Source organism: Gobio gobio (assembly GCF_949357685.1).
Source record: "Gobio gobio genome assembly, chromosome: 14".
NCBI classification, from domain to species: domain Eukaryota; kingdom Metazoa; phylum Chordata; class Actinopteri; order Cypriniformes; family Gobionidae; genus Gobio; species Gobio gobio.
The window spans coordinates 22206512-22447487 of NC_137107.1; the positions used below are offsets into that span (position 1 = coordinate 22206512).

At 39.1% G+C, this 240976-nt stretch overlaps 3 protein-coding genes across 7 annotated transcripts; 2 read left to right on the plus strand and 1 right to left on the minus strand.

Annotated features, from left to right (window-relative positions):
• Positions 1-25658: 25658 nt before the first annotated feature.
• Positions 25659-28101, minus strand: adra2db (adrenergic, alpha-2D-, receptor b). Its single transcript, XM_079835811.1, has one exon. The coding sequence runs from the start codon at positions 28067-28069 to the stop codon at positions 26690-26692; it is 1380 nt and encodes a 459-aa protein (XP_079691937.1). The 5' UTR covers positions 28070-28101; the 3' UTR covers positions 25659-26689.
• A 27198-nt stretch (positions 28102-55299) lies between these two features.
• On the plus strand, positions 55300-77500 carry cnot6a (CCR4-NOT transcription complex, subunit 6a). Of its 4 annotated transcripts, none has more exons than XM_079835183.1 (12): positions 55300-55413; positions 56869-56990; positions 58107-58293; positions 58879-58964; positions 64723-64824; positions 65052-65120; positions 66070-66227; positions 66795-66949; positions 67137-67291; positions 70406-70639; positions 70726-70928; positions 74237-77500. In XM_079835183.1, exons 2-12 carry the CDS (start codon positions 56879-56881, stop codon positions 74447-74449), a joined length of 1674 nt encoding a protein of 557 aa, XP_079691309.1. In that variant the 5' UTR covers positions 55300-55413; positions 56869-56878; the 3' UTR covers positions 74450-77500. The 4 variants fall into 4 exon arrangements, with proteins under 4 accessions (XP_079691309.1, XP_079691311.1, XP_079691312.1 ...); XM_079835185.1 differs by having other exon boundaries at positions 55325-55413; positions 56877-56990; positions 74237-77113; XM_079835184.1 differs by having other exon boundaries at positions 55348-55399; positions 74237-77113.
• A 34979-nt stretch (positions 77501-112479) lies between these two features.
• Positions 112480-236650, plus strand: adamts2a (ADAM metallopeptidase with thrombospondin type 1 motif, 2a). Of its 2 annotated transcripts, XM_079835547.1 has the most exons (22): positions 112480-112750; positions 114367-114782; positions 153616-153784; positions 178238-178440; positions 209878-209961; positions 210603-210759; positions 210976-211081; positions 213688-213831; positions 213942-214074; positions 215901-216014; positions 216109-216254; positions 216329-216504; positions 220363-220496; positions 223486-223609; positions 223708-223788; positions 225022-225185; positions 226220-226379; positions 226701-226833; positions 226976-227183; positions 229614-229743; positions 229837-229911; positions 233366-236650. In XM_079835547.1, the coding sequence occupies exons 1-22, from the start codon at positions 112666-112668 to the stop codon at positions 234205-234207; spliced, it is 3984 nt and encodes a 1327-aa protein (XP_079691673.1). In that variant the 5' UTR covers positions 112480-112665; the 3' UTR covers positions 234208-236650. The 2 variants fall into 2 exon arrangements, with proteins under 2 accessions (XP_079691673.1, XP_079691674.1); XM_079835548.1 differs by lacking the exon at positions 114367-114782 and having other exon boundaries at positions 112647-112750.
• The last annotated feature ends 4326 nt before the right edge of the window (positions 236651-240976 follow it).

The following is a 240976-nucleotide window of genomic DNA, read 5'->3' on the forward strand; positions in this document are numbered from 1 at the left end:
CATGCTTTCATTTGACTAGTGTGATTAAGAGAATGTCTGAGTTGTTGCGGAGAGTTAGACACAAATAAGAATGTTTTCTGCAATGGATCAGATTGATGGATGGGGGACACGCCTGTAAGTGAGGTAGACGACAATGAGGGGAGGGATCGCTGCAGCAGACTTCCAATTTTATTTAACAAATAAATCAAACATGAGTAAGCCACAAAAGAGATAATCCAAATATCGCACGCAACAGATTTACATTTAAAGGTTGACTTCAGGGATTAGCATTAAGCTTTGTATCAGTAGAAACCCGGCAGTATATTCGAACCCCCCCCCCCCACCACCACCACCACCCCCATTTCCCCCTGAGACGAGAGATTTCTGTATTTTTTGTCTTGAAAAAAAACCTCTGATAACGCAAAAACGTCATTTAGCGTCATCAGAGGCTTTTTGGCCAGAGGCTAGAGACTACAGCCAGTAGTAGGAGCTAGTTCCGCATGTTTTCAACCCATCCATAGGGGGTGGGATCTCACTCACAGAATGTAAAATGCTCACGGCCGCTCAGGCATTCATAACGGGGCTGTGCGGAGCAAAGTGAGTGTTTTCAATGAATTCCAATGAAAGTTAAGCTTCCATAGGCAGGAACTGAAAACGTGCCAGACTGGACACGCACTGTGAATGACTGTGTGGCCGTGCTCATTTTAGTTTCAGTTTAGAATTAGCGCCAATTCGAGGGCGGGTTACTTAAATTGTGGGTTCATTAGCCTATTAACCACATAAACCAAATATTCTGTGATCATCTTGTCTGTCAGCTGTTTGCTCTCGTGATGAACGAAATCTGACTCCTGCTGCGTTTGTGCCTCGACTCTCATTCGGCTTGTGCTGTATTAGTCAGACACGTTCAGTTTTTAATTGTAGTGTCTGTTCTTTAACTGAATTAGATAATTTTATTGCTATAAAAATTAACACGGCGATGGGGCGGTGACGCGGTGGGAAAGTGATGTAACCGGTAGGCGTGGCTTGGGAGTGGCTTCGTAGGGCAGCGAAGCAAGTGCATTTGGTTGTTGTCTTTCATCCACATTAGCCAAAAATAAATTTTCCGGCTTTCTCAGTCTATAAGGCACCAACTTCTAAAATAATTTCACATTTCTACTACATAAATGACCCAATTTAACTACACATTCATCTTCCCAGTGCTGAAGTATCCCTTTAAAGGGATTTAAAGGGATACTTTTATTTTTTTCCCAGAAATTGTTTAATGCGGCATTCTATATGTATATAGGTATGTTTGGGTTGTTTTAAATATTTTTTTTTAAAATAATTAATATATCATAGAGTTGTTTGTGAAAATCAATGGCTACCGTCAACTCTTTGATTCCCGACATTCTTCAAAATATCTTGTTTTGTGTTCAACAGAACATCTTTTTGTCATTGTGTTAAAGTCTTAAATAAAATAAATCGACTCAACCTCTGGAAAGGTTTCATTTATTTTTGAAAAGGTTTTCCCCAAACTTTGAAATGGTCAGGAATTTGTTGATGTGTCTCTGAAGTGTAGTTGAAATTTGAATGTAGTTTCAACATAAACTTGGTACATCAGATGGCAGCACTCTTTCATGCCAACGTGATATTGAACTAACATCACTCATAATGTTGATTCAATGATACTATCATTGATTTTTTTGGGTTGAAATCTCAACATTGTTTCAACAGTAACTCAGCGTGCAAAAGTGATGTTGAAAAAATGTCACTTTGTAATGTTGAATCAGTAAAATTACCATTGATTTGTGGTTGAAATCTCAACATTACTTCAACATTAACTGAGGGTGCAAAAGTGATACTGAAGTAGCATCACTTTGGGCCCTATTCCAACGATCTGAAACGCAAGTGACAAAGCGCGAAGCGCAAGTAACTTTGTGGGTGGGTCTCGGCGCTGTTGCTATTTTCCCGGCGGGATAAATGGCTCTTGCGCCCGGCGCAAATCTAAAATGGGTTGGTCTGAAGTAGCTTCATTATTCATAGGTGTGGTTTGGGCGTAACGTGAATAAACCAATCAGAGCGTCATCCAACATTCCCTTTAAAAGCAGGTGCGCAAGTTCCATTATGGATTGCTATTATTATGGCGTATTTACCAGGCGCACGCCAGGAGCGGTTCACAGCCGAGGAGACTGATGTTCTTGTAAGAGCAGTGAAAGACAGAGAAGTGAAGTTGTAATGTTGTACATTATGGTAAAGGTGATTTCACAGTCTTTTTTTTTTCAGTCTTTCAGTTTTTTTCAGTTTTTCAGTCGATTTTTTTTCCTGGTTCTTGACGGACAAACCAATTTGTCAGATGTCCTTATATACATATATGTCTTGCCACTATTGGGCAAACAGGTCTTATCCTTAATTATTACAATTAGCCTGAATAATTTGTAAGCTAGATTTATGCCTATTTTTTCACATCTTCGTGGCACACCACAATGATTTCCGTCATCTCATGTGTTATTTTTTTAGTGTAACAATTTATGATTTGCAAAAATAACTGTTGCATCTGTGTAGATTACATGAGCAAAGTGCATGCGCGTTGTGCACGCTATACATTATGGTCAAGCATGCGCCCTTAAAATAGCATAATGAACAACGCGCAACGCGCCACTGACTTTAGACTAGGTTTTTTTCTGGTCAGTGGCGCAATTGTTTAATGGAACAGCAAAATAGCACCAGGGATTGTTTGCGCCGGAACACGCCTCCTTTTTTGCGCTGAACCGCCCAGGGAGCGCAAGTTCATTCACTAGTTTAGCGACGTGCTTCTGTGGAGGGAAAAGCGCGCTTTGCGCGGGTCCAAAATAGGAATGACACATGCGTCGGTGTACAAAGTCAATTGCGCTGGGTGCAAGATAGGGCCCTTTGTAACATTAATGCAATGCAATTAGCGTTGACACATCAACATTAACTCAACCTTGTTTCAGTGATTGCTTGCTATCTGGGCTTTTTGAAAACACGTTCCCAAGTGGATACATTTGAAAATGGTTGTAATGAAGTATGCTGATATGGGAAGAAGAAGGCAGGAACCGGCGAACGTTTAAACACTTTCCAAAATAAACAAACTGAAAGTATATAAAAAAGGCAGCCCCTCACGGACGGCAGTTGCGTTTTAGACCAAACATATAATGGTCACTGAGTGCGACCTGGACGCATCAGTAAATGGTGAGATATTTTTCAAAATAATATGATTCTGCCAAAAGAATAGTGTGAGAACTTAGCGTTTTCTGTCGTTTTAGTGTGGATGAGAAACTTTTGGAAAATGCTACTGTGGACGGAGGTTTTTTTTAAACGTTTTCAAATGTATCCGAATTAATGTAGCCGTAGCCTATTAAAGGTAGGGTAGGTAGGATTTGGTTAAAAAACTTTTTTTCCAAATTTGTTTAAACTTTTTTTATATATCTATTTTTTTTATAATACATAATTAAAATGTAAGTACTCAGAAAAAGAAAGTATAAAAATTGAGTGTCTGTAGACCTCTCACGACTGTTTTAAAGACAGCTCATTATTTCCATTCACTCCACCTTCTCCCTTCTGGGCTCTTTCCAAAGCCACGCCCCCAAAACACATGAACGCGCTACGCCGACAGTGATCAGCTCAGCTGAAAGACGCATTATTTACCTGAGGCGAGCGGAGAAGAAGTGCATGTAGTGACATCATGTCAGAATCACATGTAATAAAAAAATCTAACTTTATCATTATGAATATAAACAAATAAGATGTCTTTTAGTACTCACTATCAAGCTAGAATAACGATACTGGTAAAGTTTAAAATACACACACAACAAAGTGTCTACGACACACACAGATACAAGATAAAAACATCAACATAAATATTGGTAGAGTATATAAAAACAAACCAAGGGCCGAAATAAACGTGCAGGTAAAGTTCCTGGTGAACATGGTAAGAGTTTAGACAGAGGGTAGTAGCTAAAGCTAACAGTTCTAAAAAAAGTTCCTGGATGCGGTGTACTAGCTTTTACACATGCATTTTGTTATCTAAAGTTACATTTTGCGAAATTCAACACGATAGCGATCAACTTGAGCTAGGCATATTGAGTATTTATCATCTCTTCTAATGGTTCGCTAAGTGTATAACATTGTAACTTTATGCTAAGTAATGTTATGTTAGCTATATTAGGCAGCTACGTGTGCTAGTGAGACATGCTTCATGAAAACATAAACCAAAAAAATGTATAATCAAAATGAAAGATTACCTGTCCAGCAGAAATACAGCCTCTTGAACTCAAATCAAACGGGTGCGCCAGGGTTGCCAAGTTTTCACAACAAAATCCGCCCAATTGCTACTCAAAACTAGCCCAAAACCAGCCCAATCGTGTTTCTCCGGTAAAAATCGCTTTTGGTGGGTAAAATATGTGTCTTTTTGGTAGGGCTGCCTGCTAAAATTCGCAAATCCCGGGGCAAAATATCACTGGGGTCGCTTCAACCCGTGGACATGAAAAACAGCCCGCGGCAACAGTGTTTGAAGTAGCCCGACTTGGCAACACTGGGGCGCGCGCATGTGGGCAGATCCTGTAGCAAAAGCAGTGGTAGCCATGGTAGCGAGAGAGAGTGACAGTCGCCCAAGCCAATCACTTGTTTCGGCCCAAACGAAAATAATGAGCAGTGTTTATTGCAGATTAAAAAGTCTAGAGTCACTCGATTTTTATACTCTATTTTTCAGAGTACTCAAATTTTAATTATGTATTGACATATAAAGAAAGTTTAAACAAATTTGGACAAAAGTGTTTTAGATCATTCTTACCTACCCCACCTTTAACAAGCAACTCAACAAGAACCAGGTGTGCAACATAATTAGTCACTATGGCAACTCATTAGGTGAAGGGAACATAGGAACAAAGAAAACAGGAAAAAAAAGAGAATCAAATTTAAAGTCCCTGAAAATTAAACAAACAATAACAGAACGTCACAGCGGCATGGCTGTCAGCCGTGCCTGGGTTTTTGAAAACAGATTTATCCTTGACTGGTAGGGTTTAGTTTTTCTTTCTTTTTTCTCTCTCCAGTGACTCCCTAAGAATCACAATGACAGCTAAAGAATGACACAACTGTTGACTGCTGATATGATATGTGATATTCTAGCAGGTGCTCACTGACTAAACAAACTTATTAGCATAATGTATTTTAAATCAACAAAAACAGAGAATAAAATTTGGGCTGTCAATGAAAATTTTATAGACGTCTAACCATAGACAAGTCTCTGTCAAAGAAATAAAACTAAACACCTTATAATCTCTGTTGACTTTGCTTATATGATGGAATATCATACAAGTTATTTTTGCAAAAACAACATGTAACCAAATTCAAGGTTATTTTGGCTAGAAGTGGGTTACTCATAGCCAGATTAGCTGTATCGGGTTTGTTAACCAAGGCGGTGAAATGACGGCTTGTGTTGAGGAAGCCTTTAGAGCTGAATTTCAGATATGGTAATAGGTGTTTTGTTTCTGACACGCTGTAAAATGTCAACCAATCACAACAGATTTATTTAAGGCCGTGACACACCAAGCTGACGTCAAAGAACTAGCAACGACAAAAGCTGTTTGTGTTGTCGCCTTGCGTTGGCTACGTATAGGGCAAAAAGCTGCGCTTGAACACACCAAAAGGACTACATGCCGACTACATTTACATTACATTTACATTTAGTCATTTAGCAGACGCTTTTATCCAAAGCGACTTACAAATGAGAGCAAAAGAAGCAACTAGAACAGTCAAGGGCAACAGTATGCAAGTGATGTAGCAAGTCTCAGTTAATCTAGCTCAGAACACACAGGACAGTTTAAAAAAAAATAAAAAATTAGACAGACAGAAAATGAATAGAATGATAAGTGCTATTCTTGATTGGTCAGGTGCTGCTGGAAGAGATGTGTCTTTAGGTGTTTTTAGAAAATGGCTACAGACTCGGCCGCACGAATTGAGATAGGCAGGTCATTCCACCAGGTGGGAACGGCCCAGGAAAAGGTCCGTGAGAGCGATTTCATGCCTCTCTGGTATGGCACCACAAGGCGTCGTTCACTAGCAGAACGTAAGCTCCTGGAGGGTGTGTAAGTCTGAACGAGCGAGTTTAGGTATATTGGTGCAGAGCCAGTGGTTGCTTTGAAGACGAGCACCAGTGCCTTGAATTTGATGCGAGCAGCTATTGGCAGCCAGTGCAGACTGATGAAGAGAGGCGTGACGTGCGCTCTCTTTGGCTCATTAAAGACCACCCTCGCCGCTGCATTCTGGATCAGTTGCAAGGGTTTGATAGTGCATGCCGGAAGGCCCGCTAGAAGAGCATTACAGTAGTCCAGTCTGGAGAGAACAAGAGCTTGGACCAGTAGTTGTGTGGCATGCTCTGATAGGAAGGGTCTAATCTTCCTAATGTTGTATAATGCAAATCTACAGGATCGGGTTGTTGCAGTGATGTGGTCAGTGAATTTTAGCTGATCATCAATCACCACTCCAAGGTTCCTGGCTGTCCTGGACGGAGTTATGGTTGATGAACCTAGCTGAATGGAGAGATTGTGGTGAAGTGCTGGGTTGGCAGAGACAACAAGAAGTTCAAGACTAGCATATGCATTCTGCACCTTTGTGTAAGGAAATAACTATCCATATCAGCAGGTATCAACAGTCTATATATTCGTCATTCAAAAAGGGAAACCAAAACTAGGACTGCAGATATACAAACCGTAAACAAAGCACTTTCTTCATTCCAGGCAGCTCATGTTGTAATGAAAATATTAATATAAGGTAAGATGAAGTAAAATTATAACAGCCTTCTGTCTGTGATGTCTTGACTTCTTTGCTCACTTTCATCCGTTTGCTTTTATTTTTGTGCACTGACTCATTTGCTATCGAGGAGAAAATACACTGATAATGTGTCCTGGGATCGTCTGATTTTGGTTCATTCACACTGCCAGTGATTTTCCAGAATCTGTGCGTGTGTTCACACACATCCCGTGAAGATCCCATAAAGACACATGACATTGGTGTGTCTGTAATGTCTCTGCACCATCTTAAAGGCCCACTGAAGTGCCAAGTAACATTGCAGAGACAAGCCCGGAACACGCCCTGCGTGAACAAAAGGCAGGATCAATGCCGCAAAGGGCTCAGCCGTAGTAATGACGCTGAAGCTTAGATCGTTCGCCACCTTAGTAAAACGGTACGTGATGCACTACATTATGATCGAATCAGAAAAAAATACACAAGCGTGGTTTCTCGAAAGAGAAATAGCAAATCATAAGCAAACTTAAAGGGTTAGTTCACCCAAAAATGAAAATTCTGTCATTAATTACTCACCCTCATGTCGTTGGACACCCGTAAGACCTCCGTTCATATTCGGAACACAAATGAAGATATTTTTGTTGAAAGCTGATGGCTGAGAAAGGCTTCAGACAGGCCTCCATTGGCATTCAGCACATTAATACTCCCAAGACCCATAAAAGGCACTTAAAACGTCGTTACAAAGTCCATCTCACCACAGTGGCTCTACAATAATTTTACGATGCGACGACAATAATTTTTGTGCGCAAAAAAAAATCTAAATAACACCTTTATCCAGCTTGTTATTGTCTTCCGTGTGTGCCTCCCCGACGCATGCGCAAGAATATGATGTAGCGCCAGCGTTCGGGAATCCATGAAATGCACACTCTAACCCCATTTTGAGAACAACGCTGAGACCTAAAGCACGATCAATGTAGAATCCATCAGCTTAGATACGCACGTCTTCCTCTGCTTGTAAACAAATCCCTTCTGGGTCATGTGTCCGAGCACCGGATCTGCGTCATATTCTCGCGCATGCGTCGTGGAGGCACACACGGAAGACAATAACAAGCTGGATAAAGGTGTTATTTTGATTTTTTTTTTTGCGCACAAAAACTATTGTCGTCTCATCGTAAAATTATTGTAGAGCCACTGTGGTGAGATGGACTTGGATTTTTGGGTGAACTAACCCTTTAAAGTTCGCCATGAAATCAAAATTTAAATTTTCTGGCTTTTAGAATTAATATGTTAGCCTTACTGTTATCTATAAGCTAGTGTGCTCCAAAAAATGAGAAAATTCACATTTAGAAGATATAAGTGTTCAAAACTTACAGTCTTTCACTTCTTCCAATAGAGTGGTGCAGATATGACATCACTTTGAAGGCCAACAGACAGTTTGACCAGTCTCACACTGGTTCCCTCGATAAAAAAAAACAATAGTATTTTTGTTTAGGCTTTTGGATTATTTGATTATTGATATATCACACATTTACTATTTTCTACATGGTGAATGGCACATAGTGCACTATATAGGTGTCACATGTCTGTCTGTTGGTTGATCTTTCAGTTGTGTTTTGATTTCTGTCACATGTTCCTTTGTCACAGTTTCCCACCACTTGTCTGTTTCCTTGGTTACCCTCGTTAGTTTGTTTAGTTCAGTTGTGTGCAGTTAATTATCTTGTGTCTGTTTGCTATTTAAGTTCTTCCCTGTTCAATCATTCTCTGTCTGGTAACCGTTATGGTCGAGTGTGTTTTCCTTGTCGGTCAGCTGAGAGTTTACATTAAAGTTTATGTTCGATTGAGATCTTCAGTTTGCTCCTGTGCTACACACCGTGACAACAGGGGATAGGGAACGATTCAGACAGTGTAAGTATGCTTCCCATTGGGGTGAATGAAGTCTGGTTTTAAGTTAATGTCACGCGAACCTCCGTCTGCTCTGGTCTAGAGACACGGTAGCACAGAGTGGATCATATGCGTGAGTCGGCACAGACCACAAAACATATTGGACCCATTTTAATTCAACACAAAATGCTATATGTTAAAGCGATAATGGAGGATATTAGGAAGGAAAAGTGGTTAGATATTAGGAGGTTTTTGACATTGGATGTATGTAAACCTATTGTAGGAGACCTCCAAAACTAATTTAGGAACCCTTAAAATGGCATAAAAGGGGCATTTTTAACACATCAATGGGCAAATTCACAAAATGGTTATGCCACTTTAGTATGCAATATGTATACTTATGAAAAAAGCGGTATGTAAACTGTTTTTCGCATAGAGGTTTGCTGGTAGGCCTTTATATGTGAATGTTTGTCAAAAGTCTTTGTGCAGAACTAGATTGAATTCTCAGACAGCGATGAATCTTCCTTGCTGTTGCTGACCCCATCCAAGACCCACAAGCACCTCTGACTCTACTGATTGTGCCGAGTATACGTTTCTAATATTGTTTGCCTCTGAGCCCTTTTCCTTGTCATCAGATATTATCGTGCTCCTAAATATCCTGTTAGCCCTGAGGGTGAACGTATTTCAGTCCGCAAGATCACTGAAATGTCATGCATTTGCCGCTGACCAGATTTGCAGTTGTTTTGATAATCCTATTGCTACATTCCTTGAGTTTACACAATAACATCTTTTCTAAATAGTTTGTAAATTGTAAAAAAAATTATTAAAAAAAGTTAATGGTTTAACATAGCATTATGTTTAATTTTACTCAGGTCATTGACAAATAAGGCTTCCAAAAAGTGTTTTTTTTTTTTTTTAATCTTTACAAAACTGATGTAATGCATATTTTTGAGTCATAAACAGTGTGTTTAAACATGTTTCAGTTGTTAAATAACATTTCAAAGATTTTAAATTAATTTTTTGACTGTTTTTATATCAGGTGGTTCAACCAAATAGTTGTCTGTATATACTGTAGTTGTATCACCTGACATGGAAAGTTTACCAAACCTACACATACTTGAAATTATCAGTTTTTACCAATATTTGAGATCTACAAACCTTTTCACTCTGCCACAAGGACCAGTTGGGCTCCTCTGATGCATTATTATCATGTTATTACCTATTCATAAAAAGAGTCATGTTTGCAGTTTTGCCACCCTGACATTTGAAAATATACAAATCGCTGGGCAAAAGTTTTTCAATTATCTCAACAGCTTTAAAAATACTTGTATTTATAAAATGTGTTTTATATGAAAGTTTTCAACCCTAAAATGCCATAATATTAAGTATTTCTTTATTATTAAGACACTTTTTTAAAATAGTTTCTTTTTTTTCAGACAGTTGCACAACCTGACATTTTGGGGTTTAAGATAAAACCTAAAATAATATGTATTTAAATGTACTAAAAATAAATTCAAACTAAATAGGTTTATAGAAAGAAGTGAAATATGTCATGAATTTATCAAATTATTTAAAAAAGAAATAATTCACTTAAAAAAATGCATGTCTTGTCATTGACCCTATCAAACATATGTCTTTTTTTTTTACTGTCAATACTGACAAATTTGTAAGTAAAAACTTAACAGAGCTTAAAAGAATGACAACAGAATGTATTTGAAAAGAAATTTGTTACCAAAGATTTCTATCACTTTTAATCATTTGAATGTGTCCTTTCTAAATAAAAGTATTAATTTCTTTTGAAACTTTTGAATGATAGTGTATTACGGGTTCCACAAAAATAGAAAAAAACAGTTTACAACATTGATAATAAGAAATGTTTCTTAAACATTGAATCAACATATTAAAATGATCTGCTTTGCTGCTGAAATTCAGCTTTGCCATCACATTTACACGTAACCGGTTGATCAAAACTCACGAATATGATGAATAACTGGAAACAGGAACTTTAATAACAAAAACTCAGGAAACTCACAGAGAACACTCGTTGACGACGGACAAACACTGAGGGAGAACTGAAGGCTAAATTAGACAGTAAATTAGAACTAGACAGACTGGGGGAAAACTAGGTCACAGGGACTGAAATAAAAAGCATGTAACAGTAGCTCCCCCTCCCAGTAGGCGCGTCCTCGCGCCATAAACAGTCCATCTGAGGAGGGGGCTCTGGAGCAGGGTGTGGAAAGAAAAGGGAAAAACATCGGCCAAAGCAAAGAAAAACTGTCCATGGAGGAGTGGATGGTGGGAGGAGCCAGGAGCAGGAGAAGCCAGGTGTAATACCAGGGATCAGCCAGGACGAGGCCCCAGGGCAGAGACGGAGGCGGGAGGAGCCATGGTGTTGCAGACTCGATGGAAAACACCCTGGGGACGACCGACGAGGTTACCACCACTGAAGATGGAGGCAATGGTGGAGCTGCCGGGTCGATGAGCCCACGCAAGACCAATGGCCCTGGAGACCGAGGTGGAAACGGATAACCAGAGGACAGAGGCAGGGGGAAGGCAGAGCCAGACGCAGCCGAAGGTGCAGGCAAGTTGACGGCTTACCAAGGTGGAGCCGGAGAACCGAGGGAGCCCGGAGAAGCCGTATGGTCGATGGTTTCCGGTGGAGCCGAGGGAGGGAGGGAGACAGGGCGGAGCTGATGTGTCGTCAGGCCGCGGTGGAGCACAGGGCACAGAGACTGGCTGCAAAGACAGGGGATCATCTGTGCTGGATGGAGCTTGTGTTCTGAAGACAGGCGGGTCCTCACACCATGTGAGAGATGCAGAGGGGCTGAAGGAGAGCGGCGGAGGTAGGGCTGAGGAACTGGCTGATTGAGGTGGGAGAGGGAGGCTGGGTGGGCATTCCGGTGAGACGGGGCACTGGAGACACAGGAGACGCTGGAGAAACAGGAGGCGCTGGAGACACAGGGGGTACTGGAGAAACAAGGGGTGCCTCAAAAATGTTCGTCAGTTCCTCAAAATGACCACCAGAGGTCTTGATACAAAATTGTTACGTATACAGCTAAACGCGTCTCCGTGTGGACGGGGCCTAGGTCACAGGGACTGAACTAAAACACAATGAAAACAACAGAATGAGCATACATGTAACACACACGTAAAGAAAATTACATTTTAAAATCTATTACAATAGATTGTTATAATATATCATATCAAGTTTTTACTGTATTTTTTATCAAATATATTCAGTCTTGGTGAGTATAAGAGACATCTTTCAAAAACAACAATACAATTATTCCAAAGGATTTTGAACAGTATTGTATATAAACTGTTTGTCCTATCATGTTAGGGTGGCAGTTGGAATGCTGGAGCCTATCCCAGTGTCTTGAGCCATAGGCAGGGAAGAAACCTGGATGAATGGCCTGCCCAGTTGTTTCCATTGAAGTTAACTGATCCTGAATCTATTTTACAAAAGCACTAAGGGGGCTCTGCATTCAGAAGCTGCTCTTACATCAAAAGCTTTTTAAAGAAGCATCTTGCAAGTGCAAACAAATCATTGTGTCATCTTGTTTCCCCTCTGTTCATTTGAACACAGGTGTGCATATAAGTCTATTCATCATGAGCAGTTTGAGGTTTCATTGGAGATGTGTTGTCCTGCAAGCCAAATATATTATTTATGTTGTTGATGAGACTTTCAGATGCTTATGGCAGTGCTGGGTTTTCTGCTTTCAATACACATAATGAAGACTTGAGGGAAAGTTCAGCCTTTTTTTCTCTTTTCTTCTCTTTGCTTTTGTCTCTTTTCTCTCATATCTCTGGTTCTTTTCAAAAACATACTCAGCTGCCTCACTGTCTACTGCCTATACGTCTTTTATTGCAGAATCCTAATTGAAATAAAACCTAAGTGAGTGATTTGAAACACAGTGATGGGCGCTTTCAAAACATGCTTTGTGAAACTTGCCAAATTTCCGAAGTCACACGATTTCAGTAAACAAGGCTTTGTTACGTCACATCTGTTTTGAAATTTTAATGGTTTGCCGATACGCGATCTGTGAACTCATGAACCTGTGTCTGATTTTTACTGCTTGCAGAATCTGTGAAAATGTGAATCAGTTTAACAAAATAAGAGATCATGCAAAATGTGCTATTTTTTATTTTTAAATTTTATATTTTTTATAAAAAATGTATTCATTTATTAAAATGACCCTGTTCAAAAGTTTATGAACCATTGATTCTTAATACTGTGTGTTACAATGCTGTTTTTTTTGTTTTGTGATGGTTGTTCATGAGTCCCTTGTTTGTCCTGATCAGTTAAACTGCCCAATGTTCTTCTGAAAAATCCTCCAGGTCCTGCACATTCTTCAGTTTTCCAGCATCTTTTTCATATTTGAACCCCCTCCAGCAGTGACTGTATGATTTTGAGATCCATCTTTTCCCACTGAGGACAATTGAGGGACTCAAACACAATTATTTTAAAAGGTTCAAACATTCACTGATGCTCCAGAAGGAAACACAATGCATTAAAGGTCCCATGGCATGAAATTTAAATTTTATGAGGTTTTTCAACATTAATATGAGTTCCCCTAGCCTGAATATTGTCCCCAAGTGGATAGAAATGTTGATCGGTGTAAACCCGAGTTCTGGCTGTCTTTCTCTGCCTTTGAGAAAATGACAGGCCAGACGAGCCAATCCTGAAGTCTCCTGGTTTGACGTCCAAGCAGGAACGGTTACCTCCCTTTCCTCCACCCAGAGAATCTGGCACGCCCATGCAAACGCTCGAGAGATCATTGCTTGTGAACGAGTGAACGCTGGCAGTTTCTCAGTGTTTGGATGTACAAATGAAAACAGAAGTCTTTTTTCAGTTCCTTCTGATCTGTGATCAGTGATTTCTGATGTGTAGTTAATTATTTATTATTCGTGCACACAATGCGGCTTCTCTCTCTCCCGACAGAACGGTGTTTTCGTGTTTTCTATCTTGTGAGTCAGTGTTTTTGTACGTCCTCGTCGCGTCTATCGGTTCTAAATTGTGCATACAGTCATGAGTTTCTGCTCAACATCGGCAGAGTAACATCTTTAGAGATAAACCTCACACACGCCGAAGCTCGGGCTGCACTGACCGGTCGGCCTTCAACATCCCGACCCCCAGTACTGCATCTGGCCCACAGCGGAGGCGCCTTACGCGGCGCGAGATTAAACAGAAGGGGGGTAAGCGTGAGCATATCCGGGCTAGCCAGCCTAGCCCCACAATAAACTGGATTACATTCGATTACTGCTGTTGTGTCTTTGTTTGTGCTGTGTACTCAACGCGCGTCACTGACGCTTTTATTTTATTTTAAAAATAATGCTATTATCAACACTTACTTTTAACTCGTTCATCTCGACAGCTGTAATGGTACTTTGCATGTGTTACAAAGTTGGTAATAATGATGAAGACGGACTCGGTGTGACTGGGACTCGTGTTTATTCAGAACTCTCAGAAACAAACACAATAAACTTGCGCTGACTGACAGCGCTCTCATAACTCAGTAGTTACTATAAACAACTTTGCTAGCAATCGCTGAGCTCCGTCTCTGGTACATTAGTGATGTCCGGTTCGCGAACGATCTTTCTTTTGAACCAGTTCTTTTTAGTGAACCGGATCAGTTCACCAAATCGGACTGAATCGTTCTAAACGGTTCGCGTCTCCAGTCAGCGCTGATCCATAATTTACTAAAGTTACTAACTTTCTGACATGAGTGACAGTCCCTCCGACTAGAAATAGACTAATAACCTGAAGTATATGCTGTAACTACAACAGTTCAGACATGCTGAGAACTGATGAGAAGTGAACTCAGGTCCATCCGTCTCTCTGGCAGCAGCTCGTGCCTGCTCGTGCCTTGTAGACCTCGTTAAACCACGCCCCCTCCGCTCATTTAAAATGCAAAGATGTCAGCCAATCACAACAGTGGACGTTTTTACTGAAGTCTCACAGCAGACACGCCTCTTGAAGCAGGGCATTCAGCCACAGGGCAAACAGCAGTATAGAAAAAATGCCTTTTATTTCTAAATTATGACATTTTATGATGTAAAAGTCATACTAACAATATAAGTACACCTCAGGAAACATTATAAAATAATAGAAAAATGCCATGCCATGGGACCTTTAAGAGGATATTTGAACAGGATTTTTCTTCTTTTGTTTACATATCAATTATTTTTCATTTAGTACTGCCCTTCAGACTTACATGTTTCCCGGAAGACAAGTGCAATTTACCTTGAGCTTCAAATTCAATAAGTTTTCACCCCTGAGCATTTTATTTATTATCATTTTAATAAATTCAGCTATTTTCTTTGTCTTGTGGACAATAAGTAAATATTTTTTATGTTAAATATCTTATTCAGGACAGTACTTAATAAAAAATAACATGCATTTTGTATGATTTCTCTTGTTTAGTTAAAATTATTCATATTTCACATGATTCTGCAAGCGGTTCACATACTTTTTCTTGCAACTGTACATTACACACAAATTTGGGGTAAAACGGGGGTAAAAAATATGAAATTTTTTTATTTGTTTATTTCAAACTTTTTTAATCAATACATCAGTATTGAAATAATTATTATTAAAATTGTATTAAATCCAAAAAGCATTCTGGGATTACCTTCTCCACAAAGGATAAATGCGTGTCTGTCTGTCTGACTGTGTCCTTTACTGATTCTCTCTTCCTGCTTTTGAGAGCGTGTGGCATTCATTTAGTTTTTGATCTCCCTCTTTGCCTTTTTTGTTGTGTCCCACCGGGCTGCTGTGATTTCCTCTACATGCCAGCTGTGCCCCAAAAATATGATTTGAATGATGACCAACAGGGTTTCACTTCCAGATCTAGTAATATTTTATCATGTTTCTGTGAGGTTTTTACTTTTACGGTATAAAACAGTGGTACTCACCTGGAAAGTTGCAACTCAAAAAATAGGTCCGTTTTTATAGGATTGTGGACAGCAGGGAAAAAATAACAATGCTAAAGTTCTGCCTGAAGCCAAATACTTTATTTAAGAAAGAACACAAAAGAATTCCAAACTCCATTGGAAAATACAGCATTTCATCTATTTGTCTTATTATATAACAAGTACATGGATAAAGTGTTATTTTTTTATAAATATATATATCAATTTGTCTTGTTTTTAATATTTTAGCTTTATTTTACATAAAGGTTGACAGAATTATGTTTTTATGAATTATACAAGGCAGTATAGAAACTGTAATGGGAATACTTACATCTAAACACCCTGTTCATTTAATTTCATTGCATGTCTGGTTTTGTCAGGGTTATGTTATGTTTCACAGACAAGGCTTAATCTTAGCCACAGACTAAAATGTATGTTTTAACTGAATGCACTGATACATCTTAAAATATGTCAGTACCATTGTTTTGTCTCAAGATGCACACCTGTAATGTTTTTTCTAAGGCACATTTATAAAAGCTACTTAAATGTCCTCATTGAACTAAGGCCTAATCCTGGCTACGCCCTGTCTTTGAAACCAGGCCATTATGTTTTTGTTCATGTTCCTGTGTTTCCTTTCAGTTTAGTTCCTGTTTATATAATTACTAAAGCTGAGCTTCCACCGAAATTACCTGGAACAATTTGTCCCATGAAAATTTTTTCCCAGGAACTTTTTCCCCCCAGACCTGTTGCTGGCTGTCTGCGTTTCCGTCGTGGTCTAAAGTACCGTGAAGATTAAGCAAATTAGTCCAGTGATGTAGGACTGCGTGCGACTTTCCAGTTCCCACTGGATTTCGTCCTCCATATATAAGCTTAAAAAAGCCTGAACCTCGTCGTTGGTCCATCTGTCATATTTTTTTAACTCCATTGTTGATTAGAATTGCGTACAACTCTTATTGCACACACCGCAACAGAATGGTGGTTGAAAATAAGATGCAGTATGGAGTCAACCAATCAAAATGCTGCATGAACTCAACCAGCCAGCGTGTTCAGCAACCAAGTTCCAAGTTCCTGAGCTTTGAAAAAGTACTACCTCGCGAGCAGGGACTTTCTGAGGGGGAAATTTTTTCCCGAAACTTCGTTTAGACCCTGGACCCTGAAATCGAAACACACCGAGTACCACCCCAAAGTCCGTAGTTCCTGGAGAAAGATCCTGTGGTAAAAACACAGCTTAAGTTCTCCTTGTTGTGAGGGCTTGGTTGCACAAATCGCATGACGCAGGAGAGTTACTAGAATAAGCCAGTCTTTAATAACAAAGCTAAGGGAACTCAGAAGAATCACTGACTATTGTTCTTGTTGTGTTCTTAATGTGGTTATAAATAAAACTGTGTTATTTTCCTTACAAGTATTTTCTGTGATTATTATTAAAGGTACACTATATTGTCAAAAGTATTGGGACACCCCTCCAAATCACTGAATTCAGGTGTGAACTTCCATGGCCACAGGTGTATAAAAGCAAGCACCTAGGCATGCAGACGTTTCTAAAAACATTTGTAAAAGAATGAGTCGCACTCAGAAGCTCAGTGAATTCAAGCATGGTAGTGATAGCTTGTCACTTGTGCAATAAGTCCATTTGAGAAATTTCCTTACTACAAAATATTCCACGGTCAACTGTTAGTGGTATAATAACAAAGTGGAAGCAATTGGGAACAACAGCAACTCAGCCACGAAGTGGTAGGCCATGTAAAATCACAGAACAGGGTCAGCGCATGCTGAGGCACACAGTGCACAGAAGTCGTCAACTAGTCAATAGCTACAGATCTCCAAACTTTTGTGGCCTTCAGATTAGCTCAAGAACAGTGCGTAGAGAGCTTAATGGAATGGGTTTCCATGACCGAGCAGCTGCATCCAAGCCTTACATCACCAAGTGTAATGCAAAGCTTTGGATGCAGTTGTGTAAAGCACACCACCACTGGACTCTAGAGCAGTGAAGACGTGTTTTCTGGAGTGACCAATCACGCTTCTCTGTCTGGCAATCCAATGGACGAGTCTGGGTTTGGCGGTTGTCTGGAGAACAGTACTTGCCTGACTGCATTGTGCAAGTGTAAAGTTTGGTGGAGAGGGATTATGGTGTGGGGTTGTTTTTAAGGGGTTGGGCTTGTCCCCTTAGTTCCCATTAAAGGAACTCTTAATGCTTCAGCACACCAAGACATTTTGGACAATTTCATGCTCCCAACTTTGTGGGAACAGTTTTGGGATGGCCCTTTCCTGTTCCAACATGACTGCACACCAGTGCACAAAGCAAGGTCCATAAAGAAATGGATGAGCGAGTTTGGTGTGGAGGAACTTGACTGGCCTGCACAGAGTCCTGACCTCAACTCGATAGAACACCTTTGGGTTGAATTAGAGCGAAGGCTGTGAGCCAGACCTTCTCATCCAACATCAGTGCCGGATCTCACAAATGCGCTTCTAGAAAAATGGTCAAAAATTCCCATAAACACACTCCTAAATCTTGTGGAAGCCTTCCCAGAAGAGCTGAAGCTGTTATAGCTGCAAAGGGTGGGCCAACTCCATTTTAAACCCTGTGGATAAGAATGGGATGTCATTAAAGTTCATGTGCATGTAAAGGCAGACGTCCCAAAACTTTTGGCAATATAGTGTATCTCTTTGGACTTCCTTTTTTAATGCTATGATTCATACTATGATTTCGAATCACAAATGTTACATAAACCAAGAAACAGGAATTGGCCACTAAGAATGTTTTCTTAAGTCACTATCCTGAATGAACGTCCTTTTATCGGTTCAGAAATATCTTAAGAACTTGTATTTCATCTTGGTCATTTTGATGTCTGAATTGTTGTTTAATTCCTTCACACACACACACAAAAAAAAGAGGCTCTTTTTCAAACCTTTAAAAGAGGAAATTAACTTAAATGTTCTAAAATTAAGACTCATAATCATCATTATATGTTGTCAAGCAGCGCTATTAAGCCAGTCGCTTCCTGTGCATACATTACGCCATCTTGCATCACTCAGCAGCCGTCACATTCATTCCTTACATCTGTGTTTCAAAGCTTGAGGATATCAGAGATACTCCAATCTCATCTTGACACATCCTCCAAAATCTTAAAGGACACAAATTTGCTGATGCCTGAGTCTTTTAAAGAATGAAACAAGAGGACTAAGAAAATAAACTCTCTTTTAATAAGGTTTCATATGCTTCTGTGCATAGGTTATCTCCATGAGAGTGTTTTTTTTTTTGTTTTTTTTTACCTAACTCATTCCACAGTGATGGATCTGAGACTGAGAAGAGCTCAGAGACTTTTGAATTTTTTTTCCAGCATCTCGGAATACCCTATTACCAGAGAGCAGAATATGAAATAAAGGCTGCTGGAAAATATTTGAAACTGAGTTTGCTGTATTCTCTGGCTTAGGTTCTCGAGATAATTTTGTTAAAGGGGTCCTATCATGCGTTTTCACTTTTTCATCTTTAGTTAGTGTGTAATTTTGCTGTTTGAGCATAAAACAGATCTGCAAGGTTCCAAAGCTCAAAGTCCACTCCAAAGGGTGACATTTTATTTAACAGAATTCACTTTCCAAGATCTACAACGAACAACATGTTTGGACTACAACACGTTTTTTTTTCCAGTTGTGTTTTCTATTAACATTTACAAGTTTTATGTTTTTGCTACGATGTAAACAAAGGACAAAGCTTTGCCTCCACTCACCTGCTAGTCGACATTAGTGTTGATAAAGTGTTTATATAGCTTTTGTAAGCTCTCTTTTGTAAGACTATTCACCGTTCCCTTATGGAAATTAACCATGGTTTTGTGGTGGATTACTATTTGTATTACCATATTTTTTTTTCTGACAAGTATCATGATTAAATTGTGTATAACTTTTTATCTAAAATGTATAAGAAAATTTAATTGGTTTGAAATTGACGGCATCCTTAATATTTACAGTACTAGAGCTCGATGTTATGGTAAGGAACACGACATTTCCTGAACACGCGCTAACCAGTGCCAATCACAACACACTGGACCAGCTAACCAATCACAGCACATTTCGTATTTTGGAAGGAAGGGCTTCATCAAAAACTAAACGGCAGGGGAGAGAGGTGCAGTAATAATGTAAAGTATGTGAAAAATAATGTGTTTGTTACAATCACATGGTCGCCTGTGTCTTCTGCACTCCACTTCCCAGCATCCTCCATGACTCTCACCTGCATGCACTTCAGGATCACGCACACCTGTATCTACTCCCTCATCTAGACGGCTACAAAAGCACACACCTCACCTCACTCCTGTGTCCGGGCTTGTTTACACGTTGTGGACTTCTTCCTAGACTCCATCCAAGTCTGTTCTCCAGCGATTCTCCTGTGTTCTCCTCTCCAGCGTCTCCCATTGTTCAGTCTCCAGCGTCTCCGTGTGTGTTAGTCTCCATCACCATCCACGATCTCCTGAGGCAAACATCATCTTATATTCTTCATCAGAACAGTTAAAGCATCTTCAACCTGCTTACTTACCATCCACGATTCTTCAGTTTCTGTTGTTGTAAAGAAGCTCCCTGCATAACGCTGTGTGTTCTGAGTCTACTTCCGTAACAGTGTTTTTGTTCCCACTTTATATTATGTGGCCTTAACTACTATACTCTAAAAAAAAAAGGTTCTATATGGCACCAAAAATGTTTCTTGGCTCGTAATCATAGGGGAACCTTTTTTAGTGCTATATAGCACCAATTTTGGTGCTTCAGTGGTTCTTCAGTGGTTCTTCAGAGGTTCTTCACCGGTTCTTTGACTAAAGTAGCTTAACTATATAGCACCTTAGTCAAAGAACTGGAGAAGAACCTCTGAAGAACCGGTGAAGAACCACTGAAGCACCAAAATTGGTGCTATAAAGCACTAAAAAAGGTTCCGCTATAATTATGAACCAAGAACCATTTTTGGTGCCATATAGAGCCTTTGTTTTTTTAGAGTGTATGTACTTACATCAAAACATAAGTACTATGTACTTATTGTGTTCATATTGTATTGCAAAACAATTTTGCTGAGATTGAGATGGGATACGGGTAAAGTTAGGGACAGGTGTGGTGGAATGGGTAAGTTTAAGGGTAGGGTTAAGTGTAAGGGAAGTGTCAACAGTGTAATTATAAATGTAACTACAGAAATTAATTACAGATGTAATTACATGGAGGTAATTTTTAAAATGTAAGTACAATGTAAAAACATGTATGTACACAATAAGTACATTGTATCAAATTATTAATTTAAATGTAAGTACATAGTAGTTAAGGCCACCTAATATAAAACATAATAGGACCCATTTAAGTAATTGTATTTTCAAGAGTTATTAGTTTAACACATAAAAAAATTTTGAGGGAATTAAAGCTTGTTATTTTTGTGGCAAAAAGCTGACGAGAGATGTTTTTTTTCTGTTTGTCTTTTTATGATGTCTTAAGTAGCTCTCAAAGCTATTGGCCTCTCTCTCAAACAGCTGACACCTGTGATGGGCGACCACAGGGTTTCTACCAAGACAATCATACTCTGAATGAATATGCAACTACATAAAGTGTTTTCTTGATTTCACCCCTGAGAAATTCATACATCAAACACATTGACACTGGTGATTGCCCTATAGAGAAGGAAAACTGATTACCCTGAGGAAAACTGCCAATTTAGCTTTAAGTAGCACACATCTGCTTAGGTAGTCTTCTCAAAATAAATGAAAGTTCATAAGGAATATGTTTACATGTTTATGTTTTCTTCCGATATATACCTTCACACTACACAATGTCAACCCACTTCAAAAGCTTGTTTAATTGCTGCCTCACAAACTGAAGTAAAGTCAAAATGATTCTTTTCACTATTTGAGCTCCATATTGTAGAGTTTGCGCAAAAAAAACATGTGCAATGTGTTTAAGTAATGTGCACTTTATTTGCCTTTTTTAAACTTGAGACTTTTTTTGGTCACACTTTAGATTAGGGTCCAATTCTCACTAATTGCTTTTTCCTCAATAAACGCCTAATAACTGCTTATTAATAGTTAGTAGTTGTTAAGTTTAGGTATAGGGTAGGATTAAGGGATGTAGAATACGGTCAAGCAGAATAAGGCATTAATATGTGCTTTATAAGTGCTAATGAACAGCCAATATCCTAATATGCATGCTAATAAGCAACTAGTTCATAGTCAGAATTGAACCCTTTTTTGTTTTACCTTGAAAAAGGCTGCAATGTGCGTATGTAATATGAATGAAATCCAGACATACTACATTTTTCATGAATTGTCATATGACCTACAGTGTCTTGTCAGTTGTGTCGCTTCACAACGCCTCCCATCTGGCCTCATTAAAAAGCAACGTGTACATCAGACGTGCACTTCAGAAGCTGGCTGAAATATACAGTATATATTAAAAAGAAAATTCCACTGAGAGTTGATCTGAGATGACCAATGGTTGCTTCTTTTTTGTTTTACTTCATTTGGAACTGTCAATGTGAAATTGAATGGCAATATTGTATCTAAAATGTAAGTTACGCAATATTTACTTCTTTATTGAACTGTTGTGTAAAAGCACAAGCAAGAGTGTTGTCGGCCTGAATAACAGCAAGGCAGTGAGTTATTTCTTTGTTTATAGTTTTTCAAAATCCTGAAACCTTCTTCAATAAGGTTTTTTAATGTGATCTCAGACTTTAGGCTCCACCGTACATAATGCAATGATTTTTTTTAAAAGTCAAACACTTTGTTGTCATGTGATGAAACTGCGCATCTGTCCTGTGTAATTTTTCATCCGTAACCTAATTGCTACAATGTGAGTTGTTTTGCTCTGAGGTTGCACACATTCCAGTGAGGACTGAACGCTTCGTCTTCACATCGTTTCCCTCTGTTCCACAGTACACAATGCTGCCCCTCATCAGATTAGTGTGTGCTGGAGCTTCCGCCCACCCCCGGTTCCCCCTGTCTGACCCCGTTCCATCTCTCACAGGGAAAACAGGACTCTCATGTGATTCCTTTCTCTCATTTTCCCAACCCTAGTCATCAATGCGACTGCAAAGTGGACGCCTCCCAGCTTTTAGTCACTTCACCACAAGCTCGGTTCATTTTGGGGGACAACCGACTGCAATTATGGTTCTCTGAAAAAAATTTATTAAGCTTCTCGCTTGAGTCCTGATGGGGATATCTGCCAAATGGAATTTCTAATCTTTAGCCTGAAGCAAGATATTACAAATGTTTTTTTTTTTTTTGGTGTGATGGTTTAACCATCCAAAAGTGTGTCCGCCACAACATCACACTATTTGTTGTGAAACAGCTGCATCCTCTGTGTTAGGCATATCAAGAGCGGAACGTGGTGCACATGATGGGCAAGATTTTTCTCAGAGGGAAACTGCCCTTGCTTTTCGCTATTCTGTTTTATTCTCTTTGAAGTGTGTCTCTGGTCATTTAATGCGTTGTATCTGTTTCCAGAAGCCAATTGCAGAGATTTAAGTTTTTCAATAGCTTTCAAGTAGGAGAGCAGGATTGCCTTAGCTATAACTACCAGTTCTGTCAAACGCTCTTATTGAGACACTTGGTTTTAGTTGACGCCAGAAAAGAACCGAATGGCCTTGTGGAGCACATGCCCAGGGGCCCGAGGCAGTGAGATGCCCTCTGCCATTATTGTAATGTACTGTATCCATATGAAATGAACTGGAGCCAATTGTGTTATCAGGGGCCCCTGAACTTAAACAAATGTTCATAATTACACACAGTATGCATCAAGCAGCCTAAACAAAAACACAACAGGATCCTTTCATTGTTTGCATAATTTTCACACATTCTCCAACATCGGAGTCTATTCAATTACATTGTTGCCTTAACCTGCTCTAACAGTTGTGTTCAGAATTATTGGCACCCCTGGTAAATATGATCAAAGATGGCTTTAAATAAATCTGCATTGTTTATCCTTTTGATCTTTCATTCAAATAATTCGCAAAAACCTAACCTTTCATTGAAGTAAAAGCATTGAAAGTGATTGATAAATAAATGCTTTTCCCCAAAACACATTGGCCATAAATATTATTAAACACTTTTGCCAAGATTACAGCTCTGAGTATTTTCCTATAATGTCTGATGAGTTTGGAGAACACCTGACAAGAGATCAGAGACCCTTCCTCCATACAGAATCTCTCCAGATTCTTCAGATTCCCAGCTCCATGTTGGTGCTTCTTCTCTTCAGTTCACTCCACTCGGTTCAGGACAGGGGACTGGGACGACCATGGCAGAAGCTTCATTTTGTGCTCAGTGACACATTTGTGTGTTGATTTTGATGCTTGTTTTGGATCGTTGTCCTGAGGGAAGATCCAACCACGGCCCATTATAAGGTTTCTAGCAGAAGCCGTGAGGTTTTGATTTTTTATCTGTTGGTATTTGCTAGAATCCATGATACCATATGAACAAGATGTCCAGGACCTCCAGCAAAAAAATAGGCCCACACCATTAAAGATCCAGCTGTATTTTTAACCGTGGGCATGGGGTACATTTTATCCCTGTTTGCGACAAACTCATCTGGCAAAAAGCTATTTTTTTTGTTTCATCTGACCATAGAAGCCGGTCCCGTTTGAAGTTCCAGTCATGTCTGACAAACTGAATATGCTGGAGTTTGTTTTTGGATGAGCAAGGAGGATTTTTATTGAATCCCTCCCAAACAACATGGGGTTGTTTGATAAAATGCTTTCTGACCCCAAGACTCAACTAATCTCTGCAATTCTCCATCGGTGCACCTTGGAGAGTCTTTGGCCACTCAAACGTTCCTCCTCGTCGTGCATTAAGGCGATATAGACACACGTCCTCTTCCAGGCAGATTCGTAACATCTTTAGTTGATTGGAACTTCTTAATTATCGCCCTGATGGTGGAAATGGGAATTTTCCAATGCTTTAGCTATTTTCTTACAGCCACTTTCTATTTTGTGAAGCTCAACAATATTTTGCTGCGCATCAGAACTATATTCATTGGTTTTAATGATTAAGAGAATTTGGCCTTTGTGTTTCCTCATACTGTATTTATACTCAAACAAGACATCATAGCTAGACTTTTTTAATGTTCCTATTCACCCTGGAGCCAAATTTTTTTTAATATTAATGGGAATATACTTCAATATACTTTACTCATAAAAATATCTAGGGGTGCCAATAATTGTGGCCAATGTGTTTTGGAGAAAAACATGTATTTCATAATGTGATTTACCCCCCACATTTAATTATTTTACTTCAATAAAAGGTTAGATTTTTGCAAATTTTTTGAAGATTTATTTTTACTCTGCCATCTTTGATCATATTTACCAGGGGTGCCAATAATTCTGACCGCAACTGTATACTGTGATAAGATGACTAACCAAATGATTATTCATTTTTGTTGATTATACCTTATTACAAAATATTTTATATCAATAGTTTTGTCTTTTAGTTTAATGATAATAACCCTAAAATATCTCTAATATACCCGGACTTTTGTGCCACGCTGTCAATAGTCCTTTGATCCAGCCCTCAACTGAGTGCATTATAAATAGAATACTGTATTTATTTTATTAACATAATGATGAGTTAACATCACAATACTGTTATGATTTGGAACAATAAGGATTTGATTATTTGCCAAATAAGGAGAAACACAATAGATGAATCATTCTTATTTGTCCCAGACTTATCAGCTCTGGCATATCTATTTTAAATATGATATGAATAAGCTATACTCTGTCTGACTGTTCAGTTCAACTGGGATGTAAACGGACATTTCATTATATAATTAGGGTGGCATTAACATATAAATGACATTTAAATGAGGATAATCAAATTTAGACTTTAAAAACCTAGTTATTCTTGTCATCTTATGCAGCCTTTGACTGATCTAGTTAATTTTACATCATGGGATTGGGGGGGAAATTACGAATTATGAATATTGCAGGTATTTAATAGCCTTTGGATGACTCAAATTGGCTGCCAGGTTTACTTTGCAGGCCTTTGAAGCCCATCAGGACCGAGGACAGCGGCAAGAATTCAGGTCTGCAGTGTCATCACATGACTGAGAACATGTGCCTCTAATGAACAGACAGTTGCATTGTTCTTTCTGGTAATTGGCTATTAAAGATTATAACAGTTGAATGCTTTTGTAAGTTCATTTGATAAACACCCGTTCAAAAACTTTATTAAAATGTCTCACATTAAGGTTTTTGTACACTGAAACAATTTCATGAAAGTGTCATATATCTAAGCTTTTTCGATCCAGTTTTGCAGAATTTTTAACATGTACTCCTATAAATTATACATAATTAAAGTGGACTGCCACATTATGTGTGGTCTTTCACATTTGACCAGGTCACCTGCCTATTTTTCATGAGGAAATGAACGTACTGTATATTTTAAGTTAAAATCTCAAATATGATTACACTACTAAATTCCAAAATATGTGCACAAAGAGCAAGAGAAATGCTTAGAGATCCTGTAAAACTATTTGCAAAGCACACAGACAAACTCAAACAAACACACAGCAACACCTTATATATATGGGTCAATGACATGACACTCATTTTCTTTATAAAAAATACAACAGAAATGCAATTTATACTTAAATACACCTTTTGAAATGTTTTTAATTTCTGAAATAAAAGTCACTTTCATGGGGCTTAAAGAAAAAAATTTAATGGTTGTGTAACTGGATAGAGATTGTAAAAATTGCTTCAATCCTTGAAAGAAGAAAAGTTGCCATTTGTTATATATTTCACTACAAAACAAGCAGTAAAGCAATTTGGTTTAAAATGTTATTAATATTTGAAGAAAGTCTGTCAAATCCAAGTCAATATGGTGTGACTAACAAGCAGAAAGCCATTTTGTTTTCATGTGACAAGAAATCCATAAAACCATATTACTGCGTGTCAAGATTTTAACGCTTGTTATAAAAAGAACATGTTTTGTTCAGCCTATAACTTCTCGTTATTCATGAATCACAATTCATGATATGATAATAAAATATTGTTTGAAAACTTTTTTTCAAAATGATTTATCTATAGGATATTCGATGTGCAAGGAAAGCATTTTAGACATTTTTAAGGCAGATGTGTTATATTATATTATAGCCTATTGTATGTGTTGTATTTACAAAAGATTGCCCCTCTGACTCTTATTTGTCATTGACCCATATACATGAGCATTTACGTGCGTGAAGAATGCTGACACAATATCTTCTTGAACGCTTTCCTAAAGTCTCTGTTGAAAATTGTATAAATGATGGGGTTCACAGAGCTGTTGCAGTAACCAATCCAGAAAAAGAGATTGAATAGAGAATCCGGTATTTTGCAACTTTCTCGACATATCGCATGAAGGCTATACGTGAAGAAGAATGGAAACCAGCAGAGCACGAACACCCCCATGACCACTGCCAGCACGAATGTAAAGCGCTTCTCTCGCATCTGTGCCAGTTTGGACTTGGACAAAGACAGCTGTCGCGCCTTCGGCTCCTGCTCGAGCTCCGACGCGCGGCTACATGCCCATGACAGCCGCCCATTTTGCTTTGGGCACGCTTGTCCACCCTCCACCTTCCTGCTCTTGGCGAAGCGAGAGTTCCTCTGTCTGTTGCAGACGCTGCTCTCCTCCAGATCGATGTCGTCGAGCTCGCCTTTGCGCTCTCGACTGCCTGAGCTGTGGCTGCTGGGGCTCTCCATCTCTGACTTGCCTTTACGCACGAAGCAGGTCTCGGATTGCGACGGTTGTCGCTCCATCCCGTTCTTGGCCACGAACACAGTGGACGCGCGCTGTTTGGCCACCCTGTAGATCTTGCAGTACACCAAAATCATGATGAGACCAGGCGCAAAAAACGAGACCATGCAAGAGGAGAGGATGTACCAGGTCTCGTTGTTCAGCAAGCACTCCAGCTCGTCGTGTTTGGTCATGAGAAGCGGCGGGAAGGAAATCACCGCCGAAATGACCCACACCACCGTAATCATGAACTTTATTCTCCGCGGGGTTCTCTTTAGGTTGTAGCTGACCGCTTTGGTGACTGACCAGTACCTGTCCAAACTTATGGCGCAGAGGTGAACAATGGACGACGTGCAGAAGAGCACGTCCAGAGCCAGGTAGAAGGCACACCAGGTGCTTCCAAAGTACCAGTAGCCCATCACTTCATTAGCTAGGGAGAATGGGATTACCAAAGTTGCCACCAAAATATCAGCAGACGCCAAAGAGACCAGAAAGAGATTCTGTGGCGCACGAAGCGCGCGGCTGGTGAAAACGGCCACCACGACTAATATGTTCCCCACTATGGTCACCAAGATGATCACGGTAACCACGAGAATGATGAGCACCGCTGCGTACTGTGAATGCGGCGGGGGTCTCGGCGCGCTCGTGCCATTAGTATCCGCGGATGAGTTCGGCGAAGTAAAGGCGATGGTAGTTAAATCCATTCTGAGGACCCTTGGAGCTGATCCCCCATTTCCAGGCGTATTCTCATCCAAGGCGCGCTTCGACTTCAAACTTGTAGCATCCAATCTGAAGCGCTGCGCAATCCGCCGAACACTCCACGCCAAACGTATCATACCAAAGACGGTGTGCTAACTTTTAAAGCTTCCCGATTATTAGGATATCGTTTATCTGTTTCAGCCTCCTTTTTGACGAGGCAGTGGTGAACCACACGGAGCCAAGACATGCTTTGTTTCTTAAAGAAGCGCGCGCGGAGACAGGCGAATTGAGTCTTCAGTGCGCTCCAGTGTGTCGCGCTGAACAAATATGGGAGTGTTTGTGCCCGTGTCTCTCCTCCTCCTGCTCTCTCTTTCTCTCTCTCTCTCTCTCTCTCTCTCTTCACGAGACGGAGTTGTCAAACTACACAAGCTTTCGACGTGTGATTAATTAGCAATCAAGCTTTGTAAAATGCATTGGTAGTCGCACGTTATAATAACTTGCGTTAATAAGTCATGAACGTAATATGGAATATAGAGGCTATTAATCAAAGTTCTATTCCATTACCCAATAATGAATTATATATATAATTATATAGTGATATTTATGTAATACAGTATATGGTTAAGAACTGGCAGCTGTGTCAGAACTTTATTAAAACGTTACAAATATTATAAGATGGAAATGCGGGGTTACAAAATGCAGCATAAAACAGCCTAAATATCATTCAAAATGGGAATATTTTAAATCATATCTAAACAATTTTAGCAGTATTTTACATTAAAATATTGTCTTTGTGAAAATAAGTTAACTTAAATAAAATAACATATCCTACAGTTAACAGGGTTTTATTGTTGCATGTATTCATTTTCTCTTATAATTATTTTTCACAATACATAATCTTGAATTATGAAGTCAGTTACCCACTAATGTAATTCCCAGTGTGAACTAATACATATATTATGCCACATTCGTGCGCTTTGGGGTAATTTGGATGCTTCATTTTTCCCCACAGCTTTAGCAACAAATATCCCCATTTATTTTTAGAGCGCTGGTTGTTTACTTGCCATGCAATTATTAGGCCTGCAATTCTAGTGAATATAGTAATCGAAAGTGGTGTATAGAGATTCATTGACTGCTATAGCAAATTAGCTAGAATTTAAGATGTCAGTATCCAACTAATAATACCCCTGGACTTTTGTTATTGCCAACCAAACTAAAATTTAAATGTTTTATATATAACATACTTTTTGGTGTAAAAGAAGAATTCATGAGTTCCCTAACATTGCTGACCTATAAGTCATGGTTATTCAACAAAGATGATGACCCTTAACGACCCTGTTAAATACTGTGAAATCCAGTAAGAGGCGTAGCGACTTCTGGTACAGTGTCAATAAGAGTGTTTGCAGAGCATGGTGCTGAATTAATATAGTACTAGAAGATGAAAAGAAGGGCTGTGTTCATCAGTAGTTTGCATTTACTTAAGCCTTAAATATGTATACTTTTTGCAACATCACAAAAAGTTGTGCATTTCCCGATTTTTAATTGCTTTTTTCAGGTCAGATGTTTCCAGTGAGAGATAAAAAGTGTTGCATTGACGAGCCGGCGACAGTAGTGGGATTTCTTTCCTGAAAAGCAAAATTGAAAAGTCTCAAGCTGACTCAACTTTCAGTTTGAGGAGAGAAAGTAAGCAGCCTGGGGAAAATGGTTCATGTATGTGCTATTAAAAACGACACCAAATCTCTGTTTCTAAAACACCACCTGATGTGGAAAACTCTAGGCAACAAACAGCCCCGGTTACAGAATCAAATCACTGAGGGTGCTTCTGAAATTACTGAGAGTTTAATAAAGTTCTAAAGTGCAGATAGGCTAAGCAACGGCTCCACCATAGCAGTGTACAGTGAGAAATGTATGATTATTTATTTACAAGTCATCACTTTTACCAATAATTGGAATTTCAAAAATATGAAGCATTATTAAGCATTAGTAAATAGTTAATTCATCATTTATAAAGCATTAATAGACACTACTAAGCAGTTTATAAATACAGCAAAATGCTTTATTCTTGATTTATAAGCATATCTATAATGTGTTTAATAATTGTATTTTCATACTTTATAAATTATCAATTTATTATTTCTAAATTAAAAATTACAGTAACTTTACCAAGTCAACATTCGGCCAACCACCTTCTCTGGAAAAGTGTTGAACGTTGAATGTTGAAAGTGAAACTCAAGATGCGTACATGACGTCATGACGAGCGGACCTGGTCGCGTTAGTCTTTCGATCGGCAGGGGAACTTTCAACAATTTTTCCATAAATTTAACAGGAAAGGCGGTCGGCCGAAACTTTACTTTATAAAGTTTTAAATATGGATATTTTTCTTACACAAACGCATCGATTCGCTTCAGAAGGCCTTTATTAATACCCCAGAGTCGCGTGGAGCATGTTATTTGATGGGCAGATGCACTTTTTATGGACTTCAAAAACAGAGCAACTATTAATCAAATTCTAATGCTTGGATTAGCTTGGACTTTTGTAATATAACTCCTGAAAGAAGAATGTCATATACACCTAGGATGACTTGAGGGTGAGTAAATCATGGGCTAATTTTCATTTTTGGGTGAACTATCCCTTTAAGAAGGTCTACCTTAAGCAACCTCCTAAGATATAGCTTGAGGAACACACCTAGAAATGGTATAGCTTTGGTTAAGTTATATCTTTAGAGTCTTAGCGCGCTAAGAGACAACGTTATCGGGAAATGCAGCCCAGGGCTCTGTAGTTATTCATTTGTGTTTAATGCAATGCCCTACAATGATGATTAAGCCTGATGCATCATTAAAGTTATTTTGACGTTTACTTTATAACAATCGTTAAAGATTTCACAGAAAATATTTCAGAAAAAAAGAAGTATACCATGACTTGAAGGTGGATATTTTTAGGATTATACTAAAAGGCCTTTTAATTCTTAAAGTAACTATCAATCAAAGTACAGATTTCATTTTTTTTTTTTTTTTTTTACACATTTTAATTATGTTGGTAATTTAGAGGCCTTAAAACTTTGCGTATCAAATATGATACAGTAGGCGTCATGAAGTAAAAGGGAAAGTTAAATAAAAATTCTGTCATCACCCTCTGGTCCAAACCTGTATGGCTTTCTGTGTTCTGCGGAACACAAAGGACGATATTTGTCTGTAAACAAATAGTTTTGGTGACCACTGGCTTCCATTGCATGGAAGAAAAAAAACACATTTCACAAAATATCTTCTTATGTTCCACAGAAGAAAGTAACTCTTACAGGTCTCAAACGACATGAGGGTGAGTAAATTTTCATATTTGGGTGGATTAGCCCTAATTAAGATGTGGTTTGGTAACACCTTTTATGCCTTAAAATAGTGCCTCTGTGGGCAGCTCACTAGAGCACATGAGAAAGAAAAACTGGTGTGTTTTTCTGAATGCTGCATTGCTAATGTCAGCAGTGGACTCACTATGTGTTTGCTGAGTAATCAACCGTTCTCTCTTTATGGCCCTTGAAGATCAAATGTTCTGGCTTCTAAGTGCTGATTGATGCAATTACAAATTCAGTTGAGCCCTCTTAATTGTAATTAAGGTCATAATTGCACAATAATTTCAGAGTCAGATAATAAAAAAGTAGATGATGGATGCTGATATACTTTGTGCTTGAACAGTGAGTACTGAATAATGAATACCGCACAGTTTAATGAGTGGAGTGCTCTGCGATGTGCTCTCATTTGGTTGCTTTGTTCACAGGAGTTAGTGCCAGCACATATATATATCAGTCTAAATATGTGTCATTGCTGCTGCTTCCTGTAATGAGCACAGATATGTGTGGCAACTGTGCATTTTTCTTACACTTTGTCTGTATATTGGCTCACATTTCATGAATGTAATCACACAGGCTAACACACACTTCTCAGTGGAATATCCCCACGGTCAGCGGGTTCTGGGGGTTTATGGACTCCGGGATGCTGAACTCCCTCAGTGTGTGTAATGACTTGGTGGTTTTACCAGCATCACAGCTGTAGCCTTCTATGACGCCATTGCCACACGTGAATAAAGATCCAACACAAGACGTTTTACAAAACAGCCTTGAACTGTTTTCCGCTCCACCCATTTTGGTTTGTTTTCCAGTTGCCCTCCAGCTAATGAAGCTCCTTAATTAAAGCTTCAAAGGGGGAGAAAAAAAAGTCAAATATATGGCAGTCTCGTCAAACCATGATTTCATTGTTCATGTGTGTTAATTGTCATCCTTTAAAGTGCTGTTGGGATTGATCACTGTCTTCAAAGCAACATGATCTGTAAATCATTTCAAATAATGTGCTGAAAAAAAATGAAATGGAAAATAGGAATTGGAATTTGCTTTTATTTATAGAATCAATGTTTTACATTGTTGGTTGCACTTAATTAATTGTTTCATTTAGGTGTTGCCACACGAAGAAAAATTTTAGGATTTAAAGATCCTTAAAATGTACTTGTGTAAGATATAAGATTATATATTATGTATGTACACTCTCAGAAAAAAAGTGTAAAAATTGTACCTTTAGGGGTACAACAGCTTGTCACTGGGGCAGTACCCTTAAAAAGACATTGTACCTTTTTCACCCTTAAAAGTATATGCCTTAAGGTATTACTATGAACCCTTTATGTGCAAAAAGGTACAAAGATGTCCTTTTAAGGGTACTGCCCCAGTGACAAGCTGTTGTACCCCTAAAGGTACAATATTTGCCATTTTTTTCTGAGAGCTGCATGCTGGAAACAAAGTTTGCCAATAGGCAAATAAACTGAATTCAATGAATAATCTCTGAGAATATGCAATATACATTTTCTATAAGCAAAACAAATATTTTACTGAAAAACAGGAATAACTTTTAAAGACACACAACATATTTTTTTGTACATTTGGATAGATGCTGAAATGTACAATATGGGTGTATCGGCAACATTTAAACATAGCATTATTATGTTTTTACAGCTACAACATGTTAAATATGTATGAATCTTTCATATCATAAAGATATCTGTAGGATTTCCCTTTTACCATTTTATAGATAAATGTAAGATGCCTTAACCCTACTCCCAAACATACCCATTTTATACAGAATTTAAAAAGAATAAAACCCGATGTGAAGGAAACATTTTTTTAGTAACAATATAACATTAAAAAGATATTTTGAGCCGCTAATCCTACTCCTACCCCAAAACCTACCCATAACCATTTCTTAAAACTATGTACAGTTATGAAGAAAAACATAACAGACAGACAAGTGTATTCACAATAATTTAATATTGCGAAACTGTCGAAAGCAGCACCAAAAGTTGCTCAAATGATGATGTGTTGCATTCGCAGTCCTCTCTGGCAATATATAATAGTTTTGTATGGGGTACAAAGCAGAATTTAAGTCATTAATCCATGAAAATTATAATCTGTTTTCACTAAATGAAGGCACGCATTTCCCAATTTCAAATGTACATCGACTGAAACACGGCATGCAGGCGAGAGAAGGCGAGAGCCAATGAGGGTTTGATATCACTTCCATAAACCATGTCGTAGCACTTCTTAAGGCAGCATTTTTTAAATTTGAATTACTCATAATGAGCACAGGATTTGTCATTTACTGTCGCTGCAGAGAATGGAGATGAAGATCTCTGAAGTGCTGAATTTGGATCTGTTTCTCGAATTCTCTAAATTTTGGATTACAGCGAGCGACATCAATAAAATGTATGCCTTTTGTGAATTTATGTTGTGTTTTGGTGTATTTTATGGTTCTATTGTCAGTTGCTGTATAGGAGAAAATGCCTTTTGTGTCTCACGGCAAACAAACTAAATATTACAAAATGGTTAAACGATACAAAATGTTATTCATTTTAAGGGTTTAAAGTGTAGTCTTGTTTAAGGCCTAGTCCACACGTTTTTCCCTCTTCCGTTTAAAAAAGAAAATTGCGTCCACATGAAAACGCAAAACATGCTATGAAGCACTGTCAAGAGCATGCCAAACCAACAGGTAGCAATATAACCCTAACCGTAAAGCCATTTTGGCCAATCAGAAGCCTGGAAAAAAGGTTATTGCCATTTCCGGTTTTGACGCAACAAGCCAAAAATCTCCGGTTTCACTGTCCACACGACACCACTGCAACCAGAGTTTCTAAAAATGTTCACCCTGGCAGGAGTTTTCAAAAAAGTTCGGTTTCAGTGTCCGGATACTGCGTTTGCGTGTGGACGAACGGCCAAACCGCTTAGAAAAAGAGGCTTTGAAAATACCCGTGTTCGTGTGGACAGGGCCTAACATTATGTAACCCTCCGAAACGAGTTTTCAGCAGAAGTCATGAACAGAGCGAAATGTTATTATGTCTTATTAAGATGAGTAAACTGCATTTAATAAATGTGATTAAATAGATGTCATTGATATGACAATTGAATATAATAGAGTAAAAACATTAATGCTATTATTTTAATATTCATAAATAGGAATATCTACAAATTTGTACATTGGTTGTTTATGCGTAAATATTTGACATTTTAGTGCTGGCAATACATCAGTATTATACATTCCTGTGTGTATGAAAATAATAAATAAATGTATGTGATGCAGAACTACACTTCACAGAAAAAAATCACGTTTTCTTATGACATCAAATTGCAGCAAAACACTGAAAAAGTTCATGATTAAGCTATTTAAAAAAATGTCTAATGAAGACAAATGCTTTGCATAGATGAACTAAATGAATGTGGGATGATATTCACTGTAGGTTTGTATGTCATGTATCTATGAACTATTTTGTGCCTGGGTATGTTGAATTGCTACACGAGTCTCAATTAAGATCTTGGAAAAGGAGCCATGTTGTTGCATTAATGATTGAATTAAGTTGAATGAAAATTTCAGTTCATGAGGAAAGGCAGATTAATTTTCAAAGGTGAGCTGGTATGTGAAAATCTGAGTAATGGCTATGTAGCAGGACCTGTTTTCTGACTCAATGATTTGAGGTCTTGGCCATGCGATGGTACAAGATGACATAAACCCATGACATGCCCCCAGGATGCATTAAATGCTGTGTTACCCTGTGTTTAATAAACTATGTCACAAATCGTCTGTGACAGTCTGTCACTCAGCTTTGGCCGTCAAGGTCTAGTAGATGAGTAATGGGGCATGTTGGTTGTGATTTTGTCAAGGTGTGGAGCTTTGGGGTAATATACAGTATATCGTAGCAGGTCTATTATGTCATGGTATATGTGTCTTCTCATGATGTGGCAACTGGACGCAGAGAGTAAATTAACTGCCACTCTACTTGACTGGACATGGTTAGTGACATGAGAGACCATACAGTTAAGAAAAAGCTGTGAAAGGCTAAATTACTGGCTTTAAAGGGGTCATGAGGAATCAAATTTTCCTTGACCTTTTGACATATAAGAGGTCATCATACTGAAAACTTCCTTGTTAGTCCAAAAACAGCTTTTATTCTAACCAAGCCCAGATAATGACTCATTGTGGAATGTGTAATAGATAGGTGAAAGAGCGCCTCTGCAGATGAAAAAACCAATGCCTACATCATCATTGCAACTTTTGCCCCACCCACTGGCTTGTTAGTGAGATGACGAGGAGAGAATAACAATATAGGATTACTGGACTAAAAAAAACATTACCTTCCAAAGGATCCTAATGCTAGGAATGTGGTTATGTATTTTCAACAATGTGAATGTCTCAGTTGAGCGTAATTTATCTGTTTTCAGAACTTTGATTCTTTGGTAAATCAGTCGCAATTTCGCAATATATAGAAAGTGATCAAATGAAAGAACATTGCGAGTTTATCAGCGACGGAGTTCTGAACTCGCACCAAAACTCCTGTAATGGTAACACTTTATTATAGCGTTCAGTTATAAGTCACTTATAAGTTATTAGTTAATGATGAACTAATCATTTACAAAACATGACTATATAAATATAACTTAATAATAAGTGGTATGCTAACAATATACAAATGTGCTGTAAGTTATCTTAAAAAAAGTGTAAATCATGAAATAAATCAAACAGATCAATAGTAAATGGTTGATAAGTTATAAGTTGATACATTATTTATCACTTATAAATCATTGAAGTATTTATGACAAACTTGTTTTAGGATCATCTCAATAAAAAATGGTTAATCTTGAAGAAATTATGATCAGACCATTAGTAAATGATCAGTATAAGCTGGTCTGGGTTCAAAAGCACAAACATGCAGGATTCTAAAACAGCATTTTGTAAGAAGATGTATTTGTTTTTAAGGGGATAAACATTTATAAATGGCTTACAGTCAGGGGATTCCAATGGGTTTAATAAATACTTTGATCTGTGTTAATGTGAACCACCTTCCACTGAAACTCACATCAGCTGCACAGCGGTTAAAGACTCCATGTGTGTCAGAGAAGACAGCAGTCTATACCCTCACCAGTCAGCACTTACACTGCAGTACACACTACAAAGTGTTCAACACCTGTTATAGATGATGTGTAAACGCATTAATAAATCATTTACAAAGCTTTCTGCATCCCCTAATCTAAAGTGTGATGGTGGTCCAGTGGGTTAAACCATGGAATTGACATGCAGAAGGTTGCTGGTTCGATCCCAGCGGTCACCACCAGTGTGTCCTTGAGCAAGGCACTTTACTCCATGTTGCTCCGGGGGGATTGTCCCTGTATTAAGGGCACTGTAAGTCGCTTTGGATAAAAGCGTCTGCCAAATGCATAAATATAAATATAACTTATAAATATAAGTGTAAACCATTCATCACACTGTAAAAAAATGTTATGTGCTATTTGCTTAAATAAATAATGGTAACAATATTACACATAATATTTTTGAGAAGTTTTGGCTTGGTTTCTTTAATTGAATCTACCTGAATAAATCATGTAAAATTTCCTAAATTATTTATTCTACGAAACAATAAATTAAAGATTTTTAGTGACATGTGCTTATTAATTTTAAGTTGACTTTAAAAAAAGAGTATAAATTAGAGGGAATGGAAATGACCTGTTTCTATTTGACTTACGTTATACAATTAATGGACTGTATGCTGCTAGCACAGCACAAGCAGAAACAAACTTGTTACTGCACTGGCATTAGCAAAGTTATTGCTCATTGACCAAAGCAACATGCTTTATAATATTGGTATACATGCAGTTATCCACAACCTAACCATAAGATCTACTCTTCTGCACAATGGTAACGGTCAAAACTTCAACAGAAAGAAAATCTTTCAAATGTCAAACATAACAGAACATTAAATGTTAACAGATGTTTCCCTTCACTCAAAAACACATAAAATAACACTTATTTCAATATTAACTCTCCCTTTCCAGCCATATGCAAAGTATGCTGGGAACTAACAATGGTGTCTCTAAATAAAACTGCATAATTGAGTTAATTCTCTTAAAATAAATAGGTAACCTTATTTTCCTTAATTTTATCAGTTTATTTGGTTCTTCGATTGAAGGCTCAAGATTGCTTACATTTCCTTAAAAAAAATCAGGAAAATGTATCTCTTGGTTTTATTAGTGAAATGTTCTCAATATTTTCTAAAAAACACTGAACCACAATTTTCTTAAGAAAATATACACACTATTTTTAATTATCACCTCAATTTTTTTAGTGAAAATTACAAGACCCATGATTATTTTTTTACAGTGCACTCGTAAATGTGTTACATATCATTTGTAGATCTTTCTTACCTTTTTTACATCGCGTGTATGTGTATATAAGTAATTTACAACACTTTCTGCATCCCCTAATCTGAAGTGTACTATTCATCACTAATTCTATATTATATATATATATATATATATATATATATATATATATATATATATATATATGGATATAGGCCGTATAGCACTTGTTTATAATGTAGCGTCTGGAGTCTCTCTCTCATGGGATCAAAGTGATGAGTCGTTTGGAGGAACATCAGAGATGCTTTTCTCTTCCACAGCTCTGCATATAAATTAAATCCCTGCTCCAATGGCTCCAACAAGTCTGAGTTAGATTGCACCACTGACTGGTTAATGACCAGCTAGAGTGTGACCAGAAGATACGGTGATGGCCCTGTGAGAGCTTCAATCAGATTCTAATCAGCCAGGACCCCCAACTCACCCTTCAGTCGAGAATGGCCGGGGGATGACTTTAACACACACATACACAAACATTCCTCTTTATTTAGCCTTTAATTAAACTATCCCAGAAATTTCATATATGATGATTTCTTAAGTATATGCATGCTCCCTATATTTCTTATGTTTGTGTGATGTAAGAGCCAACTTAAATGCTCAAAATGGCTCTGTAAAGAAAATATACTGCTTTTATGCGTTTAAACCAAGGCATGTTTGATGTCTAAAGGTTCCTCTTTCTTTGTCATAGTCAATCGTGCAAAGTATTTGATTATGAGATGTACCGTTAGTATGTTTAGTCCTTTTGGAGTGAAACGTTACTAATTCTGGCTTCACATTGATGTCTTAAGACACGAAAGAACATTTCTTCTGCGAGAAACCGAACAGTATTTATTTATTTTTTTACCTCTTATCAGTCGAATGTCATCTAGTATTCCCACGCCATGAGGTCTCCGGTGAATGAGGTCAAAATACTAGCGCGATCAAAGATATAAATACATAGATGCCTCATACGACCGATCCGCGCAGGCACTAATGAGGAATCTATGTATGTATCGTTGATCGCTCCGGTATTTTGCATGTATTTTGACCTTATTAGCCGGAAGTGATGGCCTCGGGGACGGCTGAAGCAGAGCCATAGAAAAAAATGAAATTCATTTTTAAATATGGATATTTTTCTTACACATACTCATCGATTCGCTTCAGAAGGCCTTTATTAACACCCTGGAGCCACGTGGAGCACGTTATTTGACAGACAGATGCATTTTTTATCTACTTTAAAAACCGAGCAACTATTACTGCCATTATAATGCTTGGATTAGCCAGAACATTTTTTATATAACTCAGATTTTATTAGTCTGAAAGAAGAATGTCATATACACTTCGGATGACTTGAGGGTGAGTAAATCATGGGCTAATTTTCATTTTTGGGTGAACTATCCCTTTAAAGCAACTTGCAGTGACATCTTAAAATATGTCAGTGCCATTGTTTTGTCTCAAGATGCACACCAAGAATGTTTTTTTTTTCTAAGACATGTTTATAAAAGCCATTAAAATGTCCTAATTAAACTAAGGCCTAATCCTGACTTAATCTAAGACTTGTTTGTGAAACCAGGCCCTAATGTAATTCATTTAATGACCCACACTGTTTCTCTCCCGAATGGCACCTGCATTCCTAGATATAGCTTGTAGACATACTTGGCCATTCAGGTTGTTATGCAAAGAGGAACATTGCTCTTATTGCTAGAGACTTGCTCACCGGAGGTGAGAATGTGGGGGTGTGAGTGTGAGAATTAAACAGGGAGACACAAAGAAGGAAAAAAAAACAGCCTTGTTTACCTTGAATAATTAAATGAGATGCAGAAAAGAAAATCTGTATGAGCTCTGGATAATCAGGACTGTCACAGCTCTGTGTCAAATGTCAAAATGTGACCCCTGTGACAAATTCTCAGGCCGCTGCAGCTTGAAGGGAAGCCTCAGGGCCTTCTCTGATCATGATTCAGATCCACAGACAGTTTCTTTGTTCACGTTTGACTTGTACACCCAGCAGAAAAAACTGAGATGGCAAAAGGAAAACCAAAACCTGATCTCTCACCTCTCACATTTCATTGTTGTAATATTAGTAAAATCTTCCAATAAATCGCCTATGTATATTTTTATTCATTAGCGACTCTTCATTAGCAGAATATGGGATTCTGATTTCTCAATAACACGGAGCACTTAAAAGGACATGCTGATTTTAAATTATATTTCATTGCGTTTGCTTTCCCTCACAAAACCTTTGCGCACCCCTGAGAAACGTAACTTTTTTTTGACGAACCACATCTAACAGGAGTAACTGTCCACGCAAGAAGAAGCTGTCTAAGAGGGATGTTCAAGTACTAACCTGGATTATATCCAAAAAAACATAAAACCATAGATGCCCAACTCACTGCAGAATTAAATGCTCACCTCAACTCTCTAAATAGTCAATATTAATGGTCAGGCTGCTAGTCAATCCTTGTGCCAATGCCAAATGACCGTTTCATTTTGTGTCAACCATGCAAATCTTGGGCTTTGGACAATGTGAAACATATATTGTTCTCTGATGAGTTTTAGACTTTAAACACGTCTTTCGGTGTGGAGAAGCCCAAAAGAGGCTTAAAACGGACAGTTGATGCCTAGAGTGAAGCAAGGGGTTGGATCAGTGATTGTTTAGGCTGAAATAGAGCTCCGGAGGTTGACGTCACACAAGTCTAAACTCCACCATTTTAGCAATCAAGGGAGCGCTAGAGCGGCTGTAGCATTGGTATGAGTGGTCGAAAAATAATTTAAAATCAGACTGTTTAAACCTTACTATTTCAACATGGTGGACAGCTGCTGTGCGCCAGGATGCCAGAACAAGCGGGGGAAAGCAAAAGGGAAATCATTTTATGGTTGTAAGTTGTTGAAATGCGTCAATTTCAGTTAATTCTTCATTCTAACTGCTTTTGCCTCACGTAACTAATGATAAAAATAAGTTCCCACGATACTTAATCTTTCTGCTCAACATTGGCAGAGCCACATCTTTAGAGATAAACCTCACGCACGCCGAAGCTCGGGCTGCACTGGCCGGTCGGCCTTCAACATCCCCGACCCCCAGTACTGCATCTGGCCCACAGCGGAGGCGCCAAACGCGGCGTGAGATTAAGCAGACGGGGGGTAAGCGTGAGGTCTCCGGGCTAGGCTAGCCAGCTATCCCCACAATAAACTGGATTTCATTCGATTACTGTGCTGTTGTCTTTGTTTGCGCTGTGTACTCAAAGCGTCACTGACGCTTTTCATATGATAGGAAAATATCCGAAAAATAATGCTATAATCAACACTTACTCGTAACTCGTTCATCTCGACAGCTGTAATCGTACATTACATGTGCTACAAAGTTGGTAATAAGGACAAAGACGGGCTCGGCGTGACTGGGACTCGTGTTTATTCAGAACTCTCAGATACAAACAAAATAAACTCGCGCTTACAGCGCTCTCACAACTCAGTAGTTACAATAATGTAACTTTGTTAGCAATCGCTCCGTCTCTGGTCCATTAGTGATGTCCGATTCGCGAACGAATCGTTCTTTTGAACCGGTTCTTTTGAGTGAACCGGTCGAACCAGTTCACCAAATCAGACTGAATCGTTCTAAACGGTTCGCGTCTCGAGTCAGCGCTGATCCATCATTTACTAAAGTTACTAACTTTCTGACATGAGGGACAGTCCCTCCGACTAGAAATAAACTAATAACTTGAAGTATATGCTAGTAACTAAAACAGTTCACTGAACTGAGACGTGCTGAGAGAACTGATGAGAAGTGACATCCGTCTCTCTGGCAGCAGGCTTGTGCCTCGTAGACCTCGTTAAACGCAAAGATGTCAGCCAATCACAACAGTGGGCGTTTTTACTGAAGTCTCACAGCAGACACGCCCCTTGAAACAGGGCATTCAGCCAGAGGGCAAACATCAGTATAGAAAAAAATGCCTTTTATTTCTAAATTATGACAGTTTATGATGTAAAAATCATACTAACAATATAAGTACACCTCAGAATACATTATAAAATAACAAAAAATCCATGCCATGGGACCTTTAAAATGTAAGCGCGTGTATATGTCAGCATTATCATATACGTGTAATGAATTGAAGTCTGTCATGTAAAACAAGAGCGTATTGATGCAGTTCAGTCTGCCTGCTATTCTATCTGTTTATGTTACTCCTGATCGGAGGCTTCCGTAAATATTTAGTTTATACGTAGATTTAGGCTTCAACTAAGTTTAATGGTGCAACGCAAACATATTTAGTAGTGCATAAGTTGTAACCATTTATACAGTCATAAGTGCCCATTTACGTCAAAACTAGGCTATAGTTGTAACTTGCACACAGCTGGTGCAACAGGTGTCCTGACAGGAAAGCTATCCGTTCCTTTATCGATACACGTGAAACGCACACCGGGGGCATTACAGGGATCTGTTATGTTTAATCTATTAAGTTTTGCTATGTACAGGTCTATGTCTTTTGAATTAAAGTGCACAGTGAACTCTGTTGCCTTGAAACTCATGCTGGCGTCATTCATTTCATATCCGCTTTCGGCTGTTCCTGCCTGCCAATATGGCGTTGTAAACAGAATGGGTCACGTAACGTCCGGAGCTCTATATAATGGCATTCCCTACTGTGCTTAATGAGCGAATCACTGCCAAAGACTACCGAATCATTCTGGAGGACCATATGCACATAATGGTTCAAATTTTACCCTGAAAACACACAGCAAGATTTGTGACAGAATGGTTTGATGAATTTGAAAGTGAAGTTTAACATCTACCAAGGCCTGCACAGTCACCACATCTAAATATATTTGAGCCACTTTGGGGTATTTTTTGGAGGAGCAAGTCAGAGAACGTTTTCTTCCACCAGCATCACATAGTAACCTGGCCACTGTTCTGGAAGAGGAATGGCTCAAAATCCCTCTGGCCACTGTGAAAGACTTGTGTTATTCCCAAGAAGAATGGATGCTCTATTTGCCTCAATAGGAGGCCCTACACCATACTAATAAATGATTGTGGTCTAAAAAGAGGTGTTTCAGTTTCGTTGTCCAACCCCTGTATGTTTTCCAGAGAGATTTATTGACTAGTGATATTCAACACATGTATAATTCTATCAAAACCGCGCCGAGATTAAAGATTTCCACATTAGAGAATGTGTCTTCAGACTCCAATAAGCCAATTACAAACAAAAGATGCTTAATCCTCTTTAATTCAAATGCGGTAAGTTGCAGTAAACAATAATTAATCAGTTTATTTGCTTTATTCTTTTTATTGTACTCTTTGTATGACACCGTTTGTTGATCTTGGCATATCCAATAGGCTTGGTAACAAAGTCAAAATAAGACTCCTTTTGAAGTTGTCATGTTCATCTATAACGGTCCGCTACATCACTCATTTACACCGTACAACTATGGAATTCCAAAGCTGCAAATATTAAAAATAAATAAATACATAAATCGATATACAAATAAATGTAAAAAAGCAAAAGTAAATAAATGTATAATATATAAATAAACATAGAAAAGCAAAAAAAATATAATATATATATATTTATAAATGTATTTCCTTATTTATGTATATATCTATTGTCCATATTTATTTATTTATTATTTTATTAATTTCTACATTTATTTATTTCTATTTTTATTTATTTCAACATTTATTCATTTCTACATTTATTTATTTATACATTTATGCATTTCTACATTTATTTATTTATAAAAAAAATATTTCTACATTTATTTGTCCGTAGGGTAATGAGGAGGGCGTGGTTTACCTCAGACATAGCAATCGAGCTCAGAGTAGGCGAGGGCGAAGCGTTGAGGCCACAGTGACACCTTCTGGTCGAAATACAATAAGTATATGACATGGATAGGCTACTCCTTATTCCGGACATGGCCGTAGAACATCGTCTGGTCTGGATTTGTAAAATGTCCTGGGCTAACAATTATGCACAGCAACATCATCAGACAGGGACTCTGAAATGAAGCGCTCATAACCCCATTATATTCAGTGATGCTGTGTCAGGTATCACTGGGTAGAAATGAGAGCGAAGACTCAAATGCAGGAAGAATAGATTTATTGTAAATAATAAAATAAAATAAACATAAACAAAACAAAGACAGTTGGGTGATTTTCACTCTCTACTTTCTGTGAAGTGATGTATTGATGTTCCCTTCTTCCCTACGCCGTTCGCAGTACCCTTCGGACTGAACATATTCCAATCCAAAGGGAGCGAACCTCACTTAAGATGGCGGAAAATTCTCTAAAGTCCACTTTGCAGTCCACTTACGGTCGAATGGAACGCTCCCAAGGAGACTATAAAGGGAACAAACCAGGCAGGAAATGAGGGAGAACAGGTGAGGCAAATAAACCAATAATCAGGTAACAAGAGGGGCAGGGTTAGACAATAGACAGGAGACATGATATCACAAGCACATGCACAGAAATGACAAATACAAGACATGTGCTTTAACAAAACAAGACAGACATGTGACATGCTGTGACTGTCCACACGTGAAGTGACATGCGCGACGCAACAAAATGTTCTACTGTAACTAACGCCTCGTTCTATTTTGGATATATGAATGTGAAGTGAATTTGTGGTCTGGTTTCAAATGCATTGCGTCGACGTCACTGTAGCCTATACGCTGCTTCCTTTCCGTGTGTTTTGACCGCAAATGGAAAATATCAAGCGCTTCTTTTCAGAGTCCCTGTCTGTTGAAGATGTTGCTGTGCATAATTGTTAGCCCAGGACATTTTACAAATCCAGACCAGACGATGTTCTACAGCCATGTCCGGAATAAGGAGTAGCCCATGTCACACAGTAAGATTTAAGATTTTGGCCATATATAAATGTAAAAATAAATAAATATAGAAATAAATAAATGTAGAAATGAATAAATGTGGAAATAAATAAATGAATAAATATGGAAAAAAATAATATATACATAAATAAGGAAATAAATGTATAAATAATAATTATTAATATTATTTTGCTTTGTATATTTATTTATTTGTGCTTTTTTACATTTATTTGTATATTTATTTATGTATTTATTTATTTATGTATTTTTAATATTGGCAGCTTTGGAATTCCATATACAACTGCCATCCACCAATGAATATGAATCAAAAGTGAATACGAAATGGTGAGTAAAGAGAGATGGCAGTTATATGCCACAGGGTCTCATACCATGCGCAGCACTGCATGCACATGATGAAAGATTTCCTACTTCTTTCAATTACAACCTTTCCTTTTTCCCTTGACCTTCAGTGCCTTTTCATTAGAGATAAGAAATTATGACATTACCAGACAACTTTCCTGAGATAATTATCAAGGGTTTGATTTATATAACCCGAGGCGTTCGATTTCTTGAAAGAGCTAATAACGCTGACTCTTGCTTGCTATTGAAAGCCATTCAATAGCTTTTGGCAGGGATGTCTCAATCATAGTCATCTAAATGAATCCTACAGTTCAAAGTGTTAAGTCACTGCATCGGAGAGCTTTCTGGCACACATCTGCACAGTAAGCGGAAGTGGGTGCTAGATGATAGAGAAACACAAGATAGAACATTTGACAAGCGCAACCCTTGCAATGCTCAGATAAGTGAATGCGGCAAGAGCATGTGTCAGATTTCAATGGGTGGCTGCTAAATGAGGATGCTACTTAAACGGCCGCTTTTGAATGTATGTAGGTGCTAATTGGATGATGTGGATTCAGTTGGGCACATGTAGATGATAAAATGTTTGTATCTCTGGTTTGTTTTTAATTATAGAGCTGTATAATAGTTAGGGATTGGTAAAATATATAAAAGCACATCTAATATTAGATCAGATATTGCCTGGAGTTTCGACACATTCTTTTAAATCACATCATTACCTCTTGTAATTGGGTGTTTATTAAACTTGAACACTTTTTGCTAAGTTATGATCACATTAAAAGTCTCTTGGAAACGTTTTATTGTGACTTCAACTTTAGTATTAGCTATGCATTTAACTTTTTTTGTGTAGATTGTATTGTCCCAGTCTTTCAACTATAAAGTGCCCCTATTATTCTATTTTAAAGGAACTGTATGTAGGATTGTGGCAAAAACTGGTACTGCAATCACTTTCAAATTACTGTAGAGCGATGCATCCCCTCTCTCCCTCCCCCCTGACTCGAGGTTGCCAGATAGGCTGCAGCAGAGCCGTTGAAAGTTATTATATATAATATAATTATTATATTATATTATATGGCTCTGGGCTGCAGGATCCAGCAGGAACGTAGGCTGCTACAAGGAGCTTCCAATGGCAAGTGACGAGTCCGGCACAGCAGGGTTTTTTTTTTCCTTCTGTTAATTATGTTTATGCTTCATGAGAGATGTTTTGTGAAGTAATTATGTATTGCAAAAATGTACTAATGGCGATTAGCCAAATATAATCATAAATATGAACGCTCGTATGTGACAGTACATTGTTAGAACAGTTAGTTAGCTGTTAGTCTAACTTTTAACGGTAGGTATCTGTCATTAACGTAAGTAAGTTACAAGCACAAGCCTAAGGGCCCGTCCACACGGAGACGCGTATCACTGTATACGTATACACTTTTTATCGTATTGGCGTTTCGTCCACACGGATCCGGCGTTTTGGGAGACTGAAATCGCTATTTTTTGAAACCGGGTCCTAAAGTGGATGAATCTGAAAACGACACCCTTGCGGTTTCGAGTATACAGCCAATCCGTATATTTTGTGAAACGGTGATGTCATCACACCACGTCCTGCGCGGGGAAGACTAAAAGGGATACAACTACGGGCACTGGGCATGCGCACATCAATACTGCGTTGTTTAATTACTGTATTTGCATTATTGTAAGGGTATGTTTAGGGTTGGGATAGGTGTATGTGTTAATAAAACACATCTGGTAAGTAGCAAATTTATTTATTGTTATTTTATTGTGAGATTTTACCTCACCTCCGACTGTTGCCGTACCCCTTCTAGCCACAACTCTTCTTCTCCGTTTTTAGTGTATTTCTGTGGCAGAATTACAGTGCCACATACTGGCCTGGCATGTATACTACATCGTTTTGAGCCGTTTTCAGGCTCTCGTGTGTACGCTGATATTTCTTGAAAAGGGGGGAAAAAAAAGATTGGATAGGGAAAGTTCTGGCTTCGTGTGGACATGGCCTAAATCACTGTGTGTCATACAGGTCAACTTGCAGCATGTGTTGTCCACTATATATGCAAAGAACGAATAAGGAATCATTTTTACCGAGGTAACGTTATTTCCATAATGGGCGTGCCAATGTTGTTTTCCTCACCCTAACCTAACGTTACTTTGCACGAACATGCATAACTTTGTTCGACTGTCATGAATATTTGAAATGTCCATTTCAAAAACATAGTTAGCCAGATGAACCTTACCTGTCCAGGAGGAAATTAGCCATGTTGGCGTCTGTCTTCAAATACTTCTCCGTTTTCAGCGATCTCCATCTTTCAAAGCCATCTCCTATACAAATCCTTGTTTTATTTCGGACATTGTCACGTCGTTTTTCTGATTCATAACGAGGTCTTTTAGGTTTTGTAAAGTTAGACATTTTTTATCCAAAAAGTTTGTAGCTGCCTGCAGCTGTGGTAACTAGAGCTGGGAACCCCGACGCCGAAACACTACTGACTTTTTGATTGGTAGATAGGTGGAGGGTGGCGCTTCAGGCCAAAACACAACATGTCAACATCAACATCAGTTGAGGGCTGCAACTTCACTATTAAAATGACAATATCCTGGCCAGACAACTGTTGTCAGTGATATAATTATTTGAAATTAACATGATTTCTTAATGTCTAGTGACATATCAGGGCCATTTTATGATTAATTGAGATACATTTCTTACATACAGTTCCTTTAAAGGTTCCTAATTTTGCTTTGAAGGCCTCCTACAATTTCCAGGGTTCCTATGTTTCATGTTTTTTCCCAGTGCCTGATCATTGATTTCATTCACCTGTTCTGTCATTTATGTCATTAGTGTTTCCTGTGTTGAGTGTTCGTTGTCGTCAATGTTTGATTGTAGTTGTGTTCTCTCGTGTTCCTTGTTGGATTTATTATTAAATACTATTCTATTCCTTGATCTCCTGCGTTTCAGATCGTGACAGTACACTGAACACAAAAAGAAGGTAATTTTGCTGCGTTTTTCTTTTTTTCCTCCCCCTCCGTCACCATGGGCTGTTCAGTTGTTGTGCCTGGAGGCCGACCGTTAGAAGACCACACCCAGGATTTCATCAGTTCAATCACGAGCTTCTGTCACTACCGTTAGTTACCACAGCCTTCAGTTAGCTAGCTAGTTATGCCTTCATCACGTAAATGCATATTACCTAGTTGTAGAACGTATAAAAAACGTATAAAAACAAAATCGATGATATCAAGAAGAGGTGGATTAATTTTGTGAACAGCTACCTTGATCACCACCAACATCTGCCTCTGCAGTGGTCATTTTACACCGGATAGTTTTACAAACGTTCATTGGAGACAACTGGGATATACAGATAATCCACTGCAGAATGGGGCCGAACCGACTATCTCCGCCCCGGCCTTCATCCGCCCTTCCCGCCAACATTTGGTGCCATCATTGCAGTACGTGCCACTGCCCAGTTGTCTTGTGTGCTTACTGCATCTTTCCCGCTAGTGGGTGTAGTTTCAGCGCACACAGCGGACACGCCCCCAGCGGATAATGCTGCTTATTTTTTCAAGATTTTGCTTGGCTTTTTTTATCATTCAAATTTGGCTGGGTGGTTAATAACACAATTTCTGTGGTGTGACAAACTCATAAACAAATATTTAATTTTGACTTTACAGGGACTTTAAATATATTTTAATGTTAAAACAATACATTTTAATTTAATCTTTATTTGAGTAAAGTTTGTTTACATTTAAATACAGTACAGTTTTAATTTAAATTTGGGTCCAACACATTTTAATTTAGTCATTATTTAATTATTTTATTTACCTGTATGTAAGCACAGTGCAGTGTTAATGTACAATCTGTACAATATTAAATTGGCTGACAACAATAAATATTCACATTAGGAATAAACTGCCTCGTTTTTGAACTGTGCAGAGCTGATGCTGAATAGTTAGGCCTACTACGCTACTGTATTTTAATGTTGGTCATTATGGTGATACTTGGAGAGCCAAATATTTTCTGAGGTGGTACTTGGTATAAAAAGTTTGAGAACCACTGGTATACAGGACTAGAAGACAATCCGGTTATTTTACATTTGAGTACTTTAATCAGTTTTTGTAGCATTTCTGTACCTGAATACTAGTGTTAGACCTACCCAAAAAACTTGTCTCTTTATTTAATTTGTATCTTTTATTCTATTGTATTTATCTGTGCTACTTTTTTCAATTTAATTCAAAGTTTTAAATCGAGCTTCCTTGTGTTGTGTAAACTCTTGTGCAACAAAATTACCCCATTGTAAAAACACAAACTCAATGAGTGAACAAACATTGAGGTGAGATAAATGTAATATATAAAAAAATTCTTAATTAGGGTACATGTAAACTCAGCTAGTGTTTGAGTGCTGATAAAGCAGAAGTTGTCCGCAGGCAGCCAGTGAAAACCATGTATGCAAATGTATTCACAAACAGCATGGGTGATTCAGCGGTGCTGCGTCTGATTCCAGATGGATTCCAAACCTATGTAGTTTTGGAATTAGTCTGGAATTACTGACGGACTCATTTCAGGCAGTTCTTCTGAGAGACAATAACCTAATTTATCGTGCACTTTGAACTTTGAATAATTTTTTAGACCTTTTACATTCACAAACATACACCGATCAGGCATAACATTATGACCACCTTCCTAATATTGTGTTGGTCCCCCTTTTGCTGCCAAAACAGCCCTGACCCGTCGAGGCATGGACTCCACTAGACCCCTGAAGGTGTGCTGTGGTATCTGGCACCAAGATGTTAGCAGCAGTTCCTTTAAGTCCTGTAAGTTGCAAGGTGGGGTCTCCATGGATCAGACTTATTTGTTCAGCAACTCCCACAGATGCTCGATTGGATTGAGATCTGGGGAATTTGGAGGCCAAGTCACTCCTGAACCATTTTTGTTTTGTGGCAGCATTATCCTGCTGAAAGAGGCCACAGCTACCAGAGAATACCGTTTCCATGAAAGGGCATGGTCTGCAACAATGCTTAGGTAGGTGGTACATGTCAAAGTAACATCCACATGGATTGCAGGACTCAAGGTTTCCCAGCCGAACCCAAGCGTCACACTGCCCCCACCGGCTTGCCTTCTTCCCATAGTGCATCCTGGTGCCATGTGTTCCCCAGGTAAGCGACGCACACGCATCCGGCCATCCTCGTGATGTAAAAGAAAACGTGATTCATCAGACCAGGCCACCTTCTTCCATTGCTCCGTGGTCCAGCTCTGATGCTCATGTTCCCACTTTTGGCACTTTCGGTGGTGGACAGGGGTCAGCATGGGCACCCTGACTGGTCTGCGGCTATGCCGCCCCATACACAACAAACTGTGATGCACTGTGTATTCTGACACATTTCTATCAGAACCAGCATTAACTTCTTGAGCAATTTGAACTACAGTAGCACATCTGTTTGATCGGACCACACGGGCGAGCCTACACTCCCCACGTGCATCAATGAGCCTTAGCCGTCCATGACCCTGTCCCCAGTTCGCCACTGTTCCTTCCTTGGATCACTTTTGATAGATACTGACCACTGTTGACCAGGAACACCACAGAAGAGCTGCAGGTTTGGAGACGCTCTGACCCAGTTATCGCCATCACAATTTGGCCCTTGTCAAACTCGCTCAAATCCTTACGCTTCTAACACATCAAGTTCGCTTTGGTTTTTATCTTGCATAGGCTATTAATTTTGTTAATAGCCGGAAGTACTTTGTTATCTTTAATATCCTGAATCTGATTTCATTAAACAAAAGGCTCGTTTAACATCAAGGTATCTTCAAGGCCTCAGTCTGACCTCAAGATCTTAGACCTATTGATGTTCTATCATGAAAGGTTTAGCCTGGTTCCATGTATCATGATGTGGAAGATGTCAGGGATGAAACTATATTTAGCCCTCAGCGGGTGGGAGTGTGTTTGTGCTTATGGCAGGATTATCTCTTGACAGTTTCAGTGTTGTTACTAAATCTTTACATCCCACATTTCAAGCTCAGTTTATTGAAAAGCATGCATTAATTTTACATGTCAGTGGTGAATTCGGTTTGATATGATGTGACTTCATCAGCACATGTCCCTCACATGATTTCAGTTAGGCCTGTGTTTTATAGTCAATAATGCCCCCAAAAGACTTGTTTGGAATAATTCCTCATGTTTCGTTTTAATAGCTGTAGTAGTTATTATTAACAATATGTCATTTTATTGAAGTGTTTTTTTTTCTATGTTTATGGTTTAAGTATGAAATTATAAGTCATAGAAAAGTCCACTTAACCCTCTGGTGCTCTTCGTTTAGGGGTTGCATTGGTTGTCTTCCCGGTCATAAGTGACCGAACACCTAAAAATAAAACTTCCTCCACCCCAGTAAAACCAATGCAATTTATTTTTCTTCAATAATATTTTTTCTTTTTAATTTTGTATTTTGAGATGATTTGATGGTATTTTTTTATATTTATGCAATAACTATGGTCTATTTTTGTCATTGAAAATTATACAACAATTTTTTTTTTTTTTATTAAAATTATTATTTTTTTAATTATTGCAGTATTTCAGGTTAAAATAGAGACTAGGGCCTTCAAAATAAAAAAAAATTGAAGGCAGATTAGCGCCTTCTTTTGGAATTATTTAAGAAATCATGCAACCATGGGTGTAATCACTAGAGGTCTTTACCCCTTTTCCACCAAGGCAGAGCTAGAGCTAGATCGGAGCCAGAGCCTAGTTTCAAATCGGTTCTTTGTGTTTCCACACCCAAAGCCCCAGCTCCGAGCCAGGAAACGTGGTTCTTAAGTAGCACCAAAACATTGCTGGGCTAAAACAGGGCTAGAAGTAAGAACCGATTACATCAGGCGCTGGGGGCGGGATCAACAAGACGAACACAAACTTGAGATCCGCCATTTTTGAAATAGCAGCTAATGGAGCTAACAGCTGCTGCTCGTTTGTAATCTCCGTCTATACAAATTACGGCGAACTGCATGAATGCGTTGGATCCGCTGTGTTTTAGTTGTGTTTTGATGCCGATGTAGGATCGTAAAGCCATGTGAATCAATAGTAACGCAACGTTTGCATTGTTGATGGAAGGCTTGTTCGCAGCGGTGCTGTGCAGAGAGCGATCGCCGTATGATAACGAGTCCAGCGAGAGCATATGACTCCTTATGCTTTTGATTCACTCATGCGTTTTCATGAAAAAAAGCCCGCGGCATAACCACAGACTTGGCAACATTGCCGCTGCCTCGCTAGCGTTGCTGAGAAAGATGAGACGTATACAGTGACGTAAGACCTGGCTCTGTTGTGGCTCTCAGCATGTGGAAAAGCAAACCGGTTCTTAGAAGGCTCCTCAGTCGAACCAACTATGAACTGGGACTAGCTCTGGCTCTGAATTAGCTCTAGCACTGCCTTGGTGGAGAAGGGGTATATGGAGAGGCTTGAGAATTCCCTAGTTCTCTTTTGAACACATTTAATGATTTTTTTTTATGGATTTGAATATATATTTAAAAAATCTCAAAGACTATTTATTATAAAGTTTTAGTTTTTTTTTTTTTTTTTGGTTAGAAATATAGATTTTTTTCTGTGAATTTGTTTTTGCAGATTTCCCATTCATTTCCTATGGTGGTAATTTTTGACCGAAGAGCACAAGTGGGAGTATTTTTTTTACGACCACTTAGCATGCTCAAATCATGACATTTTTTTGTGTGTTTACATACCTAATGTTAGAAAAGTCACCTAGTTTCATATCATTCTGATGAAGCTGTGATTTTTAAAAATTCCATATGTGGTTTATAGGTTCAGTTTTTCATAGGTGTGTGTGTGTGTATATATGTGTCCGTGTGTGCGTGTGTGTGTGAGTGGATGTGTCAATATCACACTCTTGATGTTTTAGAGTGTCACCCCTTTACTGCTGTGTACTTTTTTCAGCATCGTGGCCGATTTGTAGATTGTACACACACAAATTCTGTGAATTTTTGTGTTTTTGTAGATTTCCCATTAATTTCCTATGGTCATTTTTGACCGAAGAGCACAAGTGGGAGTATTTTTTTTACGACCACTTAGCATGCTCAAATCATGACCCCAATTTTTTGTGTGTTTACATACCTAATGCTAGAAAAGTCACCAAGTTTCATATTTTTCCGATGAAGCTGTGATTTTTAAAAATTCTAAATGTGGTTCATAGGCTCAGTTTTTCATGGGTATTTGTGTGTATAAGTGTTAAGAAGGTGTTATTTTCTCAGCATCTGTTAAGATTATGATTTAAGATATGAAAACAATCCAATGCATTACGGTTGGAAAAACAAAAAAAACATCAAATGTTATATTACTGCATTTCACTATTTTACCCCAATCAAAATTCTAAGGAGAATCACGTTATGCAAATTGTCTGTATCTATTGAATACCTAGATGAGCTACTACACAGACCTTAAAGTCACCATAAAATGAGCCAAAACCCAATGAGCCAAAACATTATCTCTAACCATCTGCCTAATATGTTGTTGTTCCTCCATGTGCTGCAAAAACAGACCCACCGATGAATGGACTCTTCAAGACCCCTGAAGTTGTCCTGTCGGTTGCGAGGTGGAGCCGCCATGGATTGAACTTGTTGGTCCAGCACATCCCACATATGCTCAATACGCATGTACACGGCCGTCCACGTGATGGTAAAAAAAACGGGACTCATTGGATCAGGTGACCTTCTTCTACTGCTCCAAGGTCCAGTTCCGACTCTCGCGTGCCCATTGTAGGCACATTCGACTGTGGACAGTAGAATGAGTCTGCCACAGTAGACCTTCTGTTGGCTTGGACCAGACGGGATAGCTTTTGTTGATCTCGCACATCGATGAGCTTTGGGCGCCCAACACCCTTTCACCGGTTTGTGGTTTGTCTCTCCTCGGACCACTGTTGGTAAATTCTCACCACCGCTGACCTCCGGGAGCAACAGCGAAGGATACATCTATGCTGCCTTCAAATATCAATCAGATGAAGGTATCTCAGGAGACAAGAAGTGAAGATACCATTGGATTCGGACATGCCTTGATGCCTTCCATGGAATACATCCTCCGAATGCAGCATTTTAAAGTTTTTGGATGCAGCCATGGGATGGAAACATTGTAAACAAAATTGGTTTAAACATGCTAAATAAACTTTTTTCTATGTACAAGATGGGGGTGCTACTTATTGAATTAAAATTGCAACACAATATGGATCCATGTAACAACAATGCATCATTTTAATGACTACTGTTTCAGCTACTATTATAAATAACAGGTAGTCTATCATAGTGTACAGTAGCCTAAACTATTCAACTTTGAACAAAGCCCTGATGTGTGAGTGTAAAGCTCAATGATGCCATCCAGTGTTTATCAAATGTACTGCAGCCATAAACGGACTTTAATAGTAATTTTTTTGGAAAACTGTTTCTTCATATTATTCTATGTGGTTGATATAATCTATAGGGAAGTGTTGCACCTAACATAAGAGATTCAATGATTTTCATATTTTACACGTGTCGTCTGATTTTCAAGTCCACAGAAACATCGATGCAATTAAAATCCAATCTCTTAAATATCATTCTCTATATCATTTCTAATATTTAAAGTGTTTCTAACAAAACGCGCTTCTGTTTACTTAATGCAATTCTTAAATGTTATTTCAGATGCAAATGAAATCAGTGCAAGTCAATCTGTTAAATCTATATCATTTCTAATATTTAAAGTGTATAGCCTAACAATTTACAAATTTGATGTTATTTCTTTTTTCTTCTTTTTTTGCTGAATATATGTTTTGTGTTGTTGTTTTTAATTGCATAACAACAACATACACAGGATCATAGTGTATTATTATCGATTACATTCATAACAGCATCAAAGGCAACAACAGAAAGAATAATAAATAAATAAATAAATAAATAAATAAATAAATAAATAAATAAATAAATAAATAAATAAATAAATAAATAAATAAATAAATAAATAAATAAATAAATAAATAAATAAATAAATAAATAAATAAACTATACAGGGGAAAACTTAAAAAAAATCCAAAAAGAAAAGGATTAAAAAAATCTATGCACCCAGTTCGCTTTTTTATTTCTTGCATCTTTTAGGGCCTCAATATACTGTTTAAGGTCCATTTTAAATAATATAATATTAGGTTTATTATTTTTCCCTTTCTGTTTGTCTATATTTCCCATAAATAATTAAGTTAACCACCAAATTTTGCTCTAGACACTTATTTTTGTTTAACAAAATTCTTTACCAGATAGTCAAAACTTTAATTTTGTGACTTTAAATATCAGATATTCAACATCAATCCAAAACAATTGGGTAAAACTTTGCATCTTTGTTGTACTCTACTTGTCAACATCCGCAAAAATGACCTATTTTTGTGACTCCCATTTTTGGCCTGCCTCGCTGGCGTAAACAGTGTGGAGGCGTCGAGCGGACAAGCAGACCAATCAGAGCGCTCGTTTCAGAGGCAGCCAATGAGGGGGGCGCTTCTTATCGCGCCCAGAAACTCTCACGGCCGCCATGATGCTTGTTTGCCTTCAGTGAGAAAGAGCAGCGGATCAGAAACAAAGGAAACGCGCACTCGTCTTTGTGAACTGGTATGAGCTTACAGGTAAAACGAATACGCGTTTGAGGCGTCCCAGTTGTATCTAGTGGTATATAAGCAAGGAAATATGTTTCTTTCCTATTTCTTTGCGATTGGTGTTGGTCTAGTTTTGTGAATGTATAATCGCCTGCTAGCCAGTTAGCCTGTGAGCTAATTTGCTAAATCTCAACAGAGAGGAAATGATGGATCGATAATATTGTGATCCTCTAATTTGTACTCTCTCCACTTTGCGTGCGTGGGCGCTTTGAATAATATGACTGAGTGGTGAAATTGTTAACGAAGCGATCTTAAATGTTGATATCTGTGTTGTCGGTTATGTAAGCAGCCTGCTGTGTCCGTAGGGTAACTAACATAAGCTAACACAATATTCTCCTATACATTTATGAACACCATAAATCCTCTTCATAGTTTACTTCTGCGGGTTCCAGGCCATTAAAATCGCACAAATGCATTCGCAAAATTAAGTCGACGTTTGCGTAGAGAGGTTCCCTACTCGCTCACATTGTAGGGGGTCCGATCAAACTAATTCACTTCAGCAGTTAGACAGCAAATCTGTCTCGAGCACATTTCAATCTAAAGCCAATTCATTTCCTAATTGCTTGTTCTTAATCGACTCGTTAAGACGCCGCGCAGGTTGCCGTTATCCTCATGAACCAGACTCGCTCTGCTAGCAGTCCTAGCTCTGTAACGTGGCTCTGGGAAATAAACACGAGGTGGTGGTGTTTTTGTTTGGGTTGCGTTGCACAGCGATGATGAAAGACTAAAAACGACACGCATTTGTTGGGCAAGTGATTTTTAGCGATTAACACTGCCAGTTGTGTAATGGAAATATACTGGCACCGTGTTCAGTTGTTGACGGTTGCAAGGACTTCAGTTGCACCTTTGTTTCATAGGATTTGTAACATGAGACAACTTTTTTTTTCTTTGTGTCATGTCTGACTAAAATTGTACTCCTTCAGACGTGTTTCTAAATCAAATTTGCTTCGATATAGTAGCCCGTTGGCCACAGTGCCAGCTGCTCGCGCAAGAACGTGGACTGGCTAGCCGTAACTTAGTTGGTAATTTCATATAAAACTTTGTAAAAAGTTTTTATTCGAGTGCTAATTTGTCTCATATACCGTATTAAAATCGTACTCATGGTTCATTTTGACCGCCGTCTTTTGAAAAGTACATTTGGGAAGCGTGGGGACGTCGTGCGGCCCGCGAGTATCTCCATTTGTCATGCGCGTAATGGAAAAATCCCCTCAGCTATTGATTTTGGAATTGCTTTTGTGTTCACACTTCTCACTCTCAGAGGGTTTTCACTGTCATTTTTCACTAGGCATCTCACCTGTTCTTTGCGCATTTGCACCAACTCTTTCCTGTCAGGAGACAAGCAGCTTCATGTTGTGTAAAGTGCATGTGCTGTACATTTCCTGTAATGGTGCTCAGTCAGTAGTGAAATTGTTGTTTGTGTTTCAGTATTACAGGGATGCCCAAGGAAAAATATGATCCGCCTGACCCAAGGCGGATGTACACAATAATGTCCAGTGAGGAGGCGGCTAATGGGAAGAAGTCATATTGGGCAGAGCTGGAGATTGTTGGTAATTTTGGGGTTCTCAGTGGGGGCCAACATGTCAAAGAGAAATGAAATCAAAGTAAACCCAGGTTACTTAGTCCGTATTAATTTTCTAAATGCTACTTCTGGTTAATTGCGACTTTAATATGCATTCCTGGCCGTTGTGCGTGAATCATCAGTGCTCATTATTCTAAAGGACATTTATTTTTGTACTAATTCGTCAAAATGGTAATTTGCTCCAAGATGACAAGCTGGAAATCATGTAAAAATCAGCATTATTTATAATACTTTTGCCATTTTTATTATAAATGATTTAGCTGTGCCTATCTTTTATTTAGAACTATTTCCTTGGTGTGAACTGACCTTGAGGCTGTTGTTGTAGCTAATGTTGCACTTTTAAAATCGTGTCAGTAATTAATGCCATTTAATGTTAATTTTAAAATAATAATCAACAAATTTGATTATCATTTTAATGTGCATGACAACATCTTGTCATTTTTCAGTAGTGGATAACACATTTCCATGGACAAAACGCATCTAAAATACAAGAGACAGACTGAGCTACTGTGGGAAAAGTGCCTGAACCACCTAGTCCAAAACATCCTTTATATTATGCTTTTAAACGAGTTTGGAGATGAGTAACAAGTAATTATATTTTTATGAGAGCAGTAACTGTACTACAGTAACTGGGTATAAATATAATTACTATGTTCAAATGAGTGAGAGAGTCTGCTTGTAATGTGTAATTTTTAACTTCGAAAGCAGTTGCTTTTTGTTTAAGAATATCTTTTTTTTCTTTTTTGCATGTATTGTATATCCATAGATAAATTCACACTAAAAAAAAAAATACTTTTGTAAAATACAAAGGACAATACTAGGCCGGGAGAATATAGAAATGTGTAATTTTTTTATATATATGAGTCTGAACTTGACATGATCCAATTAAGCCCTGCACTTGGAAATAAATACGTCACATTAGAGAACTTGTTATAACCTTTACAGAAGTATAATGGGTTTCAAGTGCTTTTTGTTTAAGTTTTGGGGGGGCTTTATAAATGTTGTCCACTTTTCACATCCCTTTTGAGTTTTTGTATTGCTTAAGCACACAATTTAATTTGTGTACGTCCTGTTGTCTTTGCAGGAAAAGTGAGGAGTTTGAGTACATCGTTATGGTCCCTTACCCACCTCACTGCTCTTCATATCAGTGATAACTCACTTTCGCGAATCCCGCCTGACATTGCCAAACTACACAACTTGGTGTACCTGGACCTCTCGTCCAATAAGATCAGGAGCCTGCCTGCCGAGCTAGGCAACATGGTATCTCTCAGGTGGGTGGCTAATTGGTTGTTTATTTGCACACTGTAGTTTGCATGGCTTATTGATATAATGCAACCACCATAAAGATTGTGGTTTGTTAGGTAGATGGTTAAGGCTATTGTGGTAGTGTGCAGAGACTTTTTTTTTTTAACCCCATACTTGCTGTTGTGTGAGTCGTTTAGCCAATGGGCATTGTTAATTAGGTCCTTTATTCTTCTGAGGTGATGTTTGTTTGCATCCAGGGCCTGAGCTCTGAACACCACCACTGAATCAATTTCATTTGTCACAGGTTGAAATGTTACCACTTTTTTGCTAGTGTGATTACTGCTGCTGTGGATGGTTATAAATCATGTTCTGAGAGGAGCCGAAATGCTACTGTATTAGGTACCTTTTAAAGTGGTTGGGATTTTATCCAACAGCTGAAATGCACTGGGCCGCTATAGGGTTTGTGCAGTATGGGGGTTCATACGCCTAAAAGGCCTGTTGATGTTGGATTTGCAATATTTAATCCCTTTAAAAACTTGTATGCTTCGGATGCTTATTGCTGTATGTTTGTTTTTATGGCATGCAAATGTGTCTTTTTTTTTGTTTCACAGGGAACTGCTTTTAAATAACAACCAGTTACGAGTTCTGCCTTTTGAGCTTGGAAAACTCTTTCAGTTACAAACGTTGGGTTTGAAAGGTACTACTTCCTTTTATAACCCATACAACTTATTGTGCAGGCCCTGCTATGCTGGTTTTTGAGAAATCTACAGAATAGATTTAGACATGGTAAAAGGTTTTGTTTTTTTAATTAACCTGAGTGTACTGAGCTTATTGGTAGCTGAAATGCATAATCAATTTAGACAAAATAGGGCCAGATAATGCGATTCCATGTGGGCCTAGTTAATTGTTTTGTTGCTCTACATTAACTATTCTTTAAGTGCATTTAACACCAGTCTGTTATTTTAGACAGTTATCTGGGTCATTCTACAATTGCAGTGACAAGCTGTTACTTTAAGATAGGAACCGTAAAGCATGCCTTTAAAAATACACTTCTATAAAGTGATGTAATATATAAAATAATTTCATTTCTTAAAATATGCAACATTTAATTATGAAAGATGTATGTTTGCATGCATGTGTATATATTAGGGATGTGCGAGACTATTTGACTAGTCGATTAAACAAAATTGCTGCTTCTAGTCAATGTTGTTTTTTTTGCACATTTAATGGTTTGCTTTATATATTTTTTTACGAAGGCTGTTTAAATTACCATCATTCTATGTTGCATTGTAAAATTAATATTATTTTGAAAAGTGTGTGTATATCTGGTGCGGGAAACCAAATTTCACTTTCATTTTGCATGCGTTCGTTTTCCCTGTCCACTTGAAGATGAGTAAAGTGTATTTTGACAGCCTACACAACTTTTCTGTTTTCTTCTGTCATGTCAAATACGGATGGGACAGTATGAAAATTTAATATCACTATTAGTGACCAAAATTATAACTATTATCACGGTTTTGTTAAAATGAGATGAGTGTTCAAAAATAACTGATGCATACTGAAAACACAAGTTTTATTTGAAAATCAACTATAAAATCAACAAATAAAACAAGCAGCTCTATGCAATTTAAGCAAGATTCTATTCTGTGGCTTTTCCTTCCTTATAATGATCAATAGCAACACATTATAACACAGCACACATCCATGTATCACAATGGACACGCTCTCTTGTTTCATTCAAATGCAACTTGCGTCTCCGTTTTTGATTGTATTGAAAATGAAATCAGAGGATTTTGCTATAATGTTGTGATCATCTTGTCTGGACGATTGTTTTGGATGCTGTACATAGGGATGTGACGGTGAGGAAATTTCCCCACCGGTTAATTGATGTGTGACAACACCGGTAATACCAGTATCACCGAAGGCTTTTAAATCACTAATTCTATCTAACCGAAAGTAACATGCACACGACCGCTCTGAACTGAAAACGCGCCAGTGAATGACAGCTCATCTGTAAATGCGCGCTCTGTGAGGCCATGGGTGCGTCTCAATCAGTTCCCTAGTTCAGTAGTCAGGGCACTGATCAAGCATTGATCAGTCTATGATTGAGATGCACGCCATGAATGAATAACAGTTCGTCCGTAAAGCCTTGTTTATACTCGGTGCGCGCGGCAAAAATAAATACGTGCAGTCAGCATAGCGCGGAGCCTTGCACTGCGGAGCCAGGCGAAAGTAAACAATGCGTGCTCTGTGCGGCCGTGCACATTTTACTTTCGGTTTTGAATTAGCGCCAATTCGGTGGCGGGTTGCTTGAATTGTGGGTTCATTAGCCTATTATTTTTCATGAAAAACACAACAACAAAACAAATGACAAACTCCCTTAAATAGGTGCTTTTAAGTTTCGCTTTGAAACCAAATCTTCCGCGATCATCTCAGTCAGCTCCTCACTCTTAAATCTGATGAATGACTCCTGCCGCTGCCAAGACTCACGGTTGGATCCTGCTTTATTAAGCAGATACGTTCAGTTTTTATTTGTATTGTCTGTTCTCTAACTGAACTAAATTATTTTATTACTATAAAAAAAATCTAAAAGACGGTGGGCAAGTGATGTAACCGGTGTTGAGTCTGGACACCGGCAACACCGACTATCGTAGCAAGCCTAGCTGTACAAAATGGATTTATAAACAGATAAGATTTTAAACATTAATCTCAATTCATTGTGTGCCTGTAGTTTATGTGGTTAAAAAATTTAATAAGTGTACTATGAATCTACATTATTATCCCTTAAATGTCACCCTATTCTTGTCTGAACTTGTTTGTTTGTCTTTGGCTGAAAGCCACTTGCTGCAAACTTTTCTTTGCGGAAGCTTCGCGTCAATTTCAAGTGAATGAGAGAAAATATTTAAACTCTAAACAATTTTTTCCCAAATGTAGTTTTGGTATTGAGTAGGGGTGCTCTGATCAGATACTCAGATTGGGTATCGGCTCGGATACTGTAATTTGTCGGATCGGGTATCGGTCAGAGGAGACCGATCCAAATCCGATATTGTGCGTATACTATTGTTAAGCCCCACAAAAGGAACAAAAACATTTTAAAAAGCGCCATGAAGTTTTCATGCACTATATTCCAAGTTTTCTGAAACTTGTTCATAGTTTAATGTGAGGTACAGATTAGGGATGCACCGAAATGAAAATTCTTGGCCGAAACCGAAAACCGAAAAAGAGGAAACCAAGGCCGAAAACCGAAACACCGAAAGAAATTATGCCAATTATTAGTACCATTGCATTTATGGCTATGACTGTGTACTAACTTTACTAAAATCAAGGCATTGCACTTGCATAAATTAATATTAAAGTTTCAAAGAATAAATCAATTACAAATTATGCCAATATTTATTTAGCACATTGCAACAATGCACAGTATAAAATAAAATTCAAACTAAAATGTTTAACTTGACCCCACTCATTTGTACATTAAATAATAATGTACAGGCCTACAGAAAGGTTTTAAAATTAAATGTTCTCTCATAAAAACAAAGTGCATTTAGGTCTAGTGCATTTAAAATTTTTCTTTGTAGGACTACTACAAAGTGCATTCAGAACAGGTGCATTAGGTCTAATAATCAACACTCAAATAACATAGTACGCAAACATGTAAACTTCACATAAGGCAGTTTTTGCAATAACTTCTAAATCTAATTATAAAATCGTTTTTTATCCAATTCGTTGTTGAAATATAATCATTTATACACAGTGTCTGTCATTTTCATGACAGGTTTATTTAAACATAGGCTACATGAAATAATCAAGATATCATTAACAGGTTAAGTAGAATATAACGTTAATATAGGTCATATATTTCGTGAAAGAGTTGATTTACTCTAGTGAATAAAATTCTGTGGACACTGAATGACTGCCTGAGGTAAATGTGATGCTAAAGTTAGCCTACATGACTGTTTAGTTTACACGCAGTTATATTGAGGTATTTCCGGTTGAAACACCGATTACACCACATATGATACGTGACAGTAAGTTGTAATGTATCCTCAACACACCTTAGATGTTCATTCATGTTGATTCTTAAGGAAGAGATGATCGATCGCGCTCACAGATGATCGCGTTCACGCGCCCTCGCCGCCGCTTGAACTGTGATGTGATCAGTGATGCCACATTAAAGAGCGTCAAAACGGCATTTATCGTTTGAATTTCGTGATACATGTTGATCGATGTTGGTGTGGGAACTCGGATTGAAGTGTGTTCCGCGCTTAAAACATGCCCACTGTTAAATATTGCATTCGGAAACTGTTCGGTTTCACAGTGAAGTCTGTTCCTCTTCTCATCGAGAACATGAGCTGTTGCACTGAACACTATCTCTCGCTGTCAGTGCTTGTACATGGAGCAGACGTGGGTGTTTCTCACATATACTGAAATACGTCCACACCGCAGACATGTTGCTTCAGACAAGCACGTGCTGGTCGCGGTTTCTGTTTGCGTCATCACAACATTTCGGCCATGTTGTTTCGGTGATAAAAGTCTTTCGGCCGAAAACCGAAAATGCACTTTTGGGCAATTTACGGCCGAAAATTTTCGGTGGCCGAATATTCGGTGCATCCCTAGTACAGATGAATATTTAAGTCATTAAATTCACGTGAATGCTTCCCTCGGCTGCGGCTGTCAGTCATTCTCCATTCAGCTTTCAAGCTGTTGCCTTCGTTTACGACAGTCAACGCGATGAAACTCTCCAAGATGATTCAATGTTCCCATTATTATTATACTTGAGCTGTAGATAAAAGGTATATGGTTTTGCATAAAAGGACATTATCCTGCTGAAGTTTATTGCGGTTTCTAATTCATGTTACTTTCTCTCTACACTTGAGTAGAGCGCTATAATTGTTCTTCACGGGCACAGTAACTGAAATGTAAAACTGTTAAAAGAAAAGGTTCAATAAACTATAGCATAGATACAGTATATTACATTACACATCAATATCTCTCCCTTTGTGTTTTGAACTTCAATGCGGACGGAGCACTGCACGCAGGATGCTTATAAACATGGATGCACATAAGCGTTTTGTGCCGCTCCGTATTGGAGCCTTTCATATTATAATACTTTGGCGCAATGAAATATTGTTAATAGCCTTTCTTGTTCTGTCCTATGTTTCTGCCTCTTAAAATGCTGAGCTATAAATTTAAAATAAATGTCTTTTAATTGTATAGTATATTTATAAAATAATGAGCCATGGATGGATTTAGCCTGACTCCTGTTTATTTTGAATGTCTACTAGTAAAGCTATTAATACACTGGTGCACAATTATTTAATAAATAATTCACTACATTTCCGTCTGTTTGTAATTTTATTTTACAAAGTTAAGTAATGTTTGTCAAGCCTGCCTGATGCCTTTCACATAAGAATGATCCCAGTCTCTTCCACACAGTGAGGCATACTGTTTCTTAGGTAATTCGGCACTTTTCTTTATTTTAGTATTGGATCGTGGTCTGTATCGGCATACTGAATCCCAGATATCGGTATCGGAGGCAAAAAACGCTGATCACAGCATCCCTAGTATTGAGGTCAAAGTCCACTTGCCTTGCGTTCGCTATACAACTGTGGGTGATGGGCACGAAGACGATCGACTTGGCCGATTTGAAGTATTTCCCCCTATTGCCGTGACTTTCTCCTTGCGTGTTCTGCAGACCGGGTGACTATACTCGATTGAGTTTTCCTCAGGACTTTTGTAAAAGCCAAAATATGACGACACCTTAGATTTGGTCCTTTTAGAAGGCTGAAAAATCTCCCGAGCACTGTCACTGCCATCTGCCATTTTTTCTCGTTCACAAAACAATGTTTGCTCGACGTGTCTGCGCCAGAATGATGCTGGCTGGACAGGATTTACTGCGAGTTTTCAAAATCGTGACAATCAAATGCGGTTTTAATAAAATTAAATGATAATACTAACTGTTAGTGCATTTTATTGTGGTTTATCATAAAACTGGTAATTGTCCCATCCCTAATCTCAAACTATCATATATACAATTTAAGTTTGCTTATCGGCTTATTTTACTATCCTTATAGGCTTATTTATAAGGGACGATATGGTAAGAAATAATCTACTAGTCAACTAGTCCGTTGCAAAATTTCCATTGAAACAAAGTTATTCGCTGCACACATCCCTAGTGTGTGTAATTAAAATTGTGTGTGTGTTTATATATATATATATATATATATATATATATATATATATAAACAATGTGTTATATACATTTATAAATGTTTTATTTTAAATAGTATGTTTCCCTATTATGCTATGTTATATTCTTTTAACTTTTCTTCTTAGATTCACAATTGTGACATTTTGAGAGAAATTCAGATGGAAATGCAATTCTAGTATGACCCATGTACTGGTTCTGTAATTGTCTATGTTCCTGTCATGCTTCATGTTTGGTTGTTTTGTAGGAAACCCTCTTGCACAAGAAATCTTGAACCTCTACCAAGAGCCTGATGGGACGCGTCGGCTCCTCAACTACCTGCTGGACAATCTTGCAGGCACCAAACGTGGTGAGTGAGCACTGAAAAGCTTCCATTCTTAGATTAATTTCATGCAGTGGAATGAGTCATGGCATTGTTGTCTTATTGAACACTTTCTTTTGATTTGCTGGGGATAATTGCTATGTACTTGCATGGCATTGCAGCGGTCGGACCATTTCCATTGAGTCATTGCTCTTTTTTTTTTTTTTATTGAGGTTCACGCTGATCAAATGTTTTATTTATTTTTTTGGCCGTAGTATCTATAGAACAGCCACCATCTCGCTCATGGATACCACTGCAGGAGCCAGACAGAACGCGGTCATCAGGTGAGACCCATTCACTTCAGTTCAGATTGTGCTACACAGACCTTAACTCCATTGTTTGTTTACCCAGCTGCAGCAATTTAGACAATTATTTTCTAATAATAAGAAACAAAATATTTTCCGGTCACTGCCTAGAGACAGGTTTACTTCATGAGACCTCGGGCTGCACTATTAATTAAATCATTCAGAATTTGTGATAGTGTTTTGGGATTATAAAGCTGCAAAATGCTGAGATTTGATCAGACATAGTCTGCAGCCACTGTTTCCGTAATATACTCTAAGCACATGTGAGGCTCTCGATATGGTGTTTTAGCCATCTGTGCTTGTATCTTTATGTAATCAATGTTTTTTTTAATCAAAAAGCATATCTAGCATAAGCATAAAAAGCATCATTGAATGAATAAAATTAAGAATTTGATTTATTAAAATTTAAAAATAATTTTTTTAATCTAAAAAAAGGTTAAGTGATCAGAGAGCTTACAAATCAGTGAAGCATTGGAATTGGGATCGGTATCGGCCCATCACCATGACAAGAAATCGGTTCTCGGTATCGGCTGCAAAAATCCTGATCGGAGCATCCCTAGTGATCGTAAAACTAATCTACATGAATTAAGTAGTTTAGTCCAAAATTTTCTGAAGAGACTCGATTGCTTTGTATGATGAACAGATTGAATTTATGCATTTATTCACATTTAAACATTCATCAACTCAAGCATGTTCGCTTTGTGCGAGAACCAGTGAGGTTCATTTTCATTTGTTACGCAGTAGAGAGTCTGGGACATCATTTATATGGGGCATCGGGCAGTCCTTATTGTCAAGCCCTGAATACGATGCTATAGTGTAATATTCTGCATCTTTATTTTATTTAACAATAATAGTAGCAATTATCTTATTGAATAACTATTTTTGATAACCTTACTGAAATCTTGCTTCCTCTCCCTTCGTACTTCAGCACTTTTCTCTGTAATGTGCTACAATGTGCTGTGTGATAAGTACGCCACACGTCAGCTCTATGGCTACTGTCCCTCCTGGGCCCTCAACTGGGAGTACAGGAAGAAGGCCATCATGCAGGAGATCCTCAGCTGCAGTGCGGACATCATCAGCCTACAGGTTTGTTAGCTACACGCGTAAATAACTCAAGCTGGGGAACTCTACTTTTAATGCATATTTGAGTTTGGCTAATTTTGTAGCATTCTTTGCTTAAAAGCAGTTTATTTCATTGACACCAAAATCATTTAGTCCCAATCCAGTCACAAGTTTGTGTTTGAGCATTGTGAATGCATTAAGGGTTGTGTGAAAAACACTGGCTTCGTCCAAACTCGCATACTTTCTTAACTGAAGCAAAGTACATACTTATTCAAAATAAGTGCCTACAATAAAGTATGTTCTATATAATATGAACGTAATCATACACCATCTTGTCATTATCATGTGACCTACCAGCGTCAGTTAACTCTCTTCGCTGCCATGCATAAATCCTCTCATGTGGCCTCATGGAATAGTAAAGTGTCCATTATATGCACACTTCAAAATCTTACAGGAAGTAGTTTGTCCTGTTACTTTTTGAGTACTGTGAATTACTACTCTTGTCACATACTGTTTTCGCGTACTATTTAGTAGGGAAGTATGCGATTTTTGGATGCAGGCGTTTACATTTGTCACATTTATGCCCATTAGGAAGTGGAGACAGAGCAGTACTACAACTACTTCTTGGTGGAGCTAAAGGAACATGGTTACGAAGGGTTCTTCAGCCCTAAGTCCCGAGCCAGGACCATGTCTGAATCTGACCGCAAACATGTGGACGGCTGCGCCGTTTTCTACAAAGCAGATAAGTGAGTCCAGCAAGCTGCAAGGCTTTCGTTTATTGGTTCTCTATCCTGGTCCTGGAGTTCTATAGGTACCGCAGGATCGAGAACGACTGCTTTATGATGTAGAAAACCTGCAAGTTGACTTTTGGAACAACAGTTGTTGAAGCATATTGTGTACTCATCCTGACCTTGCCGTTTCTCTGTTGAGCAGGTTCAGTCTGGTACAGAAACATACAGTGGAGTTCAACCAGCTGGCTATGGCAAACTCGGAGGGCTCAGAGGCCATGTTGAACAGGGTGATGACCAAGGACAACATCGGAGTGGCTGTACTACTAGAGCTGCGGAAAGAGATGATGGAGCAGTCTGGTGTGTTTTCTTTTTCGCTGTTCTTTTTTTTTTATTTACTGACACAAAAATATAAAAGACTCACAGAATATATAAAAATATTAAACTTTTTACACCAGTACATAATTATTGACACTTTGTATGAAGACAAAACATTGCAGTGGGGTATTTCAGATTCATGTAATTGATCCATGTACTTTATACATGCACAGCAACAAATGCATTTTGAAAACTTCCTTGCCTGGCAAAATTGGTTTTCAGCAACATTTAGCAGAACGGTTGCCACAGAGGGAATAATGGTGTAATGAGGTCACAGGTGTGGGTTTTATAGTGTATTTTACAACAGCTGCATGGCTCAGCCAATCAAAATCAAGGACTGAAGCGTATCTATTTGATAATTAATTGTTATTAAACTCATGCCTGCTGTGGTATGACATGCTTGCAGCACCGCCATCACGGGTAAAAAATTATAATGCTGAAGATGTGCAAACAGCAAGTGACAAGTGTACATCTTTTGAGTCTAGCCAGTTTAAACCATAGAACGTAGAAAAATATGGACGACGCGACTTCATTGGCTTCCACTGAAGTAATTGAAGCCTCCGGAGGTCAGAATATGGCGCTGACATCTTGCGCAGATTTGGGATCGAGTCTGTGCAGTAGTGATCTCAGGACCAGAATCTGCGCAGTAGAGAGCAGGAAGTAGAAACGCAATATCAAAAGCCCGCCCACACTCTCACAGATGCAGAACAGTTCATTATGTTGGTGTGAAATAAACAGTTATGGAAATTTAAGCTAAAGCTCCACTCTCCTCCCAAAAATCCAGAAAAAAGTATTCGTGCCTCAGTGACAACTCCACTCAGAGAAGCTGTCAATCTCAGTGGTCAATCATGACGTCACACCCCCCATTTTTATAGCATCATCTAACTAAAACTAAACTTATTTAAAGAGTGAACACTTGAAATGAAATCATCGTTATAAAATCTGCCTACAATGACAGAAACCAACTTTGGGGAAAAATGTAGTTTTGTTTAGTGTCTCGTGTCCATTAGAAAACACGGAGGGGTGGGTGGTATAACCTATACTGGGACCAACCACCTGGGGGCGATCGAGGCGCGGAGGCTTCAGTTTCTGAGAGGATTGCTACAGGCCTGGTTTAAACATTCAAGCATTTCTTGCGCGCTCTCCAAGAGCTCTTGCGCAATCAAAGATCGCACGCATAAAGCGGTCTCAAACGGCTCGGTTCTTTTTATGGCTAAATGCATTTAAATGTTCAAATACACACGCATGCATGTACAAAATTACCATCTTGGCGAGTATTCACGTAAATGGTTGAGAAAAACGCATATGTAACAGTATATTGGATTCGTTCATCTTAAAGTGGCAGCGGCCTATAAATGCATGTTGCTGTCTGTGTCAAAAAAAGAGAGAGAAAATTACTCGCTGCTCTTGACCAAATAACTTTTGTAACTTTAAATGTAAGGATTAATCACTATTTAATTTATTCAGGGAAGTCTACCAGTGTTATTTTACATCTGATTCTTTATTCAATTATTCCTTAAACTTTAAGCATCTTTGTATCTTTATTGCATTTATTTGTGCTACTGCTTGTAATTTTGTTTATTTGTTCTTATTTTATTAATAACTGTTTACTTGTCTTTTTTGTAAATGTAATTCAAAGATTGAAATCTGGATTGTGCTCTAAGTTATGCGACAAAATTGTCCCATTGTGAAATCAAACATTTGATCAACATGTTTGATCAAACGTTTAGTTGAGATGATTGTAATTTTAGAAAAAATGTCTCCAAAATGCCCCCCACCCCCATCTTCCCCCTTAAAAAAAAAATCCCCCCCAAAAGAGTCACCTTAAGGGGAGGAAGTCACCCCATTTTCAAAAATGAAATTCAAGCCCTGAATTAATGTCTGTAAGATCCTCATCAGAGCATCCCTATAAATACTACATGATTTAAAAAAAAGCGGCTTCAAATAGATCCTGTGATCTGTATCGGCCGATACTGCTTCCTGTGATCGGCCCGAAAAATCCTGAATGGAGCAGCCTTACTGTGTTGGCGCTGCCACTGAACAAGAAAAAGCAGTTGTCATATATAGGTATGAAACGGCTTCACAAACAGTCTTTTCAACCACACCAGTATTATTTCTGCAATTACTGGAATAAAAGTTTATAGTTCAGATATAAACACTGATGTCTATGGTAGCAGTCAAAATAAAATAAATCACCATTTCAAAGTAATTTGGCTCTTCAAATAAAAATGGTATCAATTGCCATAGGTGGCAACAAGTAACTGTTAAAATGTATTTATTGAACCATTCATACAAGAGATTTGTTCATCCACTAATGAAACAAGTGAAGAATTATCATTCAAATTAATTTTTTGCATTTTTTTTTTATTAAATACACCACAGCAAATTGAACCTCCTAGTAAATTACATACTATTGTTTAGTTATTTGTTCAAAATCATGGGAGAATTGTGATCTCTATTTGAAACAAAAAATTTATTCTCAATTTATCCAGAATCGTGCAGCTCTAATTCTCTCGTTTCTTACGTTTGTTTTTACGTTTATCTTTGCTGTCATCTGATGCTCACTTAAATCATTCTTAAAAACACTAATATAGTAAGACTGTCAAATGTAACCTTTTGCAAATCTCAAATTGAATTTACTTGTTTCCAAATAAAATGGTATAGAATGAATAGTTTGTGGGCAGCAAGATTATTATTGTTAGCTAGAAAAAACCATAAAACATTTTAATAATAATTAATAATTTGTTACATTTATATAGCGCTTTTCTAGGCACTCAAAGCGCTTTACATAGAAGGGGGGAATGATTCATGTTTTGTTACTTGAAATAAGTTAACTGTTATAAAATAAACATTTTAGTTTGACAAGGCAACATTCTCATTTGACTTATTTTACTTGATTAAAATATAAAATAAAAAATCATAGATTTTTTTTTTTTTTTTTTAAAGAGACCCATCAAAACAAATTAATTTTAAATGGAAAACGATAATATGAAATTACAAACAAATTCAAAATATTAAGAACTATAATAGTATCTCAGAGACTCAGGTCCCTGAGCAATATCTAAAGCAGTGTCTGTTTGTTTTTTTGCTCCATAGCTGGAAAGTCTCTGCATGGCATGGAGAAACAGCTCCTCCTGGTGGCCAATGCTCATATGCACTGGGACCCTGAGTACTCGGATGTGAAGCTTGTCCAGACCATGATGTTCCTGTCTGAAGTGAAGAACATTGTGGATAAGGCCACTCGCAGTCTGAAGCTTTCCTCAATTTCTGGGGAAACCAATGCCATCCCTCTCGTCCTGTGCGCTGACCTCAACTCTCTACCTGACTCAGGTATGTTTGTGTTAGTACTAGAGTGTTTAGAGATTCATTTTACTTTGTGCTCGATTCCTGATGGAGATTTTCATGCGCACACACAGGTGTGGTGGAGTACCTGAGCACAGGTGGTGTGGACAGCACCCACAAGGACTTCAGAGAGCTGCGATACATTGACAGCTTGACCAACTTCAACTGCAACGGCAAGAATGGCACCTCCAGCACCAGGATCACGCACGGCTTCAAGTTAAAGAGTGCCTACGAGAACGACCTGATGCCTTACACCAACTACACCTATGACTTCAAGGTTAGACACTTTCATAAAATGCTTATGTATCTCTTCTATTTTTGCTGTTTTTCATTTTGTTTTTCTAAAACATCCAAAGGCTTAAGTAGGGCTTTCACAGTATCAGGTTTCCCCTGCAAAAGTATGGTTGTCAAAAGAGTTCACAATACCGTGATGTCTACAATAAATTATATTACATTAAAATAACCATCAGGAGAGGTATGGGGGGGGGGAAATCAAACCTTTTGCACCCATTCAGTTTTCTAAAATATAAAATTAACAATTTCTACAAGGAGAGTTTGACAAAAGTGTAGTGAATGAATTCAAGGTGCACAATTTGATGATGTTCAAATAGTTTTTTTTTTTTTTTTTTTTTTTTTTACCATAAACGAGTCTCTTTTGAACGACTGTGCATGTGCCACTCAAACCAGCAACAGATAGAAGAGAGAATTTTCATCTAAATCAGCCTGTACTTTGCTGTTTGGTGATCATGCAACCTCAAACACGATGTGGCAGAGGTGAATATATGCAGCATTTAAGGAAAAATGTTTAAAGCATTTAAGGTTTCTTATTTAAGTGGATGTTATTACTTTGAGAGAACTATATTATATAGAAAAATATTTAGAGATGGCTATTATATACCAAATATAATGCTGTATGAAACATTTATATCAAACCTCTCTAGAATTTTCAGACCATATTTAGAGATTTGAGCTGGAAAAGTATGGAATTTTGAAAAAAAAAATGTATAGGAACCCTGTAAACCATTCAAGCGTTCTGTTCACATACCTGAAACGGGCGCACAGAGATTCGCTTCAGAAAGCGTGCCAGTACCGATTTGAGTTCTCTTGTGCTTTTTTTTTTGTTGTTGCCAGCATAGAACCTACTGTATCAGGCACAGCAAGCTCTCTGTTCTTGACGTGTGAAATATAAGAAATTGAATCGGGGGTCGGAGAATTTTCGATGGCATCTTCTTTTCCTCATATCTCCGTATATTAATATTTAATATATTCATATTTAATATTCCTTATCTCTGTTAAGTAATGTTTATAAGCGCAGCTGCTTTGTGTACAGTGGTACCCAAAAAAGCGCTTTATCGCTGCTGGTTTGTTAGCGCCACCTACTGTCGGATAGTGAATTTGCATTTTCATTCAGTCCGTCTGCTGTGTTTTGTACAGGTATGTCTGGTGTAGCATAATTTCACAAATCTAAAGTCAGACCAATTGTTTTTACTTTTAATCCTAGCTTAATCTAATTTAAACTGGTCATGCGACGTGTGTTGCAGCTTTGATCATAATTAAAATGCAGTGGTACCTCTAATTTCAAATGGCTACAGATATTTTTTTTAACACCATTTTGGCCTGTTATAAAGCAAATACATTTGCTTAACCCTCTGGTGCTCTTCAGTCATTTCTGACTGGAAAATTTTCTGTTTTGAAATGTTAAAAATCACAGCTTCATCGGAATGATATGAAACTTTGTGACTTTTCTTGCATTAGGTATGTAAACACACACAAAAATTGGGGTCATGATTCGAGCATGCTAATTGGTCGTAAAAAAAAAAGTAGCATTTCACTCTCGTCAAGCGATCTATACGATTTCAAATCAGCTCATCTGACGTACCGTAAACTCTAGTGTATTATCTTTTAATAATATAAAATAATTACTATTATCTTTTTTTTTTTTTTTTTTTTTTACAGAAACGCCAACAATATCTTAAGCACCACCAGATGTCCAAAGTTCAGTTAAATGACCAATGCATTCATACATGCTTTCCAACAGTTTTAGTTCTAATTACTAAAGTTCTATCATTAAATAGTGCTTGGTTGTCATAATATCATAACATAGTCTAATGCTTGATTGACTGATGTTCAGCATGTACGTTCAGATATTAAAAAAGCTGTGCCATTTTACAAAGATATTGATACATTTGGTGGAATTTATATATAGATTATATTATACCTGTGTATATGTATAATAAAGTATATCAGTCTGGCGACTAAACAAAAAAAATGTACTAGCCAATGGTGATTCTAGTGCAAAGGTGTGCGTAGAGGGTTGTATTGACACATCCACTCACACGCACACTTATATAGCCACACACACACACACACACACACACACAAAGAACGGAACCTATGAACCATATTTGGATTTTTTTTTTTAAATCACAGCTTCATCAGAATGATATGAAACTTGGTGACTTTTCTAGCATTATGTATGTAAACACACAAAAAATTTAGGGCATGATTCAAGCATGCTAAGTGGTCGTAAAAAAATACTCCCACTTGTGCTCTTCAGTCAAAAATGACACTAGGAAATTAATGGGAAATCTTCAAAAACACAAATTCACAGAAAAAAATCTATTTCTAACAAAAGAAAAATATCTAAAACTTTATAATAAATAGTCTGAGATTTTAAAAAAAAATAAATATTCAAATACATAAAGAAAAATCATTAAATGTGTTCAAAACAGAACTAGGGAATTCATAAGCCTCTCCATAGAGACCTAGTGATTACACCCATGGTTGCATGATTTCTCAAATAATTCCAAAAGAGGGCACTAATCTGCCCTAAAATAAAATTCATTTTGAAGGCCTAGTCTCCATTTTAACCTGAAATACTGCAATAAAAAAATAAAAAAAATTACAAAAATGTTTTGTATAAATTTCAATGGCAAAATTAGACAATACTTATTGCATAAATATTAACAAATACCATCAAATCATCTCAAAATACAAAATTAAAAAGAAAAAATATTATTGAAGAAAAATAAATTGCATTGGTTTTACTGGGGTGGAGGAAGTTTAATTTTTAGGTGTTCGGTCACTTATGACCGGGAAGACAACCAATGCAACCCCTAAACGAAGAGCACCAGAGGGTTAAACAAAGAAAAATCATGATTGGTGTATCACTACTGATTTTAATTTATCTAAAAAAATTTAAAGAAAAGTTTATGTATATATGAATTACTGTGTAGTAGTTGTGGTGCGTGCTCCTTAAATTTCGATGGGTGCTCCGAACTTTTTAAATTCAAACTATCAAGTAAAAACATTAATTTCGAGCCCTGATTGAAATGTATATGTTTCCTCCCATCTCCTGTTTTTTTCCATCACCATGTCCCTTTGGGGGCTTCGTAGAATGTGTTCTGTATCCTTGCCTTTTCGAATAAGGTATTTGGCTTCGGCCACATGCCTACTCGCTGCTCTTGATTAAATAGATTTTGTAGCTTTAGCAAGGATTCATCCATATTTAATTGTCATCTTGAAGTTTAAAACCATCAATGGCACAATTGTAATGGTGTTGTTTTTTTTTGTTTTTTTTTTCAGGGTATCATTGACTACATCTTCTACTCTCAACCTTTGCTCAACGTGCTGGGTGTACTGGGTCCCCTGGACCCCCACTGGCTCCACGAGAACAATATCGCTGGCTGCCCCCATCCCCACATCCCCTCCGATCACTTCTCCCTGTTTGCACAACTGGAGCTGCTCCTGCCCTACCTGCCTGCTGTCAACGGCATTCATCTGCCTGGTCGCAGGTAGTTCTCCGAGCCAGCAGGGGGAGCTCCGGCCCCTACCTCCTTTTGCTCTCGGTTGAGAGAGCGAACGAGGCAAGGGCTGTTGTGTATAAATCTGAATCTCTTATGAGGAGATGGGGTATGGCAAACTTTTATTCCCACGGATTTTAACTGAAGCAGACGCTTTTGTCAGTCTTATCTATACCACCTCCCACCCACTTTTTTTTCTTTTTGTTTAGTTCATTTTCTCCTTCCGTTTCTGGGCACAAGTTAACATTCTGTACTTTTTTTCCAAAACCCTAAGGGCCCCGAGTGATCATGTAAGTTTTACCTTAAGACAGGAAAAAAAAAAGAAGCTTTTTTATATAAAGAATTAAATGGCAATATCTTTGAAACACGTGCAGGGAGTCCAGCTCAAGCGAAATATCATGAAACGTATAATTTAGATCATGCTATTATGAGGCCAGTCTAGAGCGAGCAGCTGAATTTGAAGACGGAAAATACTAATTTCACCAGCTTAGGTCAGAGAGTCCGATCTCCAAGAGCAACCCTTTAAAAAAAAGGGCTTTTAATGTGTAAAGAGAGCGGGCCGAACTCTCACATTTGCACTCGATGGTGCTGAGGCCTCTCCACGGACGCTCTGCCTCGTGCTCTAGCTGTACACCAGTGACGGGTTTGCGCGCCCACCATCACCTACTGGGCCTTTCCCCGTCTCACAATTAAGTCCATCGGATGCCAGTGCAATTGTACCTTTTTTGTTTTATTCGTGCTTTTAAGAAAGCAACATTTCAAGAGCCAAAATGGCCTACTTGTGAAGTTGTCCAGCTTCATGTGCCATAGTGCCCTCCTAGAGCTGAGGTGCCCGCAGATCTGGTGCGTACAGCCGAGCAAGAGTTTCAAGAAAGGGAAGTCATCCGGAAACGGCCAGCTGTGTTTTAGCGAATGCCAGTGACCGTAGCCGTTGCACCTGAGGAAGTTTGGCAGGAGATCATGTTAAGAATATGCTAGAATGGGCAAAGACAAGCACATCCCACTCATAGACGGATAAATTAAACCCTCAATGTCACCAGTAGACACTTCGCCCAGCCAAGACTCACTCCTAATTTGTTTTTTTGTTGTTGGTTATTTCTTTTCTCTACTTGATTGTATACAAGCAACAGAAGTCCTGATCAACTGCATCTATTTTCTTTTCTTTCTTTCCTTTTTTTTTTTTTTTTTTGTACGTACACTTTTAGATTTGGATGAAAAATGATTGTATTGTAAATGAAAGCGAAATTTCTATCAGTTTTAGATGTTCATCCTAATGAACATTTCAAAAGACCAGCGTGTGTAAAATAATTTTTTTCAGGTATCTGCTGTGTAAAGTTGCACTTGTCCAGGTTCCCATTTTTACCCAGTGTACCAGTTTGGTTTTTTTATTTTATTTTGGATGTATTCCACTGAGGCAGATATCTGGTGATGTGGTCCTGTTACCTGCTTTGATATTCAAAAACACGTGACATTGTGCCTCACTGATTGGTTTCTTTAAGTGCACTGCCAGTGCTATCAGTGAACACCTGAACAGCCTCAATCTACTTATACAATATCCTCGTTTCCGTTTGTTGGGGGTTTTTTTGTAACATCTTATCCCTCTGATCTTTTTGGGTGTCTACATTGTCGAGTATACTGAGTTTTTTGTTTTTGCCGTGCCGATCCGCGCTCGTGATTTGGAGAAATCCTATCATTCTCAACTAGTTCCACCATTCCTCAAGTGTTTTTTTTTTTTTTCTTTCTTCCCTCCTTCCATTTGTGTTCTCTATTTACTGCCACTTCCTCCCTCTCGACTCAGGCAATTCACTTTAACCGTATATTTTGCTCGTTTTTCTCTGTTCGGATCTCGTTCTGTTTTTCACTTCCTGCTAGACCACAGTTATCTCCTCGTGTCGTGCCATCCAATGCATTCTGCCACAAGGCCAAGCGTAAAGCTCGATTTACTACTGTAAAGCCTGTTCTCTGACCTGATGAAATCGTACATGGTGATTTTTGTCCGTTTTCTGCTCTTAACGCAAGGCCAGAGTACCATTCCTGTAGCGTGGTCTGTTTTTTAACTTGGCATTGCAATAGCGCTGTCGTTTATTGCCGCGTGCTCTCAAAGCCAATTTGTTTTTCATTTCCCCCCCTCCTTCTCGAATTTGTCATGTTTTAAAAATCGAATTAATTGACAAGCACTTATTGTAGATCACTGGTGCAGCTACTCATTGCTTCTACTTTTTTTTAAATTGAAAAAATACTTTTGCCACGAGGCAGAAGTCAATTTTAATGACTTTTATCAAGCAAGAGTAAATAGATGAATTGGGGAGGACCATCTTATAGTTCCCCTTCTGGTGTCCCTTTTTATTCCTCACATTATCTGTCCGTTTTTGTTTTCTTCTGGTTGTTTTTAATTGAAAGCAACTTGTCTGGTTATATTGGATTGCTTGATGGTGTTGTAGTAAAAAGATTTTTGTAAAGTGTGAATAAATAATGTATCACGTTTCCTTTCTTTGACATGAATTGTGTTGATGTGTGTATTATATCTCTAATAGTTTTTGTCATTTTTCATTTTTGCTTTTGTTTTGTAATACTCAAAACCAAATTTTTTGTAAAAATGTTGGCACACTGAATTATAGATTTATATTGTTGCTAACCTTCACTTCAAGAAACTTTTGAGAAAAAAAAAAATACATCAATGAAATCGTAAAGTCACAGAGAAATAAAGCTGTCATTTTGTCACCAAACAATTTCAACTTTGACCCTGAGCTTTATGTGGTGTTTCACCTGGTTTGAGAGCCAGTTAGTTTTAAAGCGTGCAAATGTGTTTGGGTTGTGGTAAGCATTGCAGACTCTCTCGTTCGTTCGTTCGCTCTCTCGCTCTCGTTTTCTTTCCTACTTGTTTTCTTGCTATCGCTGTGCAGAAGAAAGTAAGGTGACGTGTTGGATGAGATGATACTTTTTTTTTATTATTATTATTCTTGTTCTTATCCTTGTGTTCTGTGCACAACTCAGTGTCACTGACCTCTAAAAAAACAGTCACTTCTAATAAATTGTGCATGTTTAGATATTGTTGCCATCATATTGTTCCTTTGGATCAAAGACAATGGTTTCAGGTGGTGTCTTGTGCACGACAAGCAAAAACGGCGTTATGCTAATCATGTCGACATGCTCAACTTGGCAATAATTACTTGCACCCATCCCCCTTTTCAGATCCACTTGAGCAGATGTTTCTGGCTTCACCATCGAAATCTTTTTTCATTTCCTTATCCTGTTTCATAGTCACCTTTTCGCTGTCAGTAGGGGTAGTAGTTCAATGGTCAGGATTGTGGTTGAATCAGCTGAGAGTCGATACGTATTTAGGTAATGTCACTATTTAATGCACTGGACCAACTCTTGTTTACCATTTATGGAATACCAGCATAACACTTGCACAATGTTTCAAATAAGAATGTTGCATATAAATAAATATATATATGGTAAAAGAATATAGATATTTAATAAAAAAAAATCAAATAATGGCAGCTGTTTTTAATTCAATATTAAGTGTTGGGGATAAAAACCTAATGGTAAACAAGGCGTTTTGGATTTCACTGTTTCTCCAGTTCTCTTGGTTCTCTGAGTAGTGATGTGTTTATAACAGGGTCAGCTTGTTTCCTTTACACCTATGTATTTTTTTTTCCTACTCATGGTTAAATAAATTCTATATCTGTTTCATTCTTGGTGTTTTGTGTTTATTCTTAGATTCTATGTAAATGTTAGAGCACGTCATGTAGGCTACAACACGTGCACCAGAAATATCTTCAGTCAATTATTTTAGTATTGAGTGTTAAAGTTTTAACTGGTTAACTGAACAGCTTACATTGGTTGAACAAATAGTCACACCCCCAAAATCATGTCATTGGTTGAAGTATGTTGCCTTGTCAGGACGCTCGGGTCAACAGCAATGTTTTGATAGTACAGCATTCAGTTTTAAAGCAAACCAACCTATAAATGCCTTTCTTACAGTTGACTCTACATATTAAACTGGGACAGGAGATTGTAAGATGGTAAAATGACACTTCAGCTTTTCAGCCTACTTCAATGTTTTTTTTCCCCTAGACTTCTAGTTGTCTGCCCTGCTATGCTTCACCCAGCAGATGGAGTGCACGTTTCAAATGGCTGATCTTGATTTTTTTTTCTTTACTTCTCAGTGGTTATGAACTCCCCTGTTTTTTCCATCTGTAAGCTTGAAAAGATGTGTGTGTGTGTGTGTGTGTGTGTGTATATAATAGGTAGATATAGATAAGTATAGATATCTTATATGAAACCTTTTCAAAACGTGCTTTTGAGTCATGAACATTGTGTTTATGACTCAAACAATTCAAAGTGTTCAATTAATTCACTATTTTTATGTCAGGCGGAATTGTTATGTCGGTGCACCCAAACAGTTGTGTGTGTGTATGATGGATAGATGGATGACAAGTTAGCAGTATTTGATAGAGATCTACAACCTTTTTCACTCTGTCACAAGGATCAGTTTCCTCTGTATGATGCATTGTCATGTCTGCTGTTATTACCAATGCATAATAAGAGCCATGTTTGCAGTTGTGCCACCCTGACATTTGAGAATATATAAATTGCTGGACTATATATTCAAACTAAATGGGTTTTTATGGAATAACGTGATGTGTCATGAATGTATCAAATTTATATAGATGTGCTATATTGCCAAAAGTATTGGGACACCCCTCCAAATCATTAAATTCAGTTGTTCCAATCACTTCCATGGCCATAGGTGTATAAAATCAAGCACCTAGGCATGCAGACACTTCTAAAAACATTTGTGAAAGAATGGGTCGCTCTCAGGAGCTCAGAATTGTTCGGAAATGCAATTGGGAACAAAAGCAACTCAGCCACGAAGTGGCAGGCCACGTGAAATCACAGAGCGGGGTCAGCACATGCTGAGGTACACAGTGCGCAGAAGTCGCCAACTTTCTGCAGTCAATAGCTACAGACCTCCAAACTTCATGTGGCCTTCAGATTAGCTCATGAACAGTGCGTAGAGAGCTTCATGGAATGGGTTTCCATGGCCGAGCAGCTGCATCCAAGCCTTACGTCATCAAATGCAATGCAAAGCGTCAGATGCAGTTGTGTAAAGCACGCCGCGGTGAAGAGCAGTGAAGACGTGTTCTCAGGAGTGACGAATCACACTTCTTTGTCTGGCAATCCGATGGATGAGTCTGGGTTTGGAGGTTGCCAGGAGAACGGTACTTGCCTGACTGCATTGTGCCAAGTTTGGTGGAGGGGGGATTATTGGTGTGGGTTTGTTTTTCAGGGGTTGGGCTTGGCCCCTTAGTTCCAGTGAAAGGTACTCTAAATGCTTCAGCATGCCAAGACATTTTGGATAATTTCATGCTCTCAAAATTGTGGGACTGCGAGCCAGGCCTTATCATCCAACATCAGTGCATGACCTTGCAAATGCGCTTCTAGAAAAATGGTCAAAAATTCCCATAAACACACTCCTAAATCTTGTGGAAAGTCTTCCCAGAAGAGCTGAAGCTGTTATAGCTGCAAAGGGTGAGCCAACTCTATATTTAACTCTACGGATTAAGAATGGGATGTCATTAAAGTTCATGTTCATGTGCAGGCGTCCCAAAACTTTTGGCAATATAGTGTATATGTATGTATGTGTGTGTGTATATATATATTGGTGTCATATAAAACCAAAATCACATGACACTATAAGATTACAAAGGGTCCTGTAGAAAGAATCTGTACAAAGTTTAGTAAGATTACAGTGTGTTTTACCAGACACAGATGAATATGTATTATATTGTCTACAAAACCCTCAAATTGACAGTCTGTATGAATGTGTAAACAGACATTTCCCTGCAGTTCCATTGTGATTTAATGCAATTACCATGGAGACAAACCCTCCTGCAAAACGATCATCACAGGGAGCATAAACAGTCAGTCTTGGGTAGCAATGCGGCAAACATCTGCAGCACTGAGATGAATAAGTCATGTCAGTCATAATTTGTTTAAACTTTGTCAATAAGACAGCCAAGTGCTACAAATTATGTATCGCCGAGAAGAGAGATACATAATCATGACCATATGCACAGTGTGGAAAATATCAAAGTATCAAAACAATATCTACTTTTGACCTGTCTCTGAGGCAATAAGAAAAAGAAACACCGGACAATTACAGTGAAAATGTTTCACATTAGACATACGAAGAATTGAGAGGTAGACAAAGAATTAGACAGGTGGATGGATGGATGGATGGATGTTGGTGCTCATGTTGATATTTCTCTGCAGAAAAAATCCACAATAGGCTGTTAGTACATCACTGTCATTTTGCTGCCTTAAAGCTGAAGTTGTTTATAGGTTGGGTTTATCCTTGGATAGACTTCATTAGTTTTGAAGTTTCATTTCAAGGTTCGGGCCGTAGGGAATCCGTAGGGAATCTTTCTAAATTCTCTCCGCAAGTCTGTAGGTTGGTTATAATGACCCAAAACAATGATCCCTGCTAAAAACATTTTCAGACACAATCTCTTGGGACGGCCCATTTTTAAGGTATGATCACTTTAGAATTCGCTTGGCTTTACACTGAGAGCCTTAATGCTGATCCTAAACCACATTTTAAATCATTTGTTCCTCAGCCAGCCGAGTCTATTTTACCAAATATATGTCCATGGCTGGCACTGTCTATCCCAAGGAGGTCTATAATACTTCATTTCTTCAGGTTTTGTTATTCTAATGACACAGTGAGCTCCATCTGCTTCTTTGACCCTTATGCTAAAAAATTGACTCATACTAATATTAGGCCTATCAGTCTGTTAGGCTATACTACAGGGCCATCATGCTCTGGTCAGCATTATCCTTTCAAATGTTGATCCGCCAACAAGTCCATTGAACACAGGCGATAATAATCCTCGCTTAATTAAACGTGCGCTTTTTCATTAAATTCAACAATTGTAGGCTCCTCCCTGAAAGATATTATTGAAATAAGAACCACCATTGTCTCTGTAAGATGTATAAATTGGTATAAATGTTTACATGGGCTGCAGATTGTTGGTTTAACCAATCAGAAGGGGCTTTCATCCTATATGAAGTCCATATATGGAAAGCCGGAAGCTGAGAGAGTGTAAAGCTTCACTCTCTCCCATTGTAGGGAGTAAAGCCGTCAGTGTCTCAAAATGACACTGACATCTTGAGTCCGCACAGTAGTGAACTTGGAGCCCAAGTCTGCACAGTAGTGAGCGCAAAGTGGAGCCGCGATATCAAGGTCCCTCATAATCGGTTAATACAGTTTACTGCAGAACTCTTGTACTTTATGCAGAACAATTCATAGAAATTAAAGTTAAAGCTTCAATATCCCCCCGAAGATCCAGAAAAAAGTCTGTTTGTGCCTCAGTGACTCAATCATGACGTCACACCCCCATTTATATGGCATCAAAAAACGAACTAAATGCTAAATGCTTAAAACTAACTAACTAAAAGACGCTTTGACTTCACTTTTCAGGACTCGTGTGGCACACTTCCCAGTAAACACAGAATGTTCCCATGTGGTTCCCGTTTGGTTATTTTTTGGGGGGGACTAAATAAAAACATTTTGGGAACGTTCTCTTTTGGTTCTTTTTTGTAACCTCACTGCAGGTTATTTTTGGGTTTTATTTTATAACCTAAAGAGAACATTCCCAGAATGCCTGCAGGTTATTTTTAGGTTTTATTTGTGTAACCTAAAGAGAACATTCCCAGAATGTTCCCTGCAGATTATTTTTAGGTTTTATTTTTATAACCTTAAGAGAACGTTCCCAGAACATCCCCCTAACCTAAAGGGAATGTTCTATTTGTATTAAAGCTACACTATGTAACTTTTCCGTCCACTAGAGGTCGCCTGTTCAAAACAAAGGCGTAGTTTGATGACGGTACGTTTGAGCGCAGATTCTCGGGACATGTGGTCTTCACCTCACAGCCGGTGGGAAACAGTCAGGATAGGACTCGGGCAGAAATCATGTTCATGGATGCGATTATTAACATGACTGTAGTCTGAAGCAGAGCAGGACTGAGTGTTGTGGAGCTGAGCAAGGCCGCAGGAGCGATTGAAGAGCGGGACTGTTATTATGGCATAGTCGCCGGCGGGACTTTTATTATGACACGGTTGCCGGCACCACTTCCTCTTTTCCAGTGAGTATATGAGGTAACGCAACTCTGTTTATCGTATTAGATATATCTGAGTGTGTTGAAAAGGAAGTTATGACGTTCGCTCGGCGGCTGCTATGACACTTGTTCACAATGCAGTGAGAGTAAAGTGTTTCACTGAATAAAACCGGAAACAGAGGGTGACGCAGATATGACGCAATCGACAGGCGACTCCCTCACACGCATAGCTCACACGTCCCGGTTCCTTGGTTAAAATAGCAATTTTCTCACGATTTACAAATAGTTGAAAACATTTGGGATATTCTAATTACTCAACTGAACAAAATATATAACACTGGCCTAGTGGTTTCTGGATATTTTACTGCAAAAATCCTACATAGTTCACCTTTAAGAAAACTTTCCTGGCTAACCAAAACATTAATATGTTTGTTCTGGGAACCAGAAACTAACATGTCCAGAACTTTCTGGGAATCAAAAATTGTTAACTGGGTTGTTTCCCATCTATCAACACTGCAAAACATGCTTTTCTTACTTAGTATTTTTGTCTTGTTTTCAGTCTAAATATCAAAAAAATCTTACATTAAGAAGCATTTACTAGACAAGAAAAAGTTTTTGTCTTGTTTTGGGGGAAAATAACTCAAAATTAAATTTAATTCAAACAGAAAACAAGATTATTTTGCTTACCCCATTGGCAGATTATTTTGTTTATTTTAAGCAAAAACTCCCTTAATTTTGAGTTATTTTTCCCCAAAACAAGACAAAAACTTTTTCTAGTAAATACTTCTTCATGTAAGATTCTTTAGATATTTGGACTGAAAACAAGACAAAAATACTTTTAGAAAAGCATTTTTGCAGTAAAGATCAACACTGGCGTATCCTGCCAAATGTCCTTAAAAGGAATAGAAAGAGTACATAAGGAGACCAAAAAGCGACAGAACCAAAAAAAAAAAGAGTCAAAATGAGAGTAAACACTGGCAAAGTATTTCATCACTGGAGGGACCTGAGAGTTTCAAAGTGTATGAATATGGATGTCAAGTAGAAAGAGTAGAAAGGTCGTTTCTGTAACATGTCTGCTGTTTTTGTGTTTCTTAGTGTGACCTAGTGAACCTGGTAAGCCTCCTCGCCATTCACCATGATGGGTAGGGGACTCTGATCACCGGACACCGCCTCCTTATTCGGACCACCAGCGGGCTTGAGCAGAGATACATGGAAAGTAGGAGCAATACGGTAATGGTTAGGCAGGGCAAGATGGAAAGAAACGGGTGTGATTTGTCGGATAATTTGAAATGGAGTTTCTAGCAGAAGTTGAAGGTGTAAATCTTTTATGGATAACCACACCCACTGGCCAGGACTATATTCAGGGCCTGGACAGCGATGGTAAATGGTAAATGGACTGCATTTATATAGCGCTTTTAACAGACACCTGGCCATCCAAAGCGCTTTACATTCTGGCCTCACATTCACCCATTCATACACCGACGGCGGTGTCAGCCTTGCAAGGCGCCATCCAGCTCGTCGGGAGCAGCTGGGGTTAGGTGTCTTACTCATGGACACCTCGACACTTGGTCCACCTTCCGGTTTGTAGACAACCTACATGAACCACTGAGCCACTGCCGCCCATCGCGATGTCGATCAGCCTGTTCTCTTGGTCGACGAATGGCATGTTGGAGATGAATGTGAGCTCCTCACTCCTGCGTAACCGGTCATTAACTGCCGGAACATTATTTGGGCAATGTGATCAGTGCCAGGTACGGGGCTGATGGGAAATGTAGTGTGTATTTGAGTCGGGAGAGAGAGGCCTCTGATGGCCGGAAGAGGGAACCACTCTGTGACAATATGTAACGTGTATGTCAGGGCCCGTATTCATAAAGAATCTTAATGCAAAGAGTAGCTCCTAGTGACAAAATTCTAAGAAAATTCTTAGAAATGTGGGCGTTTACTCTTAAAATTAACTAACAAATCCTAGTAAAGAAAAAAGTAATTCAGAAAGCATCTTAACCCTTAAAAGAGGTCTTAAGGTCAAATTTGTTTGGAGCACGGACGAGGACTTTTAAGAAGCTTAAGAGTTTCTTTAGCAGCGGAGAAAATGGCAGAAAGACGAAGAGGGAGAAGAAATGTGTTGTAGACAATGGATGACAGTGACTTAATAAGACGCTATAGATCGTGCAGGGATCATGTTTGTTGCATTAAACCCAACTTTCAGACCACCAATTAAATAGACATGCCAGCAATCAGTGAAATTGGAAAGAGTGGAACAATGTTTATAGTTCTAAGCCAATCAAATACCTTATAGGAAATGAACAGCATGGTAAATAATAAAAGGATTTATATACATATATATAATGGGTGTGTGTGTGAGTAAGAGAGAACGGTAAAATAGGACAATTTGCGCTTGTAATTTCAAAGTGAAGGCTTAGAATAGACCCTATACTTAAAAGCGCTCCTTTTTGGACAACCAACCAATCACAGTCTTCAAAAGACTGTGTCATACGTAGCAACGGGGTCACCCCCGCCTCTTCACTAAGATAAAAGTTTTTGTATTTTCCTTGCTCAGAGTTGCTCTCAGATCGGTCGTGAATAGCTCTTAAGCTAAGACTCCTACGTAAAAGTTTTTAAGCTAAATTAGGAGTTTTCTGAGAGGACTCTTGGAATCTTTATGAATACGGGCCCAGTAGTTGTGTGTGCTCTTTTCTTGTGGATCTAATAAAGACTGTGTTTTGTAATCATCCTTCGTCGTGCGATTTGCTACTCACCGTTACGTGACAGTTTGTAGTTCTGGCTGAAGTTCTAAAACGTTAACAGTATATGGCAGAACTGTACATTGAGACTGTTAATATTTTGACCGTCTGCCTAGGAAGAGTGAAGGTTGTTGAGCACTATTATGATCTAAGGGTACCATCTGGTGTTAAGTTCGCCATGATGTCAGTCCTAATGGGAAGCACGTGGGCTCCTCAAGTCCTGAGTGAAGATGGAAAAACCTCTTTGCTTCTCTGAGTTGGATTTGGATGGGGGGGGGGGGGGGTCATTTAATTAGGACTTTGTCACATAATTTTTTGGTATTACATTTTTATTGTTTGGTTACAATTTTGTTTTCTCAAGAAGTCATTTGATGCCCGGAGCTGGTTAAGTTATTAAAACGGTTGGACACTTGTATAATATTATAAATGTAGTTTAAAGCAAGTTTATAGACAAAAATAGATTTAGTTCCATGGAAAATGGAAGCTCATGGTCCTCTGCTTTTCATCCTCTTAGGCTCATAAATTGTTCAGTGGGTTTCGTAAATGAATAAATCAAGTATCCCGAGGTTCTGTATGAGTTGCCGGTAATACATGTGCATCTTTGTATTTTAGGAAATCATATTCTAATGATAGATTTCAGATGTTCTCTTTGACGTTCAAAGACATGCTGGTTATCAAATACATGTGGTACCATTTATGTAATGATTTTTGTGGCATATCTATAATTCTTTTAAGCTTTTTGTTCCTTTGAGGGGAATGCAAGAGGATAATAAGCTAAGACACCCTAAAATGGCTTGACTAGTGCAGTTTTGTTTCTTGTGTTGACATATATGAAATATGTCAACACAAGAAACAAAACCGAAACACGGAAGGTTGGGACTGGATTTTTTTTTAAATAGCCATCAGGCTTTTGTTACATTACAGAAATGAACATGATTTGCTATGTGCTAGTCAGAGGAAAGTGTTATGTGCCTTTCAAGTCAGGTCGAAAATATCATAATTACGAGTTCTGAGCACATGAACAAACAAATTTTGTCATATTTACAAGTGGGAATCTCAGAATTCAGAGTTTATCATTTTATTTTTACACAGAGGTCAATTAGTAAAATCTGTTGACTTTAGCAATCTTTGCTGTGTTAAAGTTAAAAAATGGGTAATATAAAAAATATTTTTTTCCTTTCCCAAATTTTGCATGTCAGTAAGAAGATAGTTTAATATCCTTTTAGATGTTGTTTTTTAACAAACTGTTTTGTTTTTTTAAGGCCCAATATGGTTCAGTTCCAGATATATTGGGTTCTCAATATGGCTCTCAGAGCAAGTTATTAAATTCTACACATTTTTAGCGGTCAAAACCCAAATGTGGATCACTTTGTATTCAGCTGATACTTTTTTTCCTTCAAAGAGGAACAGCTAAAGAGCATATATTGTTAAAGGTCCCATGGCATGGCATTTTTCTATTATTTTATAATGTTTCCTGAGCTGTACTTATATTGTTAGTATGACTTTTACATCATAAAATGTCATAATTTAGAAATAAAAGGCATTTTTTCTATACTGCTGTTTGCCCTGTGGCTGAATGCCCTGCTTCAAGAGGCGTGTCTGCTGTGAGACTTCAGTAAAAACACCCACTGTTGTGATTGGCTGACATCTTTGCATTTTATATGAGCGGAGGGGGCGTGGTTTATCGAGGCACGAGCAGGCACGAGCTGCTGCCAGGAGGGACGGATGGACCTGAGTTCACTTCACATCAGTTCTCAGCATGTCTGAACTGTTTTAGTTACAGCATATACTTTAGGTTATTAGTCTATTTCTAGTCGGAGGGACTGTCACTCATGTCAGAAAGTTAGTAACTTTAGTAAATTATGGATCAGCGCTGACTGGAGACGCGAACCGTTTAGAACGATTCAGTCCGATTTGGTGAACTGATTCGGTTCACTAAAAAGAACTGGTTCAAAAGAAAGATCGTTCGCGAACCGGACATCACTAATGTATCAGAGACTGAGCTCAGCGATTGCTAACAAAGTTATTTATAGTAACTACTGAGTTATGAGAGCGCTGTCAGTCAGCGCGAGTTTATTGTGTTTGTATCTGAGAGTTCTGAATAAACAGTCACACCGAGTCCGTCTCTTCATCATTATTCTACCAACTTTGTAACACATGCAAAGTACCATTACAGCTGTCGAGATGAACGAGTTAAAAGTAAGTGTTGATAATAGCATTATTTTTAAAATAAAATAAAAGCGTCAGTGACGCGCGTTGAGTACACAGCGCAAACAAAGACATAACAGCAGTAATCGGATGTAATCCAGTTTATTGTGGGGCTAGGCTGGCTAGCCCGGATATGCTCAAGCTTACCCCCCTTCTGCTTAATCTCACGCCGCGTTTGGTGCCTCCGCTGTGGGCCAGATGCAGTACTGTGGGTCGGGGATGTTGAAGGCCGAGCTTCGGCGTGTGTGAGGTTTATCTCTGCTGATGTTGAGCAGAAACTCATGACTGTATGCACATTTTAGAACCGATAGACGCGACGAGGACGTACAAAAACACTGACTCACAAGATATAAAACACGAAAACACCGTTCTGTCTGGAGAGAGAGAAGCCGCATTGTGTGCACGAATAATAAATAATTAGCTACACATCAGAAATCACTGATCACAGATCAGAAGGAACTGAAAAAAGACTTCTGTTTTCATTTGTACATCCAAACACTGAGAAACTGCCAGCGTTCACTCGTTCACAAGCAATGATGCAATGATCTCTCGACGAGCGTTTGCATGGGCGTGCCAGATTCTCTGGGCGGAGGAAAGGGAGGAAACCGTGCCTGCTTGGACGTCAAACCAGGAGACTTCAGGATTGGCTAGTCTGGCCTGTCATTTTCTCAAAGGCAGAGAAAGACAGCCACAACTCGGTTTTACACCGATCAACATTTCTATCCACTTGGGGACAATATTCAGGCTAGGGGAACTCATATTAATGTTGAAAAACCTCATAAAATGAAAATTTCATGCCATGGGACCTTTAAAACTAGTAATGTATCTCGTTTTCTTCTATCAGAACAATTGCATACCTGTCTGAGTGCCACAAATGTATTTTTTTTCTAAGTTTCTGTGCCTGTAACTCAAGAAGTATTAAAGATATCTTAATATATTATAATATTTCAGATTCTTGTTCCTATGAATCTTCTCTTTTCGAATAGTCATTTTTTGGCCCTATATGGTTGGAATGTCCCAGAGATATTGGAATGTCAGATACTGCACATTTGAACTCTTGATAGCTTCAGAAGCTGTTCAAATGAACAAAATACCTTCTTCCAAACATCCCTGAAACTCATTCAAACAGAGATTCTTATAAATACACTTCTGAGAGTAATGTGTCTCTACTAGACCATTTCAGTGTATTTTTTGGCACGCAAAGAGGTGTGTTCTATGCAAGGGAAACAAAATACATTTCTGGTTTCAGTATTATTTGTTCTTCAGACATTATTCTTGAAATACATTATTATCAGCTGTTTGAAAAGTTACCCACATTTGGTTTTCGACTATTAAAAATGAGTCCGATTCAAAAATGTTGAGATGGAGTTGCGTTGGGATCCCCATGTCTCTGGAATTAAACCTTATAGGGCCTTACAAATTTTGATTTCAAAAGAAAAGTTTACTGAGAATACTTTTAGAGTTTTTTTTACAGGCATTCAAACTTTGGAAAAAAGAATATTTGTGCCACTCAGGCAGGTATGCTCTGTTCAATTGTGTTGATAAAAAACAAGATATATTTATTTGTTTTTCAAATAATTCTTCTTTAAAAGAAAAGTATCAGCTGTGATACTATTGCCCACATTTGGTTTTTGACCACTGAAAATGTGTCAAATTTATCAATTTGCTCATGGAGACGCATTGAAATCCACATAAATCTGGAACTGAACCATATTGGGCCTTAAAAATGTATATACAAAACAAAAAAAAAGTTATCAACCAGAATCTATATATTTAATACTTCTTGCTCTTCAGGCATGCAAACTTTGGGCAAAAAACACAAGAAGTGCTTTTTCCCATTTTTTAACTGTCACCATTGGCATATAAAGCAAAGATTGCTTAGATCAACATATTTTACTAATAGAGCTCCTGAGGTTGACGTCACGCAATCGAAACTCTGCCGTTTTGGCAGGCAAGTCCTGTTGCGAGGTGGGGCCTCCATGGATCAAACTTGTTTGTTCAGCACATCCCACAGATACTCAATTGAATTGAGATCTGAGGAATTTGGAGGCCAAGTCAACACCTCAAACTCAATGTTGGTCTCCTCAAACCATTCTTGAACCATTTTTGCTTTGTGGCAGGGCGCATTATCCTGCTGAAAGAGGCCACAGTCACCAGGGAATACAGTTTCCATGAAAGAGTGTACATGGTCTGCAACAATGCTTAGGTAGATGGTAGGTGTCAAAGTAACATCCAAATGGATGGCAGGACCCAAGGTTTCCCAGCAGAACATTGCCCAACGCATCACACTGCCTCCGGCGGCTTGCCTTCTTCCCATAGTGCATCCTGGTGCCATGTGTTCCCCAGGTAAGGAACGCACACGCACCCGGCCATTCACGTGATGTAAAAGAAAACGTGATCCATCAGACCAGGCCACCACTGTTCCTTTCTTGGACCAATTTTTATAGATACTGACCACTGCAGACCATGGAACACCCTACAAGAACCGCAGTTTTGGAGATGCTCTGACCCAGACGACTGGGCACTGGGCTCAATTTTCCTACTTCTAACACATCAACTTTGAGGACAAAATGTTCACTTGCTGGTGTAAAAGTGAATCACTCAACTTTCACGGTTTGCTTAATGTAACAAACACATTTGTGATCCTATATAACTCCTATCCACTAAATAAGTGATAGAAATTAATATTTTTCATCATTTGGAATTCTGATATATTTATGTGGGTTCACAACAGAATTCTTTGGTTTAGGCATGTTATGTTTCCGATTTGTATGACATGTCGTAATAACAACTGACTCTGAGGTTTCCAGGTGCACTTGAAGGCAGCATCATTGGGGCAGGGATATTCATACAAAATGAGGAAAATGGGGGACGAATAGTCAAAATTGTAGGTATTTTTGTAGGTATAGTGTAGGTATACACTATCATATACAGTCGATGGTCTTAAAATATATACAAAAATATATAAAAAGAGTGTTTAACTCAGTATAGAAAGTCACCATCTCACATCCCAGATGCAGATTACATTATTATTTTCAGTGGTAGGGCAAATATCAGTGCTCCGAGAGAAGTGCTGCCACACACACACGCAAACACTCACAGATGGGTCCTGACTGCAGTCACCTCAGTGAGGTTGATTTGACATAAATCTCTGCAGACAGCTCCCAAATGCGTCCTCTACACTTCCCTGAGTTGTGCTCCACTCACAATGTCACCCGCTTTTTTCCCTTTTGCTAAAGCAGAAAAGTTCATTTCGCCGAGAACCCTCTTCGCTCTTTTCCTAACAAACCCGATTGATTACTTGTCACCCTGCGAGTTGCTTCCTTAGTTTTGTCACTTCAAATTTTCACCATCATCCATCTGAGGCTCACAAGGACCCGCGTTACGTCAAAGAGTTATTTAAGAGAACTGCCCTCAAATTGAGTTGTTGATGAAGCCACACTCTGAGTTGAGAGATTTACAGGACCAAAGCTAAACTGTAGCATCTAGAGCTGGGGAGAGGCGTTTGTCTCTGCCACAGTGTCGGCGGGACATCAAGGACACTGATGTTTGTTAGCGGGGGAGCAAGGCTCAGCTGGAGGTACAGGTACAGGTAGGATGAGAAGATGTAGGGTGACAGCAGTTCCAGGTAGCTGCCGCGGCTGAATCCGTGGGGGAATGCTGAGCTCAGCAGTCTGAAGTGAAGTTAACAGAACAGGCAGCTTGCAAAAGTGCAGGGAGGAGTGCGAGGTGAGAAGGCACAGCAAACATGACTGAGCAGATGGGAATTTCTTATTGTTTACCAGAAGCTGCTCAAAAGGGAACGTGCTTTGGTTTTGAAAGAGATTTTTGTGTGTGTGCTTGAGCTCTACATTTTAAATATGGAAAATCAGTGCATAACGTCAGTTTATTACACTCTCTTGAAAGCAAAAGCAGAGCAGCGTACTTCTTGCATGTTGAGACCTTTCTAAATCTAGCTAAATATTTGTCCAGAGTCTTTATATAAGCTTTGATGTCCACGCCACACATCCTCAAGCAACTTGCATGCTTTTTGACCATCAGGAGAAATAAAAGATGGGGAGTTTTGCTTTACTTAATATTTGGCTTGCAAAGTTTGGCCCTATTTTGTCCTCGTGTCAGGGTGCAGTGAAATGGGTCAGGATTCCACCAAAAAAAAGGGCCTCTTTTAATCAAGGTAATAAGAAAGAAAACGTATTTTGAGTGGGTGTTGTTTTTTAGGTTCAGTGTTTACAGGGAGTTTACGGGAAACATGCTGTTGTCCATGTGGAAAACTTAAGACAGTTCGATGAAACCAATAAGCTGTTATATAAATGTGTGTAGATGAAAACTGTGAACCACAAATGATCAAAATAAAATATTAAAATGAGGATCTTTGTATATTTTGTGTGCATTTGAAGGGCCCGTCAGCAAGTTGTCCTGTGATTTAATGCATCTTTTGATTTCTTTTACTGGACAAAAAATGAGACAGTAATTTGTGTTTTTGTGGAGACACTCACCAGATTTACAGACAAGACGAGCAGTTAAAAACAAACTGTTCCTGAAACACCAGGGGATTTCAATTCTTTAAGTCACTTTTTGGAAGATTTCCCTCCCATTCCATTTCTTTTCCTGTCCAACATTTCAATGCCTTTGATCATGGAATTGGAAGCAGAAGATGTGGAGCACATTTTCGAGAGAGCCAGCAATGGAGGCTGCTTCTGGTTAAACAGAGGGATTAAACCTCACAATCTTGTTTGGTGCACAATCTGTTATTCAGTTCATATTCACATTGTGAGGATGTTAGTCCATCACTCTTGCCACGTTTCAGAGCCATGTAACCGGTACTTCCCGTGAATTGGGTACAAAATGGGGCCTGAAACTAAAAAGTAATTTGCAAATAGTCAGTGAGTGCCTAACCTTCATAAAATGCCGTTCTTCCACCTCAAGAGGTCAAAGAAAGTATAATATGAGCTTTTTTTTTCTTTTTTTTCTTTTTATATGAATGTATTGCAATTTTTGAAGCCCTGTAACTGAAATGAGGGACATGTCTAAAACACTTTAAACCAAAGTTGTCTAGTTTTTGTTATTTACAAGCAGTAAACAGTAAACATTAATATTATGTCAAAATTGCAATATTTGTCTTTTTGGTTACACTTTATCTTAGTAGTCCACTTTAGACATTCTACTAACTAAGTAACTTGTCAACTACATGTCAACTAACTATCACTAGAGTATTAGTAGACACAGTGTCAGGTTAGGCAGGGTTAGTAGAAAAAGTTGACACGTAGTTATGACAAAGTTATTTATGATAACTATTATAAAAGTTATTTATATGTCTGTTAACAGAGCATCAAAATAAAGTGTTAGCAAATTTTAAGCAGACAGTCTACTAATACATTAAAGGGATAGTTCACCCAAAAACGAAAATTTTATGTTTTTCTGCTTACCCCCAGGGCATCCAAGATGTAGGTGTCTTTGTTTCTTGAGTAGAACACAAATGAAGATTTTTAACTCCAACTGTTGCCGTCTGTCAGTCGTATAATGCATGTGAATGGGGTCTAATTCTATTAGAGTAAAAAAAACATGCACAGGTGTAGCAATTATGGACGCAGACATATAGATGAGTTAATCTTCCAATGATTCGATCAAATTAACATCCTTTTCAACAAAGCACAATTCAGCTCCAGGAAATCATCATCATCACGAGGGAGATGGGGGCTTGATTCTGCCCCTGAGCTACTAGTTCTGACTTCCTATGGACTCGCCACCAAACTCAGTTAAAAGAGGACAAAGGGGCTTGTGGTTGTCACAAGACAAAGAAACAACCAGATCTCTGTCTTTGCATGACCAGCAAATGAACTCCACGTGACAGCTAAAACTCCAAGTAAGCTCACAGAAACTGTTAGCTTATGGAGTACATCAAATAACTGATTATTGGACTTTCATTCAAATAGCCTTCGACATAACTTGTTAGTGTTTTTACAACTAATACACGTTAGTTAGACTATTAGGCATGTATATTACTCACAATTCATGCAATTATGTAACTATTGAATGAGTGGATGAAAAAGCATTGTGTTTGATACCGGTGTGTTCGTATGGGTATAATCCAACAGATGAGCTGAATGAAATCTTTATAGAATTGATCATGTCCTTATAGTAAGAAATTAGGTCTAAATTTACTCTCTGCTTAAGAGCAGGAAACTAAATTCTATAGATAACCCAATTTTGTGGGAGGGGTGGAGACACAGTCACCCCTGAAGCCTAATTGGCCAGAACCCATCCAGGGGATGGGCAAATGTTTGAGTTTAGTCTCAGAACACGAACGAAAAGTTCAGTTCTGTCTACAGTTCTGTGTACGGTTCTGTCTGCAGTTCTGTCTACAGTTCTGTACAGTTCAGACCAGAAGCAGTGCAGAGTTCAGCTCAAGTTCGGTTCCAGTTCGGTTCGAGCTGGTTCGCGGCCTGTTCGCAGTTCAGAGATGATCTAAGTCCTAGCAGTTTGACCAGAGAGAGTTCTGAACGGAGCTCCCAGGAGACGATCTGACGATCGTGACAGACCAACTTCAGAGAAAATGGGTTAACAACGATTTCATTCAGGCCATCTGCTTTTCTCTCACTTTCCTTTCTTTTACTTAAAGTTTATTTTATTTCCGCTAAGTCTCGGGTCTGTTAAGTTACGCCGCAAAAGTCTCTCAACAACGAGATTCTAACAGCGCGCTCCAACTTCAAACAACGCCCACAAGACTTTCATCCAGCCGCCAACACGCCACGTGATTGGCTTCCCCAGACGTCGACCAGACCTTCAGCGAATCAAAGATCCGGGAAAACCCCTGTAAAGCCAGGAAAAGGGAATCCCCCCTTGACAGACGACACGCGAAACCCAAACGCAAGTAACGCCTTTTTGATTCCAAGCTGAACTGGTGCATTAGATCAAATGTAATAACCCTGCCTAAGAAACGATAGGAGGTTAAATTACTGATCAATGGTTTCTTCAGGTCATGTTTCATAAATGCATAGATTGCTTAGGATTTCATAATTTCTCTCTCTTAGAACTTATTCTTTCCTCACCTTCTTCCTTTCTGCAACGTGTGAATGTGCGAGCGTGTGTGTTTATGTTAGATATTAGTTTGATGTGTTAGATTAATCAATAAAGTTCCGTTTGTATTCAAAGATAACTGTTCTTGTGTTATGTGCTTATCAATTTAATGTCTTGAACTGCCGATCTAAGTTACCTGGCTGTTAAATAGTGTTTCACTATTGTTCGGATATTAATATCCGCTGCAGAGTTGATATTTACAGCCCGTTCAAATGAACGCTAGAAGAGTCATTTGCTCGGCTGTAAAATAGACTCTCAAAATTCCCTATGAATTCATTAAATTCATTCATTTGAGCTAAATATATATGTTTCCCTTTAACAGAGCCCCCTTTAAGTCCTTACATATCGGCGGACGAATAAGTTAAGGTGTAAACATTAATTCTGAATTATTTATAATACATAGTGTCATTCGAGTCTTTCATTTTAATTCAGTTCCCCGTTGAGTTATTATTTTATCTGACTCATAGTCGCTACACAGGCAACTTCAAATTAAACCCTGCGGCTCGTGACGACACATTGATGTCTTAAGACACGAAACGATCGGTTTCTGCGAGAAACCGAACGGTATTTATGCTATTATTTCACCTCATATCAGACGAATGTCATCAGCTCTCCAGACCGCCATAACTTCCTGCGAATAAGGTCAAAATACCGGCACGATCATAGAAATATATACATAGATTCCTCATTCGACCAATTCGCGCAGGCACTAATGAGACATCTATTTATACACTCACCTAAAGGATTATTAGGAACACCTGTTCAATTTCTCATTAATGCAATAATTATCTAATCAACCAATCACATGGCAGTTGCTTCAATGCATTTAGGGGTGTGGTCCTGGTCAAGACAATCTCCTGAACTCCAAACTGAATGTCAGAATGGGAAATAAAGGTGATTTAAGCAATTTTGAGCGTGGCATGGTTGTTGGTGCAAAACGGGCCGGTCTGAGTATTTCACAATCTGCTCAGTTACTGGGATTTTCACGCACAACCATTTCTAGGGTTTACAAAGAATGGTGTGAAAAGGGAAAAACGTCCAGTATGCGGCAGTCCTGTGGGCGAAAATGCCTTGTTGATGCTAGAGGTGGGAGGAGAATGGGCCGACTGATTCAAGCTGATAGAAGAGCAACTTTGACTGAAATAACCACTCGTTACAACCGAGGTATGCAGCAAAGCATTTGTGAAGCCACAACACGCATAACCTTGAGGCAGATGGGCTACAACAGCAGAAGACCCCACCGGGTACCACTCATCTCCACTACAAATAGGAAAAAGAGGCTACAATTTGCACGAGCTCACCAAAATTGGACAGTTGAAGACTGGAAAAATGTTGCCTGGTCTGATGAGTCTCGATTTCTGTTGAGATATTCAGATGGTGGAGTCAGAATTTGGCGTAAACAGAATGAGAACATGGATCCATCCAACACCTACATCTTGGAGGCCTTGGGGGTAAGTAGAAAAACATAAAATTTTCGTTTTTCGGTGAAATATCCCTTTAATTAGAGTTAGTTGACATGTAGTTGTTACTTGTAGTTACTTATAATTAGTAGTATGTCTAAAGTGGACCATAAAAATAACAATATATTTTTATAGACATAAACATTATAAATTAATATGATTAGAAAATGTAACAATAAAATGTATCAAATATGGTTATAATATTTATTTTAACCTTTTCTTACAATAACTTGAGTAACAGGATTATAATTGTAGAGAATTTAACATTTTTGTAATGGTGAAAATGATGTTATAACAGGGATACAGAATGTGGGACACTAACTAGAATGACTTAATTTCTTTTACTACAATTAATTTAATATCACTTAATCAGATAGGCCTATTCATCCAGATATTTAACAGATGAACATTGTTCTATTGTTGTGTTTAAAAACAATTCATGTTATGGCGTAAATTTGTACTTTATATATAAAAAGTACCTTTTATTTTCACAAAAGCAAATCTGTTGTCTTCGAATCTGAATCAATTTCCTATTTCCTCTGTGCTGTGAGTGCAACAGTCGATTTGGAGGAGGACGTGTTTCCTGCAGGAGACAACTTGTGTATGAAACACCCTCTAATGAGGAGCGCCAGTGTTGCTGTGTGTGTAACCACAGTGACAGTCATCCTGGTCCGTTTTCGAGGCAGATTCCCCTGGCTGCTGTCACAGACATGTCTCATATAGCCCACTCATGCTTTATCCCCACAGTTCTGAATTGGTGACTTTTCATTCGGTGCTAAGTCAATGCAGGAGAAGATCCAGAAGACCTTGAGGTCCTCCCGGACCATAGTGTGTACTGCTGATCTGGCATATGGCTGCTCAGTGGGTTTATTGTGTGCTACAGCAGGGAGCTCTCCCAATCTTCCTCATTAAACAGCAGAAATGGATAACCTTCACCTGATCCCACTTGGGATATCACTATCGAGGTGCAGTCGGATCTTCGTCTGCATTTCTTGAGAGAATGATATACCTGCTAATGCATTCCTCGAAAATCCCTCACCGTTATTCATAGTCAACTCAGCTGTGTGATCTCATAAACTGATAACACAGACGGCCTGTGTAAGATTTTATCCACACATCCCTTTCTGCTTGTTAAATGTATACTCTGCCTTTGTCATTAAAAACATTTTGCACATATAAAAAAACAATCATATCAGTAGCTGAATTTTATTTTACATGCAGAGGGTCATCTCATGAGGGCAGCCATTTTGGGATCACATGGCTCTGCTACTGCTTTTTTAAATCTCTGTAACGTCCCTTGGTCCCTTTTGCCTGCAGAATAATTGAACTATTTCCCCATCAGCGTTGTTTAAAATAATTTCCACAAAACTTTCATGGCCCAGAATATTTTGTTGTATGAATATCTGAACATGCAATAGACTAAATCAAAATAAAGAACAGAGCCTCTGCTTTTAAACTAAATACATCTTGGTTACTGATGTAGCCCTTGTTCCCTGATGGAGGGAACAAAGAAGTTATGTCAAAAAGACTGACAAATGGGGTCTTACTTGGGAGTCCACCCCTGAGTTTTAGAAAAATTAGAATTTTTCAATAGAATTGGCGAGTGGAATTTGCATGCCGAGTCACTTCCCGTACATACAGGTACAGTGGGGCTGATGGAAGGAGGTTTTTACTCAAAATCTCATGATACATGGCCCCATTCATTCTTTCCTTTACACGGATCAGTCGTCCTGGTCCCTCTGCAGAAAAACAGCCCCAAAGCATGATGTTTCTACCCCCATGCTTCACAGTAGGTTTGTTTTTCTTTGGATGCAACTCAGCATTCTTTCTCCTCCAAACACGACAAGTTGAGTTTTTACCAAAAAGTTCTATTTTGGTTTCATCAGACCATATGACATTTTCCCATTCCTCTTCTGGATCATCCAAAAGCTCTCTTGCAAACTTCAGACGGGCCCGGACATGTACTGGCTTAAGCAGGGGGGCACGTCTGGCACTGCAGGATTTGAGTCCCTGGTGGCGTAGTGTGTTACTGATGGTAGCCTTTGTTACTTTGGTCCCAGCTCTCTGCATGTCATTCACTAGGTCCCCCCGTGTGGTTCTGGGATTTTTGCTCACCGTTCTTGTGATCATTTTGACCCCATGGGGTGAGATCTTGTGTGGAGCCCCAGATCGAGGGAGATTATCAGTGGTCTTGTATGTCTGCTGCTTACTTGTTGCAGATTCAGTCTTCCCAGCCTGGTGCAGGTCTACAATTTTGTTTCTGGTGTCCTTTAACAGCTCTTTGGTCTTGGCCATAGTGGAGTTTGGAGTCTGACTGTTTGAGGTTGTGGACACGTGTCTTTTATACTGATAACGAGTTCAAACAGGTGCCATTAATACAGGTAACGAGTAGAGGACAGAGGAGCCTCTAAAAGTTACAGGTCTGTGAGAGCCAGAAATCTTGCTTTTTTTGTAGGTGACCAAATACTTATTTTCCACAATAATTTGCAAATAAATTATTTAAAAATCAGACAATAAGATTTTCTGAATGTTAGTCCCCCATGCCAACAGGATGGAAGGGACAGGGCTTACCATGGAGATTGTCATAGCTGCTGTTCCTTTTACATGTTATTTCACGGGAAGAGTTCTTTGGTTCTCAATTCAGCCATGGCCAGTATTATTAATGCTGGGGGAGCGTACCTAGTCCAATAGAGAGAGATGCTACAGAGGCCACATCCTACCCATAGGGAGGAACAAGTGGAAATACACATATGGACTGACCCATGGGGCAATGCTACATATGGAAAGATCTCTGCATTAGCTCCTGCATAGACAGGGATGGAACTACTACAGATGCAGAGACGGGGCAGAGCAGAATCTGCCCTGGGAAAGACAGGGAAACCATGGAAGAATAGACATATAGGATTACCAAGGGGAATCACGACATATGGGGCATCTAGTCCAGTACAGGGGCTGACCGAGCAGGCATGCACTCAAGTACTGGGCCTGGCGTCGGACACCTCTGCTGTGTTTGACTGCCGAAGAATGCTAAGAGGAATCTCAATCAAGGGTTCGCCAAGTGGGGAACTCACCTGAAGAGCAAAGAAGGCATTTGTATCCCCTCTTAGAGGGGAATGACACTGCAAGCGAGACACTGAGCCAGCCTTCCCACACATTACATGTTTGTACCCAACACATGGGAAGAAACCGGCTCCACCCAGAGATTGTAGAATCTCATGAAGGTATTAGATGTCACCCAGCCCGCAGCTCTGCAGATATCTGCCAAAGCCCAGGAGACAACACTCTTTGAGTGAGCACTCACTCCAAGGAGGCACGGCTCACCTTGGGATTGGTACACCAATGCGATGGCATCCAGTGGGCCAACCTCTGTTTGGAGACAGCCTTTTCCTTTTCCTGACCTCCAAAGTGGACAAAGAGCTGCTCAGATCTTCTGAAGCTCTGCATGCGGTCCACGTAAACATCTAGGGCACAAACGGGACACAGCAACACAAGGGCAGTGCTTGCAAGTTCACCACCTGGTCCCTAAAAGAAGTGGTGGGAACTTTGGGCACATATCCGGGCCAGGGTATCGGGTCTCAGGTCTCCGAACTTGAGGCACGATTCGCTGACAGTAAATGCCTGCCGGTCCCCCACCCTCTTAATGGAAGTGAGCGCGGTCAGGGGCACTGTCTTTAGAGACAGGATCTTAAGCTCAACTGACTAAATCATCTAAATGGGAGCTCTCTGCTGATCAGAAAGGACCACAAAGAGATGAGGTGGTGGCACTTTGCGGGGACAAGTGCTTCACAATTGCACGCACCACCTGAGGAATCTCCACGTACCTCTGATGTGGGGAAGTGAGAGGAGGCTGCAAAGTGGCCTCGAGCAGTTAAAGGTGCCTTCCATGACTTCTGAACCTATGTGTTGCATCCAGGAACCAATCATCCAACAGCGAGAGCTCAGAACAAGGTGGAGGGTTTCACACCGACTCATGAGCGACCACGCCCAAAGGGAGAAGCTCAACTTCATCTTCCTCTGCAGAGGACAATACTCTCAACATCTGACCCGTGGGGACTGGCACGGCAGAAACGTTCCCACTTTAACCTTCAGCTCTCCCAGAGTGTTAACCATGCTTGAGGCTCTGCATTGTGCCATCAGACAGGACTCTAGTCTACATGAGGAAGAAGAATCTCGACCACAGTGTCGGCACCATGTTCTCACATTGATGCAGACATGAAACATCCATGAACAGCGTCTCAGCATGCTTTTGGCCAGAGGAAAAATTGTGTTTTTTTTAAGACTACAACGTGCATAAGCAATGCTTTTATCGCTTGTTTCTGCTCCTTTTCCCCGTGTTTGATAGCACCCACCTACCGTACAACATTGAAAACATGGAAAGCCAGAAAATTCCATCAGTGGCGTGGAAGCTTGAGCGAGGGATATCTGCAGGTCGGAGTAATGGGTATGCCGAAAGGTGAATTGCTACAACAGAAACTAACCCCTAACCCTTCCCCACGCCCATTACTTTAACCTGCAGATACCCACACTTGGGAAGTGTTATCTCATAAATTATGGAAAATTCTGCCAATGGCAGGGAAAGAGTTAATCATGTCATTCTGCGAAAAGTGAGTGGGTTTTCATTTGCTAACGTTTGTGTTTGCTTGATGCTGCATCCACACCACTAGGTGATAGCATGTGTCCAAAACAACTCAGTACAACTAAAAATACCTTTAAGAAAAAGCTAATGTTTGTCAAAACAGGCTTAAAGGTTTGCATGCATGTATAAGACTGTGTTTTATAGTTTTTATAAAGTTAATGCTTTCAGAAAGCTGAAAAACAGCTTTCATAACAGTGCCAGACTGCTCCCTTTACTAGTCCACTTTGTTTTCTTTCTGGTCCTGTAAATGTCATTTGTAAATCATGCTGCCAAGAGATGCTGTTCTTGACTCTTGAAGGAATCCAACCAAAACCTTCCTATAAATACATTTTTCTTGTGGGGTGAGCCACTGTATAAATTAATAATTCCTTCAACGAAGTTAAAGCAAAACAGGTTTGCCATGGAAAATACACTGTTGAGGTATAAAACCCTCATGAGAGTTTTAAAAATGTGTGATGTAATGTTTTGCTTCAAATGCAAATGTCTATCCACCAAAACAGGGACTTTCGCTTCAGCTGAAAGGTATCGCAGTAAACCACACTGGTGTTGAGGTGTAAAATATGTATTGTAGCAACTCCTGATTTCATCAAGTACAACATGTTCCAGGATCAGCATCTTTGTTGATCCTGGAACAACATTCCAAACAACCAATCAGATTTGAGGGGCAAGTTTACAGTTTATGTTTTTCAGCTTACAACCAGGGTTAGGTGCTTCTACATCAGTGTTATTCACCTACCATATCCCTCTGATTTTAGGGATAACTTATGGGTAGGGTTAGGTTTATGGGTAGGATATAAAACAGGAATGTTGTTCCAGGATCGACAAAATATGTTGACCCAGGAACACGTCTAACTCGGCAAAATCAGGATGTGCAGTGCATGACCTACTTTTCAGTGGCTGTTCATAATATGTTCATTGGACTCAACATGTATTGTTTCCTTGAAGGAATAGTTCATCTAAAAGTTTGATTACTGTCATCATTTTACATTATACATTGCCCATGATAAAAAAGCAAAAGTCTTTTTAAAAAATCTAAATGGAAAAGTCTTTGTGTTCTCATTGGTTTCATATGCTTTTGATTTAATTAAATGTATTTAAGATTTAAATGTAATGACTGTTATGTAACCATAAAGTACAAAGTAATAACATGTTTTCCTCCACATTGAATACATGAGTGTACACATCTCAACACGTTTTTAAATATATTTTCTAAGATTTCTTTCTTTTTTTTTTTTTTTACAAATACCATTATTTAATAATTTCATTCATTTTATTTTAAGTAAACACTAAAAAAACACCAATATTACAATATAAGTTAAGAATAATAGACTATTATATATAGACACTCACACCCTAATGAAGGCTTGACGCCGAAACGCGTAGGTGTATTTGTCACCTGTTTTGAAATGAATACTGCCATGATATATTAAAGGCTTTTTAATTCTTTCTACATTACCCGAGTGCCTTGGAAATTCTAAAAATTTTTGAGTTTGCACTATCCCTTATATCCAAAGAGCACCGAAATAAGGAATTCACACCCCGTGCAGCATTCTTTTGCATTCTTTGTTTTGACGAATATAGACTATATTGCTAAACGTATAGGGAAGCCCACCCCTTCAAATCATGCTCCCAACCTCTGATGTGGGGAAGTGAGAGGAGGCTGCAAAGTGGCCTCGAGCAGTTAAAGGTGCCTTCCATGACTTCTGAACCTAGTGTTGCATCCAGGAACCAATCATCCAACAGCAAGAGCTCAGAACAAGGTGGAGGGTTTCACACCGACTCATGAGCGACCACGCCCAAAGGGAGAAGCTCAACTTCATCTTCCTCTGCAGAGGACAATACTCTCAACATCTGACCCGTGGGGACTGGCACGGCAGAAACGTTCCCACTTTAACCTTCAGCTCTCCCAGAGTGTTAACCATGCTTGAGGCTCTGCATTGTGCCATCAGACAGGACTCTAGTCTACATGAGGAAGAAGAATCTCGACCACAGTGTCGGCACCATGTTCTCGCATTGATGCAGGCATGAAACATCCATGAACAGCGTCTCAGCATGCTTTTGGCCAGAGGAAAAATTTTGTTTTTTTAAGACTACAACGTGCATAAGCAATGCTTTTATCGCTTGTTTCTGCTCCTTTTCCCCGTGTTTGATAGCACCCACCTACCGTACAACATTGAAAACGCGGAAAGCCAGAAAATTCCATCAGTGGCGTGGAAGCTTGAGCGAGGGATATCTGCAGGTCGGAGTAATGGGTCTGCCGAAAGGTGAATTGCTACAACAGAAACTAACCCCTAACCCTTCCCCACGCCCATTACTTTAACCTGCAGATACCCACACTTGGGAAGTGTTATCTCATAAATTATGGAAAATTCTGCTTAAAAAATCTAAATGGAAAAGTCTTTGTGTTCTCATTGGTTTCATATGCTTTTGATTTAATTAAATGTATTTAAGATTTAAATGTAATGACTGTTATGTAACCATAAAGTACAAAGTAATAACATGTTTTCCTCCACATTGAATACATGAGTGTACACATCTCAACACGTTTTTAAATATATTTTTTCAAATCATTGAATTCAGGTGTGGCCACATTTATTTATTTGTTTGTTTGTTTAATTTTACTAAATGGTCTTTTGTGCTATCATCCACACATGCGTTGATAACATAACTGCAAAATAGTAATAGCCTAGTTAACAATTACTTGTTTACATAGGATATGATGTATTTTATGTATTTTATTTAAGCACCTAAAAACTTACCAGTTTGACAGAATTTTCTAAATTAAATTGATATGATCAGTCAAACTAACTGTACTTAAAATGTTCTTATATTGAAAATGTAAATTTTCTGTCATCTTTTGGAATATCTGAAAGCCAGGTTTACCTAATATATGTCATTATTAGCAGAACACATTTTACATTTTTTAATTCAAGAAGGTCCTCTTGATTCTAACGTGCATGTACTTGGCCTTATGAAAAAGTTCTTGTAATTGTTTAACTATAGCATTTGTTACATAAGGAGGTAAGACCATTGGTGACTCATCAGTACATTTCTGAGGCCAATGTTAACCTTATATATATATATATATATATATATATATATATATATATATATATATATATATATATATATATATATATATATATATATATATATATATATATATATATATAGCATTTGTAATAAAAAAATAGCAACATACACGTTTAGAAACTATAGCTACAACACGACACAGTTATAATATAAATCTTCAGTGAAAATCTATTCCCTTAACAGATATAAGATTATATCTTAACAGATTTATTAATTTAGTCAAGTTTTAGTAAAAATGTACCACACTAAATACTGTTTAAAAAGCTGTCTAGTTTACAGTATGTTGGGGCAGAATGATGTTTTCTCTTTTCATCAGTCTTTTTAGTTAATGTGGCTGTTCTAGGTCACGTTCGACTTTCTCCATAGCGTTTTAAAGCAGTAAATTCTCAATATGCATTTTATCAACAGCGGCACGATAGGAAATGCTGGCGCAAATTGTAATTTTACATTTTAACAGTTTTGGCGCAGAGTATACGGTTATTTGCACGTCACTTGCAAACAATTATAAACTGGGTTTCAGTCATATTGTGCAGATAACTGGTCCGTTCAGTTTGTACGGGAACTTAGTGCTTACAAAACCTCTGAATGCGCGACTTATATTATTAATTAATAACCTGATTCTATGTTTCCATTAACCATGGTAGGCTATAAATATTGGTGGGTACTATGCTCCTGCTACTAAATATTCCACGGTCAACTGTTAGTGTTACTATAACAAAGTGGAAGCAATAGGGAACAACAGCAACTCAGCCATGAAATGGAAGGCCACGTAAAATCACAGAGCGGGGTCAGCGCATGCTGAGGCGCACAGTGCTGTACAATAGCTACAGACCTCCAAACTTCATGTGGCCTTCAGATTAGCTCAAGTACAGTGAATAGAGAGCTTCATGGAATGGGTTTCTATGGCCGAGCAGCTGCATCAAAGCAATGCAAAGCGTCGGATGCAGTGGTGTAAAGCACGCCGCCACTGGACTCTAGAGCAGTAGAGACGTGTTTTCTGGAGAGACCAATCATGCTTCTCTATCTGGCAATCCGATGGACGAGTCTGGGTTTGCCAGGAGAACGGTACTTGCCTGACTGCATTGTGCCAAGTGTAAAGTTTGGTGGAGGGGGGATTATGTGGTGGGGTTGTTTTTGAAGGGTTGGCCCCTTAGTTCCAGTGAAAGGAACTCTTAATGCTTCAGCATACCAAGACATTTTGGACAATTTCATGCTCCCAACTTTGTGGGAACAGTTTGGGGATGGCCCCTTCCTGTTCCAACATGACTGCACACTAGTGCACAAAGTAAGGTCCATAAAGACATGGATGAGCGAGTTTGGTGTGGAGGAACTTGACTGGCCTGCACAGAGTCCTGACCTCAACTCGATAGAACACCTTTGGGATGAATTAGAGCGGAGATGCGAGCCAGGCCTTCTCGTCCAACATCAGTGCCTGACCTCACAAATGCGCTTCTAGAATAATGGTCAAAAATTCCCATAAACACACTCCTAAACCTTGTGGAAAGTCTTCCCAGAAGAGTTGAAGCTGTTATAGCTGCAAAGGGTGGGCCAACTCCATATTAAACACCACGGATTAAGAAACTTTTGGCAACATTAAAAATTATACATGAATTATTTAAAAATACCAATGACGCCTTAAGTTTGTCTTTTCTTTCTTTTTTCTTCTTATGATCAGTTCTATCACCCTGAAATATTTGACTTTATGCCCCTAAAAAGTTTGAGCTTAAGAGCCACAATCCATTTTTTTTCTAAGAGAGCACATTCGCAATCACATACTCTTTTGTTTTCCACAGAAGAAAGGCTGTAGAATGACGTGAGGGTTTACATGATGACATAAGTTTCCTTTTCGGGTGAACTATGCCTTTAGGTGTCTTGTCAGTACTTGTATTTGAGTGCTTGTATGCCTTTAAGTGTATGTTCATGTAATCCATGTGTCTGTTCAACAGCAGCCGTTTAGCCAGCGGGTCACGTGACATGCGAGTTTGTGCGGAAGGAGTTTCAGGAGGAGAGGGGAGAGAGGGAGCGGAGGAACAAATGTGAAACACACGTCCTGGCGGGACACACTGGCTAGGCCGTGGTTCGTTTGAGAGCCAGCAGTGATGGCAACATAGATCCAACTCTCTTTTACAGCCACTAAACAGTAACCAGTCCTTCTACTGCTAACCTCTGCCAACTCTGGGCCCAGTCTCTGATTAAAACCAAAGGCTAAGTAACACAGCATATCTGCCATACCTTTCCCAGATCCACATGAGTGAATCATATGACACATATGGTGGATTTGGCCGAGTACACCGGAACAGGAGAGGAATTCAAACAGTGTGATACATGCATTACGACATGTTGTTGCACATGTGGTGTGTGATAATATCGTTGGTCGTAATGTAAGTTAAGTCGCTCACACGTCTCAGCTCTCAGGCTGTGTTTAGACTTTAGGTTGTGTCTAAAGCCACCTGCAGTATGTATCTGTTGGTTTATATCTAAAGGTTGTGTTTAGCTGCAGTATGCATCTATTGGTTTTTCCCTTCAGGCACTATTACATGAAATTTGCTGACTCGTCTTTTTGTCCACAGTGGGCAGTAAATAGGTAGGAATAGCATTAGTCTATTGTTGCCTGACAAGATTGTGTTTGTAAATGAAATTAAAAAATGCGTTCTGTGTTGCATTTGCTGTTTGTATTACTTACATTTCAATTTTTAACTTTAAAAAAATGATATTTATAGAAAAATAAATATATCAATTTTCAGCATCATTATTTCAGGTCAGGTCATAATCCTACAAAAGTCATTCTAATATGCCGATTTGCTGTGCAATCTATTTATGTATAGTGATAGTTATCCAATAGTTTGAGGTATTCCAAATCTTAAAATGCTTAGAGAAAATGTTTATTTCGCAGATTGCCTCTAATGGTGTTATTTAGACACAAATTAATATACATGACCATCTGCTTTCACATTTTCTCTTTTGCAACTTCTTTCAGCTCAGTGAACCAAAACTCAAGCAGCTTTTCCTCATCTGACCTCATCATGCAAGTTCAAATGACAAAACTCTCAACTATTCCCAGGACATGACCTTCCCCATAAGTATAAATTATACTTTTACATCTTTAAAATCGGTATACTATTCGAATTTTAAATCAGTTTTCCTTAACATTTAGTTTACATTCTGGATGCCAGCTACAAGAAAGTTGATCGCCTTGCGTAAAACATGATAGCATGACCCATCTGGCTAAGCAATGGAGCTGGAATGCAGAGGTTCAATTAAACCATCTTCTCCCTTGACCACAGTGACAACCTCAATCTTTTACCTCAGTCAGAGAAGCATGAGAAATGGACGCGGTCCTCCACAGAAACCCTCTCTTCTGCTTTGCACTTAAAATCCCACAATCTGAGGTCTCTGCAATTATGTCATAAAGTTAACCACAGCTGACTTTTGCTAACTGAGCTTATAGTTTAATAGTGTGCTGGTTTTTTTACAGTCTTATCTGATTCAAAATGCATGTTTTTTTCAGAATATATATAGGGTGCGTCTCAATCAGCTCCCTATAGTTCAGTAGTCAGGGCACTGATCATGGATTTGGACATTTTAAGGGCTGTCTCAATCGCAGAATCCTTCCAGTGCACTGAAACGTTCGCTCTCTAAAAAGTCCCACAATGCACCTCAAAACCCAGGGTGCATCAATGCTCACTATGTTCCCTTAACAGAAAGTTCTGAAGTTCAGAAGTTTTTTTACACTGTTGTTTGAGGTCAATTTATGACGTTCACGTGCTTTTTACATTTAAAATCATCATAAGGAATACGTAATAGGCTATTTTCTACCCTGGCTTTGAGCCTAGCTCCTGGTACGCTCGTTTTTATGGCCATTGAAGACTTGGAAGTAAACGGTCACTGCTATGATTGGATAACAGTTTTGCATATTATAATAAGCTTCGGCTCCCTTACACGTGAGGAATTTTAAAAAAAACTTCCAATGTGGAGAAACGGCGACAAGAATGATTCGCCCACAGGGCTCGCAAAATGTCTTTATCAATCAAACACAATGATTTATCTCTCATCCACCCGTAATTATTTGGAATGTTAATTTGTATTACTTGGCCGGCCCGATCGGTGGATATAACTGCGAACTGTGCATAACTAACATACACACACACATGCGCGCGTGCACCCACAAGCCAAGTATTACGTGCATCAGCAAAACTTCACCTCAGATGTTCAAAACCGTGATTGTAATTTGAATCGCAGCACAATAAACCAACAACACCTCAAATACAAAGGATACTCCAGCCTGTGACAGTGTGGTAAGTTATGTTTAGTTAGACACGTACATAATCAGTAGATATCAAACGTAACAATGCAATACTATCACATAATTGTGTTGCTTCATTCCTGTCAGATCCAAAAGGCACAGCATCGTTTTTTAAAATCTCATCCTGTCTGTAAATCCAGTCTCTTGTTTACAAACGAATCCACAGTGAAATGAAGCGAACAAATGCAATGTCTTCCCCACGTGAGCTGGATCTTCAGTAAAAATAAAGTTCAACCATGCATTCCGGAGTAAGCTTATGGCATGTTTGAAACATGCTTTATTGCTTGGAAGTTCAATCCGGTTTAGCTCCACGTAGGCCTATCTATGTTATTTATCTATAACATGTCATGATATGCACAAGTCGGGGGGCGGGGCTACAAAATGAGGGGTTCTTTTTCTTCTTCGGTTAAGGCGGCATTTCACTGAACTCTGACGTCACAGGTAAGCACATGCATTCGCAGATCGATCGTTTTCTGAGCCAACTGTCAATAGAAGCTTTTCTTTGACTAACCAGGAAGTTTTAAGCTCTGAAACTTACAGGATATTATTATATTATAATGACCTTTTATATATCAAAAGCTCATGGGATTTCTCAATTCATGACCCCTTTAAATCAACTCACTACACTGTAAAAAATGTCAACCTACTTCAACTTAAAAACTTAAGTTAATTTGCTGCCTTAAATCTTTAAGTTAAAGCAACTTAAAAGCCATTTCAACTCACTATCTTAAATCTTGACCAGTGCGGAACTGCTCTCTTTAAGTTGATTTGACTTAACAATATTTGTTGTTTCAACTTGATAAATTAAGTTTAAAAAAAAATATATATATATATATATATATAGCTATATATAAATAGGGGCCCTCAATGTCTATGGTTACGGTCCATTCCACTTTTAGAGACCGATCATTGCCAGTAGGTTAGAACTTAAAATGATAAGTTCACTGAACTTTATTGTGCTCCTGTAATTTAGATTACATTAAACTGACTTACAATATTGAGTTGAATCTTGTATAACTTATATTAAAAAAGTTGAAATTGCTTAACTTATTTTGACGAGTTAAATTAACTTAAAAACATGTTGTCATAACTTATTGATCCTATAATAACGACTGTTAATGACATGCGATATCAGTCGTTATTTACATTTATCGATATGTTTTTAAAAATAGAAAGCATTATTTTATTATATTTCAGCATAAATATCGTTAGACAGGTAATGAAAACAACATACGTCTGAAATGTTACACATATGTAACAAGCAAAGTATTTATCAGAATGTGCTTTAAATAACATTACAAGTAATGTCAGAAAGGTATCAGCTCTGCTGTTGTTCATAAATACCAGTAATGATGATGTACAATGAGGACGTTGTCACATCGCCGGAAATAGAGTCATTAGTGTCCCAATATGTAGTGAGCCAACTGCCTTCCCCAGTGCCCGAATTCATGTACACGATATTCTGATTCATGAGCTCGGGAGCTAGGGAACTGATTGAGACGCGCCCATTAGCCTCAAGTCCATTTTCCTCAAATTCGTTCGCAAGTTATTTGAGAATGGTTTGACAAATTAACTTGAATTCCATAACTTTTTGTCGCCATGGTCTGAAGATGATCTAATATCATTTTCATGACATTTTCTGGACAATTCAAAATGGCGGAAAACATTTTGTGACCGAAAATTACTTAATATAGTGCAATAAGTACAAATTTGGACAGTTGGTGGTGCTACAGGGAATTAATTTAGAAACTCCAAATTTGCTGTGGTGACTCTATCTGTGTGACAAATTTAATAATTTTCCCACAAGTAATTCTATGGGCTGCCATAGACTCATAGAGTGTAAGAAGAAGAAGAAGAAGAAGAAGAAGAAGAAGAAGAGGAAGAAGAAGAAGAAGAAGAAGAAGAAGAAGAAGAAGAAGAAGAAGAAGAAGAAGAAGAAGAAGAAGAAGAAGAAGAAGAAGAAGAAGAAGAAGAAGAAGAAGAACACTAACGATTACAATAGGTGCCACAGCATCTTCGGTGCTTGCCCCCTAATAATAATTTACTGATCACAAAGCAACCATATATGTGGGCAGATGAGATTTAACAGCTGTTGTGTAGGGCAATATTTTCAAATGAACTACTCTATTCAGTCAAAGGAACTACTTTTTGGATCTTGACAGTTCCAGTTCACCATCCACTTTTGTTGTATGGAAAAAAGCAGAACATTCTGCTAAGCATCTGCTTTTGTGTTCCACGAAAAAAACTAAGTCAGGGGGTAAGTAATGACAGTTTTAACATTTAGATTAAATATTTTTGGTAACTAGGAGCATATCTATGATCAAAGGAAAAATTATTGGAAAAAGCATTTTACACAATCACATTTTAAATGGTTACCAATGTTGGTCGGGTTGCTTGTACTCCACATAGTGCAAATAAAAAGAATGCTGTGGTGGTTGGTTCTCATCATCAGCGTTTTAAAATACAATAAAGGCAAATCATTGTACTTTTAGAGCCTTTGCCCCACAGAGGAGGTTGGAGAAGTAAAGGTGCTGACAGATAGATGGCACATGATCCATTTCCTCCTGCGCCACAGAGATGCATTAGACTTTCTTTTCCAAGAACCCAGCATCCAATCTCACCAGGTGATTTATTTTAATAATCCACTAACTTCATAACAGAGCAGGATGCTTCTTCTCCAACTGCTGTGGTCCTCGATAATGTATGATATTAAAAATACTAGGACAGACGTACTCATTTTTAGTTATAAGAAATATAAAGGGGAAAATAAGGAATGATTTCTACAAGACATCGTCCAAAAACTCAACCACAAAAAGAGCATTTAGCATTTCCATGAATGTTATCATACTCACCTTCTCATTCTGAAATGTTATAACTGGAAATGGACATCTTTATCAACCTATTTTCCTACTAAAATGCTAAACAAGTAAAGGAGTTTGGCTGGTTAGTTTCAGCATTGAAAACATACATCATTTGGTGACCAAAAAAACAAAACCTATTGATGATTTCTTAGTGTCTGATTCTCCTGAATTTATTTAACAAACTTTATATTTTTTAAGTGTATTCTTTTTTTTCCCTTGTCTGCTGTCTTTACCATATCATACATAACAAATATGTTATATTGATAGGCTATATAGAAAATCTCAACTGCTTGGCTTTTAATTTGTTAAAACATAGCTATATTATCACACCGCTCTTTATGCAAAATGTATAGCTATATCTATACAGTGGCTTTGATTGCATGGATCATCAAAAAAGTTAAATATTGTATTGACCAGTTCTAATCTGCTAAATACAACTATAAGAAGATATTGAGAAATAATTTTCTGTAAAGCTTCTTTGAAATACAATGTGTATTGTGAAAAATGCTATACAAATAAATTTAAAATTTTGAATTTGTTTAGATGTAGGCTATTCTACCCTATGCATAAGGTTGGTTATATATAAATACTAGAATCAATAATAATAGGCCTAATAATAATAATTATTATTATTATGGTGACACTTTACAATATGTTTGCACTAATATGCATTAATTCATGCTTAACTACAGATAATCAAGAGTTAATGTATGACTCATGAAGAACTAAACCATTTATTAATGAATACTGCATCAGGAACTAATGGAGATTCTATATGATTAATAGATTAAGTAATATATGAATTGCTATTAATTAAATGTGTAATCATGTATTAATTCCCTAATAACATATTATATTAACTAATAGTGTAAATTAATGTGTTAATTTCCACAATGGGTTGAAGCCATGCATTTCAACTTCCAGATGTGTACTTTAATGAATCATTAGCTAATGATTTGCAAATGTGGGCCTACCATTATGTTATGACTTTACTTGTTGAGGCACATTATTGTTAACTAATTTAAAATCAATTCAAAACCCATAACCTCAGTGACATATTACTTAACAATTAGTTAATAGTCATTTGCCTCAACAAGTAAAGTAATAACATAATGATACCTTATTTTCTGTCAAATACATTGCTGGTCATGTGATGCCAGCATGGCGCTGCCCATGAGGGGGCGACCCGCTCCATGTTGAATAAAACAGCTTTTTGCTATGATTGGCTTCTTCTCAAATAATACAATAGCCCTATTTAATTGTATTTATTGTATATATACCAACATATTCTTCACATTAGGCGATACCGTCCACTACACGATTATACCGTCTATTGAGCTTATTAAACTTTTTAAACAAATAAACTTGACTCTGATTCTGGGCGGTTTTTTCATGTTTACCACCTGAGTGCATCAGAGTAACGGTACAACTGGAGTTCCCCGTCAAATGCTGATGAGAAGAACGAGCGGGCTGGTGGCCTTCTGTTGTCATGAGAGGATCTGCATTCACGCTTACCGTAGACTGTAGAGGAGGAGAGGGGGCTGGACAGGGAGGGTGAGAATGAGCCTATCTTCCCCAGTGCACTTTGCAGTCAGTCTGAAAGGGGAGGGGGGAAGGAGGGGGCAGCGTTCGCTGCTGGATCGCTTATCTGAGATCTCAAAGTCCGCCTTTCGCCCGTGCGCTCTCCCCTCTCCGCGGACCTGCCATGGATGTTACTCCTGGATGTGCATTCTTCATTATTTTCCTACACTTTCAGCACGCAGATACTCTTTACATCGGCAACAATATAGGTACGTGGAGAGGTTTTTATTGTCAGTATACTGGTTACTTTATGCAGAAGATACGGATCCGTTCGGATGTCCAGCTTTATGAAGCAGCAACTCATGTTTCAGCAACTTATACTTTTATAGAGATGAATGAGTTTCAAAGAGAATTTTACTGTCAGCGACGTTTTTCTTGAATGTGAGTGTCTGGAACTTTTCATGGCATCTGAGCTGAAAGATCTCTAACTTTTGTTACAAAAAAAAAAAAAAAAAAGAACGTCATGACAAAATGCATTTGATTATATTCGTGAAACTCAAAGGACCCGAAGCGCAAATATCCATGCGGCCTGTCAATAATGTAAAACAGCTGATGGATCGAGTGTCTTCTGATTGAAATATAACTGTCGCAAAATGCCGACATTGCTGTCAAGATGAGTACACAGAAGAGTAAATTAGACAGAAAAACCATGCACATTACTTTACTGTCAAATTAGATCAGCCATATCATATTACAGTGTTTACTTTGCTGTAAGCTGCTCTTTCCTGGTGAAGTGAAGGACACTTATGCATAGGATGCATAAACAGTGCAGCCAAATGTGTTGCTGCCTCTCTCATCAGTAAGAAAGGAATGCATGACACATTGCAAGGGGAAATGAGGTAAGATTTGGATACCCCTTATTCTGAAATAAAAATAAATAATAAAAAAAAACTATAAAATGTTTTGTCACGTGACCTTACAGATAGGTATTAGTATTAGTCATATTCAGCTGCACATACATTAGAAAAGTGACGAGTAGCCAATTTTTTATGCTAAAAAGCTAAAATATTTTTGCATGTCTGAATTAATTTCATGACAGGCGTACTGTCAAAGAAAATCTATGCGGTGCTAAAAAATATACATTTTGGAGAATTGCAAATTTACCTTTTTTCCCCTGTGGGGTGTGTCAGATGCTTTCGAGTATAAGCTGTGCCACCGCCTGAACTAGTGAACTGAATTTAGGAATACTAATATTTCTCTTTGAAATTCCTAAAGTGAGGACCGAATTACTTTAAATAATCTGAGTGAGTCCATCAAAATTTTTTTACAATATACAATAAATCAAGGGTTTTAAATCTTCTAATGACCGATTTATGGTCAAAATGAGCATCAAAACCCCACTCTGGAATCCAAGAAGTATTATTATTATCCTTGTACAAATGTTCATACTGAGGGGTATTTTCTCAACCTGTCCGTTGATATGACACAGCTTACCCCTAACAAGGAGCAACTTACCATTTTTTATGGCCCTATGATATAGGTGAAGCAGTCTGAAATATAATTTGATATTAGTTTTACATCTGCCTAATTTCTCCTTGCCTAGGGCACAACTTAAGCAAAAGGTGACACAACTTACCATCTCTCCTCAATTCAATGTTTCCATAGATAGAATATAGAATATATTTACACACGGAACTTTTTAAAGATGTTATTTTAAATAGGCTACACACTTTTCATGTTTTTGGATAACTGTGTAAGCTGATTTAGAGATTGGTTGAGTTTTGACTGTTGCTGGAAGCTTCTGGTGTGGACTGTGAAATCTATTGACTTTTTCTTGTTTACGTGCACATTTGAATGTTTGCACCTGCGTGTGTGCCCCTGGCAGATTCCCTGCAGCATGTCCTGAGGGAGTACGGGCTAGTGAGGCCGGTGAGCGTGGATGCAGACGGACGCTTCCTCTCCCACGCCGTCTCTGCCAGTCGATTGAGTGGGCAGGGGTCCCACCGGCGCAGGAGAAGGCAGGCCAACCAGCATGGAGAGACCAATGAGGAGACGAACTCTGAGCAGGAACACCTGAGGCACAAGGAGACCCTCTTTTATAACGTCACTGTTTTCGGACAGGAGTTTCACCTTCGCCTCAGGCTAAATTCCAGGCTCGTGGCCCCAGGAGCCAAAGTGGAGTGGCTTGAGGACGATAACCAAACGCACTCTGAGCCCTTGTTGCCCAGTGACTGTTTATATGTGGGTTATGTTACCAATGTGCAGGATACATCGGTGGCTATCAGCAACTGCGATGGCCTGGTAAGTTCTTTGCTCTATTGTATAAAGCATTAGTTCATGTAGGTTATAAGTCTCATATTCACCAACGCTGCGTTTATTTGATTAAAATAAATTAAAAACAGTAATATTGTATTTTTTAAATTCAAAATAACTGTTCCCTTTCAGTCGGTCACGTTCGACGTACGTCGGAACTGACCGACGAATTGGGATCTGATCTCAGAGACCAATCTACTTCGAGTGTATTAAAAACGAGCCAATGGAGATTGGCATGCGATCCACGCATTCCACGCACCGCCCCGCAGCGCGGGTATAAATAAGGAAGTGGAATGCTTGATCATTGCTTTCTACTTCGGAGCCGAACAGTGAATGTTTCCTGTTTCTACGAAGAGTGTTTTTGACGAGTCTCGTGAGAGGATCTGCTTCCAGTGCGGGTGTGACAGCGCGTCAGCGAGTGCCGCTTCAGACGGAGATCAGCTGTTGGTTCGCTGGGCGTTTCCTATTTCTGAGTGCACACACAGGCTTGCACCTTTGTACTGTGTGGTGCCGCGGTCATCTCCCTGAGTGCTTCAGCACGTTAAAAGAGCAGTTTCCTTTCTAAAAGAGCAACACGGTTTGACCCTGCGTCTTTTTCAAGATGTCATTCAAACCGTGTGTTTCTGGATGCGGTCGATATCTGTCCCCAGCTGACGGTCACGTTCGTTGTCTCACGTGTTTGGGCGTTCAGCACGCTGAGGCTGCGTTCGTGAATGACTCATGTTCCCATTGCGGGAACATGACCATCGCAGTTTTACGGTCCAGACTCCATTACCTCGAAAGAGGCGGAGCACCATTGCGCATCCCCCGATCTAGTGGTCCTCCCGCTGCAAAGCAGAGGGCTGCTACTTTGGCTGATGGCCTTGGTGGGGACCTGAGGGTTACTGTGAGGGCTTCCCCGACGGGTCAAACGGCTCCTCGGGCCCCTCCCCCCTCCGCTGCGCCGGTGGAGCTTCCAGAAGAGCGCGCTGGCCTCCCCCGGGAGGTCCCAGGCGTTTCTTTTGGGGCTCCGGCTGAGGACATGCTGTCGATTGCAGCATCGGGGGACGAGCTAATGGGCTCTGAGGATGAAGATTCGGCTGCGCTGCCCCCTTCGGGTGTGACAGCGTTGCCCGAGTCCGACCCAGAGCTTACGGCTATGCTTTCCCGGGCCGCCGCGAGTGTCGGGCTCGAGTGGAACCCTCCACCGTGTCCCGAACCCTCGCGGTTGGACGATTGGTTTCTCGGGACGGCCCGTGCTGGTTCTCAGCGCCCCGCCCCGGTTCCTTTCTTCCCGGAAGTGCATCAGGAGATCACGAAATCGTGGGTAGCGCCTTACAACGCTCGCTCACGGTCGACTGACTCCTCCGTCCTCACTACTCTCGATGGTGGTGCGGCTAAGGGCTACGTGGGAATCCCCTCAGTCGAGCGGTCTGTGGCGATGCAACTGTGTCCCAAGACCGCTGCGGACTGGCGGGGTGCCCCGCGTCTCCCCTCCCGGGCGTGTAAGTTCTCGTCCGGTCTCACGGGCAGGGCTTACACCGCCTGCGGGGAAGCCGCATCATCTCTGCATGCTATGGCGCTCCTGCAGGTCCACCAGGCCAAGGCGCTAAAGCAATTGCACGAGGGTAGTTCCGACCAGGGTGTTATGCAGGAACTGCGTGCGGCGACTGACCTCGCTCTCCGGGTAGACATGCGTGATTCCGACAAGGTCCGGTTTCTCAACGCCCCTGTCTGTCAGGCCGGCCTCTTTGGCGACGCCATCGAGAGCTTCGCCCAGCAGTTCTCGGTGGCCCAGAAGCAGACGGAGGCCATCAAAAACATCCTGCCCCGACGACCCGCTGCTGCCTCCACCCAGTCGTCGTCGGCAGCACCTCCGCCTGCTCGTCGCCGAGGGCGTCCCCCTGCGTCCGCCTCCGCCCCTGCGAAACCCAAGCAGCAGCCTCCACCGGGAAAGCAGGGTGCCGGACGTAAGGGAGGCGCCCAACCCGCTCAGGGCTCCGCTAAACCAGCCGGCAAGCGCAAGGGGAAGCGGCCCTGAGACGGGCAGCCCAGGGAAGACAGGAGCTGCTCTGAGGGAGATGATGTCCGCATCTTTCTCCCACCCCCCGGAGGAGGACCGGGGGGCCCCGACTGGTGTTACATCTCTGCCGCTGGCTCTCCGGAGTCCAGCGGCACCCACATTCTCAATAAAAGAGCAGTTTCTATTTTCCCTGGGCCCCAAGAGGGCCAGGTTGGCAGTGCGCGACGCCCCCGGGCCTTGCCACTCCTTTCCTCCCCTCTCCCCCTCGCCAGGGGGCAGCAGTGTGGGCACCGAGAACGCCCCCGGGCCTTCTCACCCACACTCTGCCCCGCCCTGGAATATTCGGACAACACTCCGGGCCGCCTCCGGGCCTCCCGAGTCGGGTCCGTCCATTCCACTTCGCTGCCCCACCCCGGGTACGTTTGTGGTGCCGTTGGTCCCGCTTGTACGGTCTCTGGGGGCTTGGCTTCAGCTCCCCAGGCCGTCTCGCTGGCTCATCCGTACCATCAGACTCGGCTACGCGATTCAGTTCGCTCGCCGGCCTCCCAAGTACAAGGGCATCCTCTTCACCTCAGTGCGGAGCAGCGATGCCCAGGTCTTGCGGTCAGAGATCGATGTCCTGCTGGCGAAGGACGCGATCGAGCCGGTTCCTCCAGCCGATATGAAGGCGGGGTTCTACAGCCCCTACTTCATTGTACCCAAGAAAGGGGGTGGGTTACGGCCAATCTTGGACCTGCGTATCCTGAATCGGGCCCTGCACAAGCTCCCGTTCCGGATGCTAACGCAGAAACGCATTTTCGAATGCATCCGTCCCCAAGATTGGTTTGCAGCGATCGACCTGAAGGACGCGTACTTTCATGTCTCTATCCTTCCTCGACACAGACCGTTCCTACGTTTTGCGTTCGAGGGGAAGGCATATCAGTACAAAGTCTTGCCCTTCGGGCTGTCCCTGTCGCCTCGCGTCTTCACGAAAGTCGCAGAGGCAGCCATTGTTCCGCTCAGAGAACGCGGCGTTCGCGTCCTCAACTATCTCGACGACTGGCTTATACTCGCCCAGTCTCGGGAGCAGTTGTGCGAACACAGGGACATGGTGCTCAGTCACCTCAGCCTGTTGGGCCTTCGGGTCAACCGAGAGAAGAGCAAACTCTGTCCCGCACAGAGGATCTCTTATCTCGGTATGGAGCTGGATTCGGTCAGCCAGACTGCGCGCCTCACGGAAGAGCGGGTCCGGTCGGTGTTGAACTGCTTGAATTCGTTCAAGAACAGGACGGCGGTCCCACTGAAATTTTTTCAGAGGCTCCTGGGGCATATGGCATCTGCAGCCGCGGTAACGCCGCTCGGATTGCTTCATATGAGACCGCTTCAACACTGGCTCCATGGCCGAGTCCCGAGGTGGGCGTGGCAGAGCGGCCAGTACCGGGTCCCAGTGACTCCTTACTGCCGCCAAACTTTCAGCCCATGGTCCGACGCTTCGTTTCTCCGGGCCGGGGTGCCCTTAGAACAAGTGTCCAGGCATGCTGTGCTCTTCACGGATGCCTCCTCCACGGGCTGGGGGGCCACGTACAACGGGCATGCAGTTTCAGGTCTGTGGACGGGACCTCAATTGCATTGGCATATCAATTGCCTCGAGTTGTTAGCGGTACACTTGGCACTGCGCCGCCTCAAGGGGCCGCTACGTGGCAAGCATGTACTGGTCCGTACGGACAACATTGCGGCCGTTGCGTACATCAACCGTCAGGGTGGTCTACGCTCCCGTTGCATGTTCCAACTCGCCCGCCACCTCCTCCTTTGGAGTCAGAAGCATCTGAGGTCGCTTCGTGCCATTCACATCCCAGGTGCGCTGAACCAGACAGCCGACGAGCTCTCTCGCCAGTCGACACCTCCGGGGGAGTGGCGACTCCATCCCCAGGCGGTCCAGCTGATATGGGACCTCTTCGGAGCCGCACAGGTAGACCTGTTTGCCTCTCCGGACTCGACCCATTGCCAGTGGTACTATTCCCTGTCCGGGGGCACCCTCGGCACGGATGCACTGGCGCACAGCTGGCCCCGGGACCTGCGCAAATATGCGTTTCCCCCAGTGAGCCTTCTTGCACAGACCCTGTGCAAGGTCAGGGAGGACGAGGAGCAGGTCTTGTTAGTTGCGCCCTACTGGCCCAACCGGACCTGGTTCCCAGAACTAACTCTCCTCGCGACAGCCCCTCCTTGGCCGATCCCCCTGAGGAGGGACCTTCTTTCTCAGGGACGGGGCACTCTATGGCACCCGCGTCCAGACCTCTGGAAACTCCATGTCTGGTCCCTGGACGGGACGCGGAGGTTCTAGGTGGTCTACCACAGGCAGTGGTAGACACCATCTCTTCTGCTAGAGCCCCCTCTACGAGGCGCCTCTACGCTTTGAAGTGGAACCTGTTCGTTGAATGGTGCTCTTCCCACCGGGAAGACCCCCGAAGGTGTTCGATTAGTGTCGTGCTTTCTTTCCTGCAAGATGGGCTGGAGCGAAGGCTGTCTCCCTCCACCCTCAAAGTGTACGTCGCAGCAATAGCGGCGTATCACGACGCAGTCGAAGGTAAGTCCGTAGGAAAGCACGACTTAATCGTCAGGTTCCTCAGAGGTGCGAGGAGGCTAAATCCTCCTCGTCCAAACTCGTTACCCTCTTGGGACTTAGCTCTAGTGCTCAGAGCACTTCAGAGCCCTCCCTTTGAGCCTTTGCAGTCTGTGGAGCTTAAAATCCTGTCAATGAAGACAGTGCTTCTGACGGCATTGGCCTCCATCAAGAGGGTAGGGGACCTGCATGCACTTTCGGTCAACGAATCGTGCCTAGAATTCGGGCCGGCCAACTCTCACGTTGTCCTGAGACCCCGGCCTGGATACGTGCCCAAGGTTCCTACCACTCCCTTCCGGGACCAGGTAGTGAACCTGCAAGCGCTGCCTTCGGAGGAGGCAGACCCAGCCCAGGCTTTGTTATGTCCCGTCCGCGCTCTCCGCGCTTACGTCGACCGGACTCAAAGCTTTCGGACCTCAGAGCAACTCTTCGTCTGTTACGGAGGCCAGCAGAAGGGAAAGGCTGTCTCCAAGCAGAGGTTGGCCCACTGGATAGTGGATGCTATCGTCTTGGCTTACCAGTCCCAAGACGTGCCTTGCCCGTTCGGGTTGCGAGCTCACTCAACAAGGAGTGTTGCTTCTTCCTGGGCGCTGGCTCAAGGCGCCTCGCTGACAGATATATGTAGAGCTGCGGGCTGGGCGACACCTAACACGTTCGCTAGATTCTATAGCCTCCGTGTAGAGCCGGTATCTTCCCGCATCCTCGCCCCCAGTGGCCAGTAGCGCTAAGTGCCCGTTCTAAGTGTCGGCTTGCAACGCCACTCCCGCCCTCTGGGCCGGATACGTGCGTCTATTTTTCTCCAGTTGTGTTCCCCGGAAACGGCTAACCCTGTCGAGCTCCTCCGTCACCCCTGCGGTGCCAGACGTTGCGGCCGTCTGACGCCAGGCCTGCACCCGTATGCTTGTGAAACGTGTGTGTAGGCTGGGTTCCATATGTAGCGGTCCCCTCACGGCTACCCCATATGTGTATTCTTCCACGGTACCAGCTGCCCTACTCGGCTAGCCCCGTGTCTTTCCCTTGACAGAGCCCGCTCTGTCGTCTCTGGGCGTGTTCTTTCCCCCCTGGGACCAGGCTGGAACCACCCCAGAGACTGCCATATGTTGCACTACCCTGCCAGGTTAGTCCTTATGTGTATTCTGCCACCTAGCCTTCTACTGAAGGACGTGGCTCCGCAGCGTACCATCTCCCGAGACGGGCACGCTTTCCCAGCGTTATCCAATAGTCACACTGAGTGGGTCTTGCAGAAACAGCAGTGACTGACCTCCCTGCTTGGAGCCCTGACTTCCGTACCATCTAAGACGGTCCAGTGCGCTCAAGCAGGACGCTGGAAGGGCCAGCGCCCTGGCGTTTTGGTAGGGATCCCAATTCGTCGGTCAGTTCCGACGTACGTCGAACGTGACCGACTGAAAGGGAACGTCTCGGTTACGTATGTAACCCTCGTTCCCTGAAGGAGGGAACGGAGACGTACGTCCCGTCGCCAGGTGCTGTGCTTCCGCTAGGGGGCCGAGTCACTAGTTCGGCTCCTCAGCAGAAAAAAGCAATGATCAAGCATTCCACTTCCTTATTTATACCCGCGCTGCGGGGCGGTGCGTGGAATGCGTGGATCGCATGCCAATCTCCATTGGCTCGTTTTTAATACACTCGAAGTAGATTGGTCTCTGAGATCAGATCCCAATTCGTCGGTCAGTTCCGACGTACGTCTCCGTTCCCTCCTTCAGGGAACGAGGGTTACATACGTAACCGAGACGTTTTCTGTTTTAAAATATTTTCAAATATAATTTATTGGCAAAGCTGAATTGTCAGCATCATTACTACAGTCATTATTTCAGAAATCATTCTAATATACCGAATTACTGGTCAAGAAACATTTCTATTATTTTTCAATGTAAAAATGTTGTGATGCTTAATATTTTTTTTGTGGAAACTGTACCTTTTTTCCAGGATTCGTTGATGAATAAATAAAGTTATGTATATATATATATTTTTTTTTTTTTTGTCGCTTTTGATCAATTTAATGCATCCTTAATGAATACAAGTATTATAAATTTGTTTAATCTTACCCCCAAACATTTGAATGGTAGTGTATCACAGTTTTCACAAAAATATAAAGCTGAAAAAACTGCAGCAAAGAGAAATGTTTTTGATTTCTGAAGGATCAGTAATCATTCTGTGACACTGAAGACTGGAGTAATGGCTATTATTTTTAATCAAATAAATGCAGCCTTGGTGAGCATAAGGGGCATATTATGAATTATTTTATGAATAAAAAATTATTTAAAAATATTTAAAAGCTCATCTGAAAGTAACGATTAAGATTATGTTCAAATGTATTCAAGGAAAACGTATTAATATTATTACACAACATTTTTAGAGTATTACACAATTTTTAGAGTCCTGAGAACATCAGTAATATCTAAAGTTTTATTAAAAAATGACGTTTTCAATTGAAAACTATTTCTAAGGAATTGGCACGTGTTCTGAACTATAATTTTAAATCACAGACTTTTATGGCATTTGCTCATGTACAAATAGAGCACCGTGCTTTCAGTGAAGGCTGTAAAGGTAGTAATTATTCAGATCAGTTGTATACTATCTTAACCGCTGTTATCTGTGTTGAAGAGGCTATTTAGCGACTTACTATTGGATGTCCGCCAGAGGTCCTTCCTGCTGAGTTTCTGTGCGTGCTTGAGCGCTGACTGGCATGGTTAATGCTACTGAAAGAAGGCTGCCAGTTGCAACTTATTGACATCACAAGAGTGCATGCTGTACATTGTGTTTATATACCAAATAACATCACTTTACAGAGGGACGACATCAAGTATTTGCTACCATTCTCCACCGTCAAACAGTTCTCCTCACAAATCGACCTTGACAAGCTATTCAGCCTTGGCTGTTGTCCATGAATTAGAAATTGACATAGATATTATTCATGTGTTTATATCTTGGATGAAATTGAAGGAATTCTCATACCCTTTAGTGGTATGAATGTGGAAGAAATGGGTTGAAAAGTCATTATTTATGTAACGGAGGCCAGCTAGTGAGAGCTGTTGAGGCAAAACCTCATTCTTCTGCCCTTAAGAAGCGCACTAGCGACTGACGCTAGAGAGTGTGGTCTTTAGCGTCCTTGTTAGCGTGCCCGCCTCCTTTGCCGCTCCTGGATGGGAGTGAGATTTAGGGGGGTGAGTGTAATGGAGGCCAGCTAGTGAGAGCTGTGAAGGTAAAACCTCACCCCCAAGAGGTGCATTAGGGACTAGCGTCCTTGTTAGCGCACACGCCTCCCATGCCGGAGACCCGGATTCGAGGCCAATACAGAACTGGGCGTGTGACATTGGTGCCATGACCCAGATGGGAGTGAGATTTAGGGGGGTGGGTGTAACATCTAGTGCAGGTAAAACCTCACTCCCCTGATCCCAAGAGGTGCACTAAAGACTGTGGTCTTTAGCGTCCTTGCTAGCGTGCACTCTTCCCATGCCGGTAGGGCTGTCAAAATGGCTGAAAAGCTAAATTCGAAATTCTTTCTTAAATATTATCAAAATTAAAATTATATTTGATTTCTAAAGGCAATACTTAATGTTATGCTGCGTTCTCACCGAACGCGAATAGAGCGTCTGGCGCAAGTGATCTCCATGTTAAGTCAATGGAAAGGGGCGATGACGCGCGTCTGGAGGTCCTGCGGCGTGATGGACACAATTCCGCCTCATTCGAGCATCCAGTTCGCGCGAATTGGACGCGAATTGAGCGTCTTGCGCGATACGAGCGTTATGCACGAGTGGTGCTTTTTGTGAATTCACGCGTTCAAAGCGAATTCGTGTCTGACGCCCGACCCGAGTTGAAAAATCTGAACTTTGGCGTCAATTCACGCCGCGTTAACCAATCAGGAGCCTGCTTGCTGTTGTCACGTGGTAAAGTGACGTGATGAGAAACCCTGCATAATTTAAAAATAATACTATTGTGTTACAAAATGTAGTTTTAAGACTTTTTCAGGTGAGAATGTAGTTGTGTAAAGCTCAAATCTGTGGTTTATTTATAAAGCGAGCACCTATTTAAAAAAAATTATCTTGTGTTTGTGGAGTTGTGAGATCCAGGCGATCACCGAGCGCTCAGCGCTCATTAATACCGGCGAGAGCAGCCTTTCCTCGGCCAGTCCTTCTGACGTCTGCTGCTGGTCTGATGTCCTGTAGTGGTTCGTCTTGTGTGGATCTAACTGCCGATCTTTGCTCTCATGGATCTATAATTTGTTGTCTGCCAAATCGTTTTGACTGAGAGCAAAGAGAAGTCTCATAACTTTATTTTTTAAGGATATTAAAATATACATGCAGTGAAGATGATGTAGGAGTTTCCTGGACCAAATTTGTGTGGCTATTAATGTTTCATATATATTTTTAATGAAAATGAAAAGAGACAGGTGTTTTGTGACATATTTCTCCTGGAGCGCCTTGAACGCGCATCTATTTAGCTTCAAACGCTCAATTTATACGAATGGATTCAAAATGTTAAAGCGTCCATTTAGCCACGGTAGACGCAAATTTTGACGCTCTATTCGCGTTTGGTGTGACCACAGCATTAGAGGGAAAAAGTACTGTATTGTCTCCTATTCCCACAAAAGGGCGGAAGCGAGAGCAACAAGCAAATGTGAACCAAATCAAGCATCGCGTCTTTTATTGAAATTAAATGATATTCACTTTTTACAGTGCATTAACTTTTCAAACAATTGTTATTAAATAAAATATAATTTCATTAACGAGCATGTAAGGAAAATTAGGTAACAAAAGTGCATAAAACTGCAAGTGCATCAGTAACCTGGGAAAACGCTTCAACAGACAACGTAATGTGAACACAAAATAGCAAACGGACATTCAGAAACAATCCATTTCCACTCACTAAACATCTACATATTGTTCGTTGAAAACACCAAACAGTCAACTTGACCTGCAGCGAGTGCTGAGCGTTTTTGGTGAGGTATGGTCAAGTATTTCTTTGCCAGCTGCGCAATATGTGAATACATATAAAACGTTATACCGCATGATTTTGCCACCAACTGAGAGGATTTTCGTCAGCAGGTAGCGTATCTTCTCTTTATATCTATATGCTCCTGATTACCTTGTTCTGCACTGCTCTGTGTTTGACTGTATTTGCAGTCAAACAGGTTGCCCATTTTCTCTCTGACTCCGAGTCCTCACTGTTTTTTTCGCCTTTTTTCGAATTAACAACACAGCCGCACCGCACTGTGCTGGATAAAAAAAACGCGTCAGTTCCATCATCGTCATGTCTCGTGGCCATTTTTGAAAATTTGAATACACGGTTTTTGCATTCGAATGTGCTTTTTTTGTGTAAATTCAACGAATATTCGAAATTCAAATTTTTATTTGACAGCCTTACATGACGGAGACCCAGGTTCGAGGCCCACACAGAGCTGGGCAAGTGTAACGTTTTAGGAGAGTGAGTGTAATGGAGGCCAGCTAGTGCAGGTAAAACCTCACTCCCCTTATCCCGAGAGGCACACTGGCGACTGACGCTGGAGACTGTGGCCTTTAGCGTCCTTTTTAGCATGCCCACCTCCCATGCCGGAGACCTGGGTTCGAGGCCTACACAGAGAGGGGTCAGTAGAACCTGAAGGGTTACACTTATTCAAGCACAGTTCAGCTTGGGTTCTTAAAGGCCAACACAATCTCACAGCAATTTGTACGTATTTTACGAGGCGGCTAAATTGTACAAATTCTCTGAGTGAGGTTAGCAAATACGCACGAATTGCCGTGAGATCGAGTTGTAAAGGCTAACATTGTAACGTCACGCGTGTGCCTCGCTTTTAAAAACACAAAATTACAGTCCTGAATGGATTTACATCCACTTTGGTGTAACATTGACATTGATTAGTGTGTCCCATTGGCCATTTTATGATGTGGAAGTCTGCTGACAAGCGCCCCATTTGTCAAGTGTGGGCTTCACAATGGGCTACTACCAAAAGGCTAAGGGAAGTATAGGGCCATTGAGTCTTAGAGTTCAAGTCTTTTTGTGTGCGATTTTTAATTTAGCTTTCAATGTTGTTTTGGACTCCATTTAGTATTTAGACAAAAGCTTTTACAGGTTTGGAACAACATGAAAGTTATAATGTACTCTCCCTCATTTTTGGGTGAACTAATGCTTTAAGGGTTTGATGGAAAAAGAAACGATGATACCAAAAAGACAACATGACATCATGACTTTGCGTAAACATACACGCCACTTTCTAAAGCCAAATGGCGTGTTATCTGTACGCATTATGAGCTATCCGCGTGTATGTCTACACCGTGTCATTCCGCGTGTATGTGTACGCCGAAACGAACCATAATCTCCGCGTGTATGTCTACGCCGTGTGATTCCGCGTGTATGTCAACGCCGTGTGAATTCGCGTGAATGTAAATGGATTTATAAACATACTAAATGATGTTTTTTTCAAAATGTAAAAATGCAGAATGTTTCTTGTGATGGGTAGGTTTAGGGGCAGGGGCAGTGTGTGTGTGTGTGTGTGTGTGTGTGATGGGTAGGTTTAGGGGTAGGGGTAGTGTCGGGGGATAGAATGAAACGGCGTTGATAAACACGCTAAAAAGCGATTATGCGTCTTGATAGCACGCCAAAATGGCATAGCGAATTGGCGTGTCATACATACGCTATTTCATGAGATCAGTCTGCAAAAAGATGGAAGATTGAATGGAAACTGGCTTTCAGAATAGAGGGAGCGGCTAATTTCTGTTGCTTTCAGTGATGGATACACTAGCCCTCCACTGTCTGTACTTGTAACTTTGTGGTGTTCCTCACGCGGAGGGTGTTACATTTCTGTGCCTGGAGCACGTAGAGTTTAGAGCATGTCTGGGCAGCATAGGAGAACACTCTGGAGTGACCTCACAAGTACAAGCCCCTGCTCCTCCATCACTGCAGGCAGAGGAGGGATGGGGGGGGGGGGGGGTGGAGGTGGAGACAGTAGCCCTGCAGTGAACTCGCAGACACGTACAGCACCACAGGAGAGCAGGGCCTGGCTTTTAGTCGATGTAGAGTGGATTTCTGGATTATTCCATTTGACCCACAGGGTTGCTACTCCGGAGACGGAATCTGAAGGGGAAACAGTCACCTTTTTAGATTCCTCATAAAAGAGTAAAAGGAATTTAATGTTGCATTTGGGGTGAACTTCCCTACCCTTGAGCTAAATGCAGTCTAATTCAGCAGATCCGCTTTTCAACCGGTAATTGTGTTATTCTTAGACACTTTTTTTTGCACATTCAGGAGCGAATTGACTAAAAGGTTTTGCCACTTGCATGCAGTATTTCAGCACAAAAACTTTCTATACACAAAACTAAGCACTATTTGTGCTGGTATTGCTAGAGAAATGTAGGCGCTAAACAGAATTTTATTAAAAAAAACTTTGTTTATTTTTATTTTTGATCGATCATGGCAGCAGTAATTCATCAAATGACAGTCAAATAATGGATAAGACCAATATAAACAGCGGTAGTGGTATAGTCAAGCACATTTTTCATCAGTTAAAAGAGTAAATTCAGGTATCTGGATTGCAATGGTAAAGGCTGTACAGTCCCAGTAAACTATGTCAGATTGCGGAGGAAATTGTGTTAGCTGCAGGATTGTGTTCCGCAGTAAATTTGACCTTTTTTGTATAATTCCTTTATCAAATCAAGTCTCAAATCCACGCAGACAGCAAATAAGTGCTACTAAATGACACTATCAGGCTCCAATCTATCTTGGTGAATTGTAGTCCTCAGATTGAACAGCAAAATCTTTGTTGTACAATATTACACTCAATGACACGTTCAAAGCACGTGACCTCACAACCCTAACTGCTTTTGATGCAGACTGCATATTCAATTCCATGCATATTTAATGTCTGAACCCCCCACAAGCGCACGCACAAACACACGTCTAATCCTTACGTAATAGAAGTTTGTGGAAGAACAGAATTATGTAATTCCAGGGGCTAGAATGGATTTTATGGAGATTAAGGTACACTGACCTTTCCTAACTAACAGATAATCAATTATATGGATATTCATACATGTCCAAATTCTCCTTTCTTTTATAATTGAGGTATACTTAAATCAAGAGCAAAGGCGGACCTTACTTTTGTGCTCAGGTACAAACATTTTGGCAGATGGGGTTGTTTCTGAAGTGCGCCAAAGTAACTTTTTAAGGTTCATAACATATCAAATTGTAAAAGTTACATATTTTCTTAACAGCCATGCATAATTTTCTATTAAAAATATATATTTTGTCATGTCAATGGCATAATATTACCATGTTTGTGTTAAAAAGAGCATTTTTGGGATTTTTGTCACTTGCAACAATTATAACATTAATTGAAAAACGTGATACATTTTTCACATCTTTGCAATTTAAAAAGCAATTGTCCCCTGCACCCTAAACTATGCCTATTATCAGGAGGGCTCCATCCTTCTCCTCGAAATCTACATTCCTGCTTAGTCTTAACCGCTGTAACACCTGTCTGCAATTTTCAAGCAAGACTGTCAGGTGTGTTTGTTTAGAATTGGAACTAAACTCTGCAGGAAGTTAGATTTCTAGGATCAGGAGTGATCTCTTCCTCTGGCCACGCCCATTCTGCCCCTGAGCAAAACACTTAGGGCCAGATTTACTAAACAGGGCAAATAAGCGTGAGAGCGCAATTCCATAAAAGCGCCGATGGGAGTGGAAAGTTCTGCACGTGATCTACTGACGATGCGCAAATTAATGAACACAGATGCAGAAAAGAACCTTTTCAGTGCTCATTTTTCACTGCATGTTTTTATAAATCCTGACAGTAGTTTTTTAACGGCAAAAGAGGGTTTGCGCTGGCGCAAGCTGTTAGTAAATCTGGCCCTTAACCTCTGTCTGCAGGGGGTGCAGGGTCAAAACTACATGCAGTTGGCACAACAAGACAACATTCCTCTAGGCTCTTCATAAACATTCTTGCTAGAACAAAATACCCTTAAGGAGGCGTTTGTGATTTTTTTATTTTATTTGCTCAATTGCATATTTCCACAAACCTTTTGAAATAGTCTACAATTGTACCAAACATTGGTATTGGCATTGGTGTCAGAGACTTTTCAACCGTTTTCATTTGCGCTCGTTTACCTAAGAACTGACAAAATGTAAAATGTGTATCTTGAATGCAATGTAAGTCGCTTTGGATAAAAGCGTCTGCCAAATGCATAAATGTAAATGTAAATGTAAATGTTTACCCAAGCTTAGCTGTGACAGCAAGGAATATGAATATGTCTGAATGCATTGTGGGATATTATAGGCATGGCATGATACATCTATGCTTCTATGCAAAAATGTCTTCCAGTCTGATCTGGATGTGGCTTGATGTCCTTTTTTAAGGTTTCTGATACAGCCAATGTTTCAACCAGATGGTTCATAAATGTAATGACCATTTGGCTTCGTTTTTCATGTGTTACAATTAGAACCAGGGTATCTGAATAGCTGAACGTTGACGTATTTAATCACTATGGCATCGTACACTCACACCAAGAACTATAACTATAACAAATAAAGTTTTAATAATCACACTAATTCTATGAGAATAGAGAGCTCCACACCACAACTATAACGATAACCACACAATATCATTGGAATCACAGTAATGCTTTACAATAAAGTCCCATTAGTTAACGTTAGTAAAGGCTTTAACTAACATATTAACAATGAGCGATACATTTGTAACAGTATTTATTAATCTTTGTTAACATTAATTCATATAAATGCAACTGTTAATTGGCAAAAAACTACGGTGGCCCAGTAGTGCACAACACAACGAAATTTAAAAAGCATACATAAGTTCACAACACAACGAAATCAAGCCACAACACAACAAAAAGCCGCAACACAAAGAAAAAGCCACAACACAACGAAATCAAGCCACAACACAACGGAATCAAGCCACAACACAACGAAATCAAGCCACAACACAACGAAAAAGCCACAACACAACGAAATCAAGCCACAACACAACGAAAAAGCCACACAATACAACGAAATCAAGCCACAACACAACGAAAAAGCCGCAACACAAAGAAATAAAGCCACAACACAACGGAATCAAGCCTCAACACAACAAAATCAAGCCACAACGCAACAGAATCAAGCCTCAACACAACGAAATCAAGCCACAACGCAACGAAAAAGCCACAACACAACGATATCAAGCCACAACACAACGAAAAATCCACAACACCACGAAATCAAGCCACAACACAACGAAATCAAGCCACAACACAACAAAAAATCCACAACACAACGAAAAAGCCACAACACAACGAAATCAAGCCACAACACAATGAAAAAGCCACACAACTCAACGAAATCAAGCCACAACACAACGAAAAAGCCACAACACAACGAAATCAAGCCACAACACAGCAAAAAATCCACAACACAACAAAAAATCCACAACACAACGAAAAAGCCATAACACAACGAAATCAAGCCACAACACAATGAAAAAGCCACAACACAACGAAATCAATCCACAACACAACGAAAAAGCCGCAACACAAAGAAATAAAGCCACAATACAACGGAATCAAGCCTCAACACAATGAAATAAAGCCACAACACAACGAAAAAGCCACAACACAATGAAATCAAGCCACAACACAACGAAAAATCCACAACACAACGAAAAAGCCACAACACAACGAACATACTCGACATACTCGATTTATACCATGGCGCTAAGGGAACGTCTGCCAATTCCACCAAGTTGAAACATATAATTTGTATGAATTAACTTTGAAACGCGTGGCTTGATTTTCAAATTCCAATGTTGTGTTGTGCATTACTAAGTCAGTTTTACCAATACAATCAAGCTGTTGAATTTTAACATGTCTGTTTTTAAATGTTAAAAGTAATTTGAATTCATACAAATTATACGTTTCAACCACTTGGTGGAATTGGCAGGCGTTCCCTTAGCGCCGTGGTATCGGCTCAAAGCATTCTCGAGCATAAATATGCAGCTATAATGCATGTAGGTGATATTGAATTAATATTTAATGTCGATAAACAATGGTTAGCCTACATACTGTTAAAACTAATTGTGGTATTGATATCTTTGTAAGATTGCCGATTCTATAGAACTGTGGCAACTTTACAGCGCTCCGATTGCCCCCGAGTGGTTGGGAGCATTTCTGTTGTGTTTTGGCTTGATTTCATTGCGTTGTGGCTTTTTCGTTGTGTTGTGGCTTTTTCGTTGTGTTTTGGGGCTTGTTTCCATTGTGTTGTGGCTTGTTTTCGTTGTGTTGTGAACACACTTCTGGTAAGTCAACCTATGAAGATAGAGTTGTCTCTGCATGTACAGTATTAAAGCAGAATAAACTATTTTGGGCCAGATTTACTAACTTGTAAATCAGCGCCAGTGCAAACCCTCTTTTGGCGTTAAAAAACGACTGTGAGGATTTACTAAAGGCACGCACTGTAAAATTAGCGCCAGAAAGGCGTGGATAGGGTTATTTTTGTGACTGACCTTACCGAATATGCATTTGTAGGAGTTTCCCATTCAGACGCAAAATTTATGGGAGGGGAGTATTTATATCTATAAATAAAGCAAGGTGATATACTAAGGATTGCGCTTGTCAATTTACTGGTGTTTGTGCCATTATTTACCAACCTAAAAAAGCACATCTTAAACAAGACGCTAACTGGTAGATGCGTTGGTCATTATGGAAATGATCTGGCTGCTTCAGTGTTCATTAATTTGCATGTCTTTAGTAGAATAGATCACGCGCAGAACTTTCCACTCCCATCTGAGCTTTTATGGAATTGCGCTCTCACGCTAATTTGTCCTGTTTAGTAAATCTGGCCCTTTAACATCAAAAAATGTACCCTACCCAGTTTTGTTAAAGTTCCCAAAATTGAAAATTCTGTAATCATTTACTTACCCTCATGTTGTTCCAGACCCATAAGACTTTGATTAATCTTTTAAACATTTAAATATTTTTACTGAAACCTGAGAGATTTCTGTCCCTCCACTGAAAGTCCAGGCAACCAAGTCCTGGATTAAACGGCTTGATTCATATGGATTCATTTTACTACGCCTTTCGTTTATACCTGGACTTTCAAAGGATAGACAAAAACATCTCAGGTTTCATTGAAAATGTCTTAATTTGTGTTTCGACGATTAACCAAAGTCTTATGGGTTTGGAACAACATGAGATTGAGATTGAGATTTTTTTTTGTTTTTCGGGTGAACTATCCCTTTAAACCCACTTCAACTTTGTAGCTATAATCTAAACAAGGAGAGCAACCAATAAGTCTCATTGTGTCCTCACTCATGTTCTTTCTAGAGCAGAGGATGGAGCTCAGAGCTCATTGGTGCAGAGCCTGTCGTGGAGCTCACTAGGGCAGTTGCGCGCTGTGAGGTCTGAACCCCTGCTAAGTGTGAAGTGAGTGGGAGTTGCACCATGAGCTTGTGCCTTAGTTCTCCAGCAGGGGCACAAGCTGTTGCTGCAGCTAAAGCTAGTTTGTAGCAGGAAGCCTGAAATTAGCAGGATACTCCTACTCAATGAGGCTTAGCACAATATACAAGGGGATTATTTGGGCTTTTGGATAAGTAAGGTGTGCCTTTAAAGGTGAAGTGTGTCATTTTAATTTTCATTCTCTTATCCTGTATTAGTGTGTTATACGTAAGATATTCGAGGGTTGATTTCCCCTGAAAAGTGTAAACACTGTAACTGTGTTGCTTTCAAAACATTGCTTTGTTTGCTTGATCTGCCTAGGCGGACATAGCAACATCTACTCAACCAATAGTGTGAGTTTGGGGGCGGAACTATCTGTGTCGTTTACCAATGAAGTATGGAGTGTGTTTTGGAAAACCTGTTGGTAACAATAATTATTTAAGTAATTTCGCTCGGCGATGCGTTTGGCTCTGAAATTACACTCTTCACCTTTTAGAGTCAGCAGTCATAGTGAGGGGAAGCCGCATGAAGTGTCATCTTACAAATGTATTTCACTGCTGAGATATGAGACGGTTTGTTTCATTCTTGTGTAGTTTTGACATCATTAGTCCAGCACATCAGGGAATACAGAAACATCTGGAAAACTGAATGGAAATGAAAAGCCCCATTTATGTAAACAAGCATCCATTTTCTCATTAGTTAGATAGCAGCTTGTTTGGCTTCTTGACTCAAGTCACCCACACACATGGATGTTTGTGTTACTCTTTGTTAGCAATAGTCCTTGATAGTCGTCTAGTCATCCAACAACTGACTAATGAGGTCAACTAGGTAATCTAGATTTCTTATAATATTTGTATTAGTTTTATTATTTTTAGCCATGGAGTGTTAATTGGACTTTTTTTTTTTCTTATAAATTTAAGGTAAAAAAAACCTGATAGCCGTGGTTACATGAATTCACTGTAGAAAATACTATGACAACGTATTATGGAATGACATATTGGTGCCTGTTTTTAACGGATAGCCAGTTATACAATGCTAATATACTAAGCTACTTGAACTACCAAAATCTGCTTTTTACTGTAAATGTGCTGAATGTAATTTTTTCACTCTACTAAAGCATAAAAATACCATAATATTTTTGCAGATATTTAGAAAACATGCTAGTTCACATACTCGTTTCTCTGAAAAACAATGCTACAGCCAGTTATTCTACTTTGAAATGTGTTTCTGTTTTGGTCTGTGAGATCCCGCCCGCTGCCAATTTACCCAGTAGTATTGCGACACCCCAGGTTGCCAGTTGCCGGAAAACACAGCGTATTGCAGCCATGGAAGCCAGCAAACAGACTAGGTCAGAGATCGCAGATTCTACCCGACCTAAAAAGCCTCGGCTTCCATCTAAAAATCTCTATTAAATCGCTAGTATTAAAACACGGATAAATCAACTCATCGACTTACAACTTAAGTCTCCTCGCCTTCCATTGTCAATTGCGCTCCCTCCTGGTTAGTGTCCTTAACCTGGCAACCCGCGTGAGCATCGAGTCTGAGGAGGCGGGGAAACAACTTTCTCAGATATTTAGAATTTGGACTGCAGTACCAATTTCAACCATTAGTCAATATTACATACTGCACCATTAAAGGATAAGTTCACTTCAAAATGAAAATTTCCTGACATTTTACTCACCCCCTTCTCATCCAAGGTGTTCGTGTCTTTCTTTGTTCTGTTGAAAAGAAATTACATTCCAGGATTTTCCTCCACATAATGCACTTCTATGGCAACCAACGGGTTGAAGGTCCAAATCAATGCAGTTTCAAAAGGCTTTGATGGGCTTCAGAGGGCTCTGCAAGATCTCAGTCGAGGAATCTAGCAAAACAATCTGTCATTTTCAAAAACAATTAAACATTCATCTTGTGCTGCTCTGCGACGCACCATGAATCAATGCATTGATTTGGACCTTCAACCCGTTGGTTGTCGTAGAAGTGCATTATCTGGAGAAAAATCCTGGAATGTTTTCCTCAAAAAAAATATTTTCAACTGAAGAAAGAAAGACATGAACATCTTCAGAGATGGGGGTGAGTAAATTATCAGGATTAATAAATTATTCATTTTGAAGTGAACTAATCCTTTAACGTACTGATAATCACTATAATAATACAGGTGGTAAAATAGAAGGCTTTACATGATGAATCAGAGGTCATCATAAATAGCCTTTCCATAAACATACGACATAAGACATTATGGAAACACACATGACACTAAATGCAATAGACATTAAAAAACATAAAATGTAACAAACATTTTACAGTGTGTTTGGTAGGTTGTATGGGAAACTCTCTTTGGAAAGTGGTATCTTTAAAATTAATTTCTATTAAAACACTAAGTGGCTGCTAAAGCCATACAGTACACATTCACACTGAAGCCTTTGGCCATTGTGTTGTCTTTCCATTCCATTTGTGCTCTGTCTAGCTGATGTTGAACGCATAATAAAATAATACAATTCCTATTACAGTCTAATACAGTACAACAGTCGTGTTCAGTAAGTAAAAAACCCATCGACTTTCTCCATAGAGAAATTGTTCCTTAAAAAAATAACATGAAAATCTTTTAAAACAGACCTTCCATGAGCTCTGAGATTAAGTAATGCTATATTGCAAACTAAAAAATGTGTATAATAGAGAAATTTCTGATAAGGATCAGTGCCTTAAATCCTCCAATCATAGAAGTCGCTGTCACCATAGAAAAGAACACCCACAAAAAGAGCTCATTAGTGAACTCCTACTTCCAATAAGCACCCTGAATGAGGTAATATGGTCTCAATTTGTAGTTATTTGACTATTTTTCATTAAACCTCAAATTAGTTTAAATTTTATACTCATAATGAATGTTTGTAAATCAATCAATGTTTTTATATTATACCATTGTTTTTTACATCATTACTCACGGACTGCATAGTTTACTGTTGCTTTCTATTGCACGTGGCCTTCTTAAAGGCCCAGATATACTTCAAGCGAAATCGAAGAACGAACTGATATGACATCAATTCGATCAAAATCAGGCCAAAACGAAGTTCGTTTGGAGCTTGTCTAGAGTTTGAAACAGCTTGTCAAAGCGAACTTTCGGAAAATGTTGCCCTAGCTCAGATTTGTCTGCAAGGGTAGGCCTACTGTTACCTGACAAATATAAATAGTAAAATCGCAAGCCTGACTCTCCATTTTTCTTCCACTCCAGATAGGGGTGATTCAGGTTATATTATATATTTTTTATTTTATTCTCCTATGAATATTTTAATTCCATTTCTGTGTAAAGCACTTTGAATTGCCACTGTGTATAAAAGGTGCTATATAAATAAACTGGCCTTGCCTTGCCTTGCCTAGCTGGTAAACACATTTGTACTACCACTAGTCTGTGGCGATTATGTAATAGGTAGGTGAGCGATCACATCTAAATTTTTCAATTGGCCAAATTGAATTTCTGTGAATGGAATTTTATCCATTGTGGCAACAATCTGTTAACATGGGCTCAATTAGAAATAATATGTTGAGCCAATGGAAAAATGTAATTTACCAACACTGTAAAAAATGTCAGGCCTCTCCAATTTAAAAATTTCTAGTGAACGATCACACCTACATTTTTCAGTTGGCCAAATTGAATTTCTGTGAATTGATAAAATTTTATTAACAGAAATTAAATTTGGCTAACTAAAAAATTTAGATGTGATCGGTCACTAGAAAATCTTGAATTGGAGAAATGTTTTACAGTGAAACTGTGATATTGGTCCAATTAAATGTTTTAAATTGTAGTCACAATTGTTTATTTCTCACTGTCCCAAAAGACAAAAATGACTAAAAACATAGCCTAAATATATTAAGCAAAATACAGAACACAGACAACAGGTTTGACATTTTAAATTCCGGCACTGCATAGGCTAAAAACCTGCAAATAAAAATAACATTAATGACAAAGTTCCCCTGCATCACATCTGGCAAATGACAGAACAGAAGTTACTTCATTATATAATGAGGATGAGACGAATGAATGGATGAATAAATTCCAACACAGGATAGTTGGTGAAAATACCTTATTTTCAATAAGGAAAAACTCTGAATACATTCAAGAAACCTTCTGCATAACAGGATGTCTTAATGTGGTGAAGAAAACGCGGCACTGCATAGGCTAAAAAACTGCAAATAAAAATAAAAACTAACATTAATGACAAAGTTCCCCTGCATCACATCTGGCAAATGACAGAACAGAAGTTACTTCATTATATAATGAGGATGAGATGAATGAATGGATGAATAAGAAAATCACGAGCTTTACGTGTTTGATATTAAAAGGCAATAACTTAAGCCCTGAAAGAGGCCGACGCCAAACGCAATCTAACGTCACCGTGTTCAACAGTCGCGTGGCGCACTTATCACACAAATGACTTAATTTACTTATTACCTAGTATTTTAGACATATAAGACATGAGGGAAATAAAACTATTGGCTACCATTAGAGTAAACGAGGTAAACGAGAACACATGAAACCAATGAATGCATGAACTCGTGATTCTACAAAATGTCTTTTAAACTTCATACCGGGTCATAAAGCAAAACTCCGGAGAATAATTTCAGTGCTAAATACTCACCAACGTCTTTGTGAGATGAATATCTCTATTCTCTTGGGAATGTCTGTTTCGGTCTTCAGCACCTGCTGGTTCGGCTCCGCTCGCGCAGCCTCTCCCGCGTCTCCGCATTTGAAATCTCCACACGAACGGTTTTCATCAAGCGCATTTTGCGCATGCGTATACCGTTTTTCGGACATAGGACTTGTTCAGCCAACATGGATTTTTACTTTGACTTCATAGATTGACTGAGCACAATTAAATATGTTTGGTGAAAATACAATTTTAATTTTGAGTGAAGACCTTAAGCTATGATTAGTACAGTACAATGCTTCTTTTTGCATGGGGATAATTATTTGGAAGTCATTTATTGGGCCAATATGTAATGATCAATTTTCAAAAATGTTCCCTCAATTTTTTTTTTACAGTGTAGAGCAGTGCTGCGCCTTCTGAGAAAACAGTCCCCAGTATACATTTATAAGATGGCTGTGTCTCAAATAACCTTGTTATTTGTACGTGCTGTGACTATAGACATCACAACATGTAAATAGGAAAATGTTGGCGTTATTTTGTCACGTATTGAGCAGTAGGCTAGCTGGAGCCGTTTACCTCCCGTCTTTGTGCTAAGCTAGGCTAGCGGTGTGTGCGTCAGACAGAGTTATGGCATGCACGGAGATGAGAATGGTATGTATGGACTTCTCTAACTATGGGGGATACGGCGAATAAGCTAAAGTCCCAAAAAGTTGGCGTGTGTCTTTAAGCAGGACTTGGTGGCACTTTGCAGCGTTTGCGTGTGTCATTGTACTGTGGCGGAGGATGAAAGGGGAGCTCTAGTCAGGTGGGGTTGCTCCAGAAATCTCCTGGCACCTGTCGCCTGGGAATCTTTCGGAGTGCTTTGAGGATGTCATTAACATTCCAGCAGCAACACTCTCCAAAACATAAAGTGGCGGAGAAAGAAAGAAATAAACATTTTGCAAATTCCAGAGTGCACAGCTCAGTGTGCTGAAGTAACCGAACGGTTTAGAGGTACAAATGAAATCACTCAAGAGCTTTGGGAATGGGATTGACTGGGAGTTGCCTTCCAGATGGATGACAGCTCTCATTTCTGGAATGGCCTCTGTGCTTTTATTGTGAACCTCGACTTAAAAGTCTTGTGATGTGGCAGCTGTGAAAGGGAGAGCGGTAGAGTGGTCTGGCCTGCTTCAGAGAAGTCTCCTGATACCCTAAACACACACCTCTCCTTCCTGTGGAGGGAATAAAAGAGACTGGACTGACACACATGTGTTCAGGGAGGACTGGGAAGAGAATCATAAGCCAGATAAGGAGGCCCTCCCTAAGGCTGTACTTACTTGAACTCACTGTGAGAAGCTCATATCTGAATTCCTCAAATTATTGGAGGACATCGAGGTTTGGGTTTGTCGGTTCATGGAGACAAAGAGGTGTTTCCCTTATTGCTCTTTTTCTAGCTCTCCCTCTGGCCCAGTTGTGCTGAATGTGTGCTACAGCACTGCTTTAAAGTGATATTTCTTGGCAGTTTCCAGGCGAGCAGTCTTTCTTTGCACAACACTGCAAAAAAGCATTTTCTCAATCAGTGTTTTTGCTTTGTTTTCCAGTTCAATTTACTCGAGAAGCAAATTGTTTTAGATAATGAGACTTTTTTTTTGGAGAACTACCGTTCAAAAGATTGGGGTCAGTAAGATTTGACAAAAGTCTCTTATGTTCACCATTTATATGATCTAAAATGTAAGTGAAACCTGTATACTATTGTCTAACATTTCTAATTAATACCAATGTTGAAAACGGTTATCAATATTTTTGATACATTTTCTTCAGGTTTCTTTGATGAATAGAAAGTTATGTAACACTGTAAATGTATTTACCGTCAATGTTGATCATTTTAATGCCTTCATGCTGCATACAACTGTTAAAATATTAATGTCTTTCAAAAACGTACTCCAAACTTTTGAATGGTAGTGAATGTCTGAATTATGCGTGTGTGTCGCATACATGGGGAACACATGGCACCAGGATGCACTATGGGAAGAAGGCAAGCCGGCGGAGGCAGTGTGACGCTTTGGGAAATGTTCGGCTGGGAAACCTTGGGTCCTCCCATCCATGTGGATGTTACTTTGACATGTACATGCAGACCATGTACACCCTTTCATGGAAACGGTATTCCCTGGTGGCTGTGACCTCTTTCAGCAGAATAATGCACCCTGCCACCAAGCAAAAATGGTTTAGGAATGGTTTTAGGAGCACAACAACGAGTATGAGGTGTTGACATGACCTCCAAATTCCCCAGAGCTCAATCCAATCGATCATCTGTGGGATGTGCTAGAAGTCCGATCCATGGAGGCCCCACCTCGCAACTTACAGGACTTAAAGGATCTGCTGCTAACATCTTGGTGCCAGATACCACTGCACACCTTCAGGGGTCTAGTGGAGTCCATGCCTCGATGGGCATAATATACCTGATCGGTATAATAGAGTTTTAAAGAAAAGCATGTCAATTATTTTGTTCGCAAACTGTATGGAACTCTGTCGTCATTCTTTTGTTATAATTCTTTGGAGCTTGATAGACCCTGGTCCCCATTCACTTTTATTGTATGAACAAGAGCAACATGAACTCTCTGCTGAATTTCTTCTTTTGTGTAGCCTGACAAGCCAGACCCACATTAAGATGTTGGGTCTGGGAACTCACCATTGGCATTGCTCAGTCCGAGGGGCGGGACAAACAGTTGTCTTTCAAAATCCCTCTGCACGCAATTGGATAGCGCTACAACCAAGCAGAGAGCAATGTGAAGTGGAGCTAGTTGATGTCAAAACTCTGAAGACATCTTCCTTCCTTAAAGGGTTAGTTCACCCAAAAATGAAAATTCTGTCATTAATTACTCACCCTCATGTCGTTGGACACCCGTAAGACCTCCGTTCATATTCGGAACACAAATGAAGATATTTTAGTTGAAAGCTGATGCTGAGAAAGGCTTCACACAGGCCTCCATTGGCATTCAGTACATTGACACTTCCAAGATCCATGAAAGGCACTTAAAACGTCGTTACAAAGTCTATCTCACCACAGTGGCTCTACAATAATCATACAATGTGACGACAATAGTTTTTGTGCGCAAAAAAAATCTAAATAACACCTTTATCCAACTTGTTCTTGTCTTCCGTGTGCGCCTCCACGACGCATGCGCGAGAATATGACGTAGCGCCGGTGTTCGGGAATCGATGAAATACACACTTAAGCCCCATTTTGAGCACTACGCCGAGACCTAAAGCACGATCAATGTAGAATCCAACAGCTTAGACACGCGCGTCTTCCTCTGCTCGTAAACAAATCGCTTCTGGGTCATATGTCCGAACGCCGGATCTGCGTCATATTCTCGCGCATGCGTCGTGGAGGCGCACACGGAAGTCGAGAACAAGTTGGATAAAGGTGTTATTTTGATTTTTTTTTGCGCACAAAAACTATTGTCGTCGCATTGTATGATTATTGTAGAGCCACTGTGACGAGATAGACTTTGTAACGACGTTTTAAGTGCCTTTCATGGATCTTGGAAGTGTCAATGTACTGAATGCCAATGGAGGCCTGTGTGAAGCCTTTCTCAGCCATCAGCTTTCAACTAAAATATCTTCATTTGTGTTCCGAATATACGGAGGTCTTACGGGTGTCCAACGACATGAGGGTGAGTAATTAATGACAGAATTTTCATTTTTGGGTGAACTAACCCTTTAAGAATGACTTCAGTGCCGTTCTTTGTTCTTTTCTCAAAGAAACGCTTAACTCAAAGTCGCGGCCAAAGCCGATTCGAAAGACCGCTGTCCACGCCAGACGCAGAACCGCCGCAACTCTGCCGTGACGTGCCGTCATTATGTTAAGCCCTCCCACCGACTCTATACACAATGTGATTGGCCTGACCAGAGTTTGGTTTTTCCAGCTCACAGGTCTACTGAGAGTTGCTAGACTACACTCGCGGCAAATTAGATTTGTTGCCGCTAGGGTGCATCTAGATTTCTAGGCTATCTTTTGTGTTCTGTGGGGGGGGAATCATACACATTTGGAAAGACATGAGGGTAAATAAATGATAAATTAAGTTTCTTTTTTTTTTACGTGAAAATTACATTTTGTTGTATTTTTCTTAAAACAAGAAACAGTTCAAATTAACTAAATATACATTCACAGAAAACAATTGTAAATTTTGTACGGAATTGCAACAGATAACCCCCGCCCATACCAAAACCTCATTGGACCGTAGTAGGGCTGTGAAAAATGCGAAAAATGCGATATCCTTGTTAAATAATGCAATATTCGATATGCGATACGATATTGCTTTAAGTGTGTAAAATCTATTTCTTTCCCCGACTGATATCGTTCACTTAAAGCATAACCGACTGTGTTTACATGAATACTCATCAAGACGATTTTGACATAACTGTGTGTGTATTTGACAGTTTGAGTGTGTAACAAGACACGAAAAAAAGAACGGCTTGTGCGCACTTTTCGTTGTGTGCGTCAGACAGCGCGAGACTGCAAGGAGTTGTCTTTCGCAAGTTATTGTGTTTAATAACTCTTTTTAACATCAAGCAAGTCACATAAGTAACAGTCGTGTACCCAGTCTATTCTCTGCTATGCGTCAACCTAAAACGTACACTTTTCACAATGTTTAAGTGGCCTATTAAAATCATTCAGATATTGCGTACCCTTCCGATATGCATATTGCGATATGTACATTTGCGATATTTCGATATATTGTGCAGCCCTAGACCGTTGTACCGCTCTTCCTCTATCATGATCGAGGGGAGTGTGGAACTGTCTGGTGAAGCATCAACGAAGTCTTGAAACTTCAAGGTACAGTATGTGTTCATAGTTTCGCTCTCTATTGCTACAGCACATTTCATGTGCCAACAGAGAGAACTGATCTAATTGGCTGTGTTTTGTGGTTCATTGTGGTCCATTGCCCTATTCGCATTGCATTGCGGTGTTATGCAAAGTTTTTGAATGTTTCCACTGGACAAAAATACTTTTTTTGTTTTGTTTTCAAGTTAGGAGCGTTTTTGTACTAAAAGTCCAACAAGATGAAGATACAAAACTTAGTTAGACTACAAAGCCAGCAGGACTTATGAAAGCAGTGGAGCCCAATTTCCTTCTTAATACCTTGAAATAAGACATCAGCTACATCTGTATTTGATTTTGGTTTTTGCTTGGCTTTGATTTGATTTCTTCTCAAAGGAAACATCAAGGATTAACCTTGTTTTAACCGTGGAAGTGCAAGTGTGAGATGCGAGTGTCCATTTTTCCTTGTGTTTGGGTAAGAGAAAGGGAAAAGACAATGAATTCCTTTCAGCTGATGATGTGGCGAAGAGCCTGTAACATGAGATCATCATGGTTTCAGTTGCTGATAGGCCCATTGATAGAAAAAGTTTCCAGTGAACGCTAACATTGAAACATTTTGAAAATTACAGTACTGTGGGAAAAAAGGCTGTTTTCCCAGGTTTAAATAGGCTATTAGCTATTTAGCTGGACATCCTAATGCTCTTAGGAAGCAACGCTGGAACTGGAAGTGCTGATTTCTTAAAACTCAACCACTTTGGTTCGTCCTGACCCCTGACAGGAAAAAACTCTGTGTGTGTGTGTGAGGTCTGACCTGATTCATATACAGTGTGTGTGTGCACATGTGTGTAAATACTTTCCAGTACTTAGAACCCACCGCCATTGCCTCATCACATCAACATTCCTGTTAAACTCTTTGCCATAATTGAGGAATTTTGGCTTTTCATTTTTTCATCTCTCTTCCTTTAATGGCAGCAAAACCAAAAATCTGCAAAGAAGTCCAGAGCTCTTCCTCCTCTCTGAGAGCTGCTCATATTCCCTGTCAGTTGTTTAGAAAGGAAAAGAGACGTCTGTATGAAATACAGGCCAGCCATTGGACAGGCTGTGGAAAAGAAGTAGGTTTGGCTCGGGGAACGTTGTTGTCTTTGCCCGGCTCAGGAGATAAATGATCAGAAGGAACCTGCAAGGCTGTGCCTCTCTCTGTGGAATTGCTATTCCACTTCACTGTGTGTCTGATCACGCACACTCGGGTTTCTGCTTTAAATCACGATTCAATAATCCTTGAGTAATCTGACAAGAATCATTGGACTGGCGCAATATACCACATGGGCAACAAAGACTAAAATTCACTTTCTCAAAAGATTCGGGGTGATAGCATTTATATAATTTTTAATAAAGGAATGGCTCACCTCAAAATCAAAATACTGTAATCCTAGACTGGTTTTCGTTCTTCTGCCATGTTTCGTTCCAAACCTGTATGACTTTCTTCAGCAAAACATAAAAGAAAGGAGTAAATTATGATAGTATTTTAATTTTTGGGATAACTATCCCTTTAGAGGGGCCATGTTGTAGCATTTGTAGCCTTTTGGAATTATTTTCCAGGACCATATCAGTTATTAAATGATATTAATGATTTTTTATGATTTTTTGTCGTTATTGGATATATATTGACCAATATTGGATATTTATTTGTATGCTTATTTCCTGTATTTTACATCTAGATTGCCATCATCTTACACTCACTCAAAGTTCTTTATAAAACCTCCAAACTAAATAATATTTCTAACGGCTCTCACCCGCCCTGCTTTGTCACAAATATGTTTTCATACTGTACATTATTTGCACTATCATCACATGTTGTGGTGCTAAAATGAATATCAACCATTTTTATTGGTTATCATACACAACATGAAAATAGTTGTCAACGTATTGGTATTGGCCAGAATTTTAATGTTGTTCATCCCTAGTAGCTTTGTATTTTTCAAGTACAAAAGTACATGCTCATTTCCTGTATTTTTACATTTAGATAATTATGTCATCTAACACTCACATAAAGTTATTCAAATAGAGGTGACAGAATTAAGATAGATCACAGGCAAGCACTGTTGTCCCAACAAAAACACACACGAGGAAGCTCATCATCATAAGTCTGACTGATCAAAGATCTCATATGTGCCTTGGCTTTGCTTAAAACGAAATTAATGAAAAACACTGCAAATGTTCTGTGTGAATGAAAACACGAGTCACTGCTTTTGTACAGCAGATATCCTTACAGTTCTTAGTGAAGCAAATCATGTTTAAAAACAAGGTTAATATCCCATTTTCTTATAACCAGGCCATGTTTGGAAACAGTCCAAATCCGATCTTGATTGAAACCTAAACCTTAGCTGCTCTTCTTTCTCCCAAGGCTAGTATTGAATAACAGTCATCAGGAACTATGGAAAAACTGCTCTCATCTAGGATCCAAAGCATACGCAGCTGGTCTTCTATTCCCTGAATGACAGTCTAGTTCATCATATGCTGCTCTTTTAAAAGAGTTTTAATATACCTGAAGAGAGCTATCACTTAGCATTTCCATTCATCTCTGTAGCATTTGCTCGTCTACAAGTATTTGGATGCTGTTATAGCATTTATTTCATTTTGAATAAAGAAATCATTTACCTGAAAATACATTTCTGTTATTATTCACCAACCCTGGTGTCATTCCAAACATGTAGGACTTTCTTTAAGAGTTCTGATACACCTGGAGAGAGCTATCACTTAGCGTTTCCATTAATCTCAATATCAAGTACTTGGATGCTGCTATGTAGACCATTTTTGAATGGCTGTCAATTGGAGAAACATTCCCTTTTTTCTGCATATTGTTACAGTTACAGCATCTACCACCAGGGGAAAACTGCGGTAGCTAACCAGGCAAAGATTCAATTATATTTTAAGTTGCAGGTCAGCATTGTGAAGGAATAGTTCAACTAAATGAGGGTGTCACAAATTGCTGGTCAGTAAACACGACAATAGAGAATTCAATATATAGACTTTAATTAACTGACACTCAGGAGAATACAGGAACAGAAATGATAGACACTAACCTAACATGCAACGTTACATAAGTCCCCCCTCCCAGCTGGCGCATCCCCGCACCATAACAAGTCTAACCGAAGAGGTAGGGGGGAGGCTCTGGAGGAGGACGAGGTAAAGGATAAACAGAGGTTTAATCCTGGGTAAAGTAACGTTTCACACTTGAAATTTAAAGGGTTAGTTCACCCAAAAATGAAAATTCTGTCATTAATTACTTACCCTCATGTTGTTCGACACGCGTAAGACCTCCGTTCATCTTCGGAACACAAATGAAGATATTTTAGTTGAAATCCGATGGCTCAGAAAGGCCTCCATTGGCTAAATGCACTTTACACTCTCAAGACCCATAAAAGGTTCTAAAGACGTCGTTACAAAGTCCATCTCACTACAGTGCAGGTTCTACAATAATTTTTTGAAGCGACGAGAATAGTTTTTGTGCGGAAAAAAAACCTAAATAACGACTTATATAGTGATGACCGATTTCAAAACACAGCATCATGAAGCTTCGAAGCGTTATGAATCAGTGAGTCGATTCAGCAGTTTGGATCGCCAAAGTCATGTGATTTCAGCAGTTTGGCATTTGACATGTGATCTGAATCATGATTCGACTCACTGATTCATAACGCTTCGAAACTTCATTCAGAACGCTCTCTCTCTCTCTCTCTCTCTCTCTATGCGTCTATACTCTCTCTCTTATAAGCACTTTGTCTCAGTTCCATCTTTGTTGAAACAAAGGGAACTTTGCAAAATCTGTTCCAAAACCTATGGAGGCAGCATTTTTGAAATGTGAAGACTGTTCCATGATTCTTTTTTTCTCACGAAATGCTAAGGCTGCGTTATATTAATCCTTAGAAATCAATCCAAGAATGTGTTGCGATGACGTGAAAACATAGATGGCAATGAGATGAGAGAAATGTCAAATGTAAATAAACTTTAACTTGTTATTGAATAAAAAGTATCAAAATAAGTTCTATTTAATTACAAAGGGATTTATTTACCGAATATTTGAATGTGCTATTTATACTTATGCTTAAAAGATTACTGCACTATTAGCTTAGCAAAATGCTAATCTCTCCCTACGTAGAGAGTATGATGTTTCATGACAGTTAGGATGCTGTCTTAAAAGGCAGCTGCCTGTGTAGGTTCCTTTGTGTAAAATAAGTGTGCATAGTTATATTGAAAGTGCACTACAAGATTCAAAAGTTTATTGGCATAAGTACACTATTTTGCCTAAAGTTTTGAGACGCCTGCCTTTACATGCACATGAACTTTAATGACATCCCATTCTTAATCCGTAGGGTTTAATATGGAGTTGGCCCACCCTTTGCAGCTATAACAGCTTTTTTGGGAAGGTTTTACACAAGGTTTAGGAGTGTGTTTATGGGAATTTTAGAAATAATTTTCTAGAAGCGCATTTGTGAGGTCAGGCACTGATGTTGGACGAGAAGGCCTGGCTCGCATCTCCGCTCTAATTCATCCCAAAGGTATTCTATCGGGTTGAGGTCAGGACTCTGTGCAGGCCAGTCAAGTTCCTCCACACCAAACTCATCCAACCATGTCTTTATGGACCTTGCTTTGTGCACAAGTGTGCAGTCATGTTGGAACAGAAAGGAGCCATCCCAAAGAAATGTTCCTTTCACTGGAAGGGGCCGGGGCCAACCCCTAAAAAAAAATCAACCCCCACACCATAATCCTCCCTCCCCCAAACTTTACACTTGCACAATGCAGTCAGGCAAGTACCGTTCTCCTGGCAACCGCCAAACCCAGACTCGTCCATCGGATTTCCAGACAGAGAAGCGTGATTAGTCACTCCAGCGAACACGTCTCTACTGCTCTAGAGTCCAGTGGCGGCGTGCTTTACACCACTGCATCCAACGCTTTGCATTGCTATTGGTGATGTAATGCTTTGATGCAGCTATTCGGTAATGGAAACCCATTCCATGAAGCTCTCTACGCACTGTTCTTGAGCTAATCTGAAGGCCACATGAAGTTTGGAGGTCTGTAAGCTATTGACTCTGCAGAAAGTTGGTGACTTCTGAGCACTGTGTACCTCAGCATGTGCTGACCCAGCTCTGTGATTTTATGTGGCCTACCACTTCGTGGCTGAGTTGCTATTGTTCCCAATTGCTTCCACTTTCTTATAATACCACTAACAGTTGACCGTGGAATATTTAGTAGTGAGGAAATTTCACAAATGTTTGTAGAAGCGTCTGCATGCCTAGGTGCTTGATTTTATACACCTGTGGCCATGGAAGTGATTGGAACACCTGCATTCAATGATTTGGAGGGGTGTCCCAATACTTTTGGCAATATAATGTATGCTGAAACAGTTGTTACACCATAAAATGCAACCACTAGCACATATACTGTATCTATATATTTATATATATATATATATATATATATATATATATATATATATATATATATATATATATATATATATATATATACTGTACATAATGTATACACTGTTTTAGTAGAGAGAGTGAGAAAGAAAAAAATTATGTGCATATATAAGTGCAATGTAAATTTAAAAAATGCATGTATAAAGACAAGCAAAGTAGAATTAATAGTCCAATTGTTGTTTCACATTTGTAGCAAGATGAACAGTAATCTGTAATGTTATTCATATTATATTTGTAAGTGTGTGTAGAAAAGATAAGGGGTAAGTGTGTCTACCCTTTCAGGAACCAAGGCACTCTGTGTCTGCAGAGAGGGGGGTAGAGGCAGGTGTCTTTCACAAGTCATGGCCTGTGGGGAAAAACTGTTTTTCAGCCTTGAAGTTCTAGCTTTAGCACTCCTGTAGCGCCTGCCTGATGGTAGGAGTGTGAAAAGGTTGTGTTGGGGATGACTATTGTCCTTGATGATATTTATGATGACTCTTACCTGGTAAATACTCTCCAGTGTTGGTAAGGCAGTTCCAGAGATGGTTTGAGCAGCTCTCACCACCCGCTGTAGAGCCAATTGCCAAATTTCCTCAACCTTCTCAAGAAGTGCAAGCTGACATAATTTCTGGACGAGTTGTGTGGTGTTATGAGACCAGGTGAGATGCAGTGACATGAACTCCCAGGAATCTGAAGCTGCTCACTCTCTCCAACTCAACGTTGAGTGTTGCTCCCTCTTCCTCCGTAGATTGACAATCATCTTCTTTGTTTTGTTATTATTTAGGGAGAGGTTGTTATCCTGGCAACACTTTGCTAGGTCTGCCACTTCCCTCCTATACACTGTCTCATCACCTCCTGTTATCAGTCCAATGACTGTCATGTCTTCAGCGAATTTAATGATGCTGGTGTTGTTCTGGGCGGCCACATAGTCGTGGGTGAAGAGTGTTTAGAGAAAAGGGCTCAGCACACAGCACTGTGGAATTCCTGTGTTTATGGTTATTGTCCTGGATGTTTAATTCCCAATTCTGATAGTTTGGGGTCTGCTCGTTAGGTGTGATGGTCTTGTGACTCATAACGATTCTCTTGATGCACTTCATCACTATTGGACTCGGTAGTCATTGAGGCAGGTTGCCTTATTGTTTTTTGACAATGGTAGAATAGTGGTAATCTTCAAGCATGTGGGAGCAGGTTGAGCAAGGGATAAATTGAACATTATATATATATATATATATATATATATATATATATATATTACAAAAATGTGTACTTGCTGATAATATACTACACTTAAGGGCACTTAAAGGAGTATCTTTTCATTACAATGTTTTAACATACTTAAAGAAACAATATGTACGTTTTTGGATTAAAATATCCCAAAACCACTAGAACAATATTATATATTTTTTTGATTTGTGTACTTATATTATCCCAAATGTTTCCAAGAATGTTTAAGTCCAGAAAAACAAGCAAACAGACTGTGTCCGTGCGTCGCCTATCAATGACATCATACCCGTATTACCCTCGATTTTTTCGGTTTTATTTTGTAAAAAAAACATGAAAACACCAAAGACGCTTTTAATATATTATGTTTTATTAGACAACTGTTTAGATACATTCATTGACAGAAAATGAATCATTGTTATATAGCTCAACACAGTTAGTCTTATTGTTTAATTCTCGTTTTCTTGATTTACTGTGACTACCATGTTTTACCATAATACCTAATATCGATCTACCTGACTTCATGATTGACAGCTGTGATTGACAGATTCTCTGAGCGAAGTTGTCATTGAACCACCTACATATTTTTTCCCGGGATTTTCTGGAGGAGATTGGAGCTTTAACTTTAATTTCAACGTCCGTTGGTGGCTTCACTTTTCTCCACTAGACGATAGTGAAGGGGCGTCGTCCATCTTTTTTTTACAGTCTATGGGTCACACAGGCGAACAGACTCAACTCTGTTTAGACTCAGACTAAAACACAACGAAACATAGCCCAAACAGAACATAACTGAATATAACCATTACAGCTTTAAAGGTCCCATGCCATGAAATTTTTATTTTATGAGGTTTTTCAACATTAATATGAGTTCCCCTAGCCTGAATATTGTCCCCAAGTGGATTGTCCCCAAACTGAGTTGTGGCTGTCGTTCTCTGCCTTTAAGAAAATGACAGCTCAGACGAGCTGATCTTGAATTTTCTTGTTATGATGTCATAACAGGAACGCTTACCTCCCTTTCCTCCGCCCAGAGAATTTGGCACGCCCATGCGAGCGTCATATTTGTTTCTCCTCGAGAGATCATGGTTTGTGAACAAGTGAATGCTGGCAGTTTCTCAGTGTTTGGATGTACAAATGAAAACAGAAGTCTTTTTTCAGCTTTTAACTTTTAACTACAACTGATGAGAAGTGACATCCGTCTCTCTGGCAGGCTCGTGCCTCGTAGACCTCGTTAAACCACGCCCCCTCAGCCAATCACAACAGTGGGCGTTTTTACTGAAGTTTCACAGCAGACACGCCCCTTGAAACAGGGCATTCAGCCAGAGGGCAAACATCAGTATAGAAAAAAATGCCTTTTATTTCTAAATTATTAGACATTTTATGATGTAAAAATCATACTAACAATATAAGTACACCTCAGAATACATTATAAAATAAAATAAAAAATCCATGGCATGGGACCTTTAAAGAAGTACACTTATTTTGATGTGTTGACTAACATGCTAAAGCACATGTAGAGTACAAATGTCAATGTAGTATGTTATTCAACATAAAGTTACTATATTGTATATACTGCATGGCAACTTTATCATTATCATTGTGTAATTAGAAATATATTTCAATTCATGATATACAAGTTTCAGTATAGATGACATTAAATATATATGTCAGTGTGTTATTCGATTTAAAGTTAATACATTATAAATATATTACATTGGTAGCTGTTACCCAACTTTATCATTGTCAGTGCGTAATTACAAATATATTTAAATAAATGACAATAAAATGGTCATTATAAAACTCATTAAAGTATTTTATTGTTTGCCATAAACGCTTGTCAGAGTCAGTTCATTCGCCTTAGCAAATAAATAAATTAATTACATTTAAAAATGTACTTAAGTCCTACTCAAGTAGGTCAAAAACACTCTAAAATGTTAATTTAATTTGAACTAAAATAGATATTTTAATACATTTAATTGCTAATTACAAATAAAATTCAATTAAGTGTGCAGAAACATTGCACTCAATTAGCACTTAAGTATATTTATGTAATAAGTACTCTTTTTATAAGTAGTTTTTACAAGTTGTATTACAAGTAATATTAGAGTAGAGCTTGTGTCTTAAATGTCATGATGTTGAATGATGCTGTGTTTTTGCCCTCTGTGATACCTCAGTTCAAATGGAATTTTCTAAATTGACACTCATTGAATTTTCTCCTAGGTGTGGATTGGGTGAAAATGAAAACATATTTCTCACACTTTGAAGTGAAGACAGTAATTGTGTAGGCGGCGGGACATTGAGAGATACCTTGCGGAAATACCTTGGCTATCAATTCCCTGATAAGTTTGACAATGAGAAAAATTATTTTACAGTCAAAGTGGCTAGGTGGAGCCAAGAAAACTTGAAGCCGTAAGGGCAATAGCATAGCTAGAGTGCTCATTGTTTTGTATCTGTCAGAGTCAAACAAATATCAGCTTTATGAGCCATCACACACATACTGAGGGTTGTGGATTTCTTATTGGACATGGAGGATGGCCTGTTTCCGTGCATACAAACACAGATAATCCATCTGAATCTGCTCATGAACTCTATTTTGGCAGATAGTGACACTTCAGACCGGCTGAAGTCCATCCAACCACAGTCTTGTTGATATGGAGGTCTTAGATGAAGTTGGATAGTCCAGCTGGCCTGGCTTGTTCTGTTGGAGGTTTTCTGTGCTTAGACTGTAACAAACCAGAACATTTTACTATAGACTGTTCATTTGAAACCATTAGAGCCTAACTATGTGTGCTAGAGAGGGCCAAAAGATAGGCATTAGTCATAGTTTCTCCATGAGGAAAGAGGGGCTTTGGTTTTGATGACGGGTTCCATTTCAGATTACAGGATCTGGAAATGTCCCAAAGGAGTCCAAATGGAAGTAATTAGTCGGTTGAAACACAGACATGTTCGATTGTGCTATAAAATTGTATAGGGACTAGTTTTTCCAAGTAGCCTCAGTTCCTTGCACAAGTATGAAAATGTGGTTTTTGGTCAAATTCATTGGAAGCAATGCTTTGTGCCCAGACAATGAACAAGAATTTTTCAAAGGTGCTCAGATTTATCTTTAACACTTAAAGAGGAAGGGTCCATCTGACTGACTTGAATGACTGCTGCAAGCTACATACATTTACTCTAATTTGGATACATTTGTTCAACTAAAACAAAATGCTCTGAATGGGATCCCAACAATATTGTTCCTCTTTGTCGCATCTTTTTCCTTTATGTTTTGGCCATCCGTCCACACTACGAAAATGGAGCTTTTTGAATACACTCTCACAAGAGGATACATTTGAAAACAAAGATGACAGAAATTATTTTGGAACACTTGAAACACTAGTGTGGATGGAGAGCATTTCAAAAACACCACTTTATTTAAACTACCATTTGATTAACAATATACATTTATATTTGATCACTTTTTACCAAGAGGTGAAACCCTTGAAATACACTGCCTGAAAAACATGCTGCTTGGATTCAAGAGTCAATGATTGAATCATTATCGCAGTGATTATTATGTTTCTAGCATGTTATATGTGTGGCAACAGTTCTTCTAACCCTAATTGATGGAGTGTGTAGCTTTTCATTTTGTAGGAAAACACATCATGGCCATATTCCAGGATGACAATGACAAGATTCATCAGGCTCAAATAGTGAAAGAATAGTTAGGAGCATGAAGAATCATTTTCACAAATGAATTGGCACCTCTGAGTCCAGACCTTAAGTTCATTGAAAGTATTTGGGTAGTGCTTGACTCTTGCATTGTCAATACAAGATCTTGACCAAAAATCGATGCACCTCTTAAAGGGGCTATATGCGTTTTTCTGAAATTTAAACTCGCGACTGACACCTGTGGCCAAAAAACAGAACTGCTCTTATTTTCTGCTCGCTCTCGCAGCGGTGGTGACGTCACATCCGCAGACAGCGCGGGGAAAAAACGACCCGCCAGAAAATAGGAAAAAATAGGATACAGGCTTATAGGTGCACCCACTGTGAGCGGACAAGGTGTCAGTATGCTCATCAGGAGATGTTTGAGTCATAAATGGTAAAATAAAAAGGCTATTATGTTTATTTTGGGGAAAAAGTTGCATATAGCCCCTTTAATGGAAAAACATCACAAAATGTATTTTGACATTGTCATCCTAGAATATGGCTACACACTCCATCAGTTAGTGTTAGAAGAACTGTTGCCAAACATAACATGCTAGAAACGTAATAATCACTGCAATAATGATCCATTTATAGACTCTTAAACGAAAGGGCCGGGCAGTGTATATGTATATAAATTACATTTTAAACTGAATTCTTAATATCTCGAGCAAATAGATATTATTTTACAGATGTTTTTATTTTTTTATTGGTAAATGAGGCAAAAAATACTTACTTTGCTGAGTGTATAACATATCAGTAGCCTGTTATGTTATGCAGATCTGCATTATACTATTAATCGCTCACTTTTTCCCAAATGCAGGATGTAGACGCATCCGGGTCATTAAGAAAGGAAAATCTTGTTTAACTTCCGGTGACACTGTTATTCCCATTTAGAATAGAGATGACACACCGTTTTGAGTGGATTTTGGGAGAGGACAAAAGTATATGAGAGTCTTATTTTGTTTTTACATCAGCACTTTCAGTCAGTGTAGACCTCGTGCAACGGCAGCCCTTCATGCAGTGGTGTCGATTTATGCAGCGCACGGGCATTTCCTTCGTAATGAACCCTCGGGGGAAGCAGGAGAGAGTGAGGGAGGTGGCGGGACCACTCGCTGTGTAATATTTCCTGGGAGACCAAGCTAAACGACTAGCTCAGCGGCCTGCACTCTGCCGGGCTTCAGTATTGTGATGACAGAGGGGGCTCCGGCGTGACTTTAACAGCCCTGTTGGAAGTTCAGATTTGATATTCCACCATATCAGAGAAGAGGTCCAACATTGCCATTCAATCCGTGCTCTCGTTTGGGCTGTCTAATTTGCTATGGAAGCAAAGGGAAAAGACCCTGCGCTCTGGCAGGGAAAAGCCAATAAATCGTAGGGACTGCGACGTGTCCTACGATCGATTAGCTCTGTGTGTCTAAAGCCTTGTAGACTCTTTCTCTTGCTCTCATTACGTTCTCAGCACCCCTGGCAGTGGACGCGGCTCGTCGCTCAAAGCCAACGAATCTCAACTAGACACAGCGAGAACGGAACATGAGCTGTCAAGTGTGTCTGTCAGTGAGTTTGTTCACTCTGGCAGAGAGATTCATATTGATCTTTGCTCGCGGCTTGGATTTCCCTCTTTGCCCTCGTAGACGATTCTCACCGTCATCTTTAACTGCACAAACAAGACCATCTCATGTTTGCCCCCTAAATTGTTCGGAAACATTAGCGAGAGTTTGTATTTGCTTATGACAGGCAATGTCACAGAGTTTTAGAGATAGTCGGGGGCCCGAACATATGAGTTAGAAGCAGAAAGAGGATGGATCGATTTAGAGATCGTGTTGCCCGAGGATTTCTTCCAAAGCTGATGAAAACATGATACAGCAGGCTTACAGAAATAGCCCTTATAGCTGATTCGCCTAATAGACTTGATGTGCAAGCTTTGTGCGTTACCTGCCTTTGAAAAACCTAATCTCTTTCTCTCTTTTAAACCTGTCAGGCGGGGATGATCCGTGCAGGTCAAGAGGAGTTTTTTATCGAGCCACTGGAGAGAGGAGGCGACATGACAGGAGAGGAGGAAGGAGGACCCGGGCGTCATCACATCGTCTACCGCTCCTCTGACATCAAGAAGCCGGCCGTCAATCAGCCCGCTGACTTTCACCCCAGAGGTCAGATCACCTTTATGACACCAGCTCGTCATGGAGCGCTGCAGCAAGTCCTTCACATGCATGCTGATGACTAGGGAGGGATGCTGAGGTTCAATTTCCTGATGTTGACGCAACGTGAATTTAAATGCTGGTTTATGGCGGTGCGGTGTTGGTCTGGCTTTGTCTTTCTGATGAAACTGGTTGGCCAAGGGAGGCTTGATGGTTAAGTTAGCAGGGCTCAGCGGTAAACCCAGGTCAACCCAGTTCCAGACAGCAACATGGTGTCTCCACATGTGGAATCCACTTGTACCAGATGTGGCCCTGATCTGGGCCGACACTGTGTTGCTCTCTGGGGTAGTTCAAATTTCTTTTACCAGCATTTTCCCTGGGCCCACCATAAAAGGATTATAAATACTTTCATTTGAATGTACATTCATTTTAACAGCTCACTGAGCCCCTCCTTCCTCCCAAATTGCTGAGAGGTTTTGGTTTAAATAAACACTGGAATAAACCAAATTTACAACAGGCTATATACTGTAAATAGACTAGTGGTGGGCATAGATTAATTTTTTTAATCTAGATTAATCTCACTGTAATCTTGGAATTAATCTATTAAATCTATCTAGATTAAAATGGCTCATTTGAATTCTGCCGAAGGGATTCAGAATATGTGTGCTTGTAAGTGATCGTTTGTCTTTTTGTAGTTTGAACAATAAATAACTTCTGTCCCTTTAAGACCTGACGCACGCATGGATCCCACTGTTCCTGTAAACTGGTTACGTCTGTGTTTACGTTAAAACTCACCAAGATGGGCATTGAGACATTTTTGAGTGTATTTGACCATTAATAAGCTGGAAAAAGGAGCTTATTTTTGCACTTGTATGTCAGATGCGGCTTTATTACGGTATGTGTGTGTGCGTTTCAGATGCGAGCGCGAAATCTGCGGGAATTGTAGAATTAACGTTATGTGCAACCCTGCGCGAAATTGAGACCGGTCACACCAATACTAACACGCTGTCATGAGGAAAAATCCAGCAGAACACCCGTTCGCAATGTTTAGAGGATTAAACGGACTTAATGAGAGGAGGCGGGTGCGTGTCAACTCGCTGTCGGTCGGAGAGGAGAGCGCAGCTGATATCGATACTGTAGAAAATGAGTATTGTATCGTTTCAGATATTTTAGTATCGATACATAGCGAAATATCGATATTTTTGACAACACCAGTAGGCATACACACAGGTTCGAAGACTCGTTCTCTCGCCCCCTACAGTGCAATTCGGCTAGGTATACATCCGCGCTAAAATATCAAGGTGAAAGTCATCATAGCTTGCGTAGTATAGACCCAGCTCCCAACCCAACTTTTAGAATAGATTAACGGCAATATTTTTTTTATCGCCCGATAAGAGTCTCACATTAACGCAGCATGTTAACGCCGATAACGGACCACCACTAAAATAGACACTATACAGTTATAATTATACTGGAAACTGACATTTTTAATACATTCTCATTAGCTATGTTTCCATCCACCTATTTTTATGCACATTTTGGGATATCGCATAAAAAAACGCTGGGTGAAAACGTCAAGCGCATAAATTCTAAAAAAGTGCATAAAAAAATAGATACATTTTTTATCTGATAAAAACATGCGCATAAACTATTATGGAAACACATTTACCGAATAAATTCCTCAATGCGCATCAAAAAGATGACTTTGTGATGGGACGGCATAACTGGACCAACCAGCGGACTGATCTCATTGCACAACATCTGGAACACTGTTTTGGTCATTCTAAAATCCCCAAGCAAAGTCTGTCGTCATAGTGGTTTAGTATAATTACTCCCATAACTGTCTTACACGAATGCGTTCCCAAACAGACATCCACCTCAAAGCAAGTTAACATGGCCGTGTTTATTGCATTTCATCTGTGCGCTCTGAGGAGTACTATAATAGTAGCTTCTCCTACTGCATTAACTTCCTTTTTTCTTAGTAATATTTATCGCCAGTTTGTCAAGAAGGGATGATTTTGTCCTCTTCGACTGACTGGAAACAGTTCTTTATTCGGAAAAAAAAGTTATGCGATATTCTAATTTGCCGCATAAGTCAAATGTGCAACTTTTGGATGGAATCATAGCTACTGATGCTATGAAGACTCAAAAGACAAAAACCTTCTCTAGTCCCTTTAAGACACGTCATTTCACTCTGCGGCCATCTTTGAAACGCCTCTCGGGCATGCAAGTGCAGCTCCTATCTCTTTGAATGGGAAAACGTCAAATGCTCCAAAACTGTTTGCCAAGTTTTCGATTAAATTTCATGTTTTAAATCACCAATGAAATCTGACAACAACTGTCTCATAAACGTTGATTTTAAATGCTTGAATCATGGCAAAAAAACCTGCATTTTCAGCCTGAACAAAGCAAATGTGCATGCACAGTTCTAAAGGCCTGTTCAAACCAAGGACAATAACTATAAACATAACTATGAAGATATATTAGCGTCCACACCAGCGGAATGTCTAAGCGTGTGCTTGTCTGCCGCTTTAAATGCTTGAGACTGTTACAGCAGGATTGATTCTGATTGGCTGACAATGTTTCTATTGTTCATCAGCTGGATAAAATCGTTCTGAAAGTGATTCCAACGATATCGTTTATCTTTATCGTTATTGTTATTGTTATACTGTAGTTGTGGTGTGAACTCTGCTATTCTTTAATATTGAGAACAATATTTAGAACTATACCTTTATCGTTATCTTTATAGTTATCGTCCTTGATGTGAACGGGCCTTAAAGGAACACTCCACATTTTTTGAAAATAGGCTCATTTTTCAACTCCCCTAGAGCAGTTAAAAAGTTGAGTTTTACCGTTTTCAAATCCATTCAGCTGATCTCCAGGTCTGGCGGTTGCACTTTTAGCATAGCTTAGCATAGATCATTGAATCTGATTAGACCGTTAGCATCTCGCTCAAAAAAATTACCAAAGACAGAAAATAAAAAGATGCGATTTTCTAGGCCGATATGGCCAGGAACTATATTCTCATTCCTGCGTAATAATCAAGGAAGGAACTTTGCTGCCATACCATGGTTGCAGGAGGCGCAATGATATTATGCAGTGCCTGAAAATAGGCTAACTTCCGTCAACATAACCAACGTGACAACCTGCTTGCACAGGGAGTGTGCTGGGGTGTATTTTCAGGCGCTGTGTAATATCTATGCTAAGCTATGCTTAAAGTGCAACCGCCAGACCTGGAGATCGGCTGAATGGATTCGAAAAGGGTAAAACTCAACTGTTTAACTCTAGGGGAGACGGAAAATGAGCCTATTTTCAAAAAAAGTAGAGTGTTCCTTTAAGCGTGCGGGCCCTATAGCATCTGGAGCTTCTAACGGCAGCTGCAGTGATACAACGACTTTGCTTATCAACGATTGGCTCTTTCATCTAGTAGGCGGGGCTTATTCGCCATTTTGGGTATTATTGCACTTTCTCCCATTCATAAGTAATCAGAGTGCACTTATATAAAGTATATAAAGTCTTTGATAAACCAGCAGTTTAAAAAGTTGATAAGAATTTGCAATTAAATCTGATAAAACCAAATGTTCAAATTTACAAGGCATAAAAACATGTACACGATTTATAAAAAAATAAAAAAAATAGATAAAGCACTGGCCCTCTCGCACGGGGTAAGATAAAATATTTGGCATGATTGAAATAATGACAGAATTTTTTGATTTTGGTTGAGCTATTCCTTACTAAATGGATCTGAACCAAGCGACAGTACATGGATGAAGTAAAGAAAGTTCTCCAGGGCTGAGTCATTGCCTAGGCTGTACGCACCCCCATCTTTGTCTCTCTCAGCATCCCGTGTAAGACGTGTGAGGAGAGGAGCAGCAGAGTGACTGGATAAAGTCATAAACTTCTCTAAAAAGGATTCACATGTCACTTTGAGTTTGAGCGGTCGAGTTCAGCCGGGGGATATGGAGAGGCTCGACATGTGTCAAAGTCCCTTCGCGTTTTCATTTTTCTTCTCAGTCTTGTTGTTTCAGAGGGCTGCATGAATTGCTTAACTGCAGTGCTGCATAACCGAACTCTGTCTTGACTTTGACAGGATTAGCGCTGTAATCATTACCAATGTTACATTTAAAAAGCTATTTACTTTTACGTTACAATATTGCATTAAGCAAGCATCATAAAAAGTAAAGGCCCATTCACATCAAAAATGAAAACTTTATTGGCGTTGTAACAAACTTGGCTTGCAACTTTAGTAAACCAGTAGTCACTTAAAAGTTCCTTGAAAGCAGACCGAGATAGGCATAACATAATCATGTAAACCAACAAAGTATATTGATAACTCAATAGAGAAATCAGAAAAATTAACACTTATCCGAGGGTCCTTGATCAAATAGTCCATGCGGGAGAAGTATTGTCCATATGCGTGAGTCTTTAGTTCTTGAACCCCAAAAAATTAATCAAAATGTTCAGAAATTTTTTTTAATAATCCACCAAACGTGGTGAAAAGTATCAAAACTACCAAAACAACCCAAGTCTTCTCTTGAACTTCGATGGGTATTTAATCCATAAACGACTTCAAAGGAGAAGACTAAAAAACACCCTTCTGTTTGGTCCAAAAAGGATCACCTAACCCATGCTCCTCTCCAAAAACTGGCTTTGCTATTTCCTCTACAGAAGGCCTTCCTGTTCCAAGGTGCCCTCCTGTCAAAATAAAAGCCAATTTTGCCAACCCCAGGATGTTTCTGCACCAAACATAAAAGTCCCACATGCCAAAGGCATAGCACACCAATTAGGGCCTGAAACCAATTGAATCATACCTATACATTTATTACAGAATTTCATTCTCCTTCACATTTATATAATAAAGTATGGGTATACCTAATATAGCAGTGTCACAGCGTTTACACCAATGGACAATAAAGTCAAATATTGTTATGGTTGTGGTGTGGACTTCACTATTAGAATTAGAAAAATCTTCAAATCTTTTATGATTATAGTTAACAATATATGTACTAGAGGTCAACTGATAGTGGATTTTTGGCCCACGCTGAGCCTATAACCGATTAATCAACCGATAGTTTTTTTTTAAATGGATACTGAATGAAAACAAACAGAACACATAAAATAGAACTCTAATAAAAAAAAATTAAAAACTGTACTGAACCATGACCGTACTATACTTTTTACATAGAAATATTAATATATTAAGTATACCTTGATCATTCATGTTAGTTCATAGTGCATTAACTAATGTCCAGAGATATAACTTTACAAACTTAAAAAATGTAAAGACAATGAAGAATAATTGTATTAACCTTAATTAATGTTACAAATTGACTTATTGTAAACTGTTACTATTTCATATAAATCCAAACATTCATGCTTAAAAATGGCCATTGTTAAATATATACAAAAAGGCCATTGCATTGATTGTAGACACATATGTATATTGTATGTATACTCTCTCGCTTTATTTGCTTGATGAATATCTAATCCAAATATGTATTACAGTGACAATCAAAAAAAGAACTGAAATCGGATGCGTTTCTGATTTGTTAATATGTTTCTCTCGGCTGCATGAGCATGCAATTTGCTTCTCACGTCAGCTTTAAATATGCAACTTTCCTGTATAACGAATTCATTAAAGTGACCAGCTGGATATAAACTAATGCAAATAGATGGTAACAATCGTGACATTTGGGTCGGAAATTAGTTTTAACTAATTTAGAGATACTAATGTTAGCGTCCTCTCAGCCTCAACGGCAAACATACAGCTGTTCTTTCTGTACTAGTGCAGCATCTAGTCAACAAATTAAGGACTTTATAATGATATTAAAACCTGTACTGTAGTGAACTTAATACATACTGTTTCATTGTCTATATTTTAAATCCGTATTTGAAGTGTCCCGCGCAGCCTTACGTGTCAAAACAAACACCACAAGGCGTCAGTGATAGTTTTTATTTCGCCTCTAGAGGCCGCTCTAGTACTATATAATGACAGCGGACCCTTCTCAGTCCCTTCAGCAACGGATGCAACACAGCAAAAACTATCGGTTTGGATTTTTGTCGATAACCGCGATTAATCAGTCGACCTCTAATAGGTCAAATAATCAACTGGCCTTAACTAATTACATTTAGATAATTACTTTTTATGGAAGTAATAGGTCTACATTAAGTCGCTTTTGTGTTACTTTTTATTATTATCGGCTGACTGAGACTCTCTCCTCCACAGTGTAAACACAGTGTTTTTGTAGTTTTGTTTATCAACTAGTGTGAATTCAGGTTGATTGGGACATTTTTTTCAAAGTCATCTCAATGGCTAAAAGTGTCCCAAAATTCATCCCTACTATTCAAAAGTTTGGGGTTGTTAAAATTTTGTTTTTGAATCATGGATGCATTTATTTGATTGAAAATACAGTAAAGGCAGTATTATTGTGAATATATGTTTTAAAATACAATTGAATTTTCAGCAGCTATTACTAGATATTTCTTATTAATATCAATGTTGAAAACTTTTGTTGCTGCTTGTGGAAACTGTGTTTTTGATGAGTAGAATGAACTAGAAATAATTTGTAAGCTTGAAAAGCATTTTCTCTCACATTTCAGGCGATTGTTTCAACCCTTAGGGGTGTGTCTGTTTATCAGAACGCAATATTCAGCTTTAACATGAGTGGAAAGGTTACACATGTGGCAGTGGGCTTGATGCTGTATTGAATTGTGGAAGTGTGTATATGCCCAAGCCGGTACTAAAAATAACAGGACAATATATCTGTAAGTGAATCTCTGTGTCTTGAGCGAGCAGGTCTTTGGCGACATCATCTGGAGCGCGTGTGTGCGTATGAGAAGCTGCGGCTCTCATTGAATTCCAGCAGAGACATGCTGGACTCAGGCAGCCAGTGTCTACGTGGCAAAGCTTGATGAGAGTTTAAGTTCTACTTGGCAGACGTGCAGCGTGCACAATTCAGAATTGCTGCAAAAAATTGTGGGAGGAGAGAAGGGTGAGAGGTTTCTTCCCCAGGTTTCATAATCAGATATTCTGGAAAAACTCCTCTGCTCTGTTTATTGAATTTCTTTATAGTTTATTTGGTTTAGATAACTGCGTTAGAGGGTTTGTTTTGTGAATTACAATGCACATGTAGGGACCAGATTTGACCTTGGCTTAGTCTTTGGCCTTCTAGATCTGTTTTTACTCTATAATGCTGTATCTCAGGACCGTGGGGAACATGCTAACAAGGGGTTATCTATGATTTCCTAGATTTATTGTACTTTTTGGTCGTGTCTGCCTTCAGAAGCTTGACTTCAGGAGCTGTGGCAGCACTCTAGAAAGCTCTTATTCTGTTCACTTACACAATCATAAAAGGACTTCCTGTTACTGTAACCTGAGAAAGAGGGCTAGCCTTCATAATACTGAATCATCAATATTTTGTGCTTTCTCTTCAAACATTGCTTTTGGCATTTTGTTCACTGACCTATCAGAATAATACTGGAGATGCCAGAGTTTTTCTCCTCTGTAGACTGTTTGCCTTTGAGGACAGCTGTTTTTTAAACTAAAGGGAGGACATGCTAATTATTAAGCATGTTTCAGTCCAAGGGCCCTATTTTAACGCATGGTCTGAAGCTCATGGCGCAGGTGCACGTAGGGCGTGTCCGAATCCACGTTTGCATGGTACAAAAGGGTTGTACCTATAGTCTCTTACTGAGTCATGGGTGTTTTTTGGGCATAACGTGCATTAAACCAATCAGAGTCTCATCTCCCATTCCCTTTGAAAGCCAGTTGCGCTTAGCCTGACAAGCCAGACCCACATCGAGATGTTGGGTCTGAGAACACACCATTGGCAGGGCTCAATCCGAGGCGCGGGATAAATGGTTGTCTTTCAGATTCCCTCTGCACACAGTAGGATAGCGCTACATCCAACCAGAGCAATGATGAAGGTGAAGCAGAGCTAGTTCTTTTCTCAAAGAAAAGCTTAACTCCAAGTCTTCCAGAGTCGCGGCCAAAGCTGATTCGAAAGACCGCTGTTCGCCAGCTTCTTTGTTTTCAAGTAGCACGGAACCGCCACAAATCTGCCGTCATTATGTTAAGCCCGCCCACCGACTCTATACACGATGTGATTGGCCTGACTAGAGTTTGGTTTTTCCAGCTCGCAAGCCAACGGAGAGTTGCTAGACTACCCTGGCTGCAAATTAGATTTGCTGCCGCTAGGGTGTGTCTAGATTTCTAGGCTAAGATGCGCTCGCACCGTGGCGGATTTGGTATTTACATGGCAGAATTTGTGAGCGGAAAGAATGAACGCTTCTCCAGAGAGGAATCCTTTTATTTTTAATACTTTAAAAATGTTTGTGTGCTTGTAGTGTACGCACGTTGTGCAGCCGCCTATAGGCCCACATTACTAACACGCCCTTTAAATGACAAAAAAAATACTGAGCTATTGACTGTAGACCAGGTTTTTGTTGGCCAACGGCGCAGTCGATTTCAGTTGCCTCAAAATGCGCCTGAACACACCTCGTTTTCAGACCAGCACGCTAATGGGCGAACAGATGGGCACTAGTGCATTTGCTATTTAAACAATATGGCGCTGGATGTGAAAATTATAAATGCGTTGGGCTGAAACTAGCAAAAAACACTTGGGGTTACTTGACTGTAACCCTGTTCCCTGATAAAGCGGAACGAGATGCTGCATAAGCTTATGCAAATGGGAATGTCTTTGACATAACCAGCTGTGAAAATAGTGTGAAAACACGTCAATGAAATTGACCCGGAGGTATTTATAGCCTCGGCCGGTGACGTCATAGGCGCACCTGCTGCACGAGGCTATAAATAGATGAGCTTCAGCTGGAGCAAACCAGATCTTCTTTGTTTGAAGACCAGTCCTGAAGCATCATCAGCACGGCCTAGCAATGCAGCATCTCGTTCCGCTTTATCAGGGAACAGGGTTACAGTCAAGTAACCCCAAGTGTTCCCTTTCAAAAGCTACACTCAATGCTGCATAAGCTTATGCAAATGGGAACGAGAATACCCACGCCGCCGTGCTTGATGGTGCCTGGACCCCTTACTGTTGTGTAGGTGTGCACAAGAACGCAAGAAGCCTCAGGCATTAGCCTGTGATGTCGACTCAAGGACATGAGAGCCCAGAGTGGCATGAGCATCCAAGCTATAAAGTCTTAAGAATGTGTGCGGAGAGGACCAACCTGCCGCATCACAAACATTTTGTAAGGGAGCACCCCTTGCTAACGCAGTAGAAGAGGCGACTCCCCTGGTGGAGTGAGCCCTTAATCCTATAGGTGAAGCTTGACCGCGCACCTCATATTCAAGAGCAGTAGCATCCCTGACCCAATGTGACATTGTTTGATGGTGGCAGAACCTCTGTTACGGCCCCCATGGCAAACAAACAGTTGCTCTGACTTACGCCACTGGCTAGTGCGGTGGACGTAGGCCTGAAGAGCATGGACTGGACACAGTCTATGAAGTTTCTCCTGATCCGGCGTTGTGAACGGCAGAGGGCAGAAGGTTTCAAGAGTGACAGGATGTACAGTCGACAAAGGAACCTTAGGCAGGTAGTCAGGGCGGGGATGCAAAATCACTTTCACCAAACCTGGGGCAAAGTCTAAGCAGGATGGCGATATTGACAGAGCCTGCATGTCCCCAATTCTTTTCAGAGAAGTTATAGCCATAAGAAAAACCATCTTTAGAGTCAGAAGTTCGTCATACGCTGATTCTAGAGGTTCAAAGGGGGTCTCAACCAGACCCTCGAGGGCTAAAACAAAGTCCCATGAAGGGATCTTGGCTCTTAATGGAGGCCACAACTGCCTGGCACAACAAAGTGAGCAGGCAGAAGATGCCTCCCAAGCGGCACCCCATCCACCAGGGCGTGGCAAGCCAAAAGAGCGGCCACATAAACCCTGAGAGTGGAGGGGCAAGCTAATGTTTCAAAGGGGGTCTCAACCAGACCCTCGAAGACTAAAGCTAAGTCCCATGAAGGGATCTTGGTTCTAACAGGTGGCCTCAACCGCCTACCCCACGAATGAAGCGAGCGAGTAGAGGATGTCTCCCGAGCGGCACCCAATCCACCAAGGCGTGGCAAGCCGAAAGAGCGGCCACATGAACCCTGAGAGTGGAGGGGCAGGTGCCTGATGACAACTTTTCTTGCAGAAAATCCAGAACTGAAGATACCTGGCAGTTGACTGAATCTACATTGTGTCGTACACCACCTTTCAAAGACACCCCATTTATTAGCATAAACTTCCGAGTGGAGGAAGCTCTAGCACTTAGAATGGTCTCAATAACTGCAGGCGAAAGCCCCGTGTCCCTCAGTTGGTGCCCTTCAGGGGCCAAACATGAAGGTTCCACAGGTCGGGCCTGGAATGGAATATCGTGCCCTCTGCCTGAGACAGAAGGTCCCTCCTCGCCGGAATCGCCCAAGGCGAGCCGTTGAGGAGAGACACTATCTCCGAGAACCAAACCCTGTTCGACCAACGCAGCGCTATCGATAAGAAGCAAGACCCTTGTTGGCGAACCCCGGCTAGAACTCCCAGGAGCAGAGCGACTGGAAGGAGGGCATACAGACACATTTTGGGCCATGTATGAACCATCACATCCAGACCCAGCGGGGCTGGGTGACAGAGAGAAGCAGGGACATTGCGCTGTCTGAGAAGAGGCGAAGAGGTCCACTCCCTGTGGTCAGCTCTGTAAAATCTGATCCAGATCTGCTTGACTACTTCTGGGTGGAGTTTCCACCCCCCCATCTGTAACTCTGTCTGGACAGTAAATCTGCTCCCGCCCTTGAATGTACACTGCTCGAGTGACAGGAACTTGTTCTGAGCCCAGAGAAAAATCTGTCTCGCTATTCTGATAGCGTGAGCACAGACCCCCCTGGTGATTATATACAAGATATTTAGCTGTACTGTCCACCCGCACTAGGACATGACAGCCCCTCAATTGGGGGAGAAAGTATTTCAGGGCCAGAAATACAGCCGTCAACTCGAGGCAGTTGATGTGCCAACTGAGTTGATGACCCTCCCATTCCCGTTGGGCTGGACGACCACTTAAGGCCGCACCCCAGCCCGTCAGGGAAGCGTCCGTCGTTAGCAACTTGCGACGACAAGGTACGTCTAGAGTGGGACCCAAGGCAAAAACCGGGGTCTGAACCACATAGTTAGTGTACGAAGCCACATGGCGCGCCACTTTATTTGCCTGAGGATTGGCCCTAAGTCCTCTGGCTTTGAGCCACAACTGAAACGGTCTTATGTGCAACAACCCCAAAGGGAAACCCGTGGATGCTGATGCCATTAGACCTAACACTCTGGTGCTGATGATCAGTAAGATCTTGGTCTAGCCTGACTTTGCTCAGGGAATACTGAATGGTCTTGATTCAAGCGGGAAACCATTGTGCCCACCTTGTGACCAAAAACCGAACAAACCCTAGATAAGTCGTTCTCTGGGCAGGAGAAAGAACACTTTTCTTGGTGTTGAGTCTCAACCCTAGAGAAACTAGATGAGCCAACACACTGTGTTGAAGCACCATCTCATGTGATTTTAGCAATCGCCTTTGTAATTCAAAATTTGAATGCCCCGGAATCCCAATGGAGCCGGTAATACATCCATACATTTTGTTTATGTGCGGTTACAAGGCTAGCCAAATGGAAGACCCGAAATTGGTAAGCTTTTGCCCCCAAGAGCGAACCTCAGGAACTTCCTGTGTTGTGGCAGACTTTATATGCGAATACATGCGTCCTTCGGATCAATCGTGCCGAATCCAATCACAATGTTGAATATGCGACACGACCGCCTTCACTGTAACATCTTGACCTTGAGTACTTTAACTGCTTCACGGTTTAAGACTCGAAGATCTGAGATTAGACACCCCCCCCCACCCTACTGGGGACCAGGAAGTAACTGCTGTCACTTGTGACAGTACGAACGCCAACTCCGCCTTCACGGAAGTGGAGACCACGCCGTTCAAACAAGGAGGATGACAAATAAATTAGTTTACTAATTTTTACTGTGCTTAACACCCATGCAGAAACGCCTGGCAGAAGTTCACACGCTGCCTGAGACTCTGAGAGTGACAATTTTAACACTTCCTGTTGAGGGGATGTTAGACGTTCTATGTCCTGGATGATAGCAGGATTTAAACACTGAACGTCTAACATTTCACCGGAAACCACTGCCCCCCCGAATCACCAGAGGCGGCGGGGATGGAGTAGTTTTGAGGATAACGGGGTGGGGCGAGCAAATGTTTGACACGCCCTGTCCCGTGGGGGCAGACTGGGCACCAGACCACCGGACTTCTTATATTGATGACAGTCCCGAAGTCTGCCCTGGGAGGTTGTTGAGGATGACGAGCCGGTCTCCAGTCTTTACGAGGGAGAGCGCGACTCGCCACACTCTGCTTATTACCCCCCTAAATCTTAAAGGACTGAAGAGAGGTTGTGTGGCTGATAGCCCCTCCCCTTGAGTGCATTGAGGAAGAAACTGAGTGAACACTTCCTCATGTTTCTTCCACTCCTTTAAATCTGGCCACTACAGAGTTAACTGAGTCACCAAATGAACCACTCAAATCCTTCAGAAGGTCAGCCTGATATGCTTGCAAGACAGCCATAGTGTGCAGCGCAGCACCAGCCTGTCCCTTTATATTTATTATTCTTATATAAATCATATACAATATATATTCCACATAAAATAATATATTATATTATATATATATATATATATATATATATATATTAATATATATATATATATATATATATATATATATATATATATATTATATATATATATATATTAATATATATATATATATATATATTAATATATATATATATATTAATATATATATATATATATATTAATATATATATATATATATATTAATATATATATATATATATTAATATATATATATATATATTAATATATATATATATATATATTAATATATATATATATATATTAATATATATATATATATATATTAATATATATATTATATATATTAATATATATATATATATATATATTAATATATATATATATATATATTAATATATATATATATATATATATATTAATATATATATATATATATATATATTAATATATATATATATATATATTAATATATATATATATATATATATAATATATATATAATATATATTAATATATATATATATATTAATATATATATATATATATATATTAATATATATATATATATATTAATATATATATATATATATTAATATATATATATATATATTAATATATATATATATATTAATATATATAAATATATATATATATTAATATATATATATATATTAATATATATAAATATATATATATATATATTAATATATATATATATATATTAATATATATATATATATATATATATTAATATATATATATATATATATATATATATATATATATATATTAATATATATATATATATATATATATATATATTAATATATATATATATATATATATATTAATATATATATATATATATATATATATATATTAATATATATATATATATATATATATTAATATATATATATATATATATATATATATATATATATATATATTAATATATATATATATATTAATATATATAATATATATATATAATATAATATATATTAATATATATATATATATATTAATATATATATATATATTAATATATATATATATATTAATATATATATATATATTTATATATATATATATTAATATATATATATATATATTAATATATATATATATATATATTAATATATATATATATATTAATTAATATATATATATATATTAATATATATATATATATATATTAATATATATATATATATTAATATATATATTCCATATAAAATAATATACAATATATAATTCATATATATAAGCTTTGCCCATGACAGCCGACGTTTATTTTCTACATGGCTTTATGGGGAGGTATGTCTCTTTAATGAAAATGCAGACCCAGGCGAGAGATAGCTCGTGATCGAGCGTTTCCCACCTGGGGTATTCTCACATATCCACGCGATTTCGCACCCATGATAGTCGAAAATGTCGACGTCAAGGGTACAAAAACACGTGAAGTAAATGTTTTTTTTTTTTTTTTCTCTAGACAGAAACCTCAAGCTCACTGCGTTCGGGGATCTCTCATTCACGGTACCAGACAAACTGCCCTGGCCACCGCGCGAACAACCACCTCGATAAATTCCTCGTATGGATTCACTATCATGTGAGGAACGATCGCAGGCGGCTGCTCGAGATTCATCCAGAGATTCATCATCATTCCCCGCGCGAGCCGAAGAAACGCCGGAGCGCGCTTCGGGATCACGCGGGGAAACATGCATTTGTTGAGCGAGCAAGCGAAAGGGACGGACCCGTCTCTTGCTCGTCAACAAACCCATTCGAGAGCTCCGAAAACTGGTGCGGACTGAAAGTAGCCCAGACGAGCATAAAGCATTCTAACTGTAAAGGCTTGCAATGCCCGCACTCGTCTGACTCAATGCAGCGACCGCATGCTTTTCCCCAAACACACACAGCAATACACGTGTGCATCCAGTTCTGTTATTTGAAAGAGAACATGGATATACAGCGTTTTACTCTGCTGACTTGTTTCCAACTGATCAGATTTAACTAGAACTCTTTCCACTTATGTTTCTTTGTAACAGAGATGAGAAAGAGAGAGAAATCTGCACACTACCATGTTGAAAACGAACTCCTAATAAAGATCTCGAGTTGAGTCTTGAAAGAGAGAGAGAATTTTTTTTTTTTTTTTTCAGAGACTTTGTAACACACCATAACACAGAGTTGGTCTGAAAACAAAAAGACCTGGTTTGCTCCAGCTGAAGCTCATCTATTTATAGCCTCGTGCAGCAGGTGCGCCTATGACGTCACCGGCCGAGGCTATAAATACCTCCGGGTCAATTTCATTGACGTGTTTTCACACTATTTTCACAGCTGGTTATGTCAAAGACATTCCCATTTGCATAAGCTTATGCAGCATTGAGTGTAGCTTTTGAAAGGGAACACTTGCGTCGTGCCTGCCGTCACATTGCGCCAGGTGTACGATATGGCCCCAAGTTGCAAGTTTAATTAGGGATTCTGTCTAATACCAACAAGTCGATAATTATTTCCATGATTACATTTTTACAGATACAAAGCTGATATTAAAATTCTATACTATTTTGACCAAATAAATTAAAAGTAAAACACTTAGGGCCAGATTTACTAACAGCTTGCGCCAGCGCAAACCCTCTTTTTGCGTTAAAAAAACTACTGTCGAGATTTACTCAAGACATGCAGTGCAAAATTAGCACTGAAAAGGCCTGGACACGGTTATTTTTGCAACTGACTTTTATGTATTTGTTGAAGTTTCCCTTTAAGATGCAAAATTTATGGGAGGAGAGTTTTTAAATGAATCATGCAAGGTTATTGTAATAAAGTTTGTCGTTATGGGAAGAAGGAGGTGGGAACCGGCGAACATTTAAAGACTTTAATCAAATAATAAAAACAAAATGAAAGTAAAACCGGCAGCTCCTCACGAACGACTGCCGCGCACACACATAACAAAACAAACAAAACAATGTAAAGTTCAGGCCTGGTCCTCTCTAGTCCTTCACTAGTGTCGCTCATCCTTATATGCCTCCGTGCTCCCTCATGAGAGGACTCAAGACCGGTGTGCCTCGCAGGTGACACTCATTCAATCACGCGCACCGTTCTCGCTCGCTCCTCCCACGTCTCTCGCTCATCAACCTCGCCACAGTTATTTACTATGGTTTGCGCTAGTCAATTTACTGGTGTTTGTGCCATTATTTACCGCCCAAAAAAGGCATGTCTTAAACCAGATGCTAATTCGCGCTGCTCTATTGGTCGTTATGGAAATGATCTGGCATGTCGTCAGTAGATCATGCACAGAACTTTCCACTCCCATCTGCGATTTTTTGGTATTGCGCTCTTACGCTTATTTGCACTGTTTAGTAAATCTGGCCTAAAATCTATATAAATTTTTTTAAATGCTAAAAGTGAATTTGGGTATCACAACATTATAACTACATTTCTGTATATTACAGAATATAGTACTTGAATTCGAATGGATTTCCTATGCAAATTTGCAAAATATGTGGATGCAAATAAGTCTATTGAAAGCAATAGGTCTAATAAAACATATAATGGCCAAATATTAGGCCAAATATACTTAGACATTTTCTGTCAGTATAAACCAAGTACATTTTACATTTTACATTACATTTATGCATTTGGCAGACGCTTTTATCCAAAGCGACTTACATTGCATTCAATGGGAGATGACCTTACAAAGGTGGAAAAATCTGAACACCCCAACCCAACTTGTCACTGCATTTGAGAAGAGTGTCGTTTCTGCACTTCTGTCAGTTTCTCTTCACCTCAGTAACCCTGACATTTCAGCCCACACATACTTCAGCCTGCAGCATACCAAATGTGCCATAATGCCTCCAGCTCGCCATCGGAGATCATATAGGTTTGTGCTTGTGGGTCAATGTGTGCATACATGGCTGTAGAAAATGTGTGACAGCATGTGTTTTTCATTTAACGTTTTTCCCATCTCTGAAACAAAAACATTCCGGTTGTTCCATTGACTAATAACTGTTGGCTTGGTCTTACAGTAAGGAGGAGCACCGGCTTCCTCAAGTGTTGCAAATATCTCCATTTGTGGTGGGCCACCTTTGCAGCAGTGCAAGTAATGACAATGTCTTCAGAAGGAGATTGGAGAGCTAATGAAGAATGATCTTTCCGTGCCTCGAAATTTCGGCTTGTGAGATGAGCTAACTCAACAATGCTCTGATAACTGATGGTGCTTATATGAATAAGACATTAACTAACAGATTACAGGGTTCACTTGACTTGAGTTTTAAGATTGATAGCCATGGTAAAAATGTGATTAAGTACTCCTGAGAGATGATGGTAAAATCGAGTTTAAAAAAAAAAACATTGGAGAGACCTCTGACAATGACAATGTTGTTGAAAATAGCATTTTGGATGCTGTGAGTCTGGCACCAGTATGGAAATTGGTTGTGTTCTAATATGATCTTTTCAGCAGGGTAGTCGTCCAGAAAAGTAGTCCACTAAACAGTGAATGTGTTTACCTTAAGTAAATGACTGAAATCTTCTGGCTGTGAGAGTAAAGGTCACATTTACCATTGTCTGACGAATTTTCGCTTCCTTCAATAGGAATCCATTAGGCTTGCTACGATAGTCGGTGTTGCCGGTGTTACCGGTGTCCAGACTCAACACCGGTTACATCACTTGCCCACCGTGGCACCGCCCACCGTCTTTTTGATTTTTTTTTTTATAGTAATAAAATAATTTAGTTCAGTTAGAGAACAGACAATACAAATAAAAACTGAACGTATCTGCTTAATAAAGCAGGATCCGACCGTGAGTCTCGGAGGCAGCGGCAGGAGTCACTCATCAGATTTAAGAGTGAGGAGCTGACTGAGATGATCACGGAAGATTTGGTTTCAAAGCGAAACGTAAAAGCGCCTATTTAAGGGAGTTTGTCATTTGTTTTGTTGTTGTGTTTTTCATTAAAAATAATAGGCTAATGAACCCACAATTCAAGCAACCCGCAGCCGAATTGGCGCTAATTAAAAACCGAAAGTTAAATGTGCACGGCCGCACAGAGCGCGCATTGTTTACTTTCGCCTGGCTCCGCAGTGCGAGCCTCCGCGCTACGCTGACTGCGCGCATTTATTTTTGCCGCGCGCACCCCATTTATTTTTGCCGAGCGCGGGCGCGTCGAGTATAAACGAGGCTTTACGGGCGAACTAACAGTGTGCATTCGGTTAGATAGAATTAGCGATTTAAAAGCCTCCGCCGGTGATACCGGTATTACCGGTGTTGTCACACATCAATTAACCGGTGGGAAAATTTCCTCACCGTCACATCCCTAGAATCCATGTGATTGGAAGCTTCATGTGAAAGATTTTCCCACACAGATTTCATAGCAGGTTCAAGTTGGTGGCCAATCAGACCAATGGAGTGACGCATAGCTTCCACGACCACATTGACTAGTGGCAGAATTGTGTGCGTGTGTTCACGTTTTTCTATCCCGGTGGGGACTTCAACCTGGATGCGCAATGACTCATAGGGTCACCGTGGGGACCTAAATTGAGGTCCCAATGTGGAAACAAGCTTAAAAATCATATAGAGTTTTTTTTGGGGGGAAAATGTAAAAATGCAGAACGTTTTGTGTGATAGGTAGGATAGAGGGAATAGAATATACAGTTTGTACAATATAAAAACCATTCTGTCTATAGGATGTCCCGATAAAACATGGAAACCCAACGTGTGTGTGTGTGTGTGTGTGGGCTCATATTCCTCTGTGCTGAGTCATTCCTTCATTGAGGATGCTCTTGCTTGTCTAAGCAGATGTACCTTCATTCATCCTGCAAGCAACATAGTTTTTGCTTTACAACTTTGTTGTAATAGAGGAATAAGATGGTACATTCATAGACAACCAACAATTGTGTAACATTCATAACCATGTCTTTATTATGTCCACGTAAAACACATTTCAGGTTGAACATCAGTGCAGATTGGAACTTTCCTTGCATCACTAGTTTGTTGTACATTTCAAGTTCTGTATCTTACAGTTTCATTTACTTTGACTTAGAACATATATTTTCAGACTCTTTTTCCAGTCACATCTGCCAGCATTGACTTAAAAACCAAGCTGTGTATTTATTTTGCGTTGAGATGTTTTGTTTTAATAATCATGTCTAATTTGATTCAAAATTAACTTTACCATCAGAAATGGAAAAACGAAACTGAGGTATGCTTATACAAAAAAAACGGTCGAAAGAGCTTCCACTGCCCTATTCAAAGAGGATTTCTCCAGTTGTTAACAGATCCGAATGACTTTGATTTCATTTTCAAAGCAAAGGTTCTACTTGAAAGCTTCTAAAAGATTCAGTTTTCATTTTATCCTTGCAGTTTTTTGTGACGCTCCCGTTTCCTGAATACAAATAACCCTGATATGTCAGAACTGACAAGCCCAGCACTCATTGATTCGAAGAATTATGATAATTGGCAACAGTTACTGACTGCCTGGCCTTCATCTATATTCTGTACATCAGCATCGTTCCTTGCAGACCGGCATTGGAAACTCCAGCTACAGTTGAAACGCCAATGACTTCAGGTCAGGGGATAACTAGGAGCAGACGTGGTCTCTCAGAATGGCAACCAGAATACAAGATGCTTGTTTGTAGCTTTCTATTTTTAGCCAATAGCAAAAGAACGCAGTGGCACATTGAAGGCTGTTACCCTTGAAATACGATGACTGTGGGATTCAATTGGGTGTCAGCTGACATTGTGATACTCGCTTGACTGTAACAATGAGAGTATAGAGTAAGGATGCTGACTTTACAGTCACATCATAGTTTTACCTTAAAGGGACAGTTCACACAAAAATGAAAATGGTGTCATCATTTACTCACCCTCAAGTGTTTCCAAACCTGAATAAATTTCTTTCTTCTGCTGATCACAAAAGAAGATATTTTGAAGACTATGGGCAACAGTTGATGGGCTCCATTGACTTCCACACTGTAACGCTCAAAATAATTAATTGGTTTGAGTAGAGCCAACTCAAATTAAACAAATTAGTTCAAACAAAAAAACTTTTATAAGTATTTAGAACTTTATTTTTCTTTTGAGTTCTCAAAACTGACACATTTTAAGTTCTTGTTTTGAGTTTTATGAACTTGTTTTTTATTTTATTTTATTTAGTCTAACTTAAATTTAACCGAAACTGGGCTGGGATTTCTATTTCCCTGCATGCTTTGCCATGACACTCAAAAGGGACAGTAAATGCCAAAATTAAGTGTTATATTATGATTGTTTTGTGCAAGATTAATGTTAAGTGGGAGATTTAGTAGTGTTTGATGTTTTGTTATGCTAGTTTTAGAAGAGTTTCTGTTATGTTGGGTTTTTTTTTTTGTAGGGTTATCATCATGGTGACGAGTGGAGCATGAGCTTAGTTTGCGAACAGATGTGTGTTAAATATATTATATTGCTGTCCTCATTCAGCAAGTGCTATTTTATGGTGATGCTACCAAAGCATTGTGTAACCAATTAGCAAGGTGGGATTTATTGAAAGCTATTCAGTATATAATTGCTCATTATATACATTTTGTTAAAGAAAGTTACATAGTGCAGCTTTAAAGTTTGTAAGTTTTCACTACTAAAATAGATTACATGATGTTTTTAATTTAAATGAATTAGCTTACTCAAATATTTCAAGTTCAGAGAAATTAAAATGTATGATGTATGATTTTATTCTATTGGTACTGTTTTTAGTTATAGCAACCCATGGTCAGGACTGATTCCCGTTTGAAAATAATTTTTATTCTAAGCCAATACTTAACCTTTTCCATGACACTGGCCTTTTGTGTGGATGTCCTGGTAACTGCCTCTATCTTGGTGTCGTTCCAGCACTTAACACGCATTTACAGGTCACCCTAACATATTAGTACTTGTTTTCCAAAGTCTAATTTTACTCCATGCAGAAAACTTGGCCCAGCTTTGGTTTTCCTCTTTAGTTTATTTCTAGTATAATGTGCTTCTAAATACACAGTTTGATTAATTGGAAGTAGTAAAGCAGATGTCTATTGCACCAACAAAGCTGATGACCCATTTTTATGGTAATTTGTCATTGTCAGGTAATAAACATTGTCAGATGGCAGTTTATTTAGAATTTTTCTTGGAATTCGTACATGTATTTTTTCTGCTCATTTCTTTTTGGCTACATTTACAGCATTTGCGCTAATAAATGATTGTTGATGTTTTAGCAGTAAACATTATTGATTTTTGTGGTGCGTTTCTTTGACTTCCCATTTGGTTCATATTTTGTGGTGGCCATGCTTGTTTAAAATAAGCCAGAAGTTTATTAAATTCTATTTAGACGATGTACTCTGCTTTACCTCTTCCAAAACATTTGCCTCCATTCTGTTCTATATTAATAGACTACATTTACATATATTACCCTAAAAGTGCTAAACTAGGGGGAAAAAAGAAGAGCATTTGTTTGAATTACACTATGCACAAATGGATACAGAGTCTAATTAGACTGTACATTAACAATTCTTTGGGTATTGATCTTGAAATCCTGAATCGCTGATCCACAGAAAAAAAAAATCTTTCTTGTTTCTATTTAATTTGATATCACCCAAAAAGGTTGGACATTTTTTTGTGGGTTAACACAACATGAAAATGTTGGATCACTGTAGAAGTGGGGCTGGTAGCATAATGGTTAAGAATCAAGGCTGCTTTTCTCGTTTATTTTCTCATTAAAAAATTCTCAAATAAAACTAACATCTCCAAGATGAATCGCACTATTAAAGGCACAATATGTACGATTTTTAATTAATTAATTAATTAAAATATCAAAAAAACACTAGAACAATATTATATATTTTGTTGACTTGTGTACTTACACTATCCCAAATGTTTCCAAGACTGTTTAAATCCAGAGAAATAAGCAAATTTTAACCTGGACACGAACCATGTCCGTGCGTCGCCTATCAATGACATCATATCGCGTCTCGATTTCTGGTTTTATTTTGTAGAAACCATGGAAACACCAAAGTAGATGCTTTAATACAGAAGACAGACAACTAATCATTGTTTTAACGCTCAACACAGTTAGTCTTATTGTTTAAATCTCGTTTTCTTGATTGACCTCTAGTGGCGAAAAATTACATATTGTGGCTTTAAAACATTTGATTTACAGATAAACTACTTACAAATTGGAAATTGGTACTTGACATTTATTAATTAGTTAAGATTATCTCTCAAATCCGATTGGTTGATTGGAATGTTTTTCCAGGATCAACAAAGATGGTGATCCAGGAACATGTTGCACTTGATGAAATCAGGGGCACGTTCAAAGCTCAAACCGGTGCGCAACGTTTTGCTACGGTTTCCGGTTGAACGTCATGTTTCCTGGAAACGGTGTGCAACGGTGTGCAACGGGTTTGAGATGCGTTTGATCTCGTTTGGTGGGTGTGTCAAAAATGACAGCCCAATCAGCGGCAAAATGTATATAAACCACGCAGTATTAAAGAGACAGCTCACACAATGGAAGTAAAGTGGTTTAATGTGTCCGCTGGTATTAGAAGACATGATTGTCGTAAGAGTTTAATATATATATATATATATATATATATATATATATATATATATATATATATATATATATATATATATATATATATATATATATATATATAATCAACATGATGATGTATTTATTTATATCTTTAGCTTAATTGCAAGGCAAGTTTATTTATATACCAAATTTCATATATGGTAATTGCTTGACATAAAGTGAGAAAGAAAATACAAGCTATTAAAAAAGTAAGAAATAAAATGATTTAAGTTAGAATTGATTACCATGGAGATGAAAAAGGTTCATTAAATGGGATTGGGATGTTGTCTTTTATTCTGGACGGCAAGGGCAGTGATTGCATGTATTTTGCAGTATTAAACACGTATTTATATCGATTTCATCAGGCTCCGAAAATTCCACAAAAAGAACACAAAGAATGGCCTTCTCGGCTGCCATAGTTACAACTCTTGCGTCAACAGAACAGGGTGTTCAACGCAGCACCGTTACCGTTTAAAAAACGTTTTGCAACGTTTTGTCGGGGCTGAACGCAGCCCAGGTTCTGCCAATTAAATATAGTATAACTTTAAGTGATTGAATATAAGGTATAAAATACCATACATTTGAAGTTGTTTTGCAAAATATTCCAACATATACAAGTTGTTTGACAGCGTCGGGAGAACTGATTATGTCATTCACTGAGCTTGATGGGAGTGGGCGGTCACTTCTGAGCTCTTTTGCTGGGATTCTGGTTTCCATAGTAACAGCGACTTCTCTGATTGGTGAATCGCTCCTTCAGGATTATCTCATTACTTCTGAATAAATTCCGAAATTAAATTAGAACATCAAATGGCATATAAAAATTTGTAGTCATAAGGTTTATCACCTTGGGAAGAAACATCAGATTTCTTTTAAAACACACAGACAGAAGAGCACATAGCAGGGATAGGGAAAAAGCAACAATGTTTTTGGACATGATACCATGGTGTTGTAAAATACCATGATAAATGAATATGATAATTATTGGTACGCCACAGTTCTTTTTTTGTTAGGGAAGTATCACTGAACTGGCACAGTAATCTTTTTCTGCCTGTCATTGGTTTTAGTTCTCTCTCACCTCACACTGTCCCTCGCTCGAGTAGTTTTGGCACAGGCAGAGCCTGAGAGACATGCCTCAGTGGCACCCAATCTGAACATGAAAGCTCTTTGAGCTGAGAGAGTGTTTGCGCCGTGTATTAGATGACAAGAGAGAGAGTGTACCGAATGAAATGAGAAACATACTGCCACAGTGCCACTGTTTTTCCACACTTTTATTTGTTTATCATTGTACAGCTATTTTCATATTCAGTAATGGGCTGAGTATGATCTTAATCTACAGTCTGAACAATATACAACGGGCAATTTAGTTTCCAAGGCTCATTTAAAGGAATAGTTCACACAAAAGTGAAAATTATTCCATAATTTACTCACCCTCAAGCCATCCTAGGTATATATGACTTTCTTCTTTCAGCCGAACACAATTGGAGTTTTATTAAATAATATCTTGGCTCTTCCCAGCTTTATAATGGGTGTGAATGGTTTTTTGGAGCTCCAAAAAGTGCATCCATCCATCATAAAAGTAATCCATATGACATCAGTAGGTTATTAAATGCCTTCTGAAGCAAAACGATGGGTTTTTGTAAGAAAAATATCCATATTTAAAACGTTATAAACAATAATCACTGGCTTCTGGCAATGGCCGTAAACGCATTCACGAGAGAGTCAAGTTCTGACGGAAGGGTGACCTCTGACCCGACGTATGATGTAGGGCATAGCGTAAGCTCAGGTGAGAATAGACGAACGCGGGAAACGCAGAGGATAAAGCAAAAATCCTTAGATCCTAAAGATGTACTTAAATCCTACTTAAGTGGATAAAAAAACACTCTTTCAACTAATTAAACTAATTGAAATTCAACTAATTGCATTAAATATACATTTAAACTATAATACATTTTCATTTAATTACAAATATCATACAATTAATTGTCTGAAAACATTACATTCACTTCACACTTAATATTTTATTATTCTAAATATTATTTCCTTAATAAGTTAGGCATACACTTTTTAAGGGCCTACTCTTTCCCCAAGAGTCATCATACATTTTCTTTTGTTATTATCTAATATTTGTTTCCTCTGTGCTCCGCTTCTGGTTCTGAAAGTTACAGTATGTTTTCATTGTACTCAAAAGATCATGGGAACTTTGATTCCCCGTGATTTGACCTCTTTAAATGATACTCTTTGTGTGTATTTTTGGCAGGTTCCCTTTTGGGTGGTCTGGCTGGAATGGAGTATTTACCCCACCATGTTAAGAAGAAAATGAAGAGCAATACACGGACACGCAGAGAGACGTATGAAGATGAGATCTTTAACATCGAGGTTCTGTTGGGGGTGGACTGCTCTGTGGTGATGTTTCACGGCAGAGAGCACATCCAGAAGTACCTCCTAACCCTCATGAACATTGTAAGTTTCCCAAATCCCATTTGAAAGCATTTACACTAGATTTCATATAAATATTTGTGTATTTGTACACATTTTGTGTTTGAAGTGGCAGCTAATGGTTCAGGTTCTAAGGTTCTGCTTCAGGTTCTGACCCTAATACTCTAACGTCAGTTTGCCCCACATTTTATAAAAAAAATAAAGGTTATCTGTAGACCTTTCTCACAACTTCCGTATTTGTGACCGGAAATACGCAATCGTCGTGGTAATCTTCTTTGCCGGGCAGGGCAAACGTGTCCTACAACCCTTTCAGCACAAAGCGGCATATGACGCATCTCTGTGGGGAAATATAAAACGAATATTTTAAACTAATATTTAACTTATTTACTGATATTTATTTAAATGTTTTACATGCTGTAGTATTTCACGGACGGAACGACTAAAATAAACATGCATGCTTAAATGGATGTTGTATGTTCGTGTATATTTTTTTTATCGTGTATATTTGATTTAATAATGAGGCTATTTAATATATATAAAATTCACTTTTGCAAAATGCCTCCATATATATTGTGAATATATTTTGTAAACATATAACCGTGATGTTAATCAACATTATTTTTTATTATATTGTAAACATATATTGTTATTATAGATTGTATTTTAAAATAAAAACATCTATAATTTTATTAAAAGTATTATGTTGTATGTTAAAAAAAAATGAATTTTGAACACTGCGTGATGTTTTAACTATTTTGAACTGTTTTCAAAGTCCGGACAAACTATCATCTTGGTTGAAGTCAACAGGGTCCCATCCACTGTTTGGTTACCAACATTCTTCAAAATATCTTTTGTGTTTAGCAAAAAAAAAAAGGAAATTGTGGGTTAAAGACAAAATGAGGAACATCAACAACTTGAGGCTGAGTAGTAAATTATGACAGAGTTTTTATTTTTGGGTGAACAGGGAAAGTGTTTTTCTCCTTCAAGTTACTTTGTATAAAAGACAGCTAAATGGCATTTGTTTAATTATTTGTCAGCTAAATGACAAGTAATTTACTTTAGGAACTGTTTGGTTCTGCGGATTATGTAAACACATCAACACTTATCCAAAAAATATCCCACAATGTCACTTTTCAGACAGCATAATTGTTATATCCAACGATGATTATATCAGACAGGCATTCACATGAATTTCTTCAAACTCAAAAGAGAAAAATTTGTATTACTGTATACAACGCTCGGATGTCGGAGGTTGAGCCAAACCTCCATCTGTTTCCCTGACAACTGCTCCAAGTCAAGAAATTACATCCACATCCCTGTCAGGGTTTCCTACCTGAAAGATTGATGTACTTGAGATCCTCGACAAGACCAGACTTGCAATGAACTTGCCGTCAAACCTGCACAACTAAACATTTTCTGTCTTTCCCTCCTTTTTCTATTTCATTTTAGTCTCATTTTGGTCAGGGACTTTATAGTAGTGCGCAAAAAAAAACCAGACCCAGTGTCCCGTAGTAAATTTGAAGATACTTAACGCAAACTTTTACGTTGCTGCGGTGGTAACAAACCTCAGAATTACCTTCAAATGCCTGTCACAATAAGCCAGATCTGTTTAGCAAGCTAGCTATAAACATGCTAACTTTTTCAAATAAAACTAACCATAGAAGAAAAACGTTTACTCTAGTGTCTGTTTACAATAGTGCCCCTTGTGGCAAGGTACAAAATGCAATTTGAATTAAAGCTGCGAGCAGCGATGACGGGCCCAAGCCGGTGGCACCACCACGCCGGTGGCATCAGCTTAACTGTGCACGGCAGGCAATATGCATTTAAACAGGAGAATATTTTAGAATCGCTCGAATATGCCACATTTACCGCAGCAACTGGTGCCACTTTCACCACAAGCCACACCCATGATGTAATTTAAATCTAGATTAATTTTAATATCATAGGATAAAATAGATAAAAGTTATCTTTTCCTGCTCAAAATTTTGTAAGTCCAGAAGGCCAGTATTTAATTCAAGGTGTTTGTAGTACAGAAACTGCAAAGATGATTTTAATATCAGTGTCAGGTAAGAGTAAGATGCGTGTCTACATTTTATGGAAGTTTATTATAAATAGCCACTTTTATAAAATCATGTGAAATTTATGTTTTAATACATTTATATTATATCAGTAAATAATAAATTTAAAGACATGTGCATCATACGTGATCTTGGCAAACACATCACATGACGTTTTTATTTCAAGTGATAGTTATTTGTGATAGCCTATATGAAAGGGTTAAATTATGATCAAGAGAGAAAGTCACACACACACACACACACACACACACACACACACACACACACACAAACACAATGATAGAGTGAGAGTGAGGGGGAGGGTAAGGACTGAGAGAAAGGCACACACACAAACTCACAGGGTGAGAGAGAGACCCCCCCCCCCACACACACACACACACACACACACAGATAGAGAGGGGGAAGGGGAAAGACAGGCATTCCATAGACTTAATGGTTTGTATACTGTACAAACTGTACATTCTATCCCCCTACACTACCCCTAAGCCTACATATCGCACACACACACACACACATACACACACACACACACACACACACACACACACACACACTACCCCTAAACCTACCATCACAGAAAACATTCTGCATTTTTACATTTTTATTAAAAAATTGTTTAATATGCTGTTAAAGCTATTTTGATTTACGGGGACACATGAAATGTCTTCATAAACCATGATTATGTTGTAATAAACACCCCTCCACCTATATATGTTATATATATATTATGTTATATATACCATGATTATATCCCAAAATAATAAATGTTATATTTACCCATGGCCTTCCCTGTTATACAGAAATGTAATAGTTATCAAACCTTCCTTAACTGCATAAATAATAAATGAAATATAGATGAATCATCATTAAAGCTACAATTTTCTCTATTCCCGTTGTTCTTTGATGAACATTAATGACAGGCATCATCAGTGCTCCTGTCACTTTAAGAACAACCGCGGATCTCACGCGCGGTCCCGCGCATCTCATTTCCTCACAACTCTTTAAAGTTCATTTAAGACGTTATTTAACTAATTTAAGACTCTAATATGAGAATACTCAAAATCCTCTGTGTTATTGTTTGTTCAAGAGCAAAAGAGAACTCGATGTGAGCAGGAAACTGACGCGAGTCTATCTATGCGTCGAGTGTGTGTGTGTGTGTGTGTGTGTGTGTGTGTGTGTGTGTGTGTCAGTGTCCCTTGATTAGCTGACATGAGACGCATCCACACAGATAGGACACTGACAGACACACACACACACACACACACACACACACACACACACACACACACAGAGCATACCGCAGCATAGCCATACAGTTTAAGTTCACCCACACTATATATTAATAAAAAGGTTTACAGTGCAAATACTGTTGTTGCAAATACTGTGCATAAAATTTGAAAACATTTGCAAAAAACACCACTGTATCATTACATTTTTTTTTAAACCTTTAAGTAACCATTTTTTAAACATCTATAAACATTACATTTACATAGATAGACGGACCAGATATTCCTAACACTTTGGGAATACTTTAGGGTTACTAGTTGTTTTGTAAACTGTCTATAAACATTATCTGGATGGTTATTGTAAAGTTGCAACCGATGACTATAATACCTTGTTAAATAGTTTAATAAACAGTACCAGTAAAACGTGGGCAGTACCAGTAAAACATGTAAACAGTACCAGTCAAACATGTGGGTTGTCCTGATACTGTACTTCAAAATGTAACAGTGTAAAAATTGCCACAGAATAAAGTAATTGTTCAAGATCTATTGGTAACTCATAAAAATAATGTCATATTTGCATAAACTGTCACTACCGTATATATCCCGACACTAGCACATTAAGATAAGCTATGAAAAAAATCATGTTCCTCTGCCTCTTTCTGGTTAAATAATGTTTATAATAATTGTTAATATAGCATGCTATATTAACTATTCCAGGTTATTTATGCATAGCATAAATAATGGTTAGTAGAGCATGCTATGCCACTTTCATCAAAACCTATTACAAAGCTATAGCAATCTCATGTCATTCCGTCTGTTCGAAAAAAAAGTTGCACTAACTGTTCGTTACAAGCAGCATTTGCCGTCAGGCAGGTAACGATAGCTAACATAAACATATTTTTGCTAGCCTACCTGCTGCAAACTTACACTTTTTTTGTACAAGACAAGTAGAGCTATTTTATCCAGTGTAATTTATCACATACCACTATCTTGTTTTTTCTTATCCTCCTCTTCCTTTCTCTTTTTTCTTTTCTGGCTTCCTGAAGCATAAAATTCCGCTTCAAATCCGAGGTTGTTTTGTATTTTGCCGCAGCAGAGATCGCGTGGTTGTGGCTGGCTGCTGTCAGCGACTTCTGAGAGGGGCCCCTTAAGGGGGATCCCGATAACAGTGTCATTGCACTTTACTGCATTGACTATCAATGGGGCGCTCACACAGTTTGTCGTTTCATTTTATTCTTAACCTGTCGCTGTCTTGGTGCCCCAGGCCAGCTCGAGGCCCCAAGCAATTGCTTGGTTTGCCTGCCTTGTCGCGACGGGCCTGCACACACACACACACACACACACACACACACACAGACAGGACACTGACACACACACACACACACACACACACACACACACACACACACACACACACACACACACACACACACACAGGACATTGGCATACAGCGTGTTCTCTTGTGTCTTGTCGCGCTTGGAAGCATTTACATGAATAGGAGCGTGATCATGTAACGCTAAGCAAAAATGGATATAAAAACGGACGCTGCGTTATTTGCGTTAAATATTTTTAATGCGTTAAGCTTCCGTTTCACGTTGACCGAGTTTGGTGGAGATTGAATAAATCGCCTACGGAGGAGAACGTAAAAACTCAGAAACTGAATTATACAAATATTCACGTTCAAACAAACTTTCTGTGAAAAAAGACACTTATAAACAGACACTTGTAGAAAATAATGTGAATTTTTTTTTTATTTATAAATTTGAACTATGTCAGTAAATAATGAATTTAAAGACAAATGTGTCAAAAGTGATCTTTGCAAACACAGCACATGACCTTCTGTAAAGCACATGTATAGAAAACACACTCACACTCCTCTGTTTTAAAAAAAGAGTTCTGTCTGAATGAGTACATGAAATCACGGCTGTCAGGTGAAAAGAATTGTAACTCAAATGTCATTTAGAAAATTAGTCCTGTAGTGATATAGTGTCATAGTTCATGTCCACATTAACCACTACGTTGTAATATCAGTGTAATACCCATGTCATCATACACATTTGTGTCCTCATGAATCACATTAACAAGCACACATACAGAGAAAGGGAGTTTCAAAAATAATACAACACTGCCACCTTGTGGTGATAGAGGGGAGGGCACACAAACAGCCAAAAACATTATTAAACTTTGACATGTTGCCATGGCAACATTTTTTGAAATATTAGGAATCCATTCATATGTCTCTATCTGTCATGTTTTCACATTATACTGATGAAGTTTGAAGTCAATCAGGTGAAAATAAGATGGGGATTCAAAGCATTTTTGAAAGTGACACACTTCCTGCTGCCAGTTGGTGGCGCTTTAACTTTGACTCACAAAAGTCATATCCATGTGATCGGCCTCTTACAACGAACACACAGCTGAAGTTTCATCCAAATCATTCAATGTTTGCACAAGTTATTACACACTTCCTGTTTCCCTTTTCTCGCCATAAATTCGTTGCTTCGCCACGGCCAAACCGTTTAAGATATCAAAAATACGCTCGCAATTTAGCATCCTCTGTGTCTTGACTTCTTGCTGACCGAGTTTGGCACTGATTGAAACAATGGCCTCGGAGGAGTATATTAAATTCCAGAGCATGTGTTTTCAGAACAACCCATATTAGCTCACTTCCTGTTGGGCTGACACGTAACTTAGAGCACGAAAGTTGTTTGGCCCGATGAGGTCTATATGTGTACCGAGTTTCATACATGTACGTGCAAGTGTGTTTGATATATAGACCAAGTTTTCAGACCCCACTTTAGGGGGCGCTGTCGAGCCCCCCTGCCACGCCCGGGTACCAGCTTCAGCCCGGCTCTGATGGCCGCGCATTCCGATGTGTGTGCTAAGTTTCAAGAGTTTTTGAGCATGGTAAGGGCCCCAAAAGTGCCCGAGAAGTCGATAAAATAATAATAATAATAATAATTAAAGCTGCGAGCAGCGATGACGGGCTCAAGCCGGTGGCACCGCCACGCCGGTGGCATCAGCTTAACTGTGCACTGCAGGCAATAGGCATTTAAAATGGGAAAACATAAAAGGACTATGTCAAAGTCATCTGAATTCACCACATTAACTGCAGCAGTTGGTGCTGCTATGACCACAACAGCCACATCTATGAGATCAAATAAATTTAAATTAATTTCATGTCAGATGATGTCAAAGGTCAAATTGGAATGAGTTCACGATACCATTCAAATGCTGATGTTGTATTATTGTAACACTTCTCTTCATATGCACATCAGGGTGTCCGCGGGGTCTTAAAAAGTATTAAAAGTTGATAAATTCATTTTTGGAAAATGAAGGCCCTTAAAAGGTATTAAAAAGTCTTAATCACGATTTTATGAGGTATTACATTTTGTTCAAGCTTTGTCAAAAGAGTTTGACTCCAAAAAGTATTCATGAATATATTTATTTTCATCCCCATAACTATATAAAAAAAAAAACCGGTTTGCTCGGTCAGTGAGATCAGCTCGGGGCGCGCGCACCGTCTACGGGTGACGTCACATATTTTGCGAAATGCGCGGTTAGGTGATGTGTCGCCCTCCACACATTGCGAAACAGACTCCGAAATGGGGAAATGTAAATTTGCGGACTCCTGGTTGGAGAAGGATGAGTTTAAACAATGACCGCAGGGTTTTTCTATGGTTTTTCCTGCATAGCGGCCGCATCCGTCAAATTTCGTGCCACCGCTGTCTGTCGACAAAACTCAAGACAGGCAGTCCCTTGCTCAGATTAGGCATGTCGTGGTAATTAAATAATCATCAGAAATATATATTGTCACATGATCTTTCAGCAATCATTATTATTATTTTATGATTTGCTAGTACAAAGTCATCTAAAGCCATTCCATAGCTGAATGTCTTTCCTCCGCTGTAGCTGTCCATCATTCTCCGTTCAGAATTCAAACTGCGCGTCGCGTTTGGTTACAGTCAGTCAGCTGTTCGGTAAAGCTCACTCCAAGATGATATATTCCCGTTATAATACTTGATATGTAGATAAAATAATTTATCTTCCTGGAGTTTATCTAGCGGTTTCTGAACGATGTTGTGCTCGCCACCCGGGTGACAACACAAGGCATCACACGCACAATAACCGGAATTTAAAACTGTGAAGAAACCGACCGATATACATAGTAGACTAGGATTTGTGCGCTCAACGCTCATCGTCTCTTTATGCCGTGAACTTTTCAATGTGCACTCGCGCTGCACTGCACCCTCTGACTCCATGTTGCTTTAAGCGCATCATTTTGCACCCGGGATGCGCATAAGCACATTGTGCCGCGCTTTAATATATTTTCATAGTTTTGATTCTTGTTCTCACGTATCTATCATATATTTGTTGTCCCTTTACAGAGCTGCACATTATGTTTACAATAAACTATAAATCTTGAAATGTTATATTATTTGTGTAGGCCCATTTAATTATTTACATTCATATATAAATTAAATATAAATAGTTTTTTTATAAATGTATTTAATAAGAACACAAAGTAATTTGTACCTTTTCATTAACATTAGAACATTAGATTTTATAAAAATTAGTCCAGAGATGTTTTTTCAAGAATTACTTTTTGTAATTGCAATTTCTTTTAACTATCCACTCACCTAATTTAATATATATTTTTGTCATAGCTTATGATTATATATTTTTATTTTATTGCTCAACAGTAGTTCTCATCGCCGATGAGGTCTTTACATATTTTGAGAAGGTCTTAAAAAAGTCTTAAAAAGGTATTAAAATTTACTTCAGGATTCCTGCATATACCCTGCATATGCATCATACGTGATCTTGGCAAACACAGCACATGACATTTTTATTTAAAGTGATAGTTATTTGTGAAAGCCTATATGAAAGGGTTAAATTATCATCATGAAGAGAGAAAGTCACACACACACAGAGAGAGAGAGAGAGAGAGAGAGAGAGAGAGAGAGAGAGAGAGAGAGAGAGAGAGAGAGAGAGAGAGAGAAAGAGAGAGTGTGAGAGAGAGAGTGAGGGGGAGGGGAGGAGAGGGGAAGGACAGAGAGAGTGAGATTCTGATTGAATAAAAACATTTTTTTTAAAAATCTAAACAGTGGGAGAGAGTTGGTATTTCATTGTCTGAAACTTTATTTTACTATAGGAATAAGTTTTATCTTCAAAATAGATTCTGCATTTACATTTTTAATAAAACATTGTTTAGTCTGGTTTTTTTTTGGACACATGAAATGTCATAAACCATGTAATACCAGTGTAATACCCATGTCATACAAATTTGTGTCCTCTTAAATCACATAAACAAGCACACACACACACACACACACACACACACACACACACACACACACACACACACACACACACACACACACACACACACACACACACACACACACACACACATACACAGGCAGAGATGCATGCTTAAGCGGCCAACCCCCACCCCCCTTCAAACACACACAGTGAGAAAGTGAGAGTGAGGGGGGGAGGGGAAGGAAAGGCAGAGGACATTGCATAGACTTAATGGTTTTTATACTGTACAAACTGTACATTCTATCCCCCTACACTACCCCTACTCCTAAACCTACCATCACAGAAAACATTCTGCATTTTTACATTTTGAATAAAACATTGTTTAGAAAGCTAGACAGTGAATTAAAGCATTTTTGAAAGTGACACACTTCCTGCTGCCAGTTGGTGGCCACACACACACACACACACACACACACACACACACACACACACACACACACACACACACACACACACACACACACACACACACACACACACACACACACACACACACACACACACACACACACACACACTCACACTCACACTCACACTCACACAGACAAACCCCTTAGAGAGAAAGAGAGATGGGATTTTTTTATCCTGTTTCAAAACTAACACAATGCTGCCATCTTGTGTACATTGAGTTCATATATATATACATATATATATATATATATATATATATATATATATATATATATATATATATATATATATATATATATATATATATATATATATATATATATATATATATATATATATATATATATATATATATATATATATTCATCTGAAAAATAGTATAGTCATTCCGTTTCATGTTGACCGAGTTTGGTGGAGATTGAATAAATCGCCTACGAGGAGAACGTAAAAACTCAGACCCTGAATTATACAAATATTCATCTTCAAACCAAAATATCTGACTTCCTGTTGGTCGGAGCTAATGACTGTAAATTATAAAGTTGTCCGGCTCGAAGAGAACAATATATGTACGGGTACACATGAAATGTCTACAAATGTAGGTTCTCAGAAATCACAGAAGCACACACAGAGAGAGAGAGAGAGAGAGAGAGAGAGAGAGAGAAACAAGGTTTTTTTTAATCCTGCTTCAAAACTAACACAATGCTGCCATCTTGTGTTCATTGAGGGAAGGGCAGCACAGACAGGCACAATAGATTCAAAGAAATATTTATAAAATATGTATATATTCATCTGAAAAATAGTACAGTCATTTTAAATTAATCTAAGTTCAATTACCAAACATACAATCTTAATTTAATTGAAATCAAAATATGATTTTACAAGATATGAGACAATTTCTGTTCCCCTTATTTTGTCCTTATTTAATCCCTCACCATGGCAACACCGTTTGAGATATCCAATATTCGTTCGCATTTTAGCATCTTCCATATCTTTGTTTCATGTTGACCAAGTTTGGTGGAGATTGAATAAATCGCCTACGAGGAGAACGTAAAAACTCAGACCCTGAATTATATAAATTTTCACCTTCAAACCAAAATATCTGACTTCCTGTTGGTCGGAGCTAATGACTGTAAATTAGAAAGTTGTCCGGCTCGAAGAGAACAATATATCTACCGAGTTTGGTGACTGAAGATAAAACTAACCCCCCCACTTTTGTCAAAAGGTGGCGCTATAGAGCCCCTCATCCCCACCCGTTTCTGAGGCTTTGCCCATGTGTACTGACTAACATCTCTGATGTGTGTGTTAAGTTTCATGCAATTTCAAGCATGCTAAGAGTCTCAAAAACAGCCAAAGACATTATTAAACTTTGACACGTTGCCATGGCAACAGTATTGGAAATTTCAGAAATCCATTCATATGTCTATATCTGCCATGTTTTCACATTATACTGATGAAGTTTGAAGTCAATCGGGTCAAAATAAGACTGTGATTTAAAGCATTTTTTTAAAAAAGTGACACACTTCCTGCTGCCAGTTGGTGGCGCTATAACTTTGACTCACAAACGTCATATCCTTGCGATCGGCTTCCTACAACAAACACACAGCTGAAGTTTCATCCAAATCAGTCAATGTTTGCACAAGTTATAACACACTTCCTGTTTCCCTTTTCTCGCCATAAATTCGTTGCTTCGCCACGGCCAAACCGATTGAGATATCAAAAATCCGCTCGCAATTTAGCATCCTGAATATCTTGTCTTAATGCTGACCGAGTTTGGCAATGATCGAAACAATTGCCTCGGAGGAGTATATTAAATTCCAGAGCATGCGTTTTCCGAACAACCCAAAATAGCTCACTTCCTGTTGGGCGAAGTTTATGACTATGAGTGCGGAAGTTGTTCGCCCCGATGAGATCTATATGTGTACCGAGTTTCATACATATACGTGCAAGTGTGTTTGATATATAGACCAAATTTTAATAGGGGGCGCTGTTGAGCTCCCCTACCACGCCCGGGTATCAGCTTCAGCCCGGCTCTGATGGCCGCAGATTCCGATGTATCTGCAAAGTTTCAAGAGTTTTCGAGCATGGTAAGGGCCCCAAAAGTGCCCGAATAGTCGATAAGAAAAATAATTAAAGCTGCGAGCAGCGATGACGGGCTCAAGCCGGTGGCACCGCCACGCCGGTGGCATCAGCTTAACTGTGCACTGCAGGCAATAGGCATTTAAAATGGGAAAACATAAAAGGACTATGTCAAAGTCATCTGAATTCACCACATTAACTGCAGCAGTTGGTGCTGCTATGACCACAACAGCCACATCTATGAGATCAAATAAATTTAAATTAATTTCATGTCAGATGATGTCAAAGGTCAAATTGGAATGAGTTCACAATACCATTCAAATGCTGATGTTGTATTATTGTAACACTTCTCTTCATATGCATATCAGGGTGTCCGCGGGGTCTTAAAAAGTATTAAAAGTTGATAAATTCATTTTTGGAAAATGAAGGCCCTTAAAAGGTATTAAAAAGTCTTAATCACGATTTTATGAGGTATTACATTTTGTTCAAGCTTTGTCAAAAGAGTTTGACTCCAAAAAGTATTCATGAATATATTTATTTTCATCCCCATAACTATATATAAAAAAAAAAACCGGTTTGCTCGGTCAGTGAGATCAGCTCGGGGCGCGCGCACCGTCTACGGGTGACGTCACATATTTTGCGAAATGCGCGGTTAGGTGATGTGTCGCCCTCCACACATTGCGAAACAGACTCCGAAATGGGGAAATGTAAATTTGCGGACTCCTGGTTGGAGAAGGATGAGTTTAAACAATGACCGCAGGGTTTTTCTATGGTTTTTCCTGCATAGCGGCCGCATCCGTCAAATTTCGTGCCACCGCTGTCTGTCGACAAAACTCAAGACAGGCAGTCCCTTGCTCAGATTAGGCATGTCGTGGTAATTAAATAATCATCAGAAATATATATTGTCACATGATCTTTCAGCAATCATTATTATTATTTTATGATTTGCTAGTACAAAGTCATCTAAAGCCATTCCATAGCTGAATGTCTTTCCTCCGCTGTAGCTGTCCATCATTCTCCGTTCAGAATTCAAACTGCGCGTCGCGTTTGGTTACAGTCAGTCAGCTGTTCGGTAAAGCTCACTCCAAGATGATATATTCCCGTTATAATACTTGATATGTAGATAAAATAATTTATCTTCCTGGAGTTTATCTAGCGGTTTCTGAACGATGTTGTGCTCGCCACCCGGGTGACAACACAAGGCATCACACGCACAATAACCGGAATTTAAAACTGTGAAGAAACTGACCGATATACATAGTAGACTAGGATTTGTGCGCTCAACGCTCATCGTCTCTTTATGCCGTGAACTTTTCAATGTGCACTCGCGCTGCACTGCACCCTCTGACTCCATGTTGCTTTAAGCGCATCATTTTGCACCCGGGATGCGCATAAGCACATTGTGCCGCGCTTTAATATATTTTCATAGTTTTGATTCTTGTTCTCACGTATCTATCATATATTTGTTGTCCCTTTACAGAGCTGCACATTATGTTTACAATAAACTATAAATCTTGAAATGTTATATTATTTGTGTAGGCCCATATAATTATTTACATTCATATATAAATTAAATATAAATAGTTTTTTTATAAATGTATTTAATAAGAACACAAAGTAATTTGTACCTTTTCATTAACATTAGAACATTAGATTTTATAAAAATTAGTCCAGAGATGTTTTTTCAAGAATTACTTTTTGTAATTGCAATTTCTTTTAACTATCCACTCACCTAATTTAATATATATTTTTGTCATAGCTTATGATTATATATTTTTATTTTATTGCTCAACAGTAGTTCTCATCGCCGATGAGGTCTTTACATATTTTGAGAAGGTCTTAAAAAAGTCTTAAAAAGGTATTAAAATTTACTTCAGGATTCCTGCATATACCCTGCATATGCATCATACGTGATCTTGGCAAACACAGCACATGACATTTTTATTTAAAGTGATAGTTATTTGTGAAAGCCTATATGAAAGGGTTAAATTATCATCATGAAGAGAGAAAGTCACACACACACAGAGAGAGAGAGAGAGAGAGAGAGAGAGAGAAAGAGAGAGAGAGTGTGAGAGAGAGAGTGAGGGGGAGGGGAGGAGAGGGGAAGGACAGAGAGAGTGAGATTCTGATTGAATAAAAACATTTTAAAAAAAAATCTAAACAGTGGGAGAGAGTTGGTATTTCATTGTCTGAAACTTTATTTTACTATAGGAATAAGTTTTATCTTCAAAATAGATTCTGCATTTACATTTTTAATAAAACATTGTTTAGTCTGGGTTTTTTTTGGACACATGAAATGTCATAAACCATGTAATACCAGTGTAATACCCATGTCATACAAATTTGTGTCCTCTTAAATCACATAAACAAGCACACACACACACACACACACACACACACACACACACACACACACACACACACACACACACACACACACACACACACACACACACACACACACACACACACACAGGCAGAGATGCATGCTTAAGCGGCCAACCCCCACCCCCCTTCAAACACACACAGTGAGAAAGTGAGAGTGAGGGGGGGAGGGGAAGGAAAGGCAGAGGACATTGCATAGACTTAATGGTTTTTATACTGTACAAACTGTACATTCTATCCCCCTACACTACCCCTACTCCTAAACCTACCATCACAGAAAACATTCTGCATTTTTACATTTTGAATAAAACATTGTTTAGAAAGCTAGACAGTGAATTAAAGCATTTTTGAAAGTGACACACTTCCTGCTGCCAGTTGGTGGCCACACACACACACACACACACACACACACACACACACACACACACACACACACACACACACACACACACACACACACACACACACACACACACACACACACACACACACACACACACACACACACACACACACACCACACTCACACTCACACTCACACAGACAAACCCCTTAGAGAGAAAGAGAGATGGGATTTTTTTATCCTGTTTCAAAACTAACACAATGCTGCCATCTTGTGTACATTGAGTTCATATATATATATATATATATATATATATATATATATATATATATATATATATATATATATATATATATATATATATATATATATATATATATATATATATATATATATATATATATATATATATATTCATCTGAAAAATAGTATAGTCATTCCGTTTCATGTTGACCGAGTTTGGTGGAGATTGAATAAATCGCCTACGAGGAGAACGTAAAAACTCAGACCCTGAATTATACAAATATTCATCTTCAAACCAAAATATCTGACTTCCTGTTGGTCGGAGCTAATGACTGTAAATTATAAAGTTGTCCGGCTCGAAGAGAACAATATATGTACGGGTACACATGAAATGTCTACAAATGTAGGTTCTCAGAAATCACAGAAGCACACAGAGAGAGAGAGAGAGAGAGAGAGAGAGAGAGAGAGAGAGAGAGAGAGAGAGAGAGAGAAACAAGGTTTTTTTTAATCCTGCTTCAAAACTAACACAATGCTGCCATCTTGTGTTCATTGAGGGAAGGGCAGCACAGACAGGCACAATAGATTCAAAGAAATATTTATAAAATATGTATATATTCATCTGAAAAATAGTACAGTCATTTTAAATTAATCTAAGTTCAATTACCAAACATACAATCTTAATTTAATTGAAATCAAAATATGATTTTACAAGATATGAGACAATTTCTGTTCCCCTTATTTTGTCCTTATTTAATCCCTCACCATGGCAACACCGTTTGAGATATCCAATATTCGTTCGCATTTTAGCATCTTCCATATCTTTGTTTCATGTTGACCAAGTTTGGTGGAGATTGAATAAATCGCCTACGAGGAGAACGTAAAAACTCAGACCCTGAATTATATAAATTTTCACCTTCAAACCAAAATATCTGACTTCCTGTTGGTCGGAGCTAATGACTGTAAATTAGAAAGTTGTCCGGCTCGAAGAGAACAATATATCTACCGAGTTTGGTGACTGAAGATAAAACTAACCCCCCCACTTTTGTCAAAAGGTGGCGCTATAGAGCCCCTCATCCCCACCCGTTTCTGAGGCTTTGCCCATGTGTACTGACTAACATCTCTGATGTGTGTGTTAAGTTTCATGCAATTTCAAGCATGCTAAGAGTCTCAAAAACAGCCAAAAACATTATTAAACTTTGACACGTTGCCATGGCAACAGTATTGGAAATTTCAGAAATCCATTCATATGTCTATATCTGCCATGTTTTCACATTATACTGATGAAGTTTGAAGTCAATCGGGTCAAAATAAGACTGTGATTTAAAGCATTTTTTTAAAAAAGTGACACACTTCCTGCTGCCAGTTGGTGGCGCTATAACTTTGACTCACAAACGTCATATCCTTGCGATCGGCTTCCTACAACAAACACACAGCTGAAGTTTCATCCAAATCAGTCAATGTTTGCACAAGTTATAACACACTTCCTGTTTCCCTTTTCTCGCCATAAATTCGTTGCTTCGCCACGGCCAAACCGATTGAGATATCAAAAATCCGCTCGCAATTTAGCATCCTGAATATCTTGTCTTAATGCTGACCGAGTTTGGCAATGATCGAAACAATTGCCTCGGAGGAGTATATTAAATTCCAGAGCATGCGTTTTCCGAACAACCCAAAATAGCTCACTTCCTGTTGGGCGAAGTTTATGACTATGAGTGCGGAAGTTGTTCGCCCCGATGAGATCTATATGTGTACCGAGTTTCATACATATACGTGCAAGTGTGTTTGATATATAGACCAAATTTTAATAGGGGGCGCTGTTGAGCTCCCCTACCACGCCCGGGTATCAGCTTCAGCCCGGCTCTGATGGCCGCAGATTCCGATGTATCTGCAAAGTTTCAAGAGTTTTCGAGCATGGTAAGGGCCCCAAAAGTGCCCGAATAGTCGATAAGAAAAATAATAATTAAAGCTGCGAGCAGCGATGACGGGCCCAAGCCGGTGGCACCGCCACCCCGGTGGCATCAGTTTAACTGTGCACGGCAGGCAATAGGCATTTAAAATGGGAAAACATAAAAGGACTATGTCAAAGTCATCTGAATTCACCACATTAACTGCAGCAGTTGGTGCTGCTATGACCACAAACCACAACAGCCACATCTATGAGATCAATTAAATTTATATGAATTTCATGTCAGATTATGTCAAAGGTCAAATTGGAATGAGTTCAGAATACCATTCGAATGCTGATGTTGTTTTATTCTAACACTTCTCTTCATGTGTTTTTGAGCTACCTTAGCTACCATTTGTGCACCTATCTTATGCACCATAAAACATGCTTTAATTTCAATATGGGTGGTCCAATAAAATTTTTTTAATAAAAAATGTATAAATGGAGCCAAATCACAGAAACTGCAAAGATGATTTTAATATCAGTGTCAGGTAAGAGTAAGATGCGTGTCTACATTTTATGGAAGTTTATTATAAATAGCCACTTTTATAAAATCATGTGAAATGTATGTTTTAATACATTTATATTATATCAGTAAATAATTAATTTAAAGACATGTGCATCATACGTGATCTTGGCAAACACATCACATGACGTTTTTATTTCAAGTGATAGTTATTTGTGATAGCCTATATGAAAGGGTTAAATTATGATCAAGAGAGAAAGTCACACACACACACACACACACACACACACACAATGATAGAGTGAGAGTGAGGGGGAGGGGAAGGACTGAGAGAAAGGCACACACACAAACTCACAGGGTGAGAGAGAGACCCCCCCCCCTCCCCACACACACACACAGATAGAGAGGGGGAAGGGGAAAGACAGGCAGATGGCATTCCATAGACTTAATGGTTTGTATACTGTACAAACTGTACATTCTATCCCCCTACACTACCCCTAAGCCTACATATCGCACACACACACACACACACACACCATAGCTGTCAACCCTCCCGTTTTTTCCGGGTTTCTCACGTATTTTAGCTCTTTTCCCGCTGTCTTCCCGTTTTAGTATTTTCCCGTAAAATATCCCGTATTTTTACGTTCTGATTGTGTTAACTCAGAACACGCAACTATCTGGTTTAGTGCCAGAAGACGCGAATGAGAAGTCGCGCGCACTGTGAGAAAATTTTCCGTGCACTCACCCGAGAGCGCGCACACGTCTCTCAGCGCGCAAATATTGAGTTCTCTTTCAAGTCTTGCTCTTGAATGGACAAACTCACGCAAAAAGTATGTCAACATATTGATGAGTATTCTAGCAGACATAGTCTGTATATGGCTTAAGTAAGCTTTATACAGTCCAGAAAAGACGACGCATATCCGAGGTCTTAAAGGGGCAGTAGCCTTTACTGCTGTCTGTTTAATGTCAAACAAAAGACAAGGGCATCACTCACTGCTCTTGATTGAATAACTTTTGTAAGTTTAATAGGATTAATCTTTAATTTATACAGTCATATATGCAATGTTATTTTACATTTGATCAATTTCTGTACCTGAAAACTAATGTTAGACGTACCTGAAAAACCTGAAAAGCATAGTTTATTTTATTAGTATCTTTGCTCAATAGTATTTATTTGTGCTGCTGCTTGTATTTAAATGATTTGTTCTTATTATTTTCTTTTGTTTTATTTGACAGTAGTCCTTTTTTCCCTGAACATAGCAAATACTGAACCGTACCGAAACGGGGAACCTTAAACCGTGATACAAACCGAACCGTGAGCAATCTGTACCGTTACACCCCTAGCGTAACGTATGATAAAATGACTGAAAAAAGGTTGGGAAACACTGGCTTAGGCTACTATCGAAGAAGAAGAAGACAGTTGCAGCCGCGCGGTTGGGAGGAAGAGGGAAAAAGTAGCGGGAAGTAAACTTCAAGGAGAGTATAGTAATAATAAATGATAATAAATGGAATAAATAAATAATAAATGAAAATAATAAATGTTATATTTACCCATGGCCTTCCCTGTTATACAGAAATGTAATAGTTATCAAACCTTCCTTAACTGTATAAATAATAAATGAAATATAGATGAATCATCATTAAAGCTACAATTTTCTCTGTTCCCGTTGTTCTTTGATGAACATTAATGACAGGCTGACTCCACAAAATGACTCTAATTTGCCTCTTTGAAAAATAATTCTCTAATTTAACCTTATTACTATACTAATTGTAATATAAATAATACAAATATTAGAAGAAAAATATTTTAAGTGGTCATTATTGACAATAAATATTGCACAACTAGTATTTAGTACAAAAGGTCTCCTCAAAATATTCAATAAATATTATTGAACTAAAATATAGAACATTTATTTAATTGAAAAATAGTTAAGGTGTATGGTCACATTTGACCATCAATTAGTATGAGTATGACCAATTAGTATGGAATACCTGAAGGCTAAGTACAATAAAAAACATTAACATTAATGTTAACATTGTTGCATTACTCTCCATTATAAAACGATCCTGTATGGTTGATGTAATAATCAATGCACACTATGCTGTACTGTTTACCAAAACTTGCTGCAAACCCCTGTAAAGTGGAGCTGTTGTGTATCAAGCCATTCAAATGTATTGACACAGCGCTAGAAGTATTGAGATTTCTGTGAAGCACGACTGCGCGCGCCGCCGGGAGATGATAGAGCATGTCGCAACTCCGTATGGTTTTTCAACACTCTGGCTTTAACTGTTATGCCATATTAGCGCCAAAACGCTATTTATTGTTTGAATTTCGCATTAAAACTTTAAAAAATGTAAAAGCTTAGACATTGTTTAATATCAAAAGCAGGTTTGGCAATTTGGCGTGAGATTAAGTTGGGCAGCGTGAGAGCGTGAGACAGAGCCTGAAAGCGTGAGTGTCACGCCAAATGCTTGAGAGTTGGCAACCCTAGGCAAAAGAGAACTCGATGTGAGCAGGAAACTGACGCGAGTCTATCTATGCATCGAGTGTGTGTGTGTGTGTGTGTGTGTGTGTGTGTGTGTCAGTGTCCCTTGAATAGCTGACATGAGACGCATCCACACAGACAGGACACTGACACACACACATACACATACACACACACACAGACAGGACACACACACACACACACACACAGACAGGACACTAACACACACACAGACAGGACACTGGCATACAGCGCGCTCTCTTGTGTCTTGTCGCGCTTGGAAGCATTTACATGAATAGGAGCGTGATCATGTAACGCTAAGCAAAAATGGATATAAAAACGGACGCTGTGTTATTTGCGTTAAATATTTTTAATGCGTTAAGCTTCCGTTTCACGTTGACCGAGTTTGGTGGAGATTGAATAAATCACCTACGAGGAGAACGTAAAAACTCAGACCCTGAATTATACAAATATTCACGTTCAAACAAAAACTTTCTGTGAAAAAAAGACACTTATAAACAGACACTTGTAGAAAATAATGTGAATTTTTTTTAAAAATAAATTTGAACTATGTCAGTAAATAATGAATTTAAAGACAAATGTGTCAAAAGTGATCTTTGCAAACACAGCACATGACCTTCTGTAAAGCACATGTATAGAAAACACACACACTCCTCTGTTTTAAAAAAAGAGTTCTGTCTGAATGAGTACATGAAATCACGGCTGTCAGATGATAAGAATTGTAACTCAAATGTGATTTAGAAAATGAGTTCTGTAGTGATATAGTGTCATAGTTCATGTCCACATTAACCACTACGTTGTAATACCAATAGCCATGTCATCATACACATTTGTGTCCTCATAAATCACATAAGCAAGCACAGAGAGAGAGAGAGAGAGAGAGAGAGAAAGGGAGTTTCAAAAATAATACAACACTGCCCCCTTTTGGTGATAGAGGGGAGGGCACACAAACAGTCAAAAACATTATTAAACTTTGACATGTTGCCATGGCAGCATTATTTGAAATATCAGGAATTCATTCATATGTCTCTATCTGTCATGTTTTCACATTATACTGATGAAGTTTGAAGTCAATCGTGTGAAAATAAGATGGTGATTCAAAGCATTTTTGAAAGTGACACACTTCCTGCTGCCAGTTGGTGGCGCTATAACTTTGACTCACAAAAGTCATATCCATGTGATCGGCCTCTTACAACGAACACACAGCTGAAGTTTCATCCAAATCAGTCAATGTTTGCACAAGTTATTACACACTTCCTGTTTACCTTTTCTCGCCATAAATTCGTTGCTTCGCCACGGCCAAACCGTTTAAGATATCAAAAATCCGTTCGCAATTTAGCATCCTCTGTGTCTTGACTTCATGCTGACCGAGTTTGGCACTGATTGAAACAATGGCCTCGGAGGAGTATATTAAATTCCAGAGCATGTGTTTTCAGAACAACCCATATTAGCTCACTTCCTGTTGGGCTGACACGTAACTTAGAGCACGAAAGTTGTTTGGCCCGATGAGGTCTATATGTGTACCGAGTTTCATACATGTACGTGCAAGTGTGTTTGATATATAGACCAAGTTTTCAGACCCCACTTTAGGGGGCGCTGTCGAGCCCCCCTGCCACGCCCGGGTACCAGCTTCAGCCCGGCTCTGATGGCCGCGCATTCCGATGTGTGTGCAAAGTTTCAAGAGTTTTTGAGCATGGTAAGGGCCCCAAAAGTGCCCGAGAAGTCGATAAAATAATAATAATAATTAAAGCTGCGAGCAGCGATGACGGGCCCAAGCCGGTGGCACCGCCACCCCGGTGGCATCAGTTTAACTGTGCACGGCAGGCAATAGGCATTTAAAATGGGAAAACATAAAAGGACTATGTCAAAGTCATCTGAATTCACCACATTAACTGCAGCTGTTGGTGCTGCTATGACCACAAACCACAACAGCCACATCTATGAGATCAATTAAATTTATATGAATTTCATGTCAGATTATGTCAAAGGTCAAATTGGAATGAGTTCAGAATACCATTCGAATGCTGATGTTGTTTTATTCTAACACTTCTCTTCATGTGTTTTTGAGCTACCTTAGCTACCGTTTGTGCACCAATCTTATGCACCATAAAACATGCTTTAATTTCAATATGGGTGGTCCAATAAATTTTTTTTTAATAAAAAATGTATAAATGGAGCCAAATCACAGAAACTGCAAAGATGATTTTAATATCAGTGTCAGGTAAGAGTAAGATGCGTGTCTACATTTTATGGAAGTTTATTATAAATAGCCACTTTTATAAAATCATGTGAAATTTATGTTTTAATACATTTATATTATATCAGTAAATAATTAATTTAAAGACATGTGCATCATACGTGATCTTGGCAAACACATCACATGACGTTTTTATTTCAAGTGATAGTTATTTGTGATAGCCTATATGAAAGGGTTAAATTATGATCAAGAGAGAAAGTCACACACACACACACAATGATAGAGTGAGAGTGAGGGGGAGGGGAAGGACTGAGAGAAAGGCACACACACAAACTCACAGGGTGAGAGAGACCCCCCCCCCCACACACACACACACACACAGATAGAGAGGGGGAAGGGGAAAGACAGGCAGATGGCATTCCATAGACTTAATGGTTTGTATACTGTACAAACTGTACATTCTATCCCCCTACACTACCCCTAAGCCTACATATCGCACACACACACACACACACACACACACACACACCATAGCTGTCAACCCTCCCGTTTTTTCCGGGTTTCTCACGTATTTTAGCTCTTTTCCCGCTGTCTTCCCATTTTAGTATTTTCCCGTAAAATATCCCGTATTTTTACGTTCTGATTGTGTTAACTCAGAACACGCAACTATCTGGTTTAGTGCCAGAAGACGCGAATGAGAAGTCGCGCGCACTGTGAGAAAATTTTCCGTGCACTCATCCGAGAGCGCGCACACGTCTCTCAGCGCGCAAATATTGAGTTCTCTTTCAAGTCTTGCTCTTGAATGGACAAACTCACGCAAAAAGTATGTCAACATATTGATGAGTATTCTAGCAGACATAGTCTGTATATGGCTTAAGTAAGCTTTATACAGTCCAGAAAAGACGACGCATATCCGAGGTCTTAAAGGGGCAGTAGCCTTTACTGCTGTCTGTTTAATGTCAAACAAAAGACAAGGGCATCACTCACTGCTCTTGATTGAATAACGTTTGTAAGTTTAATAGGATTAATCTTTAATTTATACAGTCATATATGCAATGTTATTTTACATTTGATCAATTTCTGTACCTGAAAACTAATGTTAGACGTACCTGAAAAACCTGAAAAGCATAGTTTATTTTATTAGTATCTTTGCTCAATAGTATTTATTTGTGCTGCTGCTTGTATTTAAATGATTTGTTCTTATTATTTTCTTTTGTTTTATTTGACAGTAGTCCTTTTTTCCCTGAACATAGCAAATACTGAACCGTACCGAAACGGTGAACCTTAAACCGTGATACAAACCGAACCGTGAGCAATCTGTACCGTTACACCCCTAGCGTAACGTATGATAAAATGACTGAAAAAAGGTTGGGAAACACTGGCTTAGGCTACCATCGAAGAAGAAGAAGACAGTTGCAGCCGCGGTTGGGAGGAAGAGGGAAAAAGTAGCGGGAAGTAAACTTCAAGGAGAGTATAGTAATAATAAATGATAATAAATGGAATAAATAAATAATAAATGAAAATAATAAATGTTATATTTACCCATGGCCTTCCCTGTTATACAGAAATGTAATAGTTATCAAACCTTCCTTAACTGTATAAATAATAAATGAAATATAGATGAATCATCATTAAAGCTACAATTTTCTCTGTTCCCGTTGTTCTTTGATGAACATTAATGACAGGCTGACTCCACAAAATGACTCTAATTTGCCTCTTTGAAAAATAATTCTCTAATTCAACCTTATTACTATACTAATTGTAATATAAACAATACAAATATTAGAAGAAAAATATTTTAAGTGGTCATTATTGACAATAAATATTGCACAACTAGTATTTAGTACCAAAAGATCTCCTCAAAATATTCAATAAATATTATTGAACTAAAATATAGAACATTTATTTAATTGAAAAATAGTTAAGGTGTATGGTCACATTTGACCATCAATTAGTATGAGTATGACCAATTAGTATGGAATACCTGAAGGCTAAGTACAATAAAAAACATTAACATTAATGTTAACATTGTTGCATTACTCTCCATTATAAAACGATCCTGTATGGTTGATGTAATAATCAATGCACACTATGCTGTACTGTTTACCAAAACTTGCTGCAAACCCCTGTAAAGTGGAGCTGTTGTGTATCAAGCCATTCAAATGTATTGACACAGCGCTAGAAGTATTGAGATTTCTGTGAAGCACGACTGCGCGCGCCGCCGGGAGATGATAGAGCATGTCGCAACTCCGTATGGTTTTTCAACACTCTGGCTTTAACTGTTATGCCATATTAGCGCCAAAACGCTATTTATTGTTTGAATTTCGCATTAAAACTTTAAAAAATGTAAAAGCTTAGACATTGTTTAATATCAAAAGCAGGTTTGGCAATTTGGCGTGAGATTAAGTTGGGCAGCGTGAGAGCGTGAGACAGAGCCTGAAAGCGTGAGTGTCACGCCAAATGCGTGAGAGTTGGCAACCCTAGGCAAAAGAGAACTCGATGTGAGCAGGAAACTGACGCGAGTCTATCTATGCATCGAGTGTGTGTGTGTGTGTGTGTGTGTGTGTGTGTGTGTGTGTGTGTGTGTGTGTGTGTGTGTGTGTGTGTGTGTGTCAGTGTCCCTTGAATAGCTGACATGAGACGCATCCACACAGACAGGACACTGACACACACACATACACATACACACACACACAGACAGACAGGACACACACACACACACACACACACACACACACACACAGACAGGACACTAACACGCACACAGACAGGACACTGGCATACAGCGCGCTCTCTTGTGTCTTGTCGCGCTTGGAAGCATGTACATGAATAGGAGCGTGATCATGTAACGCTAAGCAAAAATGGATATAAAAACGGACGCTGTGTTATTTGCGTTAAATATTTTTAATGCGTTAAGCTTCCGTTTCACGTTGACCGAGTTTGGTGGAGATTGAATAAATCACCTACGAGGAGAACGTAAAAACTCAGACCCTGAATTATACAAATATTCACGTTCAAACAAAAACTTTCTGTGAAAAAAAGACACTTATAAACAGACACTTGTAGAAAATAATGTGAATTTTTTTTAAAAATAAATTTGAACTATGTCAGTAAATAATGAATTTAAAGACAAATGTGTCCTTCTGTAAAGCACATGTATAGAAAACACACTCACACTCTGTTTTAAAAAAAGAGTTCTGTCTGAATGAGTACATGAAATCACGGCTGTCAGATGATAAGAATTGTAACTCAAATGTGATTTAGAAAATGAGTCCTGTAGTGAGATAGTGTCATAGTTCATGTCCACATTAACCACTACGTTGTAATACCAATACCCATGTCATCATACACATTTGTGTCCTCATAAATCACATAAGCAAGCACAGAGAGAGAGAGAGAAAGAAAGGGAGTTTCAAAAATAATACAACACTGCCCCCTTTTGGTGATAGAGGGGAGGGCACACAAACAGCCAAAAACATTATTAAACTTTGACATGTTGCCATGGCAGCATTATTTGAAATATCAGGAATTCATTCATATGTCTCTATCTGTCATGTTTTCACATTATACTGATGAAGTTTGAAGTCAATCGTGTGAAAATAAGATGGTGATTCAAAGCATTTTTGAAAGTGACACACTTCCTGCTGCCAGTTGGTGGCGCTATAACTTTGACTCACAAAAGTCATATCCATGTGATCGGCCTCTTACAACGAACACACAGCTGAAGTTTCATCCAAATCAGTCAATGTTTGCACAAGTTATTACACACTTCCTGTTTACCTTTTCTCGCCATAAATTTGTTGCTTCGCCACGGCCAAACCGTTTAAGATATCAAAAATCCGTTCGCAATTTAGCATCCTCTGTGTCTTGACTTCATGCTGACCGAGTTTGGCACTGATTGAAACAATGGCCTCGGAGGAGTATATTAAATTCCAGAGCATGTGTTTTCAGAACAACCCATATTAGCTCACTTCCTGTTGGGCTGACACGTAACTTAGAGCACGAAAGTTGTTTGGCCCGATGAGGTCTATATGTGTACCGAGTTTCATACATGTATGTGGCGGGCAGCGAGGCCGAGGGACCGTGAGGGCGGGACGAGGCGGCGCTCATCAGGGAGGATGAGCGCCAGCTGCGCGCCGCAGCGATCTCGGCCCTTGCGGAGGAGTGAGGGACTATAAAGGAGGAGCGACAACAGTGAGGGACGAGAGAGGACCAGGCCTGGATTTTATGTTGAGTTTTATTTATGTTTTGTTATGTGTTGCTGCAGTCGACCGTGAGGGGCTGCAGCTTTTTATTTTCATTGTGTTTGTTTGTATGTAGGCGGCAGTCGACCGTGAGGGGCTGTCGCCGCCATTTTATTTTTGATTAAAAGTTTGTTTAAGGTTCGCCGGTTCCCGCCTCCTTCTTCCCGTACAAACGAGATTTACTACAGTGGTGCCGAAACCCGGGAGGAAGGAGGGACGCGCTGTCGAAGAGCCCTCGCAGCTGAGGGGGATCGCGGTGCCGCGGAGTTCGGGCAGCGCGGAGGAGAGAAGTCCGCGAGCGGCTGCCCGAAGCGGTGGTGCTGGAGCGGATGAAGGTCGGTGGGACGGAGAGCTCGCTGCCGTGCCCCTGGGTCGAGGTGGGGTGGCTGCCGTCCTAGAGGGAGCGCGGAGGAGTCACCGGCGTTCGCCGTGGGCCGAAGCCTGTATCCCTCCGCCGTGTAGGGGAGGGGCAGGGAGCGCGCGGGACTCGCTGCCGGCTGCCCTCGACAGGAGGAGCCACCGCCGGCCGCCAGGGGGCGGAGGAGCGTCGAGCCGTCCACCGGCCGTCCAGTACCACCGCATGGCACCGCGAAGAAGAACCTCTTGGCTGGCTGAGGACCGAGCGGCAGTGTGTCTGGGAACCGGACCAGAATTTTTTTTTTTTTTTCTCTCTTTTCTCCTCTCTCCACTCTCTCGTCCCTGTCGCTCCTCAGGTTCCTCTCTCCGTTCTCTCACCTCGCTGTTCTTACCCCCAGGTCCCGCGGCCGCCGTGATCGGCCCCCCCGGGGGGGGGGGGGGGGGGGAGTAGAGCGCAGACTCGGGAGTACCCCCCGGCCTGCGAAGGGCGTTGGGGGTATGTGGCGGGCAGCGAGGCCGAGGGACCGTGAGGGCGGGACGAGGCGGCGCTCATCAGGGAGGATGAGCGCCAGCTGCGCGCCGCAGCGATCTCGGCCCTTGCGGAGGAGTGAGGGACTATAAAGGAGGAGCGACAACAGTGAGGGACGAGAGAGGACCAGGCCTGGATTTTATGTTGAGTTTTATTTATGTTTTGTTATGTGTTGCTGCAGTCGACCGTGAGGGGCTGCAGCTTTTTATTTTCATTGTGTTTGTTTGTATGTAGGCGGCAGTCGACCGTGAGGGGCTGTCGCCGCCATTTTATTTTTGATTAAAAGTTTGTTTAAGGTTCGCCGGTTCCCGCCTCCTTCTTCCCGTACAAACGAGATTTACTACAATGTACGTGCAAGTGTGTTTGATATATAGACCAAGTTTTCAGACCCCACTTTAGGGGGCGCTGTCGAGCCCCCCTGCCACGCCCGGGTACCAGCTTCAGCCCGGCTCTGATGGCCGCGCATTCCGATGTGTGTGCAAAGTTTCAAGAGTTTTTGAGCATGGTAAGGGCCCCAAAAGTGCCCGAGAAGTCGATAAAATAATAATAATAATAATAATAATAATAATAAGAAACAGAGGAAGAACAATAGGGCTCTGCGCCCTTTCAGGGCTTGGGCCCTAATAATAATAATAATAAGAAACAGAGGAAGAACAATAGGGCTCTGCGCCCTTTCAGGGCTTGGGCCCTAATAAGAATCCTAAGGAAAACAATAGGGCTCTGCGCCCTTTCAGGCTTGAGCCCTAATAATAAGAATCCTAAGGAAAACAATAGGGCTCTGCGCCCTTTCAGGCTTGAGCCCTAATAATAAGAAACAGAGGAAGAACAATAGGGCTCTGCGCCCTTTGGGCTTGGGCCCTAATTATGAACTGCAGTCTGACATTTTGAAACGCAACAACATACAAAATCGATAATTGCGTAGCTAGAAACTTTTTTGTTCTTGTACTTTTGCATAGTATGTTTTGGGAATAAAAGCGACTTGCTACCAGTTCCAAAGTTCTCTCATTCACAGTTCATTTTTGTTTGCACGGCAGTTCCAATGCTAAGCAGAAGACATGCTCCGATGGTAGACCTTGCTGCATTATTAATTAAGTCCTAATGATTTTCTGGCACTTTGGCCTCTTACACGTCAATTAGCTACCTGCCAGCTACAAGCAGAGATCTGGACTAATACAATTCTGACAGGGTCCTGGAGAGGACCAGAGACAGTCAGCGCTAATGAGAGACTTGCTGCTAAGGTGATTAGCATGTTGTGTGTGTGTGTGTGCGTGGGAGAGAAGAGAATAAAATCGAGAGAGTATGTGCTGATAATAGTCATTAATGTGCCGGGTTACATAGCTGTCATTACTGAGTGCCTTAATAGACACATGGTTTCAGGTGGGAACAGGGTTACCTGGCACTGTTTCTTAGAGATAATTAATTGTTACTTTAACAACAAGGAAAAATCTCTTATTTCTCTCATTTTAAATGCATAATAATGATTTCTAAAAAATATAATATAAAATTAAATACCATGTAATATCAAGTGAAGTTATTCAGCGTAATTACACCCTTCTAATCGTCTTAATTAATACCAGGATATTTACCCTTAAATGCATACCTAAGGTCTTTAGTGACCTGGGATGTCATTCACTACCCTCCTCCTCATTTTATATAGTTAGACATCAACCTTCTTCCTCAATCATCTCATTATAAACAATATAACAAGAAAAAAACAATACAATTATAAAAGAATGCCTGTTTTCAAATAATTTTTTTTGGTAAAAAATTCCAAAGGGTCGCTAACAACCCGAGGTGTGTATCAGTAGCTGCGTTTCCATTACAGATTTACGCAAAACTTTTTTCTATATTTTCTAAATGTCGATAAAAAACTATTGCGAAATGATAGCGTTTCCATTAACCGATGTTATGCAACGAACACTTATTTTTTTCCTCTCGCGATAAGTCATTCCAAAAAGGATGCCATTAATTTTATTGGAAGGAGACGTAGGCATGTTATCCAAGTATAATGGCAATAGTGTTAATTTCGTCAGACAAGACGAGACTAAATATGTTCGTCACCAACCTTTTTTTTCATGACTAAGACGAGACGATGACGAGACTGCACCAATGTCCAAAAACGCTGACTAAGACTAAATTAGCACGCATTATTTTTGACGAAAAAGAACGAGACTAAAATGTTTTGCCTAAGATAAAATCTCTCCTCATTTTCGTCTATAATCGTCTCTACTTTTTCATCATGAGATAGAATATTCAGCTGTTCAAAATATTCCTAAAGAGTTTGCGCTGTTGCTCAAGTACAGGTCTCATACTCCTCCTGTTGCTCCTCCATCTCGCGGCGGCGCGCGCGGTCACATGGTTCCCGGAGCGCTCAATACTTCTAGCGCTGTGTCAATACATTTGAATGGCTTAAAGGAACACGCCGACTTTTTGGGACTTTATCTTATTCACTGTATCCCCCAGAGTTAGATAAGTCCATACATACCATTCTCATCTATTTGCGTGCCATAACTCTGTCTGACGCACCCACAGCTAGCCTAGCTTAGCACAAAGACTGGAGGTAAATGGCTCCAGCTAGCCTACTGCTCAATAAGTGACAAAATAACAACAACATTTTCCTATTTACATGTTGTGATGTGTATAGTTACATCGTGTACTAAGACCGACGGAAAATGAAAAGTTGTGATTTTCTAGACCGATATGGCTTGGGACTATACTCTCATTCCTGCTTAATAATCAAGGAACTTTGTGCCGTACCATGAGTTCAGTGGCGCAATGATATTACGCAGCACCTGAAAATAGTCCCCAGCACGCTCTCTGTGTAAGCTGGTTGTCACGTTGGTTATGTTGACGGAAGTTAGCCTATTTCCAGGCGCTGTGTAATATCATTGCGCGGCTGCACTCATGGTACGGCACAAAGTTAATTGATTATTATGCAGGAATGAGAGTATAGTTTCTAGCCATATCGGTCTAGAAAATCACAACTTTTCATTTTCCGTCGGTCTTAGTACACGATGTAACTACACACATTACAACATGTAAATAGGAAAATGTTGGCGTTATTTTGTCACTTATTGAGCAGTAGGCTAGCTGGAGCCATTTACCTCCAGTCTTTGTGCTAAGCTAGGCTAGCGGTGTGTGCGTCAGACAGAGTTATGGCACGCACGGAGATGAGAATGGTATGTATGGACTTATCTAACTCTGGGGGATATGGTGAATAAGCTAAAGTCCCAAAAAGTTGGCGTGTTCCTTTAAGCCGCGTGAGTTACACAACAGCTTCACTATACAGGTGTTAGCAGCAATTTTTGGTAAACAGTACAGCATAGTGTGCATTGATCATTACGTCAGCCACATTTACAGTATCATTTCATTATGGAGAGTGGTAGAGATGCAACATTGTTAACATTAATGTTAATGTTTTTCTAGTATTTAGCTATGGTGTTGTGGCACATACATTATGCAGTTTATATATATTTTATGTAACTTATTTTGCCACACAATATATTGAGTTTTATTTTGACTAAAACTAGACTAAAATGATGAGACTTTTAGTCGACTAAAACTTGACTAACAAAAAAAGATACGTGAATGACCAAATATGACTAAAACTAACAAGGACATTTGGCACAAGACTAAGACTAAGAAATAAATAGGTGACAAAATTAACACTAAATGGCAAGGAAAGCCCCTTATACTTGAGCGAACACGTATGAGGTGTTTGTGGGTGTTTCTCCCTCATATCTGCTTCAAGGTCTTCATGATCATTTGTGGCATTTCTTTGTTATCTAGAATCCAGTATTCCTGTAATTCTATTGTCTTTTATGAGTTTAATAAAGAACTCTGTCTCGTCTTCTGTCCAAACATACCACGTCATCTGTAAAGAATGATCGACTTTTACATACACCAGGTGACCTGTAAATGCAAAAAAATCCATTGTTTACATTGCAGTTTTGCGAAAATTTCCCTTTTACCTCATGCGAGTGTAAAAACGTTTTTGCGATATATGTGAGTTTTTGCTAAATTGTTTCCATTGGGCGTATTTTCAATTCGCGATTTCAATTTGCGCAATTTGAAGGGTAATGGAAACCCTTCCTAGTGTAAGTAATTTTTGCTGCATAACAATAATTGAAAAAAACAAGTGGTGTTATAAGGAATAGGCATCTAAATGTATCTATATTTATTCTAGCGGAGGGTTGAAGCATTCTAGTGGAAACTATAGCTAGCTCAGTGTCTGCTCTCTATAATCAGACTCAGTTTTTTAAACAGCCTCTAGTCGAGCTGTCATCCATCTGTCAGTGTCTTTGTGTATGAATGAGTATGTGCGTGTGGCTTAATGCTTCATTCGTTTTCTTTCTCACACACCCTGGTCATCTAGCCAGAGCTCAGTATCTCCTTACAGATTTTTTCCCTGGTTTCCCCATGGTATTGTGTAAATGAGTGGAGATAAGTCAGGTGTGAGCATGGTGAAACTGTTTCTCTTCTTAAGGACAATGTAATGCTGAAATTGAACTGTATATTTTACTTACTGGTGATATCAAATCTATGTTCTTTTATGAAGGGATGCAGATATGCAGGGATAGCTTTCTTTCTTTCATTCTTTTTTTCGCACTTACATTTGTTTCACAGTGCATTTTTATGTAATTTTTATTCCCCTGAGGTCCCCAGGATGTCAGTTTTATATAAACTTTTTACTTACAAATTTCTACCTAGAAATATTTTTTTTCATTCAAAAATCTCTGCCTGAAAAATCTGAATGAACATGTACAATAGGCATAATGCTTCTACAGATATACACATACTCTACACATACCGAAACACATGTCCAGGCACTAGTAAATGATGACTCAGGGTTCACCTTTAAAACCTTCTCAAGGTGAATGTAAGGGTAAGTGCTGTGCATTTTTCAGCTCAAAGGCAGTAAACTCTGCTTTTGCCTGTTAAACTCTGTAACTTCTCAAATTGCCTCTGACTCTGACAGTTTTTCCTGCCTACATAATTTTTGTAGCCGTGTTATTGCCCAGACGAATTACACATCCATGCATGACGTCTAGGTTGTCTCCAGTAAGGCTGTGTTTGTTACCTTTCTTCTTGTTGATCCTTTATGTTTTTCTTATGAATTGTTCCACAGGTGAATGAGATTTATCAGGACAGCTCCCTGGGTGCCCATATTAATGTTGTCCTGGTTAGAATCATGATGCTCTGCTCCTCCAAGGTAAGACTGCATCAGCCAGCTTCCTTCTGAAATTGTTTTGGATGACTTTGGTCGTATCAACAGCACTTCAAAGTACGAAAACATCTTAACTATGAAAAATATGAGAATCTAGTGTACTCGACTTCAGTAGCTGTCCAACAGAGATTGTATTGAAGTATATCCTGTTATCGCAATCCACTGTAGCTGAAGATGTTAGTTTTAAAGTTAGGCTTTTGGATTTATTTTGTGATGACTGGAGTCTGGACAATGACCTGAATGCCTAAGAAACTTTAAAGCTTCAAATGAGAAAATTGTGTACACTGTAAAAAAATTAAAAAACACCTTTTAGGGTTAGTCGAAGTGGTGCCAAAGTTCATTGCATAATTTTGACCACTATGAAAGACTTTCATTGATTTGCTTCTTATTTTTTCTTGTATTCTAAGATGGTTTCCAGATTTCTGAAACTAAATTGAAATCTGTAAATTGAAAATTCTCAGTTCGGTACACTAATCTCCATTGACAAATAAGGATTTATCAGTAATATTTTACTGGGGCACAGTGGTATTTCACTGGGACTCATTCCCCAGTAAAAAGGGTCTAGAGACATCCCTTGTTGTCAAAGTTGTATTGTATGAACCTGTGATTTGTGTTGGTTTTGTTAGTCCATGGGTTTGATTGAGCTGGGCAACGCCTCTCAGAGTCTGGAGAACGTCTGTCGCTGGGCCTTCCTGCAGCAGAAAGAGGACAAGAATGATGCAGAATACCACGATCATGCCATTTTCCTCACCAGACAGGAGTTTGGGCCCACTGGCATGCAGGGTAATACTTTTATGAAAACATAAAGTGATGCATGCACATCAAGAATCTCAGATTTGCAGACCAATTAAAATTAATGTAATGGGGAGAGTTTGCCCCGTTTAACTTGACAGCATGAACAGACTGTTGACAACAAACAATTACGTAATGTGAAGTGCTGTGTGACTGAAAATACTTCTATACTTTCTACTCTGACTTTTATCTCCCCTTTCTTTGCAGGTTATGCTCCTGTGACAGGAATGTGTCACCCTGTGAGAAGTTGCACTCTGAACCACGAGGACGGCTTCTCCTCTGCTTTTGTTGTGGCCCATGAGACAGGACATGTGTGAGAAAAACTTGATCAGAACTTCCACCATAATTTACCACCCCCTAACCAATTTTGGAGAAGTTAATATTAAAGGGTCAAGCCCCAAGCTACTTGAACTACAATCAAGTACTCAAGTCAAGCCCCTAAGTAGTTAGTTGCAATTCAAGCCCCAATTAAGAGAAAATCTTTGAATATCAGACTATTTTCGTTTTAATCAGAGCAGTATTTATATGGCACAAAAATGAGCAATTTATACATACATAGGGATGCACCATTACTGATACTTGTATCAGACCGATTCTGAGCTCATGTACTTGTACTCGTTCTCATTAAAATATTCCCAAAACAATACCACACAGCATATATACAGTGTTTATGTCTGCACAAAGAAACAGCCAAAAGATGTCTATGAAGTAAATGTATCTAATTAATAGAATATTAAAAATTCAATATTTAGTTGCAGTGGCACAACGCAAAAGCTTGATTTATGTATAATGAGTGGTTCCCTAAATTATTACAGGTAAACATCATTTATAAATAGCATAAACAGTAAAAGTACAACATATTCTAAAAAAAAAAGACAAAAGGAAACATCTATGTCAAACGAATAATTGCAATTAATCGCATCCAAAATAAAGATTTGTATTAATATGCAGTACGTGTGTGTACTGTGTATAATTATTATGTATATTTGAATACACACACATACATGTACAGTATATATTTAAGAAATATTTGTATGTTTATACTGTATATATAATTATATAATTTATATTATATATAAATATAACTATTTCAAATATAAATATAACACATTTTTCTTAAATATATACATGCATGTGTGTGTATTTACACTATATTGCCAAATGTTTTTGGAAGTCTGCCTTTACATGCACACAAACTTTAATGACATCCCATTCTTAATCCGTAGGGTTTAATATGGAGTTGGCACACCCTTTGCAGCTATAACAGCTTCAGCTCTTCTGGGAAGGCTTTCCACAAGGTTTAGGAGTGTGTTTATGGGAATGTTTGACCATTCTTCTAGAAGCGTATTTGTGAGGTCAGGCACTGATGTTGGACGAGAAGGCCTGGCTCACAGCCTTCGCTCTAATTCATCCCAAAGGTGTTCTATCAGGTTGAGGTTAGGACTCTGTACAGGCCAGTCAAGTTCCTCCACACCAAACTCGCTCATCCATGTCTTTATGGACCTTGCTTTGTGCACTGGTGCGTAGTCATGTTGGCCATCCCCAAACTGTTCCCACAAAGTTGGGAGCATGAAATTATCCAAAATGTCTTGGTATGCTGAAGCATTAAGAGTTCCTTTCACTGGAACTAAGGGGCCATGGCCAACCCCTGAAAAACAACCCCAAAACATAATCCCCCCTCCATTAAACTTTACACATGGCACAATATTCAGGCAAGTACCGTTCTCCTGGCAACCGCCAAACCCAGACTCGTCCATCGGATTTCCAGACAGAGAAGCATGATTCGTCACTCCAGCGAACATGTCTTCACTGCTCTAGAGTCCAGTGGCGGTGTGCTTTACACCACTGCATCCGACGCTTTGCATTGCACTTGATGATGTAAGGCTTGGATGCAGCTGCTCTGCCATGGAAACCCATTCCATGAAGCTCTCTATGCACTGTTCCTGAGCTAATCTGAAGGCCACATGAAGTTTGGAGGTCTGTAGCTATTGACTCTGCAGAAAGTTGGCGACTTTATACACCTGTGGCCATGGAAGTGATTGGAACACCTGTATTCAATGATTTGGAGGGGTGTCCCAATACTTTTGGCAATATAGTGTTTATATACATAATAATTATACACAGTACACTCACATATATGATGTAAACACAAACTTTTATTTTGGATGTGATTAATCCGGATTAATCATTTGACAGCACTAAACGAATTAAGCCAACTAATATGATTTATATTCTTTTGGTTTCTCCACCCCATGTTTGAAAAAAATTGCATTCAAAATACAGGTATCGTATCGGTATTGGCAAGTACCAAAATATTGGTATTGTACTAATTCTGGAAAAACTGGTATCAGAAATGTTTTAGGTCCGATGAAGATGATAAAGCTGCAAAAGGTTCCAAAACAAAAGTATTTGTTCAATAAAACCAGACCCACAGGTATGCAGGCAACGTAACACACGACAATACCGGACAAAGAACTGAAAATAAAGAGGAACTTTAAAGATAAAACGAGCTCAAGAGCGAACAGGTGTGCTGATTGAATGAGTGTCCATAGAAACTAATGACCAGTGGGAAAAACGGAACAAATGTAAAACTGAAGAGAAACACACCAACAGTCCATGAAAATGAAACTAAACACAAACAGAATGTGACAATAACGGTGCATCCCTAATATTTGAATACATTGGATATTATTTCCTGTACTTTCCTGTAGCTCAAACAGTAGAGCGTCATGGGTTCGATTCCCAGGGAAAGCTAGAACTGACAAAATGTAAAATGTGTTCCTTGAATGCAATGTAAGTCGCTTTGGTTAAAGGGGTCTGCCAAATGTAAATGTAATAATAATATTCATCATATGCAACAATGTATTACAAAAGATGACCGTATAGATTGAGTGAGTGATATTTGTTTGTTATATTCAGACTGGGGATGGAGCATGATGGCCAGGCGAATGAGTGCGGGGATGAAGTTCCCATGGGCAGTATCATGGCGCCTCTGGTTCAAGCAGCCTTCCACCGCTTTCACTGGTCCCGATGCAGTCAACAGGAGCTCAGGCGATACCTCAAGTAAATTACTATGTTTTTGGTAGCTTCCTGATTTGTAGTATATGAATATATTTTATTATTCATCTGGTTCATTGATTGTAAATCCTAAAATAGTGCTGTTACTCATGCAGTACATATGACTGTCTTCGTGACGACCCTTTTGATCACGAGTGGCCAACTCTGCCCCAACTGCCTGGTCTGCATTACTCTATGAACGAACAGTGCCGCTTTGACTTTGGCATGGGCTACATGATGTGCACTGCGGTGAGTGAAAGAGAGACTTTATCACACCAACCAACTTAAACTTGCCATATCACTCCACATCCAACCACATAAACTAGATTTATAGTTAGTGAATCTGGCATTGCAGTATACAGTGGGGTCCAAAAAGTTAAGATAATAAGAGATAATACTGAAAATGTGTGATGTTTGCAAATAAATACATTTTTGGGTTTTTTTAAATTTTCTGTGAAAAGCCATGAGATAAAATGAAGAAGGAACATTTAAAGTGATTATTTCACCCAAAAATTTAAATTCTGTCATTAATTACTCACTCTCGTGACGTTCCAAACGCATCAGACCTTTGTTCTCTCTTCGAAACATAAATTAAGATATTTTTGATGAAATCTGAGAGTGTGACTCCAGTGGTTTAACCTCAATTTTATGAATTAATGCTTTTGTTTGTGCCAAAAAAAAACACACACAATTTACTACTTTATTTACAAAATATTACTCTTCAACACAGGTTCAAAGATCATAATGACACATGTTGTGTTGACACTAGAGCAGACGTTGTTGCGTGAACATGCTTTTAAAAAAAGCACTCAAATTTAGTAAACACATTTAATTATGTCTTCACTACATTTCTGGAGCTTGAAAGTGGTAGTTGCTTAGGCTGTCAATGGAATGAATGATCTCTCAGATTTCATTAAAAAGATCTTCATTTGTATTCCAAATATGAACGAAAGTCTTACAGGTTTGGAACAACATGACAGAATCTTCATTTTTGGGTATACTATCCCTTTAAGTTTCTGTATTATTTCTAATATAACTCTTTGAACAGATGATCAAATGTTCTTGCTTCCATTGAAGCACAAGACTTTTTGGATCATTCTCAAACCATTCTTGTGAACTTCAGATTTGACAGTTTCTTATATATTTTTTTAGGGGTACAACAGTTTGTCATTAACCTTAAAGGGACAATTTTGTACCTTATTTTAAATGTAACCATTAGGTATTACTATGAACTTTTATTGGTAAATAAAGGTACAAAATTGTCCCTTTAAGGTTACTACCCCGGTGGAAAACTTTTTTTTTGGGGGGGGGGGGGGGGGGGGGGGGGGGTTCTGAGAGGGTATGGTTATTATATAATTTATAATAAAGAAAAGTAACACATTAGACAGGCTAAGCCAAGGCATCATTTATTATTTATTTATTTTAATCATTTTTCTTTTTACTTTAAATCAGAGTCAGTTTACTTCTTTATTATTATTTTAATAGAATGAATTATTAACTAGGTTGCTGTAGATGTATTTCTCATTCACAGCATGTATGACTTGTGCTTTCAGTATTCTGGATTGGTGACTCATATCTGACACATGTAATAAGAGAACATTTTGCCCATTGTTCTTAATGGTTTCCTGTTATGAAATAAAGATAAAAAAAAGTTATAAAGTAATAAAAAATAATGCAAAATAGCAACATTTCCAGACTCTTGGACCCCACTTTATCCCCCGGTTTCACAAAGCCCTAAGCTTGTCCAGGACTAAACTGTATGTTTGAGCTGTTTTAACTGAAAGTCACTTGCACTGAGATATCTTAAAATATGTCAGTGCCACTGTTTTGTCTCAAGATGTTTATAAAGCTGCCTAAACGCCCTAATTGAACTAAGACCCAACCTGTGAAACTGGGCCTATACAGCATTTTATATAAGAAGTAACAAATCTCTGACAACCATTTAAACAAACACAAGTCCTCTGTCACTTTTTCTATTTCCCTGCCACGATACAACCATGTAATCTGAACTGGTCTCATGATCTTTAGTTGTCACAAGCTGCGTGTATGAATGCGAGCATGACTGTTTCTTTTAGTACAGCACCTACGATCCTTGCAAGCAGCTGTGGTGCAGCCACCCAGAGAACCCTTTCTTCTGCAAGACCAAGAAGGGCCCTCCTATCGACGGGACCAAGTGTGCAACAGGAAAGGTTGGATTTGTAAACCTTCGACTCTACATTACACAACCAAAATAACAGACAGCACTTTTATCTTCTACTTTCTTTTCTCTCTCTATTTCTCTAGCACTGTTTTAAGGGTCACTGTATCAAGCTGACACCAGACATTCTTAGGCAGGATGGCCACTGGGGTCAGTGGACCAAGTTCGGTTCCTGTTCTCGGACCTGTGGTGGTGGAGTACGGTTCCGCACTCGAGCGTGTAACAACCCAATGTGAGTGTCTTCACATTGATCGCCCCCTCACCTTTCTCCTCTGCTGACTTGAACATACCTGTTCTGTGTTGTAGTCCGGCCAATGGGGGCCGCACTTGTTATGGAAACAACTATGAGTTCCAGCTTTGTAACATGGAGGAGTGTGCAAAGTCCCTGGCTGACTTCAGAGAGGAGCAGTGCAAGATGTGGAACCCCCACTTTGAGCATGAAGGCACCAAACACCATTGGCTGCCCTACGAGCATCCCGAACGTGAGTCAAAGCTATTTAATCATTTTCCACTTTTGTTGAAGGTGAGAAAAACATTGGCACACTTGCATGTTATTCTTTTCATTTGAATGCTTTCTGATGTCTACCATGTGTGTTGGACCATGTTCATCTTTCATTCAAAGGAATGTGCTTTTTAAATATTATTCACAAAGCAACTTTTTCTGTAAATGCTTCCATAGCATACGAGCTAAGAATAAATTTCCTCACCCCGTAATCCGTGTTCAAGGTAGTTATTGTATGGGGCATATAGAACCACTTTTTTATTTTTTTTGCATTCTAGTAACTTCATTTTCAAGTTTAATTTGTTAACATTAGTTAACTCTGTCCCTGCCATTGACCGAAATGTACGAAATGTATTGTGTTTTCACTTTTATACGGTAGGGGGGGCTATGACACATCTTCTAAAGGGGTACTAAATCTCCTGACCAAAACACAGACGAAGAAGAAGCAGAAACAAGCAATAGAATAGGCTATGTAGTCTTAGCCTCAGACGTCACGCCCACGGACCGTAGGCTGAAAGTCTGTTGCATATGGCACACTTTTCTGGAAACACTTCAGGAGTTTCGAAGTCGTGATTTGATCAGTTGAATTCTACAGGATGTCCGCGAGACGTGTGTGTTGCTTTCTCTTACGGTCCGCCTGAAAACAAATGGCGTGACGCCTAACTCCCTTGTGGAAGAAGAACACAGTCATGTTTCATATGCATATGTAAAGTAACACAATCATCAACATTAAACAGCATATAAATCAAAACTGCATAACGTTACTGAATGAGATGTCTACCCAGGACGAGCTATAGGGCTGTGAAGCAATGAAGGTGTTGATGGACTCGATCTACTCCATCTGGTTTTGATCATCGTTCTGAATCCAATCTGGATTTTTTTCAGCAATTTTCTCAGATTTTTGCTCAAAATGTTGCTTTTTTATGAAACTTACCTAGCCTGACGTCGTCATACTCAAATTCTAGTCAGAATATGAGTCTTGATACTGCTCCATTGGGCTGTTATTATAGGCCGTGTTTCAACCGAGCCAGGAAAGAAAATGCCTCTGCACTCAATTGGATAGACCTACAACAAATCAGAGCAACGGAGTAAGTGACGTATGTTGAGTAACGCATAGTTGTCAACAGAACTCAACTGCACGCACGCTGGAAGAAGTAGAAGAAGAAGATGAGTGTAAACGATCTTTGCCAGTGTTGTAAAAAGAATTTAAGGATACACAGAGTACTTACCAACATGATCATAATTTTTGAGAGAAATAAGCCACCGAAATTACCCGGAACAATTTGTACCAGGAACTTTTTCCCCCAGACCTGCTACTGTCTGCGTTTCCACTATGGTCTAAAGTACCGTGAAGATTAGGCAAATTAGTCTGTTCCTCCCAGTCAGCGACGGACAGTAATCATTTTTGCGCGACACTGTCTGCAACAATAACAAGTATGGACTTGTAAGTATTATTCAAGCAGCGCTGCTTTTGCTGGTTATGTATTGGTTTACTAAAGATGTAATTAACAAAACGGCGGAAAAGAGACAAACACTTATACTAAAGCGTATTCTGAAAGCTCGTAAAGCTAGATTCAAAATAAGACAACATAGTTTATCATCAGCTATTACGGACATTGATCGTGAGATGGCTGAGACGAACGCGCGCCATTGGACAGAAAGAGCAAGTCTCATATTTACTGAACGAAGAACGAACCTCGCAAAAGACTTTTAAAAATGCCGGTTGAAATAAATGCTGCGTGAGCTCAACCGATCAGCACGTTCAGCGCCCACCCCCGAAAGTTCCGGAACTTTGAAAAAGTACTACATTGGGAGCAGGGCTGTTCGGAGGGGGAAATATTTACCCGGAACTTCATTTAGACCCTGGTTCCTGCGGTCGAAACACACCGAGTACCACCCCAAAGTTCCTAGTTCCTGGGGAAAGTTCCTGCGGTGGAAATGCGGCTATAATAAAGGTGAATGCATATACAAACAAGTTCTCTGCAAATTCAACCCACGCGCTCTTTGGTGACGTGGATGATTACGCCACTGTTGATCATCTGTCCATCATCGTATACAGCTCGCCCTGACAATTTGAACAGCTCGCGCATAGTTATTCCACAATGGTGTGTGCGGGGCTAAGTTCGGCTGGCATCCAGGCTAAAACTTACCCATAAGTGTTTATAAATAAAGAATGCATGAAGCTAGAATAAAGAGGCTCTGTTATTTATTTTGATATATTGCATGTTCAGATATTCAAACAACAAAATATTCATTAACATTTTGTGAAAATGATCAAAAATGCTGGCGGTGGCTGGCAACTTAGAAAAGAAAAAAAACACTGGCGTGGAAAGAGTTAACTACACTTGTTAGCATAACAATGAACAGTACATCTACAGCATTTATTAATCTTAGTTAATATTAATCTCAACATTTACTAATATTTTTTAAGATCAAAAGTTAATGTTAGTTAATGCATGAAACATGAATATTAACTAACATTAACAAAGGTTAAATGCTGTAAAAATGTATTATTCGTTGTCTATGCATTAACCAATGTTAACAAATTAGACCTTATTTTAAAGTCTTACCGAGATTTCTTCTTTTATGCTGTTCCATGAAAACCTCAATGCAGAACAGCAACAAAGAGAATGGAAATTTCATTAATGGAAAGGATGAAACCAAAACTCATTCTGGGGGAAAAATGGATACTGGTCTGTATCAATGTTTTATTTTATTTTTTTGGCTAGGATTCTCTACTTCAGGATTATTGTCTCATTATTTATGTCTTTATTTGGTCACGTCAACATTAAGAATTTAGATTAATAGGGTTGTTACTCAACTGGAGTAGCTTTTTGGACACATTCGCCAAAGGTTTGGCCCAGTCACTGAGAAGGGCATCAGCCAAGCGTTGGACAGCAGCGGTTGGAAGAAAGACACATGGAAATGTGATTAAGCAGCAATGGCATCTCCAGTTATCCACTGGGGCCGAATTACTGCTACAGTAGAAGGAAGGAACGCAGGTAACTAATATCCGCTGCTGAGAGGAGAAACAGTCTTGCTTTCTGTACACAGTACGGACAATTCTGCAGTGGTTGCAGAATCTTTCTTTATCATTATTAATGATTATTTGTGTAGCAGACACCTTCTTTTATGATACATTGCTCAAAAATCATTATCACTATGCCCCAACTCTGATAACACTGGCATTCTTACTAAATCAATGTAATTTATTCATGTGATGGCAAAGCTGAATTTTCAGCATCATTACTTCAGTCTTCAGTGTCACATGATTCTTCCGAAATCATACTAATATGATGATTTGCTGCTCAAGAAACATTATCAATGTTTAAAACAGTTTCCCTGATCCTTTTTTCCGCAGAATTCTTTGGTGAACAGAAAGTTGATAAAAACAATGTATAATTACATTTTAATATTATGTCATTAATTAAATTGTCCAGTCGAAGTTATACTGTTATATACAGATGTTTTGAAACAAAAATGTAAGCAAAAACTATTAACATTCTAAAGTGTCAGCTTGAGGAATACTTCAAAACACACCACAAATGTCATAGAAACAATTAAAATGTCCAACTAGGTGTTCATTAAAAGTGGTGCAGTGAACATATTGAATCAATCTCATTAAAATACAATAAAACAACAGCCTATCAATTCCATTAATTATATTATACTTAAAAAGGTTTTGTACACATTTGTATATTTCTGAAGTTGCTCATACCTTATTATTAATCATTTCATTGCTAGCATACAAAAATATATGTGTGAAACTGCACCTCGCATACAAATAGCTACAAAAACGAATTGTATGAATTTGTCTGTGGTCTGTTTTTTTGGACAGCTGACGAGAGATGTCAACTATACTGCCAGTCAAAAGAGACCGGAGACGTTGTGTCCATGAAGAGAATGGTGCATGATGGCACACGTTGTTCCTACAAAGACCCTTACAGCGTGTGTGTGCGTGGGGAGTGTGAGGTAAAGGTTATTCAAACGCACCCACACAAACCATCCATCACTGAAGTTCATGCTCCAAAATGCCATTGAATGAATAATATCAGGTCTAATCAGCTTTCTGAGGCCTTTCCACTCCTTATTGCCAGTTAAAGTGTTGAACAGAACACTGTGTTGAATGGTCTGTTTTTAGCTTGTTCTGTTATTGGTGGAATACATGACTGTGATGTCCTGTGGGTAGGGCAGATTGATGAAGTAGATCCTTCGATTTCAATGTTTTGCTACTGGAATTAAAAGATAAAGTGCATTCCAAGATGTATTGCCTTATAATCTGAGAGGGATATGAAAAGGATGGGTTTGAATTTGTACTGGCACTGGTACTCAGTAAGGGAAAGAGAGGATCTGTGATTGTTTCCATGCAGTTGTGTGCTCAAGAGTGTTTCCTACCTTTAACTTTATTGACGTTTATTGATTTTATTGGCAAACTGGTTTGAATTAGGATTGAGTTTAGGACTAACATACCATACATACATAATGTTGTCTTAGCCTTTAAAAGGACATCTATTGCTATGGTTGCTGCACCACACAAAAGCAAAGACTCCAAATTTAAATGGAGAAATATTTCCCAGAAATAACTTTCATTAGCCCTATTCGGACGGTAATTGTTTCTCATGCGAATGTAAAAATAAATTTGCATGGCACCCCAGTGATAAATCTTTTTTATAATTTATTCCTGTTGGAGGAGCGAGTTTTGTGATTCTACGTTCTGGAAACGCACTGCTCACGTGGTCAGTCACTTGATTGCTGTAAATAAATTGGCATATGCTTGGACTAATACAAATAATTCATATTTACTTTAATAATAGGAAAATAATATCCTATTTATTATTTGTTTATTTAGTCTCCTGTTTAAAAATTGAAGGTAGATGCGCTAATAGCTGAAATGGTTTTGTCTTGTTTTTTTATCTCAGAATTATGGATATAATTTAAAAAATGTGGAACGTAGCAATAAGTTAATACAGTCTCTTATTTACATGAGGATGGCTGTTTTTAACGTATATAATTACTGTCATAATAATGGCCCATGTCAAATGTTTACATGCTTTTCTTCTCTTTCTTGTGTGGTGATATAAAAGTAAAAAAAACATAAAAGTGTAGGCTAGATCTTTAAAATGCAGTCGAACAGTTATTGTACGGTGCTTGGCAGTGGTCAAAAAGGATTTAAATAGTACATTTTTAATCGATCTCTTCTTGTACAATCAGTATGGAAACTTGCTTCTGCCACAGAATAAAACATTTTAAAAGATAATTGCGACTTTTTTCTCAGAATTGCGAGATATAGAGTCAGAATTGTGTGAATAAATTCAGAATCGCGAGATATAAAGTCAGCAGAATTGTGAGATATAAACTCTGAGTTATAAAGTACAATTCTGAGGGAAAAAACTGACTTTATATCACGCAATTCTGAGAAAAAAAGTCTGAATTGTGTTGCAATTACCTATTTTTTTTTTTTTTTTTTGCGCCGGAAACAAAACAAACTTCCATAACTCAGTGATGTGGATTAGGACGGCAATTCAATTACCACATGGCCTTGGTGTTTGTCAAAAAATAGTAGGTAATTCAGCCAGGGATTTTTACGCAAGTGGTGAAAGAGAAAAACACTGACATTCTGGATTTGGACGGCAAATTTTGTCTTGTTTGTAAAAAGTAAAAATATTGAACATTTTTAAACATACTTCAGAAAAGTTATGTGTTTGTGTGTGTGTGTATATGTATTGTGTTAAGTTTGTGTTTACATAATATATGTGTGTGTACTCTGTTAATTATTATTTATATATAAATACACACACAAGCATGTATATATTTAAGAAAAAAATATTATTTTTATATATAAAACATTTATATTTATATATATTATAGATTATATAAATGTATATACAGAATATACATGCAAATATTTCTTAAATATATACATGAATGTGTGTGTATTTATATATAAATAATAATTAACAGAGTACACACACATATATTATGTAAACACAAACTTTTATTTTGGATGCGATTAATCTTTTGACAGCCCTAATATATATATATACTGTATACATAATTTTGAAGAATTTTTTATTTTATTTTACTTTGGTTTTACTGAACAGAGGTCCAAAATGGAAACAATAGCACGGTATACCAAATACATAAAAGTGAAGCAACTCTAGTTATAGATAAGTATTCCTGATACATAGAATAGAGGAGTTCCAGACAGATCACAGTGATAACATCAGATGAGTAAATTAAGAGTAACAAATATGTAATGACGTATAAGACCCAGTATTATCATATTACAAAATGATCTAATACAGGCTTCCATATTTTCCTAAATATTTCCAGCTTGTCGTTATTGATAAATCGTAACTTCTCAATATGAATAATGTTCACTAGTTCACTCTGCAGCACATCAAATGTTGGAACAATATCCAGTTTCCACCTCTGAAGAATCAGTCTTTTTGCAAGAACCATAAATGAAGAAATACCCTGTTTTTCAAATTTTGTATATATAATTTTGTATTAATATAATTTTTATTTTGAGGATGTTTTTACTGGGGGAAAAAAACAAGAAAAAATACTTTTAAAAAAAAACGTTTTGTAGCATTTATTTGCCTATTAATCACCCATGATTGTTACTGATGAATTTAGTAGTATTCGGCTGGTCATCTCATAGAACGCCTCAAGTGGCGACTCACTCCATACATAATAAATCAGCTTTATTGCATGTCACTCATGTAATTTTAAATCTTTTTTTCAAAAGTAGGTCTACTGATAATTTCTTCATGAGAGAAACCTTTTAAAAAATGAAAAAAAATGCGCCTTGTATGAATTCCCAAAAAAATGTCCAGCAAAGAAGTTTTATAAAATAACCTTTCTGTGAATCTGCTCAGCTCATCTAAGGTCATCACCTAAGTTGGACATACATCTCTCTATATATTCCTGGTTATCTTAAACACTGCTCTCTGCACAGAAAGTGGGCTGTGACAATGTTATAGCCTCGGAGCTAGAGGACGATAAGTGTGGCATGTGTGGAGGAGACAACTCCACCTGCAAGATTGTCAAAGGAAACTTCACCCGCAGCACAAGGAAACCAGGTGAGCTTCTGCCCTCGCTGCAGACTCCATGAGCAGGTCACTCAATGTTTTCATCATAATCAGAAAATCAATTCTCATTTTGTGAATTTCATTCCTAGGTTTTCTGAAGATCCTGGAGATTCCTAGAGGAGCACGCCACATACAGATCCGTGAATTCAAAGGAACTCCACATATTCTAGGTAGAAGCTCCTTCTCAGCAAATGGCAGTGTGATTAATTACCCTGACACTGGCCCTCATAATACAAGTGTCCGACCTCCCACTGTTTGTTATTGATGGAGAGGTTTGGGCTCCTCCTGGCACTGAGAACATTAAGAACTCCAGCTCAGTGGCCGTGAAGCACCTTGGCTACTTAGAAGTAATACCTTCCAAAATTGTGATTTATAGGTACAAGAAAGGCATATAAAATCAGCTTGATGAAGACTGATCTTTGTTTTTTCCCACCGGGTGCATTGCGTCGAGATTGTCCTAATGTTTAAGGATTAGTTCACTTCAAAATGAAAATTTCCTGATATTTTACTCACCCCCATCTCATCTAAGATGTTCATGTCTTTCTTTCTTCAGTTGAAAAGAAATTAAGTTATTCCAGGATTTTTTTTCCACATCATAGGCTTCCATGGCAAACAAAATGTTGAAGGTCCAAATCAATGCGGTTTCAAAGGGCTTCGAAGGGCTTCAGAGGCTCTGCGCGATCCCAGCCGAGGAATAGGGTCTTATCTAGCGAAACGATCGGTCATTTTAAAAAAAATTAAAAATTAAAATACTTTTTAACCTAAATTGCTCATCTTGCACTGATCTGCGACGTGCCAAGGATTGCGTAATCACGTCGGAAAGATCACGCTAGACTTAGGCAGAAGTACCGCCCCCGTGTTTACAAAGTGCTCGTGCGAAGACAAATACAAACGTTCTTTAGCAAAAAAAAAAAAGTAATACAACGATGTCGGGCGATTTTGAAGTCGAAGATTTAGGGTTTTTTCGGTAAAGGCCGTTTGTACGTATTAGTACTCGCACGTTCGCTTGGGGCGGTACTTCCGCCTACGTCTAGCGCGACCTTTCCGACGTGATTGCGCAATCCGTGGCACGTCGCAGAGCAGCGCAAGATGAGCTTTTTTGGTTAAAAAGTATATAAATATTTATTTTTATTTACATTTTACTTTTTGCTAGATAAGACCCTATTCCTAGTCTGGGATCATGCAGAGCCTCTGAAGCCCTTCGAAGCACTTTGAAACTGCATTGATTTGGACCTTCAACATTTTGGTTGCCAAGTCTATGATGTGGAGAAAAATCCTGGAATGTTTTACTCAAAAAACTTATTTTTGACTGAAGAAAGAAAGATATGAACATCTTGGATGAGTAAAATATCAGAGAATTTTCATTTTGAAGTGAACTAATCCTTTAAATTGTCCTCTGCTAGCGGTGAAGAACCAGGCCACAGATCATCTCTTCCTGAATGACGAGGGCGATTTTCCTGAGTCACGTACAGTAATCGAGAAAGGTGTGGCGTGGGAGTATGCTAACAATGATGACATGGAGACTGTCCAGACCACCGGACCACTCAAATATGGAGTTCTCATAATGGTGAGAATGAGCATTATATCAGCCAAAATGACCAAAGTAGCCAACTATAAATCCAGAACTAAGCCTTAAGGAAGTTCAGGGATAATATGGGCACTTGTAGTGCATTTCTAAATACTACTAGTTGGATGGTAGTTCACCCAAAAATGAGAATGTTCTCATCATTTAATCACCCTCCTGTCATCCCTAATGTATATGTTTTTCTTCAGATGAGCACAAACAAAGATTTTTAGGAAAATAATCCATCTCTGTGAGTCCATATAATGCAAGTGAATGGGTGCTGCTCGGTTGATGCTTGAAAAACCACACACAACAATCGTCACGGTAATCCATACGACCCCAGTGGATGACTCAATGTCTTTTGAAGCGAGACGATAGGTGTGTGAGGAAAATATATAAACCATTACTTCTGCCTAAAGGCGTTTTCACAAGTCAATACTGTACATACACAGACACACTGCTGTGAGAATGTAAGACGTGCTGCAGCACAAATAGCATATATTAAATTACCAGTAGCAGATCTATACAGGTGGAGCTGGGGAAGGTGGAGGGTTTCAGAGGAACTCTGAATGTGCACAGCAAACTGCAAACGCAACGGGAACCAATCAGCTGGTGCTGTGTAGTTAACAATGTAATTGTCAGAAGTTTGCAAGGACCCATCAGCCTGCGCCATCTAGAGTTTCATGACAGAACTGGGTATTTTTCTTATACACATCCATCGTTTTGCTTCAGAAAATATTGATTGAACATTGTTCAAGCGCCAACCGGGCGGCACCCATTCAATGGCATTATATAGACTCACAGAGATTGATTATTTTCCTACAAATTTTAGTTTTGGTTTATCTGAAGAAAGAAAGTCATATACATTGAAGATGGCATGAGGGAGAGTAAATGAAGTAAAATGAATTTTCATTTTTGGCTTAACTATGCCTAAATGTAAATGTAAGTACAATTAAGGTTAAATCACATGATAGCAATAAGGCTAGTCAATAGAATGTATTTTAACATACTTCTCCAATATCAAACATCTTCTCCAGGTTCAGTCACAGAGCATTTCTAAAGTCACGCTTTCATACAAATACATCCTGCCAGAAGACCCGCTTTCATCAATGGAGAACACCCTGCCTCAGGACGACACAATTTACTTCGAGTGGGCTCTCAGGAAGTGGTCGCACTGTTCCAAGCCATGTGGCGGAGGTACAAACAATATAGAAGAATATTTCTCCTTTTCAATTCACTTTCAATAGACTTCAAAAATTTGAATTTAGTTAAGAATGACAATTAAATATTAATTTTAAAATAAACATTGTAATAGTCTTATATTAAGATTTTAATTGAAATTCTATATTCTGTTTGGTACCAATTCAAATTGAGGAAAGTTGTTAAAAGAATTTAATTCTCAGTTCAACTCTGAACGGTGCACAACCCTGACAGACATGAGCTTTGATTGAAACTTGGATGAACCGTAGGACACAACAGCTTGTATTGTGGCGTTTTGTCTATTTGTCTGGCTTGCAGGGAAACAATACACACGTTTTGGATGCCGGAGGAAGTCGGATGGCAAAATGGTACACCGCACACTCTGCGCCAACATACCCAAACCCCGCGCCATCAGTCGAGCTTGCAACCAGAAGGAGTGCTCAGAACCAATGTAAGCAAATGAGGTTCACCATGTGGTCGTTTTCAAACCAATATCATACAATTGTACTTGAATACACACAATGAGTGACGGATGATGGTGTATGGATGTGGGGGTCTGTGAAAATGTTTTACGTGTGTATTGTGTATATCAGCTGGGTGACAGGAGAATGGGAGGAGTGCAGTAAATCATGTGGTAAGACCGGTTCTCAGACTCGACCCGTGCGCTGTGTGAGACCTGAACTGGACGGTTCATACAAAGCCATCAATGCCAAATATTGCAACGACGACCGGCCTGAAGGACGGCGACCCTGTAATCGCCACCTATGTCCCGCACAGTGGAGAACTGGACCTTGGTCTCAGGTAAGTATGAGCGGATATCTAATTGTACATGCTCATTTCCCATATTTTGTCACCATCTAATGCTCAAAGTTTTAGAAACACAAATAATACAACTGTTAAATGCAATGTTTTGCAAATCCCAAAATGAATAACCATTTTACATTTACTGTAAATTTTTAAATTGATGTCTAAATTCACTTGTAGCATTTAAAATTGATTTTAGTGTTTAGTGCTAATTTTCAGACAAAATAGTTTGCATAATAAATAATAATAAAACATTGGTGCATCCCTATCCCTAAAGGTACAATGATATGTAATTAGTTCCCCTTAAAGGGATAGTTCCTCCAAAACTGAAAATTCGGTGATTATTAACTTACCCTCGTGTCATTCCACACCTATTTAACATTATTTAAATTTTTTTCCCTATGGAACACAAAATATGTGACCCGTGCTGTCAAAATGAGTCTGAATGCGCACTGAGGCTTCATTTCAAACGACTCGAATTTGAGGTTTTCACAAAAAATTGTACATTAAGCCCTTGTCTAGCGATCCCAATGCTCCAAATACCAATTAAACATCTAAACGTATCTTTATTTGTTTTCAAAGACCTTTGCTTTGTCCATGAAAATTAACGTTATTCTCTGCTCACTTCTTGACGACTGCTGCTTCCCCTCAGCACGAGTTTGGTATCGTTTTAAAGTGCATCATTCCAACTTGGTAAATATTTATAGTGCATTCTCGATAGCATGATTATGAACCAGTGAAATGTGATTTTTAAACACATCCTGATGTAAACAAAACAATCTTACGCGCATGATCCCGATATACACATACCCAGATCTGTCTTGGCGAGTATTCACGCAAACATTATCTGTTATGTCTTAAGTGAACATTTAGTTTACTGTTGGGGAAAAACATCTGATGTGTAGCATTATATTAGATCCGTTCATTACAGTAGGTCTTAATATACAGTATAGGCTGTCTGTCTCATTAAAGGTCCTGTTCTTCGTGATCCCATTTTTCAAACTTTAGTTAGTGTGTAATGTTGCTGTTAGAGCATATATAATACCTGTAAAATTATAAAGCTCAAAGTTCAATGCCAAGCGAGATATTTTATTTAACAGAAGTTCCCCTTCAAAGCCTACAGCGAACGGCTGGTTGGGACTACATCTCTGTACATCCTGCTTTAATTACGTCAGTAGAACAGTTTGTCGACTAACCTCCGCCCACAAGAGTACGCGAAAAAGGGGGCGTGGTCTTGTTGCTCCCGCGTGGAGTAGAGGAAGTGTTGCGTTCGGTTGCGTTTGTAGAGTTTGTTTGTCGCCATGTCGTCGAGACGCTGTTATTTTCATCCCGGAGTCAAGTCACCTTTGTTTGGCTTTCCCAGGGACGCTGTACTTAGAGATCATTGAGCGCATGCATCCCCGTTATGGTAAGAGGCGTGACCTTTCCGGTAACGTGCGCTCTGCGTGCGCTAAGCTGCTGTCGAATCACAACACGGGAACCGCTGGCACAATCAGAACTCGTTACGTATTTCTGAAGGAGGGACTTCATAGAACAGGGAAATCTTTCAAGCCGTTTTGAGGACAGTGAAAACAGCGGTATACAGATAAGTAAATTGTGTGAAAAATACTGTTTTTTTACACGCGAAACATGAACACATGTTATATTGCGCACTGTAAACACAATCAAAGCTTCAAAAAAACACGAAAAACGGGACCTTTAATGTTAATCAAACAATTGTGGTATCATGGAAAAAAAGTTGAATATATATTCTCCTATGGATATGGGTTTTGACTTGGTGTGTGCCAAATTTGGTGTTATTACCAGCGATTTTAAGGTATGGTTTCTAGGCGATTTTGTTTTGGAACCTTCAGAAAACATTAACTAAATGTATCTCAAAATCGACTTTGCTGACTCTTTTGACTTCAAACGTGTAGCTCAGTCATTTTTTGATTCCAATAAATCATACATCATTTTGAAGGTTTTTTAACAACAACTCGTTTTTTAAAAATTGCTCATTGCGTCTCATTTTGCCAGCATGGGTCACCTATATTTTAAAGAATGTTGGTAACCAAGCAGTTTCAGTCACCACTGACTTATATTGCCTTAACAAAAAACACTGAGACGTTCCTTAAAATGGCTTTTACATTTCACAGAAGAAAGAAAGCCCATTTTAGATTCATTTTTACGTCCAGTGTGTCCCCTTTGACTTACTGTGACTTTAATGCTCTGACTTTTTTTTTCTTGTACTTTCGATTTTATTATTAAAATATGGATACTTTTATCTCCTAATGTACTGGAACAACCTTATTCTCAAAACATTCCCAAAACAGTCATTCTCGTACTATCATGCTATTATTATTTTTTTACATAATGTAGTCTGTAAAGTTAATCAGTGTTGTTGTCACATTCTGCTATATGTTAATATGTGTGTGTATGTATGTGCAGTGCTCAGTGACGTGTGGTAACGGGACTCGGGAGCGGCAGGTCATGTGCAGCACCCCGGATAATGCCATCGGCATCTGCATGGACACCAAACCTGAGAACATCAGACCATGTCTGCTGTCACCGTGTCCAAGTGAGTGTCCACTGTGAGCTGTACAGTGCCTCAGAATTCACTTAAAACTGCTTTAAAACCAAAATAACCCCGTTCTTAAATCCCCCCTCCCAGATGACAGAGGGAACTTCCTCATCCAGTGGCTCTCCAGAGCTGACCCTGAGTTCCCAGCGCCCAAGATCTCCTCAAGTAAACGTCCCGTCTCCAGTCCTCAGCCTGCTGTGTGCTGCATGGCTGCTCTTTCCTGGACCCTGCCTCTCTCTCTTACACTATGGCTCTGTTACACTTTGCCTTGAGCGCTTTTCTGTCCCTTTTAGAGTCTTAATACTTCCTTCGTTCGAGGGAATTCCGCGGGCTGTTTCTTTCCTCTGCCCTTGTTCGCTCTGTACATGGTCTTCTGCAGGGCTGAGGGCAAAACACGGCATAAAAGTGCGGAAGGGGCCTTGTTTTGAGAAGCCATGATGGTTGTGCTACGTCAGGTAATACGGATATGACTGTTGCAACGACTTCCAGGGTGAATCATTCAACAAACTCTATGAAACAAACTCATGTATGAGGGAGTTAGTCCGGTACCGCCAGTAACTGGAGCTTTTCAGTCAATTCGTCAATTCAATACGTATACAATATAGAGCATAAAGAATATATCACTAAAATGGCACTGTGGGCCATAATCTTTCTTTATTTTGACTGTTAAATGTCATGTATTTTTGTATATATTTTCTTGAAAAATGGCTTAAGAACTGAGTATATGAGGAATCCCAAAAAGCAACTTTTATGGAGATGTTTCATTCTTTTTTTTACCCAATATTTTTTTTCTATATGATGATGGTGCACGCTTTAACACTCGCATTTTATTTTATAAATCGGTTGTGTGTCGGCGTTTGATGTCGTATTGAAGGATAAAAAATACCTCATGCTTCTGCGTAGTTTGTACTCACATCAGACATTTTTGCCTTATTTAAGGTTGAAGGGACACGAGTTTACGTTTGCATGCCCACTGAATTTCGAAAAGAGGCATCTAAAGAAAAGAACAACAACCGAATATGGATGTTTACAGCTAAGGGAGTGTAGACAGTTGCTGCTCCTCGGATTTTCGATTATATCACAGTCTCTCACTGCTGTATGATTGTGAGTCAAAGCTTTAGCGATGCAGACGATGTCTAAAGACCTTTTTTAAAACTATACAGCAATTATGTGTATATATTAAATGATGTTGAACATACTTAGTAACGTTAATAACATATTAAATGACTGTTATCTCTTACACCAGTAACAAAAGTAATATATTGTATTTATCTATGTATTTTGACCTTACAGGCAATGTTTCCTTGCCTGGGAAGTAATGATTTGAGATACATATATAGTATATATCATGATGAAAAGAGTATTTAAAGTTACAATTATATTTTAAAGGATTATAAAGTGTGTGCGTGCGTGCGTTTCTATCCTGGTGGGGACTTCACATAGGCTCATGGGCACTAAATTGAGATCACCATGTGGAAATAAGCTTATATAAATCAGACAGAATGAGTTTTTTTGAAAATGTAAAAATGCAGAAAGTTTTCTGTGATGTGTAGATTTAGGTGTAGGGTTAGTGTAAGGGGATAGAATATACAGTTTGTACAGTATAAAAACCATCACGTCTATGGAGAGTCACCACAAAGATAGTAAACCAGACGTGTGTGTGGGTTTGTGTGGTCCTGTTGTTTTTTTAATGGAAATGTTTGTACATCTGAGATACTGAAAGAAATATAACAGGGTCTAGGCTGAAAATCCTCTTTTATTTAAACACACGAGATGTCAATACAAGCTTTTCAATAATAAGCACTAATGGTAGCATTTGTTTTCGACTGTTCTTCAAGCACGTTTCTGGAATTACATATTCGAACCATCTCACATCTGGACACATTATTTGAAGTAATTAAACCTGGTTTAAAGTGATATCCGATAGGGTGTTGAAGGCAGCATGTGGCCTGTAGTCAGATCTCTGCTGAATGCTGGCCTCTGTAGGTCTTATTTGTCATGGCTCTTTCATTTCAGAGTGTAGCATTAAATAACATTACAGTGTGTGCGGTTATGTTATGTGATTGTTTAAATGTAATCCAGGATGTGCCATTTTTCCTTTTTTTTTATAACTATAGTCCTCAAATTGTCCGTTTTTCAATGGATTTGATGGTGTTGAGATGTTTTACCAAAATGTTTACTAAACTGTGAATGGTGTGACATTTCAAAGCAGTTTACATTGTACTGAGAAAAGTTGTATGTGTTGTCTTGTATACACTCTATATTTGACAGGAAGTCTCTATGTAACGATGTGGTTTCTTGTCTGCTGTGTTTATGGGAATAAAGGGTCAACTAATATATTGAATACTTAAACCCTGTGAATATCTTGCTCTATAATTTTATGTTGCTGTTTTGCTTAGTGTGACTAACTGTATTTGCATTGCACTTTTTTCACATTGTCTGGTGTTCTGCTTCTTTCATTTTCTTCTTTCATTATTTTTTACTATTATTATATTATATTATTTTTTAGTAATTGTAAAATTTTCTTTTCCTAATTTTATCTTTTTATTTTGTAATATTGTATTGATGTCACATATATATATATATATATATATATATATATATATATATATATATATATATATATATATATATATATATATATATATATATATATATATATATATATATATATATATATATATATATAAATATATCGATCAGGCATAACATTATGACTTAATGAATAATGATTATGACATCCTAATATTGTGGTCCCCGCTTTTGCTGCCAAAACAGCCCTGACCCGTCGAGGCATGGACTCCACTAGACCCCTGAAGGTGTGCTGTTGTATCTGGCACCAGGATGTTAGCAGCAGATCCTTTAAGTCATGTAAGTTGCGAGGTGGGGCCATCCACGTGATGTAAAGGAAAACGTGATTCATCAGACCAGGCCACCTTCCATTACTCCATAGTCCAGTTGAGATGCTCACATGCCCACTGTTGGCACTTTTGGCAGTGGACAGGGGTCAGCATGGGCACCCTGACTGGTCTGTGGCTATGCAGCCCCATACGCAACAAACTGTGATGCACTGTGTATTCTGACACCTTTCTATCAGAACCAGCATTTACTTCTTGAGCAATTTGAGCTACAGTAGCTCATCTGTTTGATCGGACCACACGGGCCAGCCTTCGCTCCCCACGTGCATCAATGAGCCTTGGCCGCCCATGACCCTGTAGCTGGTTCATCATTGTTCCTTCCTTGGACCACTTTTGTTAGACACTGCAGACCGGGAACACTCCACAGGAGCTGCAGTTTTGGAGCTGCTCTGACCCAGTCATCTAGCCATCACAATTTGGCCCTTGTCAAACTCGCTCAAATCCTTACGCTTGCCCATTTTTCCTGCTTACAACACATCAACTTTGAGGACAAAATGTTCACTTGCTGCCTAATATATCCCACCCACTAACAGGTGCCGTGATGAAGAGATAATCAGTGTTACCTATCATAATGTTATGCCTGATCAGTGTATATATATATATATAAAAAAAAATATATATATATATATATATTTTTTTTTTTTTTTTTTTTTTTTTTTTTATTATTGTTTTTTTGATCATTATTATTGTTTATCTTTCAGGGTCCCGGTGTAAAGGAGACAAGTCTGGGTTCTGTCGGATGGAGGTTCTCAGTAAGTACTGCTCCAACCCTGGCTACAGGCAGATGTGCTGCAAGTCTTGCAACGAGGGAAACTACACCTCTGAATTCAACCTGACTAGACCCTGGATCAATACCACTATTGCCCCTCCCATAATGCCCACTGCAACTGCTCCCGTTCACATGACACAGCTGTACAGGACCTCTCAGAAACCCAGCACAACAATCACACCATCAGTCAGCAGATGGAGAAACATCAGCGCCAACCCCACATCTTGGGGCCACACAACCACTCTGAACCCGATGACCCTAAAACAAAGAACCACAATCACTTTCACCACTGGTTCTGTCACTGTGGACACTAAGCGTCCCAGCACACTTGACTACGAAGAGGAAACTAGCGCCCCCTTCTACGATTACGAAACCTGGACCGATGGCTCAATTGAACACTTCTCAGAATCCGAATCTCATGAGTTTATCTCATCGTCTGCAGAGCCTTGGCCAACCACTCCACAGTATACAAGCACACCTGAGAATGAAAACATCCAGACAACGGTTATGACAACGCTACCGCCAAACATTAATGCCACAACTAGCCCTCCAGCCATAGTCAGCCTCCATCGGTCAGAAGACAAAAAGGAGAATAACTCCATCGACGTGCCCTACAGGATTGTCAATCCGAATGAGGTTGCGCTCAACCACTTTGTCCCCAAAAAGCGAGCACCGTTCCTTGAGAAAACGCATAATAAAAGAATTCAAGAGCTCCTTGCAGAGAAAAGACAAGACTTCCTTCTTCAAAGACTGAAACGAAAACCAGGCGACTGAAAGATTTCCTTTCCTTTATCCCTGTGGTATTTTGAGTATATTTTTTGAAGTGGTTTTATGGCCTCTACACTCTCTTTTGGCATTTACACTATTTTTTACAGGAAATAACCTCAGATCTCAATCTTTCATGTAGTATCTGTTCAAGGCATCTGATCGGAAAGAAAAATGACCCCAGTCAATGCTTTTTCTGTAGATGACATTGTTCCAGAGGTTTACCACACTCAAAAAACACATGGGATGAATGCAGGGCTGTAAGAAGCTTTCTATTGTGGGGATCTGGTGGTATAAGCTTCATTTAAACCAGCACATACTGTACGTTTTTTTCCAGCCCTTTATGGTTTTTGTACATGATCCCAATAAGATCTTGGGTAAAAGTCATGAAACACTATGTGACTTCATCAGTCAGACCGTATGATACACATCATTGCCAAGTCTTTGGTCCCACTGGTGCCCTTGACCGCATGTACGAGCGGTCACACTGCGTGACTGTGAGGAAAAATTTCACAGCCACAATTTCATTGGAGGCTGTATCATTGTGTAGAAAATTAATTGTAAATCTTGAATGATCCCTAAATTTATCTTGGGCGGCAGAATCGTACAGTTTGTACCTGATTTAAAGCAAACTTTCTCCCATGATTTGCTGTTTGAATGTACTCGAATTAAAGATGGTTGCACATTTTCTTATTTTAAAATGAAGAGATCCATAAATCGTATTTTTCACAAACTTTGCCATATTTCTCTAACCTGTGATGGAAAAGTCATGTTGATAGTCATAGTCTCACCTTTAAAGGTTTATTGACCCTGTTTTGGTCATCGGATGAGGCAGGCAGACTACCTAGCTGAACACCATTTTGATCAGGCTAGGAGACCAGCTTAAACCAGCAAAGACCAGCCACAAAGCTGGTTTAATGTTTCTTTTATACGTGGAATGATTTTTCAACATCTGGTCCATCTTGCACTTTTCAAGTCAACTTCCTTTAAATCTCCATTGCATTGCAGTATGTCCACAATGATCCTGTGTAAAGGTGCGGTCATATTTATGAAATTTTGTGGGCAAAAAGGTTAATTGTCCTCTTGTCATTTTGTATGTCCAACTTAAACCAGATGGGAAAACGGTGTGCGGTAATCTCACAAGAAATTCCAGATTGCATATACACTCACCTAAAGGATTATTAGGAACACCATACTAATACTGTGTTTGACCCCCTTTCGCCTTCAGAACTGCCTTAATTCTACGTGCCATTGATTCAACAAGGTGCTGAAAGCATTCTTTAGAAATGTTGGCCCATATTGATGGGAGAGCATCTTGCAGTTGATGGAGATTTGTGGGATGCACATCCAGGGCACAAAGCTCCCGTTCCACCACATCCCAAAGATGCTCTATTGGGTTGAGATCTGGTGACTGTGGGGGCCATTTTAGTACAGTGAACTCATTGTCATGTTCAAGAAACCAATTTGAAATGATTCGAACTTTGTGACATGGTGCATTATCCTGCTGAAAGTAGCCATCAGAGGATGGGTACATGGTGGTCATAAAGGGATGGACATGGTCAGAAACAATGCTCAGGTAGGCCGTGGCATTTAAACGATGGCCAATTGGCACTAAGGGGCCTAAAGTGTGCCAAGAAAACATCCCCCACACCATTACACAACCACCACCAGCCTGCACAGTGGTAACAAGGCATGATGGATCCATGTTCTCATTCTGTTTACACCAAATTCTGACTCTACCATCTGAATGTCTCAACAGAAATCGAGACTCATCAGACCAGGCAACATTTTTCCAGTCTTCAACTGTCCAAATTTGGTGAGCTTGTGCAAATTGTAGCCTCTTTTTCCTATTTGTAGTGGAGATGAGTGGTACCCGGTGGGGTCTTCTGCTGTTGTAGCCCATCCGCCTCAAGGTTGTGCGTGTTGTGGCTTCACAAATGCTTTGCTGCATACAGGGCCGGCCCTGACCAATTTGCTGCCCTAGGCAAGATTTTACTTGGTGCCCCTTGTATCAAGGTTTAGCACTACACATTATCAGTCTAAGTTGTGGAAACACTCGTACTGTTTTATTTTTGTAATGCATTGATGTTTTATTTTTATTGTTGTTGTTGTTGTTGTTTTATATGATGTCCAGTCCATTCTACCCCATCATTATGTTCATGATATTATTATTGTTTTTTATTTGTTAAAGGCTGATGATAGTAAAACTGTACAAATATTACAGCTATGCCACATTACAGCCTAAACACAAATAGCAAGAGTAATTGCATCTAACATTCATGCACAAACTATTCATTGAGAACTAGCAAAAGTGTTTGTTTTCCAGTAGATGGCAGCAATCTTCCACTAAACTATGAGCATTCATGCTTTCACCAGGAATTCAACTGAGAAATTTTGATATTTAATGTGAATTTTACATAAAATGTTGCCATTTTAAATAAACCTGTATATAAATATCATTACTAATTTCGGCAAATACATTTTAAAATTGCTATACACCCCCTTAAAACTGCACTACTGCAGAGTAAAAACATTAGGCTATTAAAAAAGTGATATTACATGCGTTTAATATTTTTATATTATTTATTTTTTACAAAATCACACTGGCTGTGGCCTCTGGAGAACCCAGAACAGCTGCTTGCATAAAGTTTAAGGTAAAAATAACTGGAATTAATTAGCAAACATTAGTATTTTACTACTATGCAATTAAATAAACTGTTCATTAACTGTTCAACTAATTTGCCTACATCCCTTTACTTCTGTCTTTACACAGCAAAAAATGCTCTTCTTATTTAGAATCTTTTTCTTGTTTCCAGTCCAAATATCTAAAAATTCTTAAATCAAGGTGCATTTACTAGATGAGTAAAATGACATACTTCATTTTGATTTTATTTTCAAGTAAACAAGAAAAATGTCTTGAGTTTTTGCTTAAAACAAGCAAAATTATCTGCCAATGGGGTGAGAAAAATAATCTTATTTCTGTTTGGGACAGAAACAAGATTTCAATTAGAAACAAGATTATTTTTCCACTCCATTGGCAGATAATTTTGCTTGTTTTAAGCAAAAACTCACTTCATTTTGATTTTATTTTCAAGAAAACAAGAAAACTATCTTCTGTCATTTAACTTATCTAGTAAATGCACCTTCAACCTTGATTTAGGAATTTTAGATATTTAGACTAGAAACAAGACACAAATACTACATAAGAAGAGCAGTGTATCCCTTATCTTCCCTGCATCAGAGAGCTTCTGTCTTTTTTTTTAGACACTTCAATTCGGCCATCCGTCATAAATAATCAGGCAACTTACAACTCAACACCTGGCGCGAACGGCCAAGCACCCTAAAAAATGAAAGCAACCCTGTCTGCGTTGGATGCGGCGAGAGGCGACGCGACACAACAAATTCCCCTAACGATAAACTGATCGCGCGTTGTATTTCTGACGCACTTCAAGTAGATCAGCGGGGGGAGATTGATGAGGCGGACCGGAAAGATGCGGGGACTTAGTTACGTTTTTTTTTGCGCTTTATTTGGTAATATTTCAAATTAATAGTAATAAAATAGTATCAGTAATACATTTTGGCGCCCCTATGGATGAGTGGCGCCCCTAGCATTTGCCTATTCCGCCTATGCCACGGGCCGGCCCTGGCTGCATACCTCTATTGTAACGAGTGGTTATTTCAGTCAAAGTTGCTCTTCTATCAGCTTGAATCAGTCGGCCCATTCTCCTCTGACCTCTAGTATCAACAAGGGATTTTCGCCCACAGGACTGCCGCATACTGGACGTTTTTCCCTTTTCACACCATTCTTTGTAAACCCTAGAAATGGTTGTGCGTGAAAATCCCAGTAACTGAGCAGATTGTGAAATACTCAGACCGGCCCGTCTGGCACCAACAACCATGCCACGCTCAAAATTGCTTAAATCACCTTTCTTTCCCATTCTGACATTCAGTTTGGAGTTCAGGAGATTGTCTTGACCAGGACCACACCCCTAAATGCACTGAAGCAACTGCCATGTGATTGGTTGATTAGATAATTGCATTAATGAGAAATTGAACAGGTGTTCCTAATAATCCTTTAGGTGAGTGTAGAAATGACTGGATTTTGTTAACAAAAATTTGCTGGAGATTGATAAAGATGTGGTTACCTTAACAAAATCTTGCAGGCAAAAAGGGTCCGCTCTATATTTGTAAACGTTATATTCTGTTTTGTTTTAGTTGCATTGGGTTTTAGTTCTTTTTTCCTTGTTCCTGTTTGCCTGTGTGACCTATGCTGTGTTCAAAATCGCTCCCTATACCCTCATTCACTATTCCCTACATTACTCCACTAATATAGTCCACTTGAAGAAGTGAATAAAAACGAGTCTGCCGGAATGGGCTGCTGCTTTTGCATAGTTTGAGCTTGCTGTTTAATAATCATTTGAAACTGTTCATTCGCACCACTTTTCAGTATATCCTTTATTCCTCTCCCTGTTCATCCCCCAAACCCTCTCTCAAGTGCTCACAGCAAGGCATTTTCAGCAGAGTGCCTAGCGTTTTCAGCTGGATAAAAACGCTTTGGTGGGCACGCAGCTTTAGTCTCCCTGTCCCACTGTTTTTACCATTCTCTAATGGGCTCTTTCCTTGTGACTTTGACAACTTCATATTTTCAATGTTTTGTTTCAATGTGCCCGACCCTGTTACAAAATTTCCTTCAGGGAAATCGTTCGAAATTCCAATTAAAATGATTTAAATTGCTGAACAATGTGACCGCGCCTTAACTCTGTATTTTATGGACCTTATGTTGAAAAATCATAGTGTTGTTCATGTGTTCAAAAATATTTATATCCTTCTAAATGAATAGGCCCTAAATGTAAATCAGCTAGATGAAGCAAATTGGAATGTAAACTACTTCTAACTTGAGCAAGATGCTATAAACAGCCAGACACATTGCAGCAGTCAAATATGTCAATGTTTACGTGGGAAAAAACAACACAGATGGGTACAAGTGTGAAATGCTTCAACCTTGATCATCTTATGACATTTTGGGTGAAAACACCAGTTCTGTAACCATGCACGTGTTTCTTTCCAAAATGTGTCCATCTAGCTTCTCTCTAAATAAACGCACAGATCTGAATCCCTTCGTAAATGTTGTAAATATGAACAAGAATTTTATTTTTGTATTTATTGAAGACAACTTTTGCCACTTTGCGCTTTGTTTAGTGCATGCGGCATGAGTGACAATCCTACGTAGCCTATCCAAGAGCCAATATGATATCTTCTCCACATGTGTCGAGCACTGTATTGAGAAATCAGTGTTAGTATTTTAAGAATGCAGCGAACGTCATGTCTGCATTCTTCATTTATTACTGTCTACTTGATTCAAGGGGTACAGTAGACGCCAACATTCTTGATTCATCACATTCTTAACTTAATAAAGCTTCCAAAAAGAACTAAGAGCGTTGGTCTTATTCCAGCTACACATTCAGTGTGGGAGGGGAGAGAAGAAAAAAAAAGATTTTAAGGGGTTAATTCACCCATAAAGGAAAATTCTAATTAGGCCTAGGCCTACTCACCCTCATTCCAAACCTCTAAGACATTCGTTCATCTTCGGAACACATATCAATTTTATGAAGTGAAATATTTCACTTTTATTATATGACGTGTGTGCTTACACACACACACACAAAACATAGTTTACCACTAAATCACTTCATTTACAAAATATTTCCTAGGCGCGTTCACGCAACAACGTCTGCTCTGGCATCAACACAACACTCATGTGGTGCTCTAGTGAACGCGCGTTGGAGATTAATATATTTTAATAAAGTCTTTTGTTTTTTGTGCTAACAAAGCACTTGCGTCACTTCATACAATTTAGGTTAAACCACTGGAGTCACATGGATTACTTTACCTTTACTACCTTTCTGGGGCTTATAAGTGGTAGTTGTATCCACGGACTGTCAATGGAGGGACGTCTCTCAAATTTCATCAAAAGATCTTCTTTTGTGTTCCGAAGATGAATGAAAGTCTTACGGGTTTGGAAGGACATGAGGGTGAGTAATTAATGACAACATTTTCAGTTTTGGGTCAACTAACCATTTAAGTAGGCGACGTACCAGCTAAATTAATAGCCACAAGATGGCAGTGCTTCCTCGCTTTATTAGTTTACCTGAACTGACGTGAGTTTCTCTGGCAATTTCTCATTCCTGGAATTGATTTGTGTCTGTCTACATGATTAAACTGCTATTAAGCTGGGGCCTATACCATGAAGCCGGTTTAGCTGGCTAGCCAGATATGTTTAAGCTTAGTTTGTGCCAATCCTGGGTTTAAGGTACCATTAAAGTGGTTTGGCTTTTAGCTGTGTTCATCTCCATAGTAACTTACGCTCCACAGCTAACCTGCTCCAGGGCAGGTTATGTTCTGGATAAGAGATCTCAAACTGAAATTGGACCAATCAGCTGTGAGCAAAGTGACACATATCTGATGCAGTAAAGTCACTCCCCCTGTTTTTACTCCAAATTAAAGGTCACTACATAGCAAATGGCTATTAAAGACTTAACCCTCTGGCTTTTAACAATGCTTATTTATAATAATAATGATTTTGAATTATTTAAAAATAATTTATGTAATTATTATACCCTTAATCAATTACACATGTATAATTTTAGTAAATCAATCATTAATATGCATTTTGTTAATATTAAAATAAATAGCCTATATAAAGGTCATACAAATAAGCTTTAAATTCTATAACTAAATCTATAAAAAATTACATGTGAGCATAAATGTTCAATTCTCT

What these genes read in the sequence shown, in the direction of transcription:
- adra2db (XM_079835811.1), bottom strand. Translation starts at nt 28,069, where the DNA reads ATGATACGTTTGGCGTGGAGTGTTCGGCGGATTGCGCAGCGCTTCAGA.
- adamts2a (XM_079835547.1), top strand. Translation starts at nt 112,666, where the DNA reads ATGGATGTTACTCCTGGATGTGCATTCTTCATTATTTTCCTACACTTT. An exon ending in CGAGCGTGTAACAACCCAAT is followed by an intron (nt 216,255 to 216,328) that starts GTGAGTGTCTTC and finishes TCTGTGTTGTAG; the next exon opens with TCCGGCCAATGGGGGCCGCA. An exon ending in AAGGAGTGCTCAGAACCAAT is followed by an intron (nt 226,834 to 226,975) that starts GTAAGCAAATGA and finishes TGTGTATATCAG; the next exon opens with CTGGGTGACAGGAGAATGGG.
- cnot6a (XM_079835183.1), top strand. Translation starts at nt 56,879, where the DNA reads ATGCCCAAGGAAAAATATGATCCGCCTGACCCAAGGCGGATGTACACA. An exon ending in GGCAACATGGTATCTCTCAG is followed by an intron (nt 58,294 to 58,878) that starts GTGGGTGGCTAA and finishes TTTGTTTCACAG; the next exon opens with GGAACTGCTTTTAAATAACA. An exon ending in TCTTGCAGGCACCAAACGTG is followed by an intron (nt 64,825 to 65,051) that starts GTGAGTGAGCAC and finishes TTTTGGCCGTAG; the next exon opens with TATCTATAGAACAGCCACCA.